The sequence below is a fragment of the Cupressus sempervirens genome, chromosome 4 (assembly GCF_028749045.1).
Source record: "Cupressus sempervirens isolate cs-2001-9-10 chromosome 4, ASM2874904v1, whole genome shotgun sequence".
NCBI classification, from domain to species: Eukaryota; Viridiplantae; Streptophyta; class Pinopsida; order Cupressales; family Cupressaceae; genus Cupressus; species Cupressus sempervirens.
Window position 1 is genome coordinate 758,526,257 of NC_143121.1, and position 288,358 is coordinate 758,814,614.

Here is a 288,358-nt window from a genome sequence, read left to right on the forward strand (position 1 = left end):
ACACACTAAACATCCACACAATTTAACACAAGTATTTAATGTGGAAACCTTGTAAATGGAAAAGCTACCTAGGAACTAACAACTTAAAAAATTAACTCTTCTAAAGTGAGCTTTGTTAGTAGCCTACCAAGTTAAAGGTTACATACACATCATTGCATGTGACCTTGTTAGAGAATTCTCACCAAAGATTATCTAGACTTTATCACTCCTTGATATTTCTATAGAATCTCCTACTCTAAAAGACTGTAAAATGTTTCTATTGAACGTTACCATATAGAATTTCACAAGACTTTTAGGTCTGCTAGGTTAAGATATTTTTCTTCTATAAAGGTTAAAATGTAATAGTGAAATGATCAGCTAGGTTTAACAATACCTTTCTTGTAGAAATTTTTGTTCTTCTCTATATCTTCCTTCTTTCAATCCTTCTTAACCTTTCTCTAGCTGGTCCACTCAACTATTCATCCCCTTAGCACTTTTGTTTCTTGATCTTCATAATGCAGCTCGCTCAGTTATCCTTTGGCTATCAAGTTCTTCCCCTTCTTCAACTTGATTAGCAATAATGAACCTCACATTCATCCCTTAAATAGTATTCTTCTAGCTTCATCTCTTCATCTAATACATCTTTTTTTCTACTTAAACACATCAGTTAGATCTTCATTTAATTTAGGTTCATTGAATCTAGTCACTCTATTAATATGCTTCCACCTTAAAGTTTCTGCTCACTCCAAAAATATTAAATATCTTTCATTGAATCTCTCTTGAACTTTTCTAGTCATTGATCTCATCAATAAAATTTTCCTTATCCTTTAGACTTCTCGAGCATTCATAATTGTGATCTAATATTGGGCTTAGATTACAATTTTTCTTTTATGTTCTTTCTTTCCATTCTTAGTTAATATTATGTCTTGCTCAGTCAATACTAAGCTTGGTTAATTTACTAACTTTTCTTAGTTAAAACTACACTTCCTTCTCATTTTATCAAGTGCTTAGTAACCATTGTAGTAGCTCAGTTAACATTGAGAATCTTTTCATCTAATAAATTGGCGTAACATGGTTGCTTGATGAAACTTGTTTACATTGATTCTAACCTAACCAAATCAACATTATACTATCACAGTCCAATTCATTCAAGTTCCCATTGAATACCATACATTTATCATCACTTACATTCTTCTACTTTCTTCAAATAATCTTCATCAATAAAATTGTCCTCGTCAATCAAATGATATGGTAATCTACTGAATTAGTGTTAGCATGAATGCTTATGATAATACATTGGCGGAGTATCCTAAGAATTGGAGAGTATTGACATGTTGCATTCATGATTATGTTTGACATTAATGTCAACTTATCATGGTTTCTATTAAGACTGGCTGAGTAGTAGACATAGATCTTAATGGTATGGATAATGGTTTGATTGTCTAGTAATGCACACTTATAGACATGTTCAACATAGTGTCCTGATGACATGGTTAAGTACACAGAGTTTGATTTGAATATATATAGAAGTTGTACCTAATTTATAGAGAGTAGTTTAGAGATAGATTATAGAAAAAAGAAGTTCTTGATGGTTTTTTGCTAGCTTACATCTAAGATGCAATGAGAAGATGAACAATCAATTAGTGACATAGGATAGTTACTAGTGATATCAAAAAGTGCACAAGTCCTAGCATCACATGTGTGAAGTTTTGTATAGACTATGAGATGACAATTCTATTGTAATTCTAATTATTTAATTATCTTATTATAATTAATTGAGAAATACTAAAGGCCAACTTAAGGAATTATTATCAAGATATGGTATAAAGGAAAGATATTTTCCTTGTTTTTAAAAGGGTGCGAAGTGTGAAGTGCAAAAAGGATCAGAGGGCTTACTGAATGTGTGTTAGCAATCCAAGGGATTATTGGATGTGAGATTTATGATCTAGTTACAAGAACAGAAGGAGCATAAGTCTGGTTGATAGGAGAGATAAAGAGGAAGGAACAATATAGTAAAAATCTATTATTCTACAAGGAATAATACAAAGACCATTTGGATAGTGGGTTCATTGGTCTTTCCCTTGAAGTTGTTGGGTAGTGGGTCTAGGTGTCTTCCACAACTCCTAACAGAGTTGGAATTTCCTAACAAAGATTTAAAGTCTCCTAACATGGGCTCATATGTACTAAATGTATTCATATACTCCTAATAGGGTCCATCCTCTTACAAGGAAAATTTATATTAGTACATCATCTTATGGGTACCATCCCCATCGAGGTTTTCCCTCTTATCAAGGGTTTCCCTAGTTAACATATCTAGTGTTATTATGTATGAGTACCCTGTTGTGGTTTCAATTTATATTTCTCATATGGTTATGTTTTTTTAAGGTTTATAATTGTGATAATAATTGGACAAATAACTCACCCACTCCCCTCCACTCTTAGTTATATCAATGGAATATATATTCTAACAATTAGTATAATGTCTCACTAATTAAGGTTTGACATCAATGACAACATAAAAAATGATATAACTCTTTCACATACATTTTGCAATATTATCAATTGGGACTAATGGTACCATCTTAAGAAGAAGAAGCTCAACATGAAGAATAAAGGGTAGAAGCACCTAAGGAACCAATGCTAGAAGAATATGTAAGGGGGCACCACTTAACAAACTAGATCATTGGAGACAAGGATTGTAGAGTGATAAATAGGAAAAAGATGAGAGAGAAAGTATGTCTATTCCCACACATGGATCCCAAAGTAGTAAGGGAATATCTAAAACACAAAGACTGGAGAAAGGCCATGGAGGAGGAAATTGATAAAATAGTGAAGAATGATGCATGGAGCTTGGTTTCCTGATGAGATGACAAGAACATTACTGGTAGAAAATGGGAGATCTAAAACAAGATGAATGAAGATGGAGAGGTAGTCAGAAATGAAACTAAACTTGTCTAAAAAGGATATATGCAAGAAGAAGACATAGACTACAAAAAATTCCTTTGCACTAGTGGCCAAGTTGGAAGGAGTTAGAATACTCCTAGCATTTGTAGCCTATAGGACTTCAAGTTTTATCATATGGACATGATGGTTGCATTCCTGAATAGAGTTCTAGAAGAAGTGTATATCAAGAAACCCAAGGGGTTTGAGGATGAACAAGGTAAAAAAGAAAGTATGTAGACTAAGGAAATATCTCCATCAATTGAAATAGGCATCAAGATCATAGTATGAGAAGCTATATTAATACTTGATTAAAAATAGGTTCATAAGAACTAGTGACAACTACAATCTATAAATGAAGCAAGAAAAAAAAATAAGTTTGTTGATTGTAGAAATATTTTTGAATGATATAATCATTGGAGGAGATGATAAGCTAAGTGTTGAGTTGTCTAAAGCTATGAAGAGATAGTTTAAAATGTTCATGATTAGAGAAATCAAGTTCTTCATCGGACTTCAAATGTCAAAGTTAAAGGGAGGGATATCCATAGGTTAGATAAAATATGTGAAGGAAATACTAAAGACATTCGATATAGAGAAATAAAATCTGGTAGACACTCTAATGGTGACCGATTGCAAGTTATCAAGGGAAGATGAAAGCCTTGAACTGAATGAGACACTTTACCCATCCACAATTGGTAAAATCCAATATGTTGTGCACAATAGACCGATTATAGCACAAGTAGTTAGAATAGTAGCTAGATTTTCTACCAACCAAAAAGAATAATACTCTAGCTATGAAGAGGATCTTCATGTACTAAAGGGTACTAAAGAATATGGCCCATGGTATCTAGAAAAATTTAACTCTAACCTTAGTGTCTCTATTGTTTATGATTGGGTGATGAATATATATGGCATAAAGAGCACATCTAGTGGTGCATTCTTTCTTGAAGGAAGGTTGGCTACATGGACCAGTAAAAAGAAAAATTTCATATTGCATTCAACAAATGAAGTAGAGTATGTTTCTACAATAGTCCTAATTAGGTTTCCACATTAAAAGTCTTGGTGTTCATATGTGTATGGATATTTTACATGGTATTTTATTTTACCTACTAAAATTGTTATTATTATTTTAATTCAATTAATAAATTTGATATTTGGTAAAGGAAGTAAAGTTTGTTTGATTCATTAGGTTGAATAAGTTTATTGTGATTATCAATTTTTGAATTAACAATAAGTTGAAGTTGTTATAATTGTGGTGAAATATTTAAAAGGGCCTAAGAATAATTGATTCACCTCCTCCCAGCTATCTAACAAAAGTCTCTCTCATCCCAAACATACTTTCTAGGTTCAACCAACTCACCAACTTCTAGTCTAACTTCATCCTACATAGACATGTCAAGGTTGGCTCTATTAGCTTAGCAATTCAAACTGTAGTGAAAATTTTCCAAGCTTGCTATAGGATCATTTATATCAAGCTTAGAGATCATCAAACATCTCATAGATCCACAAGACATATGATCTAGAACTTGGCACACAGGCATAGATAATGGCCTTCTAAGATCTCGCTCAACATTAATATACACATAAGCCCTAAAGATTACTATGCACCCTTACAATCGCACAATAGCTTAGAAAGTGAATCTTTTTGTGACTATGCCAATCCTTAATTTTGCAACTTCAAATGCTTTATTTGGGCTTATACAGACACAATTTTAGGTACAATTTCTTTGAAATAATTTAAATTTTTGAGAAAAATCCAATTTTTAATATCAAATTATAGAGTTATTTGGATGAATATTTTATTTTAAGCATTTGGTCTCATTTCGCCAATTTTAGTACTTGCAATTAACTATATCTATTAATTATCTTGTGTCCTAATTGTTTGAGGTTATTATTGCTTCATATTTACTATTGTACAAGGTTGTAATTCCACTTTGGTCAACTCTAGCAAGTGGAAATTGTACATACACTACATATAAAATGCCAAAATCATCTATGTTGGGAGGTTCTTTAATTGCTTGCATATTAAGGGTTGCAATGATTTATTAATCTCATTTTATTTCATGAGAGAATTGCATCATGGCCAAAATCAAGGAATACAAATACATCTTGTAATTCTCCATTTAATTATGGATAATTATGAGTTGTGGACAAAAGGTACCATCATATTATATAGATGATTGAATATTTTGGGTCATCTTTTTGGAATCATTCCTATGACCAATTCTCAATGCAAAAAATCTATTGTAATGAAAAGAATAGAGATGTCATGGGATTGATATACTACATAATCACTTCCTTTTATGTAGTAAAATCTAAGCTTGGGGATATTAAGTGCCCACAAACAGTTTTACCATTGTTTAGAACCATTTTGGATATCCTCATTTTCCTCCATTCACAAAAGATCTATTTATAAATTCCCTCATTCAACTTGATGATACATATAATATTGTTTATGATAAGAATACCTTATGGTTACTTAAATATATTTCAATGCTTGAATTTTGTGAAGAGGAAGGCTCAATAAATTGATGCTAGGGTTTCCAAAAATATTTCTCATTCTACTATTGAGATCACTCACATTGTTTCTCCTAGTTTTTTGTTATCCCCAACTGATAATGTAACTGAGAATGCTATTATTTTATGAAAAAGAGTCATATAAGTTATTATGTTGTCATTGATGTCAAACCTTAGTTGGCTAGACATTATGATATTTCAATAAAGTGTCATATCATTTTATTGACAAAGAGGATTTGAAGAAAGTATGATGATGACAAAGTTGATAAGTGTTGGTATTCAATGTGCACTTGAATGAATTGGACCCTGATACTATATTGTTGGTTTGATTTTTTGCAATCATGTAAATTTTTAATGAAGTTCATCTATTCACTGAGCTACACCAATCACACCAAGTGAAAGAAGGAGCCCAATATCACCCGAGCTACTAAAGTATTAATTGAGCACATGTCAAAGTAAAGATGAAGTTTAGTGTTAATCAAGTGACTCTAGTGTTAATTGAGCACAATGTTACTCGATTGAAGTTGTAATATTCAACAAGTATGAGCTAGAAGAATAGTTTAGGAAAGATGAGATCTAATGCAAACTTATGAAGAGAATAAAGAATTCTCAGGAAGTTTAAATGCTAAAGTTAATGTTTGTTAAAAGATCTAGGGATGGGAAAATGTAATGAAGATCTGATGAAGGAGATTTAAGAAAGATGAAGATTAGCACAAAGTTCAAGGAAGTTCAATTTTATGACTATCTAAATACATTGAATTTGAGATCTATGGAAGTGTTTAAGATGAAAAGTCAAGAAGGAGTTGGAAGGATGAAGTTAACTATTTAAGGAGATGATAGAGACCATTTTTGGTTAATGGTTGAATATTGATTAAGTGTGAATTTTAGTTGAAGCTAAAGAAGGAAGGAGAACAAGGTGAATCGAGAAGAATAATAGATGAAAAATCAAGTAGAAAAAGTGAAAGGTGAAAGAAAAAGAGCATGAATCATCCAGACATAGATTAGAAGAAAGAAGACAAAGAGAAGAAGAGATTTGATAAAGGAATGTAGTGTTAAAATTAAATAGATTATTTTATTATTACTATTTTAACATTGTACCAATCCTTGATTAGTCACCACAAACTAACATTTATAATCATAGATAAAGAGTTAATAATTTGAAGTAAAAATTATTATTAATGAAAGATGAGATGTTGAATGTGGTTATCAACTTAATGTTGTGATAGTTTATGAAGTTTATTTTGGCATTAAATTATTTCTAAGGCCTGTAGGATAATTGGATAAAACTGATTCACTCCCCTCTCACTTATCTAAAAATTGGTATCAAAGTTGAGTACTTAAAGATAATAATTTAAAAGGGACTTGAGCTAAAGATCTAAAAAATTTCATAAAAGAGAGAGGCACCTAATATGAACAAGGAGAAATTATCATCATGGAAAAATAGAATGAGGCTGCAATTATCTAGAGCTAGAGATCATGCTTTAAATTGGCTAGACAATGCATGTGTTTCTTCTGATGGTCCTATTACTATAGATGAAAGGAATCAAAAAAGAGAACACAACGTCATGATGATTGTAATTTCATGTGCCTAAATAATCTAGAATTTGATGATATCAAGAACTACAGTAATCCTAAAGAGATGTGGGACAAATTGGTACTTGTACATGGTGGAGATGAAAATGTATTGAGAGCTAAGTCAAGAATTTTAAGAGGAAAATATGATGGCATGAGAATAAAGGAATGTGAGAATATTGCACAATATGTGTATCAAATCAAGGAAGATGCAAGTGTAGTCAGAGCTTCTAGAGGTATTATTAGTGGCTGTGAAATTTTAAGTAAATTTCTTTGAACACTCTTACCTATTTATGTTATAAAACAGTCTACATATCAAGAAGTTAGAGTTATGTCTAGTAAGGCTCTTACACTTGATGGTTTAGTTGGTTGATTAAAAACATTTGAATTGAGAAATTATGATAATAGTATGCCTACACTTGTGATTTTTTTCAATTCTTCACTACCCATAGGTAGCTCAAAGAAAGACAATAAAAGTAAAGATGGAAGTGAGTCAAAATCAGATGATGATATAGCTAAGATTCAAGCAAATTTGCAAGGAGATTACCTAGAGGTAAAGGTAAATTAACTCTAATATGTTTCAAATGTAATGAAGTAGGATATTTTTTTCTAGATGCCCTAACAAGTACATGAATGATAGGAAAGACTAAAAAGATAGGAAAGATCACAAGTATGGGAAGAAAAAATACTACAAAGACAAAGGGAAGAAATCTTGTTGCATTGTTGAGAAATAGTATTCTGAGTCAGATATTGAAGATGAGAAAAGATGGAACAAAAGTTGTGTATGTTTTTGTTAAATAAGACCCTAATGAGGGAAGGTATGAAGGAGATAAAGAACTTATTTCACATGTTAGCAATAATTATGCTTGGATCATTGATAGTGGTTTCTCACATGATATGATAGGTGATCTTAGTAAATTTAACAAATTTGAAGAATGTGAAGGTGGAGCTACTAAGCTAGGGAATGATATTCCATGTCTAGTGAAAGGTAGAAGATCATTGATTCTTAATGATAAAATAAAATGTTATGGTGTATATTGCGTGAAAGAGCTAAGATATAATTTTTTGAGTGTTGTAGAGTTGAATAATACATGTCATAACCTTCAATTTTAGAACAAGAAAGTGAAAAAAATTGATAATGATGGAAATCTTGTCAATACTAGTGAACAAAATAAAGGTAATTTTTCAACCTTGATCCTTTAGTTGATGCTTACTCATTTGAAAAAGTTGAAGATGTATGGTTATAGCAAAAAAAATTATGTCATATTAACTTTGAGAACATAGTTAAGGTCAGTAGAAACAAAAGAGTTAGAGGCTTATCAAATGTGCAAAACCCTAAATCTACTATGTACAATGAATGTCAACTTGATAAGATGAAAAAGTCAAATTTTGCAAGTAAAATACATACTCATAAGGTAATCTTGGGACTTGTGCATACTAATCCATGTGAACCAATGAGAGTGGGAAGTTATTATGGTGATAGATATTTCATACTATTTTTTTATGACTATGCTAGGATGATGACTATCCTGTTCATGAAAGTCAAATCACATACTTTTAATATATTCAAATGGTAAAAAGCTAGAGTTGAGAAGGATACTTTTAAATAACTGAAATGTTTGAGATTTGTTATAGGTGGTGTGTTTATGCTTGTTAGTTTTACTAACTTCTTCATTGAGAGTGCAATTAAGAGACAATTGTCTACACTGAGGAAACCACAATAGAATGGAGTTTTTGAAAGAAGAAATAGGTCTATTATTAATTGTGCAAGGATGCTAATAATTAAAAAAGAGATTTCTAAATTATTTTGGAGAGAATTTGTTAGTATTGCAGTCTATACTCTCAACCAAGTTCAACTAAAGAAAGGAACAAACAGGACACCTTGTGAACTTTTCTATGGTCATTCACCTAATGTAAGATATTTTAAATTATTTTAAAGTAGATTCTACATTCACAAAGATGAAAGAAATGGTAAATTTCATTCTAAAGGTAATGAAGGTATTTTCCTTGTTTATTCCTCTAAGAGAAAAGCTTATAAATGTTGAAAAACTACTAAAAAATTTATTGAAAGTGTGAATGTGAGAATTGACAAGTTTGCAGAAAATAATGATGAGGATAAAAAAAAGGAACCTAATAATTACATTATGTTTATCTATGTCTATGATAATACACCTGATGTAGTATCTAAGTGACAATATGTAATACCTAGACAATAGTATAGTGCTACCAAGCATCAACAAAATACTACCAAGTATCAATCTATTCTACCCAAGCTATAGATGAAACAATCATAGAAAAATAAAGAGCCCCAAAGAAATGAACCTATCCTAACCAAGTATGTGAGAAAGAACCATTCGCGTAAAAAAATCATTGGAGATAAAAGTGTTGGAGTCATGATAAGAAGTAAGTTGGAGAACCCTACATGTTTAAGTGTTAAATTTGAACCAAGGACTGTGAACACTACACTTGACAATGATAAATGCTATCAATGAAGAGATTGATCAAATTGAGAAAAATAACACATGGACACTTGTACCGATATCTACTAATAAGAATATGATTGGAACAAAATGGATTTTCAAAAACAAGTTGAATGAAAATGGTGAAGTTGTGAAGAACAAGGAAAGACTAGTTTGCAAAGGATATGCTCAAGAAGAGGGAATTGATCATGGTGATACTTTTTCTACTTACAAGACATTCTAAGTGTATTAAATGAATGTTAAATCTGCATTCTTGAATGGAATACTTGAAGGTGAAATCTACATTGAACAACCAAAAGGATTTGTTGAACATGTTCAAAAGCACATGGTTTGCAAATTGAGAAAAGTATTATGTGGACTGAAGCAAGCAATGAGAGCCTGGTATGAAAGATTACATTCATACTTGATTAAAATTGGATTTCCTAGAACTAATGAAAATAGTAATTTGTACTTGAAGAGTGAAGCTGAAAATATGGTTTTTATTGCTAAAAATTTTGTGGATGATATTATATTTGGTGGTAATGATTTTCTAAGTAAATAATTTGTTAATCAAATGAGAAAAGTGTTTAAGATTTCGATGTTTGGTGAGATTAAATTTTTCATTGGCTTACAAATTCATCAAATAAAGAATGGTATATTTGTGATTCAATCTAAGTACATAAAAGATATCTTGAATTTTTTTGTCATGGCTGACTCAAGGCCGGTCATTACACCTATGCTGACTAGATGGAAATTATCAAAGGAGGATATTTTAGTTGAGGTAAATGAGACATAACATAGATCAATGATTGGAAAGCTACAGTATGTTGTGCATAGTAGACCTAATAAAACCCATGTAGTTGGAATTGTTGCAAGGTTTTCCTCTAATCCTAAGGAAACATAAATGGTTGTTGTTAAGAGGATATTAAGATATCTTAAGGGGACTAAAGATTTTGGACTATGGTACAAATAAGATGGTGCTTTTGAACTAAAGGTGTATACTGATGTTGATTGCCTTGGTAATGTGGATGATAGAAAGAGTACAACTAGTGAAGCTTTTTTCTTAGGAGAAATATCAATAATAAGGTTGAGCAAGAAACATAGCTACATTTCAAAATCTACTATTGACGCTGAGTATTTTTCTACTACAATTAATTCTAGTATTGTGTAAGTTAAGAAATTCTTCGAAGGAATGCAACAAGAAGTTATCTATCCTAGTACTATTGATTGTGACAATACCAGTGCAATAAATATACAAAAAGGAATCTAGTGCTATACGCAATAGCTAACCATATATCTATTAAGTATCATTACTTGAGAAAGAAAGTAAAAGAGAAGCAAGTAAGACTTGAATATGTGAAATCTAAAGAATAAATTGCATATATATTTACCAAGTCATTACCTAAGAATTCTTTTGATTATCTAAGAGGTAATTTAGGGGTGCTTCCCCTATGTAAGAATCACTAAGAAAATATGCATGTTGCAATAATTCATGGATAACTAGATATATCTTTTTGGAGTTCATGCAAGAGTTCACACTATAGGAGCAATTATGAAGTTATGAAAATGTTTGTAATGAAACTAATGTAAACAATACATGTAAGGTACAAGTTTTTTATATGTTTCACAATGGAACTCATAGATACCTTTCACATTGTTGTCAAAGAGGCAAAAAATGATTGAAGGGGCAAACAATGAGAGAATCTGCAAGAAAGGAAGTATGCAAAGAGAGAAGATGAATTAAAGGAGGAGAGAATCTAAGTAAGAAAAGGGAGTGAATTAAAAAAGTAAAGTATAGAAAAAGGGGGATAAATTTTGAAGATGAAGTTGTAAAGATACACATCGAGTGATTCTAATACTGAATTTGTTGTAGAAAACCTGAATAATGTCAAAGAGCTAAAAAGTTGTACTATTGTAAATGCATACATTTGGTTATCTTATGTGTAATGTTTTGCAATGTAAAATCTTCTATGATGTGTTTCCATCAATGCCAATGGTGGATATTGTTAACCCCAGCTAATAATGTAATTAAGAATGCTATTTTTCTATGTAAAAGAGACATATTAGTTATTATGTTGTCATTGATTTCAAGCCTTAGTTGGTTAGACATTATGATAATTCAATAGAGTGTCATATCATTTGATTGATAAAGAGGATATGAAGAAAGTATGATGATGCCATAGTTGATAAGTATTGGTATTTAATGGGTACCTGAATGAATTTGACCCTAACATTGTAATTTTGGTTGGATTATTTTGTAATCAAGTAAGGTTGTAATGAAGTTTATGTATTCAATAAGCTACACTAGTTACACCAAGTGAAAGAAGGAACACATTGTTTCCCAAGCTACTAAAGTATTAACTGAGCACCTGGTATAGTAAGATAAATTTTAGTTTTAACTAAGTGATTCTAGTGTTAACCTAGTGTAGTGTTACCCAAGTAAAGTTGTAATATTCACTAAGTGTAAGCTAGGAGAACAAGTTAAGAAAGGTGATACCTGAGATCAACTTATGATAAAAATAAAGAATTTTCAAGAAGTTCAAAGGCTAAAGTCAAAAAAAATTACAAGATCTACGGCTAGAAAAATGTAATGTAGATCTAATGAAGGATATTCAAGCAAGATGAATAATAGCACAAAATTCAAGGAAGTTCTATTTTATTAGTGCGTAAATACAATGAATTTGAGATCTATAGATGTGTTTAATCAACCAAATCTAGAAGGATCTAGAAGGCCAAAGTTAACTATTTAAGGAAATGATTGAGATCATTTTTTGTTTCTAAGTGAATGTTGATTAAGTGTGAATTATAGTTTAAGTTGAATAAGGAAGGAGAACAAGGTGAACTGAGTAGAATAGTGGAAGAAAGGTCAAGTAGAGAAAGTGCAAGGTGAAAGAGAAAGAGTGTGAATTGGTCAAATAGAGATCAAAAGAAAGAAGACCAAGAGAAGTAGAAATATAATAAAGAAAGGTAGAGCTAAACCTAAATAGGTCATTTAACTATTACTTTGTTGCCATTGTAGGAGACAAATATCTTATCTGAGTGGACCTAACAAGTCTATGAAATCCTATAAGTTAACATTGATTAGTAATATTTGTAAGCCTTTTAGAGTAGGCCACTACTTAGAAATGTCAAGGAGCAATAAGATATACATGATCTTTGCTTAAAATCCTCTAAACATATTGTACTAAAAATGTGTGTGTAAAATTTTTACAAGGATGGCTCCTAGAAGAGCTCAGTTTCAAAGAGTGAATTATTTAGGTTGTTGGTCCTAGGTGGTTTTTACTGTTGCAGGGTTTCCATGTTAAAATTATGTGTTCAATGGTGTGATTTATTATGTGTTGCACAATTTATTTCATGTTTTATGTTTTATACTACAACTTTTTATAAGCTAAACTATTATTTTGATACTTGGTATAGTCATAAGCAGTGAGTTAATAGTTTGAAGTAAAATGATTATAAGTGAAAGATGATATGTTGAATGTGGTTACCAAGTTAGTGTTGTGATAGTTTATGAAGTTTATTTTCGTGTTGAATTTTTTTAAGGCCTGTGGGATAGATGGATATAACTAATTCACCACCCCACCCCACTCCTAGTTATCTAATAGTTCTATGGACCTTTTCAAGTAGAGTTTCTTAAGATTTAATGTAGTAGATATTCCTTTTAGGATTCAATATAATAGGATACTCCTTATGATTCAATGGAACATGATATTTATTTTCTTCTAGTTGTATTTCCTTATGATGACTTATTGATATAAATTTTAGCCTTTTTTTTGGAGTCTTAAATTAAGGTTTTGGATGTCTTCACTGATGACATGCATATTCTATTTTTCTAAGGATGATCATTCTTTAATTTTTGTGAGGGAACACTCTAACCACCATGATTCTTCACTCGAACATTCTTTGAAGTTTGAAATGATTATAGATTTTGATACATCAATTCAAGATCATCTCTTTATCTTTAGAGAATAAATTTGATTCCTTGGAGATTAGCATTCATGAGTCTCAATCTTAACTTGAGATGTCATATTGCATGGTTGTTCATACTTATATGTTGAATATTTAATTCAATGTACTAAGACATTATAGATCTTGAGGATTATTCCTAGGATTGCAAATGATTCATTAATATACACATGGAACCATTTCTTCCTAAAGGAAAGAACATTATTCAGTTTTATTGGTAAAAATTCTACATTAATAGAGCATTTACAATTGGTGTACATCTGCATTGATGGCAGACTATTTTTCCTCTCTTCATACTTCATCTTTTGTGTAGACTTGTTTTTCTTTCAATTTTGATCCAAGTTAATACATGGATTAGTTACCATTGGTTCCTTCCTTTACACCTTTTAGATTGGGTATGATCCTGATTATGTAGTGACATCTTCATCAACCAAGGACATGGAGACGCGTGAGAAGACTTTAATAACATCATACTTCTTTTGGATTCTCCTTTCTTCTTCCTTTCTACAATGGGAAGAATTCTTGCATCTATTCTTGGATATTTTCTTATGCTCCTCCTATCAAGGATACTTGATTGTATATACATTATGAATGTAATAATGTGGGGTAATTGATTGCTCCATCCATCTATATGCATCTTTATTTTCACCTATATTTTGTGGGGAAGGTTTTCCCCATTAGGTTTTCCCACTTTCTTCACTTTATACAAGATTGCATTGCATAGTTTTTTATTTTGCATATTATACATGTGTACTTAATATAACCTAGTAACCAAGATCCATCATGTGTTCTCATAAATCCTTGTGAGCTTAATTGTATTCCTCTAAGTTGTACTTATTAAGGGTGTTGGTGTAACTAAATATTCTCTAATTATAATTTACTTAAGTTTAATTAGGATGAATTATTTTCATATTAGTTTTCATGTAGACACATAGGAGTTTACATTTTATTTTAGTACATGGTGTTGGAGAAATCTGCTTTAGGTGGATTTACTTGTCACCTCATACGTCTTTGTGTGTGAAATCCACCTTTGGTACTCCATCACATTATCATCATCTCATTCTTGCACATACTTTATAGTATAAGGGATGATGATCCACCTTTGGTGGAGATGTGATGTCACCTTATCTAGTTTTTAGGACATCTCTTACATCACTAATAGTTATCATACCTTGCCTATATATTCAAGCATATCTATATTTCACATATATGAATATTTAATGGGAATTCTATCATGTATTATTGATCACTATTGAATCAATTAATTGATCGTCATTTTTTCTATCTCTCTTGTGTTATCACTTGAGCTTCTATATATCAACATTTTATTTTTCTACCTTGGACAAATTATTACAATTAGTTATGGTATGATTATCAATTATTTATGTTGATTAAATTAATTACATATCAATTATGGTATTTTTCATTTGAGGAAACAAAAGAGTGTTTAGTTTAAGTAACTTTGTCTCTTCTAGTTCCATTCCAACATTAATTATAGTCATGTGTTGGTTCTCTTTGTATAAATCTTTATTTTTTAATTATAAATTTTTTATTTTCTTTATTATTTTATCTACAAGTTTTTTCTCTTTTCTAGCAATATCTGCACTCTACTTTATAGGATCAACTAGAATTTTTACAATAGGGAACATGTTATCCTAGGTTAATCCCTTATTAGAGTGAGTAAATAATGAGGATATATATCAAAGGAGAACATACAAAAAATATGTGTGCATGTAATTTGCATTAAGATAAGACATGTTGGAAATAGCAATCAGAAAGGAAGTTCTAGGGGGGAGGCAGGGGGGAGGTGAATAAGCACTTAAAAATTTTGGCTCGAATATGTCACCAACATCCATCTCATAACTTAATGTGTAAAAAAAATAACGTAACATTAATCACGTTCATAGCATAAAGTAAATAACACAATAACTCAATAATATTTTTTACCTCGAAAGCCTCCAATGAGAAGGTAAAACTAGGGTGAGGATGACATCCACAAATATTCACTATTGTAGTTGTAAAGTGTGGACTATTATGGCTACAAAGTGTTTGATCATAATCTATGATCTACCCTACGAAAGATCTACCCTGTTAAAGGATTACAAAGATTGTTAGGTCTCACCTTGCAAGAGGATTTAAACTTACAATAAAGAAAGAACTTGGCTAAGAGATTTACAATAGCCTATAAGGACTACTTAATTAAGACATTTTCTCCATATCACATGTTAGAATGATTCAGTACCGTGATTCTTTAGTCAGCACCTTTCTACTTGATGTTAGATCTCCTCCTTACTATTTAACCCTTGATCCTATTGATCATATATGTCTCCTCTACCCTTTCACTTCTTTACCTTGTTCTTCTCAAACTAATTTTGCAATTCTTAGCTCTATTAAAGCCATCTTAGCCACCATGAATTCCCTTTGAACTCTTAGCATTCATCTCCTTGCAAACACATTTAAAACTTCTTAGGGTTTAGCCTTCTACTATTAACATTAGTTTTGATGGATGAGGTAAGAATCAATGGATATGATTGATCCTTATTGCCACCTAATGCTTCCCTCAATTTGATTGTTTGCATGAAATGCATAGGAATTCATAATATAACTCCATACTTATCTCTCATAATAATAAAATATGATTATGCCAGCCCAAAAATGGTTTACATAGAAGTTTGTGCCAATACAAACATCTATGTCATAAACTATTCACTCAATATCCAAAGACTCTGATACTTGACCTTCACTATGCTCTTAATGTTGTAACTCATCTTTTGAATAGCTTGGCACACTCTATTTTCTCAGCACCAAAATTAGTCAGCACACACTATTTTCTTGGCTTCTTCTATTGACTCAACACCTGAATGACTTGACATGCACTAACTACTCAGTATCTACTAGTGCTTGACACTAACTATCATATTACTTGGCATGTACTATCTAAACAATTATGCTCGACAATCTTTGATCTTTGTTGAATATTGATTAAGTGTTTTGTTACTACCCTGTCAAAACCAATCTGAGATTAACAATCTCCCCCTTTGACATGAGAGGCAAAAACACTTTGTAATGGAATATACAATCTTATCTAATTCAGAAGTTAGATAATGTTTCTTCATTACTTGACTTCAATACATCACTTCAAAATTTCAAAATTTCCAAAATTCTTGTATATCTTTTATACCTTATTGCTCCATTACTCTCCTTGACCAAATGCTTCATTTTTGTTTCTATATTCATTATTCTTACTAATTAGATATCCAAAACTTCTTCATATCCAAAAAACTTCATAATCCCCCTTTCTTGACACTTATGTTATTTGGGTTGTACATTGATAGTGTGTTTATCCAGGAATGGTTTGTGGAGTTGCATGACAATCTTCAACATTGCATCCCAGTTATCACATGTTGCATCTAATGAATGAATTTTTATTTCAAGATTAGCAGTTAGTCAACTAGGCCTTCATGAGTAGAAATTTGTATATTTATTACAGTAGGTCTTATATTAGCATATGTTGCTTGCAACTTGCCAAGCCTAATCTAACTCATCACTAACCTCTAAAAGTGTATCTCATATTACTAGGAGATAGTTTTAAAGTATTACCTATGAGTTACAGATCTCCTTGCAGTTGGTCAATAGCTTGTTCATTTACCTTATTAAATAGATCAATTTTTCATAGCTTTGTGTAGAGAGTGAAAATATTCTCTAACATCTTAATTATACTTTCCATTTTGGTTGATAAATCAACCTATTTTAGTGCAATAGCACTAGATATCTTTTCTAAAACCTTTTTCTGAAACTTTATTTCTAACCATTCTAATATTTTGACATTAGAATCCAAGTCTTCATCCTTTATCTTGTCTACAATAGTGCCAAGTTACTATTGTGGTCCCACAACACATGCCTCATTTTAGTCAGAAATAGTGGCCCCCTACTTTTTTGGCTTTCTTTGAGGCCCTAATCCAGGGTCTTAGTCATTTTGAGGTCTTACCTAATCCCCTAGTTCGCATCCCAAGTCCTAACTGGGTAAATCCAATTATCAAAGGAGATGGTTTTAGAAATAGTGCAAAATTTAAAAAGGTGCACTAGCACACCTAATCTGGTGTGCTAGTGTGCCATATTAAAAGGAGAGCTCATACCTTTGGTGATGTGTCCCTGTGTAGCTATGCATTTGCATAGCACCAAAGGTGGGTGAGGCTATATAAGCCCCCACCCTCTCCTCCTTTCTCACTTTATTTTCTTTTCTCCTCTACATTTCCAAACTCTTGTGTAGTAACTACTACAAATACGAGCTCTGCTTTTAGATTCCAATTGCACCTATGCACCTGTCTAGGTGTGATTCTATTTGCTTAGACCTACACTAATAAGAACACAAACCCCAAGGAGGGGTGCGTAGTAGCACACCCAATTAAGTACGCTACTCCACACCCCCAAGAATGTAAAATATCAGACTTAAAATGTGAAGACCCCCAAGAATGTAAAACAAGGCATGGGTGCACATTGGTGCACCTACCTTGGTGCGCTAGTGCACACTCATATTTCAAAAAAATTGAAAATTGAAAAAGAGAAAATGCCCAAAAATTTTGTGCGCATTTGTGCACCTAACATGGTGCATAGGTGTGCACCAATACATTTAAATAAAACAATTAAACTCTAAAAGAGAGTTTTGCACCAGTGTACCCCATAAGGTGCATAGTTGTGCACCATATTTTAAAGAATTTAATTCAAAATAGGCACTTTTAGGGTATTTTCAGAGAGTCAAAATTTTCTAGATTTTCTACATATTACTTTCATGTGTTAACAAGTTCATTTTTTTCAATTCTAAACTAATGGGTGTCCTTTGTGTGTAGATATAATGGCATCTTCATCAGGCAAGAAAATGGCACCAAAACTTATTGTGTTCAAATTCCAAGGTGTTCCATCAAAATAAAGGTTCCAAGATGATTAGACAGAGATTAATGACACTGATTTGGGGGACTCCCTAAGGATGTGGAGCAAACCCACTAAGAGGTTGGCTATAGTTTTTGCATTAATTCAATTAGGGCTAGTAAGCTCAACTTCACACCCAATGTTAGTAAAATCCTCAGAGCTCATAGTGGCACTTGCACAACACTTTGTTTTCGAGGAAAGGGTGGTTAAGAGTGTGACTAGAGAGATCATTCTTGATCTATGACCCAACAACATTGAGAGGGTATTCCATCTCTTGAGGGCTGATTAATTCATCAAGCTAACCTATGAGGCAATAGAGAGATGGTATAGAGAACACCTAAAAGAGGCTATTGAGATCATCTAATCTTCTTACCTTGTGAAGAGGACTCCTCTAGGAAAGATAACCAACAAAGTAGACATGATAAGAGGATATAAGAAGGGAGATATTGGGTACTCAATCATACTTTTGAGTAGGGCGATGGATCTTCCTGTAGCCAAACACCTTAATGTCTTCATGATACATTTCATCGAGGCTATTAAGATGGTGAAGCTACCACTAGATTGGGCCACGACTTTGAGTGAAAATCTATGTGAGCAATTGGGAGCAGTAAAGGATAAAAGGATGTCCTATATGACTTCATATTTGGTGTATCTGTTAGCTGTAAGGGCAAAAAACTATCCTAGATTTTACAAGAGAGGTAGCATGCAAGTACCTAATGCTTCTCCATATATCATCTACCCTCAATTGGTAAGGAAGAAATTCTTAGAGTAGAGTAAAGAATATAGAATCATGAATGATTTATTCATATTTTCTATCATCTAATTCATAGAGGGAGATAATGAAAAAAGACTATCTGATGATGCAGTGGCATAGATAATAGCACTTTGGGCTTATTACATTTAGTTTAAAACATGTACATATCTAAGGGTAGCTAGTACCACTGTCAACCCAAAGAAGCTCCCAAGATATCCTAGTGACAGACTTGTTCTTTTGGAAATTGCTCAACAAGTTGAGTTTGCATATAAAAAAGTTAGGAAATAGTATAGACCATATTGGACATGGCCCCTGGTCATAGGACCATTTCAAGTAAAGTTAAAGTAGGATATTCCCTCTTTTGAGTGTGAATGGGTTCAATATCCCCTAGAAGAGTACAATTCCCCAAGGTCGTGCTTTGATAATATTTGGAGAATCCAATGTCTAGTAGGCAAGGAATTCTAGCATGAAGAAGCCATCAAAGACCATTGGATGAATGTGAAAAATGACTATGATGTCCATATTAGGGATTATTGTAGGATGACTTTGTATTTTGCACAAAAGGTTCTAGAGGTAAAGATTCCATTGCAAATACTACAACAAGACTTAGGGGATCTACTCAACCTTCTGTTCAGCATAGATAAAATTGGAGAAAGGCCCATAATGAACATTGAGGTTGACAGGGAGGAGAATGATGATATTAATCATTAGGTGAGGTATGTTATCAATATTATGTATCATTGGATCAAGAAACCATTTAAACTTGATCCAATAACTAAGATAGTGGTTTTCATGCACAAGCCTGCCTATCCAAAGGTAGAGCGAAGAAGGTCACCATCCCTACCTTTGTAACTCAGTCACCCATTAGGCCTAAAATGGTATACCAACTAGACAAACCAATTGGATATTATCACCCTCTAAAGAAAAAAATAAAGGGCAAAAGAAAGAGGAGTTCTCAAAGAGCTGAACTAGAGGAGGTTGAAATTCTAGCACCTCCCTAACGACAAGGAGAAAATATACAAGGGGCCAAGGATACTAGGGCACCATAGGATCAAGATGACCCACTATTGACACTAGCCTTTACATCCAGACAAAAAAAGATACAAGTTTAAGCACAAGAGGTCTCTCCTCCTTTGCAGGTGGAACAAGCATCCCCTTTTGCCCCTAAAAAATAAAGAAAGATTAAGACTCCTGTCAAGAAAAGGAAAAGGCTAATTAGAAGGATGGTTCCTTTTCCATATGTCCCAAACCCTATTCTTGAAGAGGAAGATGAGGGGGAAGATGTTCCTTTTCATAAAGAAGGAACTGCCTAGCTAGGGCCAGAGAGCAAGAAAGGAGGAGAAGTTGCATTGTGACAATGCCATTAGTCCTAGAAGAACCTCTAGAAATAACTACTTTAGAGGATGAAGTACAACAATGGGTTGATGAGTAGGATGTAGAGAGTGATGACATATTCAAGATGTCAAATTTTGACTTCATGCCTGTAGGAATAGAGTTGATTGGGGATAAGATCTAGGATACCTCGATGAATGAGCCTCAACAAGAGGACTGGACATAAATGTCACTAGAATCATAGGGTCCTAATCTTACTCCTCCATCCCCATTACAAGTCACAGTGTTGGAAAAAGGATTGGTTACTCCTTTACCTCCAAATACCAAAGAAGAATAGATTCAAAAGGAGTAGGAGGAAGGGCAATAACAAAGAGCAACCAATGAAGTGTCTAAAGAGAGATGTATGGTTGAATATCCTCAGCAAACCTCCCAAGACACTAAGGTACAAATTGTGGGCTCCATTGAGATGGAAACCACAAAGGGAGAGCCTTCACAGAGGGAAAGAACCCCAAAGAGGAGTGACAAGGAGAAAGTAGTGGCATAAAAAACTCCTTCATCCTCAAGAGGTAGGCCCTCGGTGGAACAAGTCCCGAGGTGTTTATGAAAGGAATTGATAAGAAGTAAGAAGCCATAGCTCACCATCAATAAAGAGGACATGTTTGACCTGGTGAGTTCTAACCAAACCCCAAGTCCCTTCAAGAGAAGCAAGAGCATTGGCATTTATCAAAAGTGAGTGGGATCAAGATTTATTTGTGTTGTTTAGTGTGGAGCCTAATCAGTCCCCAAGTGGGAGATTGTTAGATTGTGGTGACTGATCAGAAAAGTACTATACATACTTCAAAAAAAAATTTGGGTCGTGGCTGACATGGTAGCCAACATATTATGGCCGACATATGTATAACCCTAAAGCTATTTAATACTTGTATAAAAAGAGCTTAGGGTTGGGTATTTTTTATTATGTTGTGATGCGAAATTGGTTCTTGCGGCACTATTGAGTTGTAAGGGATTACAGATTGTAATCAGGTTGTAATCACTGGATTGTAATAAGATCAGACTTGCTGTTTGGTGGACGTAGCCCAGGGATTGGGTGAACCATGTTAAATCTTGGTGCCTTGTGTTCATTTCTGTGTGATCTATTATTTTTTGTTATTGGTTATATTTGCATGTAGTTTTTTTTAATTTTTGTCTGTGGTTTATCCTAACAAGTGGTATCAAAGCGAGGTTGTTTTTCAGTTATCCTCTGCGGGAAAGTCTCATGATTAAGTGGGAGTCTCATAGTTGAGTGGGAGCGATGGCAGATGAGGGTAAGCTGAGGGTTGATAGGTTTAATGGGCAAAACTTCCAGTTATGGAAGATGCAAATGGAAGACTATCTATATTAGAAGGATTTATGGAAGCCGTTGGAAGGCAAAGCCAAGAATCGGGGAACTATGTCAGAGGCTGAATGGGATCTTTTGGACAGAAAGGCACTTGGAAGCATTCGGTTATGCTTGGCACCATCGGTGGCATTTAATATTACAAAAGAAAAGATGATAGAAGATTTGATGAAAACCCTAGCGACACTGTATGAAAAGCCCTCTGCTTCAAACAAGATATTTCTCATGAAGCGTTTATTTAATATGAAAATGGCAAAAGGTGGATCTATTGTAGATCATTTAAATGAGTCTAATACTATTACTAGTCAGTTATCTTCTGTGGGTATCAATTTTGATGAAGAAATTAGGGCTCTCTTGATTTTGTGTTCTTTGCCTGAAAGCTGGAATGGCTTGATAATGGCGGTGAGTAATTTTGTTCCTGGATCTAGTACCCTAAAATATCATGATGTGATCGGTGTTGTTTTGAGTGAGGAACCTCGTAGAAAATCGTTAGGTGGATCTACATCAGGAAGTGCTTTGAATGCACAAAGCAGGGGCAGAATGACTGAAAGAGGAAGTAACTTTGGAAATCGTGGGAAATCAAGAGGAAAGTCAAAGGGGAGGAGGTCTCAATTGAGAGGACCAAATGATTGTTGGTACTGTGGGAAACCAGGGCACAAAAAGAAAGATTGCTGGAATCGAAAAAAAAATGAAGGAGATAAATCAGATGGAGACAAGGAGGAAAATGTGGTAAGTAACAAATCCGAAGAGGATGCTTTGCTTCTGTCTCTAGAGAGTGTTGATGATTCATGGGTTTTAGATTCTGGCACTTCATTTCATGCTACACCTCATAGAGGTTATTTCATTGATTATGTCCAAGGGGATTTTGGGCTTGTTTATTTGGGGGATAATGAACCCTGTCAAATTGTTGGAAAGGGAAAAATTAATATTAAGTTGCAGAATGGGAATCATTGGCTACTACATGAGGTAAGACATGTTCCAAAGCTGAGTAGGAATTTAATTTTAGTAGGGCAACTCGGTGATGAGGGTTGTGTAGTTACTTTTAATGATAAAAATTGGAAGGTTTCAAAAGGTTCCCTTGTAGTAGCAAAAGGTGTGAAAGTAGGCACCTTATATCTTTGTACAAGTCATATTGTTCCTTCTACTTTGATTTTTTCAGAGAAAAATGAATGTTCAGGAACAATTGCTACAGTTGAGCAAGGAGAAAAAATAGCTGCTATAGATTCTGATACAGCGCTCTGGCACAATAGACTAGGGCACATGAGTGAGAAAGGTATGAAAGTACTTCATTCAAGGAAAGTTTTAATAGGTCTGAAATGTGTGAATATGGATTTCTGTGAAAGTTGTGTGTATGGAAAACAAAAGAGAGTGAGTTTTGTAAAGACTAGGAAGGAAAACAAAAAGGAGAAATTAGAGCTTGTGCATATAGATGTATGGGGACCAGCTCAAGTATCTTCCCTTGGTGGCTCTCATTATTATGTTACATTTATTGATGACACAACTAGAAAAGTATGGGTTTATTTCCTTAGATAGAAATCTGATGTATTTCAAACTTTTAAGAAATGAAAATGCTTGGTTGAAAATGAGACTGGTAAGAAATTAAAATGTCTCAGATTTGATAATGGTGGTGAGTATTGCAGTCATGAATTTGAAGATTATTGCTCCACTAATGGTATTCATAGACAGAAAACTATTTCAAGGACTCCACAAGAAAATGGAGTGGCTGAATGCATGAACATGACTATAATGGAGCATGCAAGGAGCATGAGGTTGCATGTTGGGTTGCCCTTACACATGTGGGCAGAGGCTGTCAATACTGTAGTATATTTGATTAATAGAGGTCCCTCTACTCCTTTGGGCTGTGGTATTCTAGAGGAAGCATGGACTGGTAAGAAGGCGAGTTATTCTTTTCTCAAGACCTTCGGTTGTGAAGCTTTTGCTCATATGACTCTGAAAATAGAACCAAGCTAGAAGCTAAATCAAAGAAATGTGTCTTTGTTGGATATGGCGTTAATGAATTTGGTTATAGGCTTTGGGATTTTGAAAATCTTAAAATTTTTAGAAGTCAGGATGTCATATTCAATGAGAAAGTGTTGTACAAACATCTGTTGCAGCAACATGAGAAGAAAGAAGATGATTATGTAGTGCTAGATGATACTCCAAAAGCTGATGTTCCAGCCATTCCTCATGATGTGCAACAACTACAACAACAAATACCACACACCAATAAATGTTAGATGGTCGACAAGGAAAATTAGACCTCCACGAAGGTTTTCTCCCTCTTTGTATTCTATTTTACTTACTGATGCTAGTGAACCTGAAAGTTATGATGAAGCTATATAGGTGGATACTAAGATTCGGTGGGAGTCTGCAATGAACGATGAAATGGACTCTTTGTTGGAAAATAAGACATGAGATTTGTGCAAGTTGCCTGCAGGTAAAAAGGATTTACAAAATAAGTGGGTTTACAGGTTGAAAGAAGAGGAAGGAGGTAAGAAAAGATTTAAGGTCAGGTTGGTTGTAAAAGGATTTGCACAAAAAAAGGGAATTAATTTTGATGAGATATTTTCCCCTGTTATTAAAATGACTTCTATTCGTACTATTTTAAGTCTTGTGGCTACTGAAGATTTGCATTTAGAGCATATGGATGTTAAAATAGCCTTTCTTCATGGTGATTTGGATGAAGAAATATATATGGCTCAGCCACAAGGTTTTAAGGTCAAAGGTAAGGAGAACTTAGTGTGCAAATTGAAGAAAAGTTTATATGGCTTGAAGCAAGCACCTCGGCAATGGTATCTAAAATTTGATAGTTTTATGCATGAACATGGATATAATAGGTGTCATTCAGATTATTGTGTTTATTTTAAGAGGTTGGATGATGATAGCTACATTATTTTATGTTTATATGTTGATGATATGCTTGTAGCTGGGTCTAACATGGATCATATTAAGGGGCTAAAATGCCAGTTAGCACATGCATTTGCTATGAAGGATTTGTGGGCAGCAAAAAAAATCCTTGGTATGAAGATTTGCAGAGATAGGAAGAACAGAACATTGATGCTATCTCAAGCTGATTATGTTGAGAAGGTGTTGCAACGTTTCTCTATGGAGAATGCTAAAGTTGTCAGCACACCTTTACCCAATCATTTTAAATTGACTAAGGAAATGTGTCCCAAGACACAGGAAGAGGAGGATAAGATGTCCAAGGTACCCTATGCTTTAGCTGTAGGAAGCTTGATGTATGCTATGGTATGCACTAGACTAGATATTGCACATGCAGTGGGAGTCGTGAGCAGGTATATGAGTCATCCAGGATTTGAGCATTGGAATGTTATCAAGTGGATTCTCAGATATTTGAGAGGAACATCCAATAATTTTTTACACTTTGGGGGCTCTACTACTAATTTACAAGGCTATGTTGACTCAGATTTGGTTGGGGATATTGATACCAGGCGGAGTACTACAGGTTATGTCTTTACTGTTGGTGGGGCAGCCGTGAGCTAGGTTTCTAGGTTACAAAAGATTAATGCTCTATCCACCATAGAGGCAGAGTATGTTTCTGCAATAGAGGCAGCCAAGGAGATGATATGGCTTCAGTTCTTCTTGGAAGAATTGGGACATCCTCAGAAGGATAATTATTTGTTCACAGATAGTCAGAGTGCCATTCATCTTGCTAAGAATTCAGCTCTACATTCTAAGACCAAACACATACAGTTGCAGTACCATTTCATTCAGTCAGTTTTGGAGGATGGACAGTTAAAGCTGGAGAAGATACATACCAATGACAATCTAGCAGATATGTTGACAAAGGTTGTAATAAGGGAGAAGCTGAACTCCTCTTCAGCTTCGGTTGGTCTTTTAGACTGAACATGAATAAAAGAACAGTAGAGTCCAGGGTGGTTTGATCCAGTGGTAGCCCCATGAGGTAGTGGTATTGCTATAGGATCAGTCTCCAAGTGGGAGATTGTTGTTTAGTGTGGAGCCTGATCAGTCTCCAAGTAGGAGATTGTTAGATTGTGGTGATTGATCAAAAAAGTACTGTACATACTTCAAAAAAAAATTTGGGCCATGGCCGACATGGTAGCCGACATATTATGGCTAACATATGTATAACCCTAAAGCGGTTTAATAATTTTATAAAAAGAGCTTAGGGTTGGGTATTTTTCATTATGTTGTGATGCAAAATTGGTTCTTGCGGCGGTATTGAGCTGTAAGGGATTACGGATTGTAATCAGGTTGTAATCACTGGATTGTAATAAGATCAGACTTGCATTTGGTGGACGTAGCCCAGGGATTGGGTGAACCACGTTAAATCTTGGTGTCTTGTGTTCATTTTTGTGTGATCTATTATTTTATGTTATTGGTTATATTTGCATGTAGTTTTTTTTTTTTTTTGTCTGTGGTTTATCCTAACAATTTGCACAAGTGGCTATTCCACCACCTGATGATGATGTAGAATATCTTGGCCCACAAAACTATAAGATTAGAGAGGTTATGCTCAGGAAGCCCACATTGGATACCACTAGGTTGATGGTCATGATGGGGATAAAAGAGGTGTTTAGGAGTCTAGAACAAGAAGGGACAGAAATGATGATGCTTCACAGGAAAAATTAAATCCTAAAAGGATATTTAGTCAAAGTTGTTGGTCCCTTGAATCCAAAACACCCTGAGGAGACTCTAAATGTTTCACTCAACACAAGAGATGGGGGAAGATTACAATTGGATCCATTTTTGAAAGTATGTCAATAGTAGTGGGAAAGTTTTGAGGAAAAGGGTGTCCTAATCATCTAAGGAAATCTTAAGGTACTACATGCTACATAGGAAAATGTAGACAAGATGGTAGCAATTTTGAAGCAAGATTTCAATATTATGGATGAAATATGTGCATGGAGTAAAGATTTATAGGTATTATAGGCTATAAATGGGTAGAGGTATAGGATTTTGGTAGATGTATATATAGTGGAGGAGTTAGATTTAATTGATGATTGGATTGAGAAAATAATAAATAGTAATAAAGTAATGGAAACATTACATGCAGAGATGCATCAGCTCAAGGACCAAGCCCAAGAGTAAATTTTGAAGGAAAAGAAACATTATAGTGATGTGTTTTTGGATATTTTTGAGGATGAAAAGTGGGAGATATTAATGCCCATAGAGGTAGTAGTAGAAAAGTGTCAAAAGATTTTTGAAGAAGCTTCTAGTGATGATGACATTTGAAAGGCCTTCAGAAGAGAAGAAGCCTTGCTAGAGTTGGATACAAAACTTAAGGATTGTGTTGATACCTGTATTGAAGTAGACAATTGTAGAATAAAGGTCAAAGATAGGTATGATTATTTAGATCTATTGGATATGGCTAAGATTACTAAGATTATTGAGAAATTCAAGGGCAAACATCCAGACATAGCTCTGGTATGAAGGGCCATAAAACATACAAGTCAAAATTTTAGTTTTGACACTCAATAAAATTTTGTGATTTTGAACATTTTGAGGTGAGTAGTTGCACTAATGTGCAGGTGCACAAGTGAGCTAGTGTGCTTTTTAGGAGATGCACCAACAGTTAACTCCTAGTTTCAAAAATAGAGTTTTGCATACTTAAAAAACACATTCTGACAACAATTTAACTTCAACAAACACCTTGTGAAGGATCAACTTCTATTTTTTACACTTTTAGACACTTCTACTTTGACTGAAAGCTCTCTTCTTCTTATCTTCTCTCAATTTCTTTGTTTTATGACATATAAATGTTCATGCATCTAATTAATGAATATAAAAATGGATGGAGTCCTACTAAGCACTAGTTAGATTGTTAGTTTGTACATAATTAATTTGTTTTATTAATTTAAAAGCATATTATTGCATAAAAATATCTCTCACTCTCAACACAAATTGAGGAGATGATTTCTTATAAATACTCCATTGTAATATGTAATTGGGGCCACAATTATTTTGCAATAGTGTTATGTTTTTGGTACTTGCATTTGGAGTGTAGTAATTCTTTCCTAAATGTGTCATATTTTTTGTGAATTTATGGTCATGGAATTGTAATTGAGCCGAAATTGTATTGCTTTATTTCTAGTTGTGTGATCTTTTAATTCTAGTGTTTGCTATGGTTTTATGAATTTTACTAACGTATCTAGTTTTAGAAGAATCACCAAATTGTACCTACATAACTCTTTATCTCACATGAGTGCACTTTATGTGGCCTTGCAATTTGATTGAGAGTGAAACATCATATGGTTATTAAGTTTCCCATCGACGATTGCATCAGTGGAATCTAGAAAGTGTTGCTCCTATTTTTATTGGTTACCTACCAATTTCTTTGAAAGCTTAACTTGTAGACACGTTCTTTTCTATAGTTTATGTCCATTAGGATTTTACTTTCATGTTATTTTCTTTAAAAGTTCTTGTTATTTTCTTTACTAACCCCTTGTTAAATTAGGAATTCATATTAGTTGCATCATTAGATTGCATTCATTGGAAAACATAAAAGATACAAAAACATAGTTCTTTTTTGCATGTTTTATTTTGAAGTAGTGAACAGATTCTACATCTCATCTGAAATCATTCAAACTAGCAAAGGCCTCCTTGTGAACAAAATAATTTATCTTCAATTGAGTAGATTCTAGAAGGCCGCAAGATCACCTAGAACCTTGGAGTCGATTCACAAGATTGACTTTTCAAGAGAGGAGTTCGAAAGAATTCCTACTATTTAGCATCATGCATAATGATAGCTCAAAAGAAGTGGTGCTATAAGGAGGGCTATATTTTGATTTTTAGAATAGAAGAAAAATCTACCAAAGTTTCAAAATTCTATGATTTTTGCAAGTTTAGAAAAAAAAATTGAGTTTTTTAGAAATTCAGGTGCACTGTTGAGCTGGCGCACTGGTGAGCTGGTGTGCAACTGCACTGCTATGATATATTCTTTGGTGCACCTCATTTTGTAAGAAAGTGTACTTTTTCAAAGGTTCTCTTTTTCTAGAGTTGATGCAAACTAGGGGGTTTTGATCAAAAATCCCCATTTTAGCAAGCATTAAGATCTTCACCAAGTGCACACGAGTTTCTTGAGCTTACCCACTTTCGCAAAACATGTAGTAACAAAGGAACATCTCAAATTCAACCACTTCCATTCAACATTGTGTCATCTTCTTCAACTTTGCCTCCACTCCAACCACCTAGTGGACCATCACATATTCCAACAGTTCCACCTCCACAACCACCAAGCTTAGGTCTATCGAACCCTCTAATGGCCTTTTTTGCAAACATTGTAGACTCACCAATCAATTTGAAAGGTGCACTCCATGACCTCCCTAAAAATATCAAGAATTTCTGCCCAAGGTTTATTTATAAAGAAACATGAACTACCAAAGACCACATTGAAGTATTCAAAGAAATTTTCAATCAAAAATAGATTGCCAATGAGGATGTGATCCTTTGTTTATTCCCCTACTCTTTGGGGGAAGTTTCCTACAATTAGTACATCAATTTTCCACCTTGATGTATTGGAGATTGGAATACCTTCAAAAAAATATTCTTATAAAAATTTAAAACTTTTATCAACCCAGTGATGATACATCAACAATTCATATTGATCAAAAGGGATCCAGCTGAGACAATTTCACGCTCCAATCATCACTTTCATATAGTGTATCACAAATTGGAAACACCATATACTATACCAGTTGAAGTAGCTATTCAGATTTACCTAAATTCTATGGACCCTCTTACTACTATCTTTCTAAGGAGGCTTCCTACAACAAATATTAATACATTGGAAAAGGTCTTCACAGAAGCAATAAATTTTACTAAGCAAGCCAATCCTAACAAAGGAGGATTGATTCTTCGAGCCCAAGCCATCACAACAATACCAAAATACCCTATCAAAGTACCTATGATGCCATATCAATTCATACTATGAATCTAGTTCCATTACAATAGGCACCTTCTCTACAAAACCCTGCTCTAACGTATCTAGGGTATGAACCTCCAAAAGTTGCCTTCTTTGAGAAAAAGGTAGTAGTACCCACTGAAGCAGACAATAGTTTTATTTCCAAATTTGGTCAGATGAAAAAGACTATGTCACATATGAATAATGAGTTGACTTGTCTAAGGTTGTCATAGGAATAGAATAATAGTTTTCAAAGGAATAACACTAGCTCCTACAATAATAATTATGGTCAAAATTATAATAGGAACTTTAGTGGGAGCAATAATAGTGGGAACAACAATACAACAAACAATAATGGAGGGAACAACTTCAATCCTTCTAATTGCAATAATGGCTTCCAGAGGTAGAACTAACAATGGAATACCCATCTAAAAATAATGGAAGCATTCCTGCAAACAATAACAATAGTAATGTTTAGTACATAGATATCAATCAATATGAAAATGGTCAAAATGCATGTAAAAACAATAGTTCATACTAAGATGAAAATTAGGAAATGACTCAAAATTTGTAGGTAAACAAAAATATTCCTCTTGTGTAGTTTAATGCTATGTTATTAGAATCCTATGATTCTGCACAAAGTACATAGGTAGAGTGACCAGTCAATGAAGAATTTCCATTTCCATTTAGCTAGGAACCTAACCTTCAGCATCAAGAGATGTTTTCTTTTTGAAATGACAATCAAAATATGTATAACTTGAGAAGTAGGAAGGAAGCTCTGACAAATGTAATCCCCCTAGCACTACAATGAACTCCTCTCGATCCAAAAGCAAGTAACAATCCAACACCAATTAAACCACCATTTGGAGGACAACAAAATTAGAACCAAGGAAGTGTACCAACAATATTGAAAAACCCTGCCTGGTCTACTGAATAGTATAGTGTCATAGAAGACCTAAAATGAACAAAGGCCAACATGTCCATGTTTGACATATTACAAACTTATCCACAACAATGAGAAGCACTCATGAAGACTCTGGACCATACAAAGACCTCCTGCAATGTGAATACTAGCCCTCAAAAGATGGTATCGCAACAAGTTAATGTTGCGAAGGCATTGCCTACTATGTTTAAAGACAAGGTAGAGGTGCCCCTATTTTTGTTCAACATCAGAATGTATGGGAAGAATCTTCATATTTACCTTACTGATTTAGGAGCTTCATGTAATGTCATGTCATTCTCCATAGTGCAAAAGTTAGGAATCAGCCCTCAACCTACTAACTGAATAGTGATACATTTGGACAAAATAGAGGTGAAAGTCATAGGCATACTAAAGGATGTATGGATACAATTAATTGTTGACCCACAAATTCAAGATGTCATTGATATACATGTGGTTGATATCCCAGAGACATATGGATTACTCCTCTATAGAGAATGGACAATGTGCCTAAGTTTATGGTTTTCCATGGATTTCACCCAACTTTGATTATCGTGGAAAGGTTTGAACAATCAAATCAAAATAGATGCAGAGCCAAAGTTTAAAAAGATTATCATAGAATAGAATGCTCCTAATAAGGTAGCCTTCTTGGAAATGGATTTAGGCTCCTACAAGGTAATAGTTTTTGATAAAACTTTGGCGAAAATATCAGATGATCAAGATATGGATTCCATAATTTCAACCCCAAAATATGAGGTTGTAATGCAATTCATAGACCATATGATGGCTAATTTATGATGTTTAGGAGAAAAATTTGACCCTAATATCCTCCTCCTTCCAGGATTTTCTTGATTACATAAAGTTAGCCATTCAAAGTTCAAATGCTCATCATGTCAAGAAGTAGTTGCTAAGGTGTTAACACAAATGGTGGAAGTAAAGAAATTCAATGATCCACAAAATGAACCTACAGAAAACCAAAGTCTTACAAACATGTCTGATGCTATTGAAGAGATTGACGATGGAAAATTAGTAAGCCCACCCCACAAAAGATTACAATGGATACCCAAGAGACAATCCTTCCAACCTTAGGTAAAAGAAAAATTGAGGAAAAATAAGAATAAGGTTAGAAAACCCAAGGAAAGCCTAATTTGTCCAATTCACTTTGATGGTTCCAAATGAAAATTAGGAGCCAATGTAGGTATTGAGTTGATTAGTCCAAAAAGAAAGTCTTTCTATGTAGTATATCAATTGCAATTTAGATGTACTAACAATGTCACAGAATATAAAGCATTGATTTGAGGACTTCTTTTTGCACTCAATAAAGTAGTTACAACTCTCATAGTCGAAGGAGATTCTAAGTTGGTTATTCAACAAGTAAAATCACTATATTCCTGTAATGATAAGAGGTTTCTCATTAATAGGAAAAGGGTATGGGTTCTACTAGATGATTTTGAAGCTTTGAACATAAAGTCTATTGCAAGAAGGAAAAACATGGTAGTAGATGCTCTAGTTATTTCAGCAAGTGCATTACAAGTAGTCAAAAGAAAAAAATTAAAATGATTCTGAGTTGAATTGGTTGTTGCTCCATCTATTCTCAACAATATCACAAGCTTCCAAGTTTTTTAGGATGATCAACATATTCTCGAATTTATTATGTACAGTGGCCACTTTAAGGGACAGGAAATAGATGGCATCTTGGATGACATACCTAAGGATAGTACAATTCAAGATGAAGATGAACTATTGAATTTGAAAACTAATACTATTCCCAAGGGGATGATCGAGTTGGAACACATTTTTGATCATGATGAATCAGTGTTTAATAAAAGGACCACTAAAGAGAAAGGAAAAAAGGAATGTGATTCATACAATTTAGGAATAGAAGATGATCCCAAGATGGTAAGGATTGGGAAAGCATGCAGTTTACAAGAAAGGGAAGACATGCTCAAATTGCTTACAGAATAGAAGGATGTTATCACCTAGAGTTATGAAGAGCTGAAGATATATGATCCTCAAATTATTACACATGATATCCCACTCAAACTTGATGCCAAACCCTTTCAACAAAGGAAAAGACCCATCAATCCCATCCTTGACCCTCTAATAATGAAGGAAGTCAAGAAGTTACTAGATGCAAAGATTATTTTCCCTATTTGTCACTCTACATGGGTGGCTAATTTAGTTCCTATATGAAAGAAGACCAGAGAAATCTAACTTTATGTAGATTTTTTTAATTTGAACCTAGCATATCAAAAGGAAAATTACCCATTTCCCTCATTGGATGAGGTCTTAGAAATTGTGAATGGTTCAAAAATGATGTCTTTTTTGGATGGATATTTAGGCTATAATCAGATGATGGTAGAAGAAGAAGATAGACTAAAGACTACCTTTATGACCAAATGGGGAACCTTTCCCTATAGTAGAATTCTGTTTGGATTGATTAATGCAGTGGCTACATTTCAGTGAGCTATGGATGAAACTTTTAAGGGATTGATTAATAAATGTATAGTTATCTATATGGATGACTTAACTATCTTTTCAAAGGATCAAACTACTCACGTTTCTGATCTAAGATAGGTTTTCAATAGGTTTCATAAATATGTCATATCTATCAATCCCAACAAATGTTCATTTGGGGTCACTAAGGGAAAACTCCTAGGTCATATCATTTCCAAAGCTGGCATCTTCATTGATCCTAATAGAGTTGAAGCCATTTTGAAGTTATTGTCCCCCAATAGTTAGAAGGAACTCAAGTCTTTCTTTGGGAAGATAAATTTTGTGTGAAAATTCATAAGTAGATTTGAAGAGATAGTGAGTCCCCTTAATGATTTACTCAAAAAGAGGGCTAAAATGGAATGGGTTCCTGAGGTCAAGAAATCATTTGAGGATATCAAGGTAGCCATTTCCATTGATCTAGTACTAGTAATTCTTGATTACAACCTTCCCTTTAAGATATATTCCTTCACCTCGAAACATTTGTGTGTTGGAATCCTAACCCAAAAAACGGAGAAGGAAGATGAAAGACCTATTGCTTTTATGAGCTGCCCTCTAAGAAAATGTTGAGTTGAACTATTCCAACCTTGATAAACAATCTTTTTCCTTGATTAAAGTACTAAAGAATTTTTTTCCATTACATACTAAGGAGCAAAGTGTATGCTATTGTACTGGATCCAGTAGTAAAGACATTATTGATGCAAAATGAACTTGGAGAAAGATGAGGTAAGTGGATGGTGATATTGCAAGAATTTGATTTAGAGATCCAACCCATGAGATTCTTCAAGGGTCAAGGATTATCAAAAATGATAGCTGATAACCAAATTGACAATGAAAAGAAATTTAAGTTTAAAAATGAGATAGATATAGAAGATTAAAAGAAAATGATATTATTTCAAGTTGACATTGGTCAAGGTGTAGTAATGGATGTCTGGTACCAGGATATTGTTTACTATCTTCTATAGGACCAGTGCCCTAGTTGGTTGAATAGTTCATAGTAGAGGGGACTTAAAATGAAGTGTGAGTCCTATACATTGCATGATAACAACTTATACAAAAGGAACTATGAAGGGATCTACCTGAAATGCTTGGGATGTGAGGAAGCAAAGGAAGTCCTAGAACAATTGAATGATAAGTATGGTATAGGGCATGGTTCAGCAGAAGTGACTGCTCATATAAATTTAAGATTGGGTTATTTTTGGTACACAATATTTAAGGACACTTTTGAGGTCATGTGTTCTTGTCACATTTTCCAAACTAGTGTTAATAGAGAAATACACATGGCAATGTTGTTACAACTAGTGTACGAATTTTTCTCCTTCACAAAGTGGGCGCTAGATTTCATTGGTCCAGTTAATCCACCATCATCTACTAGACACACCTATATTCTCATAGCCATAGATTATTGTATGAGATGGATAAAAGAAAAAACTTTCAGAAATTGCACTGCTAAGGTGATGATGGACTTCTTGGAGGAACACATTGTTACTAGATTTGGGATGCCATTCACTTTAGTGTGCGATAATGGATCATCTTTTGCATCAATATTCTTGACACAATGGGCATTTTAAAATTAGCTTATTATCAAGTTCTCTTCAAATTATTACCTACAAGGGAATGGTGTGGTGGAATCTAAAAACAAGAACTTGATTTTTGTAATAAGGCAGTCATTAAAGGAGAATCCTAAATATTGGCATACGCAACTCAAATATGCTTTATGGATAGACTGAGTTAGGTTCAAGAACACACTAGGGACTTCTCCATATTTTCTTGTGTGTAGACAAGAACTAGTATTCCCACTCAAACTCAAGATCCCTATTTTGAAATTCATGAGTGGATATGCTAAAGATGCTGACAAAGTACAAATCAGATTGATGAATTTTTTAGAGATAGATGAGAAACAGATAGCTACATTGGAGCACATGGCTAAACATCAAGTTTTCATGAAGAGATGGTTCAACAAGAGGGCCACAACAAAGTCATTCAGGATTTCTCATCTTGTTCTACTTTGGGATAAGGCAAAAGAAAAGCTAGGTAGCCACACCAAGTTTCAATGCTTGTGGATTGGTCCTTACCAAATAGCAAAAATTCTCAGAGAAAATACTTTTAGGTTCAGTTCCTTACAAGGGGAATTAGTTCCATATCTTATTAATGGAAAATTTCTAAAATATTATTTTGAAGCCTAGAAGACACAAAAAAAAAACCAAACAAAAGAAACAAATATTTAGATTTCATTTTTGTAAGTGTGTTTATTTTCTGCAAGTGTGTTTTCTTTCCAGTTATATGTCTTCTTTCAAAGTTGTATCAACCCTAGGGGGTAAGGTGCACTTGAGATTTTATCTTGAAATATCTTACTAACCACTCTTTTGGTTCCAATTTCAAGAAGAGGTATTTCTTTATCAAAACATTTGGATGATGGTATGTCTTATACCAACAGAGGAGCAGATGTTACTTATAGTAATTAGAGGACTCTCAGTCTTGAATTTAGGATTCTAGACAAACAAGTTCTCAAAACTTTGCGAACTTAAAAATTGATTGTCTTAGGTAGCATAGCCAGGATATAGAAGAAAATAAAAAAGAAAAAAGAAAAGAAAAGAAAATATAAAGAAAAATGGTGTTAAGACTAAAGGATTCTAAAAGATCTGAAATGGAAAAAAGATACACTTTCAAAATGAAGTATTTGGTACCAAAATATTGCTTCATCAAATCATGACATTATGAACTACATGGAGCGATTATTCAAAATTTTCAAAAAAATTAAAAGGAAAAGTGACAGCCTACTAAGAGCCCTCAAATTGATTCTCTCATCTGGTCAAGCAAATGATCGATAAATAACCTTCATGGAGATTCCTAATGAATGAGCTAGGGGGGGTGGAAGATTGTTTCCAAGTTGTCAAAAAACATTGATGGACTGTGTCCCAAGATGCTGAAGGAAATGAATACAATAAACACACACTAAGCTTGAAGGTTTTAGATCTTGAAGTTTTGACAGTGAAGTCATTCATAATTTTCTTGGAATGTTTGGGATTTGGTTGGTGTTTGACCCAAGTTGAAAGAAAGTTTGTTGATGAAGAAATGCCTTTGTCATTTCTTCCTTTTGTTAGGGCTATTTGTTGTGGTCCCACAATGCACACCCTATTTTAGTCAGAAATGGGGACCTCCTACTTTTTTGGCTTTCTTTGAGGCCGTAGTCTAGGGTCTTAGTCATTTTGAGGTCTTACCTAGTCCCCTAGTTTTCATCTTAGGTTCTAACTAGGGAAAATCTAATTATCAAAGGAGATGGTTTTATAAATAGAGAAAAATTTAAATGGTGCACCAATACACCTAATCTAGTATGCGAGTGCACAATATTAAAAGGAGAGCACATCACCCTTTGGTGATGCACTAATGTGTAGCTATGCATCTTCACAACTGTGCACCTACATAGCACTTAAGATGGGTGAGGCTATATAAACAAAAACCATCTCCTCCTTTCTCACTTTATTTTCTTTTCTCCTCCACATTTCCCAACTCCCAAACCCTAGCTACTATGAATATGAGCTCTACTTTAAGATTTTGAATGCACCTATGCACCTGTCTAGGTGCAACTCCATTTGCTTAGCCCTGCGCTAATAAAAATATAAACCCCAAAATGGGGTGCACAGTAGCGCACCTAATTAGATGCACTACTCTACACCCCAAAGAATGTAAAATATCAATCCTAAAACTTGAAGACCCTTAAGAATTTAAAACAGGGCATGGGTGTGCACTAGTGCACCTACCTTGGTGCACTAGTGTGCCCCCATATTTCAAAAAACTAAAAACTAAAAAAGAGAAAATGCCCAATATTTTGGTGTGCATTTGTGCACCTAACATGGTGCACAGGTGCACACCAATACATTTAAATAAAATAATTAAACTCTAAAAGAAAGGTGCATACCAGTGCACCCCATGAGGTGCGTAGGTGTGCACCATATTTTAAAGAATTTAATTCAAAATAGGGGCTTTTAAGGTATTTTTATAGCATCTTTGTTTTTTGGATTTTCTCTGTATTAGTTTTAGGAGTTAACTAATTCTTTTTTCTTTAATTCCAAAATAATGGGTGTCCTTCATGTGTAGATATAATGGCATCTTCATCAGGTGAGAAAATGGTACCAAAACCTATTGTGTTCAAATTCCAAGGTGTTCCATCAAAATCAAGGTTCCAAGATGATTACATAGAGATTAAGGACAAAGATTTGAGATACACTAATTTAGGGGAGTTCCTAATGATGTGCATCAAACCCACTGAGAGGTCGGCTATAGTTTGTACATTAATTTGATCAAGGCTAGTAAGTGCAGCTTCAAACTTGATGTTAGTGTAATCCTTGGAGCTCATAATGACACTTGCACAACACTTATTCTAGAGGAAAGGGTGGTTAAGAGTGTGACTAGAGAGATCATTCTCGATGTATGACCCAACAACATTAAGAAGGTATTCCATCACCTAAGGGATGATCAGTTCATCAGGCTAACCTATGAGGTAGCAAAGAGATGGTATAGAGAATACCTAAAAGAGGCTACTAAGGTCATCCAATATTCTTACCTCATAGAGAGGAATCCTTTGGGAAAGATAGCCAGCAAAGTGGACATGACAAGAGGATATATGAAGGAAGATATCATGTACTCAATCATACTTTTGAGTAGGGTGATGGGTTTTCCTATATCCAAACACCTAAATGTCTTCATGATACATTTCATTAAGACTATTAAGATGGTGAAGCTTCCAGTGGATTGGGCCACTACTTTAAGTGAAAATCTATGTGAGAAATTGGGAGCAGTAAAGGATAAAAAATAGTTCTATATGACTTCATATTTGGTGTATCTATTAGCTGCAATGGTGATGAACTATCCTAGGTTGTACAAGAGAGGTTACATGCAAGAACCTAATGCTTGGCCATATATCATCTACCCTTAGCTAGTAAGGAAGAAACTCTCAAAGTAGAGTAAAGAACATAGAATTGTGAATGATGCATTCATATTTGCTATCATCTTATTCATAGAGGGAGATTATGCAAAAAGACTATCTAATGATGTAGTGACACAAATAAAAACACTTGGGGCTTATTACAGTCAGTTTAAAACATTTACATATCTAAGGGTAGCTAGTGCCACTGTCAACCCAAAGAAGCTCCCAAGATATCCTAGTGATAGACTTGTTCTTTTAGAGATTGTTTGACAAGTTGAGTTTGCATATGGAAAAGTTAGGAAATAGTGTAGACCATGTTGGACATGGCCCCTAGTCATAGGACCATTTCAAGTAAAGTGAAAGTAGGAAATTCCCTCTTTTGAGTGTGAATGAGATCAATATCTTCTAGAAGAGTACAATTCCCTGAGGCCATGCTTTGATAATATCGAGAGATTCCAATGTCTGGAAGGCAAGGAATTCTAGCATGAAGAAGCCATCAAAGACCATTGGATGAATGTGAAAAATGACTACAATGTTTGTATCAGGGATTATTGTAGGATGACTTTATATTTGGTAGAAAAGGCTCTAAAGGTCCAGATTCCATTGTAGATAATGCAACAAGACTTAGGGGAGTTTCTCAACCCTCTATTCAGCATAGATAAAATTAGAGAAAGGCCCATAATGAACACTAAGGTTAAAAGGGAGAAGAATGATGTTATTAATCAGCAAGCAAGGTATGTTATCAAGATGATGTAGGATTGGATCAGGAAACCATTTAAACTCGATCTAATACTTAAGACAATGGATTTTCATGCACAAGCCCACCCAGCCAAAGGTAGAGGGAAGAAGGTCACCATTCCTACCTTTGTAGCTTAGTCGCCCATTACGCCTGAAATGGTATACCAACTAGATAGACTAGTTGGATACTATCACCCTTTGGAGAAAAAAGGGAAGGGCAAAAGTAAGAGGAGTTCTCCTCATAGAGCTGAACTAGAGGAGGGTGAAATTCTAGCACCTCCCCAGCAACAAGAAGAAAATATACAAGGGGCTAAGGATAGTGGGGCACCATAGTTTCAGGATGACCCACTATTATCACTAGCCACTACATCTAGCCAAATGGAGATAGAAGTTGAAGCACAAGAGATCTCTCCCTCTTTGTAGGCAAAACAAGCATCTCCTTCTACCCCTAAAAAAATGAAAAAAGATTTAGGCTCCTGTCAAGAAAAGGCAAAGGGTGATCAGAAAGATGGTTCCTTTTCCATCTATCTTAGACCCCATTCTTGAAGAGGAAGAAGAAGAAGAGGAAGATGAGGAGGAAGATGTGCCATTACAAAGAAGGACCTAGCTAGCTAGGGCCACAGAGTAGGAAAGGAGGAGAAGATCCACTATGACACCACCATTAGTCCCAAAAGAACCTCTAAAAATAATTACTTTAGAGGATCAAGTACATCAATGGGTTGTTGAGCAGGATGTAGAGGGAAATGACATTTTCAAGATGTCAGATTTTGACTTCATGCCTATAGGAACTAAATTGATTAGGGATAAGATCTGGAATACAGTGATGAATGAGCCTCAATAAGAGGATTGGACATAAATCTCACTAGAATCACATGGTCCTAATCTTACTCCTCCATCCCCATTACAAGTCACAGTGATCAACAAAGTCTCGTCTACTCCTTTACCTCCAATTACTGAAGAAGAAAAAATTTAAAAGGAGCAAGAGGAAGGGCCACAACAAATAGCAACTGATGAAGTGTTTGAAGAGAGACATATGGTTGAATATCCTCAACAAACCTCCCAAGACACTAAGGTACAAGTTGTGGGCTCCACTGAGACAAAAACCATAAAAAGAGAGCCTTTACAAAGGGAAAGAACCCTAGAGAGGTGATAAGGGGAAAGAAGTGGTAGAATAAACTCCTTCATCCTCAAGAGTCAAGCTCTTGCTAGAACAAGTCCTGAGGTGGTTGTGAAAGGAAATGATAAGAAGTAAAAAGCCACAGTTCACCACCAATGAAGAGGACATGTTTGAGTTGGTAGAAGTTCTTACCAAACCCAATTCCCCTTCAAGAGAAGCAAGAGCATTGGATTTTATCAACAATGACTAGAAACAATATTTATTTGCACAAATGGCTATTCCACCTCCTGATGCAGATGTAGAAGATCTTGGCCCACAAGACTATCAGATTAGAGAGGTTATGCTCGAGAACTCGACATTGGATACTACTAGGTTTATGGTCACAATGGGGATAAAAGAGGTGTTTAAGAGTCTAGAACAAGAAGAGATAGAACTGATAAGGCTTCATAGGAAAAATGAAATCCTAAAAGGATATTTAGCCAAAGTTGTTTATCCCTTGGATCCAAAAGAAGTTGAGGAGACTCTAAATGTTGCACTCAACAAAAGAGATGGGGGAAGAGTACAGTTGGATCCATTTTTGAATTCTTGTCAGTAGTGGCAGGAAAGTTTTGAGGAAAAGGGCATCCTAATCATCTAACGAAATCTTAAGCTACCACATGCTATGCAAGAAAATGTAGACAAGATGGTAGCAATTTGGAAGCAAGATTTCAGTATTATGGATGAAGTATGTGCTTGGAGTAAAGATTTATAGGTATTACAGGCTATAAAAGGGTAGAGGTACAAGATTTTGGTAGATGTATATACAGTGGAGGAGTTATATTTAATTTATGATTGGATTGAGAAAATAGTAGATAGTAATAAAGTAATGGAAATATTACACGTGGAGATCCATCGGCTCAAGGACCAAGCCCGAGAGCAAATTTTGGAGGCGGAGAAACATTATAGTGATGCATGTCTGGATATTTTTGACAATGATGAGTGGGAGAAATGAATGCCCATAGAGGTAGTGGTAGAGAAGTTCCAAAATATTTTGAAGAAGCTTCTAGTGATGATGACATTGGGCAGGCCTTCAGAATAGAACAAGCCTTGCTAGAGTTGGATACAAAACTCGAGGATTTTGTTGATACCCATATTAAAGTAGACAAATACAAAAAAAAGGTCAAAGATAAGTATGATGCTTTATATCTACTAGATGTGGCTAAGATTACTAAAATTATTGAGAAATTCAAGGGCAAACATCTAGACATAGCTCTAGTATGGAGGGTGATAAAACCCATAAGCCAAAATTTTAGTTTTGAAACTTAGTAAAATTTTGTGATTTTAGACCTTTTGAGGTGAGTAGCTATGCTGGTGCATAGGTGAATAGGTGCACAATTGTGCTAGTGCGCAAGTGAGCTAGTGTGCTTTTTCAAAGGTGCACTGATAGTTAACTGCTAGCTCTAAAAATAGAGCTTTCCATGCATTGAAAATGCATTGTGACAATAGTTTAACTCTAATAGACACCCAGTGAAGGGTTAGCTTCTATTTTTGACACTTCCAGACACTTCTACTTTGACTGAAAGCTCTCTTCTTCTTATCTTCTCTCAATTTCTTTGTTTTATGACATGTAAAGTTTCATGCATCCAATTAATGAATATAAAAATGGATGGAGTCCTACTAAGGACAAGTTAGATTGTTAGTTTGTACATAATTAATTTGTTTTATTAATTTGAAAGCATATTATTGCATAAAGATATCTCTCACTCTCAACACAAATTCAGTAGATGATTTCTTATAAATACTCCATTGTAATATGTAATTGGGGTCACTATAATTCTACAATAATATTATGCTTTTTGTGCTCGCATTTGGATTGTAGTGATTCTTGCCTAAATGTGTCATATTTTTGTGAATTTATGTTCATAGAATTGTAATTGAGCTAAAAGTTTATTTCTTTGTTTTTGGTTGTTCGATGTTTTAATTTTGGTGTTTTCTATGATTTTATGAATTTTGTTGATGTATCTAGCTCAAGAAGAAATCACCAAATTGTACCTGCATAACTCTTTGTCTCACATAAGCACACTTTTTGTGGCCTTGTGATTTGATGGAGAGAAAAACATCATATGGTTATTAAGTTTCTCATCGAAAATTGGATGAATGGAATCTTAACTCGCAAATGCATTCTTTTCTATAGCTTATGTCCATTAGAATTTTACTTTCACATTATTTTCTTTAAAAGTTCTTGTTATTTTCTTTACTAACCCCTTGTTCAATTAGGAATTCACATTAGCTGCATCAAATTCAACAGGTGCGACACTTGAAAAATTTACATTGGTTTTAATATTTTCAAACAAGTTGTCAATATCAGAACAAGGATTGTGTCTCACCACTTTTTATTGAATCAAGTCATCAGACTCATTCCTCTCCACATCTAATTCCTTCTTTGGCATGTACTTATTTCTTAATCTCTTAAATGTCTTTAGAGTAGGTTAGCTTAGCTCTGTTATAGTGTTGGTTCTCTTTCCTTTAGCCTTAGTCACTTAGCATGTATAGTTTTTTCCCTTATGCTTGACCTAGTTACAGGTATAGCTATCTTTTTCTATGACTTCTTCATAGACTACTTAGGTTTCTCCACTAATTGAGTCTCTACTTTTCTTTTCTTCTCCTTTTCCTTAGGTACTTCCTTAGCTTCTTCTTCCTTGGCACCTTAAACATCTTCACCTAGGCCTTGTGTTAGTTTCAATGGTGCTTGGCCATGTTCCTCTTCATCATCTTGTTCTTCCTCACCTTCACCTTCACCAAATCTCTCATTCAACTTTTTGACAAGTTTGTTCTTCTTTCTCAAAATAGATAGTTATTTTCAAATCAATAGTTATTATGGATTTGGCTTCATCATAATTACCAAATGATGTAACATCTTTACCAATTTCTTCTGCTAGTAATGTTGTGGTTGTTGCAAAGGATTCATCTACATTGATCTTATATGGAAAGAGTTTTAACCATCTAACCTTGGGTATTTTTGCTTACACATATGTATTATTTGCATCAACTAGGAAACACAAATCATTGTAATGTTGTTTCATTAATGGTACAGGAATCCTCAATCTTTGTTTCATGGATTGCCTAAAATCCTCAAAATAACTAGTCATCATTGACTCAAAATTATCTCTAAGTTGCTCAATGAATTCTGAAATCTATTGTGTAATTAACCTATTGGTCTTCCAAGCAACTTTTCCAAAGGTGGGGAATGATTTTTGCACATAGAAAAATATGCAAACAATCAAAGCACCAAACTTTCAAGATGCTCTTTTGGCTTTCCTAATAGCTTCCAAGTTTTCAAATAACTATTCTAGTTATAACTTAGAAAGGGCATAGGAATTATCTCTCTTTACAATTTTTTAACCTAAGTCCACTACCATACATGAAACATTGTTCAATAAGCTTAACTGAAAGAACTTATGGGCAATAACTATGACTACAAAGGCAATAATGGGTTATGAAATAGTATCTATTGACATCCCTCTCTTATTTCACATGACACTTATATTATTTTCTATAACCTCCTTTACATCACTTTGCATGCTCTTAGGTCAATCAAGGGTAGGATACCTTGTTACCCTCAGCACAATCCTTTTAGAAATCTTGAAACAATGTAACTTGACACAAGTTGAATACCTCTTGAATTCTTAGAATGGTGTTGAGTAGCAGTCAGATCTAGTTATCAAACACTAGAATGTCCTTTTGTAATTCACCTTTGTGCTCTTCATGTGCTTCAAACTTTGGTAAGTGTGAATGAATAAAAAATTGACTATACAACCCTTCAAATTTGGTAATAAATGCTCAGTTATTATACAGTTGTAAGCTTGACAAATATAGGATAAATAATATCATATTTCCACAATCCATTGCTAATGATGATGTTGCTTTTGGATTTGAATGTGTAAGTTTTTTTATCATCAACATTTCGGATCACACTCTATGATCCATCATCAGGATGAGAGAAGGATGTAATAAGTATCAAATGAAACTTTTTAGATTATCAATGTTTTTTATCATCAACATTTTGGATCACACTCTGTGATACATCCTTCTCTCATCTTGATGATGGATCATAGAGTGTGATTTGAAATGTTGATGATTAAAAAACTTACACAATCAAATCTAGAAGCAACATCATCGATATAGGATTTTAAACACACTTGATTAACATAGAATTCCTAGTATGCTTGACATACATAGAGAACTTGACTCATATTAGCCTTTAATCCATCACTTAGCAATAACTACAATTTCTTCCATGTTCAACAACAACATAGAAAATAATATATCTACAAAATGCCTCTTACTCTTAACCTCTTCATTGCATCTTAATTCATGCTTAGATCATAGATATTTGGAATTGATTCATAATATAACTTTTCAAATGTCAGTTCCACACATACTTTTTATTCCCTAGTTGGGGGTGATGTTGTCGAAAACATATTGATACAAGTATGAGAATGTGTTTCAATCATTGTTTTGTCATTATTGTGAAACCTACTACTTGCTAGTAAGAGAACTACTTAGATGATTTGAGTACTATCATATGTTTCATTCATGAGGAGGATTTGATCAAATAAGATAACAAAAGAACCTAGAGAAAAGGTTGAGTTATGGTATGGAAAAGGAGTACAAAGATTTGTTAAGACGGTGATGATATAGTGCACTGATTATCTACTTAAGGTTGCAAAGGTTGGGTACACTAACAAAGTTTAGAACAACAAGTAAGAAGAACTGAGTCTATCAAGCTTAATTGAGTGGATAGTAGGTGCCAATAAAAGTTAGTGCAAGTCAAGAAGAAAATCATTTGGAGCTGAGAAAAGTCAAAGTTTAGTATATGCTGAGTGATACAGTGTAAGCCGAGTAAAGTTTAGTTGATGCCAAGCACTAGTAAACTTTAGTGTTTGCTAAGTGATCTAGTTGAAGATGAGTGGAAGAATAGTATGGAAGTTAAGTGACAACATATTGATGTCGAGTCCTAGTATTCAAGTTAAATTATAGATTTGACGAAACTGAGCCGACAATTTTGTTTTCTTGAATTTTTTGAAGCATGTGGAAGATAACTATGATGAGTTGGTGGCACAAAATTCATGATAAACCATTTTGAGGAGAATTTTAAAAGGATTGAAGAAGAAGTCCCTAGAAGGGACTAAAATGAAAATATGGGTAGATTCATTGAATCCTACCTAACCCTAAAATGGATGATAGAGGATGAAAGAAAAATAATCTTAGTTTTCTATATATAGAGATGGCTAGTTAGAAGCAAGGTTGGTCAATATTTGAGATAAGAGGTCTAAAGTATTACTTTAATTAGAGACCAAACAAAAGAGACTACTATTGGAAAGCAAAGAAAGAAGGCTTAAGAGTATGAGTGCTTAAAGGGTAAACAAGATATCTGAGCTAAAGTATGTGAAAGCCACCAAAATGGAGGACTAAATTAGAGATCTGCAATGTGCAAGTGTTTTTTAAGTTGTTTTTAGATCAATCTTTACTCTTACTATATAATCATTATACCAGCCTAGGGTAAACCCTTTGGATTAAGGTTGACCTAACAGTCATTTGTAAATCCTTTATCTAGGTGACATTCCAAGTGAATGATCTAAAGTCCTCTAACAAGACTCACTCCTTATAGGATAATTGAAATTGTTTAACCATGCCACATTTAACAGTGTACATTATAACCTTTAACAAGGTTGGCCTTTCATAGGAAATCACTTTAGAAGAGTGAGAATGAAAGGCATGCTACTAGTGGTTTTTCCCAAATTGGGTTTCCACATAAAATCATTGTATCAAATGTGTTATTGAGTCTATTATGTTTCATGCTTACATTTCTACAAAGTTGATTTAATAGTAACCTACAAAGCTTAAGTGATTGTATGATCTAAAGGATGCATGCATGAATATGTTTTATGGATATGGGTTCACTAAGCTATGAAAATTTTTATTTGTACATATCGACCTTGGATAGCTAATTCACCCTCCCCCCCCCCTCCTCAGTTATTCTAAAGAATTCCAACAATTGGTATCAGAGCCATCTACTTAAGAGGACTAGTTTGTCAAAAAGAGAGGTACCCAAGCTTAATAGGGACAACTTTCCTACATGGAAAAGTATGATGAAGCTGCACCTAAGAGGTCTTTAAGACCATGCACAATCTACCATTGCCACTGAGCATGTTAATCTTGTTAGAGCCCTAACTACTAAAGATATTTAAAAAAAGAAAAAACACAACTAAACAATGTTGAAATTGCCTTTTCCCTTTTTTTATGTTGAGTTCGATGACATTAAGGGTTGTGATAGTGCAAAGAAGATGTGGAATGCTCTTCACACCATCTATGGAGGTGATGCAAATGTTTTGAGAGATAAATCTAAAATTCATAGAAGTAAGTTTGATCATATGAGAATGCAAGAAGGTAAGAATGTTGCTCAATATTGCTCTAGGATAAAAGATATAAGTCATTCTATAAGAGGGTCTACTAGTAAGATAGGTGATGAGATTGTATTAAGAAAATTTTTGAGAACACTATTTCCCATGTATGCCATTAGAATTTGTGCAATACAAGAACTAAGATGTATACCAGGTTCTAATCTAACTCATGAAGGTCTAGTAGGTAGCCTCACTACTTTTGAGCTATTAGATTTTGATAACTTCAAATCTAATAATGTTGAATCTACTTTCAAAGCTAAGTTGTCTTTGAAGGAACCTAATGAGAAGAAGAAGAAAAAGGTAAAATATGTTTCCAGTGACAGTGACACATATGAGGAGGATGTAGAACAAATTGAAGCACTACTAGCAAGGAGATTTCATAGAGGCAAAGGAAAATTCAAAGGTAAGTTACCTATCATTTGTTTCAATTGCAATGAAGTTGGTCATATTGTTACTAGATGTCCAAATAAGAAGAACTATAGAGGTGGAGACAAGTACAAAAGTAGATGAGATAAGGATAGCAAAGAATACAAAGACAAAGGCAAGAAGTCTTGCTACATTATAGAAGAGGAAACTAGAGATGGCTCTGATGATCATGATGATGAAGTGGTGTCTGTTGCAATAAAGGATGATTTTGATGAGGATGAGGGAACTACATTAATATCTTGTGTAAACAAGAATGATAGATGGATCATTGATAGTGGTTTTTCACATCACATGACTGGAGATAAAAGTAAGTTCATTACCTTGAATTATTATGATGGAAATAGTGTAAGATTTGGTAATGATGCACCCTGTCTAATAAAAGGAAAAGGTTCTATCAAACTCATAGAAAATATTTTATGTGACAATGCTTCTTATGTTGAAAGACTTAACTATAATTTGTTCAGTGTATCACAATTGAATAGTTTAGGTTTCAAGGTTGAGCTTGACAACAAGATTACTAAGATATATGGTACTAATAGAAAACTAATGGGAAAAGGTGATCAAACTAGAGGTAATCTATTCTACCTTGATATGGATGATGCTACTTGTCTATTTGTAAAATTTGATGATGTGTGGCTATGGCACAAGAGGTTATGTCATGTTAAATTTGATAACTTGGTTAGTATCAATAACATGAGAAGAGTCAGAGGATTTCCTAAGTTGAAGAAACATGAGAATATAATTTGCAAACAATGTCAGTTAGGAAAAATGACAATGTCTAGTTTTAAGAGTAAAACTCACACCTCTAAAAGAATTTTGGAGATTTTTCATACTAACTTGTATAGACCAATTGATGTGTGAAGCTACAAAGGTGATACATGCATTATGCTATTTGTTGATGATTATTTTAGGATGATGGTAGTTATGTTTCTAAAATAGAAATATGATGCTTTCCAAATGTTTAAGTGGTACTTAGCAAGAGTTGAGAAGGAAAGAAGTAAAAGTCTAAAATGTTTGAGATCTAACAAAGAAGGAGAATTTATATTAAATGAGTTTGAGATGTCTAGTAATAATAGGGGAATCAAAAGACATACATCTTCCCCTAGAAACCCTCCACAAAATGGAATTGTCAAAAGGAGGAATAGATCTATAATGGACTCTGCTGGGACACTTATTATGGAGAAAAATGTTTCTTTGAAATAGTAGAGAGAGGTTGTAAGTATAACTATATATACCTTAAACTATGTGAAAATCAAGAAAGGTACTCATTCAACACCTTTTGAACTATGGTATTATATTCACCCAATGTAAAATATTTAAAGGTATTTGGAAGAAAGAGTTATATTCTCGAAGATTTTAGGAATGGTAAACTTGATGCAAAAAGTGAGGAAGGTATATTCCTTGGCTATTACATAAGAAGCAAAGCTTATAAGTGTTTAAGTACTAACACTAACAAAGTTGTGAAAAGTGAAAATGTGAAATTTGATGAATATACAAAAGTACATGAGGCTGAAACTATGAAGGAACTAGAGGAATACAAATAATTTGGATACTTTTATGAAGCTATGTCTGCTGATGAAGATGTTGCAAATCAAGTTGCAAATCATTAGAAAGTTTCAATGACTATTGAGTTACATTCAGGAACTAAATTGCAATTAGTTGTTGAGTTGTAGAATGAAGGTGAGGCACGTTCTAATTTTGAGATTAGTGTACATAAAATAGATTTTGAATTAACTGATAGAGAAGTACATAGTGATTTAAAATTTGATAGACCAAATGAGGAAAATAGAGTAGAAGCAAGATTTTCAAAGTATGTCAAAAGACATCACCCTATTGCACAAATTATTGAAGATAAAGATGAAAGACCAATGACAAGAAATAAGTTGAGAAATGATACATGTTTTCTCAGTATGCATGAAACTAAAATAGTGATAGATACCTTAGATGATGTGGACTGGAGTAAAGCCATGAAGAAAGAGATTGAACAAATTAAAAAGAACAACACATGAACTCAATTTTCTAGACCAGAAGATAAAAATGTGATTGGTGCCTAGTGGGTGTACAAAAGTAAGTTACATGAAAATGGTGAAGTCATAAGGAATAAGGAAAGATTAGTTTGCAAGGGGTATGCACAAGAAGAAGGGATAGACTATGCAAAAATATTCACTCCTATTGCAAGACTAGAAGGAGTGGTAACTTTTCTTGTTTACTCTACATACAAAGGTTTCAAGGTTTATCAAATGGATGTTAAATTTGCATTTCTGAATAGCATATTGGAAGAAGAGGTCTATATAGAATATCCAAAAGGATTTGTTGATGCTAACAACAAAAACGTGGTATGTAGACTACACAAAGCTTTATATGGTTTGAAGCAAGCACCAAGAGCATGGTATGAAATACTTCACAATTATCTTGTGAAGATTGGATTTGAGAGGATTGGTAATAATAGCAATCTATACTTGAAGAGAAAAAAGCAAAAGGCATTTTACTATCTAAAATTTTTGTTGATGATATCATATTTGGAGGTCATGATACTTTATGTAAAGCTTTTACCAATGAAATGAAGAAAGAATTTGAGATGTCTATGTTTCGAGAGATCAAGTTCTTTGTGGGTGTGCAAGTACATCAGATGAAATATAGTATATACATCACTTAGTCAAGATATGTAAAAGAAATATTGAAAACTTTGGATTGGAAGATTCCAAGCTAGTAAGGACACCTATGGTGATAGGACATAAATTTTCAAAGAATGATGATTCAGCTAAGCTCAATCAAACACTATATAAGTCTCTGATTACAAAAATGCAATATGTAGTACATAGCAGACCTAAAATTGTATTATCTATTGGGATAGTTGCAATATTCTCTACTAATCTTAGGGAGAATCATTTGATGGTAGTTAAGAGAATAATGAGATATCTAAAAGATACATGAGAATATAGTCTATAAATGAGAAATTTGAGATGAGAGCCTACACTGATGCTAATTGGGTTGGAAATATTGGTGACAAAAAGAGCACTAGTGGAGGATCATTTTTCTTAGCAAGAAGGTTGGTTACATGGACTAGCAAGAAATAAAACTACATATCTCAATCTACTGCTAAAGCTGAATATGTTGTTGTTGTAGTAAATTGTACAAACATTATATGGATCAAATAGCTACTCAAAGGTATGAAGGAGGAAATCACTAAACCTATGATACTTTATTGTGATAATATAAGTGCTATAAATATATCAAATAATCCTATGATGCATACAAAGACTAAGCATATTGCAATCAAGTATCATTACTTGAGAGAGTTAGTTTAAGACAAAGAGGTGAAGATGGAATATGTGAATACAAATGAGCAGATAGTTGATATCTTCAAAAAAGCATTACCTAAGGATGCTCATGAGTATCTAAGAGGTAAACTAGGGGTGATACCCCTATCCAAGGCTATTTAAGAAGCATGAGTACTACCCTACATCAACTGAGATGAGTAAGATATATTACACATTAATGTGGTGGATCTTACTTTAAGAGCTACCTAAAGTAATCAAAGAGATAGAGCTACAGCTCAATCACAAGCTACGTGATAGATGAAGAAACTAAAAATAGTCATATCTCCATATTAAGATGACAAGTCTTTAGCATTTCTATCAAAAAGGGAGATAGTACTAAAGCAAAGGGAGAAAGAGAAAGAAAAGAAGAAATACAAAAAGAAATATCTACTTAGAGGGAGATAGTGTACCTGATGATTACTACAGAGAGAGAAATGATTACATCTACTTAGTAAGAGGGATTAGTACTGAGGGAGATATAAGAACTGAATAGATAGAGATAAATACTTGAATAAAGAGGAAGTGGTCAAGAGGGAGTCATAAGGATGAGTTAATTGTCTATTGATCAAAATAGAGTTTTGGAACCTATATAGAAGATGAAAGATGATAGAAGGAGAAATTAAATACAAGGAATTATTATATTTTTGGTATTATTGTTGGTACTAGTTTTCTATCAATGCCGAAGAGGGAGATTGTTGAAAATAGATCGATACAGGTATGAGGATATGTTTCACTCATTGTTTTGTCACTGTTGTCAAACCTTCTACTTGTTGGTAACACAAATTCTCAGATGATTTTAGTATTATCATATGTTTGATTGATGAGAGGGATTTGATCAAATGAGATAACAAAAGCACCTAGAGAAAAGGTTGAGTTATGGTATGAAAAAGGAGTACAAAGATTAGCTAAGATAGTGATGATATATTACATTGATTATCTACTTAAGGTTGTAAAGTTTGGATACGCTGACAAATTCTAGAAGAATAAGTAAGAAGAATTGAGTATGCTAAGCTTGATCGAGTGGATGGTAGGTGCCAAGAAAAGTTAGTGCAAGCTGAGCAGAAAATTAGTTGGAGCCTAGAAAAGTCAAATTTCAGTGTGTACCGAGTGATATAGTGTAAGTTGAGCAAAGTTTAATTGATGTCAAGAACCAATAAACTTTAGTGTTTTCTGAGTGATCTAGTTGAAGATGAGTGGAAGAATAGTGTGGAAGTCAATTGACAACATATTGATATCGAGTCCCAATATTCATGTTAAATCACGGATTTAACAAATCTAAGTTGACTATTTTGTTTTCTTGAATTTTTTGAAGCATGTGGAAGACAACTATGATGATTTGGTGGTAGATAATTTGTGATAAACCATTAGGAGGAAAATTCAAAAAGGATTCAAGAAGAAGTTTCTAGAAGGGAATAAAATGAAAAGATGGGTAGATTCATTGAATTCTATCCAACCCTAAAATGGATGATAGAGGATTAATAGCCAAAGATCTTAATTTTCTATATATAGAGATGGTTGGTTAGAAGAAAGGTTGGTTAATATTTGAGAACCTAAGTTAGACAAGAGGTCTAAGGTATTGCTTCATTTAGAGATCAAATAGAAGAGACTACTATTGGCAAGCAAAGAAAGAAGGTTTAAGAGTATGAATGCTTGAAGGGTGAATAAGCTATCAGAGCTGACATGTGTGAAAGTCGAGTAGAATGGAGGACTAAAATAAAGATCTGTAATGTGCAAGTGTCTTGTAAGTTATTATCAGATCAAGCCTTTCTCTTACTTTCTAATCATTGTACCAGTGTAAGGTAAATCCTTTAACTAGGTGATATTCCAAGGGAATGATCTAAAGTCCTCTAACAAGGCTCACTCCTAACAAGGTGATTGAAATCCCTTAACCATGTCACATTTAACAATGTGCATTGTAACCTTTAACAAGGAATCACTTCAGAAGAGTGAGAATGAGTAGCATGTTACTAGTGGTTTTTCCCAAATTGGGTTTCCATGTAAAATCATTGTGTCAAATATGTTATTGAATCTATTATGTTTCATGCTTGCATTTTTGTAAAGTTGATTTGATAGTAACCTACAAAGTTTAAGTGATTATATGATCTAATGGATGCATGCATGAATATATTTTATGGATATGGCTTCACTAAGCTATGAAAAGTTTTATTTATACATTTGGACCTTGGATAATTGATTCACTCCCCCCCCCCTAGTTATTCTAAATAATTCCAATAGATTTGATCACCTAATCCATTAGATGAAGTGACCTCATCTATACTTGATGTATTGCAATATTGCTTCTTTTTCCATGTCTTGCTCATCTACTCCTTCACTTTCTCAACATTGACCTTTTCTTTACCTTTATTGGTTTCATTGCTTGGCACAAGTGACCCAGTGGGACTGTTTCTATTGACATGACCAGTCTTGAGACAACTAAAGAATGTAATCTCACTCAACCATCTATTGTAGTTGCCTCTAAAATGTGTTCTTGTGCAATTATCATGAACATGTCCATTCTTGATAATAGTGAACATGTCCATATTCTTGATAATAGTGACAATTGTACCTTGTGTTGTAGTCCTAACCATAGGACTTTCCATTTTGGTGTACCTTTATCTTTTGTTTGACGTCCACATGGTCTTAGATCTGCATTCATATGCTTTGTATCCATACTCTTAACAATTGTCATAGTATCCTTCAAATCTCTAAGTGCTCATTGTCTTGGTCCTACATTCATTTGCCTAAATCCCTTGTTTGTTGCAATTGTAGCAATATCCTCTATATTTCTTCTTAGGGTTCTGATTAATAGTTTTTCCTCCTGCAAACATTTGTTTTATGACCCAATTTTCCACTATCATGACAAGTATTTTTGTAGTTCTTACCTTTTTTATTCCTTTTCTCACCACATTTAGATTATTCTCCTTCTTTAGTATTAGTGTATCCTAATCCAACAATATCATTTTTAGGTCTTGGTGATTTAATTAATTTCTCAAAGTGTTTTATGGCTTCACTTGGTTTGTTGAATCATTCAATGAATTCCTTTTCTTCTCTTAATTCATTTTGCAGTAGATCATTGTTTGACTTTAGTGTTGTAATCTCAATATCCTTTCCATTCAATTCATGATTTGCAAGCACCACTTGATTCATTGTATCCAATTGCATGTTTACAATACTTTTCACATTTGATGTTTTCTCTCTAAGTCTATTAGCCAATATTATTTTGCCTTATTCAATCATGACTTTGTCTTCCTCATTTTTTTTTCTTTTTATTTACCTCACATAGAAATACTAATTGCACTTCTTGTTCTCTTTTGAGATTTCAAACTTCTTCAATTAGAGCATTCTTCTTTTCCATCAGATCTATAACTATTACATCAAATTCATTTGAGTTTCCATCCTCAAACAATCTAGTAGTGTCTTCTTCTTGATATTGAGTATAATTTTATTGAATAGCCAGTTCCTTTCTTCTCTTCAATGAATGTTGCAATTCATTTGTTACCTCCTTGAGTTGATGTAGGGAAAGTTGCATTATAATCTTTTGGTTCTCAATACTAGTCTTTCCCAACATGTAGACTTCCATCTTCAAGATCTTACTCTAAAGTTATAAAACTTTTCTTTCCTGAGAAAAAAACTTTGAATACCAATATCCATCTTATAGCTTAACATGTAAACTGAAATTATAATCTAACATGCATCACATCCATAACATAAATTATATAACACATAAAACAATAAATTTTGTTATCTAGAAACCCTCCAATGAGAAGGTAAAATTGAGGTGAGGATGACACCAAAAAATCTTCACTACTGTAGTTGTAAAGTATGGCCTATTATGGCTACAAATTTTTTTATCAAAATCTATGATCTACCATATGAGAGGTCTACCATGATAAAGGCTTACAAATATTGTTAGGTCTCACCTTGTTAGAGGATTGAAACTTACAATAAAGCAAACACTCAGTTAAAAGATTCACAAAAGTCTATTAGGACTACTTTGTTAAGAGATTTTTTTTGTATCACCTATTAGAATGATTCAGTACCATGATCCTTAGGTTAGCACATTTCTACTTGATGTTTGATCTCCTCCCTACTATTTAAACCTTGATCCTCATGATCAAATATGTCTCCTCTATTCTTTCACTTCTTTACTTTCTTCTTCTCAAATTGATTCTATGATGCATAGCTCTATCATAGTCATCTCAGCCACCATGAATTCCCTATAAACTCTTAGTATTTATCTCCTTGCACACATATTTTAAACTTCTTAGGTTTTAGCCTTCTATTATAAACATTGGTAATGATGGATTAGGTAAGAATCAATGGTTGTGGTTGATCCTTATTTCTTCCTAATGCTTTCCTCAATTTTATTGGTTTCATTTAATGCATAGGGATTCATAATATGACTCCATACTTATCTCTCATAATCGTAAAATATGATTATGTCAGCCCAAAAATGGTTTACATAAAAGTTTGTGCCAATTCAAACATCGATGTCATAAAATATTCACTTGACATCCAAAGGCTCTAATGTTTGGCCTTCTAATGTTGTAACTTAGCTTATGAATAGCTTGACACACTTTATTTTCTTGGCACAAAAATCACTTAGCACACACTTTTTACTCAAATCCTTCAATTGGCTTGGCACCTAAATGACTTAGCAAACATTGAATCCTCAACACCTACTAATCCTCAATACTAATTGTCATATTACTTGGATGCTTGGCAATCTTTGATCTATGTTGAATATTGACTAAGTGTTTTGTCAAACTTGCCTTGTCAAAACCAATATGAGATTAACAAACAAGACTTGATTATTCACCGTTTTCAAAATTGCAACATGTTCTAATTAATTAAGGTTACTCATTCTACATTTAGATTAATGAAACTTTGAATGTCCTTAAATACCATGAAAAAGTTGCATATTATATAAATATGTGTTAAGTTAGCTCAAAATAATTATTTGAAAGGGAAAAGATATCAAAAATTTTGATTTCGAAGTTAGAGATTACTATGGCTTAGTTTCACATGTCTTAGAACAAAAAAAATCACTAGATTGAGGTGAGAGGACACTATTAGAATTAGTATTCAGAAACTACATATTGTGGGTGATACCCATGTGTCTTAATTGGGAAGAATTATGTAACAATCCTACCATAGATATGGGAAATGATTCTATTTCTCAATTTGAATAATTCTACTTTTAAATGGGATACATTCATACAATAGAAATATTAGTGAAACAAGATCTTTAAAAAAGAAGAAAATTGAATGTAATGAATTGCACATTAAATATAATCTAGGTTACCATATATTTCTTTTCTTTTAAGAATCAATGGATTAAAAAATAGTTTTAAATACAAGAATTACATCATCAAATAGGTGCTTGTAGCATGAACTTTACATTCATGTTCTATCATTTTCATCTTAAAGAGAACTACCATTTTGTTCTTTTTAAGGAGAAAAAATTAAATCCAAGTATACAAATGAAAGAATTTAGGAAGAAAAGGTTAATAGGTAGCCTCTTATTATTGAAGAGGAGTTGGTGAAGCCCAAATAATATGAAAGTTCATCAAAATATATATAGTTAGAAGATGGGGAAAATTGCAAGTTAAATTATTGGGTCTAAGGGTTACTTTAAAATGTTAATTTGATAATTATTAAAAATATTCTATTCTATTAATATGATTTATTAAAAAAATGATGATTATAGAACTATGGTCAAGCTCTCTAGATGGGTAAACAAATAATTATATACTTTATTAAATAATAATAATAAATTAATTTTCTTATAAACAAGATTTCTTATTCAATATTTTTTATATTTTTAATAATACTAATGATAAAATTGTTAAGGATCTTAATGCCCCTAACAGTGGCACCTTCTTAAAAGAGATGCATCTCTTCAACTAGAGAATATATAATTCTTCTCTAAGAAACCAAATTAGCTAAGGAGGAGATGAACAAATTTAGAAGATCCCTTGGTAAGAGGGAAATCAAGGACTCTCCAACAGAAGGTGCCTCAAGCAGCCTTGCTATTTTATGGGACCCAAGGAATTGGATGTATGGGTTAGTAAAGTGTATTCAATCTCATGTCTACTACAAAATATTTAACATGTATGGCCCAGTAAGCAACTAGGATAAGGTGAGAGTATGGAAAGAAATAGAAAATAGGATCTATCTAGGAGGGTCAAAGATTTCTATTTTCAGGAGAATATTTCAATGTAATCCTTAGACCTTTGGAGAAATGAGGAGGCATCATATATCTCTCCTCAATAACTAGAGATTTTTTTGATTGGGTCCAAAGGTTTGGTCTTCTTAAAATTAAATGCTCCTCAAAATCATTTACCTAGAATAATAGGAGGAAGAGTTGTAGTAATATTGTTGAATATCTAGATACATTCTTCATGTAATGCCCCACTTGGAGATCCTTGGAAACAAGGATGAAATACAAGCCAAGAATTTTTATTTTTTTTACAAGTATGAATGCACATGACAACATCATACAGGGATCACAAAGATCGCAATGGAAGACCTCAACACAATCCCAACAACCAATGAATCTCCAAATGCCACTACCAAATTGACACACACAAACAAAGCCAACAACGACAACGCACATGATGAGGGCTCAAGAAATGACCACCCATCAAAAAAACACCAAGTTGGGGTAAATGCAGAATCCTGAAATTCGACTAAGCTTGAAATCCTGAAGCCTTGAAAAATTGGCTAAGTTTGGATTTTTGAAGCCCTAGAATTTCCTAGAATCCATAACTTATCTCCGAGAGGTCTAAAACCTATCTCAAAAGATTCATCGCATATATTAAAATATATCTTAAGTATATACGTCAACTTATACTTAAACGATATATTTTAAACCCCAAGAGACAACAACAGAACATGAAAAACTGCATTGAATGAAAACCACCAGAATACAAAATGCAACAACATAGGGTCAAAGAATGCCCAAAAGGGTATCTAAAACAACTCTCAAAAAGAATGGATCATGAAGAAAAGTGCCTACTGATAGCATGCGTAGGTTTTTCACAAAAATCATGCGACACTTTTTACTAAGGGAGGGCGACACTTCTCCTTAAGGTGTGTGACACTCTTCTAGTGTCATACAACATATCTCAAGAAGGCATGCAACACTTTTCAGCATCGTACGACATATCTCAAGAAGGCGTGCGATACTTTACAGTGTCGTACAACATAGTTTGCATGGGCGTGTGATACTTTTTAAAGTGTCGCACCATGTTGAAAAAATGTCGCCCATAGAAAACAAAGACATTTCTAGAACTTAGAAAGGCAAAGAATAGACCAAAGAACCTCCACACCAGGGAGTAATGGATCCACAAAGGCTCGAGAAATGAACACTCGAGTGCAAGAACAACACAGAATGAAGAACATCTATCCATCTAAACTATAGCAGCAAAGAGCATACTGAAATTAACATCGAAGAGAACAAAAGCAACATCGCAATGAACTGAACAACCAAACTAAGTATGTGGTTCCTCCCAACCGTCAATAGCATCATAAGACCATCGTGGGTCCTAACCATCCCCCGCGCGTAACATCCTAAGCCATCGACCAAATCGTCAGTATTGTTGTAATAGGGATGTGACTAATAAAATATGCAACAATATAAGCATAAGGAAATCTAACATGCTAGTGATAATGCATAAGATAATCCTACAATAGGTAACATCACCTATCACATGCTACACAGCAGTAAGCAATAGATATACTACTAAATCAATTAACATCATCTAATCATATGCTAAACATCATAATATGGGAATGCATCAAATAAACTAACATCATCTAAACATGATATACAAGCATCCCAATGAAAGTGTAAATCACAAGAAAGCCTACTTTGGAACCCGAAGTACCAAGTGAAAACATCCAGCAATGGTCACACTAGGACAAGATCATCTCTGTACACTAGTCCCTAGCAGTGGTGAAGGTAGCTACACCTCCCATCCATGTGAAACCCGTAGGTCCACACCCGTCATACTGATGGAGATAAAGATCCAACCAAAAATACACAAAAACAACATCCATGGCTAACACTCACGCCAGACAATATGATGGCTGAACCAAGAACCTAAGACAATGCAAGGAGTACAGGTCCTGGTTAGACACTCAAAAGGCTACTAAGTAGGGGTTGACATCATGGAGAGTCACTTGGCATCAAAAAGCCCAAGCTCGGATCTATGTAGCTCAACTCCCTCAACGGAAGGCCAATACACAAAAGTACCATTTTATTATCTTAAGTTTATTACCAATCACACATTTTATTTAGTTATCACTTATTTAAAACTTCTTGTCCTCTGCCAACCCTATGGGACTAAGGTCACTAGGTTGTGAGATAGAAGCCCCCTCCATATGCTACCCTACCCTACCCATGCTCATCCTACGACAAGTGCCCGTGGGCATGCATACTCCCATCCCAACCCCAATGATCATAACTTCCAAAAATACCACAGAAGATCAGGCCTCACAAATCACCCATTAAATGTACGCACACGTACTCGTGTGTGGCGCACCACCATCACAAAGATCACAACACAAGGACAGGATAAGAACACAATGCAAAGAAAACACCCAACTAAAAGCAACACAAGAAGGATGGATTCTACACGAATCCCAAAGCCAATACAATCATACATCATGAAATCACTTAACTGGCCTCAATCTAAGAGTATGGATTCTACACGAATCCCAATGATGTAACGAGACCAAAAGTCATGAACTTACTCAATCGGCCTCAATCTGAGAGTATGGATTCTACACGAATCCTAGCATCCATGAAACAAGGCAAAGGTCTAAAAGAAATAATAACAATAGGTATAAAATCACTCAACGGAACACAACGTCGGGAGTACAAATGCAACATGCATCCCAATGCAACATAAAAGTGCAATAGTGGTCTAATTGATATCCAAATGGATCATCAAGGTCCATGAGCCACATTGTGACAAGAAAACTTGAGAAAATAGGGTGGCATGCAAAACGAGGTAAAAACCCCAAATTTTGGAAAACTTCAAAATTAAAACCCATTTGGCCTTTGGGTTCAAAAACCCCAAAAATCTAAAAATAAATAGAATCGAACATTGTATGCAAAAATGGCCATCATAACGATGCAAAATCCCAAACCCTCATTACAAAAAATAAGGAAATGTTCATACCTGCCCAACCGGGTAGAACTAACATACAAAAATGGAGGGGAACACTAGTTCTCAGCCTCCAACCAAATGGCTACCAAAAAAAAAAGCAGAAACGAAGCTGAAACAATAAAACAGGAAAGCCCTACCTCACAACCAAAAGGGCAAAATGGAAAACTGAACTAGAAAATAAAACGCTCGCAGAAGTGGCTAAAAATTGTGACAATCCAAGGTTTCCTCAAGCTGGATCCAACGAGCCCAACCTCGCAATGATCCCACGCTCGTAGCTCCCACAATGAATAAAATAGTAAATCCTCATGAAGAGGATTTTGGGTTTTACTCTCCAACTTTCCAATTTGAAAGTGAGAAGTGAGGAATTAAATTCCTCTTTGGATACTTATTCACTTTTCGAGTGAATAATCAATTAGGGCAAATAACCAACCAACTTAGTTAAACCTTGAATCGACCCAAACGAAAATAGGCTATTCCTATAAATAGGAATTCATCTATGGCAAAACTGCTAGAAATTAAAATAAATCAATTAAAAGCCTGAAAACCCAAAAACACATAAATCTCCTTAATAACTTTCACAACAATGTGAACCTCTAAATGTACAGACACACTTACTGGTCTAATCACATAATGCAAATGAGTTTGGATTTAATAATCACCGAAAGGTTTAATTTAAACACTTTAATTAAAGATACGTCGACCATACTAGGACGACATTGGTAAAATATGAAAGGTTGAATCACTAACTCCATGTGCCACTGCCAAGGATATAAATCATGCACACTAAACAACATGATCAAGTGCAATTGCATATAATAACATAGCCGAAGCAATAAATGCATTAAATAACCTAATTTAACCATTTATTTAATTATATTAAAATAATCTATTTACATCACTCATGTTCGCATAGAGCATAACAACGCAGGAATGAAGTAAATAACCATAGAATTAAATCCATCATATAACAAAATTAGAGGTATGTCCAAATACCAGATAACCAGATATCATCATAAAAGTACACTGTCATCTCAAAATGGCATCATCACGCAATATGATTAACTGAATAGCATAGTAGTCTAAAATCTATGATACTAACATCAAGGTGTAACATCTGACCTTCAGGTCCTCTCAAATGTAAACATAACATGAGTAACAATTATCTCTCTAACCAGAAATATAACAAGGTAAATGTCCGCAATACCTAACCAAAGAATCCAACATGAACAATCCATTTAATTACTTATACATTTAATAATGATTGATTACTTTGCATTAAAAAGACACTTAAAACACATAAGCAAACACGGTCATAACTATGACTAACCACTGCTACAGGAACCTAGTCCAGTGTAGCATGGTAAAAAGTACACAGTGCAATATTTGCACACATCTCAAGGTAATCATGGAACAACCTCATGATACCACATCGATCTTGGTAACCATTGGCACAAACCTCAGTGAACCAAGAATCACATCATAATCTCATAGATTAGTCAAAAGCATAAACAAAGCAACTAATACAACAACATAAATCCAAACACCTCGACGGTGTAGACCACTCAAGGTCACAATCATGATCCCATCTCAACAAAAGATCATCAAGGTTGCATCCATCAAGATGACTTATAGAAGTCAAATGGGAGAGGCACTACACTTCATTCATGGAGATTTATCTTCCTACTCTATCTCTTTCACATCATAAGTGAGACCAGTTTTAGGATCATATCACTTCCCTATAAAGCTTCAAATTATTGAGTACAAAAGACCAAGCAACTACCCTTTTAAGTTTGAATTGTCTTGATTTGATTAAGCAACAATGGAATGAGACCAAGGTTTCAAACTCCAAAATTTATTGCATGGTTAGTAAGTTGAATATTATTAGGAGAAAACTGAATGAATGGAACTCATATCTATTTCTAGCAATATCTTTGAGGATAAACTCACCTTGGAGGAAAAAATTAAATCACTAACCAAGGAGGTTTTGGAATATGGGATGGGTGACCCATTGTTCCTAGAAGAAAAGAAGCTTATGCAACAATATGAAGATGTCCTAGCTAAGGAGGAACTCTTCTAGAGGCAAAAGTCTAGGGAAACTTGGTTGGAGGTAGGCAGCAACAACACACAGTTCTTTCATAATAGTGCCAAACTAAGGAGAATGATTAACTGTATAACATCCATTAGAGATGTTGTAGGACTAACTAGGGATTCTCTAGAAGGTATTAGCTCTCAACAACTATCTCATATTTTAAAAATATTTATAATAATTTAAAATGCTCCAACCTTAGGGTTGAGAAGGATATTTTAGTCTTTATTCCCAAACTTATTCCCAAGGAACAAAATAAAAAGATAATGAGAAAAATCACTAAGAAAGAAATTAAAACAACTTTAAATATTATGAACCCATACAAATGGTTTGGGCTTGATGGTCTTCGAGTAGTCTTCTTTTAGAAGTGTTGGAGTTTTTTCAAGTGATGACATAATTGATTCTCTAGAAGGAGTTAGGAACTCTAGTAAACTTTTGAGAGAAGTAAATATCACCTTTATAGGTCTCATCTCTAATAAAGAGAAACCAGAGTCTTTTGATGACTTTCAACCTTTAGCACTATGTAATGCTCTCTCCAAATGTCTCACCATGACTTTGGAAAATTGACCTCAATTTCTCTTACCTAACTTTGTTAGTAAGGACTAGATTGGTTTTGTCTTTGGCTGATTGATTTATGATAGAATCATTATAGCACAAGAGGCTATAAACTTTGTTCAAATTAACAAAGATCCAAGTATGCTAATAATATTAGATATTAAAAAGGCATATGGAAAAGTATACAAGAGATTCCTATGTAAATATTTGGAATCTTTTTTTTTTCCAATAAATCAATAAACTTGATCTTTGAATGCATCTCAACATCAAAATTATCTATCATGATTAATATATCTCTAGAGGAATTTTTTAGTATCTTAAGAGGTTTAAGACAAGGGGTCCAATTTCCACCTTTTTGTTTATCCTTATGGAACATGCTTTAAGAAAATCTTTGTCTAATTCTAGATCTTTGGGTCAAATTAAAGGCATCTCGATTACTAGTGATTTAGAACTGACTATGAATCAATATTTTTCTGATGATACCATACTTTATGGTTAGAATACAATTGAGGAAAATACAACTCTAAATGGTATCTTAAAGAAATAATCTTTGGCCTCTGGCCAAAAGATCAACAAAGTGAAATCAAGCATCTTTTCTTTAACATTCATCCAAGTATGGAAGATCATATTTGTGATATTTTCAACTTCAACAAAGGATCTCTCCTCTATAAGTACTTAGGGTTACCTTTAAATTTTGGCACCTGATCAACTAATTTGCAGGGTCCTTTTTTAGATAAGCTTCAAAAAAGCATGGTAGGATGGAAGGGAAAATGGCTCTCATCAGCAGGTAGGGTTACTTGAGTACAATCAATTTTATCAGTCGAACCTATCTATCAACTTTCTTGTCTAGACCTGCTAGGTAGTAAACTAGATATTAATAGACTTCTTAGAACTTTCTTCTTGTAGGGTTAAGATGATAAAGAAAAATTTCTCTCTTTTATGTTGGTACAAGTTTGAAAATCAAAAGAGCATGGAGGGATTGGTATCAAGAATATTAAATTACAAGGGAAGGCTTTGGGAGCTAAGCTAACATGGAGAATATTAAAGTTCGCAAACCTTAAATGGGTAAGGAATCTTTGCTACAAATACCTTGCCTCCTTAGTTCCCTCTAATCTATTTAGAAAAACTAATTCCCCTAAGGGCTAAAAAAATTAGAATTTCCTTCTCAAATGTATATCTATCATTCAAAATAAGCTAAATTGGGACTTAGGGGATGGAGATGATGCACCTTTTTTGCATCAAACTTGGGGTGGTTGCAAAGCCTTACAAAAATTTCCATCTCTTCTCCATACAATGGATTATTTAGAATCTAAGGAGGGTTCTAGAGTATACAATAATGTGGTTTTTGAATACAGAGTTCTCAAATGGCACTGGAGTAGCATGGATGGGGAGGAGATTCCTTCAAGTGAGGAGTTCTTGAAGAGTTTTTAATCTTCTATGAAAATTTCATTTCAAGGAGGTAAATATTCCCTAATTTGGGATGGATGTAAGAGTGGTTTTTATAGTTCTAGGATGGCTTATAAGCTTATAGAATCTTCTTTAGGGTTATCTAAGAGCCCTCTTCCTACTAATCTTCATTGGTATAAATTCAACCTTCCCAAGAAAAATGTGTTCACCTAGATTGTCCTTCACAATAGAGCCCTTACAACAAATAGTTTCATGAGAATAGCCTAAAAAGGTCCTATTTGATGTCTCCTTTATGAATCAGAAGAAGAATTGACAAATCACCTTTTTTTTAAGTATCCTTTCTCGAACTGCTATTGGCACTGGTTGTATTCTAAGTTAGGATGGATTTCACCTTCCCTAACTCCATCATTAGTTTTCTTTTAGGTTGGCCCTTGTTGAAATCAAATAGTATTTAAAAAAACCTTTGGATCTCTTCACCTTCCATAGTTCTTTGTGAAGTATGGAAGGAGAGAAACAAAAGTTTTTTTTAGGACAAGAAGATGGAGGTTGATCATCTTGCTGATAAATTGAAGTCTCAATCTTAAAATTAATAAATAATTAATTGATGTCTTTGAATCCAAAAGGAGAAAACTTGTCTTATTAGGATGAGAAGACATGTGGTCATTGGATAGGTATGAAAATCTCTCCCTTCCTTTGGAAGGGAGATCTTCAAAGTAACAAAAGTAGGCAAAAATTTGTTTAGAAGGCTCTTATGAGAGGATGGTACAAGCTCAATTTTGATAGGGTCTCTAGGGGGAATCCTTGTAAGATCCCTAGTATAGGTTGTAGCATTCATAATGATGAAGGGATAGAGATTGAAGGTATAGCTATAGCTATAGGGGAAGCTACCACTAAGTGAGAAAAAAATTCCTCTTGAATAGAAGGCTAGGATCGATGTAAGGAATTAGGTCTTACGAAACTAAAAATAGAATGTGATTCATCCATAATTATCAATGCCCTTAGGAAAGGCTCCCTCACTAATTGGAGATTAGATACCCAACTCTCCAAATAATATTTTGATAAACTTTTAATAAATCACATATATTGTGAAGGGAACAAAAAGGTGGATGAGCTAGAAAATTAGGGAATTGATTTTTCAATAATCTTAGGAATATAATCTTTATATAATTAAAAAAAATATAGGACATCATCAGAAGGGTGAATATGATGATGTGTATCGAGTTTATGCAAGAGAGATCTTGCTATAAGGAAATTTATTTTGGTATGATGATTTTGTCCTATTTCCTAGGAGCAAAGGACAACATTCCTTTTAAATATACATTTACCTTTTCCAGACTTTAATATCTAATTATGTATAACGATTACCAAGCTTATAAATCTATGAGATATGGTAATAAATTTACTATGCATGAATTTTCCTTGGGTGTCTTAATTGCAGATTTATCACCACACATGCCAACTTTTAGGAGGTTATCATTTTTGTGTCAAGCTACCTAGTTATTTATTTGAAGGAAGTACCAAAAATAGAGTACAAATAAGTCCAAATTTGGGTACCACTCTATATTTGAAAGGTGTTAAGTGGCATATGGAAGTGACAAAGTTTGTCTCCAAGGAATGACTTAGAGGCATTTTTTTCTTTCCTCACTCTCTAGTGTTGGATGCGGTGAGGAAATTCCTTGGCAAGGAATACCTAGAGAATGTGGACAAAAAAATGGTAGACTCAGATATCACTTCCATGTTCCTTTCCCTTACCATATTTATTGAATGTGACAAGGACTAAGAATCTATGCAAAAGTGTGTTCTACAAGTACCTGGTTAATATGGATGTGATTTTGCATAACATAGACAACAATCTCACTACACCAAGAGATAGGAACTATGAAAAACTAGACTTGGATGGAAAACCAATACAAAAAATTTCCATTCTATGGGTTGAGGATTGAGACTACTTCAAGGACAAGGTAAATGTAAGGATGCAAAACCTGAATTTTCTTTTGGGTTTATTTCATGTTAAGAGGTCAAATGAACTGAGCTAGTTTGTGAAGTACTTGAAATAGGAGGGTGTAAGAATTTACCATGGACAGAAATAAAAATTACATGCAAATCTAACCAATATCAAAAAATAATAAATCGCATAGAAGACAACACAAGACACCAAGCTTTAACATGGTTCACTAAATCCCTAGGCTATGTCCATAAATCACATAGAAGACAACACAAGACACCAAGCTTTAACATGGTTCACTAAATCCCTAGGCTATGTCCATCAAACAACAAGTCCAATATTATTACTATCTAGTGATTACAACCTGATTATAACCTAAAATTCCTTATAGCTCAATACTACCACAAGAAGAAATTATTGCATCACACCTTATGAAATCTCTAATCCTAAGCATTTTTTATTCAAGTATTTTTGTTTCTTTAGGGTTAAAATTATTTACAACATGTCAGCCCAAAATTACTGATAAAATAGGCCTGAACCTCAAAGAATTATGAAAGGTGTATACTACATTCTTGATCAATCACTACATATCAACAATCTCTCACTTGGGGACTAATCAGACTCCACACCAAACAACAACATCCCACTTGGAGATTGATCCTGTAGCAATACTGCTACCATATTGGGCTCCCACTAGATTGAACCATGCTAGACTTAGTTGTTCTTTTATCTTTTTCAGTCGAGAAGACCAACCAAAGTTGAGGAGGATTTCAACTTCTCCCTTGTCACTACCTTTGTAAACATATCTACTAGATTGTCATCTATATGTATCTTATCTAGCTTTAGTTGTCCATCATCCAAAATTGATCAAATGAAATGGTATCACAATTGTATGTGTTTTGTCTTTGAATGCAGAGCATAATTCTTTGCAAGATGAATAACACTCTAGCTATCTCTAAACAAATTACTATCCCTCTGTGGGTGTCCCAAATCTTCATAGAAGAACTGAAGCCATATCATCTCCTTGGCTACCTATGTAACAACAACATACTTTTCCTTTGTAGTGGATAAGGCATTAACCTTCTATAATCAAGAAACCCATCTCACTACTACCCCACCAATAGTTCATACATAGCCTATGGTACTCTTCTTAGTATCAATATCCCCTACCAAATCTAAGTCAACATAGCTCTGTAAATCAGTAGTAGAGACCTCAAAGAGTAAACAGTTATTGTATGTTCCTCTCAAATATCTAAGAATCTATCTGACTGCATTCCAATGTTCAATTTAGGGATGACTCATATACCTGCTAATGACTCAAATTGCATGTGCAATATCTGACCTTGTACATATGATAGCATACATCAAGCTTCCTATAGTTGAAGCATAAGGTACCTTGGATATCTTACCCTCCTCTTCTTGTGTCTTTGGACACATCTCCTTAGTCAACTTTAGATGACTAGGTAAAGATGTGTTGATAGCTTTAGCGTTCTCCATAAAGAAACATTGTAAAACCTTCTCAATATAATCATCTTGAGATAATGTCAATTTTATGTTCTTCCTATCTTTGCAAATTTTCATATCAAGGATTTTTTTTTGTATGCCCAAATCCTTCATAGCAAATGAATGTGCTAGTTGTTCTTTTAATCCCTTAATATGATCCATGTTAGGAATATCATCAACATATAAATATAAAATAATTTAGTTTTCATCATCCAACCTCTTGAAATAAGCACAATGATTAGAATGACACCTACTATATCCATGCTCATGCAGAAAACTATCAAATTTAAGATATCATTTCTGAGGTGCTTGCTTCAAGCCATATAAATTTTTCTACATATGTAAACTAAATTCTCCTTACCTTTGAACTCAAATCCATGTGGCTATGCTATATATATCTCTTCAGCTAAATCACCATGAAGAAAAGTTGTTTTAACATCAAGTTGCTCCAAATGAAAATCTTTAGTAGCCACAATACTTAAAACAATGCAAATAGAAGTTATTTTAACAACATGAGAAAATATCTCATCAAAATTAATGCCCTTTTTCTATGCAAAACCTTTTGCAACTAACCTGACTTTAAATCTTTTCTTATATCCATCCTCTTCTTTCAACCTATAAATCCATTTATTCTGTAAAGCCCCTTTACCTATAGGAAACTTGCATAAATCCCAAGTCCTATTTTTTAGCAAAGAGTCCATCTCTTCTTTCATTGCAATTTCCCATTGAATCTTTGTATCCACCTACATAACTTCATCATAACATTTAGGTTCACCAAAATTGGTTAATGAAACAGAGTACAAAAAGGGATAAAATTTTTGGAGGTCTACTTAGCCTTGTCAACCATCTAACATGCATTGGGTTGCGTGATATTTTTTGTTGCAGTTATTGTAGATCATGAGGAACTGTTGGAACATCATCTTTTGGAGTATCATCTAGCACTACATAACCATTTTCTTTCTTCTCATGTTGTTGCAATAGATCTTTGTACAACACTTTCTCATTGAATATGACATCCCTACTTCTTAAAATTTTATGATTTTCAAAATCCAAAAGCCTATAACCAAATTCATCAACCCCATATCCAATGAATATACATCTTTTTTACTTAGCTTTCAAATTGGTTCTATTTTCAAAATCCATATGTGAAAATGCTTCACAACCAAAGATTTTGAGAAAAGAATAACTCACCTTCTTACCAGTTCATGCTTCCTTTGAAATACCATAGCCCAAAGGAGTAGAGAGACCTCTCTTAATCAAATATAAAATAGTATTGATATCATTTGCCCACATTTTTAAGGGCAACCCACATGCAACCTCATGCTCATTGCACGCTCTATTATTGTCTTGTTCATGTATTCATCCATTCCATTTTTCTATGGAGTCATTGGACAATTTTCTATCTAGGAATACCATTAGTGGAGCAATAGTCTTCAAATTCATGACTGGAATACTCACCACCATTATCAAATCAAAGACATTTTACTCTCTAACTAGTCTCATTTTCAACCAAACATTTCCATTTCTTAAAAGTTTGAAATGCACCAGATTTTTGTCTAAAGAAATAAATCCATACTTTTCTAGTTGCATCATCAATAAATGTAACTTAATAATGAGAGCCACCAAGGGAAGATACCTAAGTTGGTCCCCATACATCTGTATGCATAAGCTCTAATTTTTCATTTTTCTTTTCCTTCCCACTCTTAACAAAACTCACTCTCTTTTATTTTCCATACACACAAATTTCATAGAAATAAATATTGACACATTTTAGACCTAGTAAAACTTTCTTTGAATGAAGTAAGTTAATAAATTTCTCACTCATGTGCCTAAGTCTATTGTGCCATAGCATTGTAACTAAATCTACAGTAATTATCTGTTCTCCCTATTAAATTGTAGCAATTATTCCTGAACATTCATTTTTCTCTAAAACTATTAAAGTAGAAGGAACAATATGACCTATACAAAGATATAAGGTGACTACTTTCATAGATTTTGCTAATACAATGGAGCCTTTTGAAAACTTCTAATTTTTATTATTAAAAGTAACTGTGCAACACTCCTCACCAAGTTGCCCTATTGAAATTAAATTTTTACGTAGCCTTGGAACATGTCTTACCTCATGTAGTAGCCAATGATTCCCATTATGCAACTTAATCTTAACTTTTCCCTTTCAAACAATTTGACAAGGTTCCTTATCCCCAAAATAAACAAGCCCAAAATCCCCTTGGACATAATCAATATAATAACCTCTATGGGGTATAGCATGAAATGAAGCCCCAGAATCTAAAACTCAAGAATCATCAACACTTTCTAAAGAAAGAAGCAAAACATACTCTTCAAATTTGTTACTTACCACATTTTCCATTGTGTTCCCTTCTAGTTGATCTCCTTCATTACTCTTTCAAGTCCAACAATCTTTTTTCTTATGCCTCGATTTCCTATAGTACCAACAAACTCTTAGTCCTATGGATTGAGATCTCTTCGCCTTTGATTTTCCTCTTGATTTCCCATGATTTTTAGAATTAATTCATCTTTCAGCCATTCTGCCTCTGCTTTGTGTCTTCAAAGAACTTCCTAATGTAGATCCACTTGAGGTTTTCCTATGAGATTCATCACTTAGAATGAAACCAATCACATCATCAAATTTTAGGGTATTAGATCCAAAAATAAAATTACTCACAGCCATTACCAATCCATTCCATCTTTTTGACAAAGAACACAAAATCAAGAGAGCTCTAATTTCTTCATCAAAATTGACATTCAGAGAAGATAACTAAGTAGTAACTATATTAAACTCATTTAAATGATCTGCAATAGATCCACCTTTTGCCATATTCATATTAAATAAACACTTTATGAGAAATACCTTATTTGAAGTAAAGTGCTTTTCATACAATTTCGCTAGGGTTTGCATCAACTCTTCCATCGTCTTTTCTTTAGTAATTTTAAATGTCACTAATGGTGCTACACATAATCAAACGCTTCCAAGTGCCTTTTTGTCTAAAATCTCCCAGTCCTCTTCTATCATAGTTTCATGTTTATTAGTTTTTCCTTCCAATAGCTTCCATAAATCCTTTTAATAAACATAGTCCTCCAACTGCATCTTCCATAACTGAAAGTTCTACCCATTAAACTTCTCAACCTTCAACTTACCCTCATCTACCATCACTCCCACTCACCTGTGAGACTCCTACTCAACTGTGAGACTTTTCTACTTGGAGGATAACTAAAAAACAACTAGGCTCTAGTACCACTTGTTAGAATTAACCACAGACATAAACAAAAATTACATGCAAATGTAACCAATATCAAAAAATAATAAATCACACAGAAGAGAACACAAGACACCAAGATTTAACATGGTTCACCCAATCCCTTGGCTATGTTCACCGAACAACGAGTCCAATATTATCACTATCTAGTGATTACAACTTGATTACAATTTGTAATTCCTTATACCTCAATACCACCACAAGAAGAGATTATCACATTACACCTTATGAAATCCCTAACCCTAAAACTCTTTTATACAAGTATTTTTGTTGCTTTAGGGTTAAAATTAATTACAACATGTCAACCCAAAATTATTGATAAAATAGGCTTGAACCCCAAGGAATTATGAAAAGTGTACAATACATTCCTCATCTGTCACCACATATCAATAGAGGGAATTGAGGGTTATGAGTAGATCACATAATGCACAAATGTCACCCTTTTGAACTTAGAGGATGAGGTGGAAGAAATGGAAATACATGGTGTTCCTAACAAGTTGAAGGTTAAAAAGAAGAATAAGGATGATGATGCATGCCTGAGCTCAAGGAAGAAGGACTGAAAAGGAAAAAGATAAGTGGTTGCTTGAGGACTAGTATTAAGGTGTTTGTAGTATTAGATATTAGTTAGTTAGGGCTAATATAGGATAGTACAAGGAGTAATCCCTAATTTTAGTAATTGTATAATTTTACCATTATGTAATAAAATAGAAAAGGTTGTAATGTCAAATATCTATAGATGGACAGTATCGAGTTTATTGTGACAAAAAAGGTTCTTAGAATACTTTTGGGTTTGGTAAAATGAGCTATGGAAAGTATTAAAGGAAGCTTATGAAACTAATTATAAATTTATATTTTAGAAAATCCTATGTGTGATCTCTATTTGTTACTCAACACTCTTGGAATACCAGTCTCTTGGGAATTTCTTCTTTGTCATCTTCTTTCTTAATTTTAAGCAATGAATTGATATCTGAGCAGATATGGCTTTTCGATTGCCATTTTCTTTTGTCTCATTTTTGCAGTATTATTATGCCAGTGTGGATTTTGAGATTTAGTTTGAATTAAAAATTGAAGATACGATAGGAAGATCTCTTTATATGTTATAGATTTGGCTATCCTTAATATAAAATTTTCGTTAATTAGATAATGAGGTTGTGAATTTTTCGTGAAGATGAGTGGTTGTTAATATTATTGAAGATAAAGAGTTAGGTGTTGGTTTTTAGGAATATGGATCATTGGGAGTGTAGAAGTTGGTGTACAAAATAGATGCAAAACTCAACTTCACATAAGCCACAATGATCACCTGCAAGAAAATAACATGTTACATGGAAGAATGAAGCAAAGAAGAGAAGAGTGACTCTCAAGATGAAAATTGTATTCAATAGAGGAACAAAATGAAAAAGAAGTGTTACAAAATACAAGGGGATCAATCCTTATAAAAGGAGATCAACCATTCACGAAAGGAAACCCTAAAGAAACTCTAAAGAGATAGTGTGACTTTTAATAAAAGGAAACAAATATTAAATGTCACATTCATGAAGAGACAAAAATCAAAACTCCAATAGTAAAATCTTAAAAGTAAAAGATAATAAACCTTTTACTCTAATGGGGAGAGCTGTACAAACTCATATTTTTCTATGGATTTCAATAGGCATCATTATTGTAATACTAGCAAGGCTGGCAACATGACGACAATCATTAAGCTCAAAGGTACACCTTCCCAAGTTGCCTTTGATGAGCCCATTTCAAGTAGACATATCATAGAAGTCATTCTAAATACTCACTTCTTAGTGGTACATTTTGTGTTCAAAATTCTGGGCAAAGAGTTCATTACAAATATTGACTGGTATTGGGTAAGTAGTGATATCTCTTCAATGTTTGTGGCTATGGCCTATATGGTAGAGGTAGATAAAGACAACATTAATACATTATGCAAGCGATTGTTGAAGCCAACATTCTTTGGTAATTTGGGGAAGGTGTTGGTGAATATTAGATATAATTTTTTATTTGTAGGTCCTATCATTATGATCTTCCACAACATAGTAGGCAACTGGTCAGGTATTATATTCTATTATCTCCTCCTTTGATATGGCATGCATAACAGAATGGCTCCCGATGATTCAAAGAAACATCAATTTTCTTATGCTTTATGCACATTCACAGGCCTCATTTTAGTGAATAGATTGATAGATGTGTAACAAAAGATAGAAAAGAAGCACAAGAAAATGAAATTGAACTAAGCATGGAATGTTTGGATACCTCAACAGCTAAGGATGAAGGGATTTCAGAGGAGGAAGAACCTCCATTTCCTTCTCTTTTATACCTATCGATTGACTTTTTACCTGGGCTATGTACCTTGGATTCAGTGTTTGTGGCTATGGCCTATATGGTAGAGGTAGATAAAGACAACATTAATACGTTATGCAAGCGATTGTTGAAGCCAAAATTCTTTGGTAATTTGGGGAAGGTGTTAGCGAATATTAGATATGATTTTTTATTTGTAGGTCCTATCATTATGATTATCTCCTCCTTTGATATGGCATGCATAACAGAATGGCTCCCGATGATTCAAAGAAACATCAATTTTCTTATGCTTTATGCACATTTGCAGGCCTCATTTAGTGATTGGATTGATAGATGTGTAACAAAAGATATAAAAGGAGCACAAGAAAATGAAATTGAACTAAGCATGGAATGTTTGGATACCTCGACAGCTAAGGATGAAGGGATTTCAAAGGAGGAAGAACCTCCATTTCCTCCTCTTTTATACCTATCGATTGACTTTTCACTTGGGCTATGTACCTTGGATTCAGTTTGTAATATTTACATATGCCTCTTGTGTCTTTCTTTATTCGCATTACATCTTATGTGATTGGTTTATGATAGTTTATAACTTATTATCTCCTTATAAGCTGCTTGGATTAGTATAAATGACAATATCCAAGCTCGTGGTTTTATTATATTATGTACTAACAGCCTAACAAGTAGATTAGGAATTTTTTGGTCGATTAGTTGTGATATTTAAGGACATAACTAGATTAGGGGTAATTGAATGGGCAACATAATACTATAGGAAAATTACAAGTTGCATATTGTATCTCTATATTGTAGTTCTACAATGTTAGGGAACACTGAAAAACTTCTACCCAACTTCGTCCTTTCAGTGCCTCTTGAGTTAGATTGTACATTTTTTTGTTTTAATCAATGACTTCCACCTTTTGCTTATCAAAAAAAATATTAATAATATAATATTTTAAAAATAACAATAAAAACTAAATTGATAAAAATAACTAATAAAACATACAAATCTCAAAACAAATATATTATATGTCACCATTTTTTTAAAAATATTAATCAAAAGTATTAATCTTTTAAATTTATTATTAATGCCGATATTCCAAACTAATCGAAGACTGAATAGCTCGTTGGGAGAGTTTTCAAAAAAATCTAAAACTAAAATGCAACGGCAAAAAGAATTTAAAAATCGAACATTTTGAAACCAAAATAGCCGTTGACAATGTGAAACTATAAAATGCAACGGCAAAGAGAATTTAAAAATCTAACATTTTGAAACCAAAATAGCCGTTGCGGGGAGCGAGGTAAAGCATATCAGGTAAAGATATAACTAAAGATAGTTTAATGTCTTTGGCAGCGAGATTAACCCACAACTGCAAACCATGTTGTACTCCTGCTCCAGCTGGCATTTCAGAGTGGAGAATGCCCCTGCCTGCGGTCATCCACTACACAGTACATTGCAATAAAAGAGCCATGATCAGTAAATGATAATCACAGAAAAAATAGAAGTACTACAACTATTAAAAGTAAGAGAGATTCAAAACCTGGAGATCACCGGCCTTGATGGTGCCCTTGTGTCCTACAGAGTCCTCAGGTGTGAAGGCTCCCTGTGTTTCAAAAGAAAAACAACATATTCTCTTACAAAAGTTCTACACCTCTACAGCAGATCTGGATTCTTGAAAACATAATTTCAACAATCTATAATGTTGATTGCAATTTGATTTTTGAAATATTTAATCATATAAAATTTACTTAACATCAGTGCTTTGAATCAAATGTATGATCTATCATCGAAACAAGAGAAAATAAATCATCAATTAATCTTCTATGATCTACCATCGAAACAAGAGAAAATAAATCATCAATTGATCTATCATCTATTTCCTCTTAAAAGGGGAAAAGAAAGGGGAAGAAATGATGGTACCTCGAGCATGTATGTGACTGTCTCCCAGAACGTATTATCGAATCATAAATTATGATGAACAGAACAAAGAAAATAGAACTGAAAGATGAAAAGATCCAAACATACAAATATAAAAATAGCTTTTTCTGTTTTTTAATAAAAAGATATGTGGTGGCAGAAGATGAAGTGGGGTGGACGCAGGGCAGTGAAAGAAGCAGAGACGCGAGGTAGAAAAAAAGGCAGAGCAAGATGAAGAGACAGAGGAAGAGGAAGAAAGAGGGCTCAAAAGAAATTATCAGGCTGTGATACGCTTGACTGACAATTAAAAGCATTTGGTAAGTTTTTTAAAATTTTGTGAGTGATAATTAAAAGAATTTGGTCAAGTTTTAAAATACTGACTGATAATTGAATCAATTAGTTATCAGGATTGTCCATAGCCTATAAAATCGTTGAAGTGGGTGTGCTTGATGGACATGCATTTGATGTTTTAGATTGCTCTGGTTTACTTTTTTTTTTTTGGTTGCTATAAATGAATTAAACTAAATATAAGCTCCATGCCAACTGTAAGTTACAACCTTATTTAAAACCGAGAGAATGGGTTTATGTAGGAAAGCATGAAGAGTGATTGTCCTTTAATTGCCATTGTCTTTTCCCTGTGCAGAGAAAGTGGAGAAGGATGGAGGAGTTGTATTTCTTCCTCCTCAGTAATCAACACCACTTTGGATTGAATGGCAAAACCACCGGGGAGGAAATGAGAGAAACACGAGTTTAAATATTTCAAATATGCTGAGATGGATCGCACCCAAGGAACCAAAATTCCATATCAGTTTTTCTTCCCCATTTCTTCTATTTCCGATTTTTCCCATTTTTACAGAAAAATTAGATTTCTGCTAATTTGTTTAAGCAAAACATAATTACCATTCTAAATATTACGTAGCCTCTTTAATCAATTCCAAATAATATGCAATTAGCTGACTTGTTTTAGATGGGGTTTCACTATTTATCCCCTTGTTAGCATCTCGCCTCCTCTAAGGGAATTGTGAACGCATGTTTTGAGATGCCCACTTCATGAATGATAAAGGACATAAATAGAACCAAATACTTCAGTATTACTAATTAACCAAACTGTCTCTGCTCTCTCTGATCAGTATTACTAATTAACCAAATACTATCATCTGCTGGCTGCTATTGCTAATTAACTGTTCCTACTGGCAGTGCCCTGCTTACACCCTTGCAGTGCAAACTTTCTTTAATTGATTAATACAGGAAACATGATAGGTGTCTCAACTGGCCTGCAGATAGACTATAAAGAATACTATTAAACAGTAACTGTCATAGTATAAACAATAGGAAGAGAAATAGACATTAACAGAGCAGCAGATGTATTTTAGAAGTGCTATATGAACAAAATCTACTATGGCATGTTTGGAATAGGTTCCTTAGGTCCTTCTGATACCCTTGAACACATATCTTTCATTGAGTTATTTCTTTCTAGAGCATGAAGATTATGGGCCTTGGATTTTTCACTATACCTGGCTAGGACTTGTGAAAATTGACAATAGGGACATATAGCCCAAGCCTTAGACTCAAGATGGGTAAGTTTGCAGGGAAATTTCTGACTAGACACTTGTTGCCACTTGGCACGATGCTCCAGATCTAGGCCTTTCTTTTTCTTATAACTGTATCAATGATGGCGGCGAAATTTGGGTGGCATTTACAAACTTTGGAGGATTACTATCCAGAGCAGCTGCTTCTTCCTCAAGCTGAATCATGTGGGAAGAATTTTGCGGGCTATTAGAAAACTGTTTGACTTTCTCAAACTCTTGATAAATGTTTCCATATTTTATTGCATTAATTCCATCAGGAAGCTCCCCTGAAATAGTCATGTTTCTATTGTTGCTCTCCCCTGTTATTCAACAAAATAGTGTCTTCTTTTAAATGAGTTTTGGTGGACATTACTACATTTCATTGTGAAGCTCCCTTGAAATAGTTCTCTTCCTTGTACTTCTTTCCCCTGTTATTTTAGTGCAATTAGGAGTCAATTTATAATGGTGGACAGGCAACCTCAAACCAAAATTGACTCTGGAATTATGTACATAATCACCATGGAATTATGTACATAATGATGACAGACAACAGAATTTTTCTCAAACTAAAATCTTTCTCTTTTCTATAAAATGTGAGAGAATTTTTCAGTATACCTGTCTAGAATGCACTTGTGACATTTTTGTTGTTTGTGACGATGCACAAGCCTTTGACTCCTTCGACTCAGAGATGGATAAGTTACAGGGTTGGTGTTAAGAGTAAAAACATGGACTGCAAGGAACCGTATTGTCATAATGATAAAATAAACCAATTCTAGCAGATCCTTTGGTTCCAGTTCAGGGATTCAAGTTTTATATCAAGACCATTCAACCCTGCAAAATACTTCACTAATTTTTTGTGACAGGAAAAATTTAGAAAGCTGAAATAGCCATAGAACTTGCCTAATACAAATAAGATGTTAGAGAAAGCGCCAATGAAGTGTTACACCTTATATAACAATAGTACAAGTTGTATAACTACTAAAATAAAACAATTTCTTGATCTGGAGTTTAACCTTGTAAGTTTGCAGTGTCATCTGGACCACTTGTCATATGCATTTATGGAGCACCAATATAATCAACAAATATCAATATTATTCTTCAACAAAAATTTTAAATGTTTGAAGGAAATTTTTCTTTCTCAAATGGTAATAGTACTTCATGAATAATAAAAGGACAATATTGGAGATATAGAAATTCGAAAAAGGGGAGGACATATGTCCATTTAATCAATTTTAATGCTGCTGCCTCTATGTCCTATTCAAGAGACACAAACATAAGCTGTTTGAAAATATTTACCTTCATTTAATACCTTATAAAACCCTGTCAAAAAAGAGATGAATAATTTTGCAATCTAATAATACCAAGCTAGATTTAAGGTATGCGGCATGGCCCATCCTGGCTAGAACTCATTAAAATTGTGTTAGAAAAGAATGATTATGACCTCAATGATAAAGATGTTTTCATTTATCAATCTATAAAACCCATTTGTGCCTGAAATGCCTATTTTTAATAGGATGTCTACTTTGTGATGATGACTTTTTTAAAGAATTTAAGAAAATATATTACATTAAAACCCCATGGCACAGTACAAAGACATTGAAGTAGTAATTTGGGGCATTGGAAGGAGAAACTTTCCATGGTCTTCAGGATTGATCTGAACAAGTACTGTATCAAAGCATTTAATTCACAGTGTCAAATTGTTAAGGAACAAAATTCTGTGTAAATTTTCAGTTTCAAACTTTCAAATCAGTGAATCAAAAAGCTTTTGATAAATTTTTATATCTTTATTGGATGAGTGTGTTTTCCATTTTGAAATGTGTTGATATTTGATAAGAGGATAATAACTTACTCTATTTTGTGCTGAAGGCTTTAGAAGTACAGTACTAAGACTTTGAAGTAGTAATTTGGGGCATTGGAAGGAGAAATTTTCCATGGTCTTTGAGATTGATCTGAACAAGTACAGTATCAAAGCATTCTACTCACTGTGTCAAATTGTTAAGGAACAAAATTCTATTGTTGATTTTGTTTTCCAGAATTCTGTTTAAACTTTCAGTTTCAAATCAGTGAATCAAAAAGCTTTTGATAATTTTTAATATCTATATTGGATAAGATGAGTATGTTTTCTATTTTGACATGTGTTGACATTTGATAAGAGGATAATAACTTACTCTGTTTTGTTGCCGAAGGCTTTAGAAGTGCAGTACTAAGGCATTCCAAGGAGAAATTTTCCATGGTCTTTGGAATTGATCTCAACATGTACTGTATCAAAGCATTCTACTCTCTGTGTCAAATTGTTAAGGAACAAAATTCTATTGTTGATTTTGTTTTACAGAATTCGGTGTAAATTTTCAGTTTCAAACCAGTGAATCAAAAAGCTTTTGATAATTTTTTATATCTATATTGGATAAGATGAGTATGTTTTCTATTTTGACATGTGTTGACATTTGATAAGAGGATAATAACTTACTCCATTTTGTTGCTGAAGGCTTTAGAAGTACAGTACTAAGGATCACCATTTATCTGTATGATGGGTACGTTTGAGTCTTCTCTAATGTGTTATGTAATGATTTCTATGACTTCAGGTCTTCCTCCTGCACTCTCTTGGGGAAAATATGGGCATTATATCATATGCAAAATTTCTCAGGTGAGGATTCTTTTCTTAAAACCAGGTAAAGTAAGACTTCAGTCTATATTCTTAGGATTTGATCCACAGGGTCATGCTCGAATGTATTCCATATTTGTCAGAAACTTGTCTGTTTCTATTTCTTGTTTTTGTAATCTGAAAAATTGTCCTGCTGGTCATCGTATGTAAGTTCAAGCATTTATGTTCGCTATATATTGAACTTTTTTCTATGAAATTTTATTATTTTAGTTAAAGTGTTTTATTCTATTAGTCGAATAAGATGGTGCGGATAATAATATATATTAATAAAAAGTTTTCCACCAAGATTGGACACCTAAATGATTATGATAGATTGGATCCCCCTTTACCTGACTATATATGCTTGAAGTCGCCATATACTCTTAAGTTGTCTCTTTCATGCATTTAGATTGTAAAAATGAATGGTAGAAGGCAAGTAATTTTTTTTATTTAGATATGTTTTTTCATATTATTGTAATTTATTATCTTAAGATTCACGTCTATGCAATATAGTTTTTTTTCATAGACAAGGCAAAATACGAAGATTGTTTTTAAAATCAATTCTATATGTTTGAGACCATCACTATCCTTTTGTTGGTGATAGATCATTAAATTGTGATCTAATATATCAATTCAAAAACATTTGTAATTAATTCAAGAAGCAATCTTATTCTAGTAGTAGATTACTGAATTATAATTCAAAACATTGATTCAAGAAAATACACAATTAATTCAAGAAAAAATATTATTTTTGATGAATAGTCCCTTCCTTATATTAAAAAAAATACAATAAAGTTAACATATTCACAAAAAAAGGGGCCAGGGGAGACAGGATCATCCTGTGAGTTCATACAGCCACAGGCCGAAAATCAACTATTCATCAAAAAACTTTTAGAGACAAAAAAAAAATTCTCATGCTGCTAGCGCAGTGCCAGCCGAGGAAGGAGGATCCTTATCATCAGAGCCCTACCTGAGGGTGGGGTGAGTAGATGGCTTAGGGGGGGCCCATCCATCATCAGCAGCAACAACATTATCTTCATCTTTCTCTCCCTCAGGCCTGGTAGGAGAAATGGCTTAAGTCCAGCAAGGGAAACACCCTCTTGGGGTTTGAGTGAGCAGAGGGCCAACCGATAGCAAGAGCAATAGGAGGAGCTAGTGGGGACCACTCCGAACCAAGCCTTCGAGGAGGTGAGGCAGAATGGAGCCGACCACTAGAAGCTCTAGAAGAGCAGTGCTGACCAAAAGCACCACCATTGGGAGAGTGGTGCAGCTAAGAGTGAGGCTTATGCAGCTAAGAGCGAGGCATGTGCAAGTGACGAGCAAAACTGCTACAATTGTCAAAGGCCAAATCCGGCAAAACACTAGCAACCATACAGAGGGCATTTCCCCAACGAGCCAAAAGCTCTTGTAAGTGAGCCACTTGCAAAGGCACTTTATCCACTTGTACTTGAATCTGCAACATGACATTGTTATAAATACACGCTTTAGCGTACATAGCCACATTAATGTCAAGTGTGTTGTGAGCATGAATGACTGCATTGTGATCTTTCCAGATGGTAAATAAGATCTCCAATCTGAAAGCATGCCATATCTAGGCTTATTTGAAGGGTATCAAAGTATTATCACCCAGAAGAACCATATGCCAAGAAAAAGGTTCTGGGCAGAAGGGGCGAAAGAGATCATGGATCCATCGCCAGTAACATTGAGCCCATTTATAGAACCAAAAAATGTGCAAAAAGGACTCTGGTTGACCACAAAAAAGGGCAATGAGGGTCAGGAACTCCCAGGTGCTGCAACCGAGGGCTCAAAGGCAAGCCCTAGAAAATAATACACTAGGCGAAATGCACAATTTTGGGTTTAGTTTTGGCATGCCACACAGTGGAGAACCTATGACTCCAAGTGTGATGCAAGGATTGCAAATGCCAATGTTGGTTGAGCACATCAACCATGGGCAGGTGAGGAACCAACCATCAGTAGCCCAGCCTAGGTTTATAGCTGGTTACCGGAGTGTCTGGATACCACTTCCAATCCTTCCACCAAGGGTGAGAAGACTGAATGCCCACTTTACGTAACAAATGTGAAGGCACCGCAGAAACTAGAAGATCAAAAGTATGCCGATCTGGACGAGTGATCCGAAATTGCACTCTCACGTCTTCCCATGATTGCAAGCTCATATTAACTCTGGAGAAAAGATTTGTATGGGTCCTTATGCCACGTTTAAAAAAACACAGAGCACTAGCCCCATGCACCTTAGCCAACGGAACACCTTGGATAGAAAATAAAGGTGACCACCAGAGATTATGCTAGTTCACGGAGAGCCCATCTCTGAACCCATTGCCAACCCAGCGAAGCCAGGGCTTAACTACTTCCTAGGCTTTCCAAATACTCTTGGCAACAAAAGCACCTTGAATTTGGATAGGTTCAGGGGTAATCAAAAGGGTTTGAAACCCAATCCCCTTCTAGGTTGGCCAGTGAACTGGAAAGCCTGAGAAAATGCAATGTCTTAACAAAATCTTCTAGGATTCATTGCCAGAAAGGGCTCGAATCACCCATTTGGCACATAAAGTAGTACCTTGCTTCTGGGTGGATAGCAAGCCTAGGCCACCAGACTCCTTGGGAAGACAACATAAATCCTAGGCAACTCTATCAAAGCCCTAGTGAGAAGCGTCTAATGCCCAAAGGAAGTCATGTAAAAGGCACTCAAGTTTGAGGTATGAGGCCTTTGAAGGAGCCCGACAAGAAGAATAGTAAACATGGGTGGCGGCCAACACTTTGGAGCAAATTTGGAATTTTTCTGCCAGGGAAAGAGGTTTGGTGATCCACTAGGGAAAGAGGTTTAGTGATCCGATACTCTAGCTTCTTCTCTATTCTGGCAAGAACCACATTCCAAAGCTCAATAGCTGAGGCTTGGAAGGCAAAGGGGATACTCAGAAAACAAAAGACTTCCCCATGTTGAACCCATTTCCATTGATATTGCTCAAGACAAGTAGGATGAGGAAGCTAAGACAACATGTAACAAAGGGTTTTGTGCCACTGAATGGTAGACCCTGAAGCAAGACAGAATGTGTCAAGACATTGCAAAGCGGAGGCAATATTCTCCTCATCCTCAATGAGAGTGAGGAAAGAGTCATCTGCAAAATGACCATTCACAAGCTCAGGAGGGAAATACCTTGGACCCTTCTTTGGGAGATGGCATTTGCAAGCAAATACCCAAAACCTTTTGCTACTAATACATATGAAGAGGGCACCAACGGGCATCCTTGCAAATTGATCGATAAAGCCCAAATGCTTGAGATTGACGGCCATTAATGGAGATGCAAGCAAAGGCATCTCCAAAAAGCATTTGGACTGTCTGTAAAAGGTAGGGCCAAACCCAAGAGCACAAAGCATTGCAAGAATGAAAGGCCACTCAATCCTATCATAGGCTTTGGCAAAATCAATTTTGAGAAAGATGACTTGTTGCTTAGAATGACGATCCCATTCCATCCCTTCTAAAACAACAATTATATTGTCCAAGATATAACGAGACTTGATAAAACCCAAACACTTGAGACCAACGACCATTAATGGAGATGCAAGCAGAGGCATCTCCAAAAAGCATTTGGACTAACTGTAAAAAAGTAGGGCCAAACCCAAGAGCATGAAGCATTGCAAGAATGAAAGGCCACTCAATCCTATCATAGGCTTTGCCAAAATCAATTTTGAGAAAGATGGCCTATTGCTTGGAATGACGAGCCCATTCTGTCCCTTCCCACACAGCAATTATATTGTCTAAGATGATCTGAGGAAGAAGATGATGGATTTTAAGGGTGATAGCCTTGGCAATGATCTTATAGGAGATGTTCAACAATGTGATAGGCCTCTAATTGCAAATGTCTTCAAGGTCGCCTGCCTTAGGTATGAACTTGATATTCCCTTTGTTAATAAGATTTCCTAGAGAACGGGAATTGTATGCCTCAATATAAACCTTATGTAGGTCTGGACCAATCTCATCCCAAAATGCTTTGTAAAATTCATAAGGGAAGCCGTCACAACCAGGGGCCTTATCATCCGCCATGGAAAATACAACTTCCTTGAGGTCCTCTAGAGTGAGCTTTTGCTCACAAAATGCATATTGTTCTGAAGCGAGTCTTTTAAGCATGACAGCCAAACAAGCCTGCAAGGCTTGGTCCTGGGCCACTGAGGGACCCTGCACTGTAAAAACTTTTTCATAGTGGCAAATGAAAGTTTGAAGAATGTTTGGAAGCTCATAGAGGGTATGGTGACCCTCCCGAATGTGTTTGATCCCCACCACAGAGTGGCATGCCCACAATGCATTGAAGAATTCCTTCGAAGCTTGATCACCAACTTCCAGCCAATGAAGGAGAGCTTTGAGTTGAGCCCCTCGGGCAGTATAATTGTCTGCAACTTGTTTCTAATGACGAAGGTTGGTAAGCCGAACTTGGAGATCTGTATTAGATAGATTCATGACAAGAGATTCAGTGGTTGTATGGAGATCTTTGATAGTGGCCTCATAGGATCTCTTGCTGTACATGGCCAATTGCCTCCCATAAATGTGAAGAAACCTTGTAGTACAGGTGATGGCATCATTCCACCACTAAATCCACCCAGAGGAAGAGTGGGGCCTAGGCTCAAGGTTCCAAGTTTGTAAAATATGAGTGGCGGTGGGCATATGGGACAACATGAAAGTATTCAGGTAAAACTGAGTTTTACAATTACGAGGAGGGGCAAAATGCCAGGTAATGGAGAAGTGGATGGGAAAATGATCCGAAAGAGTCACGTCAAGGAGCGAAGTGATAGGTAGCAAACTCGTATGAGAAAAAGAAAAAAGGACTGAGCAGAAAAGATAGCACGGTCCAACCTTTTAAGGAACCTATCAGCTCCCTCTCAAAAGTTGGACCATGTATACCAGATGCCATCAGTCTAGCGGCAATAAACATTGGGATCAAAAAGACCCAACTTGTTCTGCATGTAGAACTAGGCTTCTCACTCACCAACTGACCATCAGAAAGGCAGAAGACCGACTTTATCAACAGCCAGCTCAACCATATTAAAATCCCCATAGAATAACTAGGTGGTAGGTGGCAAAGAATTAGCTAGTCACCTCCACAAGTGTAAAAAGCTAGGGGCATAGATATTGACAATGCCAAAAGAATGATTTTGAAAAGACAACAAAATCCAAACTACTCTCTATGTCGGGTCAGAACCATGGGAAATAACAAAAGGGAAAAGCTTCATGCAGAGAAGCAAAACTAACACCATCCAACCATATCACATGGCAAACTGAGTTGAGAAGAAACCTAGAGACTTTGACTTCTTGCAAACACATAACATCAATATTACCAAGCCTATGCTTGGTATCACGAACATAATACTTTCTTGGGAGGTTTGTTAGCCCTCAAACATTCCATGAGAGAAAATTCATCATAAACCAGCTTTCATATTCTCCTCGCCCTCAAGCGATGAAAAATTGTTAAGCAAGAAAGTGGAGGATTCAAACGAAGAGTCACCCAAAGTGATGGTTCTTCGCTTATCTCCAGTAATAGTGACTACATTCCGGCCTTTAGGGCTGCAAGAGCAACAGAGAGACGGAGAGGAAATCATAGAGGCTGCTTGAGGCGCACGAACCTAGGCCGCTTGTACCTTCGGCTTAGCTATCCCCCACGATGCAGGATTTGAAATGGGCGGCGACACAACCATAGGAGCCTCTGGTGCTGAGGGCACAAGAGGAGCCACACTGGAGTTGGGATGGCTAGCGACACAACCATAGGAGCCTCTGGTGCCGAGGGCACAAGAGGAGCCGCACTGGAGTTGGATGGCTAGGTTCTTGAGAAACAGGGTTTGGCTTAGCAGTGCCCTTGCCTTTCTTGGCAACCGTTGTCCACTCATCTTTTTTAACTATTGGAACCAGCTTGGGTTCCTACACCGAAGAGCGATTGTGGTCAAAAAGAGGACACTCCTTTATCTTGTGACTAGCAGATTGACAGTGAAAACAAGTATTCAAGAGATTCAAGTAAAGCAACTTTTGAGAAAAGGTGGTAGCACCAATCTCAATTCTATATGTTTGAGACCATCAGTATCCTTTTGTTGGTGATAGATCATTAAATTGTGATCTAATATATCAATTCAAAAACATTTGTAATTAATTCAAGAAGCAATCTTATTCTAGTAGTAGACTACTGAATTATAATTCAGAACATTGATTCAAGAAAATACACAATTAATTCAAGAAAATATATTATTTTTGATGAATAGTCCCTTTCTTATATTAAAAAAAATACAATAAAGTTAACATATTCACAAAAAAGGGGGCCGGAGGAGATAGGATCACCCCATGAGTTCATACGGCCACAGGCTGAAAATCAACTATTCATCAAAAAACTTTTAGAGAAAAAATAAAACCCTCATGCTGCCAGCGTAGCGCCAGCTGAGGAAGGAGGATCCTTATCATCAGAGCCCCACCTGAGGGTGGGGCGAGTAGATTCAAGTAAAGCACCTTTTGAGAAAAGGTGGTAGCACCAATCTCAATTTCCATGGTCTCTTTAAGGTCCCTAGAAAGGTCGACCTCAACACAGACCCTCCACTGAGGATGGGCTTTAAAAAATTTGCCCGGTTCCACACAAATGACTTTGCCCACAGTTTGGAAAAATCCAGTGAGAAAAGACCAACAAGAGATGGACAAGCCAGGGAACTCTACCCAAATTGGAACCCTAAGTTTGTGGCCATCTAAGACGCAAAAGTCTCGAGACCATCTTTGGAAAACAAGCAGAGACGAGCGAACTATCCACAGCCCATGGCTGAAAATAATCTCAGCCTAGGAGGGGTTACCAAAACAAAACAAGAGAAAACCCTTGGTGAGGTTTTGAATCCCTTCAAGGCAAAGCCCCTGGGGGGACTAGGCCTTGGATACCCATTCACGCAGCGTGCTTTACAATGGAGTGCAACCCACAAAATACCCAATAAGGGTTTGGGTTTGTACCCATTGGCAAGTAGATTCAAAAGCAGAAATATTCAGAACCAAGTCAGGAGAGGAATTACCTCGTGAAATACCTCGGGCACAAATTTGCGCGGGCGTTTGCTCAATAGGGCCATTTTCACATGCAGCAACAACTCCAGCACCAACAATAACTATTGGGCTAGAGAGGGCCGAGGCCATTATATTCTAAAATAAATTCCTGCACTAAATGCGAAATGATAGACAGTAATGCAAAAAAGGCTTAGATGCAAACCATACAAACCCTAGCAGAGCTCAAAAAAATTTGTTTTTGAAAACACACAAATTAATTGAAAAACAATCCATCGAATGTTATGGGAATTTTGGATTGTTCTAGTTGATTGAACATGTTATGGAAATTTAGGATTGTTCTACTTAATTGAAAATGTTATGGGAATTCAAGATATTGCACATTACAATTATTGCAATCCTATACCCCAAGTCTGCCATAATTTTGCATACCAAGATGAATGTTCAAGTTGCTATTCTACTATTTTGAATCCCCAATTCGACTAAATTATCTTATGTGGCTAACATAGTATGCTCTTGTAGCCTTCTTAGTCTCTTCATTGAAGGGTGAATAGATGACAGTTTGAATTCCTATAGTTCTGCTGCTGTAGATAAGGATCGCCACTTATCATTATAGAAATCAGACATAATCCCTGTGTTCTAGTGTCCATTAAGCTCAATTCAATTAATTTTTTCGGTTGAATACAGTGGTATCACAAGGAGGAAAGTAAACCTTTATTGCCATCCCAATTTTCCCATTAAATTCTGCCAATATAGTTGTTATGCTCTTCATCATAGGCTTAAGAGGGGAACCAACTAGAAGAGCAATATACATAAGTGGCTATGAAGATAGTGTTGTCCCTCTGTGCTCTTCCACTAAGACAGAGTAAGTCATTCCTCCATAATGGAGTTCTAAGTATTGAACTACAGCATGACCGAATTTCACATTTTTGAAACTAAAATAGCAAATGAGACAGTGGGGAAATTGCTTCCATGCTATGCAAATGGTGATCTTTGCTACATATGGGCATCAAGTATAAATAGATAAAATCATCGATCGAATCTGAATTTAAGCTGAAAAGGTAATTTGTTTTTGTCATCAAAACTAAAAGTAGAGTTTGTTTCTGCACTGGGGATTACTAATCTCATGGTTTCCTGCCTTTTTGGACACTCAAATAAAATTAATATTTTTTTGATCCATCTATTGGTTGATTTATGCACATAAAAGTGCATGAAATTGCCGTACTATAGCATATGCATTATTACCATTATTATATCAAATGCACTGTCATTCGTTATTATTTGATTGTAGATTAGTATCATGTTAAAAAAAATAGAATTTGAATCTTAATTTAAACATTTTATTTGAAATAAAGAGAATTATAGTTCTGACTTGTTTAGTCTAACTTGTTTAGAATTTTTAGTTTAACTCGTTCATTTTTCTGTCAGTGGAAGGAGCTTTTGTAAGATTGTAAGATGAATTGCAATTAGTTTTTAAAAGTATCTTTTAGATAAAATTAATGCTTTTTGCTAGTAGCATCTGAATCATTACTGTTAGACTGGTTCATCGAGACATTGAGAAACAGAGATAATGATAGCAAGGTTGGACCACAAATTCAAATGTGTTGTTAATTTTTTATATTGAATTGAATGTGTTAAATTAGAGAGCTTTATTTTATTTGAAATTATGTGGTGGTAGAAGAAGAAGCAGGCAGTGCAAGAGGCAGAGCAAGAGGAAGAGACAGAGAAGAGGAAGAAAGAGAGCCAAAAAATTCAGGTAATTTTTCTTACATGTTAGTCTTATGGTAAGAAATAATGTCAAGCAACATCATGTTCAGATTATCATGTTGTGATATGTTTGACTGATAATTACACAATTTTGGTCAATTTTAAAAAAATGTTTGGCTGATAATTACAAGATTTTGATCAAGTTTAAAAAAATGTTGTGACTAATAATTGAAGGAATTTGTAGTTATTAGGATTTTATGTTGCCTAAGATCATTAAAGTGGCTATGCTTGATGGGTTTGGCAAGAACTTTAAAAAATACTATTAAACAGTAACAGTCATGGTATAAAGTACAAACATGAACCTAGCAGCAAATACTTACCCGCAATTATGGAGTGTAAAAGATATGTTTTAAAGGGGCTTTCAACCTTAGTTGCCAAAGGTTTAGAACCTATATGTACAAAATGTTCTATAAAATCTTCCAACATGTTCAGAATAGGTCCCAAGGATCCTGATTTCTTTGAACATTTTTCTTTCAATGAGATTTATTTTGACAAGAGTATGAAGATGAGATAGGCCTTGGCTTTCTCACTATACCTAGCTAGAACTTGTGACATTTATTACTATTTGTGACAATTCAAATTCATAACAGGGGCTTGTGACATTTATTACTAGTTGTGACAATTCAAATTTATATTAGAGGAATATCGCCCAAACCTTTGACTAGAAACTTGTTGCCATTGGCCTACTTGGCTCTATGTCCTAGATCTGTTCGTTGCTTTGCCTTTTTCTTGTTCTTGTATCAATGATGGGGGTGAATTTTGGGAGGCATTTGCAAACTTTGAAAGCTTACTTTCCAGCTCACCTTCTTCTTTCATTTTGTGGGTATTAAATAACTCTGTCATTTGCTCAAACCCTTGGTAATTGCTTCCATTGTTTAATCTATCAAATGATCAGGAAACCCCCCTGAAATAGACCTGAAACTATTGTTGCTCTCCCCTATTTTTTCCAGAGCAGTTTCTTCTTATCACCAATGCAGATGAATCTTGGTGGGCATCACCAAACTCTGCCACTTCTCAAACTCTTGGGAACTGCTCCCATTTTTTAATCCCTCAATTGTATCGTGAAGCTCCCTCGAAATAGTCATGTTACTATTACTACTTTCCCCTGTTATTTTAGAGCAATTTGGAGTCACTCAGCCACTCAGCCAAAATTTCATAGTAGACTGAGGAGTGGTCGACAAATGAGTTCAAAAGGAAATTTCATAGTAGACTGAGGAGTGTTCGACAAATGAGTTCAAAAGGATGTCTCCTTTGTTGAATTGATGAAGAGATACTATTGTTAGGAATACTGATGTATTCAGGTTCCATCTGTTCCTCTTTGAACAGAGCAATTTATAGTCAGGGACAATGATTTGTACTCTTCCTGGAGATTTTAATATTTCACGGTGCTTAACTAGGAGTCAATTATTCAAATCTTATTTTAGCATCCGCTTGACCAAATCTTGCACTAGCAGCATACTTCCAGCTCGTGCTGAACTTGGTGTTTTTGAAAATGATATGGAATTCCACAAATCAAACAATTCACAAAAAATGGTAAAAGGGCATTCCATCTGTTTGACAAAATGGCTCACCGAAATAAGGTCTCATGCAATTTTGGAGCTCATATTGTATTCCAAGAGTTGCCTCACCGCAGAACCATTCGCTACCCTCGTTCATTTGGATCATGTGGCTAATTTTAGGAAAAGTAAATGATTGAGAAATTCTTTGCAAATAACAAGTGGACCAGCTGGAGGAGTTGCTCAAAAGAGGTATTTGGGCATAGACGCAAGAGATTTGGACCCGTATTGCTTTTATTGCTACGACCAAAAAGGATTTAGAAGAAAAATGTAAAGTACATGAATATGCACTTAATTGATTGGTGGAGTTATAGTTTGCCAGTATTTTCCCTCTTTGCTGGTAAAAAGGATGAATGTATATACAAGGCTGCTACAAAGTGTTCATAAAACTGTGGTTTCAAGGAACACCACAGCTGGAGATGCACCCAAAACATATTTTGTTGAAACGGATTTCAAAGCCTTTTAAAAAATGCAAATTATCAAACCTATGAAAACTAGATGCATCTTCTATTCAGGAGTAAAACAAACATCAAAAGCTATGCCTGAATGGTGTCCGGCAGTGACCGAAGGTTTCAAAGACATTTCTCACAGATCTTGGAGAGAGCGGTTTTAGATATCCCTTGTTTCCTAGAAGCCCCGATGCAAGGGAATGACATTAAACTATCTATTTCAGATTTAATTTTATTACCAATTCTACGCAATATGCATCGACGAACATGCAACTACTCACCCAAATGAAAAAGAGAGAAAGGAATGCATTAAATCGATTAAATCTTAAGCTGGTGATATGCAAGGATCAAAATGTATTTTTATTAATTAATTTAAAATTTACATATAACAGTTTTATGAATTATAATTTATTAAAAAATACAAATAAGTTAGTTATGCATGTGCATTTTGACTCCTCCATAGTCAAACAGTAATAAAATTCATTTTAGACTAAAATTTATGATCCTAATGTTTTCACTATATTTTTTCTTGTTTTTAAACTCAATTATGTCTTCTAAGGCACACCATCCTTTTTATATATGATTATAACCCTTGAGACAAGTGTCTTGTTTATCCAATCCAAAATTAGAGTAGATTTTCGTGGTGTTAAAATTATGATACTATACAATCATGAATCCCATAATGAATTCGCATGGGATTTTGAAGCTTATCAAGCATAGGACTGTAAAACTTTTTTGCTCATTGTTGAAAGACTCAGGGTCAATTGTAGGTGTAGTGCTTTCGTAGACAAGGAGGTTTTGATGCGCATCACTGAAGTGAGGGAACAGAAAATTGGCGAGATAGATATGGGTGGGGACTTGAATAGGCTAGAGCCCAGGAAAATGGAGAACTTCAAAGATACGGTGGCCACCTAGTTTTTGTTGAAGGAGGGGCACTTTCTGCCTTACATGCAGTTGTGGCAGGGTATGACGAGAATTATGCCCTTCAGTTTGTCAATGGGTGGAACGACTACAAGGTCACCATTAATGGAATCACTTTTCAAGTGAATGAGAAGGTGATAGCCATGGCTACTGGTCTTTCAATGAGAGGAAAGAAATAGAAGAAGGTCACTAAAACTATGGACGAGGCCAGTATGAACAGTTTTTTTGTAGACAGTGAGGAACTGGTGCGCTATAAAGGAGGATTTAAGAGGGACAAACTACCAACTCCCTGGGACAATGTGTGCTCGATTCTTATGAAATATCTAACATTGGAGGGTAGGTTAGGTGTTTGCTACTACTATCATTTCCCTTTGTTGAATCATTTTAGGATTAGGAGAACTTCAAAGATAGATGGTACCTGGTTTTTGTTGGAGGAGGGGGGGCTTTTTGCCCTACATGTAGTCGATGGTAGGGTATGATGAGAATTGTGCCCTTCAATTTGTCAATGGGTGGAACGACCACAAGGTCACCATTAATGGAATCACTTTTCAAGTGAATGAGGAGGTGATAGCCATGGCTACTGGTCTTTCAATGAGAGGAAATAAATAGAAGAAGGTCACTAAAGCTGTAGACGAGGCCAGTATGAACAGTTTTTTTGCAAACGGCGAGGAACCGGTGCGCTATAAAGGAGGATTTAAGAGGGACAAACTACCAGCTCCCTGGGACGATGTGTGCCTGGTTCTTATGAAATATCTAACACTGGAGGGCAGGCTAGGTGTTTTCTACTACTATCATTTCCTTTTGTTGAATCATTTTAGGATTAGGGATTTTAGTTCTATCCCATTTTTTTCTACTGCATTCTCTTGAAGATATGGTCAGTGATGTTAGGGAGAAGAGAAATAAAGGGAAAAACTTTATCATTATCCACCAAGGCCTTATCTTTCACCTGTACCAATTCCACCTTGCCCTTTGCCCCCCTAGGGTGGTGGTGGTTGACAAAAATTTCACCACCATCAGAATCCATCTTCGACCACCAATACTAGAAAAAAATTTCATACCTCGTGACCCTCCGCTAGCCATGCAAATAAGAAAAAGAAAAAACCTGATACAGTTGGGGAACAAAATAGTAGTAAAAAAATTAAAATGGAAAAACTATTGGTGCTGGAAGAGGAGGACTCGAAGGAGGAGGCTGAGGGAAAGGCTAGGAGAAGGTCTGGGAGAATTGCCCAATCCCAGGCAAGGCACAAACAAAAATTCAATAGGTTCAGGGTTGAGGAGGTTGAAGAAGAGAGTGTAGAAAATAATGAAGAAGAAGGGGAGGAGGAGGATTCCAAAGGAGAAGAAGGAAAGGAGGTAGAAAAAAGTGTTAACTCAGCGAACAATTATGTTGACAATGCACAGTTGTATGCAGATAATACTCAAGTGTCAGCTGGCAATGCTGCAACCATGGACACTACCCATGTTTCTGCTAGCTTTACCTTTCAGCCCATTACTTTTTGTGAGGATAGCAACAAAGTGGACACTTCCCCCATCACTATCTCCTCCCTGGCCAAAGAAAAACTTAAGGTTTTCACTAACCCAAGGGTTTTGCAAGATGATAACCAGGTGCAGATTGCTAAAGAGGAAGCTAAAAAGGTGGGAGCAGATAATAAGGAAGAGACCAAGGAGCAATTGGAGGCATATGCCAAATTGGAAAAGAGGGTTAGAACCTTAGAAGAAGGCTTCTTCCCCTTCTCTAAATTTTCCCTTAAGGTCACCCACGTTGTTGCCACTACCCTCTAGCTGCTGGCTTAGGAGGAGAATGACACTATAATGGATATGGAGGATCATAAGCTCCTCTTTAAATTCCTAGCTAATGACTGGGCTCATATTCTATTGGCTGCGAAGGGAAAGGAGAAAACTATGAATTAAGTTTTTTAGTTTTTGGGGATCCTTGGATCCAAGTTTTTATGTTCATATGTTGTTTCTGGTTTTGATGGTTTCCAAATGTTGCTATGACTTGGGTTGGCATGGTTATGTCAACAGTTTCTATGATGAACTCTCGTAGGTTGATAGATTTATTAGACTACTACTATAGTTTTGATGATTTTGTTCATAGTATTATGCTAGTTGGTAACATACATAAGTTTTACTATGGTTATGTGAAACTTTAGTTTAATTTGTTAAGGTCCTCTATTGGTCTTTATTGGTAATGTGCTGGTATTGGTAATGTGCTGGTTACCAGCTTTTTGGTTGTAAGGGCTGACCCCCTTGTTTTTGGTCACTTTTTATTTCAAAAACAATTTCACTTACTCCAGACTTTTTCCATTTGGGGAAACTACACAGGCTAATTTTTTCAAAGAAATCAAGAATGATGTAATAAAAAATATATAAAGTTGTGGGAGAAGACATTTAGATTTGAGAAAATTTTGCATCACAACAAAAGTGGAGAAAATATGATGAAGATCTAGTCTTTATGGTAGCACATGTAAATCATATAAAATACATATCTTTGCCAAAGGGCATGTAAACAACCTTATCTTTTTTATACATGGGATTAGGTATGATTAGGCTGATTAAATGAATATCTCTTTTAATCTAAAATTTTAGATATGAAAATGTCCAAAATTATCTTCAAATTTGCCAAATATCATTCTTGACAAAAACTCTATCCTTGCTTACCATGTCAAGAATCATACCTTGCCTATAAGGAAAATCAAGCAATTTTTTTTTATAAAATGAAAATAAAAACATACCAACTAATTCAAATTAACTAAATAGTCTACGCATATATGTGTTTTGTTGAAACTAGAGCTCAGAAAACTATGAAATAACCAGCAATAAGAAAGAGATAAAACTAAAACAAAGAACACTAGAAATATCTTGGGAAAACCCTTTGAGAATTAAGGGAAAAATATAGCCACACAACACAAAATATCTTTATTGATAATGAAATGTTCAAGTGTACAATGCTTATCGCATGATGCAAATATATAACAATAGAAGAGACTCTTCATATTCTAACCGAAGGTCTCTCGAGTTTCTCATAACTCCTATAATTAAATATGACTCTTCGAATATTCATGCCTCAATGCATGTGAATGACACATGTCATTTACATTTATAATATTACAAATTAAACTTTAAGTGTCCTTTTCAACTGAAGATGACAATAATGGTAATAACATTCATATTTCCAAAGATAAAGATCTTTATCGTAGCTACTATCTTCAACATGTTTGATAATAATCTTCATTTTCTAATAAATATGATATGAAATATTAATAAGTTTTTGTATCTATATTCGTATATGGTATACTACATTTCCATGCAACACATATTGACATATTAAACTAAGGAGATTTGTGAAGAAACCCTCATACTTTTATTGCAGTTATGTTTGATTTCAAGTGCATGTCGTAGACCAACATATATGCTAGATGAATTCCCCAATCACAAGTTTGAATCAACCATGTCTTATGCATAATTACGGGAAATGAAGTTTTTGTGCTCCAAACCTAAAAAGGTCATGAACCTATACTTGAGAAAATTAGCTTAGGATGTAATTATAATTAATTTGATTGAGGAAGGAAAATGTATGAGAAATTATGTTACTTCATTAGATTGAATGGGTGTGAGCTAGCTCTAGGGTAGAAGAAAAGCTTCTAGGCCAACAATATGTAGTTACAACTAGGTCAATATTTACTTTAAAACTTGTGAGTAATCATGCACCCTAACTTATGACCTCTCAAAGTCCATCATAATGATGATAAGAATGGCTAAGTTTGTGGTAGCGTCGTCATGGACAAGTTAAGTTCTTATAACTAAGGTGTTGGCTTGTCACCACCAAATTTGATATGGGTTTAAATATGTCATTGTAAAAAGTTTTGAAATTGTCATTCTTCTAATCCCCTTACAACATCGTAGTTAATTACTATAATTTCACTCAAAATTGGTCAGAATCCTAAATGCAAATTTTTTCATCATGATGAGAATTAAAATGAATAAAATCAATTAATTCAAATCAACTATTACAATCCATTTGACAAAGACGCATGAATATTAATTTCAAATAAATTGAAATTTGATATTTATCTCCAAAAATGAATTTTATATTTCAAAATGCGACCTTCATTCCATTATGAATATTTTATTCATAGTGAGTTTATGGAAATTAATATTTTATTCATAATGGGTTCAAGGAAATTAATGTTTTATTCATGATGGATGGAAATTAATATTTTATTCATAATGGATGGAAATTAATATTTTATTCATAATGGATGGAAATTAATATTTCATTCATAATGGATGGAAATTAATATTTTATTCATAATGGGTGGAAATTAATACTTTATTCAAAATGCATCCATAATCTATTTTTTTAATCAAAATGCTCATTTTAATATTCAAAATGCTCACTTTAATACTTTAATATTCAAAGTGCTCATTTTAATATTCAAAGTTCTCATTTTAAAATTCAAAAATGCTCCTCCATTTTGAATTAAATAATAAAAAATGGACCCATCCACTCATCTTTGAATGAATCTCCACCCTTGATCTCAACTGTCCATTTTTTAAAAAAGGAGGCACTTCCTCTCTTAAGGACATCTAATTTTGGCTAATATTATGTTGCAAGATTTGAAGACTTTTTTGCTTGTGGATAACTTCTATCTTCTTATCTCATTCTTACATCCACTCTTTTGCTACCATTATGCTGTAGGATTGAAAACCTCATTGCTTGTGAAGAACTTCTATCTTCTTGTCTCATTCTTTTAGCTTAGATTCACTTAGTTTTATTTCATTGCATATAGCTTAACAAACCTAGTCTAAATAGGGGTTTTTGTAATCTATCATTCTTGTTTATATCTTTCATATTATTTATAGTTTACTTGCATTTCATTTTTGAATCTTTCATTTCATGGTGTACCTTGTGATGCATTTGCATGTTTGGTTCATTTGAGAGCCATATTTGCATAACCCACACGTCATGGATAGGAAGCTATAGGCTATCATCTAAGTTCTCTAATTCATATAGTACCTTAGATATAAGGGTCTATAGAAGTGTGACCCACTTTTATGCACACATTTTTGGCACCCACTGTGGGGCTTGAAAAAGCTTCCTTGAATATTTGGATTTATTTTATTTTATTCTGACATTTTTATTCCAGAATTGGACTGAATTTTTTATTACAAGTTTTAGATAACATCTCGGCCTTACCAAAAAAAATTCAATTTTTTTGGAGTAGCGATTTTTTAAAATAATGTTTTTAATGATTTTCATTAGAAAAATTAATTTCGGCCATAATTGCTGAATTTTAATTTGAATTTTTTTTATCATGTTGTGGATGTTGAATTCAACTCACAATAAAAATTTCAGATTTGTATGATCATAAATTAATTTTTAATAACTTTTTTATGATTTTTCATAAAATAAAGCTTACAACTTAAATCATGGAAGTCTAATTTGAATATTTTATTGTAAGTTTGGGATGTTGCCAAGAGGATTTTATACAAAATTTGAATTTCTACATGTGGTCTACAAAATGCATGTCAAAGACAAAAGCATAAACAAATTGTCTAACCCTTTTCTGTAGGATGAGTAGTCAAAGACAAAAAAAAAATGTCAAAGACCCTTAAAAATGTCCCTAGCCTTTGCTAGCTTTAAACAAGGTAAGCATAAACTCTTTTTTTTTGCTTAAATTGTGGCATTTATTTTCAAAATCTAGCCTAAGTTAAGAGGGTTAATTCACTTTCCTGTGCAACACTCTACTAGTTGTTTTCATTTCCTAGGCACATTAAACTTGTGATTAAGGTTCTTTGGTGATAGGAGAGTATGCTCTTCACCCTTGTGGTGAATTATAAATCTTGACCCACCTTTGGATTTTTAAAAGCAAGGGGATAATTGAATCTTCTTGGTGTGTTGGGGGAAGCAATCAAGATAGGATAGTATGCTTTTCACCCTTGAGATGAATCAGAAATCTCGACCCTTGAGAGTGGATCCAATTTGTGGTAGTTAAAATCTTTTAGAAGGCCTACTCTCGGACAACCTAAGAGGAATGACTCAAGTGGAGACAAGAAAATTACTTGGCTCTTCCAACCCACTATAAACTCAAGGCTATCAAGGACACAAAATTTTGGTAGACGTAGTGTTTATCTCACTTAGTGTGATCGCTTATAGAATTTTGACCATAAGGAGATCACTAGACAAGAACGCTTAAGGTGCTCTTGTGATCACGAGGTCTGTTACCCACTAGAAGGTGGGGTGTCCCTTAATTGGGTGCAAGAGGAACATTACAAATAGAAGTCCTTTCTAAACACCCTAAGTTAGTATCTACCCTATTTCGTCGCTCAATTGCTTGGTGCAAGGATTGATCCAAGTGGATTACCTAGATCAGCCCAAGACTTCTACACTCATCATTTATGTCTCTTGAGGGCACTTAGTGTGGCCCAAGTTGTTGAGTAATGAACCATGACATTTAAGTAGATATGTTCAGCAAGTGTTTTTGAACCCGTGTAAACATTCTTTCACATCAAACATCTCAGTAGCATGGCAGAAAGTTGTTTGAATATCACAAATGTGTGTTGGCAAGGTTGTTTTTGTCTCTTGTTCAACTGATTAAGACATGTAATTACCCCTACTATTTTCAAACCAAATGCTTGTTGATTATTGTTTGATGTTACTTTGTGTTTAGATATAAAAAAAAGATAACCTGTTGGAAAAGTATCATTCACAATTGTTTTGTAATACCTAAAACTATCCCTTGGCTACTAAGTGTAGCCCTTCCATTGAGAAAAGTGTCATATGCAACATTTTGTTGATAAACTGTCATCTTGATTCCTCACTATACTTGGTCTTGATTTCGTGAGAGGCTATCTTAGGGCATTTCCTATCCCTCTGGTTCATAATCAGTGTGTTTTAAGCCAATCTAAGTTGAAAATACTCCCTTGATGCATAGATTACACACTTAAATTGAAAAATTGTTCACTTGTTATTCCACTTGCCTTCTTGGCTATGTAGCTATCTTGTTGCTTCTTTGGCTCGAGTCCTTGGTGTCATAACTTGTTTGGATGCCATTCTCACTGCTATACTTAATTCTCATATTAAACGAACATTTTTCTCTCCATGGTGTGGACTTCTAGTGATCTTGTGTTGTCCTATTAGTTGAGCATTGTGCTTTTTACATGCTGGTTACAACTAGGTTATAGATTAACCAAGGAAATTACCCTTCCTTTAGCTTTATAGAGTTACCCTTTCCTACTAGACGCTTGTGCAAACAAAACTTAAAACTCTAATTCTTAACCTATTTTTGACGTAGAAGAGGATAACCACTCTTTGAACCAGTTTGACCCCCTTCATCACTTTGGTAGTACTCTAGACACTCCTCTCACTACTATTAGGTCAAAAAATAATGTGTCTCTCATAATGAGTAGGGAGGAAAGGAATCGACGACTCAAAGAATTTTTTTGTAAACAATGATGAAAGAGAGAAAAAGGCTTATATAGATGAACAAATTTTTCTCTTTGCCACAAGATTTAATGCCAACATTTTTAGAAGGTCAAGTACTAGTGAGCCTCAAAATAATGACAACATAAATCTTTTTGTTAATCATGGGGGTGATGGAGGTAATTCTGCCCCTATAACTCCATGGTCACATCATGGTGATTTTGTATCACCTCACAAATCGTCTCAACACTAGCATGGATCCCATAAATCCCACTATGAGAGTGATGTAGATATGGAGATAACTGATAAAGATCTCATAAAGTTTCAACAAAATGATTTCTTTCAAAAGTTGATGCTTAAGTCACTTGAACAAATTGGTGATCAATACTTCATGCATCTTGCTTCCAAAGGGGTCAAGCTACTGCCTAATTTCGATGTGAAAAATCTAGTTCAAAAGAGGGAGCCCACTCCCCTTGAAATGGCTATGCAAAGAATATAAGACTTGGAAACACAAATGTCCAAATTAAAAAAAGAACAAGAGAAACCAAAAACCTTTATAACTATAGAGTCTATATGTGCATTGTCATTTGATAAGACTCTATACATGATACCATTCCCAAGAGATGTTGACATCCCTAAGTATGATAAGTATGAAGGTAATATAGATCCTCATGACTATATAAGACAATTATATACACTTAGTATTAACTTTATGCATGATGATACACATCTCATGCGATTATTTCTAAAAAGCTTAAATGGTCAAACCATAGAGTGGTTCACCAAGATCACCCCTACTCTTAAATCTTTGATAAGCTAGTGAAATGATTTATCAAATATTATTCCTATAACATCTCCCATCCTATTACTACGCTAGACTTATGTAACATGAAACAAAAGGTGGGAGAACCCTTTGCTACTTATTTACAAAGGTGGAAACAACTATATTCAAGTTACCTATGACAACTGCTTAAAAATGGAAAGATTGATATCTTTGTGTCTAGTCTCATTCTAGAATTGTATTATGACTTGAGAAAATAAATCTATCTCACTTTTAATGATATGGGTGAAAGCACTTTTCGTGTAGAAGATATTGCCATTAAGAAGGGTGAGATTACTATTAACAAGGATAAATCTAATGGTAATTGAAAATATAAGAATAAACCTTAGAATAAGAACAAATATGTGGTAAATGATGGTGTTGTGGACATTCTATAGACTAAAGAACCCATTTTTAACTTGGCTAGCACTCTAATCACAACAAAGAAATAAGGGGTATCTACAAAAAATGATTATAAAAAGATCAAATTTATAAAAAAATTCAAGCGTGTCTTGACTCCTCTCGAAAATTCATATGAGGTCCTCCTCAAAACTCTACTTGCACATGGGATCATCACATTACCTGACAACTCTAGACCATATGATCCCGCTGTCAAACCTCTTTGGTGGAGAGATGACCATTATTGCAATTATCATATAAACAAAGGCCATACAACTGATAATTGTTTTAAACTAAAAGATATTATTCAAAATCTCATTGAGGATGAGAAGGTTGGTGTGGATGGGTTCATAAAAAACTCAGATCATAAGACTTTCAAGGAAGCTTTACCTAAGTATACTCAGGGAGAAAGTTCAAACACCAACATGAATGCAAGGAAGAAGAATCATGATGCTAAAATTAACTATACATGTACTAATGCCGACAATTTCATTGCTATGCTTGAACTTGTTTATAAAAGTGTTAATATGATGAGGCCTATATATGATGACTCTGATACTAGTGATAAAAGATCAAAACTTATCTTAAAAGGTGTTGATTCTATTGAAACATAAGATTCTACTAGACATGAACCCTTGATCATGCTTAGAGGGGCTACTCCTTCATCTCATGGTGATAAACTAAATATTGTTACTAGGATTCATCCAAAAATTATTCTTAGAGGAGCTAATATTTCTAAGCAATGAAGTGCTAAGTCAAGTAGCTCATCAACTACCTCTACGTTGAATTATGACCTTGTCAATCAACTACAGAAGATCCCTGCACAAATTTTTTATTTTGAGTTGTTAGGGCTATCACCTCTCCATAAGGAGATTCTAGAAAAAGCTTTACATACCACTAGTATCCCCAACAACATTGGTGCAGATAAGTTTCAAAACATGGTCAATTATATCTTCACTCTACACTACCTTTCATTTTTAGAAGAAGATGATAAGACTTTAAGCCACCCACATAACCTAGCATTGCATAATGAAGTTCAAATCTACCATAGTTGAATTAGGTGTGTACTAATTGATAATGGTGTAGGGTTAAACATATGCTCTTTCAACATTGTTAAACAACTTGGCATGCTTGAATTTTCTATAGACCCAAGGAGAAAGATTACAATCGAAGTTTATGATGAGGAAGAACGATCTTCGAAAGGTCTCATTGTAATTCCTATTCAAGTAGGTCTAGTGGTAAATGATGTTGTCTTTCAAATGCTTCACATACTGATGGCTTATAAAATCCTTCTTGGGAGACCCTAGATACATGATACGCAAGTTGTGTCATCAACATATCATCAATGTATAAAGTCTCTTTTTAATGACACTGAAGTCTCCATTCTTGGAGATAGCTCCATTTCCATAAAGACTCTCACATCTATAAAATCTCTAGTGCCAAACAACATAGTTGCTAATCAAGCTAAAACTACACTTGATAAATGTGAGCAACATATGAGATTAATGAATATAGGAATGAGGGAGTATACCTTAGATTTTATTGTTGCTCTACCTATTTCCCTTTGTTTTTATGGGAAACTATCACAAGAAATGAGACCCTCATCTTCTTCTATGACTATCTTTGACACATTTGCATAGTCCTATGTGCCTTTAGAAGATGAAAAAGAAGACCAAGCTATTCAAGACTAGATTTATAGAGAAGGTGAACCCAATGCCATCATCATTACTACTCCAGTCTCTCCAAACTACTATGAAAAAGGTTATAGACTCTTCAAAAATATGGGCTATACTGGTCATCGTCATTTAATTGATAGTCCTGGTGCTCTTATTGAGCCACTAAGTCACACAAATGGGTGCAAAAATAGAGATACCATAGGTCTAGGCTACAATATTGATGATAGCTTGCCCATCTATGATTTAGAAAGTACTGCTTTAGGTGATTTAGATGAAGAAAATCAACTAGTTACCATTGTTACTAAAGAGTTTGAAAACTTTTTTCCATCTATCTCTATTCTTTGGAAAATAGATGAAGTATTCTATGAACACAATGCTAAAGCCTTCTCTTCTCAATAGTATGATAACTCTGATGTAGAGGATTCTAATAGAGATAGAATAAGAAGGAATATATCTTAGCTTATAGAACATGACTTTGCATCAGATTTTGCTGATTATTAATGAGACTCTCCTTCTGTAGAATCTATTGAAGTTGGAGTGGACACAATACACTCCTATGCTAACCATACTGACATAGTTAATGGGTCATCCACAGGGCTTGATGAGTTTAACTTTCTATTTTCTTTTGTTAATAATGCTAGTTCTTCTAGGGCTCAACTAAATTTGGGCACATTTGACAATGACTTTATAGGCTTTGACTTTCTAATCATTGGAGATGACTCTTTCCACATTAATGTGATAGAAACTCCCACCTCCTTGCCACTCATCCATTAGGACCTCATTGATTAATTTTTGCAATATCAACCACCTGAACTCCCAACCTTTCAAAATAACTATGAGATATCTTACTATTTAAATGCTATCAGACTTGTATGCTCTTCCATTAGTGAGCCCATGACTAATATGATAGAATTTGATATCAAGTACTTAAGTCAAAAAATAAAATAAAAGAGAAAAAATAATAAATGCTCTGATGGTGAAAACCACTTTGTGGCAGTGTTAGAGCCAAAAAAGTGAAAAATAAAGATATATCCAAAGGTGAAAATCTCTTTAAGGCACCTAAAGATGGGGTACTTAGTAGTCTTCCGAGCTACTTCCAAGAGAGATCATTAGTGCTTATTGAACCAATGTAACCTATCAACCTTGGTACTAAAGAAGCTCCTAAAATCATATATTTAGCTCAATCTTTGTCACAAGAGAAAAATGAATAATTTACTAAATTCTTTAAAGAGAAAAGTGTCACTTTTTCTTGGACATATGTTGATGTGACTAGACACTAATCTTATTATGCACCATCTCTCCATAGCTCTTGATGTCAAGCCTGTCAAACAAAAGTTGAGGAAGATGCATCCTCGTATTGCACTATTGGTCAAGGCTGAGTTAGAAAAACTTTTGAGTGTAGGATTTATTAGAGCAATAGATGTAGGAAATCAAAAGTTTTTTTAAATTAGCCTTAACCAATAGTGCAATATGATGATGCATCTTTCTCAACTTTTTTTTGACAGGTTTGACATCATGAGCTATGGAGAGATGGTGCATAATAAAATTAGTGTCTAGCCCAGGCCTGTTAGTATATGTCTAGGTAAAAATGACTTTTTTCTCTTTAAAGAATTTAGTAAATTATTCATTTTCTTCTTATGACAAAGACTGAGCTAGATATATGATTTTAGGAGTTTCTTCAATACCAAGGTTGATAGATAGTGTTGGTTCAATAAGCACTGATGATCTCTTTTAGAATTTTCTAGGAACACTACTAAGTACCCCATCCTTAGGTTCCTTAGAGAGGTTTTAACCTATGGATACATCTTTATTTTTCACTTTTTAAGCTCTGACACTGCCAAAAGTGGTTTTCACCATCAGAGCATTTATTATTATTTTTCTTTTGTTTTATTTTTTGACTGAGGTACTTGATATAAGATTCTATCATATTAGTTGCAGGCTTACTAGTGGAAGAGCATACAAGTTCAGGCTTACTAGTGGAAGAGCATACAAGTTCAATAACATTTAAATAACAAAATATCTCAGTCATTTTGAAAGGTTGAGAGTTTAGGTGGTTAATGTTGCAAAGACCAATCAATGAGATCCCAATGGATGAGTGGCAAGGAGATGGGAGTGTCTAGAGCATTGATGTGTAAAGAGACATGTCCAATGATTAAAAAGTCAAAGCCTATAAGGTTATTATCAAATGTGCCCAAATTTGGTTAAGCCCTAAAAGAACTAGCATTGTTAACAAAAGAAAATGGAAAGTTTAACTCATCAAGCCCTATAGATGACTCATTAACTACATCAGTATGGTTAGTATAGGAGTGTATTATATCCATTCCTACTTCAATAGATTCTACAGAAGGAGAGTCTCATTCATAATCAGAAGAATCTGATGCAAAGTCACATTCTATAAGCCAAGATATGCTCTTTATGATTCAATCCCTAGTATGATACTCTACATTAGAGTTATCATACTATTTAGAAGAGGAGGCTTCATCATTGTGTTCATAGAATACTTCATCTATTTCCCAAAGAATGAAGGTAGATGGCAACAAGTCTTCAAGCTCTTTAGTAATAGTAGTTGCTAGTTGATTTTCTTTCTCTAAATCACCTAAAGTGTTATATTCTAAATCATAGATGGGCAAGCCCTTTAGTAATAATAGTTGCTAGTTGATTTTCTTCCTCTAAATCACCTAAAGTGTTACATTCTAAATCATAGATGGGCAAACTATCATCAACATTGTAGCCTAGACTTGTGGTATATATATTTTTGTGCCCATTTGTGTGACTTAGTGGCTCAATTAGAACATCAAGACTAAATTAAAGGACCATGACCAGTACAATCTATATTTTTGAGGAGTCAATAACCTTTTCCATAATAGTTTGGAGAGACTAGAGTAGTGATGGTAATGTCACTAGGTTCATCTTCTCTATAAATCTAGTCTTAAATAGCTTGGTTGATGGGGACACAACCCAAGCACGGAATGGACACAATAGGAAAGGAAATTTTTTATTAACTTTGTAAATAAGCTAATACATTCATTACAGAGAAAATAGACTTCAAAACGTGCCCTATGGGCTTACAATAGTATAATTCTGGAGATAATTTCTCCTTTCAGTACCTCCTCTCAAACTCCACTTCGAACTGCCTTTTACAATGCTAGAATTATTCTTAAATATACCTAAGAGGGTTAAGGATTAGGAGTACATTCTAGAAAGTGTTAGTTGGCATCCATCGACCAAATAGAAGGCTCCAGAAGCTATGTTAGAAGTCGATGCAAATCTAGAAGAATCCATAAACAATAATCGAACTTTCGGGAGGCATAACTTTTGAACTGTAGCTTCGATTGACGAACCGTTTACATTTTCGAAAAGCTCTCGAAGTGCTCTATAGCCTTATGGACCAAATTTTCTCATCCCCCATTTTTTGGCCTTTTTAAAGGTCATTTAATGCCCCTAACCTAACTTTGAAGCATTCTTAAGAGGTCTCCAAAAATTGAAAAACTGCAATAACTTTCAAACCGTGGGGCCTTTTGACCTGATTCTTTTTCTGGAATACTCTAAATTACAATTACATTCATCTAGCCATTTTATACCTTCTAGTTCACCAAAATGATGGCTCAATTACATACTCTTATTTTTTTGGCATTTACACATATCCCAAGATTTTCAAATACTCTATCCTAGAACACTGATAGTGGAACTGTGAGAGTTGGAACCTTTATTTGACCCAAATGGGTATCCAAAAATGAAAACACATATAATAGAAATTGAGTCTAAGTACATTTTTTTGGTTGACACAGGATTGCCCTTATACCTCTGGATGCTCCTGCATCATTGGTCTTCTTTTTCATCTTCTAAGGGCACAGAGGACTATACAAATGTGTCAAAGATTTTCATAGAAGAAGATAAGGGCCTCATTTCTTGTGATGGTTTTCCATAAGACCAAGGGGAAATAAGTAGAGAAACAATAGAATCTAGGGTATACCCGTCCATTCCTATATTCATCAATTTCATATGTTGCCTACATTTATCAAGTGTAATTTTAGCCTGATCAACAACTTTGTTGTTTGACACTAGAGATTCTATAGATGTAAGAGTATTTATGGAAATAGAGCTATCTATAGGAATGAAAACTTTAGTGACGTTAAAATAAAATTTTATACATTGATGATATATTGATGGCATAGCTTGCATATCATGTATCTAGGGTCTCCCAAGAAGGATGTTATAAGTAATTAGTATGTTGAGCACTTGGAAGACAACACCATTTATCACTAGACCTACTTGAATAGGAAGTACAATGAGGCCTTTAGAGGATTTTTCTTCCTCATCATGAGACTAAGTGGAAATAGGTAGAGCAACAATAGAATCTAGGGTATACTCTCCCATTCTTATATTCATCAATTTCATATGTTGCTCACATTTATTAAGTGTAGTTTTAGCCTGTTCAACAACTCTGTTGTTTGGCACTAGAGATTCTACATATATGAGAGTATTTATGAAAATAGAGTTATCTCTAGGAATGGACACTTCAGTGCTATTAAAAGAAAACTTTATACATTGATGATATGTTGATGGCACAACTTGCATATCATGTATCCAGGGTCTCCCAAGAAAAATGTTATAAGCCATCAATATATTGAGCACTTGGAAGACAACATCCTTTACCACTAGATCTACTTGAATGAGGATTACAATGAGACCTTTGGAGGATCTTTCTTTCTCATCATAAGTTTTGATTGTAATCTTTCTCCTTGGGTCTATAGAAAATTTAGGCATGCCAAGTTGTTTAACAATATTGAAAGAGCATATGTTTAACCCTGCACCATTATCAATCAATATACATCTGACTCAAGTATGATAAATTTGAACTTCAATGTGCAATACTAGGTTATGTGGGTGGCTTAGAGTCTTATCATCTTCCTCTAAGAAGGGAAGGTAGTGCAGAGTGGAGATATGGTTGACCGTGGTGTGGAACTTAGCTGCATCAATGTTGTTGGGGACACTAGTGGTACGTAATTTTTTTTCTAAAATTTTCTTATGAAGGGGTGATAGCTCTAACAACTCAAAATGAAAAATTTGTGTAGGGGTCTTTTGCAGTTGATTGATAAGGTCATAAGTCAATGTAAAGGTAGTTGATGAATTGGTTGGCTTAAGACTTTGTTGTTTAAAAATATGGGCTCCTCTAAGAACAACTTTTGAATGACTCTTAGTAACAACATTTAGTTTATCACCATGAGATGAAGGAGTAGCCCCTTTAAGTATGATCAAGAGTTCACATCTAGTAGAATCTTGTGTTTCATTAGAATGAATAGCTCTTAAGATAAGTTTTGGTCTTTCATCACTAATATCATAGTCATCATATCTAGGCCTTATTATATTAACACTTTCATAAACATGTTCAAGTATAGTAAGAGATTGTCAGCATTAGTATACTTATAGTTAATTTTAGCATCATGATTCTTCTTTCTTGCATTCATGTTGGTTTTTGAACTCTCTCCTTGAGTATATTAAGGTAAAGGTTCCTTGAAAGCCTTATGATCTGAATTTTTAATGATCCCATCCACACCAACCTTCTCATCTTCAATGAAATCGTGAATAATATCTTTTAGTTTCAAAAAATTATCAGTTGCATATCTTTTGTTTCTATGATAGTTGCAATAATGGTCATCTCTCTACCAAGGAGGTTTGATAGCAGGATCATATGGTCTAGAGTTGTTAGGTAATGTGATGATCCCATGTGCAAGTAAGTTTTTGAGGATGATCTTATATAATTTTTTGAGAGGAGTCAAGACATACTTGGGTTTTTCTATAAACTTGACCTTGTTAGAATCATTTTTTGTAGATACCCCTTGTTCTTTTATTGTGAATAGAGCACTAACTAAATTGAAAATGGGTTCTTTAGTCTATGGAACATCCACAACACCATCATCTACCATATATCTATTTTTATTCCAAGATTTATTCTTATCTTTCTAATTACTATTAAATTTATCCTTGTTAATAGTAATCTCACCCTTCTTAATGACAACATCTTCTAAATAAAAAGTGCTTTCAACCATATCATTAAAAGTGAGGTAGTTTTGTTTTCTCAATTCATAATGCAATTCTAGAATGAGAGTATACATAAAGATATCAATCTTCTTATTCTCAAGTAGTTGTCGTGGGTAACTTGAATATAGCTATCTCCACCTTTGTAAATAAGTAACAAAGGGATATCCCATCTTTTGTTTCATGTTACACAAGTCTAGCATAATAATAGGATATGAGATGTTATAGGAATAATGTTGGATAAATTGTTTCACTAGCACATCAAAAGATTTAAGAGGAGGGGTGATCTTGGTGAGCCACTCTGTGGCTTGACCATTTAAGCTTCTTAGAAATAATTGCATGAGATATGTATCATCATGCATAAAGTCCATACTAAGTGAATAGAATTGTCTTATATGGTCGTGAGGATCTCTGTTACTATCATAGTTATCATACTTAGGGATGTCAACATCTCTTGGGAATGGTATCATGTATAGTGTCTTATCAAATGGCAATGCACATATAGACTCTATAGTTAAAAAGGTCTTTAGTTTCTCCTATTCTTTTTTTAAGTTGGACATTTTTATTTGCATGTCTTGTATTATTTGCATAGCCATTTTGAAGGGAGTGGGCTCCCTCTTTTGAACTAGATTTTTCACATTGAAGTTAGGCAGTAACTTGAACCTTTGGAAGCAAGATGCATGAAGCATTGATCACCATTTTGTTCAAGCGACTTAAGCATCAACTTTTAAAAAAAATCATCATGTTAAATTTTCATCAATTATCTCTATATCTATATCACTCTCATGGTGCGACTTATAAGATCCATGCCCATGTTGAGATGATTTAGGACATGATATGAAACAACCATGATGTGACCATGGAGTTATAGGTGGAGAATTGCCTCCATCACCTCCATGATAACCAAAATAATTTATGTTGTCATTATTTCAAGGCTCACTAGTACTTGGCCCTCCAAAAATGTTGACATTAAATCTTGTGGCAAAGAGAGAAGCTTATTCATCCATATATAAGTCTCTCTCTCGTCATTATAACCTTTCATTGTTTGAATTTTTTTTTTTGAGTTACCGATTCTTTTCCTCTCTACTCATTGTGAGAGGCACACTATTTTTTGACCTAATAGTAGTGAGAGGAGTGCCTAGAGTACTGCCAAAGTGACCAAGGGGGTCAAACTAGTTCAAAGAGTGGTTATCCTCTTCTACATCAAAAATAGGTTAAAAATTAGAGTTTTGTTTACATGAGCATCTAGTAGGAAAGGGTAACTCTATAAATCTAAAGGAAGGGTTGTTTCCTTGGTTAATCTACAACCTAGTTGTAGTTGGCATGTAAAAAGTATAATACTCAACTAATAAGATAACACAAGATCACTAGAATTTCACACCAAGAAGAGAAAAATATTCATTTAATATGAGAATTAAGTATAGCAGTGAGAATGACATCCAAGCAAGTTATGACACCAAGGACTAGAGCTAAAGGAGTAGCAAGATAGACACGTAGCCAAGAAAGCAAGTGGAATAAGTAAACAATTTCTCAATTTAAGTATGTAATTAATGTGTCAAGGGAGTATTTTCAGCTTAGATTGACTTAAAACACACTAATTATGAACCAGAGGGATAAGAAATGCCCTAAGATAACCTCTCACAGTATCAAGATCAAGTATAGTGAGGAATTAGGATGATGTTTATTAGAAAAATGTTGCGTATGACACTTTTCTCAATGGAAGGGCTACACTTACTAGCTAAGGGATAGTAATAGATATTGCAAAATGATATTGTGAGCAATACTTTTCTAGCAGGTTGTTTTATTTTTATATGTAGACACAAAGTAACACCAAGCAGTAATCAACAAACATTTGGTTTGAAAACAATAGGGGTAATTACATGTCTCAATCAATTGAACAAGGGATAAAGCAACCTTGGCAACACACATTTGTGATATTTGGACAACTTCCTACCATGCTACTGAGATGTTTAATGTGAAAGAACGTTTACATAGGTCAACACATTAGAAAACACTTGCCAATCATATCTATCTAAATGTCACAATTCATTACTGAACAACTTGGCCCATGCTAAGTGCCCTCAAAGGATACAAATGACGAGTATAGAAGTCTTGGGTTGATCTAGGTAATCCACTTGGATTAATCTTCGCACCAAGAAATTAAGTGGCAAAGAGGATAGATACTAACTTAGGGTGTTTAGAAAGGGCTTTCATTCATAATGTTCCTCTTGCACCTAATTAAGAGACACCCCACCTTGCGGTGGGTAATGGACCTTGTAGTCACAAAAAAACCTTAAGCATTTTTACCTAGTGATCTCCTTATAAGTGATCACATTAAGCGAAGATAAACACTATGTCTACCAAGATTTTGTGTCCTTGATAGTCTTAAATTTATAGTGGATTAGAAGAGCCAGGTAATTTTCTTGTCCCCACTTGGGTCATTCCTCTTAGGTTGTCCAAGATTAAGCCCTCTAAAAGATTCTACCACAAATTGGATCCACTCTCAATGGTCAAGATTTCTGATTCACCTCAAGGGTGAAGAGCATACTCTCCTATCTTGATAGCTTTCCCCAAATACACCAAGAAGATTCAATTATCCCCTTCTTTTCAAAAATTCAAAGGTGGTTCAAGATTTCTGATTCACCACAAGGGTGAAGAGCATACTCTCCTATTACCAAAGAACCTCAATCACAAGTTTAACGTGCCTAGGAAATGAAAATGACTAGAAGAGTGTCACACATAGAAGTGAATTAGCCCTCTTAACTTAGGCTAGATTTTGAAAATAAATGCCACAATTTAAATTAACCCTCTTAACTTAGGCTAGATTTTGAAAATAAATGCCACAATTTAAGTGAAAACAAAAGTTTAGGCTTACCTTGTTCAAAGTTAGCAAAGGCTAAGCACATTTTTAAGGGTCTTCGATTTTTTTTTTGTCTTTGACTACACGTCCTGCAAACAAGGGTTAGAAAATTTGTTTATGTTTTTGTCTTTGACATTCATTTTGTAGACCATGTGTATAAATCCAAATTTTGTATGAAATCTTCTTGGTAGCATTCCAAACCTGCAATAAAATATTCAAATTAGACTTCCATGATTTGGGTTGTAAGTTTTATTTTATAAAAAATTATAAAGAAAATTATTAAAAATTAATCTATGATCATACAAATCTAAATTTTTTTTTGTGAGTTGAATTCAGAATCCACAACATGCTAAAAAAAATTGAGATTGAAATTCGACAATTTATGGCCAAAATCAAATTTTTAATGAAAATCATTAAAAAACTTATTAAAAAAATCTCTACTCTAAAAAATCTAAATTTTTTTTGGTGAGGTCGAGATGTTATTTAAAATTTACAATAAAAAATTCAACCCAAGTCTTCAATAAAAATGTCAAAATAAAATAAAATAAATCCAAATATTCAAGGAGGCTTTTTCTAGCCCCATAGTGTGTGCCAAAAATAAATCCTACACTCAAAAGTTTTTCTAACTTAGCCTTGAACAATATTGCAATATTAGGATGCATCTTCTTCAACTTTTGTTTGACAGGCTTAACATTAGGAGCTATGGAGAGATGGTGCACAATAGGATCAGTGTTTAACCTAGGTGTGTCAGCATACATCCAGACAAAATTGACCTTTTTCTGCATTTAGGATTCTAACCAATTTTGAGTGATTACATTTTCTCCTCTTTAACTAATGTGTGATCAATACAAGAACACATGTGTAGTCAAAGAATAGAAAAAGATAAGAATTAATGTGTGGTTTACCCTAGTTCTTCTAGTGGTCATAAATTCATCATTACTGCCATCAATAATTTTACTAAATGGCTTGGAGTTGTCCCACTCTATGTTGCTACTAGGAAAAAAGTTTTTCTATTCATCTTGAACCATATTATTTGTTGCTATGGTATTCCCTCTTCTATACTTACTGATAATGGAGGATAGTTTAAGAATAAGGACCTCAAACAACACTCTGTACAAGGTTTCAAATCAAACAACAATGGTCTTCTATCTACTATCCTCAAGGGAATGGTCAAGCTAAAGCTTCCAGTAGGACTCTACTAAAAATATTGCATAGGACTATACATGTGTCTAGAAGGGATTGGCATTTGTAGATTAATCCTGCACTTTGGGCATATAGGACAAGTATCTATACACCTACTGGAGCTACACCATTTTCTCTTGTTTATGGTTTTGAGGCTGTCTTACCATTAGAAGTTAAGATTTCTTTCTCTACGAGTCTCCCTAAAGGGCTTAATCACTGATGAAGATTATAGGGGTACATGCATACAAGAACTTGAACTCCTAAATGAACATCACAAAGCCGCTTTTGATCATATGAGAACCTACCAAAAAAGGATGTCTACTGCTTACATAAAGAAGGCCCATCCTAGAGTTTTTTTGTTGGAGACTTGGTTCTATGAGATAATCCTAAGAATCAACAAAATAGAGCAAAAGGAAAAGTTTGAACCAAATTGGCTAGGTCCCTACATTGTCACTACAACTTTTGGATTTGGTGCTTATCAACTATCTACACCTAAAGGAGAACAACTCTCTGAACATATCAACGTGCTACACTTGAAGAAGTTCTATGCTTGACACTTTCCTACTTGGAAATTTTGTATATATCTTATGATGCTGAAAATAGTCCTAAAAAGAACAAAATGTCCTTAAAAAAAAGTCTTTCCAATAAAAATCCTTTGGGATACTCTAGCAAGTTTCACCTTTTGTAGGATACCCATCACTTCATTTTGTCATTCCAACAAATCTCATAGTTTTGCCCTACCACTTTGTTCCTAATTTGACCATGGAAATTTTGTGCAAGGGATTTATGCCCTACAAAGAGGTTACTTCAAAATATTAAAAAAAAAAATCATAAACTCAACAAAATCAAAAAATAAATAAAAACACCAAAAAAATAGAAATTCATGGTTTTTGTATAGTTTCTTGCTTTTTGCATTTTTTTGCTTTTGTTTGCTACTTCCACTTATGCATACGTTCTCACACTATTCAAAAGACAACCTACCAAGTCTAAAGGGTCATATCTTGATGCTTTTTAGGAGTGTCTTATGCATCAATTACTAGTTGTTCTAACTATGTCTATCTACTGTCGCCATCTTAATAAAGAGATGCTCTTACTCAAGAATCTCTTGTGCATCAGTCACTAGTTGTTCTAACTATGTTTTTCTGCTGTCGCACTACTACTGATGAAATTTCTACTACTTTAAGTGTTGTAAAATTTTGAACACTTTTCATCAATCCAATCAATGTTATTTGAGCTATCCTAAGCTTTAAATTCAAAAAATCTAAAAGATATTTAAAAATGCCTCATAAATATTAAAACAAAAATCATAATAGTTTCAAAAATACTCAAAAGACATTCATAAAACTCATAAAACTTCAAAAACATCCATATATTCTAGAAAAATCAAAACATTGTTTCATTTTCTACCAAGTTAAGTATTCACTGGTATTTTCTTTTTAATGATCCAATATTTTCATATTTGATTGGTGTCCATTAATAAGTGCCTCCTCTAGATTGGAAGGCCATGTCTACCTCGACTAGGTTCATATGAAAATATTGGTGAGGTCTGAAGTTAATATTCTCGAAATACTTCACTACAATAAACCTATATTTTCAACACATCATACACCATACAGCAAATATTTTGAGAACAAAACAAATTGTTAATTTTATTTATTTAATAAATGAGCATTGCTTACATACCATCCAAATGACAACACAAGAACATTTTTTTCCAAAACTCCACACAATGAAGAAAAAAATAGTGAATGCGCTCCTCCTCGTAGAGGTTGGACATTCAAATTTCTAGTTGGGGGCACACTTGTTTCTGCAGTTCTAGATGATGAAGCTCCTAGTATTAGTCTTACACCTTCCCATATTGTATTCATAGGGATTAGGATATGTCTGCATCTCAATAGAGTATTCATCTGTGTCATAAACATCCTATCTAAGAAGGATATTCCTCTCCCATTCTCTGGGGAGACTGCTTGATGATATAGTCCCATGTAGTATGCTGCCTCTTGCACTAGCTTCTCAAACTTCTCCATGACTTCATTCATATTTGCTCATAGCTTTGCTAACCCAAGTAGCATTGTCACCTATTGAGAAATGTCCTACTCTGCCTTATAAGTGTTTGCAGTAATTTTCTAAGACTCCCTCTCATGCTTCACCTCATGCATTTGATTCATGAAGTGCATAATCCTTGCATTCACAACATTTAGTTGCTCTTGCAATCAATATGTTATGGCATTCATCTTTGCCATCATTTCTCTAAAAGCTTCCACTTGCACTCACAACAAGACTAGTTCATTTTGGATTTACTCCTCTAATGCTTGTTTTACAACTAGAGATGCCTCTATGGTCTCTACTCACACTCGTTCTGCTAAAAGTACTACTTCTAAATGCTTGGCCTCCTTGTATGCCCTATCTTCTCAAGCTCTCTCAATCAAACCTTGAAAGAACTCAACATCTTTTATTACATTATTGGCCTGCTCTGTCTCTGCCACTAATGCTTTCTTTAGCTTTGCTTCCATTGCCACAACTACATCATGAACTGGTTGCAAAACAACACTAGGTTGCACTTCTTTAAATGAACAAAATGAAGACCTGACAACACCACTTATGTTCTCCTTGGTTATGTTGACCATACCTCCTAAGATGTCTTGTCCTTTCCTCTATGGTGATGCAACTGGCTTTATCACCAGCCCTTGCTCCACATCTTGAGAAGGCTCCTCTATTGGCATTTTCTCCTCTACTTGGCTATCTGTGAAACTGATATGAACATCTATAGTCTTACTAAGCCTTTCCATGCTTGGTGATCTTGTTTCCTCTACCAATTTCTCTTACTCTACGATCCATGTTGCACTCTTCACTAACAATTGAAGCAAGGTAGGGTCCTCTGCATTGTCCTTAATTGAACCCTAGACTGGTAGCTCCACTTGACTTGCTCTAGCCACTTCTAGATTGAACCTACAAACACTTTAATGAGAAGATGCTCCTTCACCACATTCTGTCCACCAAGCTAACACTTTCCTCATCCATCCATCCTCCCTTTCTAGTGTCTACCATCTCTGGTTCCTAATTGTGCTTTATTTTGAACACTAGGCATGACTGTAACAATTCAAAAGCTCTATTTGCTTGACACAAATTTATCAAGACTACCAATAAATTTGAAGAGTTGTGAATTGTTTCGAACAATATAATTGCTTATTTATAACAAAACTCCAATGTACATTATTATCTCTATGCATCATTTTATTCATCCAATAATTGTAATACACCAAAGAAATATTGGGAGTAGGTAAAGTTGTCCATTGAATTGTCAATATTAAATTGGATAGTGGTAGACAGGTGTCTCACACATCCTTTGTTACTAAAATTTTCACTTATTTCATTCATTAGATGCTACACTTCTCATGATATGACATGATGCTTGGATTTCCACTATCCTTCAATGGTCTGAACTAACTCCCACTTTCACTTTATTCAACAAGATAAAATAAACTGCACATTGTTCAACACTATCACACACTATTGTGTAATAAACAAAGACTATGTGATATTTTCTTTTCTTTAGTCACATGTCTCTTGAAACTTAATAATGTTCAAAACTAGACGAGCAAGGATTATGGGGCATGGTCTTTTCTTTGTTTTCTTCTTGATGGTTTAGTTCCAATGATATGAAGAATTCATATAAAAGGGGTGTCTACTATAAGAGCCTCTACCTCATGTTGGATGGCCATGTGTATGTTGACTCCTTTTATATGGATGCTTTAGTGAGTTTGGTCCTTCTCCTTGTCTATTTGAGTGAGTTCTCTATGTTATAGTACATATTGATACTTTTCCTCTAAGTGAATGTACGGGTCACTACGAGTATACTTAGCAAACTTCTATCTCAGGTTACAAACACAAGGGTCGTTGTGGACATAATACTTCCTGAGTACATAACATGATAAAGATCTCTTGTGTGTCTAGTTTGCTTGTATGCAAGAAACATTCTAGTCATCCTAGCATTTATGCTTTGGTTTTTATGTTCACTTGTTAAATCAAATGGAATAGGTGTTTTGGTCATTTTGGCTTCTTGTGCCTTGAAGCTTACATCTCATTCTGATAAAACTCTAATTAATATCGTATTCATATTCTTGTGATAGAAGTATTACTAAGGGTTGTCTGATATCTTATGGCCTTAATGCAAATTCTCAATGATAAAAACTAATATGAAGGACCAACATGTATGCATCTCACGGGTACACCTTGAATTTTCATATTAGCTTGCATGTCAGGTTCATTTTTAGCTTTTGCATCTTTGAGTGTTGGAAGAGTCTCCTTTTATCTATCTGGGATGTATCAGTCAACTACATTCACTTTTCCTCCTTGTTCTCAATCATGTCTCCATATCCTTCTCCATATTTTGACCTACTTGTCCCTTTACTTAATTTTGACATCCTAGATTCACTTTCAAGATTGAAATCTAAATTCATGGGTCAAAAGATCATTTTCTTTTCTTTTCTTCTGTGTAGTTGATTGACTATTGAGGTCTATTCTTCATCCTAGGGCAATCACCCTTTCTTCTTCTTCTTCATTTTCCATCTCTCTTCATCTCTCTCTTTCTTTCATTTCACTTCATTTCCACTTTCTTCTTGATTTGACCTATTTCTCATGCTTCATCCTTCTTGGTCAAATTGGGGCATCTCATCTTTTAATTCTCATCATGAAATTTTGTTTAATTAGATTTGATCAAATTTTTCCCCTTTCTGCATCTCCTCTATCTCATTTTGATTTCAATCCTAAGGGGGTAGTAACATTCAAAATGTGTTGCTTTCAACTGTTTGCAACTTTCTATTTGCCCTCAGTTGTTTGCTACTAGCTATTGGCTATCTGCTATCTGCTTGGACTTGTTAGTACTTGTCTTGAGTTATGATTTGTCCCATCTACATTTTCTTGACCATTATATTTGGAGCATATGCTTGACCATTTCTATTTTTTCTTAATCTATTTTTCTAGTGTTCAGAACTATCGCTATCAGTCTAATCACTCAATGCTTGCTACATCTATTGTTATTATAGTCTCTTTATTCTTTGACTGCATGTGTTCCTATATCGATCACACATTAGTTATATAATGGCTTCATTCTTTGAAGTTAGAGCTATCTATCTATTTGCTATCATAGCTTCTTCATTTGATGTGTTCCCATATTGATCACATATTAGATGAAAAATTCTTATCTTTTTCTATTCTTTGATTGCATGTGTTCTCATATCGATCACACATTGGTCAAAGAGGGGAAAATATAATCAGTCAAAATTGTTCAAAATCTTAAATGCATAATTTTTCATCACGATGAGAATTAAAATGAATAAAATCAATTAATTCAAATAAACTATTACAACCCATTTGACAAATACACATGAATATTAATTTCAGATAAATTGAAATTTGGCATTTATCTCCAAAACTAAATTTTATATTCAAAATGGGACCTTAGTTCTATAATGAATATTTTATTCATAGTGGGTTTATGGAAATTAATATTTTATTCATAATGGGTTCAAGGAAATTAATATTTTATTCATGATGGATGGAAATTAGATCGTAGCCTATAGCTTCCTATCCATGATGTGCGGGTTATTCATAATGGAATTAAGGTCCCATTTTGAATATAAAATTCATTTTTGGAGATAAATGTCAAATTTCAATTTATTTGAAATTAATATTCATGTGTATTTGTCAAATGTGTTGTAATAGTTAATTTGAATTAATTGATTTTATTCATTTTAATTCTCATCATGATGAAAAATTATGCATTTAGGATTCTGACCAATTTTGAGTGATTACATTTGCCCCTCTTTGATTAATGTGTGATCAATATGAGAACACATGCTGTCAAAGAATAGAAAAAGATAAAAGTTCCTCATCTAATATGTGATCGATATGGGAACACATCAAATGAAGAAGTTATGATAGCAAATAGATAGATAGCTCTAACTTCAAAGAATGAAGCCTTTCTATAACTAATGTGTGATCAATATGGGAACACATGCAATCAAAGAATAAAGAGACTATAATAGAAATCAATGTAGCAATCATTAAGTGTTTAGATTGATATCGATAGTTCTGAACACTAGAAAAATAGATTAAGAGAAAATGGAAATGATAAAGAAAATGCTCCAAATAAAATGGTCAAGAAAATGGAGAAGGGACAAATCATAACTCAAGATGAGTACTGACAAGTCCAAGCAGATAGTAGATAACCAACAAGTGGTAGCAAACAACTAGGGGAAAATAGAAAATAACAAACAACTACTAGAAAATAGTTGAAAGAAAATCATTTAGAATGTTCCTACCCCATCAGGATCGAAATCAAAATGAGATAGAGGAGATGCAGAAAGGAGCAAAAATTGATCAAATCCAGTTAAACAAAATTTCATTATGAGAATTAAAAGATGAGATGCCCCAATTTGACCAAGAATGATGAAGCATGAGAAATAGGTCAAATCAAGAAGAAAGTGAAAATGAAAGAAAGAGAGAGATAGAGAGAGATGGAAAATGAAGAAGAAGAAGAAAGGGTGATTGCCCGAAAATGACCTCAAATAGTCAGTCAATTACATAGAAGAAAAGAAAGGAAAATGAGCTTTTGACCCATGAATTTGGATTTTGACCATGAAAATGAATCCAAGATGTCAAAATTAAGTAAAGGGGTAAGTAGGTCAAAATAAGTATATTGAAGTGACATAATGAAATGAAAAGATTGAGAAAGATATGGAGACATGATCGAGAAGAAGGAAGAAAAGTAAATGCAGTTGACTGATTATTTGAGGTCTATTCTTCATCCTAGGGCAATCACCCTTTCTTCTTCTTCTTCATTTTCCATATCTCTTCATCTCTCTTTTGCTTTCATTTCACTTCATTTCCACTTTCTTCTTGATTTGACCTATTTCTCATGCTTCATCCTTCTTTGTCAAATTGGGGCATCTCATCTTTTAATTCTCATCATGGAATTTTGTTTCACTAGATTTGATCAACTTTTGATCCTTTCTGTATCTCCTCTATCTCATTTTGAATTTGATCCCAAGGGGGCATGGACATTCTAAATGCTTTGCTTTCAGCGTATTGCTACCAGTTGTTTACTATTTTCCATTTCCCCTAAGTTGTTTGCTACCAGCTGTTGGCTATACGCTATCTGCTTGGACTTGTTAGTACTCATCTCAAGTTATTATTTGTTCCATCTCTATTTGCTTGACCATTTTATTTGGAGCATATACTTGACCATTTCCATTTTCTCTTAATCTATTTTTCTAGTGTCCAAAACTATCACTATCAGTTTGATCACTCAATACTTGCTACATCTATTGCTATTATAGTCTCTTTATTCTTTGACTATATGTGTTCTCATATCGATCACACATTAGTTATAGAATGGCTTCATTCTTTGAAGTTAGAGCTATCTATCTATTTACTATCATAACTTCTTCATTTGATGTGTTCCCATATCGATCACATATTAGATGAGGAATTCTTATCTTTTTCTATTTTATGACTACATGTGTTGTCATATCGATCACACATTAGTCAAAGAGAGGCAAATGTAATTAGTCAAAATTGGTCAGAATCCTAAATGTAGAATTTTTCATCATGATGAGAATTAAAATGAATAAAATCAATTAATTCAAATAAACTATTACAACCCATTTGACAAATACACATGAATATTAGTTTCAAGTAAATTGAAATTTGACATTTATCTCCAAAAATGTTAATAATAAAATGGTACCTTAATTCCATTATGCATATTTTATTCATAGTGGGTTTATGGAAATTAATATTTTATTCATAATGGATAGAAATTAATATTTTATTTATAATAGGTGGAAATTAATATTTTATTCTAAATGGATCCATAATCTATTTTTTAATCAAAATGATCATTTTAATATTCAAAATGCTCACTTTTATATTTTAATATTCAAAGTGCTCATTTTAAAATTCAAAAATGCTCCTCCATTTTGAATTAAATAATAAAAAATGGACCCATCCACTCATCTTTGAATGAATCACCACCCTTGATCATGAGTCCCCTTAATTTGATCTCAACTGTCCAATTTTCTTTAAAAAGCAAGCTCTTCCTCTCTTAAGGACATCTAATTTGGCTAATATTATGTTGTAGGATTTGAAGACTTCCTTTGTTGTGGAAAACTTCTATCTTCTTATCTCATTCTTACATTCACTCTTTTGTTACCGTTATGTTGTAGGATTGAAGACCTCATTGCTTGTGGAGAACTTCTATCTTCTTGTCTCATTGTTTTAGCTTAGATTCACTTAGTTTCATTTCATTGCATATAGCTTAACAAACCTAGTCTAAATAGGGGTTTTTGTAATCTATCATTCTTGTTTATATCTTGCATATCATTTATATTTTACTTGCATTGCATTTTTGAATCTTCCATTTCATGGTATACCTTGTGATGTATTTACATGTTTGGTTCATTTGAGAGCCATATTTGCATAACCCACACATCATGGATAGGAAGCTATAGGCCACCATCTAAGCTCTCTAATTCATAGAGTACCTTAGAGATAAGGGTCTATAGAAGTGTGACTCACTTTTATGCACACAATTACTACCCCAAATCATTAGCTAAATATGCCCCAATATTTGAACATTTTGTCATGTTAAATTTAAATATATAAGAAACATGAAAAAAAAGTATTTATCACTTATAAAAAAGTATATTTATATAGACAAATAAGTTATATATTTATTTATTAATTATGTAATTATTTGACAAACTTTACTCAATAATTAGTAATTAAATTCCAAACATTCAAAAACAAATAAGTAGTGAATTGTCTTGCTCACACACACACACACACACACACACACACACACACACAATAAATTCCCTTAGATGGTACTAGTTTTTTTCTTTTAAAAAAGTAAAATTTAAACATCAATCATCAACTTATCCAAACATCTTCCATTTAATTTAGAAGTGTTGAATTTTAATCTCCTTCATTTGCTATGGTGGTGTTAGAGCAGCTAGGTTTAAACACTAGTGACCTATGAAACCCACTTAAATTTAGATTATGAATGTAATCTCACACTATTGAAGAATTGTGACTAAGTTGGACTCTTGGAATGAATGCATTTTCTTAAATGAATTTTAAGCCTCTGAGTTTGCTAGTCCCTCAGACATCCTAAGGAGGGTGTAAATGAACATTTGATATATGAATCATAAATGAATATTGAACAACACAGTGGAAATTTGTGGAATTTAATTATTATTAGTTTGATATTAAAGTTTTTCATGTAATTTTAAACTTTTTTATGTGTGTTAGGTGTCATAGTTTATCCCAGGTTATGAAGAATTTTTTTAAGGTAATGAATATGAATTGACAAAGATAGGAGTTGTAGCACCTCATAGCATAGTTTGTAACTATCTTAATGGTTATTAATAGTGATAGTATCTCCACAAAGCATAAAAGTAGAGTGGATGATATTATGCATCTATTAGAGTCATTGCTCATGTAAATAACATTGCATTGTACTTAAAACATGAATAATATGCTAAAAATAGTGCATGTACCTTAATTATATCCTTTAATAATTTCTTAATGCCACTTCAATTATATCTAAGGTAATGTCACGACATTGATAAGTGATTCCTATTATATAATACTTTAATCTCTTAAAAAAATCAACCCATAACTTGAGTTGAATTTTTGAAATGATTTCTCTTGAATCTGGCAAAATTGAAGAGAATTAAGTGAGTAAAACATGATGAATAGCCCAAACCTTACAAAATTTGGTAAAAGAGACATTCTCAATAGTTGAGGATGACTTATTTTTAAAGTGGGGAGGATGTCACATCCTTTTTAATGCAACCACAATGGATGTTGCAAAAAAATTAAAACCATAAATAAAGAAAGTACTCAATATTATCAACATTAGATTAATAATACATAAAAAATTAGTGTACCATTAGTATTCAATCTAGTTTAGGCCCTTGGCTAGCCATAAAATCCAAATCCTTTAGAAAGATGCAACATTTTTAAAGATCATATAAATGCCCCTATAAAAGAATTAATTTGAGAGGGAGTTGAGGGATTGTTGGCACTATGTGATGAACATAAAACCCACCTCCACAAAAGAATAGTGACATAGCTAACTATTGGAAAGATAAGATGGATGAAAATTTACATGGTAAGACTTTATGCATTGGGTCTCCCCTCCTATATAAAAAACTCACATGTCTTTGAAATCAACTACTTGATGCAAGTTATTTCTAGATGGGTGTCTTACCCCATAATTTATCATGTGAAGCATGTGATACACATTGCTTGAAGGGAGAATGGATAGGAGAAAAATATATTTCAATCATCAAATCGCATAATTCTTTGTTCACTATTTTTTACTCACTTATTAATAAAAAAGTTGTAGAAATGAATATTTATTTTAAATGTTCTACACAAGCATTGAATTATAATTTTAATAGACGGTCTATGTTTTCATTTTAAATATTATTGTTATTGAATTTGACTAGTGGAAAAATTTAATTTATTAATTTTTTTTTTAATGTCACTCAAGTTTAGAATTTTATCTATTTTAAGAGATTAAAATTTCATACTATTGATATGTTTTCTTAATATTCTATAAGATAGAAATGACATTTATTAAAAATAAAATAAAATAAATAGTTAAAGATCATTTTCATAGATTTAGTTTTCTTACCTTTTTTAATTTAAATTTGTGTAAGGCAAATAATTAATTGTTAATTTTGATTAATAAATTACAAAAGTGCATATTAAATAATATGCACTATTCTATAATGATATTACAATACATGACTTTTATGAAATCTTTATGTAATATTTGTTTATTAATAGATGTAAGAATTTTCCTTAGGGCAAAATTCATCCAAGATCAAGGAACTCAAGTACAAGCACAATAGTAGACCAAAAAGTATGATCATAATATCAATATGTATTCAATTCAATGTGAAAGTACACTAGGAGTGCTTGTATATAAAGGCCTCTAGAATACTTGTAGAATGTGTAGAAATCAACAACATGATAAGCCATACAACCAAGCACATGTCCACCATAAGTGGATTATCCTCCATTAAGCACATAAGTGCGATGATGAGAGGATAAGCCTACAAAGGTGTAGCATGCAAAATTATGTTGTAGACACCATGTGCAAAAATAGGAGTGCAAATAACTATGTTTTCTACATGATAACTCAGTTAATTATGCAAACTTCAGTGTTGTAGACACCATGTGCTGAATTAGAGTTTCTTACTCCAGTGTTGTCAACATGACAACTCATAAGAGTACGCAAACTCCTAAGTGTCTCACTTAAGAAATAATAAAATAATGCATTGACCTAAGTAAACTTAAGTAAAATGTAAATAGTGAATACTTATTTACACCAACACCCCCCTTAAGTGCAACTCAGGGGAATACACTTAAGCTTATGAAAGCTAAAACAAAAAAGCAGGATGAATCCCAACTACTAGGCCATGTTAGGTACCCATGTACATAATAAAATGTAATCTCTCATAAAGTGGAGAAAGATGGAAAACCTCATGGGAAAAACCCTCCCCCAAAAAGAGAGATGAAAAGACAATATGCATGGATGGATGGAGTAATCAAGACCCCCCCCCATTATGACATACATCAAGTATATACAAAAGAGAAATATGAGAAGGAAAAAACCCCATAAGAGGAAAAACTCTCCCCATAAAAGAGAAGAAAGAGAGACAAGATAGTCCCCTCCCCTAAATGTAAATTTTTGATCAGTGATAGCATCTCCAAGGTAGAACCTAGTCCATGAGTGCTGAATAATGTTCCTCCCCTTTGGAAGAAACAATGGAAAAGGTACAAGTGAGATGCTTCCCCAGTGTGTAGAAAGAATCTTGATGATGAATGGTGTCTCTAAAACCTACTCAACTATTCCTGTGTTGATGCTGATGGTCACCCCTTCCAAGACTGCTTAAAAGAATAAGTGCAGATCTGACAAGGATGGATGTAGAACCTATCCCAAAGAACCAACTATCTCCTCAAATGATAAAAAGACCTCCTCCAACTGATATACATAAGGATCCACAATCATATCAACTTGTGAAGACTGATCATGTAGAGAATGGACAAGAGGGTTAGAGTGAACCCTTGCAACGAATGAAGAAGGATCATCTTCATCAAAGAGAAGATGCATATCATCGATGATGTTTCCCAAATTTTCTATATATGACTATACAAACAAACCTGAAATATCTGTTATATAGTCATCCCCTATTGCTAGAGCTGGAAGACAAGGTTTACCCTACTATGCTAGACCTATCACTATGGAAATGTATGCATGTGGAATGTACTGATGATGTAACCTCTCTCTACATATGTTAATATGATCCCATATATCTGAATCTGTTGAATCACTATCACTGGTGTCACTATCAGTTTCTACAATGTATGAAGTGTAGAGAGGATTAGAGGATAAGCTGGGTGAACTTTCCTCAAAGTGTACATCCCTCTCTACAAAAATATCATGAGTCTTAGGATCCATAAGTCTATATGCCTTAACACCATCTTCATAACTGATGAAAGTACAAGGACTAGGTGGTGGTGCCTTGCATCCCCTAGAAGATATGTTTGCCCATGTTGGACAACTGAAGACTCTAAAGTGTTTTGCAACTAGTTTTCCACCACACCATGCCTTAGAAGGAGTCTTTCCATCTAAGGAATTATGAGGAGACCTATTAGGTATGTGATTGGCACTACTGATAGCTTCAACTTTAATTGTTGGATCAAGAGACTTAGATTGTATCATGTAACTTGCCATGGACTTCAGAGTTTGTATCCTCAGCTTGGTGCAACATTTGTCTTGTGCAGACTGAATGTTGGTGGATTCTAAAGATTAATATCCTCAAGTTTGCAAAAGTCTTTAAGTCTTTTGTTCACTTATCTACTTTCATTATCCATCCAAAGAACCTTGATGGCTTTCCTTGATTGCTGTTCAACATGACTCTTGAAGGTTTGATGCTTATCAACTACTTAATTCTTGTGATGAATAATGTAGACCCGTGTGTAGCATGAAAAGTTATCAATGAAAGTAAGGATGTAGTGACCCTAGCTGACTGATGTCACTGCAAAAGGACTTGCTAGTACCATGTGAACCAACTGAAGAACAATTGGTACTCTTGAAGACTTTCCTTTATCAAACTTCTCCTCTAGATGCATATCCACTAAACATGTTGAACATTCACACTTAGAAAAGTTGATTATAGGTAGACCTTTGACCATGTCTTTTGAGAAAAGTTTCTAAAGATAGTGGAAGGGAAGATGACCTTACCGCTCATGCCATAATTTGGTTTGTGAATGAGATTGAGATAACAAGGCATGTGAAGGAGACTTAAGTAGAAAGTGGGAAAAAGAATAAAGCCTTTTGTGATGATTGAATTTTTCCACTACAACCAATGAATTATCTTTTAGATTGTGCACCATTACTAAATCTGGAAGGAACTCAACTTTTTTTCCATCTCCAAGGTGAGTGACTTGGTCAATTAAGAGGAGATTAGAGCTAAGGTTTGGAACATAGAGAACATCTTTGAATTCCCCATTTTCCATCTCCACATGTCCTTTCCCTTCAACTTTCATTTTTGTATCATCTCCTACAAAGATGTGTGGTACCTTAGATTGCTTCAATGAAGAAAAGTTTCCTTTTGAAGAACTCATATGATATGAGGCACCTGAGTCAAGAATCCATTCTATTAAGAAAATTGAACCAACCATAAGTGCTTTTCCTTTTCCCTTTGAAGTGGTGGGAGTTGAATCCTTGGAAGCATTTGGCACATTGATTTTGTTCTTCTTGAGTAAGTTTTCCAACTCATCAATTCTCTTAGTTTTGTAATGATGCTCATTATGATTTAGTTTCTTACAATATGCACAAAAATGTTTGTCCTTCTTTTCATTGTTTCCCTTCTTGTTGGGAGAACTACCTTGTTGTGAGGAGGATTATTATGTCTTAAATTATGATTTTTGCTTCCATTTCTTTTTCTTGCTATTGTTAGAATGTTTTTTAAATTGATTTGATTGGTTCTTATCACTAGACACCAATGCTTTAGTCTTTGATGATGTGAGAAGTCCCATATCTATCAACTGGGTTTATTCAAAAATGAACATTTCTACAAATGCATTAAATGTAGGCTTTTGAAAAGCACTTCCAATGGTCAACCTATGAGTGTTATAACTCAAAACAAAGGAAGCATACTCTGAAAGTAGCCTCTTTAGGATGTGATGAATTAAGCTATCATCCTTCATGGGATTATCACAATCTTTAAGTAGTACCCTAAACTCATTGGCTTTGTTGATATAATCTTGAATTGTGTCAAAATTCTTTGGATCCAATAGAAGTAGATCATCCTCAATCTAGAATCCTTTTTCCTCATCCACCTTACCATAGAATGCTTCAAGTTTGTCCCAAGCAGGTTTGGCTTCCTTGAAATTGGAAATGTCGAAGAAGAGATATCTATGTACACAAATCCTGATAATTCCTAAAACTTGTTGGTCTTTAATTTGCCAATCAAAGAGTGTTGTAGCATCAGTGGGCTTGGGGATTGTACCATCAACATAAATATTTAGACCTTTTTCCATTAATCTACTCCATACAATATCTTTCCATGTAGAATAATTGTGTTAAGTTAGAAGTGGACCTTTAGGTGAACCCATGATGTTGAAAATGGAAAGAGTACACAAAAGAGACACAAAAACATGATACACAGCCCCCCTATTCACTTAATCAAAGAACCCCCCCTCCCCACCCCCTGCCCCCCAAAAAAAAAAGATACTTTTGGCACTTTATATGTAGTGCCTATACAATAGGCCACTTGTCAAAATGTACAAAGTGGACTTCTAATTTTGCTATTTACAACTACCTTTTGAGGCTCAAATCTGTCACTAAGCACTGTAGCTTAGATGTAAAATAATTTTGAAAAATAATCAAACCAATACAATGTAGAAAAGGCCCTAAGTTTGAAAGTGGTACTTTTGTCCACAAAACCTTATAATCTGATTATAGATCTAGAAGGTAGATGAAACATTAAGCACTTAAAAAAAAAAAAAAAACCTATTTTTGAGTCCAAATGAGCCTGTACGGAGTGTTTGAAGTTGCAAAATGCAGGATTGGATAGATACTATCACCAAAAAAAGAAATTTCTAACAAATCTATACACCAAACTACAAAAGAACAACACCACTAAAAAGTTCAGGAAATTCTACACAAAATCAAAAAAATCACACTTGATTTGTAGTTCGAATGACTGAGTTTTGGCCTCCCAAAGTTAGACTATCAAATCAAAACTACATCTGAAGAGGGGTTTGGGAAGAAAATTACTAGGTTAAATTTGACAGTCAACCGAACATTGCAGCAATTCAAAATTGGCTGGGAATGATAGTCATAAGGTCGTCAATTTTAATGTTGTGTCTAGCTGATGTCGGTAAAAAAAAGCCACTTGGGTGACATGATAGGGCTATATTGTATGGAATGTATGATATGGATGACATTAGTGTGATATGTTGCTAATGTGTCAAGGTGAACTATTAGATAGGGTCTTCTTGCTGACTGGTATAGCTTCTTAGGTGGTAGAGTGCTACGTAGCAAGTGATCAATGGTCCACAAGGAGGTCTGACATGGACCCTAACTATCTTTGAGGTGATGCTACATGTATGCTTGGTGAACTCAGGGTAGTCCATGTGGATGGTTAGAGGTTTTATGCATGGAGTGATCTCCATTGGTCACATGGAGGATTCTGTGCTTGTCGCATGGTGAGTATGCAAGTTGAGCACAGACACTAGAAGCTATCGCTTGGGTTTAATAAGCTACCAATGATGTGGTTTTTATATTTGGAAATGGTTATTTATGATGATAGGTTTTAAAATAGAAGTGGGCAATTATCCCACATGCATTGTGGGGGAGTCTCTATAGGTAAATAAAAGCCAATTCTCACGATATGGTAATAACATAACACATAATTGTTGGCCGGGTAGTGCTATAGTGTGTGTCAAGAATTTGATAAGTTTTGGCTATGGAAAATGAATGGTCATTGGAATAATAGTAATAGTCATACTTTGACTAAATTTTTCCACTAGTTGAAATCAAGATGCTGATGGAATATTTGACTTGCAGGGGCTGGGGTGTCACTACCTAGTTCCTGCACAAATATTTTCTTTGTAGGCCCTACTGGACAAAAAAATTCCAAAAATGGAAATTCAAAAATAATAATAGAGAAATATAAAATTCAGATGTAAAAATGAAATTAATTGTAGATCTAATTGATCATATCCAAAATTGGAAACCGGGCCTTTGAGTGCTGGTTTGCAAAAAAAATTTGCCTCAAAATTGACTTTGGCCCAACATAAGAAAATTTATAGTTGATTTTCACCAAATCAATGTTTTAGACATAATGACAAGGTCTGTTCTAGCTCTAGATGCTAACAATGACAATGATGCTCTGAATCTGGATCAAGGTGCTAAAGCAACAAGATAGTCTCGAATGGCTATGTGAAGAGAAATTCTCCAAGCTCTGATACTATGTAAAAATTTACCTTAGGGAAAAATTAACCCAAGATCATGGAACTCAAGCACAAGCACAACAGTAGACCAAAAGGAGTATGATCAGAATATCGATATGTATTCAATTCAATGTGAAAGTAGACTAGGAGCGCTTGTATATAAAGGCCTTTGGAATGCTTCTGGAATGCCAAGAAATTGGTAACATGATAAGTCATACAACCAAGCACATGTCGACCAGAAGTGGATTATCCTCCATTAAGCACATGAGTAAGTGTGATGATGAGAGGATAAGCCTACAAAGGTGTAGCATGCAAAATTATGTTGTAGGCACCATGTGCTAAAATAGGAGTGTGAATAACTGTGTTGTCTACATGAAAACTCAGTAATTTTACAAACTCCAGTGTTGTAGACACCATGTGCTGAATTAGAGTTGTTTACTCTAGTGTTGTCAACATGACAACTCATAAGAGTACACAAACTCCTAAGTGTCTCACTTAAGAAATAAAAAAATAATGCATTGACCTAAGTAAACTTAAGTAAAGTTTAAATAGTGAATACTTATTTACACTGACAATAGAATTGATAGCAAAATAACTAATTGTGTTAAAAAATAAGTGATTGTTGAATGTTATTCTATTTTTGCTATTAAATAAAGTCACATAAATATAATCATTTTTGTTAAAAAGTATACAAAAAGTAACTTTTCCTTTCTTTTCTAAAATAGAGAAAAACTAAAAGAGAATTTTTTCCTTTTGCATACTTACTTTCATATTTACTTTTTACTTAACTTTTGACATATAACTCCTTCCAAAAAATAAGTTAGATAGTTCCATATTGTTTTAGTGTGAGACCTCACCCTAACCCATCATAGCATAGATACTGTATTTCTATTTTGTTACTTAGGACTGAATATCTCAACATATATTTTGATATTTGATTGATAGTAAATTTTGCTACTTATCCGATGATATTTACCTTGTGATTTTCCATTATGATCTGTATTAGGACTTACTTTGGCATAATTGATGAATTAATGGATATTTATTTAGTACTTCACTACTATGATAGAAAACGGAATTATATTGTGATTCAAAATGCTTAGATCGATCTTTTTAGGAAAGTTAGTAATATTCAAATTTTTGAGGTTTAATGATTAAATGTATGTAAGAAAATGATAGAGAATAGGAAGTTAATTATGAAATGTGTTATATGTGAATTGTAGAATAACAAAATTATCATGTATCTTTTTTTTTCATATGTATTTTATATGTGACTTTTCATTGGATTATTGATGCTCGAGTTTAGTGTGTAGGAAAGGAACCATTGAAACATAACGGGGAAACAAGGTATAAACACATGTTAAGATGACACTACCAAGGTGAATTTAGAAGATTCATAAACCTCATTGTGATGTGTTTATTTTGTAAGCGTGAGATGTATGTGTGTAGTATGTATTTCATGAGTAGATTTAGAACATGTCATGTGTGATGTATAGTGAATTTTGTGTGTGCACTTGACACTTGTACTCATTATGTGAAAATGACATGTTCTCTGAAGATGGATCATGTAGCCACCTTATCTAAAGTTAAATTCCTTAATCAAGAATTAGACTTAATTGCCTTGATTTAGTAAGGGAAACAAAGGTTACCCCGATAAGAAATTTTAAATTTGACTTTACCTAACATTGTGAGGGCCAAAAAGTAGCTCGAAGCTGAATTTGTGATGAAAATAAACCCTACCCATGATAATACTTTAAGTTAGGGGGCTAATAGTGATCACTAGGGTGCCTAGAAGACCTAGGAGACCCCAAAAAGAATGCATTTTATATTGAATCTAAAAATGGGAGTCATATATAGAGGCATGGCCAAATTAGAAACCCACTTACCCACTCTCTAACTTTAGAGACATTTAGGGTTTGGAGGAAGAGGATAAGGAGCTCTACAACAACTTTCATTTGCCATTGCTTGGAGTGAGGTTGATATCCATGATCCATGGTGTTTCTTCATTGCTTTGTAGATTTGATATGGTGTTTCTTCATTGCTTTGTAGATTTAATATGGTGTTTCTTCATTTCATTCTAGCTTTGATATGGTGTAGATGTAGTTTTGTGAAAAATCTTGTTGTATGTGTGTTGAATGTGAGAAGTTTTTATGCAATTTCTTCCTTGAATCTTGTTTTGTACATGGTATTTGTTTGTGCAAATGGGTGTGAAGCGTCACTCACCCTTGGGAGGGAACAGATGCTTGGGTGAAGGGATTAGTTGGGCTTACCCATGTAGTTGAGAAACTCTCCCATGTGTGGAGATGATTTTGATGTGTTTCAATGGAGTATGGACTTCATGACTACTTGCATTCTTGGGAGGTATAAGGAGGTGTATGAAGATGGAAGATATTGTTAAGCCTTGAAAGGCTTGTTACTTATGGGATTATGTGAATAAATGAGATTCTTGGGTTTGAAATTCTCCTCATGGAAAGAGCCCACCTTCACCCTATATCTTGATTCTATTGTTGAATCTATGTGCATGTTGTGTTGAGTTGTGTTGTTATGGTTATGCATGATAGGTGAATGTGAAGGTGTGCGACCATTTGTGCCTTGTTTCCCCAAGCTTAGTGGGTGGCCTACTTGAGGCCTAGGTTGGGAGGTGAGCCTCCATAGTTCCCCAATTTTGTCTCTATTTTGTAGGTTTGACTTGATGACCTTGGAGAAGAAGACTCTAATGCGTTTTGTTCAAAATGGAGAAACAACTCCATTTTGTTATGTGAGTTAGTTGTATTGTAAAAGTTTTGTTATTATTCTCATTCATTTGTCATTAGAGAGATTGTGAATCATCTATGTATTGTAAAAAGATCCCTCTATTTGTATATCTTGATATGGTGATTTACCACTTTATGTGCATGTTTGATAAATATTGGATGTAAGCTTGAGGGGATCATGAAAGAAATATTTCTTGTGTTGATGTTGTTGGCTCATAATCTTGGAGATGAATGTATTGAAGAGAAGAGTTAAGCATCAATGTAGGCATTAGTATGATGTAAATAAGACTATCCATTATTGTTCTATTATTCTCCATGCTCATAGAAATAATTAGATGCTTTATGTGATCAATCTTGATTCATACATAGTTTTAGAATATGTATTCGATAGGTAATGGATTCATATTTAGTTTAAATTATGAAATGAAAAATCATTATGAAATTTGAATACTTGATGTTCATGGATTTACCAGCAAAAAAAGATTTCATTTATGTTCATATTAGAGTATCTTACAATTAGATTTTGTTAGTATTATGTTAGTTTCTTTGTGTAATACATTAGATTACTAGATTTAATAGGTATTATGATGCAGGAGCATCCAGAGGTATAAGGGCAATCCTGTGTCACCCAAAAAATGTACTTAGACTTAGTTTCTGTTTTATGTCTTTACATTTTTGGATACCCATTTGGCTCAAATAAAGGTTCCAACTCTCATAGTCCAACTATCAGTGCATTTGAAAATCCCCAAAAAATAGGATCATGCAATTTGGCCATCATTTCAGTAAACTAGAAGGTGTGAATTGGCCAGATGAATGTAATCATGATTTAGAGCATTCCAAAAAAAGAATCAAGTCAATAGGCCCCACAGTTTGAAAGTTATTGCAATTTTTCGGGTTTTGGAGACCTCCTAAGAATGCTTCAAAGTTAGGTTTGGGGCATTAAATGACCTTGAAAAGGGTCAAAAAATGGGGGACGAGCAAATCTTGTCCATAGGGCTATAGAGCGCTTCGAGAACTTTCCAAAAATGTAAACAGTTCGTCAATCGGAGCTACGGTTCAAAAGTTATGCCTCCCAGAAGTTCGGCTACCATTTTTGGAATCTTCTAGATTTGCACCGACTTCTAACGCAGCTTCTGGAACCTTCTATTTTGTCGGTGGATGCCTACTAGCACTTTCTAGAATGTACTCATAGTCCTTAACCCTCCGGGGTCTATTTAAGGAGATTTATGGCATTGTAAAAGGCAGTTCGGAGTGAAGTTTGTGAGGAGGTGCAAAAAGGAGAAATATTCTCCAGATTTATGCTATTGTAAGCCCTTAGGGCATGTTTTGAAGTTCATTTTCTCTGCACTGTTTGTACTAGCTTATTTTCTCAATTAATATAATTTCCCCCTTTCTATTGTGTCTATTCTGTTGTTGGGTTGTGTCCCCATCAAGTGGTATCAGAGCAGGTTTTCCTGAGTGTGTAGACAGAGCGCCGACTGTGAGGCAGTTTGCACCAGGACTGTGTGGTTGTGGGTTCGAGTTAGAAGATGCCTCCACGAAGAGAGCATGGCGGAAGGGCCAGAGCTATTGATCCTGAGGAGGTTAGAGCCCTCCAGAGACAGGTACAAGCATTGCAAGAGGAGCTTCGTAGAGGAGCAAATATTGCCGCAGATGACAATAGTGAGGATGACAATGAAGAGGAAGTAATGGAAGTTGACAGGGAAGTTCTGAATCCTGTAGAGGAAAGGCTTTTTAGGGCCATTACTAGGTTTGGGAAAAGACCTACAATTGAAGTGGGTATATTTTCGAGAAATGACCAGATGAGTTGATCGATTGGATCAATGAACAAGAATACTTTGAGTATGAGGATATAAGGGACCCAGATAGGGTTAAGTTTGCAAAGGCCAAACTGAAAGGCCATGCCAAAATCTGGTGGCAAGAGGTTCAACTAGAAAGACTTAGAAGAGGAAAGGAGAAGATCACAAGATGGGATCGCATGGTGGACAAATTGAAGAAGCAGTTCATTCCTGTGGACTACGAGCTTGATCTGTTTAAGAAGATGCATGGGTTAAAGCAAGCAGGAAGATCAGTCCAAGAATATACAGAGGAGTTTTACCGACTCCTGATTAGAGCGGGGCATGCAGAAGAAAATAAGGAGAAGGTTGCTCATTATATTAGTGGGTTACGACCTAGCATCCAAGAGGAATTATGTCTGGTAAGAATGACCAGCGTTGAAGAAGCATACCAGTTTGCCCTACGAGTTGAAGAGAAGCCGAGTAAAAGGTTTGAAGGAAGACAAAGAGGGCACGATCAAGGAGGAAGGGGAAGTGGTAGATCATCTGGAGGCCGCAATGAAACTCAAAAGAAAAATGAAGATGAGGGTACTAGCAGGAACCAGAGGAATGAGGGTTTCAACTGCTCCCGTGATCAAGACTTTGGAAATCAAAGAGGAAGAGGTAGAGGACATGGACAAGGAAGAGGAGGCTTCCGTGGTACCTGTTTCCATTGCAATGAAGAAGGTCATCGTGCCTTTGAATGCCCTCAATGACAAGGAAGGACAGATAGGAGAGCTGAGGGCCAAGCTAGGGTTGCTCATGTGGATGAGGATGCACAATCATCACATTCAGAGATTGCAGAAAGAGGAGAGGCCTTGGTAAATGAAAGAGTCCTCTTAAGTGGTGAGAATGAACCAGGACAACAGAGGAGTTTGTTTCGTACCAGATGCAAGTGTGAGGATAAATGTTGTGATGTGATCATTGATGGTGGTAGCACTGATAACCTGGTATCAGAAGAGATGGTCTCTAAGCTGAAGCTCAAGAGGGAGAAACATCCCCAACCCTATCAGATTTCTTGGGTAAAAGATGATCATAAGGTCCTGGTAAGTGAACAATGTTTAGTAAAATTCAAAATTGGGAGTTACCATGATGAAGTTCTCTGTGATGTTATTTCGATGGATGTTTGCCATCTATTGTTGGGTAGACCATGGCAGTTTGATAGACATGCAATACATGATGGACATGCAAACACATACTCTCTGACAAAGGATGGAGTTCGCCACAAATTGAAGCCCATGAAAAAGGAAGGTGAAAAGGTATGTAGCAGTGCTAGGATTTGTCTTGTTGAAGGAAGGAAGTTTTTAGATGGCATGAAACATCAGCGTATGTGCTATGCTTTGATTCCTAGGAAAGATAAAGAAGGTAGTAGTGAAATACCATTTGAAGTTTCAGATTTACTAGGAGAATTTGGAGATATTATCTCTGATAATGTTCCAGATGGATTGCCACCAGTAAGGCAAATCAGTCATCAAATAGATTTGATTCCAGGAGCTAGTTTGCCTAACAAGGCTGCGCATAGGATGACTCCTATTGAAACAGAGGAGCTAAATAGACAGGTTCAGGAGCTGTTGAGGAAGGGCTTGATTCGAGAGAGCCTAAGTCCATGTGCAGTACCTGCAGTACTTGCACCAAAGAAGGATGGAGAGTGGAGGATGTGTACAGATTCTCGAGCTATAAATAGGATAACCATCAAGTACCGATTTCCTTTACCAAGGATGGGTGATCTTATGGACTGCTTGAGTGGAGCTCAGTACTTCACAAAGATAGATCTGAAGAGTGGCTATCATCAGATACGGATTCGAGAAGGAGATGAGTGGAAAACAGCCTTCAAGACCAAGGAGGGTCTTTATGAGTGGTTAGTCATGCCCTTTGGATTGACGAACGCCCCAAGCACCTTCATGCAGCTCATGAATGAGGTACTTAAGAAGTTCTTGGGAAAATTTGTTATTGTCTATTTGGATGATATTTTAATTTTCAGCAAGACTTTGGAAGAACATTTACTGCATATTCGTAGTGTCCTTGAAAGGCTAAGGGAGGAGAAACTGTTAATTAATCTAAAGAAGTGTGTCTTTGCAAAAAGGGAGTTAGTCTATTTGGGATTTGTTATATCACCTGAAGGTCTCAAAATGGATCCAAAGAAGGTAAAAGCCATCTTGGAATGGCCTACTCCAAGGTCTGCTACTGAGGTAAGATCATTTCATGGTCTGGTTAGTTTTTACAGGAAGTTTATTAAGAATTTCAGTGGCATATGTGCACCTCTAACTGATACAATAAGAGGGGATAGAAAAGAGTTCAAATGGACTGCAGCAGCTGCGAGAAGTTTTGAATTGTTGAAGAAGAAGGTGACTGAACAGCCTGTATTGGCACTTCCAGATTTTACAAAAGTATTCCAGGTGGATTGTGATGCTAGTGGTAGCACTATTGGGGCTGTATTAAGCCAAGAAGGTAAGCCTATTGCATATTTTAGTGAAAAATTGAATGATGTAAAGAAGAAGTATTCTGTTTATGATCGAGAGTTCTATGCAATAGTTCAGGCCTTAAAGAAATGGAGGCATTATTTATTGCCAAAGGAATTTGTTGTGTATACTGATCATCAGGCATTACAGTACCTAAATAGCCAAGGTAAATTGAATTAGAGGCATATGAAGTGGGTAGAATTCTTGCAAAGTTATACATTTGTGTTAAAGCATAGAAGTGGAAAATCTAACAGGGTTGCAGATGCATTGAGTAGGAGACAGTTGTTGCTTACAATAATGTAGGTTGAAGTAGTTGGGTTTGATGAACTCAAGAATTTGTACCCCGAGGATCCTGATTTTGTTGAAGCATGGAAAGCTTGTAAAGAACCTGTTGCTGTAGATAGAACCAAGTCGTTAGACTATTTGATTCAGGATGGCATGTTGTTCAAAGGTAGTCAATTGTGCATTCCAAGGAGTTCCATGAGGGAAAATCTGATTAAGGAGAAACACAGTGGAGGGATGGCAGGACATTTTGGTTGGGATAAGACCATTTCCATTCTTAGAGAACATTATTTTTGGCCTCAAATTACACAGGACGTGAAGAAGTTTGTACAGAGTTGCTAGGTTTGTCAAGTTGCCAAGGGGTTTAGTCACAATACTAGCCTATATCAGCCATTGCCTGTTCCATCAAGGCCATGGGAGGACATAAGTATGGATTTTGTTCTTGGATTGCCAAGGACACAAAGGGGTAATGACTCAATATTCGTGGTGGTTGATAGGTTCTCCAAAATGGCACATTTCATTCCATGCCACAAAACTCATGATGCTGTCCATATTGCAGACTTGTTTTTCAAAGAGGTGGTAAGACTACATGGTCTTCCAAGGAGTATAGTTTCTGATCGAGATACTAAATTTGTGGGGTATTTCTGGAGGACATTGTGGAAGAAGTTGAGAATAGACTTGAAATTCAGTTCCACGCATCACCCACAGACTGATGGCCAAACAAAAGTGGTAAATAGAAGTCTGGGCAATTTGCTGAGATGTTTAGTTGGAGATAAGCCCAAGGGATGGGATTTGATTCTACCACAGGCAGAGTTTTCTTATAATAACTCTGTAAATAGGAGTACTGGAAAATCACCATTTCAAATTGTATATGGAAATAGCCCAAGGACTGCACCAGAATTAAGGAAGATAGAACAAGGGGAGAGAACAAGTGCTGAAGCTGAGGAATTTGCTGAACACATCAAGCATCTACATGAGGAGGTTCAAGCACACATTATCAAGATGAATCAAGAGTATAAAGCTAGGGCTGATGCAAGGAGAAGACATAAGGAATTCCAAGTAGGGGATCTAGTCATGGTGCACTTACGAAAAGAAAGATTTCCAGTTGGTACTTACAACAAGCTAAAAATGAAGAAATTTGGCCCCTACAAAATTTTGAAGAAACATAACTCAGGAAATGCATATGAGGTGGAGCTGCCAGATGGTATTCACATTTCTCCCATTTTCAACATTGCAGATTTAACAGAGTATCATGATGACGGTGCGAATGAAGAGTTGGTTTTAGATTCATGTCCAATTCCTGCTTCTAAGAGGGAGGAGATAGAAGACATTCTAGATCATCGTGTGGGTAAGAGTACCAGAAACAGGCAGTATGAAGAATATTTGGTCAAATGGAAAGGATGACCGATCGAGGACTCAACTTGGATTTCAGCAGCTGAGGTTTCCCATTTGGGATTCCGTCTACCATCCGTAAAGTGACAGGGTCACTTTTCAATCTACCCTGGGTGTCTGATGCAGGAGCATCCAGAGGTATAAGGGCAATCCTGTGTCACCCAAAAAATGTACTTAGACTTAGTTTCTGTTTTATGTCTTTACATTTTTGGATACCCATTTGGCTCAAATAAAGGTTCCAACTCTCATAGTTCAACTATCAGTGCATTTGAAAATCCTGAAAAAATAGGAGCATGCAATTTGGCCATCATTTCGGTAAACTAGAAGGTGTGAATTGGCCAGATGAATGTAATCATGATTTAGAGCATTCCAAAAAAAGAATCAGGTCAATAGGCCCGACGGTTTGAAAGTTATTGCAATTTTTCGGGTTTTGGAGACCTCCTAAGAATGCTTCAAAGTCAGGTTTGGGGCATTAAATGACCTCAAAAAGGGTCAAAAAATGGGGGACGAGCAAAGCTGGTCCATAGGGCTATAGAGCGCTTCGAGAGCTTTCCGAAAATGTAAACGGTTCGTCAATCGAAGCTACGGTTCAAAAGTTATGCCTCCCGGAAGTTCGGCTACCGTTTCTGGAATCTTCTAGATTTGCACCGACTTCTAATGCAGCTTCTGGAACCTTCTATTTTGTCGATGGATGCCTACTAGCACTTTCTAGAATGTACTCATAGTCCTTAACCCTCCGGGGTCTATTTAAGGAGATTTCTGGCATTGTAAAAGGCAGTTCGGAGTGGAGTTTGAGAGGAGGTGCAAAAAGGAGAAATATTCTCCAGATTTATGCTATTGTAAGCCCTTAGGGCATGTTTTGAAGTTCATTTTCTCTGCACTATTTGTACTAGCTTATTTTCTCAGTTAATATAATTTCCCCCTTTCTATTGTGTCTATTCTGTTGTTGGGTTGTGTCCCCATCATATTATAATGCATTATACAATGTTCAATTTTATCAACCCAAGTATAAACAATTATAGAGAATGCATGAAGAAACTAGGCAATAGTTTAACTTCAAAGGAGCCTGTAGGTGCACATTTACTTGCTAGAAAATGTATGGCAACTCAAACTAAATATATTCCCAAAAAATTATAGTCAATAGAATAATAATATCATAATAAAATAAACATATATTACCTCTAGTAATATAAAATTATAAATGTCAACTATCATAATAATGAAGGGTACCCAAGTAGTAAGCACAAAAAAGAATAAAAAATATTGACATATGGTTGCATGAAGTACTATGTCAGCCAAGAATAATAAAATATCCAATGAGTAATAAAAAAAAAGGTAATTATAACCCCCTCATCCTAGGAGGTGACTGACATCAATCATGTCATGGGGTATTGAAAGGAAAAGAAAAATTAAAGGAAACAAATGCAAGTTAAGGTGGATAAGGTCAATCACTTTCTACCTTTTATACTTGGTAGTCTTACCTCATAAAGATAGGGGTGGATTTAATAAAAGGGGAGCCTTTTTAGGCACATCTCCCTTCCCTCCTCCTTCCCACGTGGGAAGAGAGAGGGAAAGGGGGGACATTGGGAGAAGGGTAAGGGAGTAAGTTTTAGTGGGTAGGGGTAGGGTAGGTTAGATTAGTTTAAAAAGTTTTGATATTTATTTTATTTTATTTCATTTTTGGAGTAAGGGAAATTATGTTAGGTAGAGACTTAGGAAAATGGGAAAAGGGGTTGTGTTAGAATGTAGAAAAAGGTAGTTGCATTGTGATAAGATATTTATAGGATTAGTTTAATGGACGTGTTTTAGTGAGATGGAATACTTAGTTTAGGTTAAAGGGGATAGAAGCCAATAAAGTAAGTAATTTTATTTTATGTATTTTGTCATTTTATGTTATGAATTGGTCAAGTTAAAAGAAAAGAAAACATAGGGATGGTTAGTTAATGAATTTAAGAATACCAAGGTTGCATTAATGTATGACAATTTTATTTTTATTTTTATTGGTATGATATTTAGAGAAAAATCGTTATAAAAATAAGAGAGTTAGTGAAATTGGTTGGGAATATTCAAGTTGGTATGGGGAAATATCAAAGCTAATTTAGGTTAATGGGGTTGTAATGGGTAGATATGGTGTGGTTTAATTTAGTAAATTGAAAGGAATAAATAAATAATTAAACTTAAATCATAACCAAATAAATAATTAAAATATCATTTTAACTTAGTCTTGCAAACATTGATAGTCACCCCAACAACCTACCATAGAAAACTTGAATCCAAATTTTGAATGGTACAATCTTCGTCCCATCAGCTAACTTTAACATCTCCAATTAAAGTATAGTATCTAATAAAAAATTCAAATAGTTGGGCAATGTTTGAATCTTGGTCGTAACCCGTAACCTTAGAATGCAACTTATACACATTCAATTATAATAGTGTACCATTCAAGAATAACCACAACCTAACATGAGTGTAAACTCTTTTGAAATTAAACATCAAGTCATTCAACTAAATCTTAAACATGAACATATCTTTCAAAAAAAAATTTGTTGTGTTTTTGCCTTGTTGAATTATGGGCATGACATTTAGTGATGACAAACATAACTTCATTTTATAGTGATGACAATATTGTAAGTTTATTTTATAATGATGACAATACTAAGGTTTATTATTTCGTGATGACAAAATCACAACTTTATTTTCTAGTAATATTGTAGTTTTTTTAATGCCAATATCGCAAATCCATTTTTAATGATAATATAAACAAGTTTTTTTATTTTAGAAATGATAATATCACAACATTTTTTTTAGTGATTATAATATGACAAGTTTATTTTTAGTGATGATAATAATATTGTAATTTATTTTTTATGATAATATCACAAGTTTATTTTTTAGTGATGACAATATCTCAAGTTTATTTTTTAATGATAATGTATTGTTTAGTGATGACTATATTGCAAGTTTATTTTTTAATGATAATATTGTAAATTAATTTTTTTGTGATGACAATATTGCAATTTTTTTATGATAATATTGCAAATTTATTTTTTAGTGATGATAATATCATAAGTTTGTTATTTTTATTTATTTTTGATCAGTAAATGGCCAAAGCATTGTGTTATATTGAATAAATTAAATTGAAATATAGAATTCTCCATTCAAATAGACATTGGTAGGAAAGAACAGAGCAAGAAAGCCTCTAGTCTTGTCTAGGACTGAAGTCCTATATTAAACAATTTAAAAGGAGCATATCCCAGTTTTTAAATGAATAAAAAATATGATGAGACATGAAAATTAATACAAATTCTACCATAAAGAATTAATCTCCTTTTAGTATTTGGTTTGTCTACTTGCAACTTCTTATATCTTTTGCAATAATCCTTCTTTTAGCCTGCAATCACATATATCTTCCTTTACAAAAATATTAGTAGTGCTAGACCAACCTGATAACATGAAGTCTTTCTACTATATTTGTAATTACCTTTTCTGATACATATTTATCACATTTCTCTCTTTATCTATATATAATTTTATCATGCCCAAAATACAGAGGGCAAAAACACACTTAACTTTTTTTTAAAACAATAATAATTAAATTCACTAAGTTTGATAAGATTGTTTTTCATAAATTAAAGTGTAGGTACATTGTAGATAGAAATAGGTTCTTAAATCAATACCTTGACATTCCATTTAGTTTAAAAATCAATGTGTAGGACTAGATCGTTAAATCAAAATTTCGTTATCAAATTGATTTCGACATTTGTTTCATTTCATTTTAAAATATTAATGAACAATATATTTAAATTATTAGAATAACAATTTAAATGAATATAGATCTAATTATTTTGAAATATTAAAATCGTAGAACTACTAAAAAAAATGTCACATCTAACATACAAATAAATATACTTTATTTAAATTTTATTCTAATAACAATTTTGTTTAACAATAAAACTAATACCAACTTTCAATTTAAAAACAATATGATCACTAACATTAAAATAACTAATTAACTAAACTCTACTACTAACTTTAATTAATACTAACATTCAAATTAACAATTACTAATTTAAAATCTAACATATGCTATACAACTAATTTTATTATAACTAAACCCTTACCATTTAAATACTATAAATTAAATTAAATGACTTAAACATAAAACTAACTAAATTTAAAACTTTAATCTAAAACTTCAAATAAACTTTAACTAGCCTAACTCAAACTAGCATCTAACTTAAAAGCAAATCCGAAACTAATACTAAACTAAATAGTATTTAATAATTTAACTAACATAATAACACAATCTAAAAATACTAACATTAATTAAAATCTAAATTTATTACACTAATTTAAAAAACTTTATTTAAAAACATACTAAGTTGACTGACCTACACTAACTACCCCCTAACCCTACCCCACTAACTCCCCACCCCTCCTCACCATCCCACATCACCCTTCCCCATGTGAGCACACTGTCCCACACTACCCCCATCAACCTAGGGAGGCGGGTGAGTGGATGATACCTTACTCCCCCCTTCCTCAACCAAAGTGCTTTAATGTGCGACCAAATAAACTGCTGCCCCCTTCCAAAATTAAAGACTTCCTCCACCAATAAAAAGGCATCAGTCAACTTGGAGAAAGTGCATGGGATTACAATAGTGAAATTTAATGTGCCAGAGGTTAAGGGCATTGCACCTAGGTTTTAAACAAGGCAGGAGGATTTATGAGTAAAAGTAAAGTAGATAGGATTTTAGAGTATTTATGATATTTAGAAGTTTTTTTTTTTTTTTTTTTAAATTTAATTTTTATGATTTAATAGATTTAAACAAATGGTTTTCAAAGAGAATCTTAAAAATAATATTCTCTGTTACCTCAAGGGATTAAACTTTTTTCCTCATACAAAATCTAGAGAGTTTTTACTCTTAGGATGCAATTTTTGTTTCTACGTGTTAGAATTTTAAGACAAGGAAGTATATATATATATATATTTATATATATAAAGTCCTTTTATTTTTTTCTAACTATTGAATTATCTAATGTACTTAATTAGCCAAGGGGGATATATTAGTTTTCTTCCTAACGTTGATTATAACCATCAAGTTTAATATATTGTTTAAGAAATAATGTAGGATTACTTTCCATTTAGCCAAATATGAAAATGCGAGATGCGATTTTCACTCATGTAACTCCAAATTTACTTGACATAATTTTGAATTTAAATTGCTTAATTATATGCCATCATCTTATCCAATTAACATTTAATCAAGTGAATGCAATTTTGAAGTATATAATGCCACAATAAGATAAAACATCATCACATCTAATTTCAAGTAAACATATGCAAAACTAAAATATGAAAATCTCATATGCAAGAATATTACTCAATCTTTTTTTTTTTCTATTGAACCACCTGATTCAAAGGCTCTACTAGGAAAGAACCAGGAAGAAAATATGACATCATTGCCATTTCAACAATAAGTTTAAATATAACATTTTTACATAGGAATATTTTCCCAAGGAGAAATCTCCCAACATAACTAAATTTCAAACATAATTTTGAATTTCCTTCTTGGCTCCACAACAGGGAAACCTTTACGAAGCTTGCAACACATCATGGTGATCATGGAGAGAACGAAAACTAACTAGGAGACAACCAAACTTACACATGAAGATAATTTTAACATTCACTCCCATCTAGGTTTACACAATAGGTTCGACATTAAACTAGACTAGGGAGAAGGTGGATTTTTCCAATAGGAGATGTCCAACACAACACCATAAAAGGTGCACTTTCAGGGCTACAAACTCAAGAACTTCCATTCTTCCATTCTTACATTCCAAAACTCAAAATATCATTTGTGCTGATTAGTAGGGGCCCATAACACCCTACTCTCTCTCTCTCTCTCTCTCTCTCTCTCTCTCTCTCTCTCTCTCTCTCTCTCTCTCTCTTCTCATCCTAAGAAGAGACTCTACACTACCAAAGTCCAACTAAAGACCTCTCGTACATGGCCACTTCAACCCTATCCGAGCATGAGTAATGCCAATAGATCTCATATAATCCCTTCAAAATTCAAAGCAAAAAAAAAAGGAAAAACATTTAAGAAATTGTATTTTAATCCCTCCCGAACATTTTCAACACACACATGAACATACATATGTAAACAAAATAACTTAAGCATGAATAGAACATGAACAACATGAGCTGAGGGATGCCTACCTTCACAATAAGGTTATGACAATTGAACAAATTTGAGATGAGCTTCCTTTCCTCTCCTTCTCCTTCAATCTTGAATTGCACTCTAAAACTAGAGGTTGGGTGAACACTCAAATCCTCTAAAATTTGCCTCTAGATAAGATCCTAAACTCAACCACTTTCAAAATGTAATAACTCCCCCACTTGTCTAAAGTTCTAGAGACTTCTAACTCAACTTGACATTAGGAAAACCTCAAGGTGGAGTTAAAGTTATCCAACTAATGATGCAAACATTGAATTTTTGCAATAAAGTAAAAATAGGATATTTTGGTGACCATAAAAGCCAACAAAAGGGGCTAAGGGGGTGGAAAATGCCCCCAACCCATACCCATACCCCTTAGGCATTTATTTTTGATGATTTTAGGCCTCCAAGACTAATTATGGATCTAACAAAATGCTATAAAATTTTGGACTTCCTAACAACCTTCAAAAAAATGCAGATTAAATCACTAATCTTGATTAGGGTAATTGATCTTGATTACTAGCTGATTAGAAAAGGTCACTAATGTAGTCCAACTTAGATCTTTAGGTTACTCGGTTAATCCTAACTATCATGCTAGAATGCATATACAATTCATGAGTGTCAAGTGACACTGAAAAATTATTGTTACAAAACATTAACACTAAAAGATTACAAAATGATACATTCATTCAACTCACAATACAAATAAAATACAAACAACGAGGTTTGCATCTTTTGTTAGACTCAACCCTAGTTTCCACAAATGGTACACAGGGTTTAATTTCATTTCTCCATTAGATTTTTCGGCTAAAATATCTTTCACTCTCATTGCACACATCAATAGCTCAATAAAATCACATGCATATATTTATATAACTCATCAGGATAATCACATAACTCAGAACATAATCTTTCAAATAACTAGTTGTTTATCTCGTTTCTACTCATATTCTTAACCATTAAAATTGCTTAATCAAAGTGTTAATTCTGTATTCACTTTCTACACTACTTCATTAATATACATGTTCATAAAATATTAGATAACATAATTAAACATTTGAAAGTAAAACATCACACAACATAAGATAACATAATAATGTTCAATGTGTTCGATAGTGTCTCGACATATCGAGTCATAAGTATCAAAATAATAATGTATCAACTATGCTAGGATCAGTCAGGACAAGGCCTCATAAATTTATTATGCATTGGTATACTTAGTTTTTGACTTATCAATTTTTACTATTCTATTACCTTAAATGATTATACATGTTTGTAATTTCTATCATAATGATGTCAATTTATCCATTCAAGTTTAGCTGTATTTGAAGTGGAATATCATTATCGATAGATTCTTATTTTCTTTTTCTATTTCAAACTATAATTGATAGATTTGATCCTTAATTTGTTTCTTTCACATTTTGGTCTTAATGCATTGTCATGCATGCATTTATAGCTTGTAGCATAGTTACTGAGATTAATATCATGATTATGTTATAATTGCTACATAACTTGTAATCAGAGCTTCACTCATCTTACATGTTTTGCAAAAACTCACTAACATAGATCAAAAATAGTTATGATTTGATTTCAAAATTATATAAACTTGGAATAGACTGATAATAATAGCCTAGTGCTAAAAAATTAATAGACTAAGATATTGCTAGAGATGTAGATAAAGAGGAACCCATCACAAAATCAAAACCTCCAAGGGTAGATGGAGGATACAATGAACCCTAAATTGAAACTATCCAAACTACATATATGTTGAATACAGGAAAGGAAAAACAAGAAAATCTCCATCTGACATCCAATATTAACATAATTTGACATAAAAACAAAAACCAAAATGCAGGGGGCACCAATAAGCAACAGACCTTATTTCCAATAAACCATGATGATTTCAGCAATGTCCTTCAGGTTCTCAGATTGATAGTTTGGTGGGAATCCAAAAGCACTTTTCTTCCTACTGAATTTTTCCATATTTGCAATACAAAAATCCATATCTTCTAGATTCTTGAACACCACTCCCAGATGGATATAGGAGTTGAAGATGCAGAGATATTTCCTGAGCCAGATCATGTTATGGTCTTCTAAGATCTCTCTCCACCTAAGAATAAAATGAATACTAGCTTCTAATTTCAACCAAGTTTGAGAAAACCAAGCATTCTCTTGAATAACTAGACAGGGGTGCCTAGGAACAATGGCCAACTTAATGCTACTAGGGGGATGTGCCATGTACATTTTTGGGAGAGGGACCCTACATTTCCCATCAATACTCATAATTGCTTCTTTAAGACTTGCATACCAAATAGGGTTGAAAACATTGTAACAAAGCCTAATCATATCCCACTTCTCTATGTTTTCTCTGGCAAGAGAACCTATTAAAGAGCCTATAATGTCACTATTGGTTCTCCACAAAAAATCCTAATTGAACATTCCTTCCCTTAAGACACAACTCACAACAATCCACGTCATGTCATCCATAGGGTTTAAAAGTTGATTCCATCATCCAAGGAATGAAATATACTGATATTGGTATCCATCCTAAGCTAATAACTAAACCAAGCTAAAACAAAGTGGGGAATAAAAAGTGACTAGTACCAATTGCATTATAAATAGAGAACTAATGATCGCCAATGAAGGCTCTAGAAGCACCTTGATATCTATATGTCATTTGTTGATACCACCTACATGCAATCAAATCATATTGGAATATGATGATGCCTAGTGTCAAGAAATGATTGTAAAATTAATGCAATTATAGGGTTTTAAAATTGATTTATAGAAATTTGCCTTGAGAGCTATTAGATATAGGGATAAAGAATTAAAAAGTGTCCAAATTACATTCCCATATATACTGACTAACTACCTTTCACATTTGAAAGTATAATTATCTTAATTTTTATCAATTTAATTCAACTTTATTCTTTTAATTTATATTTTTAAATATATCAGCATTTTGAAGACATCTTTTCCAATTTTCCATCCTCCCATTTGATTACTACATGACTTTATACAAATATATCTATAGTTTTTTTAATGTCTTGATATGCTTAGATATGTATGCATTTATATTAATCGTTGGTTTGATATACTATATTATCTTATACAACTAAAGTTTACATTGCCCTGCCTTTTAATACTATTGTTAACTTTCCAGTCAGTTTACTTACAATTTATTATTAAGAAATTTTCCCCATTAGCTCCCTTATTTGTTAACTGATCTACTACTTTATTACCTTCCCAAAAAAATGCATAATCTGAATATGTTCGATACGGTCCAAGATATTTAGAACTTATTCCAATCTAGAATTTATAACCCAATTAGGTGTCTACCTTTTTCTAATAGCATTTAATATAATCTATAAATCTCCTTCAATAATAAGTCTTGAAATGCTGAGCTCTAGGTAGATTTGGAGACCTTATTGAAGGGCTTCTAATTCATCAAGGCTGGTAGTGGTTGATCCTATAAATTTATCCCTTATAGTGATCTACTTGCCAGATTCATCGTTAATGATGCATCCTATCCCAGCAGTGCTAGAATTGTCTCTTGAAACTCCATCAAAATTTAATTTAGTCCAGCCTATCGGGGTTGGATTCTAGCAACATTTTCTTCTAGCCTCTTTGTTCTTTTTTTGATACATCATTGGGGGATTGACTAGATTTTTCTAAATTTTTCTCATAAGACCATCCCATTCTATAAATGATCCTTCCTCTATTGGAATCTTTCTAAGATGAGAGTTTAATATTTGAACTATACATGCTTTAATTTTATTAGTTATCTCACATGCCATTATCTCTTGATTGTGAAATATTCTTCTATTCCTTTCTTTCCATATTTCCCAAACAAGGATTGAAGGGCACATATTCTAGATGTTTCCATAGATACCTCTACTATTGATAGTGGGCCAACTCTTAAGTATCTCATTCAGAGTTTCAGACAATGGCACATTCCATCTCAACATATGTTGAAGCCATTCCCAACATTTTTTTTGTATATGAACATCTATATAAAAGATGGTTAGTGTCTTCATTATCATTCTTACATAACACACATCTAGATGACCCCTCAATGCCCAACTTTCTAAGTTTGTCAGTAGTTATAACCCTATCCTAGGAGGAGGTCCACAAAAAGAAACCTGCCTTTGGAAGACAAGAAGAATCCCAATTTTTTTAAAGGGGAGTGTACCCTTCTTCCCATATTTGAGACTGGACAATTACTTTATAGCCATTTTCCATGCTATACCTTCCATCTTTTGATGCTACCTATACGAGTTTATCATTTCTCATTAATTGTTTTATTTTCCTCTTATTAATGATTTCTTCATACACCTTTTTTTACTGCTAGTTCTAAGTTAATATTATCTAAATTTTTTCATTCCTAACTTATGCTGCCATTAATATCTTTTTTATTTTATAATTACATACTTTACACCCCCAGACTTTGACTAATTATTCTTTAAGATCAGTTGAGATATTCATATTGTCTAATGGGGGATTCCCATCCCAAGAATCCTCCCTGAAGAGAGCTTCCTCCCCATTACGAACATCCCATGTGAGATATTTACTAATCAAATCTTTGCTTGTAACTATGAAATTCCAACTTTCAGATCCAATAGGAAGGTTCTTCATTTTGAACAGAGAGTATGGGTCAGATGCATTTAAGTATTTACTATACATAGTTTTTTCCCATTTATGATTTCTTTCTATGAATAATCTCCAAGTTAGTTTGGCCCCTAATGCTTCATTTTTCCAACTTAAATTTTTGATACCAAGACCTCCTAATCCCTTTGTTTACATAATTTTTCCTATTTAATATGTGCCAGTTTTTTGTGATCTTCATTGTCATTCCAAAAGAAGTCTCTGAGTTTTGCTTCCATTTTTTGATTTAGATTTTTAAAAAGTGATAAGCAAGAAATTAGGTATGTTGGGAGGGTCGATAAGACTACTTTGATCTTTATAACTTTACCCATTTTTGTTAGCCATTTATCTTTCCAACCTCCTATCTTCTTATCCATTCTATCAAGTATATTATGCCATCCCTTATTAGTTTTACTACCTTTTTCTAGCTCTATTCCCAAGTATTTACATGGAAATGTTCCTCTTTTATACCCTAACATATTACAAATCTAGATTTCTCTTTCAGGCTTAGTATTAATGAATTTTTTTTCTTCTAATTTTTTAGCATTTACTCTTTGTCCTGATGGTTCCATATACTATTGAATGATTAATTTAAGGTTTCATGCCTCTAATATTGTACTTTCTCCTAGTAGAATGGCATCATTAGCATATTGTTGATGAGTTATATTAGAAACATTATCAATAACTGAAATACCATTAATTTTACCATCCGAGTGGGCTTTGGAAATTGCTCTACCAAATGCTTTAGCCATGATGATGTATAGGAATGGAGATAAGGGATCTCCCTATCTAATACCTCTTGATGTCTCAAAGAAACCTTCAGGCATTCTATTGATAAGAACTAAAAATTTACTTATTGAGATGCATTAGTATGTAATATTAATAAATTGGTGAGAGAATCTAAAGGCTTCAAGTGTTTTGTATAAAAACCTCCAATCAACTATGTCATATGCTTTCTGAATATCCAATTTCATGAACATTCTTTCCATTTTATCCTTATTGGCTATGTGTAGTGTTTCTTAAATGATGAGTATCCCATCTAGAATTGACCTTCTTGAAACATTTTTTTTTTATTCTTCTAAAATTATCTTATGTAATATTGACATCATTCTATTTGCTAGAATCTTGGATAAGATTTTATAAATGGTTTTACAGAGGCTATAGGTCTGAAGTCTCCTAGGTTTTTAGGATCATCTTTTTTGTGTATTAATGTGAGAAAGGTATTATTAATTTCTAAAAGTAAAGATCCATCATTTCTCAAAGCTTCAATGGATTTTTGAAGATCATTTCTAATAATGTCCCAATATTTTTGATAAAATAAGGCCTAGAGTTTATCTGGACCTAGTGAACTATTTGGTTTCATGCTAAATAACATAGATCTGACTTCTTCCAAGGATATGGCTATATTTAATGCTTTGTTTTCTTCTACAGAGATAATTTTTGGTATGCTTCCAAACATTTTTTTTTGGGCTATCATGGTTGAACTATCAAAATTATTTAATAACTTGTTGAAATGATCTACAAATATCTTTGCTATATTATCTAGATTTTTAGTGATAGAACTTGACATGTTTTGATTTTTATAATTTTACTTTTAGCTGTATTATAAATCATGTTGTTATTGAAATATTTTGTATTATAGCCCTCTTCTTCTAACCATCTTTCTCTAGATTATTTCCTCCAGAAGACTTCTTCTTTTGCATGAATGTCTTCCTACCTTGCTAACAATTCTTTTTCTAAGAGAAAGGTCTCATTATTCATACCTTTTTAAATTACTTCCATGTTTAATTTTTTTATACTTTCTTCGATGTCTATTTTTTCTTTAAATATATTATTGATATGTTCTTTGTTTCATTTGAATATATTTTCATTAATTATTTTCATTTTTGAGACAAATATATACATTTTGGAGCCTTTCAAATTGCCTTGATTCCACCATTTTCTTATGAGTTCCATGAAATTTTTATCTAAAAACCACATTTTTGCATTTAAAAGGATTTCTAGCAGGTTTAATAGGTTCATGAAATTCAATTCTAACAAGAAAGTGATTAGAACCCACTGTTGGAAGTATTGCCACTTGTAAATCCAAATCTAATCCACTTAATTCACCTTTGAACAAGAATCTATCTAGTTTCTCAGTTATAAATGCAAAGTCTTTCCTTCTATTATTCCATGTGTATTTACTATTGTTAATAGGAATATCAATAATGTTATTAATGTCTATCCATTTTTAAAATTCTATTGATGCTTGGGAACTTTTTTGGATGCCTCCAAAATTTTCATTTAAATTTATAATAGTGTTAAAGTCTCCACCTATAAGAATGCTTTCATTCCTATGGTTTTTAATAAACATCCTAATTTCTTCCCATATAATTTTTTATCTATGTTATGGATCAGTCCATATATGTTAATTAAAATTAATTGAAAGTTCTTTTTAATGTTTTTGATTCTACTACTCATCCAAGAGTTATTAGATTGAATTAAATTTAAGATTTACTTTCCTGGGATTCTAAATCATTCTTAATCCCCCTAATGCTCCTTTCAATTCGTGCAAGATGGTGTTCCAATTACCTAATATCTTTTCTAGCTTAATTCCTACTTCCTTATTTAGTTTTATTTCTTATATCATTATAATTTTGGATTCAAATTGTTTTAAATTATGTTTTAGTTATCTTTTCTTGCTAGGCGCATTTAAGCCCTTAGCATTCTAGGTAGTGATCTTCATGCTATCTTGGGAAGGATCTTCCCCTTGCCTATGTTAAGTAATTGATTAATCTTTTGCTATTCTTTTGCCTGCCCATCTTCTTCTTTAAGTTCTTTAAGTGACTTCCTTCCTCTTTTAGCTTTCACTCTATCATATTTAGTGGAATTTAATCATTCTTGATTCATCAAAATACCTAGTTTCTCTATATTCCATACCATTTGCTTTTCTTGTTGTTCTTTCAATTTTGATTGTTTATAAATCTATATTTATTTTATCTTCCTCCTTAATGAGTAGCACATCCCTTCTCAAGTCTTCAAATGTTTAATTATCTTTGCCTATTTTTATACTTGTATTAAATGTTGGAAATACAAATGGGAAATATATACTTCTAAGGGTGGGTGGTGTGGAGGGGGGTGGTTGAATCAGATGTTCAAACTTTAATACTTAAACCAATTGTTTACCATTCATTAGATGCATGCAAATACTGAAATGAAATGTAAAGAAAATGCATCAAGCATATAATCATACACACACTTGACACCTAATATGATTACCCAAAAGCCTTCCAATGAGAAGGTAAAACTTGGATCAGGATGACACACACAATTCTTCACTACTGCATCAATAAAGTGTCACCTATTAAGGTTACATAGTTTGACCATTTTAATGATTTGCCCTGTGAAAAGCCTGCCCTATTAAAGGCTTACAAAGGATTGTTTGATCCTACCCTATTAAAGGATTTTAACACCCTATTAGAAGTGTGATTGATTAATGGACTTTAAAACACTCACTTGGAATGTCACCCTATCAAAGGATTTTACAATGACTATTAAAAAAAGCTTAGTCCAAAGGATTTTACTTAGCTGATATAGTTGTTAGAAAGTAATAGTACAAAATGTTTGATATGATAACATACAACTTTTCCTTGCTAATTTTAGATCACAGTTCTATCCATCTTGATCCTCTTGATCTATTATAACAATGTTGTATAGCCTCTCCTCTATTCTACAAATTGATTATGCAATTCTTTCACACTTCTAAGTCACCTTGAATGCTTTCTGATCAATTCACCCCTTCCACTTGCTTCAATTATTCACTTACATCACTTCCTTGTGTACACACATATACTCTAAAATATGGGGTTTTATCTCCTTAAAAAGACTTTGGTGGCTTAGGATTAGGTATGAAGCTATGTCTGAGATTCATTCATTTTCCCACTTAATCCTTTCCAATTTTTTGATTGGTTGCATGTTGATTGCATACAAAAACAAAACAGATTTGATATTATCTTCAAGCTTCAAGATCTATCCATAAGTCAGCATAAAAATGGTTTACATAGTTGTTTGTGCCATAAAAAACAACTAGGTCCATTATGTGTTACTCAACACTTGATAATACTGATGCTCAACACTTACTGTAATTCTATCTTGCTTGACATTAATTGTTCACTTGGCACATGAGTGACTTGACACTCATTGCAACTCAACATCTATACATATTATACTCAACATGTGTTACTAGCTTGAAATGAACTTAGTAACTATATTAAGTGTGCTGACACTCAATTGTCAAAACTAAACTAAGATCAACAATCTTCCCCTTTTGACATAAGTGTCAAAAACACTTAATTGTACATAAAAAATATAATTTGCTTGAGTATAATATATACATAGTTCAGTGTATATAAAAAAATTCAAAATTTTCAAAACTCTATAATAGACTCATATACCTCAAAATTTTTCTTTTCTTAGTAGATTTGCTTCATGCTGATACTCTTGCTGATACTCTCTATCCTGAAAAGTGCTAACACTCTATTTCTATCTAATATAATCTTTTTATGCTCTTTTGCTATTTTCTCCCCCTTTGTTTTCTCTCCCCCTTTCAGGCTATCTTCCTTTGTATACTGATACTTTTTATCTCTCCCTTTCATATTTTTCTCCCCCTTTATTTGTTATTATCTCCCCCTTTTTTGACACTTATGTCAAAGGGTCTATACATTAATTGTGTATTTGTCCAAAAAGTTCTCATGGACTTCCATTATAATCTTCAAAGTAGTGTCCCAATTTTCTAATGCAAAATCTAAGGATTTTATCTAGATGGTTGTCTCTACTGCAATGTGAACTAGTCCATCCAATATTGAAAGATAGGGATCTTTCTTTAATACTATTTCTACATAAGCTAGTTCCTTTTGGAGTATTCCCATATGAGGGGTAAGGGAAGCTTGTATATTAATCAACTTGGCTCTTATGATAGCCTCTACTACTATTAACACAACTAGTTAATTTTGTGTATGAATTATTGAATGAAAATGCTTCTCACTTTGAGTTAGATTTTGGGGCAGTTGCATACCTAATATCTTCAAATTTTTTTATAGGTTTAGAATTCTATGACTCATTTCTTGTGTGAAGAGTGTGGGATCACATAATTTTATGTACAATGAGAATATGGTCTCAAGTACTTTCTTTACTTTCTCAATTTTGTTAGCCAATTCAACTTGTGATAGTGCTATTTCACCAGATATTTTCTCATTGAATTTCCCTTGAAATTTCTTTTTAGACCATTCCATAAGTTTAACATTAGTATCCTAGTTTTCATTAGTCACCTGTTCAACAATTTCTAATAGTTATTCTAATATAAGTTTAGATTCATCAAGTGTTTGCAAGCTAAAATCATTTGAAAAGATGTCTTTGATCTCCTAAAGTGCTTGCCTCTGTTTGTACTCTTTCTTGAGCATTTGTTGATTCTTCTTTCTCGCCAATGCTTCTTGCATTATATTGATTTGTTCTAATGTCATGGTTGCATAGTCATATTTGGGTATCACTATTTCTTCATCTAAAAGTGCATCACTATAGTAAAATACCTTAGCAACCTTTGTTGAGCTAGAGCCTAGTGCTGAAATTTGCAATGGTATTGCATCAGTGCTTAGCCTTTGAAGGACTTTTGTAGGAGTGCCAGATGTTGGTAAGTTTACCAATGTCTATATGGCTTCTTGCTTCTTCTCCTTGAGTGTGTCCTTTTCTTCATCAGATCTATTTTGATCAATTGTAATTAATTATGGTGCACCTTATGTTTGTGTATTAGGTACAAAAACATCTGTCTATCCTGCTTGTTCTTTTGTAGGCTCCTTTACTTCTGTAGTCTAAGTTGTATCAACTACATCAAATTTTGCAGTAGTGTCAACCTTTGTAGATTTATCCTCTAGTTGTATTATTGGTTGAGCATTGGTAGCTATAGGGATGGAAGAAGGTGGTTCTTGCATGTTCACCTTTTCCCTTGTTATATCAGCTACTACTTTTTGAAGTTCATCCACACTGAACAATACAAGATTTTCACATAATCTTGCTTGTAATGTGGATTGGTCAAGTATCTTTTTCAAATCCTCTGTAGTTAATGGATTAATGTTTTGAGGTGAGCTATCAAAAACATCTTTCATTGTTATGGTCTCTAGAGGTGTTTTTGTGTCATGTGGAGGGTCATTTCTGGCAATTGTGGGTCTTCCACACTCTATTCTCTTTGCTACTCATCAGTTGTTTCCATCTCATCTTTCTTCTATTGTGTCTCCTCCATAGTGGTGTCTTCTTTTTCTTTTTCTATTTCTTCTTCCTTGTCCTCACCTTCTTCCTCATTGTTTCTTCCCTCAAAGGGATCTTATTATCCTTTTTGGCAATTGTCAATCCATATATTAACTTCCACACTTGGGTGGATTTCTTGACAACATCCTCAATATTGTTCTGGAAAATGCTAAAAGCTCTATATTTGGGTTCAAATTGATTTCCATACTTTTTGTTTGCTTTAGTAATTTTCCCCTTATTAACTCTGGCATCACTTGTGCTAATGTTGATTCTCTTATTTCTTTTTCCATGTTCAGGCAATAATGCCACTTATTCTCAATAATGTTATACAATTCCTTAGGCATTGTATTGTCCAATTCAAGAGGAGTGTTCTTGAATTTTTCCATCATGGCATATATTGACTCTTCTATCATGTTCTGGTCTTCTCTACCAAGTTTTCCAAATTCAATGTTTTTCAATCCTATCATATCTACATTATCCCTAACATTATCACAAATTTTTTTAGGATCAGATTTGGGAGCATGACTTACCATTCTAAACTAACATGTGTCCTTAGACTCCATCTTCTCATCATCTATCTCTAGTTGTGCTACATATTTTCTTCTTGGTTTCTTCTACATAGGACCAGTCTATTCAGTAGCCTTAGTTTTCTCTTTTGCTTGCTCCTTGGCTTTTTGAGTAGTTGCCTTTGTAGTGGCTCTTGTTGCTAGAGTTCTTGGCTTTTTTGCATTAGGTTTAGCATCCCTTTTTGGCTTTTGTTTAGCTACAGTAGGCCGTGTCCTAGCTTTTCTTTTCTTTGGTTGTGGATTTTTTGGTGCTTCCTTAGCTTCTTCTTCCTTGACATCTTCTTCTTCCTAATCTTCACCAATGCCTTGGGGTCAAAGCAAGAGTTTCTTGACCTTGCACCTCTTTTTCCTCTTCATCTTCTTCATCATTATCTCCTGCACCTTCCCCAAACTTAGCTTTTAGTTTTCTCACCATTTTATCTTTCTTTTTCAAAGTTGAGGCTGTCTTCAATTCCATCTCCACCTTTGACTTTACAACATCATAATTACTAAATTTTTTTGTAGTCTTATCAATTTCTTCAGCAAGTAGTGTAGTGATAGCAGTTGAGGCTTCATCAATATTAATTTCATATCCTAGAGGCCTTAACCATCTGACTCTAGGTACAATAGCCTGGATGAAAGTGTAGTCAATTTCTACAAAGAAACAAATATCATTGTAATGTTGCTCCACTAGGGAAACAAGAATTCTTCACCTTTGTTTCATGGACTTCTTGAAGTCTTCAAAATAGCTAGTCATTACTAACTCAAAATTCTCTCAATATACTCATTGATTTGCATAGCAACTAACCTAGTGGTCTTCCATCCTAATTTGCCAAAAGATGGTAACACATTTTGCACATAGAAAAATATATGTACCAATACTGATCCAAACTTACATTGAGCACTCTTTGACTTTCTTATTGCTCCTAGGTTCTCCATTATCTGCTGCAATTGAAGTTCTGTGAGATCATAGGTATGATCTTTCTTAACGATCTTATATCCTACATCAACTGCTATATAGGGAACACTATTTAGTTTGCTTGACTAATAGAATTTATGTAATATGAATCTAATGGAAAATTCAAGAAGTGGATCTATAATAGTGTTAATAGTTATTCCATGCTTGTTCCACTTAGCCCCTATGTTTCAATTACCTCTTTAGAATCACTTCTCAATGTCTTGGGCCAATCTAGGATTGGGTATCTAGTAACCCTATGTATAATTCTCTTTGAAATTTTGATGGGTCCACCTTCTAACCATAGAAATCCATCATGTATTATGCTCAGAACTATTTTGAGCTATTCAATTTTGAAAACTATTGGGAAATCTAGGGCATAGGTTAACCCCTTTCTCTCTATAATTTTAAATTCCTCCTTCAATACCCAATTTTCACATAATTTGTTGCATGATTATTTGATTTCCATGTCTCCAATGCCTCCTACCTTGCAATTATAACACTTCCTCACATCTTGGAGCATTATAACCTTAGGCAAAATGATAGATAATGTGCCTGCTGGGTCATTTTTATAAGCATCTTCTGTTATAGTCTTGAAATCTGGTTGTTTGACCTCATTGTTGACTAATTAAATGTGGGATATTTCTTTCTCCTTTACATTCTTTGAACTTGAGGCCATTATGCAAGCTAGGGTTTTAACAAATATGGAACTAGGTAGATTGGCAGATGAAGAATACCTATGAAATCAATGAATTGCTACTTGTTCTTCATTATGATTTGTGCAAATGCTTTGATCTCACTTATGAATTGCTTCTTCACTCTACTCGCTCTTGCTCTAAATTCGTAATAATGAAGAGATATGTAAAATTTGACCTTATACCTTTTCAAAATAGCATTTATTGCATGGTACAAGTATAGCTGTAAACTGGACTTTAATACAATTTTTGTTTTATTCGGCATCCATTTATTTTACCAGACTAACAGCTTTTAACACCCACATTCTAAACTCCCAAGCTAACTCTACAAAGTCAATTTTGATTGGTTTTTTAATTGTTGATGATGGTTTATGAACTATGATCTATGAAGAAAATAGTATCTTAAAGAGATGTTGAAGTTGAATCATCAAATTCAGACCAAAGTTCAGCTTCAGATTTAGAGTTAAGTTCAGAGAAATAATTATAGGTGCAACATACTTGTATTGAGTTGAACTCGAACTTGAAGCAAAGGTTGCAACTTCAACTTCAAGTTTGAATCTAGCTTTGAGATCAAGTGTCAATTTTTAGAAGTTTGCAGAATCAAGCCTAAAGCTCAACAATCTACTTTGCCATGTTTCAAAATGAAGATTTAGAAGCCTAATTACTCAAAGTTCATCACTATATCCAGATCTAGATTTCAAGTTGAACATGTAAAGTTCATGGTTCCATGTTTAGGTTTTGAAAGTTTTGAATTCAAAGTGAAAAGAATTTGATAATTGCTCCAAATTTAGGATTAATTTCCACAGGACCTGATATGCTTCAATCCAAAGGGCATTATCGGATACAAGCCAGTGAAGGACTCATGGTCCTAATGAAATATTATTCAATTCAAATTGGAAATAATATACCAATGTTTGAATTGAACATTCATAACATTAATATGGGCAGCTCATGCATACTGTTTGACAGAATATTCAAACATAAACTCCAGTGGTGCCACAGAACTTGATTAAAGAACATTGGGACTTCGGGCTCAAGTAATAAGTATAAGACATTTGTTTAAGGCATTGCTAAAGGTGAACATGCTCGAGCTTGGGATCACATCAATTGGATATTCGTGTATGGTCCAGGCGGCTTCCTTCATAATTTCCCATTACAAGCTATGGAATAATTCAAGCTACAGATAATGGCAACCGAGGGCAATGAGAAGCTGTCAGAGGTCAATCCAAACAATGTTATTCTGCCTTTTGAGGTAGCAAAAGAGCTCCTGCTAAGTGCCCTTGCGAGGACCTCTCTACATGGCTCTGTGGCTGGGGACGGGTCTGTAATTTGATAACCTTATTCAATGAACTCATGGATATGGCATATGACACTGAAGGTCAAAGTGCAAAACAAATATATGCGGGTGCTTATCTATGGATGAATTTTTGAGTACTATATGTGACATATCGATTAATATGGACAGCAACAATGTTATACATTTTGCATATGTAGTGTTTGACAACATTAATAAAGCCACGGATTACCTGCAATAAAGGATAATAAAACCACATTTCTAGTTCATGAATGGCACTACAAAGTTTCAAATTTTTAATGTCATGGCCTAGGACTATCATGAAGAAAACCCGATGACAAGGCATTAGAAATCGGGACCTTTAGATTGGACTGTTGGATAATAGGCGATGGGAAAGACTCATTCTTCGAGTCTGTGATAAATTTTTCTATTACGAGTAGGAAGGCTATATTTAGAGGATTGTTTGCAAACACGGGGCATTTCTATACAGGTGGTTGTTCATGTTGAAAGCAGTAAAGGCTTGCATATATCTAGAGGCTAGAATTTCTACCCATGTTCATGGGTGTATCCATGATCAAGATGATCAAATTGATTGGCAAGGAGAGCATATGCTAGGTCACCTAGCATATGACCGTTATGGTCATCTTCAGCTTGGAAGAGGTACACCGGATGTGGTTGAATGCAATATTAGGTGCCCATGTGGAACAAAGTGTTTGAACCGAAAGCTTCAATATGGACTCAGGATTTGCTTAGAAGTTTTTTAGAACTCAAAATCAGAAATGGGGTGTAAGAGTTCTTGAGCAGATCCCAAGGGGACAGGTCGTTGTTGAATACGTGGGTGAGGTATTATCTCTTGAAGAAGCCCAAGCATGATACCTGTACTTACACATACCCCAATGCATGAAAAATGCCAAACCAATAATGATAGAAATACATTCTAGTCAGTGAATATGCAAAGGTTAAAAGTTGGCATAGAATGTGCTAATCAAAGACACCTGTAGATAAGATATAGAAAAGATTGTTTGTTAGCAAGCCCCGGGCCACTATCCCATGCCAGTTAAGCAAAAATTGACTTAGCAAGGTGTCATTCAATGATGTTCCAATTGAATACATGCTGGAGCCTATTTGTAGTAATGAGATGTGGTCCTTTGTCCAGTAGACACTTGTCAAATTAATCATATTTCCTATCCAAAAGATGTCATCCCATAATTAGAAAAGGTCCTTATGTTTATAAACCATGGGTTCCAATAAAATGATAAAAAAGATATTTTATGGAAACAAAAGGATCATTACTAAAACCGTCAAAAGGTTATTTCAAGAAATAGTTATTAAAACTGAAACAAAATCGACAGGAAGAAAAGATAAAGTGCCACTAAATGATGGGCAAGGGGTTCTTCTTTTCTGGGCTAGAAGTTCTATAGCTGCTATAATAGGGGAGAAGACAACTCTGGTTTGAGGAAAGGGAGGGTTGTTCTTTTTCTATTTTGGAGCAAGTTCTACAGCTGCTTCAGGGGAAGAGAGATTAGTTTTGCAGTCTATTTGTAATGGAAGGATGTGATAATACTATTGTTATTCCATTATGTTTCTGAAATAAAGAGGATATGCATGTGTTTGATTCTATAGTCTATACACTCATATTTCTGGTTTAAAGGATCTTATGGTCTTTTATTTCCCTATTTTAGACACAGTGATATCCATTACATCAGATTTGTGATGTATGTAATCTTATGATTGATGCATTCACATTTTTGCCATGCTAATACCTGCAACCCCTCTTAACTCTTCTGTAATGCAATGTGGGAAGTTGAATAAGCAATCATAGGTTTATTTATTTGTCTTCCTTTCTTTATTCATAAATTTGATAATCACATTCACCTAATGTTGATAGGTAGATGTTAGAAACCCTTTTGTGTCTTCAAGTTAAAGGCACGACCAAGTATCATATTCATTGAATATCATTTGTGAGGGAGCTGTACCTCTCAATTCAGAGGAGGATTATCAATAAAATGATAATCTATCCATCTGTTAGTATATTTTGTCTTTCTTTTCAGGTGTATTGAGTCATGTTCTGTAATTCTTGTTGAAAGGCCAAAACTGTTTACTAACAGGGTTAGAGTTAGGATTTGAATTAGGGTTAGGGTTTGGGTTAGAGTTAGAGATAGAGTTAGACATAGACATAGACTTAGACTTAGAGATAGAGTTAGGGTTAGAATTAGGGTAAGGGTTAGAGTTAGGGTTAGAGTTAGAATTAGGCTTAGAGTTAGGGTTAGAATTAGTGTTAGGGTTAGGGTTAGAATTTGAGATAGAGTTAGATTTAGGGTTTGAGTTCAAGTTAGAGTTAGAGTTAGACTTGAAGTTAGGATTAGAGTTAGAGTTAGGGTTAGAATTAGGGTTATATAGGGTTAGGATTAGAATTAGGATTAGAGTTAGGGTTATATATAGGGTTAGAGGTAGAATTGGAGTAAGAGTTAGGGTTAGAGTTAAAGTTAGAGTTAGAGTTAGGGTTAGGGTTACAATTAGAGTTAGAGATAGAGTTAGGATTAGAGTAAGAGTTGGGTTTTGTGTTATTATTGTGGTTAAGGTTATTTTTGGGGTTACTACTATCACAACTGGCATTGGTGCTATTATTACACTTTAAATTAGCATCAGGGTAACTGTTAGGTTCATTTTTTATGTGGATTAGCCCTATTAAAATGCTCATGATTAGTCCTATAGTGACACATTATTATCTTTTTTTTGTAATGTAATTGTTTCCTCTCCCATCCCTTCCCACTATCTATATAGATTATCTTTAATCACTATTCTCTCTCTATATATATACATATATCTACATGTACATATATGTATATGTAAATATATACATATACATATACATATATAATACACATATATACATATATACATACATATATGTATGTATACACACATATATACATGCATACATGTATATATATACATGCATATATATATACATATACATATAAGATAAATATAAATCAAAACTATTTTGAATGAAACATTTAGATTGTAATCTTTGAAATATGGTGGCATTGCCTTCCACAACATTACACACATTATATATACATGAAAAATACTTTAAACATACATTTATGTAATTTAATTAAATAATGACAAAATATAAACTAAATATACAATTTGTCTATTTTAAATAAATGATTAACTTTAATAAAGTATGAATTTCATTGATATGATGACATTGTCATCCATAGTAATGATACCATTTAATTATGAAAAATGAAAATATAAATATTTTGAAACATGAAAATGTAAAACTATTATGCAACATACAAATCTAAAACATGCTTGAACTAAAACCATCTTGAAATATGCAAATCTAAAACTAATATCGAACATGCGAATCTAAAACTAATTTGAAATATGTATATTAAAAACATGCAAATGAAAAGTATTTTCTCTGAACACATTTAGTGTCACTATTTCTTGAATATATTTGATTTCAAGATCCTTTAATTTTTTTATTCTTTTCTTTCTTAGAGTTTTCATTCGCTTTGTAATGCAACATCCAGGCAAACGAACTTTGTGTCATTTTGTTCTTTTCTTTTCAGTTACTTAGTTTTTGCATCTATTTTGTGTTTACGAGTAGATATTTGTAAACCTTTATTGCTTTTAGGTTAAAAGCATTATTAGTTGTAGTGTAGTTGATTCATTTTATATCTTACACGGGGAGCTATACCTGATAAAATTTAGAGGAAGGTTATCAATCCACTGATAACCTATCCAACTGTTAGTGCTAATTTAGTCTTCTTATCTGGGCATTTAGAGTTAATTTGTACATATTTTCTTGGAAGATAATCTATTCACTAACATATCAATATATTTATATAAGTGTTTTTTATTCTTGTTCAAAGTGCACGTGTCGAGGGAAAAAGATTGGGAAAGAAAACCACTAGTTTTTCTTATGATACCTTTGTCCTATCTACTTGAAAATACAATTTCTCTATATGAAGAAAGGGAACTTTGGGAAGAGAAAAATCATTGTGTAATACATTTTCCTAGAGTTTGGGATTTTTACATAGATTATGCACTTTTTTTGGATGGATAATTGACTAAGGCCTGGATTTATTATTATTATTTGTTGAAATTAATAATTATTATGTGTTGAGTTTGAGTAGACTTGAACCCGAGACCTCCCACATGAGAGTCTCATAAGTTATCATTGTATTGTAGGTTCTTGCCTAAGATTACACACTTTGCTAATGATCATATTGTTGATTCTTGGTCTTTGCAATACTTCCTTTAAAGTTGATGACAATCTTGCCATTGTATATACCATTCTGACTAAGATCTCATGTTAGAGTATAAATTGACATTTAGACAATTTGATAAAACAATATTTATCAAGATTGAAATATCTATGATTATGAGGAAGGCATACCTCTTTTTACTTTGACTATCTCCTAATACATGTGAAATATTTTAGTAGGGGGTGAAGCTTGAAAAGGGCGAATATAAGTTATTTTTAGATATTTGAGGTGGTGGAGGATGAATCAGTTATCTTAGAGCCCTTTTAAATAATTCACCACACTTATAACAACTTAAACTTATCAACAATTCCACTTAGTAAACACAATAAACATAATCAACCTTATGAAAGTAAATACATTTTCACTTCCTACTAAATTACAGTAATAATAACAATTTTGACATGTAAACATAAATTAACATGTAAAACATTCACACACATGTTAGCAACAATATTTTTAACATGGAAACCCAGATAATCTAAAAATCACTTTGGAATTATCACTCAAAAATAATTAACTCTTCTGAAGTGAGCTTGGTTAAGAGCCAACCTTGTTAATGGTTATTAGTACACTTGCTAGGTGTGACCCTATTAGGGGATTTTCACCAAAGATCATGTAGACCTTGTCACCCTTCAAAGAGTGGCTTATTTACAAACATTCAATGGAATTTCACCTTACAAAAGGATTTACATATATAAAGATTATTAAGTCCACTTGATTAAGAGATTTTATGGTACAATGGTTAGAGACTAACAATCAAATGATCTGATAAATATACAACTCACTTTCCTTGTTTAGATCACAATTCTCCTCATATCATTCCTTACTGACTAGCCATCATGCTAACACATTCACTTCTCTTCACTTAGCTCTCCATATCTGCTGGGTATTAACTCCTTCAACTTCTTTTCCACCAGCTTGACTAGAAAATAGAAAAACAACATTTCCCTTCATGTCTCTTCCTTATATAGATATTTTTTTGCTTCATCTCATTCATTAGGGTTTTCATGAATTCCTCTCATTCACATGATCAGTAAACAACTTAGATACAATAAATCTAGCAATTGGTAAATTATCTTTCAAATCTTGCCAATTTTATTTCCACCTCGAAACTTAAAATTTTCTTGGATCTCAAAACACATTTCAAATTTTCACCATCAGATCTTTCCTTATTAATTCTATTCATTGATCTTGTTTATTGTCTTTTGCCTTATCTCAGAATCTTCTAGAATAGTCTAGATCTTTGCTTGATGTCATCATTTACATAGTCTATAATAAACTATTCTCTTTTACCAAAATGTGTTCTTCCTTTGCCAAACATCTCCATCACTTAGTTTATACTGTGCTTAGCTATCACTGTTCTTGCTCGATAACCATCCTTGATTCGTTAACTCTCTGGCTTAGTTAATATTGTTTTTACTCTAACCTTCCCTTGTCTTTATTTATTGACCATCATTTCTAACTTGGTGTAACTTATTGATTCCTTCTCTTTTCACTTTCTAACTTCACTCTTTTCTTTACTGACCAAAAGAATCTACTTGTACATCATTTGACACTTTATCAAATCATGTTTAATAAGCAAACCAACATTATCTTACCATAAACTAATTCATTAGTTACCCAAATAAGTTCACATACTTAACATCACTTTTACATCTCAACTTCTATCTTTACTCTCACTTCTTTATTCACCATCACATCGTTCAAATAATTTTCAACTTACATGAATTAGCATTGTCAATCATCTTGTCATCAATGACAACATAACAAGTGATCTAACTCTTCTATATATACTTTATAGCTCAATTCTGACCATGTTTCTCATCAACCTCACTTTCATTCATCAACATTACTTTTGTCTAACAGTCTCACCCTTTGACATTGATGAAAATACACCATTGAATACCAAAATTTATCAATTTCTTATCTATATATGTTAATACATTTTATTTGTGAAGTCTCCCCCTTTGATTATGCTTCCCTCTTCTTTCTTGCTTCCTTATTTGCACAATCATTACTAAATCTCTTCGTAGTCATACTTCTCCTCTTTTTTCTTTTCATTCTCTCCCCTTTCATCATATTCTCTCCACCTTTTCTCATCAACATAACCTCTACAATACAATACTCTCCCCAAGTGAATCCAATATCTCCTATCCATTCCCCACCTTTGAAAACAATGCTAAAGGTATCATTAGACCTCTTCTTAAACCTTATTTTTCATGTAGTTATACCTTTCACCTTGCATGCACTAATAGCTATTTCTTTATTACATCATTTTCACAACTTTAGACAACTCCTAAAGAATGAGCTCCTACACCAACTTGCAAATAGATAATTTAATAAATCATAAATTGATGCAATCATGTATCTTCCTTTAGTAAAAATTATATAAGGGAATGATCCCTAGTTTACCTCTTAGATATTAAAAGTAATCAATAGGTAATGGATTTATAAATATATCTATAATTTGTTCTTTTGACTTCACATACTCCAGCCTTACTTGTTTCTCTTGAACTTGTTCTCTCAAATAGTGATACGTAATATATGCTCTATTTTTGCATGCATCACATTAGTGTTGAATCTCAGCATTAGTGCAAACTCTCAGCTCAAAATCTCTATCTTTATTATACCATTAACCATAGTCCTTTGTCCCTTTTAGGTATCTAAAGATTCTCTTCACTACAATTATATGTGTTTCCTAAGGATTAGAAGAAAATATTTCCATAATTCCTATAGCATCAGAAATATTTGGTTTGCTATGAATAATATATTGTAGCTTAACATTTATAGATCTATAAAGTGTTTCATTTTCCTTGGTAGCATCATCTTCCCTTTTATAATTCACATCTTGTGATCATTAGTGTTCCAGCTAGTCTTGACTCTTCAATGCCAAATGTTTTTAGAATCTCCTTGGTATACTTGGATTGAGTAATGTATAGACCATCTTAACGTGTTGAACTTGTAATCCAATAAAGAATTTGATCTCACCAAACATAGGTAGTTGAAAATCTTCTCTTATTTTAGCAACAAATGTTCAACACATAAGTTCATGTTCTCTAAATATAATATCATTAACAAATATTTTAGTAATCAAGACTTCAAATTTACTTTTCAGGCATAGATCACTATTCTTATTGGTTCTAAAAAGGGGTAAGTGCACCAAGATGGTGTACAAAAAGGGGTTGGGGGGGGTGGGAGGGTGTTATAAGTGGACACCTTTTTCCAAATGAGGTAGCCCTGAACTTGGACAAGATGTTTGAGGGTCATCCACTCAAAATGACAAGTGTGTAAAAAATATAAATTGCAGCTATCTGAATCTACTTTTTAAACTACTAGATTTTTACAAAATGGATAAGATTAGGTAGCTCAAACTCTATGCACATGAAATATAAGTCCTGAAATTTTTAGAAAAGATATCATAGTTATTTTCCTGTGCAATGTAAAATGCCTATTTATATTCAATATTTTGTAAATCCGTTTGGTAGAATGATAGTTAAGAGTGATATCTAGAAGTTGTGTATTTTTGTGTAATTTTATGATTAGTATTATTTTTTTTTAATGAATTATTGAAGTGATTACATACTGAAATTTTGGTACTTTTTCATGTGCAAAGCATAGCTTGCATCAAAATAATCAAAAATGAGTTTTTTTTGAAGTGTATAGAATAGAGTGTAGAATAATAATATACAATTTATTTTTCATTTGCTTAAGTATATTAAATTTTTTTAAAAAGAAAATAAAAAAAATCTAGACATATGTTTGTCAGGATTGTGAAGATAGTGGTAAAACTATTTAATGTTTACAATGTTAATTTTAGTGAAAAAAGAAAAAAATTACATATTTCGAAAGGTAAGAAGACAAGTTAGATTATAGTGGTGATTTCAGAGATACCCACTTTATCATTTGGAAACCTGAAGAAGGAAAATACAAGAATTCATCTTAGAGTTTAAAAAGAAAAGGTCCAAAGGATTGAAATTGGAGGGAAAATGAGCTCCCAAGCCTTTGGGTCAACTCGCAAGGCTAATTACAAGCCATAACTAGAAGTTTTATGTTTTCAAATAACTTGATTAAGTTATTGGAGATACAATACACTACAATTAATAAGAACCTGATCGAGTTTGTTTGATAAATAACATGATTGAGCTTTTATGACACAAAACCCAATTACATTATTAATGAACCTTGAATTCAAAATATATTAAATTCACATAACCCTTTTGAGTTACTATGATAGCAATAATGTGATTGGGTTATGTCTATCATAAATATAAACTAAATATGAAATAATTTGTTATTTATAAATATTTAAATGTAAATTATCTTTACAATTAAATATTATATATTTATAATTGTATAATTAAATAATAAGATGTATAATTAACTATATATTTATAAGTATACAACTAAATTCATATATAATAAAATATTTCTAATCTATTATTGTATATATACAATCACATATATTCATAACCTCTACCTCTCTCTCTCTCTCTCTCTCTCTCTCTCTCTCTCTCTCTCTCTCTCTCTCTTAATAACCCCTAACACCCACTCCCTCTAATATGTAACCCTTCATTGTCCAGGCTAATCACTAACCCTCTCTCTCCTCAAACCCCCAACCTACCTCTCTCACTCCCTCTCAAACCCCTAACCTACATCACTTTCTATCTAACTCCTATCACAACCTCTCTAACTTTAAACTTCTCTCTCTCTCTCTCTCTCTCTCTCTCTCTCACACACACACACACACACACACACACACAAACCCTTAACCCTAATATCTATCTCCTTCTAACTCCTCATCCCCCCTCTCTTTCCCCTAAACCTTCCTCTTTCTCAATGACCCCTAATCCTTGGTCCCTAGCCCCTAAGATATATATATATATCTCCCCTCAAAGCCCTAACCTCTCTTTGTATCTCTATCTAACTCCTAACCCCCCTTTCTCTCACTAACCCCTAATCCCTAATCCCTAACACCTAACCCCCCCTCTATCTCTCTCTTTCTCTCTCCTCCCCCTGCTCTCTCTCTCTCTCTCTCTCTCCCCCCCCCCTCCCTCTCTCTCTCCCCTAACCCCTATAGATAAAGATATATCTTATTCCTCATACCTCTCCCTCTCTCTATATCTCTATCTAACTTCTTAGAATTTTTTGGAATAGCTAAGATTTGGGGGGGGGGGGGGGGGTGGTTGTGATGAATTAGATATCCTCAGGTATTGGTATAAATCAAAAAGCTAAAATATTAATAAACTTAACCCAATAAATCACTGATCAAAACTATTCACTATAATACAACTTATTCATTCCACTTAGCTCTTTGTTCTATATGTGCTGAATTGCAAAAACTTATCATAGTCAACAAAAAAGTTATAATTAAAAAGTAAGTACCATAAACACACAACAAATATCCACATAATTTATGACACTAGGATTTAATGTGGATACCCAATTTGGGAAAAACCACCAGTAACATGCTAACACTTTTTTATTCTTTTGAAGTGAGCTTTATTAGGAGCCAACCTTGTTAAAACTTACAAAATACAATATTAGGTGTGACCCTATAAAATGATTTAATCACCTTATTCAGAGTGGCCTTGCTAGAGGACATAAGAACATTCCATTAGAATGCCACTTTGATTAAAGGATTTACAAATAACTATTAGGTTAACCTTATAAAAAGGATTTCACAACTAGCACAATGGTTAGAGAGTTATAATGAAACTTTGAACAAATAATATATGTAACGCCCCGCCAAGGGATCCAAAAGAATTAACCTAAAGTTTCACTAAGTTTGCTAAACATTTTTTTTTTTTTTTTTTTTATAGTAAGAAAGTATAACATACACATCAAACACATAGTAGCGGAAGCAATAAGATGTAATCATCGACAAACATACATTGCAAGTTACATTTCTTAAAGATCCCAAGATGTTGAGTCATGTTTAAATTTAATTAAATCTAAGTCTAACAACTATCACATACATATGAAAGAATAATCAGAAAGTCCCATGTCCATAATATACATTTGTTCCGAATGCCTCTCGACAAATCAATTCAGAATGCTCAATCATCCACTGTACAATTCACAGGGTATGAAAGGCTTAAAAGAATATACATATGTAAAAATCAAGATACAACATCCTCAAATCCATGATACAAAGTACAGTAAAAATATATGAAACTATTCACCATACATGATACATCCATACATCCATAATGATAAAACATCTATCATAAAATCTAACCATCCATCATAATAATCCAAGAGCATAGTGAAGGTAAATGCCAATCACGAAAACTCCATCCACGGTGACCACGGAACGGATCTCAATGGTAAGAGTAAAAGCACTACCACCCGACCGCGTGTAACCTAAATGGTCCACTCCCATCGCGCTGAGGAGATAGTCTCAAGTCCCAAATAGGATAACAAAACCTATAATCATAAATACTCTCTAAGTCCAGGAAATCCTATAAGTATGCTAACTCAAGGGTTCCTAAAAAGATCGACATCTAAATCCTAGAGGTACCACAAGACACGTAGGAAACCTAATATGCAAGCGAGAAAGTGTCATCGCAAAAGTCATGTAGAAGTTACCCGAGCAATCCCTTAGGAATCCTGGGTCCCTACTGATGCCTGCGGCCACTAGTATCCTCTCATACTGACGAGGCATACTATGGAGTGCAAGGTCGTAACCAAGCGTTCTCTCTACCCCATCCTAGTCTGTACTAGCACTCAAGGCATGGGAGAGAACATACAATTATCTTATTAGGTTCATTTTCCCTTATTTAGTGTAAATGTTTTCACTTATTAAAACAACTTACAATGGGTTACTCCAGGCAGCCTCTTAGGGCCCCGATCCCCATTGCAAGCCACTTCCCGACTCTACACATAGATAACCTACCCTAGGCTCATGAAATCATAAATCAAAGAATCATAATAAAACCACCTCAGTCCTATACAAGCAACTGAAAAGACATCATAAAAGATAAGCTACAAAAATTACATCAGTTCTTCATGAGCAACAGATAATATCAAATAATAATCATATGATCACGACAGTTCTCTATCAGCAACTGAAGGCATCAATGATAAATCACAAAGTCCAATGGTTCTCCAATGAGCAACTAGAAAGTATCCCAATAGTAAATTACAATACTGATCGAAGACTCCAAAATGGTCAAGTCAAAACATGACATCATCAAAAACATAACAAACACTTCAGTCCTCTCAAGCGACTGAAAAGCAATCCAAGTATAATTGATTGAGACTCAAAAATGGTTATCAAATATAACTGATCGAGACTCGAAAATGGTTAAGTCAGGTATCTTAAATACATACATCTTAGCTTCACACAAGGAAACTGGAAAGCAAAACAAACAGTAATAACAAACATGTCATGGAGCATATCAACACATCAACAGGGTTGGGTTTAAAAGATCGAGATCAAAACAACATAACATCACATTCACATAATCCCCGAGCCTCTGGTAACAATTTAGGACTGGTCAATGCTAGGACAAAACCTAAACACCCCATAATACAGATAACACATAGAAATATAGAATAGTCTCACAATTTGATTTAATCTTAATAATATAATGATAATTCAAATGTACGGGTTTCTATTCTCGTTTCCAGTGTATAATTTAGGTACTTATGAATTACAATATATCCCTTAACCTATCCTTATATTACCAACTTCTAGAATTATCAATTATTAATAATTAATATAATTACTAATAATTTTAATAATTAAAATAATCTTATTTTAAATAAATTATTATTTCAATAAACAATAATAAAACTTTTTTAATACTTCCATTTAAATAATAATTAAGAATTATTAATAATCTTATTAATAATTTTATTTAATAATAATTAATAATATCATTAAAACATTTTTTTTATAAATATTATTAATTAAAATAATAACTAATTACAATTAATATTATTAAAAATACTAATAATAATCAAAAAACATAATTAAAACTTTATTTAATTAACATAGGCCATCGGCCTTTTAATATGGCCGGCGCGGCAGGCCTGCTGACGCAGTACTTGCGCCAGCAGACTGCCGACGGCAGTCTTTAAAACAGGTACGGGGGGGGGTGTGGTTATTCCTGCCCCCTCCCTTATTCATAAATATATATATATATATATATATATATATATATATATATATATATATATATATATTTAAATTGTTTTAAAATTTTATATTATTACTTTTCAAATATATTTAATTTTATGAACATTGTTTTAGACTTTTTTTTTTTTTTTTGAAATTTAATTTTGTTTGAATATAAATATATATATATAAATTTATAACTATATATATATTAAAATAATTTCTTTTAATATATATATAAATATATATATTGAAAAATTATTTCCTTCTCTATATTGATATATAGAAAATAGTCAATCATCCAAACGTTTAATTTAAAATTTCAGTCTAAGATTCAACCCTTCCCATTTAAATTTTGTATACAGAAGTTTATAGACAAGTATCTGATAAATTCTAATATTGTAATGTTTAAACATTCATCACAGAGAATTCAGATTTACAAACCCCAGACACGAAGAAGACAGGAAAGGATAATTGCGTAATAAATCGATAATCAATAACACAAGACCCTACCTGATCCTGATGCTATTATGCAATCTCCAGGAACTGTAAAAGAATTCGCTCCTCTCAATAACCTTCCTCTGAAAAACTTTCTTGGTATCAACCTTCTGAAATTCGCTTCCAAAAGTAGTCTCCCAAAAATTCCCGTCCAAAAACGTGTCCCAATTTGTGTCCCCCAAGAATGAACCCCCAGCGTTTGTGATAAGAAAATTTTCTCCTCAAACCGGGGCACTTAATTGTGCGTTCACCCGAGAAGACTCTTTGCACAACTAAGTTAACTCCAATTAACCTTTCTTATCTTTTCTTTTATTTTGCATTCATCTTTCATGCACATTAAGTTGATTTATTAAGTAACTTTATTTAATATTCTACTTGACTTCTATTTTAGATTAATTTATTACTTTAATCTCATGTGCACTTCATGAAATTAAAATAACATTATTAATTTCTATAATTTAATCTTTTAATTTAATTCTCATATTTAAACTCATGCTTAGATGATGCGATCTAGAATTCTTAATAATTTAATATCTTTCAACTTTTAATTTATTTTAGAACTTAATTGATAACATAATTAATTAATTTAAATAACAATAATATTTAGCATTTATTTAAAAATGAACTCCAATTATATTGTTATTAAATTAAATAAATATTATCTTGTTATAAATTTATCTTTGAACTTTAATCTCCAAATTTAATTCTTTTATTTAATTAATTTCTCAATTAATTAAATATTAAAGATATCATAATAATTCTCTATTAAATTAAATCATTAATTAATCTTTTTAATTAGACTTAATTAATAGAAAACACATCAAGGACTCATATAACAACATACGAAAACCCTACATAGAAAAATACATACTAAATCAAACAAAAAGGGTTATAATCACGAAATTACATCCTTTGATGCATTCAGAGGGTACTTAACTTAGATACTTGTCCTAATTATCAATTAGAACAATTGGCTAAAGGGTTTAGGAATTGGACTTAAGAGTTTATCTCCCCTCTCTTACCATTGAGACAATGCGATAGGGTACGCTCATCCTGGCAATTCAGGGAAGTCGATACCCGGTACCTGCAACCTGCATAAAATCCATGCATGTACAAACACAATATTCTAAGCTAAAAAGAAAATGGTAGGAAGTGGTGCATCGTGTAGATCCTGACTAGCAGGTGACTACGACTCCCTTCCTTAACCACATCAGAAACACCATACATAAATAAAAACAAACACGCACACCATACACATGCAGTATGGGGTAAGTATCCATAAGAAAGCATGTGTGATAATAAACCATCTAACTAATCATCATCGATAACTGAAAACATTGAATAATCATCATACATGCATGAAATATAGAGTACCAAGTAATCTCATCATATAATAAACTGAGTGTAAAGCAACATCTGATAATCTCTAAAATAATAATACTAATCATCAAACATAAATTGGCCTAAAAGAGTTTGGCAAGGATGAAAAAAATGCTACTTAGGGGCAGGCACTACAATATACAACTAATTTTGCAAATTTAGACCTCTGTTTGCCTCAACTATGGTTCATTGACTAGACTTCATCAGTCTCATCATCTTAGATGTGCTTGGAAATTCTTCAAGAAATCCTCCACCTCACAAACTTTTCACAACTCCTTGCAAGTCTATCACCACTTGTCTTTACAAGGATTTTAGTCCAACATGCCTAAAAGCATACCAGATACCTCCTTAAATAGGTAGCTTTGATCTTTTGCCAGTTGATCACAATCATAGGTCTTAGGGTTTATGATCATATCCAAAATATTCAACAAATATATCCACCTTCTTGTTCTTCTTCTCTTCTCAAAACTTCTAGAAATATGTTCTCAAATATTAGCCTTTGATCTCTCAACTAATCCTTTCCTTGCATGAAAATTTAATAGAGCTCATTAACCCTTATCATCAACACATTTTTATTATTCCAAGATTTTAACTATGTCGACTACAAATATTGATTCATTCACAATTTGTTCTTTTGCTGTCACTTGTTTAAAAATATGTCTTTATGCTCAATCTTCCATGGATCACTTGGTCATCATCACATTCTTCTACTCAGTCTTCACTAGATCACTTGGTCAATACTATCACTCAACAATTACTATCACTAGGAAAACATAGATATACTTGACAATGCTTAAATTCCTTAGTCTTCTGCTTCAACTCCTTTATTGACTGTGCAACACTAAAACTTTTTTTTTTTATAAAGGGGTAAACGCTTTGACCTAGAGCTATGAACCAGTGAGGCCACAAACAGGGGACCTCATCCCCATGAGATTTGAACCTTGACGGCAAGGATAACAACATAACAACTTAACCATCACAACATGCCACTATTGGCGCAACACTGAAACTTAGTCAAGCATATCATTATGAATTTTTTCAACTCTATACATTATCCACCTATCACCTTCAATTCATAAATTTATTAAACAATTAATTATCTTGTTAAGTACTAACTTATCAAGTACCCATTATAATTCCATCTGACTTATACATGTCAACTCAACTTTTCACTAGCTCATCTCATGATCTCTTCTTTTCAAATCCTCTTCATCAATCAAATGATATGGCACTCTATAGTGTTAGCGAATGTCTCTCCAGTAGGTTTGACATAAATGACAATATAAAATTGTTCCAATAAAGCTCTCAAAAATTGTATCTCCAACAATCTCACTCTTTGGCATTGATGGCCACACCCTCAAGTTACCACACAATCCAAAAATAATACAATACCTTAAGTATTCAACTCCCTCTATGTGTAATAGGTAGATATTTAATAACATCCTTAGTTTCATTCTAATTCTCATCTAGTCAACTTCAATGATAACAACAGTCTTCAATTGTCTTCACTCTCTCCCTCTTTATGGCAACTACCTACAATATTCATTATCTCCCTCTTTGATACCAAAGTAAAAGACATTTCAATCACCATAACAACATCAGGTACACTATCATACATCTTCTTCTTGTAGATATCATTAGTCTTTCTTGTAGATTTTCTTCCTCTATCATTAGGTTCATCTTCAAAATCATATCTTTACATTATTTCACAGCTTTAGATATATCCAAAAGTGTGATCTTTTGTATGCATATGTATGATATTTTGATAATAACATCTGATGCAATGCCATATTTCACCTTATTTAGCTATAGAGAGAGTAATGACCCCGAACCTATTTGTCAAGTACTCATGTTCTTCCTTAGGTAATACCTTGGTAAATATACTAGCTATTTGTTCCTTTGTATTAACATATTCAAGCCTCACTTCTTTGTCTTTAACCAATTCTCTCAAGTAGTGATACTTGATCTCAATATGGTTTTTCTAATTATGCATCACAAGATTCTTTGAAATATTAATAGCACTTTTATTGTCACAATAGAATACTACAAGATCAGTAATCACTTCTTTCATATCTTTCAATAATTTCTTGATCCAAACAATGTTTGAATAATTTATTGCTGCAACAACATATTCAACTTCTACTATAATTGAGAGATGCAAATATGCTTCTTTCTTGTCTAGGAAATTAGTCTCTTTCCAAGAATGAAAGTGCCTCCACTGGTGCTTTTTCTATCATCAACATTTCTAGCCCAATCTACATCAGTATAGACCTTTAGCTCAAATTTGTCATTCTTCCTACACCATAGGCCATAATCCATTGTTTCTTTTAGATATCTCAATATCATTTTCACATCCATCATGTGCTTCTCTTTGGGATTAACAAAAACTCTTGTAACTATTCCAACTACTAATGCAATGTCAGGTCTACTATGAACTACATACTATAGTTTTCCAGTTATTGACCTTTACAAAGTCTAGTTCACCTCTTCAGAATCATCATTCTTTGAAAGTTTATCTCTAATAGCCATACGTGTTCCAACTGGTCTTGAGTCTTCCATACCAAAATTTTTTAGTATCTCTTTAATATATTTTGATTGTGTAATATATACACCTTTCATTATATAATATACTTATAGGCCAAAAAAGAATTTGATCTCTCCAAGAATAGAAATTTCAAGCTTTCTCTCAATGTCACCAAAAAATGATTTACACAATTCATGTTTTCCTCCAAATACAATATCATCTACACAAATTTTAGCTAACAATATCTTTCTCTCAGATTCATTTTTCAAATACTGATTGCTACTGCCATTTGTTTTTCCAAAACAAAATTTCACCATGTATGCATGCAATCTCTCATACCATGCTCTAGGAGCTTATTTCAAACCATATAGAGCTTTATACGATTTATATACTATGTTTTTCTTGCTATGTTCAATAAAATCATCAAGTTGCTCAATATAGAATTCCTCTTCAATGTAGGGCCTTTCTGCTATGACCCAACATTTTTCACATTTTGTATTTCTTTAGCTGGTTTCTCAGGTTCAAGAATGGTTTTAGGTTCTCCTTCATAGACATATACAAAGTTTTTGTAATTTTAGAGCTCTTTCTTTCTTTCCACCTCTTTCTTCTCTACAAATTCATCAACTCTAACATTTTCACTTTTCACAACCTTGTTAGTGTTAGCATTCAAACATTTGTATGCTATTCTGTTTGTGAAATAACCTAGGAATATGCCTTCATCACTTTTAACATCAATGTTTCTATTCCTTGAGTCTTTTGGAACATAACATTTACTTCCAAAAAATTTGAAATAATTTACATTAGGTGCATTTCCATACCACAAGTCAAAAGGTATTTTTTTTGTACCTTTCTTGACTCATACTTGGTTTAATGTGTATAATATAGTGCTAACAACTTCTCTCCAATACTTTGATGAAACATTCTTCTCCATCATCAATTTCCTTGCATAATCCATAATAGATCTATTCCTTCTTTCAACTATACCATTCTATGGTGATTTTCTAGGTGCATATATCTGCCATTTTATTCCTCTTAAATAGAAAGAAAATGGTCACCTCTTTACAACCCTAATTTCCAAAAGGAATGATCCAAATTGATTAAACACAAGAGAGTGTTCAATGGAGAAATGGATCAAGTGATGGAAAATAGGGAGAAAAGGGGGTTATATGATCTTCCTATTGTGGGGGAGTATATGCCTAAATCCTGCAATAGATAAAAGATGAATACAAAACTTGAATCTAGAAAATGTTGTTTTTTGATGTCTATATGTAGTTTCTGGAAAATGTACAATGCGTTCCGGATTGAAAATGTCGAGATAGAGAAAACCCAAAAATATTTTGTCTTTTTCAAGGGAAATCAACCTTGACCCTATCAGTGGCACTCAATATTATCCTAGGGCACAATTGTACCCTGAAAAGTTGACATTAACCTATATTGGTCCAAAAAATTTTATACTCATAAATCTCACAAGTTTGATAAAAAGCATATCCAAATATGCTCTCCAATTTGTTGTTCCACATCTATATCTGCAAGAAAAATGGTTTGTTTGTTGGATGGGGGATTTTCCTTGGGAAAACTCTAGTTTGGAATTAATATTGAAATATAATTGAAATTGTAATATGCATAAATAAAGTAAATGGAACTATTCACCTTTCTTATGTGGAAATTCTTGTGGAGGATTCAAATCCTTGAATCCACAAGTACAAATGCTCCGAATGAATGTAAAAATGTATGCAGGATGTATAAAATCAATATCTTTAGATCTTCAACATTAATTTTGAATGTATCTTTGCATAGAAGAAGTCTTGGATGAATATGGATGAAATTTTCAACAAGAGGGCTCCATAGAGATTGAATCCTTCAATGTTTAACAATGAATCTTCTTAATGAATTGGATGCTTGAATGCTTGATAGAACTTCACTTCATAGAATACTTGTAGAAAGCTAATAGTTCATTTGATTTCCTCATGCCTCTTAGAGAAAATCAGAGGAGAAGGCTTCCTTATATAATGATCTAGGGCACTAACTCCTAGAGAAGGCCAACATAAGTGCATTAAATCCCATTTAACTGAACCCCTAGGAATAGACCTAGATTAAATTTAATTTAAGATTCTACCATTCTGAAACCTAAAATAGTTGACCCAAAAGCGAGAAAAGAAACTTTTTGAAGCTTAAGATCCTAAAACTCCAAGTAATTAAAAATGGGACATGGAGCCAGGGATGAGGTTGACCCTACCTTAGGTTAGGATTGAGGTCATCCTTGACCCGGAGGCCAGATTCCTCAGTTTCAAAGAGAAGTTTATCAGAAATAGCTGAAAGTTGTTAGAGTAAATAATTATTTATTCTTTCACTTAAGTTTACTTAGGCTAATGCATTTATTTAATAATTGTAGTTGATGAGTTGTTGACAACATGGGAGTTTGTTCCTATCTAAGTCATACTTATCTCCTCACCTTGATCGAGGATATTCCACCTTTTGTGGATGTATGCTTAGTTATCAATGTTATCTTCTAACACTTTCTAGCTTGTTCTACAAGCTTCCTTGAGGCCTTTATATTCTGTCTCACTCATTGTAAATTCACATCATTGACATAGCAATTTCATTTTCTTATTGTGAAATATCTTTTCTCGCTTTGTTGAATTTCTCCAAGCTCTTGTTCCTTCTTCTTCAATTTCTCTTTAGCAAGCTATTTGCATGCAAGTGATCTTGGTGCATTGTGAAGTTGGCTTTCATCAACTTCTACATGGTATCAGAGCCTCCCTATTGCTTCTTGGCTGAAGGATTTTTGAAGCCACGATTCAGACACACAAATCTTAGTTTGTTTGTGATTTTTTCTTCAATTGGGAGGAAGAGCATTTTTTCAATATTTGGAGAAAAAGGATAAAGAGGGTTTAATATAACCAATAGGAAATTTTTTGGGCTTTTTTCTTTATCTTTTGGAGGTGTGACGGTGACAATTTAGATAAAATAACTACAGAGGTGATTTTCAAATAGCGATATCTCCCTCATACGAACTCATTTTTTTGAGTAATTTTTTTTGTTTTGGGGTAGAATTTCATGATCTACACATTGGTGTAGGAAGTTTGACATCTCTATTCCTAAATTTTTCTACAACTCAAAAATCCCATTTCTTGCACCTTCAAAGGCTTCATTTGGGCTCATATGGACACATATTTCAATGTTATTTTTTAAAAAAGTGCATGATTTATCGTCTACTTTCCAGATCTAGAATCAATTTGGAGTAATATTGAGCTCCTATTTTTGGTGTTGAAGTAGAGGCTTCAGTTTCCTCCCTCTCTACGTCTAGAATCTAGGTTCTTATCTCAATTTTTATGTTTCTATAGTTGTTTTCTTTGGTATTTGAGGGATATATTTATCAGTTATGGGGGAGGGGGGGTTATTTTCTTTTTGATAATCTACTTCAGAATAAGACACTTCTGCTTCCATCTTCTTCTCTCAATGTCAGATCCATCTGTGACTTGGCTCACACCGCACAACTATCACACTTGGAAGGCACAAGTGATTAGACTTCTCATGTCAAGAGGCTTATGGTCATGTTTGGATGAGAACCAACCTACTTTAATGCACCCTTTTGAGGTTCTTCAACATAGGAATAAAATGGATGAAGCGATGGGATTGATTGCATTGAACATCTTAGATAGTCTTCTATTTCACTTAGATGGTTTGACCAATCCATGAGCTATTTGGATGAAATTCTAGTCTTCATTTGGTGCAATGAATGAATTTTGGGCATTGCAACTTGATGCAGAGTTGACTTCTTTGACACCTGATAGCTTTCCCACCATTGAGGACTTCTTGATGAAGTTCAAATCTTTGCATACACTTTTGCAGGGATGTGGGAAAACCAAGACAGATAATGAGTGTATCTTTTTGATACTCTCAAAGTTGATGGGAGAGTATCAGATCTTCTCTTCCACTCTCTACTCCACTATGGATGCCTTGGGTAATAAACATCAGATGCCATCTTTTGAGACATTTTGTGATTGTTTAACTCGTGAATAGTCCAAGATCAATTAGATAGATTCACTTGTAGCTTCACTGTCACAAGCATTGCTTACCAAGGATACATAGGAGCAAAAGCTAAAGTAGATATTAGATTCTCCTTCTACTAGTTGATCATCTTCTTCTAAGAAGAAGGATAAAAAGAAGACTAAAACTCCTACTTGTTCCATCTCATGATGAAGCACATTGTTTTTAGAAGAGATTTGATGGCTATGAGAAATAGATTGCATATTTGCAAGCTCTTCTTTAGAAGAGCACTATTTCTTCTCCATCCTCTTCTACGTCATAGGGGTCTTCCTTTCAATCTTCTTCCATATCTTCATCCTCTAAATTAGATTTTGGATAGGGTCATGCATTATGGGCATCCATTGCATCCCCTTCACAGGTCCCTTGGATACTAGATTCAGGTGCTTCTCACCATATGACATCTTCTCAAGGTGTCTTCTCTACTCTTGAGGCTTCTCCTATTACTCATATTCTCATGGAGAATAAAAATGCCCTACCAATTTGTAGCAAAGGTTTAGTTCACATCTAGGATGGTATATTCAATGATGTATTGTATGTTCCATCTTTGTCTACCAACCTTCCCTCAATTTCTCAGATTACACATAGTGGATCAAGATAGATAGTTGAGTTCACTACCGCTTCAGTCTTCATTTGGGATAATGCCATAGGAGACCTTATTTCTATAGGGATAGTTGATTCTTCCACCCATCTCTACACCTTCTAACACTTTTTCCCACCATCTCCATTTTTTGGAGCATGACTCTTCTCTTTCGCAGGAGCATTATGTGGTGCAATTAGGATACTTGTACCTTTGTATTATTCTTGAGATCCCTATTTTGACTACCACACCACATCTAGTTTAGGGATTTTATCCTCCATAGGATTCTACTTCCATTCTACCTGATCCTCTAGCTTCATTCATTGAGCCTTCAGGTGCACCTATTGCAGATTCCACAGTGGACATTCATGACAGTATCATCACACCTGCCTTGGGGATTCCCTTTCAAGATCCTCATATTTTCTCCTTTGATAATCAGCTAGGCCTTCCACTTTTCCCTCTCATTTAAGGGTTCCCTTGTTTTGTTCCCTAGTTTACTCTGCATTGGAGTTTCATTGGTTCAATTATTTCTCTAGGGGCTCCATTATTCTAGGGGGGCTTTGGCGTCTTTTCTATCCCTCATGGGGGGCTAGTTGTACTTATGGTTTTGAGAGAGTATCTTGAAGAATTTCTATGAAAGTTGTCTTTTGTTGAGGCCTTCCTTCCTTCCATCCTTCATTTTTTCAACATGTTTATTCTTACCTCTTTTCGGGGGAGGGTTTTCCCTCTTTCCCCATTTTTAAAGATTGCATTTCTTTGCATTGTACATGGGTACCTAACATGGCCTTGTTTTCGGGACCCATTCTACATTTCATCTTAGTTTGTGAGCTTAAGGCATTCCCCTAAGTTGGACTTAAGGGGGGGGGGGGGGGGGTGGGGTGTTAGAGTAAATAATTATTTATTAATTATTTATTCTTTTACTTAATTTTACTTAGGCTAATGCATTTATTTAATAGTTATAGTTGATGAGTTGTTGAAAACATGGGAGTTTGTTCCTATCTAAGTCATACTTATCTCCTCACCTTGATGGAGGATATTCCACCTTTTGTGGACATATGCATAGTTGTCAACCTTATCTTCTAGCACTTTCCAGCTTGTTCTACAAGCTTCCTTGAGGCCTTTAGATTTGGTCTCTCTCATTATAAATTCACATCATTCACATGGTAATTTCATTTTCTTATTGTGAAATATCTTTTCTCACTTTGTTGAATTGCTCCAAGCTCTTGTTCCTTCTTCTTCTGTTTCTCTTCAACAAGCTATTTGCATGCAGGTGATCTTGGTGCACTGTAAAGTTGGCTTTCATCAACTTCTACAGAAATAATTAGAGAGAGAAGCTGAACAAGAGGAAAATAGCTAGATCCATGCAAAGACCCATTCAAGGTACTTGACATGACCTTAGACCACTTACTCAAAGGGATTATTGCTCTTAACATTTAATTTCTTCCATTTTAAGATGATATCTTAAGCCCCCACTTTAGCAAGAGTATGGACTAAATGAAAACCCTTGGTAAAGTAGATCATAACAAGAAAAATAATCTTATTAAAATCAAAGTGACAAAGAAATCCTCAAGCCTCTAGAGACTCAAGTCTTTGTTAACTCTAAGATCACAAAAGAGAGACATCTCTAGAAAAAAAGGAAAAGAGAAAAGAAATAAAGAGTGTGATTATCTTTCCCAATGATAACTTATGTCCCATTATGAACCACACAAGGAAATTGCACAATTGGAAAGATGGAATTGAATCACCTAGTGAATGTGGCTACTCACTAGTCAAACCATCAAGGATTCACTCTTAAGAATATTATATTCTATAAGAGTAAAACCAAAAGAGATCCAATATTAAGGACACCTTAAGCCTTAAGGGATCAACAATATTTGAAACTAGAGGGTTAAAGAAATCGTAAAATATAAATCCATGCTTTAAGGATTAGTCATTAATCCAAAAAGGGAGAAAAGTTATCTTGAAAAATAATATATATGTATTGAAAAGTGCATCTGTGCAACAAGTGAGCAGAGCATATGCCCCCATGTTAAACTCATTGCTAAAACTTTAATAGGACCAATGGCTTTGATAGAAACATAAACAACTCCACTAATTATGTTTCCACTACAAGATGCCCCCAAACGAAGACAAGTCAAGGGAAATACCACATAAACATACAAAGAACACATAAGGTATCTACCTACTTTGGGGTTAGTATGATCATTAGATAATATGTACATGATATTATTACAAATGAATTAACATCATTTTCAAAAGAAAGTAGAACTACGATCCCAAAGAAGGAAAGATCACATAAGAAATACAAAGAAGAATATTTTCAAACCATGACCTAGAGAGCAAAAATAATCAGTTCTACCAATTCATGAATCCAAGAAGATTACACAAGGAAACATGTATGAACAATAGCACAAGCAAAACATAACATGAAAACAACATATGGAGAACAAAGATACATATAAAGGAAAAATACAATAGGTTTGATTCTTTTATCACCTTGTACCAACAAAGAAAAAAAGATCATATAAAATAATCTAACAACATTTAACAAATATATTATGCGAGAAGAATAATACAATAGACAAACACATAGTAAAATGAATAGAAAGAAAATAAGGTTTACTTTCTTAACCCTAATTTCCAAAGGAATGATCCAAATTGATTAAGCACAAGAAAGTTTTCAATGTAGAAATGGATTAAGTGATGGAAAATAAGGAGAAAGGAAGTTATATAATCTTTCTATTATGGTGTAGTATGTCCCTAAATCCCAAAATAGATAAAAGACAAATACTAACCTTGAATCTAGAAAATACCATTTTTTGATGTCTATATGTAGTTTCTAGAAAATCTACAACCCATTCTAGACTAGAAATGTTGGGAAGGAGAAAACTTTGAAATATTTTGTATTTTTAAAGGGAGGTCGACCTTGAACCTATTGATGAGGCACAATCTTACCTGCACAATTGTACCCCAAAAAGTCAACCTTGACCTACATTGCTCTAACGAAATTTATGTTTGCAGATCTCAAAAGTTTGATGAAAAGGGTATTTGAATCTTCTCTCCAATTTTATGTTCCACACCTGTATCTACAAGGAGAATGGTTTTTTTTTTTGGATGAGGGGTTTTCCTTAGTCAAACCCTAGTTTGGAATCAACCTTAATAATGGAATTGAAATAAAGAATGCTAGAAAGTAGTATAAGTAAATCTAACAATGAACCTATGATATTAATAGATATGCATTTGTATTTGAAATGTAAACAAGTATATTGATATGAAAGCTTGAACACAATATTAATAAATGTAAATCAAAGCCTCGATGATTATAAGCTTATAATTCACCTTGAAAGAAGTATAAATAGATCTTGAAGATGAACAAAGGATCTTGAAAGAAGATCACACCACCATGATGGCTAGATCTATGGTTTTGAATAATGAATTTTGAATGCTTGAACCAAATCCCTTCAAAGGTTTGAATGCTTTAATCCTTGATCTTCAATGGAGAACTTGAATGCTTGAATGATAGAATGCTTGCTTGATCTTGAAAAGTAGATAGTCACTCATAAATTTGCTCATAGTTCATAGATGGTTCATAGAAAGTGAATAGGTTATAGATGTAAAGTAGATGTCAAAATGAGGGAAGAAGGCTTCCTTATATAGAGATCTAGGGCACAAATTCCTAGAGAATGCTGACATAGGAGCATTAAATCCCATTTAACCTTAACCCTTAGGAATAGACCTAGATTAAATGTAATTTAAGAATCTACCATTCTGAAACCCAAAATAGCCAACCCAAAAGTAGGGAAAGAAAACTTTTTGAAGCCTGAGATCCTAAAAATACCTAAAATTGAAAATGGGACCTTGGGTTAGGGATGAGGTCAACCCTGCCCTAGGTCAGGGTTGAGGTTGACCTTGACCCAAAGGCCAAAGTTCTCAATTTCATAGAGTAGTTTGTCAAAAATAGGTGAGAGAGAGAGAGAGAGAGAGAGAGAGAGAGAGAGAGAGAGAGAGAGAGAGAGAGAGAGAGAGAGAGAGAAGAAAAATAGGGGGAAATCTACCATATCCATGAAAAGACCCATTCAAGGTGCTTGACATGACCCCAAATGACTTATTCAGAGGTATAAACACTCTTAACATGGAAATGCTTCCATTTTAAGATGATACACCTATATCATTATAGAATATGTTAAAATTTCCTGATATGAACTCTCCACCTCTATCTGATCTCAAGAACTTTAGAATCTTACCTATTTACTTCTCCACTCTAGCCAAAACCACTTAATTATTTGGAAAACATCATCTTTTTCTTTAAGAAACATTATAGTCATCAACAAATAAGATAAAGTACATATCTCCATAGTAACTTTGCACTCCAATAGGACCACCTATATCATTATGAACTAATTCCAAAATATCATTAGAAGAATTTTTTTCTCTCTTGAAACAAGACTTAGTCATTTTTTCCCATTGACATTGTTTGTGCATTACCTTATCTTCTTTACTCAATCTTGGAAATCCTGTTAATCTTCTTTTCTTTATAATCTCAACTAAATTGTCAAAATTCACATGACACAACCTTTTATGCCATATCCAAACATCTTCATATTGTGCAAATAAGCATGTATCTCTAGAAAGGTCTAGATAGAATAAATTACCTCTTATTTTCTCTACACTTCCAATTAGTTCACTAATAGCATCATACATTTTTTCTTTCTTTTTTAGAAATCCAACCTTGTAGTAAGAATTGATCAACTATGCTACACTCAGTAAGTTATATTTTAGACCATCAATAGAATATCCAATATAATATCTAATCTTATCATTCAAAATAGTTGATCCTTTAAATTTCACACAACATGGTGTATCATTTCCAAATTTATCACTATTACGATTGTATTGAATAAATCTTTCAAACTTACTTATATCAATAGTCATATGATGTCGACATCCATTATCAACTATCCATTGATGATTTTTTCTTATATGTGAAATTAGGAAAGTATTTTCACATCTCTCATCTTCATCAAAATCATCTTTCATAGAAACATACACAAATTCTTCACCATTTTCATTAGTACCACTACCAGAACTATCTTCAACATTGTAACAATATTTCTTACCTTTTCCTTTATAGTCTCTATTACCTCTTCCATCTATGTTATCTCTCTTGTCTCGATACTTGTTGTCCCTCCTCTAATCCTTGTCATCTCTATCAAGATACCTTACATTAATATAACCAACTTGATTGCATGTGAAATAGATAATAAGAAGTTTACCTTTGTATTTACCTTTTCCTCTAGGTAGCCTCATAGCCAGTAATGCCTCAAGTTCATCAAGTTCTTCATCTTAGTCACTATCAATATTCAATTTCTTATTTTCCTCTCCTTTCTAGAACCATCAAGAGTTGGTTTTTATTTGAAAGAACTTTCAACATTAGTAAGGGAGTAATTATCAAAATTAGCCAACCCAAAATTTGCAAGTCTACCAACTAGACTATCCAGTGTGAGATCATTACTAGGTGTACATCTCAACTCTTGTATTATAGACACTTTAATAGAATAAATATGAAGTAAAGTTCTCAATACCTTGCTAATCATTATCTCCTTAGATATTTCACCTCCAAAACTCCTAATAGTGTTTCACAACTTCTTTAATTCTTGCAACATATTGTGCTATATTCTCACCATCATTTACTCTCATGTCATCAAACTTTCCTCTTATACTACCTTTTCTCTCATCACATTTGAGTCTCGTTCATGAATTAGTGCTCACTTTTTGCATACTTTCTTTGCATTTGTACGTCCTTTTACCTCACCAAATTCATAATATCTTAGAGAAGATGCAAGTTCAATCATCATTTGGTTATGCTCCTGCATCTATTTCATCTATTCAATAGGCATAGGTCTGGGAAATTTAATGTACTCTTTTTCAAGATAGTAGAGTGCATAATACCCAATACTTGATAGGTGAAATTTAATACCACACACAAGCACCAAGAGCTCTGATACCTGTATATGCTACTTTAGTATGTTAGAAACACTAAATTAAAACAATCAAAAAGCATTTGCATACTAATTTAACATAACTTTATGAGAGACAAAGTGAAGTCCTCAAATGAGAATATGAGCCATGGATAGGCTCTCTCAATGAGGATGATCACTTGATGTAGAGGTGTGTCTAATAGCTAAGATGGCTTGATTATGCATGTATGCTCAAATGCTCAAATGGGCTTCAATGGAGGATTTTTGATAGATTTTGGTGAATGGATTTGATGTAAAAATGGCTTCTCAAAATGGCATTATGGCTTTACTTTCTAGATTGTGTTAAAATGGCTTGGGAGAGGATTCCTTAAATAGGCAAAGGGCTTGAGGGATCAAGGGCTAGGATGCAAGGATGGGAGAAAGCTTATGGAAGGTTTAGATTGAATGAGAGGAGAGCACATGGATTGTGCTTCCTTACAACCAATTAGGGAGTGACACATTTCACAGGATCATTGGTTAGAGAAAGAGGGGTTGAGGGGTCAACAAAGAAGGCTCAAAGCTCATAAAGACCTTCATAATGGCTTGTAAGAGTAATGAATGGTCTTGTAAGAGTCATTTATGGATTTGTGGGCTTCATAAAGTTTTATGTTTGGGATATTTGTGAGAGAGTTGAGATATTTTGACTTGGGTTGGATTAAGAAAGTCTTAAGATTGACTTAGGAATGTGCAAATGATTAAGGTTTGGATTAGGCTTGGGTTAAGATTATATTAGGCTTGTTAGAGATGGGCAAGTGGATGGCATTTAATAAGGGTGGGTGAAGGGGAAGATATTTTTTGGCTTTGGCTTGGGTTAGCAAGTCTTAACCCATGTTTAGAGAATGTGACAAGGTTGGAGGGGGATTAGGATTAGGGTCAAAGATAAGGATTGACATCTTCTAGAAGAGTCTAGGCTTTGGATGAGGATGAAGACTTTCTAGAAGAGTCTAGAACTTCCTAGGGTGAGGATAAATAAGATTTTTAGGAAATAAATAAAGTTTTATTTATTTCAAGGGTTTGGGTTGAGGAGATATTTATTAAAATATTTTTAATAAACATGAGGATTTATATTTAATCTTAATTAAATATTTTGAGTTGGGATTAGGGGTAGGAAATGATGGGATTAACCTTTAATCGAAACTAAAGAAGGATTAGAAGATTTTGGAAGAGGTTAGTGGTCTTAAGAAAATTGGCCAAGTTTTGGGAAAAAAATAAATTATTTACTTATTTAGGGATTTTTGGTCAATTTATTAATTAAATAATTAATAAATAAGGAAATAATGTTTAAATAAGATTTAAACATTTTTGGGAGGGATTCCTTAATTAAATATTTTTAATTAAGATGAAGAGATTTAGTGGCATAAAAATAAATAAATAAAATAATTAATTAATTAATTAATAAATGATGATATCATCAAGGACTTTTTTTAGAAAATAAAAATATTTTATTTTCTAAAGGATTTTTAGGTGTCTACAATACCAACTATTAGAATATTTGGAATAACTAAGGGGGGTTGTGAATCAGTTATCCCAAGGTCTTGATGTATAAAACAAATAGTTAAAACTTCAAAATACTTAACCCAATAAATCACTAATTAAAACTATTCGCTATAATCCATCTTATTCATTCCATTTATCTCTCTATTCTATATATGTCAAATTGCATAAAATTATCATAGTCAACAATAAACTTAAACTTAAAACATTAAGTAGCATAAACACACAATAAACATCCACACAATGTTTAAAACTAAGATTTAACATGGAAACCTATTTTGGGAAAAGCTACCATTTAAATGCTACCACTTTTTCACTCTTCTAAAGTGAGCTCTATTAGGAGCCAACTCTTTTAAGGTTACAAAACACACGATTAGGTGTGACCTTGTTAAAGGATTCAATCACCCTATTAGAAGTATCCTTCTTAGGGGACTTAAGAACACTCCATTAGAATGTCACCTTGATTAAAGGATTTACAAATGACTATTAGGTCAACCTTATCAAAAAGATCTTACAATTTCTATAATGGTTAGAAAGTAACAATGAAACTTTGTTTTGATAACATAAAACTCACTTTGCAAATTAAGACCACTATTTGGCTTAATTTTGGTTTATTGATTGCACTCCATCATTCTCATCATCTCAGATATGCTTGGAAACTCTTTGAAAAAACCTTCACCTCAAAAACTTCAAGCAACTCCTTGTAAGTTAGTCACCACTTGTCTTCACAAGTTTTTTAGTCCAACAACCCCAAAAATATATCTGATACCTTCTTAAGTAGGTAGCTTTGATCTTTTTCTACTTGATCACAATTGTAGATCTTAGGGTTTATAATGACATCCAAAACATTTATTGAATGTTTCCACCTTCTTGTTCTTCTTCTCTTCTCAACACTTCTAGAAAAATCTTCTCAAGTGTTAGCCTTTGATCACTCAATTAATCCTTTCCTTGCATTAATTAATACAACTCATCAATCCTTATCATCAACATATTTTTCTTATTCCAAGATTTCAACTATGTCGACTACAAATCTTGATTCATTCACAAGCTATTCTTTTGTTGTCACTCTATCATCAATATGCCTTTATGCTTAGTCCTCTTTAGATCACTTGGTCGATGCTGTCACTTGAAAATCACTATTACTTGACCAACATAGATATGCTCGACAATGCTAAAGTTCCTTAGTATTCTTCTTCAACTCCTTCATTAACCATGCAATATTGATACTTAGTCAAACTTATCATTATGACTTGTTTCAGCCTTGAACATCATCCAACTATCACCTTCACTTCATATATTGATTAAACAATAAATTATCTTTTCAAGTACCAACTTATCAAGTTCCCATTGTAATTCCATATCACTTTCACATCTCAACTCAACCTTTCACGAAGTCATCTTATGATCTCTTCTTTTCAAATCCTCTTCATCAATCAAATGATATGTCACTCTACACTATTAGTGAATGTCTCTCTAGTAGGTTTGACACTTATCTTACCAATAGGTTTGGCATCAATGACAATATAAAAAGTTTTCCAGTTTGGATATCAAGAATTATAGCTCCAACACTCCTAAACCCCCACTCTATAACCCCTAAACATCTCTCTCTCTCTCTCTCTCTCTCTCTCTCTCTCTCTCTCTCTCTCTCTCTCTCTCTCTCTCTCTCTATTTGTATCTCTATCTAACTCTTAACCCTCCTCTCTATAATACCTAAACCATCCTCTCTCTCATTAACCACTAATCCCCCCTCTCTCTATATCCCCCTATCTCAAAATCCTAATGTTTCTTTGTATCTCTATCTAACTCCTAACCCCCCCTCTCTCTCTCTCCTCCTCCCTCCCTCCCTCCCTCTCAAACTCCTAAACTCTATTTGTATTTATATCTAACTCCTAACCCCCCTCTCTCTATCTTCTCAAAACCCTAACCGTTATCCCTCTCTCACTAACTCCTAATCCCTAATCTCCCCTCTCTCTCTCTCTCCCACTAACCCTCATATCTCTTTGTCTAATAGTTCTACATAACCTGATCAGTTTATTAGATCCTAAGGACAATGTAGTCAGGAATTAATAACCCAATTGGGTTAAAGTGTAAATAGTTTTTATAATGGTTATTATGTTCTTTCCTTGTGGCCCATAAGATTCTACTTCTGTTTCACATGTATTTCTACACCAAGTATGCAAGTTTTTAGTTTTTTTGGCTTGGGAATGCTGAATTTGATCTATTTTCTTGTGCCAACATCTTATTTTATGTTTCTATCTTATGATTGAGCATAAAATAATGATGCAATTTTTTTTAATTTTGTATTTTATCATTTATTCTTTTCTTGCTATTGTTTAAAGGGAAATTTTCTTGGAAATGATGAATTTGTACTATTTTCTTCTGTGCATATGTTATTTTATATTTGTATCTTGTGATTGAGCATAAAATAATGATGCAATTTTTTAAAAAAAAATCATCTTATTGTTTCTAGGGAAATTTGCATCTACAATCATGGGAAAGAACAAGAGAGGAATGATTAAAAAATGAGAGACAAAAAAGGAACAAAAAAGGGAGTGTATGAGGTGATTACATGAAGGTACATCATCAAATGCCATCAATGTAAGTGATGAAAATATACCTATTGATATTGATGTTATAAATGCACCTAATTTAACAAACAAAAATCATCAACATACCCAAAATGAAATGATTATGACAAATACACCTACATCACCCAATGCCCCTAATGCGACATCTCAAGTTGAAATGATGAATGCACATAATGCAAGTAATGCAAATATAGAGCATGCACCTACATAAACATCTCCTAGAATAATTCATAGATAATCAAAATTTCTAATTGACACTAATGAAAATATTTTCAATCCAATGCATGATAAAATACCAACAAGAAATTATTAGAAAGATTTGGAATAACAATTTTGAAAAACTAAATCAAAGTGCAGTATTCCAACTAGTTTTTGAAATGCTTAAAAATCTAAAATTTAGAGAGATAATGAGAATTTTGGGGGGATGCAATAGTTCAACATTAATGACAAAAAAAATGGTATTTGTGTTTAAAATTTGAAGATGATGTAAATTGATGAAATGTGTAGAATTGAATGAATTTTATACCTATAATTTTAATAATTTTTTGAGTAATAATTTATTCATTTTCTTTTATTTTGAAGTTCCTTTTTTAATTGTAATAATATAGGGTGTAGTTCCCATCAAAAAAGTATATGAAAATCATCTTTTTTTGTTTTGATTTGAAAATATCTTGTAGATGACATGTATAGCTAGGGAACATAAAAAGAAATAATTATTTTTTATGTATATTTTCTTTGTTATAAATACTCAAGCTTGATCTTATCAAAATCCAATGATTTTTTCCTCCAGTCAAAACCTCCCTATCAAATCTACACATTCTTGAAAAAAAATTACATACTCGTGAAGAGGACTTTCACCTCGAGAAATAAATATAATTTTTTTATTTTTTTGATATGATTTACTATTTTTTTTCCTTTTTTGAGGGAGAATATTTTGAAATGCAAAAATATTGAATTATAATATTTTAAAATTATAACATATTATAACTCATCAAAATAGTCAAAAAATTATATAATGATGATATTGAATCTGAGTTCTATTAAAGGGTATTTTTAGTTTTTGAAAAAAAAAAGATTTTTGATAGAGAAATGAGATTTGACCAAAATAGGTTTTGGTATCCTAAATGGTGAAATAGATTTGTGCTTTTACCCTGGAGTTAAGAACATTTGAAAATAGTATTGAAAGAAGCATTGGTAGAAATATCTTTGATGCATACCAATCTATTGGTTCAAACATATGTAGTAAAGGTGCTAATACAAGTTGACATGTGCTCACGTCATCCATAATGGAAAATGAAATGAAAAAATTTTGTATGGTAAAAAAAACAATTAAATCATTAAGAATAAGTAGAACAATGTTAGTTAAAGCCTTAGTGAGGTGAGAAAAAATTAAGAATTCTAATGATACTTCTTTTTGGTCATTCCAAGGTAGATTCCCACATAAGGATAATGATATTGTTGATGCACTAAGAATATTAATTGAAATTTTTTGGCATGACAACATAGGGGCTTCAACAAAGAAAACTTATGTTGACAAAAGATGAATTGGAAAAACAAACCATGAGCCAAATACAATTTTTTTTTTTGGATATGATTGAAGCACAATTTTATGAAATGTTAGTTCAAACATTTCCTCAAATTAAAATCAGCCAATTGTCTTTTGAGATGAGCAAACCATTATATGTTAAGATAGATCATACACACACTACATATTATAGGGTTAATGTTGAGTTTTCTAAGCATTATGATGTTTATCATTATATATTTTTTACTTAGCATACTAATAATATATTGTAGGAATGTGGTCTAAAAGAACTTCCTAAGTCACTAAGTGTACTATGTAAATAAGATGATGGGTGTATTGAATATAAGAACAAGTGTTTGAAAGGTTTTTTCCCTTAATTTGGTAGTTTGAAAAAGTTGCATAGATTCCCATATCTAGATAGAACACATGAAATTGGTAAGACAATAGTTTCTCTTGGAAAGTAAAAGTCACTTACATATGGTGTTAATGATGGAAAAGAACTAAAGATGTGTGAATTAGTAAAAAATGATGTATTTGTAGCTGATTTTATGAAATTGTTTCAAGAGAAAATATTTTATGAGTACATGCAAAATACACATAGAGCTAGATGGTTAGATGAGAAATTCAAGTTTCATAAGGACACTTTTCCTTTGGGTAAGATTGTGTCATTTGTTGAATTTATTGAAAACTATACATTAAAACCTAAAAATGAAGTGCAATAAATGTATTACAACTCTATACAAGTGTAAATTTTTACAGACATAGCATTTATCCATGCACATGATAGCACAAAGGAGGACATAAAGCTTTTAAGGAAGCATCACTTCTATATTAGCAATGATCAAACTGATTAATCAAAGTTTGTGCAAGAATATTTTAGATTTTAGTATAAAATTTGAGGGGAAAAGATGTAATGAACTATCAACACATTATATAGTTAGACAATTGCACCATACAATTCAAGAATGAAACGATTTTCTATTAGTTGAGTAGGATGCATGTGACAAGTGGAGTGCAACATTTTTGGAATTTCACTAAGGTGGGACATGGAAAGAGAGAGCATGATGGTGTTGTAGCATGTGTGAAAAGATCCCTTAGAAGAGAGGAATTAAAGTACGAGCATGGCACAATATTAGAAAGTGTCAAAAATAATTGTGCAATGGTGTAATTCTACAATGGGACTAGGTAAAATAGGTGAGTTTATGGTTTCTAGATATTTTTGGTTGATATGTGAACCTAACATTGAAAATTTGCAAGATTGTTGTACACTTGTAGGATAAAATGAGATGTATTCATTTCAAAGTTTAAATGCAGCTTCACTAGCTATTCATACTAGAAAGCTTGCATTATTTTTCTCTTCTTGTATGCACCATTTATGGGATGAATGTGAACCAAAAGAGTGGGTTGACCAATGGTCTCTTAGACCTTTGCATCCAATTGATTCATATCAACTACCTATAACACTACATCTCAACTAGGTTGAAGCATCAATAGATTTTGAGAAAGTATCTGACCTAGTTGAACTAGGTACTAAGTTATCCATTCAATACTTGGTTTAACTATATTACTTTCAGTTTTGGCATTTACTTATCATTCCATTTAATGTAGGTCATGTATATGTAGTTATTGCATATGAGAATAATGATAAAGGAACCAATTACTATCTATGCTAGTGTATTGAGGCAAAAAAGAAAGTGATAGCTATAGTCATTGATAGTGAGGGTATTAAGTACCCAATAGGATCCATCATTGTGATAGACACATGGCTTTGAAGGTAGTACATTTCTATCTAGTGGCATGACAATCTATTTAAGTAATTTTGTCATGTATAATGCATCAATTTTGACTTTAGCTTATCTTTACAATTAAATGAGGGTACCCTATCAAGAATTTTAACACTTGGTTGTTTGAGGATTTTGAGACACATAGACACATCTATCATTACTCTAACCTTTTTATTGCAATAAATATATTCAATTGATACAGTGTCATAGTAAGCCTATAACAAGAATTTGTGGAAAGTACATGAATCTGATCATGAGGAAATACTTGATATAATAAGGGTTAGAGCTGATCCAAAAGGTTCCCTTGATTGATTGTGTGCTATATAGCTGATTTATTTTACATATGGGAGAATAATTTTGAAATTTATATATATATATGTTGTGTGAAATATTGCAAATTTGTAGTGATGTGCATATGTCGATGCAAAAAATTTTATATTAAAAAAGAGAAGACATGTAACATGTGCATATTTATATGCCATATTTTGTATTAAAATCCAATAAGAGATATAACATGTGCATATTTGGATGTAAAATTTGTATATAAAACTGATAAGAGATATAAATTGTGTATATTGTTTTATATTGTTATGATTATAAATTTTGTTATAGAATATTTTGTTATGCTTATAATTTTAGTTCTTGAAATCTATTTCATGGGTTTTATGATAAAATCTCCTTCAAAGAATATTCAATTATCTTCAGCTTATATGGATTTAGAAGGGAAATACAAAGTTCACCTAATAGGCCTAATGACACCTAGATGGTTGTCTTCTTGCATTTTTCTCTAAAATTTTCCAAAACATTAGGAAAATAAATTATATATTTGGATAGCCATTTGGCTTTTCTAAAACATTTGAAAATCTTGAATAGGGTTGTTTATGAACATTTCCTTTCTGTCACACTATGGAACCCCATTTTAGGCTTAAAATAAGACACTTTTACATAGCAACTACTCTTAATCTTTAACACATAATTCCCTAACTTTTTATAGTACCTATAGATTCAGTAGGTTTAAAGTCCCCTTGGCCTTGTTTACATTCCCAACCATCAAATCCTCACCACTTGCTTCTAAAAACTAGGGCCTTCTAGAAATCCACTTGTTAATCATTTTCAAAATTGATTCTTTCAATGTACATCTTGAATTCAATATATATAATAAACATCAACTCAAAAGTGTATCCCTTGTTAAGGCAGATCACATGCTAGTATACCCTTCCATCGACTTTATACACTCTAGTAATGCTTCCTCATGGTGTACACTCCTTAATCCTTCTTTTGTGCACCTCATTTTATTAGTTCTATATAATAAATATTATACTAGACCTTCACTCATCCATACTTCAGCTCTCGTACGTCCCTCAAACACTATTGACTACATTGAATAGAAGTGTTCCTAAGGGTCTATAAGCACTATTGGGAAATGATCTTTGGGCATGCATATCTTTGATCTCATGTGAAGTATTTACTTACTATTAGGTGGTACATGATCATGTTTTTGAGGCCTACAATAACCTATCTTTATTTTAACAGATTTAACTTTGTTTGGATTTGGCATCCCTTTCTTTCCTAATGCCAAAAGTTTTGGTGTTGCCCAGTTCAAATGATAAAGGTTGTGTATATTTCAAACCAATTTTCTTTGGATTAAATAATCTAATCTATTAGCTCTAGTTGGTTGGGTTAGGATAGGGCCAACCTCCTTTCAGCCATAGAGTCCCTCAGACACTATCAACCACATTGAATGGAAGCATCCCTAAGGGTCTCTAAGCATTATTGGGAAGTGATCTTTGAATGATATTATCTCTAAGTTCATGCAAGGTATTAACATAGTATTAGGTTATATATGATAATTTTATTGAGGCCTATAATAACTTATCTTAGTTTTAGGAGCTTTGACTTTGTTTGGATTTGACATCCCTTTCTTGCCTAATGCCAAAAGATGAAGTGGTGCTCAATTTAAATGAGAAAGATTATGTATATTTCAAACTGTTCATCCTGGGATTGAATTGTCTACTTTATTAGCTCTAGTTGGATGATTTTATGCTAGGGCCAACCATGTTTCAACCATAAAGTCTCTCAGATGCTATTGACCATACTAAATAGAAGTGCTCCTAAGGGTCTCTAAGAGCTATTAGACATCGATCTTTGATCGACCATATCTATGAGCTTGTGCAAGGTATTGATAAACAATTAGGTGATGCAAGATTACATTTTTGAGGCCTAGAATAACCTATCTTGGTTTTAGGAGATCCAACTTTGTTGTATTTGGCATCCCTTTCTTGCCAAATGCCAAAAGTTGTAGTGTTACTCAATTCAAATGAGCAAGGTTGTGTTAATTTTAAACTATTTGTCATGGGATCAAATCACCTATTATGTTATCTTTGGTTAGACAATTTTTTTCTAGGGACAACCTCATTTCAGCTATAGAGTCCCTTAGAAAATATTGACCATACTAAATATAAGAATCCTTAAGGGTCTTTAAGCACTATTGGGCATTGATATTTGAGCGGCCATATCTCTGATCTTGTAGAAGGTATTGACAAAGTATCTGGTGCTACAAGTTGCATTATTGCGGCCTATAAGAACCTATCTCAGTTTTAAGAGATTCAACTTTGTTTGGATTTGAAATCCATTTCTTTCCTAACTGCAAAAGTTGTAGTATTGCTCAATTCAAATGAACAAGGTTGTGTATATTTCAAACCATTCATATTGGGATCAAACTATCTACTGCATTAGCTTTAGTTGGTTGGGTTTAGGCTAGAGAAAAACTCTATTTATTAATAAAGTCCTTCTAACATTATCGACCACATTGAATGGAAGAATCCTTAAGGGTCTCTAAGCACTATTGGGAAATAATATTTGATTGGCCATATCTTCGAGCGTGTGTGAGCTATTGAAAAACTATTAGATGCTACAAGATTAAATTGTTGAGGCCTAAAATAACCTATCTTAGTTTTAGGAGATCCAACATTGTTTGGATTTGGAATCCCTTTCTTGCCTAATGCCTAAAGTTGCAATGTTGCTTAGTTCAAATGAGAAAGGTTGTGTATATTTCAAACCATTCATCTTGGGATCAAACTATCTACTCCATTAACTTTAGTTGGCCTAGTTTAGGCTAAGAAAACCTCTTTTTGGTGATAGAGTCCCTCTGACATTATTGGTCACTCTAAATGGAAGAATCCCTAAGGATCTCTAAACACTATTGGCCAATGATATTTGAGCAGCCACATCTCTAAGCTCATGCAAGGTATTGAAAAGTTGCTAGATGCTACATGATTTCATTGTTGATGCCTACAATAACCTATCTCAATTTTAGGAGATCCAACTTTATTTGGATTTGATATCCTTTTCTTGCCTAATACAAGAAGTTTTAGTGTTGCTCAATTTAAATGAGTAAGGTTGTGTATATTTCAAACCATTTATCTTGGATCAAACCATTTTCTCTATTAGCTCCAGTTGGTCACATTTAGGCTAGGGCTAATTTTTTTTTAATGATAGAGTCCCTCACACATTATCAACCACACTTAGTAGAAGCATACCTAAGGGTCTCTAAGAACTACTAGGAAACAATCTTTAGATAGCCATATCTCTAAGCTTGTGTGAGGTATTGAATTTTTTTTAGGTGGTACAAGTTCCCATTGTTGAGGCCTACAAGAACCTATCTTAGTTTTAGGAGATCCATCTTTGTTTGGATTTGGTATATATTTTCTCACCTAATGTGTAGAGTTGTAGTGATTCTTAGTTCAAATAGAAAGGTTGTGTATCTTTAAAACTATTCATCTTGGGATCAAATTATTTTCTCCATTAGCTCTAGTTGACTAGGTTTAGGCTAGGGCCAACCTCATTTTGGTTATAGAGTCTATCAAACATTATTGACCAGACCGAATGGAAGCGTCCCAAAGGGTCTCTAAGAAACATTGGGCAACAATATTTGAGTGACCATATCTATGAAATCCTATTAGGTATTCACAAATAGATCTAATTGTGTGCTATAGGATCAAGGTTTTGAGGCCTATAATAACCATTCTTGCATAATTCCAAAAGTTATAATGTTGCTTAGTTCAAATGAGAAAGGTTCCATATATTTGAAACTAATCATCCTAGGATTAAACCATTTGATCTGTTATCTCTAGTTGGATTTGTTTAGGCTAGGGCCAACCTCATTTTTGTGACAAGGTCCCTCGAACATTATCAACCACATTGAATAGAAGCATCCATAAGAGTCTCTAAGAACTATTGGACAATGATCTTTGAGAAACCATATCTCTAAGATCATTCAAGGTATTAAAAAACTATGGGGTGCTACAAAATCACATTCTTGAGGCATACAATAACCTATCTTAGTTTTAGGAGACCCATTTTAAAAAAGATTTCACATCCCTTTCTTGCCTAATGCCAAAAGTTGCACACAATATTTCTCAATTCAAATGAGCAAGGTTGTGTATATTTTAAGTTGTTCATCTTGGTATAAAACTATCTACTCTATTAACTCTAGTTGGCCAGGTTTAGGCTAGGGTTAATCTCATTTCATCCATAGGTTTCCTTAGATGTTATCAATTTCACTAAATGGAAGTGTCCCTAAGGGTCTCTAAGCAACACTGGTGACATTGTAAGGCTAATTGCTTCAGTGACTCAATCTAGTAAAAAAAAAATTGATTTTATTTGACCATATCATGGTGGAAGTGTTAGTTAGAAGCTTTTCACATCCTAAATTAACCAAAAAACCTTTGGCCTTCCACTCTTTAAGAAAAAAATGTGAAGTTTCCATATTGCAACTAATTTTGATGCAAAGATGACAAACATTAGAAGATTTGGAAAATGCTTACAAATTTTTTTGGAACTAACGTCTACACATATTAAGATATAAAAAGCTATAAACAAGATTATAAGAGCATCTATTTCCCTTTTTTATCCTTCTCATGTTGTCTTAAGTATGCATGCCAAATGGGGGTCAAACTACAAGATAAGGGATTCCAAAAAGACATAAAAATAAGTGCACAATTTTAATAATTTGACACAAATACAAAAAACATGACATATTTTTACTATTCATGTCTTATTATATCAAATTAATTCATAGCTGAGTTTGATTACATGTTACATTTTTTGTATAAAACAATGAACATTTTTGTGTTTGATTTATTGCAAGAAAGTAAGATGAAATACAAATTTGTATGCACACACTAAACAAGTTGGATATAAATTCAAGTTAAATGTCTATCAAAATAACCAATATTGTGCCACACCAATCATATAGTTACAAAAATATGTCATGTCTCATAGGTACAATACAAAATTTGAATGCATACAAATGTCAAATGTGTACATTACAAATCTCGAATATATACCATATAAAAGTTGAATATATGTCAATGTCATCTAATGGCCACAACTACATAAGATATCTCTATCAATATCTATAACTATGCTAGATCATCAAAATTGATCCAGGTGTTTGCACAAGAAAAGTTAAAATGCTATATATCAAATATCTTATCTATAAATATTACTAAAATAACTAAAAAATGGGTTCTAAATTATTGATAGCTAAGTTTTTTATTATCTCATGACTTTTTTCCACACTTGGATTTAATGATAATGATTATGGGCTCATCTATAGGTAGGAAGGACTCCTAACAAAATGATGAGGTAGACTGACAATACGAGACACAACTATCAATGAATTAGTGCTCATGGGAGGCACAAATAATGATGAAATAACTATAGTATGGGGTACAACCTATATGGTGACTGATAAAATGTTAAAATTTTAGACATAAGTGTTAGGGATTTCTAAATAGAGTAAAAAATATATGTAGTGAAATCTGACTTGGATCTCTCATGCTATTGGGAGACACATCCACTGATGAAACAATGATGGTATGAGGCACAACCTCTATCGTAAGCGATAAAATGTTAGAATTATAGAGTGGTGTTAGGGATTGAAAATAGAGTAAAAAAACAAATATATACTATAGCTTATGTTAGATCTCTTGTGCTAGTAGGAGGCACAACCATTGATGAATTAGTGTTGGTATAAGGCACATCCTGTATAGCAAAGGATGAAATGTTAGAATTTTGGATTATGCATTATAGATTCTAAATAGAGTAAAAAAAAAATACATACTACACCCTAAGCTGGATCTCATGTGCTAGCAAGAGGCACAATCACTAATGAATTAGTACTAGTATGAGGCATGACCTATATGGTAAGCAATAAAATGTTAGAATTGTAGAGGAGGCATTAGGGATTTCTATCATATAGATAAGAAATCCAAATTGAGATCAAAAGAGGGCTTCAACTAAAAATCTACATGCATACCTTTGGCCTTTATCATGTTTGACCCCATCTTTGATGCTTGAGACTCCTAACAAAATGAAATGAGAAAAGATTTGTACAAAGTCTCAAAGGGCATTAGAATAGATAAAAGATAAATAACACATGTTAGTAACCCAAAATTGTTGATAATTACTATAAAACTAAAAAGAAACATGTAGTCATTTGTAAATGCAATTGTTTAATAAGTATATAGGAAAAATACATACCATAACCTCAAATGTCTATCTTGTACTCATAGAAGGAAACCAATGATTTTCTTAGTGGCAAATCTTTGCTAATTGGTGATTTCATCTCTTAGGAAATCAAAATTTGGTGAATAAAACCTACATATGGGGTCAACCACGTCGCTAAGATATTAAATAATTTGGGTCCAAATATGAGGCTAGTCACTTATTAGTTTACACATAATTGGTCCTAGATACTGGTTCAATTGCCAATGTAATCTACATTTAGAACAAATTTGAAAAAATTAGCTAGCATTTCCCTAATGTTTTCTTATTGGATAATGTTCTTTTTCCCTTAGAATAAAATAATATTTTCCTTAGGGTTGAGTGTTACTTACCATTTTATCGATGTGTATCTCAAACTACACTTGTTTAGCCAACTATTTTATATTTTGGGCTTTGGAAACGTGTCTTAATTTTAGGAAGAATTAGAATTTATATTATAAAAGTTAAAATTAAGCCTGACATAGAGCTGAGGCCATTGATCTATCTTACATTGACAGTCTAAATCAATTCCTTTCACCATAAAAATGATAACATACAAAGTGATGATGACTAAGTTGGCAATTAAAAAGGACACATTATTAATTGAATCTTAATGGATTGGCAAACTACAAGTACATTATATAGTGTAGACTTGGCATGTGGGTCATGGACCACTTGTAACTCTGAAAATTCATCAAAAATCTAAATAACCTCTCTATAGAATCTAATAGATTATCCAACTATATTAATATTTTGCAATATATATGAAACAATTAATTCGCCTCTTACATTAAAAAAATGTTTATGACCAATAAAATAAATTTCCTACATTTATTTTCATACCAATTTTTATTTTTTTTGGTAATTCACCACAATTATTATTAAATTTTGATATGGAAAGGAAAAACTTTCCAATAGAAAATAATTTTCTCCCTTGTCTTGAAAAAAAATTGCCCTCGATTAGAATTTTTTCCTACACATTTAATGTCGATTTCATAAGCATTTTACATATTTTCCTTGGGAGAGATTTCTTAAAGTTATCCTTGAAGAAAACACCATTGATGAGGAAACTTTGACAATTTCCTGGATGAAAAACATAACATGTTATGACATAGTGATAAATTTAATAGAAGGAAAATATGAAATTTTAGTGCTTCCCTTTCTGAAACATTAGTAGTGTCAGGGGAATTCATCAACTCTACAAAACTTATTTTTTTCTAGATATATTCAACAAATAAGTCAACATTTGTTCATCAATATTGGGTACATGTATATACATTCATTCATAATAAATCTCAAAATATGAACTTGACTTGTATTTAATACCCTTTTAGAATTGGGTGTTCTTGTTGTTTTCTTTCCCTTTTCTCCTAACCTTGAGCTATGTGGAGTACCCTAACACATAAACAAATATAAAATAAGAGGAATCAATCAGATATATCATGAGGTCAGGTCAAATTATAAACATGATAGGTGTGCAAACTATGATACCACATAGGTGTCAAGGTAAAACTTAATGATAAAAAGCATGGCATCATCAACTTGAGAAATTTCATCCCTTGACAAGCCCTATAAAATAGTAATAAGTATTGTTATAAATATGAGATAATGTTGTAACCAAAAAAAAGGCACAATAAAAAAAATAAGATCATAGGAGGTAAAGAAAACAAAAGAAGGACATGAAGGATCAGATTGGAAAGATAGTTGAAAGATAGGAAAAATTGGGGCTAAAAAATGCTACATGGCCTAAATTGGAAAAAAGAGATCAAGAAGGAAAAGCGAGATCAGAATGAACTTTCAATACCTTGTCAAGAAATACAAGTGTAGATTCATGAACTCCACACTTCTGCAAGACACCCTAGGTGATATGGAGGTTGATAGGTTCTTTGGTGGGGATGGGTATATGGAGGATGGACTAATGAGTTTCATTAGATGGGCTTTGGGTTATGTTAGGAGCATGAGATGTGGATGGGAATTGGATGGATTTGATAAATGAGAGGGTTTCAATGATGGTAGGAGATGGAAGGGGACTTATAAGCGGGGTTTCAATAATGGTAGGAAATGGATGAGGATCTATAAGTGGGGTGGATGCAAGGGGGATGATAGTTATGGGAGATGGAAGAGGAATAATTGGTGTGAGAGATGGAAAGGTTTCAGAACTAGCAACTTCACATGATGTAATTAGATGACATAAATCATCAACTTAACTTGGATATAGATATTATATTGGCTTTTTTGTATAACTTCTTAGAGGCTAGGTGTTTCTTCTAAAACAAGTAAGAAAAAATATTTAGAGTACTTTGTATTATTAGTGTCATAGAAATTAAGAAAAAAATATTTTGAAGCCAATGTATTATTTTACTTTTCAAAATATTTGAATTTTTTTTTATCTTAGATGTTCTTGCTCCTAGCCTCACACCTCTAGTAGAACAAGTACTATGTGGTTTTCTCGTACTACTTGTTGCACCCTACATTGCATATTGTTCACATATTAATCTAGAGTTTTCTATAAAATAAAATAAATTACTTTTATGATATTAAGGTGATTAAATAATATCATGTCAAAACTCAAACAAACAAACCATCATCATTAAATTATCTATTAGTGTGACATCCCCACCTCCATATGCATAGTATGACTTCCCATAATGTACACATGGATGAGATGACACTCCATCCTGAGTTGCCTCACTATCCACCCCATCACATATATGCTAAAAAATTTTAAAAATGTTGATCAGGCCCCAAACACTATAATGGTGCATGTGATGATAATACAAGTGGAACAATAGAAGATGACACTGGGGGTGCAGGTGATGATGATGGAGTTTCTACATGCTATGATGACCCTAAATGTGCATATGATGATGGTCAAGATGTTGGAAATATAAGAGAAGTAATTGAGAGGGATGGTTGAATTATTTACCAATAAAACAATTCCAAATCCCTTAGATGTCAAAACAAACTTATTAACTCAAATCCTTGCATAGCTTGATTAGAACTAGATATTCCATGCAACTCAATTACCAAAGAAATCTTTAGATATTAATGGGTATTAATCTTTAGTAACTTAGTTATAGAAATATAAAGTGGTAAGAAAATAACATGAACACATGAGACACCTAGATTTAATGTGGAAACCCAATTTGGGAAAACTAGCAGTGCAGCTAGTTACAACTTTTCACTCTTCTAAAGTAAGCCCTGTTAGGAGCCAACCCTATTAAAAGTTACAAAACACACAATTAGGTGTGACCCTATTAAAGGATTTGAATCACTCTATTAGGAGTGTCTTCGTTAGAGGTCTTAAGACACTTCAATCTAGAAATGCCATCTTGCTAGAGGATTTACAAAATAATTGTTAATTCAACCTTGTTAAGAGATTTCTTCACTGCTATAATTGTTAGAGAGTAACAATGATTGATCTAATTAATGAAACAAATAGTTTGTAGATTTAGATCATTGGTATGGTTTATCCTCAGGATCCTCCTTGATTAGAATATAATATTCAACTCTTTAGATGTTCTTCTCTTATTTAGATATCCTTCTTTATTCACATCTTATCTTCTTCCAAAACTTCTATTTCTTCCATGTTTCAATCCACAACTTGACCTTTCATATATATGAAACCCAATGTCAAGTTGGATTGAATACCTTTACAAATAAGAAATTAACATCCACTAATTTAGCTTTCATAATTAAAAAAAAAAAAAAAAAAACTATTATGTTTTAGGTCAACTAAAAATGAAACTGGGTCACCTCAGTTACAACTAAGTTCCTTGGTAACTAACCTAACTCAAGTTACACTGAACCCCTTTGAAATCTTTAATGATCAACCTATCTTAGTTTTCACTTGATCACTAAACTTGGCTTCTTTTGAACTTATGCTCAACTAATATTGGAGTCTTCTGAGCTTGGTTACCACTATTAGTGCAAGATTAGAGTATAACATTTATGTCACATCAATGACAATATACAATTGAATAATAGTTTTCAACAATCTTTCTCTTTAGCATTGATGGCAACATACCATGTAATAAGAAAATGAAACTTAGAGAAATCAAAATGATTCATAAAATTTTATAATACCCTTAGTTTCATCCTAATTCTCTATCATTCGATGAGAACCTCCTCTAAGATTCTTCCTTTGAAATCTTAACTTTAGACTCCATCTAATTAAGTTATCCCTCAATTCTTTTGATATGAACATCACATATTCAATCTCTCCCTCTTTTTGACATCAAATTCCAAAGACTTGACAAAATGAGTTTATCATGTATCTTATGTACTAATTCATATGCAATGGGCTTTGACTTCTTTGCATGAACTTGATAGATCTTCAACGCAATTTGGTTGATGCATCACTAATCTATAGTTTAGTGGGCATCAAATAGGGGAATGACCCCTAGCTTTCCTCTGAGATAAAAAAATGCATCCTTAGGTAATAGTTTGGTAAATATGTTAGCAACATGCTCCTTTTTGAACTCACATATTCCAATATAACCTCTTTATCTTGAACTAACTCTCTCAGAAAATGTTACCTAATTGCAATGTGTTTTTTAAAAGTGTATTAATATATTTTTGGATATGTTGATTACATGTGTTATTACAATAGATAACCATTGGGTACTCGATTTCTTCCTTTATTCTCGACAAAAGTTGCTTGATCCAGACTATGTTGGAATTATTAAGTTCTGCAACAACATATTCTTCCTCTTCTATAGACCGAGAGATGCAATTATGCTTCTTACTAGTCCATGACACTAGCCTCTTTCCAAGAAAGAGTTCTCCTCCAATGGTAGTTTTTCTATCGTCAATGCTTCTAGCCCAATCTACACTAGTAAAGACATTTAACTAAAGGTTTCCTCCTTTCTTGTACCATAGACCATAGTCTTTAGTACCTTTTAGATATCTCATAATTCTTTTGACTCCCATCATATGATTTTCTCTAGAATTTGTAGAAAACCTTGCAACTATACCATCTAATAATGCAATATCAGGTCTTGTGTGAGCAACATACTAAAGTTTCCCAATCATATATATGTAGGAAGTCTGATTTACCTCTTTTGAATCATCATTCTTTGATAGTTTGTGTCCAATAGACATAGGTGTTCGAACTCATTTGGAATCTTCCATTCCAAAGGTCTTCAATATCTCCTTGATATATTTTAACTATGTAAGGTAAATGATACCCTTCATTTGATAAAATTGTAAACCAACAAAGAATTTTATCTCTCCAAACATTGAATTTCAAATTCTTTCCTCAATTCTTTAGAGAATGATTTACATGTCATCATGACCTGTATTTATAGTATATCATCCACAAATATTTCTACTAACAATATCTTATTTTTGATCCTTCTCTAATATACATACTATTGTTATCATTGGTTCTCTAAAAACTAATCTTTACCAACATGTAGCCTCTCATACAATGCTCTAGGAGCTTGTTTAAGACCATTCACCAATTTGTGTAACCTAAAGACTATGTCTCTTTTATTTAGATCAATGAAACCTTCCAAATGATCAGTGTAAACTTCTACCTCTAGAATTCCACTAAGAAAGCTGATTTTACATCCATTTGATACACTTTGAATCCTTTTAATGCAACATATGCAAGTAGTGTTATGACCCCTTCAAGTCTAGAAAAAAGAGAAAATATTTCTCCATAGTCTATACCTTCTTATTGAGCATATCCTTTACACACTAGCCTTGCCTTATTCCTTGATACTTCACCATTTTCATTCAATTTAATTCTAAATATGTACTTTGTTCCAATTACATTTTTTTCCTTGGGTCTAGGAACAAGAGTCTAGGTATTGTTCTTCTCAATTTTATCAATCTCTTCATTCATTGCCTTTATCCAACTTCCATTATTCATTGCCTTTATCCAACTATCTCCAAGTTGGGTTGCACTATAGATTTAGGTGACTTGGGTCATATTGAATACTGGAGTAATGCTATCTATTTTTTCCCAATCACATTTGTTTTTACCTTTGGTAAAATATTAGGCTCAAAGTACACAAAATTTCTATAGTCTTCAAGTTCCTTGCTATTTTTTTCTTCACTATTTTTTGTAAAATCATCAATTTTTACATGTACACTTTCTATAACTTTGTGAGTAGCAAGATTAAAATATTTATATGCTTTTCTCTTGGTGGAATAACCTAGAAATATGCCTTCATCACTTTTTGCATCAAGTTTTCTTTTCCTGCTCTCTTTCAAGATATAATAGTTACTTCCAAATACTTTGAAATTGTTGGAAGCATGAATGTTGATAATACTTTTATGGGTCAGTATTGTAGAAATATGATTAGATCATTATCATGATGATATGTTAAATTCATTATTGTGTTTGTCATTGATGTCAATATAGCACTTTTCTATGGTATCTAATAGGAGTACAACGGTAAAGCTCAAGTTGGTATGGACATATAATTGAGTATTTTCACTAAAGAGGTTAAAGGGAGATACTACTAAGTGTCTAGTATATCTAGCTAACCTTGGAAGCAAAAGATATTAAGTCTTGAAGAAGTTATTGAAGTTTTGGTGAAGAATGTTCTGAGATAGAGTTTATAGAAGCATGTTTTGGTAAACTTGTTGTATCTCTTAATAGAGTTTTTGTTTTGTGAAGCAAGATTAACAGTGAGTAGAAGACATGTTGGAGATAATGTGGCTAATCTTTCTCATCATAATATTACATGTATAGAAATTTATTCAAGTTACAAGGTGACAAATTTATTTTATCACTAAGTAAACTATGTTCTTAATGAAGTCCTATAATAATTAATGGAGAAGGTGTAATGGCTGACTCAAGGGAATTGTTTTATGGATTCAATATAAAGAAAGGAAATTTTATATTTTTATGCATGAATGATTGCATGAAGTACAAAGAGAGGAAAAAAAGGAGGAAAGAGATGAATGTTGAGTAATTGTGAAGATAAGCAAAGCAAAGAAAAGTTTAATAAAAATTCATTGCTAAGGTTTTGTTTTAAGATCCCATGTTTGATATTTGGATATGAGGTTTGTGACCTAGTCTACAAGGTCTAAAAGTGATTGGTCTAGTTGATAGTATAGAGAAAAGAGGAGAAATCACAATACAAATAATTATTCTACAAGGAGTAGTTGAGAGATCAGTTGGACAGTGAAGTTTAGTGGTCTTTTCTTAGAAGCTATTTGGATAGTGGGACCTTCTACCTTCTACAAATCCTAACAGGATTGACACAACTTGTAATAAGGTTGGAACTTTTAGTAAGGATTCAAAGTCTCCTACCAAGGACTCTTATGTACTAAATGTGTTTATAGACTCCTAATAGGGTCCATCCTCTAACAAGGAATATATATATATATATATATATATATATATATATATATATATAGTGTTGCATTAAAATGTAATAAGGGAATAAACACTAAGCAACTAATGCCTATTCCTACATGTTCATGCAAACTTCAAATATGAAAGACAACATGTAAAAAATGAAGACATGACATCAAAATAGCTTAATCTACTCAAAATAGCACTAATGCAAACCTCACAAAATCACCAAGTGGTTGATGATTTTATGTTGTGGGATGTGGTTGCTCACAAATCTTGCAGCATAACAATGGGCTAGATAGTATATAGGGAAATGAGGAGAGAGCTCTCCTTTTATAGGAAATGAGATGAAACAGATGGCTAAGATTTAATGCAAGATGAAGGGCTAGGATCTCTCAGGATCAATGAGGTGTCAATGAGGTGGAGGCCAGGTAGACTCTATGTGGATTAGGGTTTTTGACCATTCAAAGGGGAGAAGATGCTCACACATGTGTGGGAAACCTTTGATGGTGACATGTCCATGAAAAGTGTAAGAGGTGTGAGAAGCATGGTCTCTCACACATGTGTGAGACACCTTGACTCTCATGCAAGAGGACAAGTGTGCAAGAGGTCTGAAAATCATGAGGGTTGTGGGAAGTGTGAGTGTTCCTCACACATGTGTGAGCACACACGTAGGATTAAAAGTGGATTAGCAAGGTGATTATTAAAATTAAGTGGGATTAGGGAAGTGGGTAGTTTTAGAATGATGGTTTAGGTTAGGAAAGTGAGGTTGGGTAAGGGTTAAAGTTAGGAGCCATGTGCTCAGGTATGATTAAATTTAATATTTAACTCCAAGTGGGATTAGAAGGGGACTAATTAAGTAAACAAAGTACTTTACTTAATTAAAGGGAATGGGTTAGGATGAGGGGAAAGGCTAGGATTTAAATAAACCTAAGTTTATTTAAATCAAGGAAAGGCGAATATAATTAAACAAACAAAAATTTATTCAATTAAAGGTAAGGTAATTAAATAAATAATAAATATTTATTTAATTGGTCATGAAATGGATATTTGGATAAATTTAGGTGTATATATATATATATATATATATATATATATATATATATATATATATCTTTGTGGGCATCATTCCCACTAGATTAATTAAGGTTTTCCCTCTAATCAAGGGTTTTCCTACTTAACAAATTTGGTGTAATTGTGTATGTGCATCTTGTTATGGTTTTTTTTTACTTTCATTAAATGGTTAAGATTAATTAAGGTTGATAAAAATTTTAATTGGAAAGTTGAGTCACCCCCTCCCCCCAACCCCAAAGTTATCTTGGTGGACTAATATTTCTAACAATTGGTATCAAAGCAGTAGGTCCTTGAAGATAAAGTTTAACAACTGTGGGAGATCCATGGCTAGCATATTCAGAAAGGATAGTCTAAAGTTTGATGGAACAAAATTATGATAGCTAGAAAGAATTTAGATGAAGACACATCTTCTATGTATAGGTCTAGGATATTGGATCTTGACAAAATTAGAAAAAAAAAAAAATTGTTGAAAGTGCACGAGAAACTTGTACTAAAGATGAGAGAGAACTTTTTATGTGCAACATGTGAGCTAGAGAAGCACTATTGTCTAAACTTCCTGAAAAAGAATACAATTAAGTAAAAACACTTGATACTTCTCATGAGATTTGGAAAGCTTTGGAAAATTGTTTTGAAGGAGATGTACATTCTAAGAAAATGAGGCTACAAAGCTAGATTTATGCATTTCAAGATGCTAAAATGTTGGAAGATGAATCTATAAGAATATATGTAGGCAAAATATCAGAAATTACTATAGGTATCAAATCTCAAGGAGGAACCAAAGAAAATGATGAGGTGATCTAGAAGATATTGAAGAGCTTAATGCCACCATTTAAGTAGATAGTTCAAATGATACAGTTGTTGATCACTTGTACCAAAGATGTCACCAAGAATAATTACTTGGGAGACTTGAAGCAATTGAGAATGATCTTAGACAATCTAGAGAATTGTCTAGAACAGAGACAACCTTTAGTTCCCTAAACATTCGACCTAATCTATCAAGGAGCACAAGTGCTAGTGGAGATTTTTCTAGTAGTAGCAAATCAAATGAGGATAGAAAGATAGAAGGAGTAGCCCTTCTTGTAAGTAGAGAAAAAGATGGTAAGAAAACATTTAAATGTTGGACTTGTAATGAGTTTGATCATAATGCATCTAAGTGTCTTAAAAGAGGGAAAAAGTATAAAGGAAAGTTCAAACCTAGAAGAGATAGAGATTGTTTGTATGTCAATGAAGAAGATGAATCTAACAAACAAGAAGTAAGTGCTAGTGATAATGAAATAGGATTTGTGGCTATTAAAGAAGAAAGTTCAGAGAAAATGGCTTTGATATCACAAGTTGAAAAGAAATCTTATTGGATAATTGGCAATGGTTGTTCACATCATATGACTATTCATATGAACAAGTTTTCTAATTTCAAAAGTTATGATGGAGGCATTGTCAGAGTTGGAAACAATGTACCTTACGATGTTAAAGGTATTGGATCTATAAATCTTAATGGTAAGACTAATATTGAGGATGTATATTTTTTCGATGGTTTGAAACACAATATTTTGAGTGTTGGACAACTAGTGGATAAAAGTTATCAGTTGTCATTTAGAAAGAAGACATGCATGATCAGAGACAAAGACAGAAAGGTAATTAGAATAGGAACTAGATCTAGAGGTCTAACACTGAGCATGCATATTTTGTTGATGGTTTGAAACACAATCTTTTGAGTGTTGGACAACTATTCGATAGAAGTTATCAATCACAATTCCTAGAGAAGACATGCATGATCAGAGACAAAAACAGAAAGGTAATTAGTACAGGAACCAGATCTAGAGATAATGCATTTCAACTAAATCCCACTGAAATGACATGTTTGGTTGAAAAGATAGATGATAGTTGGTTATGGAAAAAGAGATTTTGTCATATCAACTTTGAAAAAATTGTGAAAATTAGTAATATGTTTGCAATCAAATATTTTCCTAAGTTTGTAAAGCTTACTAACACAATTTGCAAAGAGCGTGTATTAGCAAAACATAATAGAGCTTCTTTTTCCAGCAAGAGGTTTACTACTATAGAAAAGTTGGAGATTGTACACATAGAGCTTAGTGGTCCTCTAAAGACTAAAGGATTCTATGGTGAAAGGTACTTCATGATTATTTTTGATGACTTTTCTAGAATGATGTGGGTTGCATTTCTTAAAGAGAAATTTGAGGCATTTGACAAGTTCAAGATATTCAAGAATAGAGTTGAGAATGAATAAGGTATGAAGATTAAATGTTTAAGATTAGATAGAGGAGGAGATTTTATTTCAAATGATTTTAAATTCTTTTATGAAGCTAATGGAATCAAAAGATAACTTTCAGCTCCTAGATTCCCTAAATAAAATGGCATTGCAGAAAGAAGAAATGGGCCAAGAATAGAAGAAGCAAAAGCTATGTTAGCTAAGAATGATTTATCCAAGACATTTTGGAGAGAAGATGCAAATACAATAGTTTACACTATGAATAGAGTGTGGGTTAGAAAAGACGCAAAGACGACCCCTTATGAGCTATTGTTTGGTCACTCACCTACAGTTAAGTATTTCAGAATTTTTGGCAACAAATGTTATATCAAAAAGAGATGATGATGTTGGTAAATTTGATGCTAGAAGTGATAATGGTATGTTTATTTTTTATTCATTGAAAAGAAAATATTATAGATGTTATACTTTGAGAACTAAGAGTATTGTTGAAAATGCAAGTGTAAGAGTTGATGAGAAATTCAAAATACAAGAAAGAATAGTTGACTACAATTCTAATGATGAGAATGTTGTTGTTACTAAATCAAGGAATGATGAAGTATTCTTTGAGACTAACAATTATTTGTAGAATAAAAGTGAGCTAAGGAAAGAACAAAGTTTAGAACCTAGAATAGAACCAAGAGTTGAGATAACAACTCCTACTTCTGGTAAGAATATGACAAATAATCATCCACCAGAGAAGATCGTTGGTAGCAAAGATAAAGGTGTGATGACAAGAAGTAGAATCAATGAAGAACTATGTTTGATATCTCAAGTAGAACCAAAGAATGCAAATGATACATGAAAAGATGACAATTAGAAGCAAGCTATGAAAGAAGAATTGGATCATATATTGAAGAATGAGACATGGGAATTGGTCCCTAGACCAGCAAACAAGAATGCAATAGGAACAAAATGGGTATTTAGGAACAAGATGAATGAACAAGGTGAAGTTGTAAGGAACAAACCAAGATTGTTATGTAAAGGTTACTCACAACAAGAAGGAATAGATTATGAAGAAACCTATGCTCCATGGAAAGAATTGAAGTCGTAAGATTATTCTTAGCCTATGCAACACATAAGAAATTCAAAGTGTATCAAATGGTTGTCAAGTCAACATTTCTAAGTGGAGAACTTGAAGAAGAAGTATACATAGAAAAACCTAAAGGTTTTCCTTTAATAGATGACAAGGATATGTTATGCAGATTAAAAAAAGCATTGCATGGCTTAAAACAAGCACCTAGAACCTAGTATGCAAGGTTGGACAAGCATTTGACAAAACTTGGATTTAACAAAGGTATGACAGACAATAATCTCTATGGGAAAGAAATAGATGATGGATTGATGATTTTGGTAACATTTGTTGATGACATTATATTTGGAGGAGATGATAATGAAAGTGATAAATTTGTAGAGGAAATGAAGAAGGAATTTGAAATGAGCATGATAGTGAAAATGAAATACTTTCTAGGATTACAAATTGTGTCTAGGATAAAGAATGAATCTTTATTTATTAGACTAAGTGTTTGAAAGATTTAATGAAAAGGTTTGGTTTAGAAACATGTAAACCAATTAGAACACCTATGACAATTGGACACAAATTATCTACAAAGGATGAGACACCTACTGTTGAGCAGAAGAAGTCTAGATCTATGATTGGAGGATTGCAATAATTGGCTCACATAAGGCTAGATATAGAGAATGCATTTGGAATTGTTGCAAGATTTCAAAATCATCCTAGAGAAGCACATTATGCAACAATTAAAATGATATTTAGATATCTGAAGGAAACACCAAAGTTCAAACTGTGGTATGACAGCTCTAATGATTTCACTTTATATTCTTATATTAATGTTAATTGGGCAGATAGTATGGATGATAGAAAGAGCACTAATGGTGGAGCATTTTTTCTTCGAGAAAGATTGGTCTCTTGGTTAAGAAAGTAGAAAGATTATATCTCACAGAGTACAATAGAGGAAAAATATGTTGCAGCAACAAATAATTTTAATCAAGTTGTTTGGATAAAGAAGATACTGAAGGATATAAGGATAAAATTCAATGAACATGTTGTCATACATTGTGATAACACAAGCATAGTGAATATTTATAAGAATCCAATGTTGCATTCTAAGACTATGCACATTTCTATCAAATATCACATGTTGAGAGAGAAAGTAGCAGAAAGAAGAATAGACTGGAGTATGTAAGCACCAAATAACAAATTGCAAATATTTTCACCAAGCCTCTTCCCAAAGAGGATTTTAATTATTTGCAAGGTATGCTAGGGGTTATGCCCCTACCTACATCAGTGTAGATGATGCAAGAGTGCATTAGTCCAGTGATATAGAGCAATATTATTTTTCTAGATTGAATGTTGATGCTTCCTATATGGGAGAGTATCTATGATGGACAGAGTCATTTAGGACTCTTGAAAGAAGTTGTTTTGAATAGTCTCTTTGGACACTTGAGTAGGTCAGAGACAATTGTTGCAGAGATTGACATGATGCAATTATAGATGGTTGTTGAAACCTTTGACATTGATATCACCTAGGGGAGAGACTACAACATAAAAAACATTTTGATACATGGAGAAGTTGCATCAATGGGGGAGAATGATTGATGAAGAGGATTTGAAAAGAAAGGATAAAAATCTTTAATAGTTGGCATGCTTGGAACTAGATTTTTTTAATTTATGTTGTCATCAATTCCAAAGTGGGAGATTTTTTGAAGCATGACTAGTGATGATACTACTATTGGGGAGTATTCAAGAAACATGATTAGATCATTATCATGATGATATGTTACATTCATCACTATGTTTGTCATTGATGTCAACATAGTAGTTTTCTATGGTATTTGACAAAAGAACAATGGTAAAGATCAAGTTATTATGGAAAAATCATTGAGTATTTTCACTAGAGAGGTTAAAGAGAGATACTACTAAGTGTCTAGTATATGTAGCTAACCTTAGGATAAAAATATATTAAGTTTGGAAGAAGTTATGCAAGTTTTGGTGAAGATTGTGCTGAGATAGAGTTTATAGAAGCATGTTCTGGTAAACTTTTTATATCTCTTAGTAGGTTTTTTTATTCTAAGAAGCAAGATTAAAGGCATGTAGAAGACATGTTGTAGATGAATTGGCTAAGATCACTCATCATAATATTACACGTACAAAAAATTATTCATGTTACAAGGTGACAAATTGATGTTATCACTAAGTAAAATGTGTTCTTAATGAGGTCCTATAATAATTAATTGAGGTGGTGTAATAGCCGACTCAAGGAAATTCTTTTATGGTATAAAGAAAGGAAATTTTCCATTATTATGCATGAATGATTGTATGGAGTATGAATAGCGAAAAAGAAGGAGAAAAGAGATGAACACTGGGTAATTGGGAAGATATGAAGAGTAAAAAAAAGTTGAAGAAAACTTTGTTGCTAAGGTTTTATTTTAAGATTCAAGGTTTGATATTTGGATTTGAGGTTTGTGACCTAGTCTCCAAGGTCTGATAGTGATTAGTTTAGTTGAAAGGATAGAGGAAAGAGGATAAAGCACAATAGGAATAATTATTCTACAAGGAATAGTTGAGAGATCAGTTAGATAGTGAAGTTCAGTGGTCTTTCCCTAGAAGTTGTTTGGACAACGGGTCCTTCTACCTTCTGTAACTCCTAATAGGATTGACACAACTCCTAATAGGATTGGAATCTTCTAACAAAGATTCAAAGTATCCTAACATGGACTCTTATGTAATGAATATTTTTATAGACTCCTAATAGGGTCCATCCTCTAATAAGGAATATATATATATTAGTATATCTTTGTGGGCATCATTCCCACCAAGGTTTTCCCTCTGATCAAGGGTTTCCCTAGTTAATAAATCTAGTATAATTGTGTATGTGTATCTTGTTATGGTTGCTATTTACTTTGATTGAATGGTTAAGATTAATTAAGGTTAATAAATATTTTAATTAGATAACTAATTCACCCCAACTCTTAGTTATTTTGGTTGACTATTATTTCTAATAGAAATAAAAAAACATTAGGTTTATAGCCATGTCATAATTCATAACATGTATGCTCTATACCTTTTTGCAATTTAACTTGGTTCAAGTTATGAACAGTTGTGTTGATTGCTTCTTTCTAGTATTTGGATTCAACATTTTTTCTCTATCATCAGTGTTCTTGCAAAATCCATGATGGATCTATTCCTTCTTTGTACTATACCATCTTGCTAAGGTGTACTAGGTGCAGATACTTGTCTTTTGATTCCTCTTTCATTGAAGAATCTAATTAATTAATTAGAGATGAATTATCCTCCTCCATTTGACGTTAGATATTTTAAATTCTTCCTTGTTTCTTTTTCAACTCAAGCTAGATACTACTTGAACTTTTGAAAAGCTTTAGATTTGTCCTTCAAGTACATTACTGTCATCATCCTAGAATAATCATCAACAAAAAAATGAAATACTTATCTCCATTATAGATTTCTATGCCTACTGGTCCACAAAGATTTGTATGAACTAGTTCCAAGACTTCTTCAATATTGTAATTCTTACTTTTGAAACTAGTTTTACCCATCTTTTCAATATAACATTATTTGCGTTTGGCCATTTTAGGTTTCTTTAGATTTGGAATAGATCTTACTCCTATGTTCTTACTTATAGTAACTAGATTGCCAAAGTTTACATGACACATTATTTTATGCCATAGTCAACTTTCCTCTACTTATGCCAAATGGCATGAACTTTCAGTGAGATCTGGATAGAATAGATTATCTTTTATCTAATTACTAATTCAAACTAGGTTTCCTTTACCATCCAGAAGCCTAGCCTTCTCATTCATGAGTTCTACCTTGTATCCAATCTCTTTTAGCTATGCCACAATTAGAAGATTGTGTCTCAATCCTTCAACCCAATAAGAATTATCACATTTAAGATCATTAGTCAATGAAATGCATCCTTTTCCCTTCACATAACATGGTTCATTGTTTCCAAATTTAACACTTACACCATCATAGTGCTCCAAGTGTTCAAAATTAGTTTTATCACCAATCATGTGATGATAAAAGCCACTATCTATTATACATTTGTGATTCTCTCTAACATGAGAAATAAGTGTCATCTTTTCATTTATCCTCATCATTTGACTCAACTTTAATAGAAATATATACCATTTCATCTTCATCATCACTGTTAGAATGGTTAGTAATATAACAAGATTTCTTGCCTTTGTCTTTGTAGTCTTTGAAGCTTTTGAAATCTTTCTTTCCTTTGAAATTGTTGAATTACTTGCCATCTTTTCTTTCCTTATTTGTGTTGACATATTAGTCAAGTTTATTATTAGTGAAACACAATTATTCAGATTGTGTATAGCTACTAAGCTTGTTGAAAAATTTATAGTGTTTGCCATGTAATTCAATAGCCACCGAGTTCTATAGTTTCTACCAATTCCTTTGGACTAATTCTAGTAGTTACTGAGTAGATTCAGTCAATGTGAAGTCTAGCAACTCAAACTATGCATTTCAGTATATACAGAGTTTATTAGTGGTTATCGAGCATTGTAGTATCTACCAAGTTTGTAGTTCATGTGATGCAAAGCTAGTGTTAATCGAGCTACTTTATGCTAAACAAGTGATTTAGTGTTTGTCGAGTTGCAAAATATCTACCAAGTCACCAGTGTAAACTGAGTTGAAGACTACTTGAAAGTGATTAGTATGGATTGAGCTTCTACTTCTACCAAGTGCATGATGATGCCAAGCATTGACGGTGGATGCCAAGTATCAAAAACTCACCAAGTCAGTCTTCAGAACATGAGTATCTTCATGTGGGCTGACTTTTTAATATTGGTGTTAACTTGTATCTTGGTCGATGCTGTAATTTTGTAATTTGGATTGGTATATATATGTAATGTATTGTATCATATCCAATGTAAGTATGCGAGTGAATATATGGATGTAATGTAATTGTGAATGCGAAAGTTCAAGTTATGAATGCAATAGATAAAGAGCGAATTGTAAAGGCCATAATAGTATAAGGAGTAATAGAGACATATTGATCACAAAAAGGTGATCAATACACTAAGGAATCTCTATCAACAAACTCAATTGCATATCAAAGATCTACTACTGCTTCATCCTAACAGGTGAACTAGTAAAAATCCTTTAACAAGGTAGACTTAATAGTCTCTCATAAATCTCTTTACCGAGTGCATACTTCATTGTGTGTTTGTAAATTCTCTCAGAAGGTGGACCTAGAAGTCCTAATTGCTCCTAATAGTGTAGATCATCAAAGTGATCAATGTAAGCCTTAATAGGCCAACTTTATGCTACAATACTAAAGTTTGTGGGTATCATCCCCACCCTAGTTTTAGCTTCTATTTGGAAGGTTTCTGTGTCACCAAATCTTTGTGTCAATGTGTTATGAATGCTTTCATGTTCTCAATTTCTCATGCATGCAATTAGATCAAATGTGAAAAATTAAGTGCTAATTGAAGTATTGGATTAAGAATTGAAATTTTTAAAGTTTTAGAAGTTACTGATTCACCCCTCCCCTCTCACTAACTTAGCATAGTCTTGAATATTTCCAACTATTAGTATTAGATCTCTTGAGGTTCTCAAGAAAAAGTTTAACACCTTCAGCAAAGATCAAGGATATGGAGATATTCAAACTTTACAAAGCTATTGACAATAAAAAGTTGGATCTGGAAATAGCTATTGTCCAACTCAAGAAAGCTAAGGACAAACTTTCCTAATCTCTGAAAAGAAGAAAGGAACTTGCAAATCAAATGAATGATCATCTCTACATTGAAGAAAGAATTGAAGACTTTCACCCTTCAAGCAACTTAGATGAAGTAAATGATGTAATCAAGGAACTACTAGAGAAGAATGGTTCCTTACAAGAAGAAGTAAGAAAGCTAAAAAGAGAGCAAGAAATTTAGTTAGTGAGGTTATGTGAAGTCTTGGAATAGAGAAACACGATAAAAGAAGAGATGGATGGAAGGAACAATGAAATCCATAACCAATCCCTTCAGCAATAAGACCTTATTGATTAGCTCTCGAATACAAATGAGGAAATCATAAGCCTAAGATTTGAAAATGAAAGAATGAGGAATGATCTAAATTTTGAAAGGCAAATCAATGAAAGAATAAAAAATGATCTAAAATGTAAAAGAAAAATCAATGAAAGATTGAGGAATGATCTAAACTCTGAGAAGCAAATCAATGAGAGAATGATGAAATCTCAAGTAGACATGAATCAATTGAATGAACAAAACCTCTATAGGGAAAATGGTTAAGCAAGAATTGGATACAAAGAAGAAGATGAGTCCTCCAAACATGGTGCTCAAAAGAATCAAAGACCTACTTACAACCACTATGGTAAGATAGGTCATACATAAAACAAATGTTGGAGCAATGGAAAAGCAAAATTCAATGAAAAATGCTACAATTGTAATCAACATGGTCATATGACTGATGAATTCAAAGGGAAACCAAGATTTGATGGCAACTCTCATAAATGTAAGAAACATGGACACAAGGCATCAGAATGCAAATCAAAGAAATTAAATCCTACAGAGAAAATTGTGAAAGCAATATTTGATTGGGACTACAATACCTAATGTAGATGTCATTACTATGGAGAATTTGGACAAATTGGTATGAATTGTGTTAAAAATCATATGAGGAAAAGAGATACCACTAAAAGGTGTTTCATTTGTATAGAACTTGGTTATCTTGCCAAGAATTGTATGAATATTGGTAGAATTGAAGATGAGAAGAAGGAATAAGTTGATAGCATTTGAAAGCAAATGAGATAGTAATGGATTCCTAAGTCTACCAAGGATACTGGTCTGAGCAATGATTGTCAAGTCACTCAATAATTGGGTGACTCTACCATTTCTAATTAAGTTGTCAAGTAAGAACTAGAACTGGGCTATCAAAGAAAACATCCAAATCAGTTTCAGTTGAAAGGTGACAAAGATTCAAATTTGTATACAAGATATAAAGGGATCACTAAGAAAGATCTGTATCAGTTATTACCAAGTTACCTTCTCTACCAAGTAAGGTCAGGTCATAGACTCTACCGAGCAAGGTCAGGAGTAAAAAAGGTACCTATGGTTAACAAATCATAGAGATTTCACTAAGTAATAAATGCCATGTAGTGGATGACAATCTATCAACACATCTACTTGTGTATCGAGCATTAATGGTGAAGTTTTAACAAAAGGCATGCAATCGAATTCATTTCTTACCATAAATTTTCAACTACTATTGTGAAGAGCTATTTTTAGTGTGATCAAAGTGACTTGAGAAAATTTCTTGCAATTTTTTTTCAAAGTTCTTTCAAGCTACCAAGTGAAAATGGTATCTAGCAACATCAAGGTCAAATGTGGATCTAACATGTTAGTTCGAGTTGAATAGAAAGCACCAGATTTCAAGCTCACTCTTGCAATTAATGAAACCCTAGACCCAAGTGGAACTCAATCCCAAATCCCTCCCAAGGTACTTCTTATTAATGACATTCATACTCATTTGAAATGTGCTTTTCAAGAAATTGGTACTCTAGAGATGGATGATGCCCTAGGTTAGTTATCTATAAATGGAGCCCTAAAACTTGAGCATCAAAATCTAGAAGCTAAAGGGTTGACACATATCCCTCATATACCCCAAGAATTTTAAATTAAATGGATTAGGTTTATCCTTAGCTAGGTGCATAATAGATAGCTATGGTTAGAACAACCAATTCTAATAACAAAAAAGATGATTCATCAAATCACTGGCCTCCCCATGCTAGCCAAAGCCAGAAAAATGAAAACCCTAGGTCAGGTAGAGTTGGAGAAGAAAACCCTAGCTAAATGGGATGACAAAGGTATGAAAATTAGCAGTGTCATAGATGCAAATTTGAAATTTGGAATTCATGTTATTGCACATAAGATATACAGTTCAAGCTGACTTAACAGTGTGTCATGTGAAGCCATGGATTTGGCGTATAAAGTAGTTAAGAACAACTTATCGTAGGACCTTTTCGGCCAATTATTGAGGTAGTTCAATAAAAACATGGAAAGTATTAGAACATCAAAGAACAACTCTTGCAATTTGGTTCATTGTTGGCCTACTTATTCTTTTATGTATAGAAGTTCTTCCCTTCTAAAGGCAGTGCAGTCTAGAGAAAAGATGTGCCAATGCTTTACCAAATAAATGAATATATTGCAAAAATGGTTGAGAACTATACCAACATCATGTATAACTACTTCAATTTATTCAAGGAGAAAATGAATAATAGGTTTAGGATTTTGAAGAAGTTAGTTGTAGATTATAAGGATGATGTATGCTTCATGGTGGATAGTAACAAGGTGTATATAAAAGAATTTAACCCTAGAGTTGCGTGGGTCAAACCTCTTGGCTATAAGGTAAACATTGATGAGACAAAGGACATCATTGAAGCCCTTTTCAATGAACCTATTGATGCCAAGGCCCCTTTTTTTGGAACTTATGATGAAGCTAAGGCCATAATTGACATAGAAATAAAACTCCCACAGGCTATTAACAAAGGGAAGAGAAGGATAGCAAAGCTGAAAATAAGTGCACCTCTCTTGTTAACTAAGGGAAAAGGTGAGGATGTGGAAGAAGAAGAGGATGAGGAAGAATTTGAGAAAGAAGAAGAACCTTTGAAGAAAAAGGGCAAGATGATCATCACCAAGCTTGCAAAGTCATCCACTATAGTCTTTACAAGGAGGTTATGAAAGAAAGGAGGTGACATTGTATTCAATAGATCTCCACCCACCTTTGAGGATAGGCTAAAGAAATTGGAAGAAGGAGCAGGAACAACAAACTTTAAATCATTGAAATATGAGATTAGGACTGATGCTCAACATACACAAGTTGAAGACCTAGTGTTGAATAAAATGGGTAAGTGGAAGTACTCACTAGACCATATTGCTTCTCAAGTCCCCAGTGAATTACTAGAGAAGATAAAGCCAAGATGGAATTTTACCATGCAAACAGTCAAAGACATATATGCACAAACCATGATGCAATTATTACTAAGCATATTAGATGGTAAGGTGAAATAGTCATTAAAGAAAAATGAAGAAACACTGACTCTAATGTTTAATAGTTGTTTGATTTTGATCAAAGACATAGAGCATGTTGTTAGGAATGCTACAAACACTTGAATTTTTTTTTATTATCTTCATAAACCAAGTGAATTTTTTGTTGAAGTAAAGGATGATGATGAAGAAGAAGATAAGGAGAAAGATGAGGAAGAAAATGTTGAAGAAGTGACTCACTTTGATAATGAAGAAGATGAAGAGGGTCAAGGTCTAGAAGCTACCATGGAAGAAAAGAAAGATGATGAGGAGACTGACCCAGTCAAGATAGCTACAACAATCATTGCCTCACTTCCTCACTCCTCGAGAAAACCATTGACTACATCAAGTATGGAGATAGCTTCAGCAAGTTTGGTTGTGAAAACTAGCGATACATCAAATGTGCAATCACTCTTTGCCCCAACTTAGCTCAGCATATCACTAATAGAAGTGACTTACACTTTATCCACTGAGTTGCAGACTCCTTCATCTACTAAGTTGAGTTCTTCATTTTTCACTTCTCCAATTTTTACTTCTTTAGTTTTGAGTACATCTATGGCAAGCTCTCTAGTTTTGACTACTTCAATTTTGGCTACTTCAATTTTGGATTCTTCAAGTGTTTCTATAAGTATTTCATCAGTCAGTACAGTATCATTTTTACTATAAGTCCAAGTATGTCTACTATTGTTTCCATTCTAGGTACAAAAGCAATAAGTGCAAGGACAGTTAAACCTAAGGTTCAACTGAGTACAAATTTTTTGGGAAAAGGAAAGGAGATAGAGGAAGACATAGATTTAGATGAAGAAATAGTAATTCCCAAATGGGATGTTTACTATCTTTGTACTGATCAAATGCACACATTTGGTGAACTCCTCCAGAAAAAGGCTAAATAGTAAAGATTAAGAGAGGAGACAGATAAAGAATTTAAGATAGTTTAAGATGCCAAGAACATTTTGACCAAGGCAATAGGAATTGAGGTTGATTCTTCTCAACCCATTTTGTATCAACTAGAAGAAGTAGTTCAAAAATTCAATGAGGACACCAATGGTCAAGATAAGCTAGTTGAAAAGGATGAAAACAAATTTAACAATAAAGTGATGGAGCACATTGCATAACAAATAGCCATTTATCAAGTTGAGATTTCTACAATATTGGTCAATCTTGAGGCATCCTATTCAAATGTGTCATCACTTTTTGGGAAACTATGTGATGTCACTGAGTATGCAAAGGAAATAAAGGACAAATTGTCCAAAATTGATATAAATCTAAAGGCAAGTGCTCAATAGCTACAACTTAACCCTAGTTCAAGCTCTACACATTTCAAGAAAATTAGATTTTTGTCAGACATGCAAGCCAAATTGCTAAGAGAAGAAGCAAGGATCCAATCAACATTGATTGACATACAAAATATGATCCTTCTAATCATGGATGCTATGTAGAAACTTATTGCATATTCAAAAAATCTGATCCATGATAATAACTTCTCTATTGTAGACCACATGATTGAACTATTAGCAGAGGTACAAATTGTAATTCATACATGAAAGATCTTGCAAGAAAATTGGGATAAAACATTGGCAATCATTCTTAAGGTACATTCTAAATTCTTATCACATTTTGGTGTTTCTATGTAAATAAGTTAGAATAAATCTTTGGCATTACTATAAAAAGGGGGGAGAAATGTTATATGTATATGGGAGATATGGGAGAAAATTTATATTGGAGAAAGCCATATAGCCATGTATATAGAGAGACACATATTATGGGGGAGAAATATGCTATGGTGGATAACTTGTATTAGTAAGACATGTTGTACATAGAAAAAGATGTATAGTGTACTGTATATACTTACAAAGATCAATTTTGGAAAAATCTAAAAAATATAGTGAGCTAAGATCACATGGTGATGAATACAAGGTATTCAGTTTTGGCTAATAAGTGTTTTTTCACTAATGCCAAAGGGGGAGATTGTTGATATATCAATCAAGTTTGTTATTAGTGACACACACTTAGATTGTGTATAGCTACTGAGCTTGTTGAATAGTTTACAATTTTTTCCATGTAATTTAGTAGCTGCCAAGTTATACATTTGCTACTAAGTCCTTTGGATTAATTCTAGTAGTTATTGAGTAGATTCAGTTAGTATGAATTCTAGTAGTTTAACCATGCATTTTAGTATATGCCAAGTTTATTAGTGGTTACCAAGAATTTTAGTATACACCAAGTTCATAGTTCATGTGATGCAAAGCTAGTGCTAACCGAGCTACTTTATGCTAACCAAATAATTTAGTGTTTGCTGAGTTGCAAAATATCTACCAAGTCACCAATGTAGACCAAGTTCAAGACTACTTGAAAGTGATCAGTGTGGACTAAGCTTCTATGTCTATTGAGTGCATGTTGATTCTGAGTATTGACTATGGATTTCGAGAATCAGAACCTCATCGAGTTAGTCTTTAGAACCTAAGTATCTTTATGTGGGCTGACTTTTTAATATTGGTGTTAACTTGTATCATGGCCAACTTTGTAATTTTGTAATTTGGATTGGTATATATATGTAATGTATTGTATCATATCCAATTTAAGTATGTGAGTGAATGTATGGATGTAATGTAATTGTGAATACAATAGTTCAAGTTATGAATGCAATAGATAAAGAGCGAATTGTAAAGGCCATAATAGTATAAGGATCAGCAGAGACATATCTATCACAAAAAGGTGATCAGTACACTAAGGAATCTCTATCCACAAACTCAATTGCATATAAGAGATCTACTACTACTTCATCCTAACAGGTGAACTAGTCAAAATCCTTTAACAAGGTAGAGCTAATGATCTTTCATAGATCTCTTTACCAAGTGCATACTTTATTGTGTGTTTGTAAATCCTCTCACAAGGTGAACCTAGTAGTCCTAATTGCTCCTAATAGGACAAATCATCAGAAGTGATCATTGTAAGCCTTAATAGGCCAACTTTATGCTATAGTACTAAAGTTTGTGGGTATCATCCCCACCCCAATTTTACTTCTATTTGGAAGGTTCCTGGGTCACCAAATCTTTGTGTCAATGTGTTATGAATGCTTTCATGTTTTCAATTTCTCATGCATGCAATTAGATCAAATGTGATGAATTAAGTGTTAATTGAATTATTGGATTAAGAATATTTCCCTCTCAATAACTTAGCCTAGTCTTGAATATTTCCAAAAATTTTGACACCTTGAATCAATGTGACCAAATTATTCACAAGAGAAAGAAATTAGTGGAATTTTTCTTTTTTATTTACCTTTTCCTTTTGCTAACCTTCATGCAAGTAGGGCTTCAATAACATCAAAGTCATCATCTAATTCTTCTTCTTCTTTACTATCAAATTGTTTAGCTTTTGAGTTTCCTCCCTTTCTATTAAGAGTTAGTTTGGATTTGAATACTAATTCTATATTTTGAGATCCAAGAGGATAGTTAACAAAGTTATCCAACTCAAAAGTTGTTAACTATCCCACTAGTGCATCCAGAGTTATATCATTTTTGGGATCACATCTCATCTCTTGAATAGCTGAAACTCTAATTACATAAATAGGAATAAGATTTCTTAATACCTTATTGAATGCTATCAAATCATCTATTTTTCCTCCTAGAGCTCTGATTGCACTCACACTTGTTTTGATTCTTTCATTGTATTTGGAAGTGTTTTCATCTTCTTTCATTTTTATCTAGTAAAACTGGCATCATAAATTTTCTTCTTTGGATCTCCTCACATTGTCATCTCCTCCATATATCTTTTACAACTTGTTCCACATTTTGTGAGCAGTAGGACAATCTTTGATTTCATCAAATTCAACATAATTGAGAGTAGAAACAATTTCAATAATCATTGTGTTGTGATTCTTTTTATCTACCATCTACTCCATAGTCAAAGGATAACGAGGTGATACATACTAGTTCTCTAAGAATCTTAGACATGTATCTCCAATAGTTCCCAAATCCATCTTCATGAGTTATTTCCATACTTTGAAGTTGTCTCTATTCGATTTAGGAATCTCTCTTTTGTAGGACATCTTGATCTTTAGCTTAGGTCCTTGAAACCTTTTTATAAGCACCACCATCTATGATACCAATTATTGGAGATATAAGAGGATTAATTGAGAGGGGAGGGGTGAATTAGTTACCACTGAAACAATTCCAAATCTCCTAGATGTCAAAACAAACTTATTAACTCAAATCCTTTCATAATTGGGTTAGAACTAGATGTTCATTGTAACTTAGTTAACAAAGAAATCTTGAGATATTAATGTGTATTAAACTTTGGTAACTTAGTTGTAGAAAGAGAATGTAGTACAAGAAAATAACATGAACACATGAGACACCAAGATTTAACATGGAAAACTAATTTGGGAAAACTAGCAATACAACTAGTTACAACCTTTTACTCATTTGAAGTGAGCCCTATTAAGAGTCAATCCTATTAAAGGTTACATAAAACTCTATTAGGTGTGACCTTGTTAAAGGATTTGAATCACCCGATTAGGAGTGGCCTAGTTATAGGTCTTAAGACACTTCAATCTAGAAATGTCACCTTGATAGAGGATTTAAAAAATGATTGTTAAGAGATTTCTTCACTACTACAATTGTTAGAGAGTAACAATGATTGACCTAATTAATGAAGCAACTAATTTGCTGATTTAGATCGTTGTTATGGCTTATCCTTTGGATTTTCCCTAATCAAAATATTCTTTGCAACTCTTTGGATGTTCTTCTATTAATTAGATATCCTTCTTTACTCACATATTATCTTCTTCCACAATTTCCATTCCTTTCATGTTTCAATCCACAACTTGACCTTTCATATATATGAAACCCAATGTTAAGTCAACTTGCATACCTTCAGAAATAAGCAATTAACATCCACTAAGTTGGCTTACATAAAAATAATAATAAATGAAACTATTTTGTTGTAGGTTAGCTAAAACTTAATTTGGATCACTTAGTTACCACTAAGTTCCTTGGTAATTGACCTGACTCACCTTACACTAAAATCCTTTGAATCCTTCAATGGCTGACCTAGCTCAGTTTGTACTTGATCACTTGGCTTCTTTTAAACTTCTACTCAACTGATACTAGAGTCTTCTGAGCTCAGTTACTACTTGTAATGTTCGGTTAGAGTGTAACATTTATGTAACATCAATGACAATATATAATTGAATAATTATTTTCAACATGAGGTGCTGAAGGTGAAGTAATAACACCTAATTGTGAGCCATGCTCAATCATGACATCTATCAATGATGATATTGCATGAAGAATCTACAAATCAATAGATTCCTTTATGATTATTTGGATTACAACATGAGGCATGGTTTTTTGTGTTGTATGTCTCCTCTCATGTTGTGGTACCACCCTATGAGCCCAATGTCTATCCTACATAGAGCCTCTCCCTCTACCCTAGAACTCATAGATGTCAATGTAATTTTCCTTCTCACTAAGGATGAACTCATAGTATAGTTTTCTCAAAAAATATAGAGGCACCTCATAATTATTACATGGTGGTAGGCCAAATATCATATACCTATTAGAAATATAAAAGGAGTAACTGAGAGGGGAGGGGTGAATCAGTTACTCCTAAAATAAATCCTAGATCCCTTAGATGTTAGTACAAAATGAAAATAGATAACTGAATACTTCTGAAGCTCAGTAAACACATAGAATGTTGTAACTCAGTAATAACTAGATTAGCTTAGTAAATGATTAACATATAAATCTTTAGTTGTTATCTATGATTACCATTACTCTTACTTAGTTGTAAACATATAAAGAAAATAGCATGAACACATTTGACACTAAGATTCAATGTGGAAACCCAATTTGGAAAAAATCACCAATAGCAACTAGTTACTCATTTTCACTCTTCTAAAGTGAGCCCTATTAGGAGCCAACCCTGTTAAAGGTTACAAAACATGTTGTTAGGTGTGACCATGTTAAAGGATTTAATCACCCTATTAGGAGGGGTCCGGTTAGAGGTCTTAAGAACAATTCAATGGAATTGCCACCTTGCTAGAAGATTTACAAATAGCTATTAAACCAACTCTGTTAAGAGATTCAGATCACTACTCCAATGGTTAGAGAGTAACAATGAGGTGATCTGATTTGATTGCAACCAATTTTTTAATTTTAGATCTCTATTCTGGCTTGTACTTGATCCTTTCTGATTGAATATGATTTTTTGCACCACAAGGATATTATGCTTATCTTTCAAATTTGCTTCCTCTACACATCAATAGATTTTCAATCTTATCACCATAATTCACACATTCTCTTGTACTCTTTTTACTTGCACACTTTGAAATCACAACTTGAGTTTATACTTATACCTTCCACTTTGTCAAGTCAACTGAAATACAACTTACAATAATCAATATTCATCACCTTAGTTGACTAGAATCAATAGATAAATCAATTAAGATTAATACAACAAAAAATAAGAAAATTCTTCGTTAGCCGACTCTTCTCAGTAGAAACTAACTCTAAAATGATTTCCTTCATTAACTACTAGAATTTCGATTAACATTGTAAACTTGAAAAAATCGTTTGGGAACCAAGTGAGCTTGGTTAGCATTGGTTCCATCCAACTTTCCTTCATTAGTTGAGTGAGCTTGGTTAACACTCGCTTTTTGCAACTTTTCCTTTGACACCCAAGTGAACTTGGTAGACACTACCTTTTGAACTAGGAAACCACAAGAATACTTAGTAGACACTGAGAACTATCTTCAATTCGCAAGTGAGCTTGACATATACTGACTAATAAAGATTATGAAATTTGAGTAACATCAAAAAAAAATACACAAAAAATCAATTGTATCCAACAATCTCACTCTTTGGCATTGATGGCAACAGAACATGTCATAGCACAATGAAATTTTGGATTTGAAAACTTCCTCTATCAATATGAGCTCTTCCTTTCACTAAATTGTATCTATAATAGCTGATACCAAGTTCATTCAGAACATCCTCTCTCTTGCAACATACTTCATCTTAGAAGACTTCTCCCTCTCTGATTTCTGACTTTTATTTTGGTTCCAAAAATTTCTTAGAGATATGACAATAAACTTCTCCCTCTTTGAAAAAGGATGCCAAAGAAAATAACTCTATAAATACCAATGTACTTTAAGTACTGATTCATTTGCAATATACCCTTGCCAATTCTACATCAACTGGTTGATCTTCAATAGGTTCTAGTTGATGCATTCACTAAACTTCATTTAGTGAATTTCAGATAGGTGAATGACCCCTAGCTTACTTCTTAGATACAAAAACACATCCTTAGGTAATGGCTTGGTGAATATGTCTACATTATGTTCCTTTGTATTCACATATTCCAATCTAACTTCTTTATCTTGCACCAACTCTCTTAAGAAGTGATATTTTATAGCAATGTGCTTTGTTTTGGAATTGATTACTGGGTTCTTTGATATGTTGATTGTACTAGTGTTATCATAGTATATGACAACTGGATCTTTGATTTCTACCTTCATTCCTTCCAATATTTGTTTGAACCAAACACTGTTAGAACAATTGATTGTTACTACTACATATTATGCCTCTGTTGTGGATTGAGAATTACAATTTTGCTTCTTGCTTGTCCAAGATACTAGTCTTTTACCAAGAAAGAATGCTTTACTGCTAGTGCTTTTTCTATCATCAAGACTTCCTACCCAACCAGCATTAGTAAATACTTTCCACTATATATTGCCTCCAAGTTTGTACCATAAACCATATTCTTCAGTACCTTTTAGATACCTCATGATTGCCATCATGTGATTTTCTTTGGGATTTTTTGAGAATCTTACCACTATTCCAACTACTAGAGCAATGTTAGACCTTGTGTGTACTTCATACTAAAATTTTCCAATCATTGATCTGTAAGTGGTCATATCTACTTCTTTGGAATCATCATTTTTGGAAAGCTTATGTCTAGTAGACATAGGTGTTCCAATTTGTCTTGAGTCTTCCATTCAAAATTTCTATAGTATCTCCTTGATATACTTAGATTAAGTGATGTAGATACCATTCTTGTTCTGTTGTATTTGTAATCCAACAAAGAATTTTATTTCACCAAACATGGACATCTCAAATTATTTACTCATTTCTTCTAAGAATGCTTTGCATAAATCATCATTTCTTGTAATTAGAGTGCCATCAACTACTAACACAATCTTCTTATCTAGTCCTTCCTTGATATACATACTACTATTATCATGAGTCCTTTGAAATCCAATTTGTACCAAGTAATTGTGGAGTATTTCATACCAAGCTCTGCGAGCTTATTTGAGACCATATAAAGCTTTCTATAGTTTGCAAACCATGTCTCCTTTGCTAGGATCTACAAAACCTTTTGGTTGTTCAATGTAGACTTTTTCATCAAGAATTACATTCAAGAATGAAAATTTAACATCCATTTGATATATTTTAAATTATTTATGTGCTACATATGCTAGTAAATTTCTAACACCTTCAAGTCTTGCTATAGGAGAAAAAGTCTCACCATAGTCAATACTTTCTTCTTGAGAGTAACCTTTGCATACTAGTCTTGCTTTGTTTCTTGATACCTTTCCATCTTCATTAAGCTTATGTCTAAATATCCATTTTGTACCAATTACATTTTTATCCTTGGGTCTAGGAACAAGAGTCCAAGTTTTTTTCTTTTCCATTTGTTCTATCTCTTCATTCATTGCCTCAATCCAACTTTCATTTTCTAGAGCATCTTTAACACTTTTAGGTTCAAACTCAACAAGTAAACATGTACCTTTTAATTTTCTTCTTTTCATTATTCTATCTAATTTGTCTCCAATGATCTAATTAGGTGCATGATATCTTTTGACATATCTTGCTAACACAGACTTCTTGGTCATTGAATGAGCTCTACCATCTTCTTCTTGAATTTTAGTTTCAAGCTTAGTTCCTTCTATCTATGACTTAGGTCCATCAGGCTTGGTTTGAACTAGCTTGGTAGCCTCTGATTGTGACTCAGGTCCTTGCATATCAAGTTGCACTATCTACAACTTGATAGCTATTGGAGTTTTTGGGAACTTGGGAGTCGAAGCTTCTTTTCTTTTAGATAGATTAGGAAGGATATCAAGTTCATAGTAAACAAATCTTCTATAGTCTTTAGGTTCCTTGCTACTTTCTTCTTTACCCTTTTTTACATATTCATTAATTCTAACATGTGTACTTTCTATAATTTTATGAGTAGATAAATTCAAACATTTGTATGCTTTACTTCTGTAGGAGTATCCTAGAAATATGCCTTTATCACCTTTTACATCAAATTTTCCTTTTCTATATTCTTTCAATATGTAACATTTGCTACCAAATACTTTCAAGCAACTTACATTAGGTTTTTAGCTATACCATAGCTGATAAGGTGTCTTGTTTGAATCTTTCTTCAACTAAACTCTATTCAAGGTATGAACTACAGTGCTAATAGCTTCCTTCTAGTATTTGAGATCAATGTTCTTTTCAATCATTAGGGTTCTTGCACAATCCATGATAGATCTATTTCTTCTTTCTGTTATACCATTCTGTTGTAGTGTACCAGGTGTTGATACTTATCTTTTGATTCCTCTTTCAATGCAAAAATTATTGAATTCATGGGAGATGAATTCACCACCTCTATCTAATCTTAAGCATTTCAACTTCTTTCTAGTTTCTTTTTCTACTCTTGCCAAATACCACTTGAATTTTTGAAAGGCTTCTGATTTTTCTTTTAGGTACATTACTATCATTATTCTAGAGTAGTCATCAACAAAGAGAATGAAAAAATTTTCTCCACTATAACTTTCTATTCCAATAGGTCCACATAAGTCTGTATGAACAATTTTTGAGACTTCTTCTGACTAATAGTCTTTGTTCTTGAAGCTTGTCTTTCCCATTTTACCAATTTGGCAATTCTTGCATAGGCCCATGTCAGGCTTCTTCAAACTAGGAATACTTCTTACTCTTTTATGTTTGTTTATCTTAACTAGATTATCAAAGTTCAAATGACACATCCTTTTGTGCCATAACCAACTTTCCTCTACTTGAGCAATAAAACATGAACAATCACTGAGATCAAGAAAAAATAGATTAGCTTTCGTTTGCTTGCTAGAATCAACCAGATTTCCTTTCGCATCCAATAGCTTGGCCTGTCCATTCATGAATTCTACCTTGAATCTAATGTTATTCAGTTGTGCCACACTCAGTAGATTATGCTTTAATCCTTTGACCCAATAGGCATTGTCACATACAATTTTTTTAGTTAACAAGATACATCCTTTTCCTTTTATGTTACAAGGTTCATTGTTCCTAAATCTTACACTACCTCCACCATAATATTCCATATGCTCAAATTTTATTTTGTCACTAGTCATATAATGTGAGTAGTCACTATCAAAAATCCATATATCATTTTTCCTAACATGAGAGATAAGTGCCATCTTATCTCCTTCATCATCTGATTCATCTTTCACAACAATATACACCATTTCATCTTCATTTTTATCAAAATATTTACCCATAAAATAAGATTTCTTACCTTTTTCCTTGAAACTTTTGTACTTCTTAGAGTCCTTCTTGAATTTATGCTTATTGCCTTTCTTCTCATCCTTGCTTTCTTTGTTTGGATACCTAGTAGCGATGTGACCAATTTCTTCACAAGAAAAATAGATCAGAGGAAGTTTACCCTTGTACTTTCCTGTTCCTTTGAAATACTTCCTTGCAAGTAAGGCTTCAACAACTTCAAGATCACTATCTAAAATTTCTTCTGATGACCCATCTTCTTCACTTCCTAATTGACTAGATTTTGACTTTTTACCCTTTTGTTTGAGTGAAAGCTTAGCTTTAAATGTAGATTCAATATTCTTTGAATTAGGAACATAGTTATCATAATTGTCTAACTCAAAAGTTGTTCATCTTCCAACTAGTGCATCAGACCCTATCTTATTAGTTGGATCACATCTCATTTCTTGAATAATAGACACTCTAATTGCATAGATGGGAAGAAGAGTTTTGAGTACTTTTCTTACAACAGTTTCCTCCTTGATGTCTCCTCCAGATGCTTTGATTGTACTTACACTAGCCTTGATTCTTTCCACATATTTTTTAATGTTTTCATCTTCTCTCATTCTCATTTGATCAAATTGTCCTCTAAGGCCTTCTACTTTGGATCTTCTTACATTTTCATCTCCTCCATAGATATCTCTAAGTTTACATTCCATATTTCAAAAGCATTTTTGCAATATTTTACCTCATCAAATTTAGCATAACTAAGAGTAGATGCAATATCAATCATCATGATATTATGATTCTTCCTTTCAACAATATCTTCAACTGATAATATTATAGTGGGAGTCTTATATTCAACATCAAGATACTTGCAGCTTGAATCACTAATGGTAGCTAGATGTAATCTCATAAGTCCTTGATATGCTATGAAATTGTTTCTATTTAGCTTGGGAATCTCTCATTTGTAAGACATCCTGATCTTTAGCTTAGGTCCTTGAAACCTTCTCTGCAAGAACCAAAAGCTTTGATAACAATTTTTGGAAATATAAGAGGAGTAATTGAGAGGGGACGGGTGAATCTGTTGCTACTAAAATAAATCTCAGATCCTTTAGATGTTAGTGCAAAATGCAAATAGATAACTGAATACTACTAAAGCTTAGTAAACACATAGAATGTTGTAACTTGGTAATAATTGGATTAGCTTAGTAAATGATTAACATATAAACCTTTAGATGTTATTTGTGATTTAACATGAAGTTGCAAACACATAAAGAAAATAATATGAACATATTTGACACCAATATTTAATGTGGAAACCCCATTTGGGAAAAACCACCAATAGCAACAAATTACTCATTTTCACTCTTATGAAGTGAGCCCTATTAGGAGCCAACTCTATTAAAGGTTACAAAACAAACTATTAGGTATGACACTATTAAAGGATTTAATCACCCAGTTAGGAGTGGCTTGGTTAGAGGTCTTAAGAAAAATTCAATGGAATTGCCACCTTGTTAGAGGATTTGCAAATAGGTGTTAAGACAACTTTGTTAAGAGATTTAGATCACTGCTACAATGGTTAGAGAGGAACAATGAGATAACCTGATTTGACTGCAACCAATTTTCTAATTTTAGATCTTTGTTTTGGCTTGTACTTGATCCTTTCTGATCGAATCTAACTTTGCTACACCATATGGATATTATGCTTATCCTTCAAATTTGCTTCCTCTGCACATCAATAGATTTTCAATCACATGACCATAATTCACAGATTCTCTTGCACTCTTTTTTTATGGCACTTTTTTTCACACACTTGAACACATTGAAATCACAACTTGACCTTATAATTATACCTTCCACTTTGTCAAGTCAGCTCAAATACAACTTACAATAATTCATATTCATCACCTTAGTCAATTGGAATCAATAGATAAATCAATTAAGCTTAATATAACAAAATAAAAAAATCCTTTATTAGCCAACACTCTAAAACAATTTCCTTTGTTAACTAGTAGAAGTTCAGTTAACACTGCAAACTAGTGAAAATCCCTTAGAAACCAAGTGAGCTCGGTTAGCATTGGTTCCGTCTAGCTTTCCTTTATTACCCGAGTGAGCTCGATCAACACTTGCTTTCTATAACTTTTCCTTCGATACCCAAGTGAACTTGGTAGCCACTACCTTCTAAACTAGGCAAACACAAAACCCTTGGTAGACACTGAGAACTATCTTCAGTACTCGTGTGAGCTCAACATATACTGACTAATAAAGATTATGACATTTGTGTAACATTGAAGACAACACAAAAGTAATCAATTATATCCAACAATACCACCTATCCAAAAGTATGCATTAGAGATCATCATGGATAAATGTTAGCTATTAAATCTTATCCCCTTCCTTAAGGTACAAACAACATGGAAGAAGTTCATGCTCTATTTGATGGATTAGTCTTACCAAAACATGGTGGTTTTCAGAATATTTCGGTGGAAGGTGATTCTATGGTTATTATCAATGCCTATATCAAAAGAGAATCACAAAATTGGCGATTAGCATATATTTTAGAAAAAAATTGGAAGCTCTTAGATTCTTTTGAGGAGGTTTTCATTTCATACACTCTTCATGAAGGTAATGCCTTAGAAGATTATTTAGAAAATCTAGGATGTGATGGATTGAATATCATATCTTTAAATCTAGTTGATATTATTACTAAGGAAAATGAGATGCATAGATAGATTTTAATTGATAAAAATATATGTAAGGGGTAAGATTGAAGTCATTCAAGTGCATGCATACATATTTTCTATGATATTATCTATGTGTATCAGACAAGGATGTTGGGTTCTTTACTAATTCTTTCTTGGTTGAGTCATCAAATCAGTTTACACACACACACACACACACACACACACACACACACACACACACACACACACACACACACACACAATGGTTAATTCACATTTGCCTAAAAAAGGTTTAAAAAGTATGATCTCATCCTAGCATGAGTGCACTAATGAATATGAATTTTTTTGATTGTCTAATAGCGAGTTGTCAGATATAGGATTAGTGAAAAGAGCACATATGATACCTTTATTTATGTTCTTATATTTCACTTAATGATATGATAATCCATGCAAATAAAATGCACTAAGCCTATCCCTCCATGAATCCCATTTTGTAACCTCCCTAGATAACTCATTCACATTTTGGATCATTTTTTCATGTGTATTCACTAGGGTTGAGCAACGAGAAAGAGTAAATGACCAATACCTATTGACTAGTTGGGTAATGTAAGTGTTATTTTACGTAAGGTGGTTTATGAGGTCCTCTTGTGTAGTATTTAAATGATGTAATGGTATATGTAAAGGGTTTATAGGTGGTAGTGGTTGTTGAATGAGAACAATGAGTGGAGCATTTTGTGCTCATGTTGTAGCAAGTGGAGGGTTATGTGTTTGTGTCAGAATGGGTGGAGTGTTTTTTTGTTGTGTCACTATGGGTGGAGGTTTTGATTGCATTGTTTGTGTTGGATTCATTGAGGCATATGATATTAGTTTAAAAAAAAAAAAATTCAAATCTTACATATTATGAAAAATTACAAAGCTTACAAATCATAAATTTTTTTATAAACTATCATAAAAATAATACATAAACGACAAAGAAAATGAATACATATCTTATTTTCAGAGTGCCATGGAGGAAAAGAAAAAATAATAATTCTTTTAAAACTTGATCAGGTTTCTGGCTTCCACTGTCACCTAAATGTCTACTACTATCATTTGAGGATATAAAAATGCCTTCAAACATGGGTATCAACAAATTTTTATATTTCTTAAGAACTCAATCAGGTTAATTTTTTAATTAATATGGCTGGGCTTGGATACCAAGCTTGGCTAACATTTGAATTTTTGAATAACCCGATCAAGTTATTAAGAGGTTTTTTTTTATGAATGGGTGTCCATTTATTTGTATACAAACTTGGTGCACACACATAGTGATCAACCAATATCTTGGTCCCGTGCATAGAATACATTTCTTCATCCTCTCTTTCCAACTATCTTAGTTGGTTCCATCAAACTTCAAACTTTCATTTCTGAAATGACTTTACATATCTCCTTAAATTGTTATACTTTTCCTTCAACAACCTTATGCCCTGATACTAATTTTTAGAAAGTAAAGTCCACGAAGACAACTAAGAGGGGGGGTTGTGATTCATTTATCCAATTAAATTTTTTTATCAACCTTTTTAATTTTGAAAAATGTAATCAATAAGTGCAACAACCATATCAAGATCACCATACACAATAACACCATATTTGTTGACTAGGGAAACCCTTGATAAGAGGGAAAACCCTAGTGGGGATGGTACCCAAAAATTGATGTACTAATATATAAGTTCCTTGTAATAGGAAGGACCCTATTAGGAGTTATTGAAATACATTCAATACATATCAATCTATTTTAGATGACTTTGAATCCCTATAATGAGATTTGAACCCTATTAGGAGTTGTTGAAGGTAGAAGGACCTCGTGTCCAAATAGCTTCAGGGGAAAGACCACCAAACTCAATTTCTAACTAGCTTTTGTATTATCCTTTGCAAAATAACACCAATAAAAAATTGTCCACTTCTATCTCATTTCCAAATGCAATCTCTCTATCAGCTCATTGTGTCTTATTTGCACCAAACACTTCTTCCATATCAAGATACTTAATATCAAATTTGCTAGATCTTACATCCAAGTTCACTTACTCTCATTACATATACTTTACTCAAAACCATAATCGACATTTCTTTTCATAATTATAAACTTAACCACATGGAAAAAAACTTTCCTTTATACCAAGTCCTCAAACCAATTATTCAGTCAGTCTTGAGACTTTCTCAATCTACAATTAATATAGGACCACATTAAGATAATGCAATACATGTTTCATTACATCTTTTCATAATTACATAACATTGTTGACTCTTAGTCTTCACAATGCAACCTTTGACTTAGCGTGATCAACCACACCATCTTTGTCATGTCTTCTTTCTCTATATGACTATGCTTAACTAGATTCTATCTCTATTAGAAGATATAATCCAATTACCAAAAATTGAGGTGCTTCTCAAGAACCCTGTCAAAACTATGTCTTCAATAAATCTCAAATAACTATTGAAATTGTCTTCATATTTCTTCACACACTATTAGCCATGCCATCATGACACTCTATTGAACATTTCTTTAACTGAACTTTTCCTCATCTTCAATCCTTAGACCTCACAATCTCAATCTTTGTCTACTGCTATGTCAATCTTCAAAAAATCATTAGTATGTTGACATCAATGACAAACACATTCATGAATGCAACACACAATAATGCTAACAATCTCTCAAATGCTTCATCAATGCTAGGATACTCTCCCATAGTCCTTGAATATCATTGGGTAAAAGTATGAAGTTGTGTCACCTTTTAAGCTAACATATCAGAATGTCTGAATTTGAGTATTTCTATCTAAAAACCATTTTTTCTCAAACACATGATCTTGATAAATTTATTCTAGCTAAGTTATATATGGTCTCACACTTTTCCAATTGAAAATGTCTATTAAATGCATGTTTTATACTAGTTAGTATCTAGTTACTAAAAAAATAAAAATATTTTAGAAAATTCACATTTCAATAACTCTTACTATTTATTATTATATTTTTTTAATAACATATAAACACCATTTTATAGATCTCAAAGTTATGAATATTCTCGTATAGAGTTAATAGTGTTTTAATTAGATATAGTATATTGTAATTAAAAAATTCTATAAGTACATATTTTAACACTTGAGAAGATGTAGATTTTGAGAAAGAAAAAATTATTAAATCATATAAAAAAAAAATTAAATTTTATGACGTTCTAGAGGAGAGAGACCTCTTCTAGAATCTATAACTTTTCTTTTTTTTGGAATACATTTATTTTGAAAAATGTGGTGGGAGATGAAAACTATCGATTTAAATAAGTTAAAATTTGAATCATTATAAAAGAGAAAATGTAGGTTTAAACCCAATTTTTATTTTTGATTGTTCTAACTACATATGTTATCTATAACATAATCTAAGATCAAAGGGAAATAAGTTTATTTCTATGTCAATTTGTGATGGGAACTAGACCCCTAATTTTAAGCATTTCTCAGCAACTAAAAAGTTATCTTTGAAAATAGGAAAATATATCATTTCTTATTCCAAATAATTAATAAAAATTATAATCCTAAACTTCATCCATTTCTACACATTTCATTAGTTTGCTTCATTTTCAAATTCTAAATAATAATACCAGTTTTATGTCATTGAAGGTGAACACTTATAATTTTGTTAGCCTTTTCCTTTGTAAAAGGGTGACATACGTTTGTGCTTTTACCCTATCAACATTCATGCTAACAAAAACATAGCTTCAAGTCATGTGCACAAGAAGAGGTGTTCAAAGATGATTTTATTGAGTGATACTTAGAAGCTTTAATGTACAATATAAAATTGGGAGGTATAACCTTTGTAGTGTTCTTCTGCCTCTACATCAAAATGAATCACTAGAAGAGGGTATGGATACAACAATTTCAAATTACATTTAAGATGATGTTGTGAATATTTTATGATAACCATGAACTAGTTAGGAGTGCTTGAGGTACTATGAACCTTTTTCTACTTTGACATTTCACTCACTTCACCATTTGAGAATGTAATTTACAACTTATAATAATATAACTAATAAATATACATATAATAATAAACATACAATGCACATATCAGACAAACTATTACTCCTTTACAATTTACAATTTATTTTCTAAATATTTTTATTACCAAAATTAGAGATTAGCCTTTGTTAACATTTGAAAATTCAAATCAATAATATTTTATTTTAGATTACAAAATTATATGAGATTAATAATATTTTTATTTTTGACTATAATATAATTTAGAATAACGGCAATAGATTTCTCCAATTTATAATAAGATTGAATAAACATTTCTAAATAGAATTGTGTAAGTATTTTTTTACCATTAATATTTTATTTCATATTCTATGATTGTTGAATTCTTAAAGAGAAATTCTAAAATAAGATTCAAAATATTATAATAAAATATTTTTACACAATTTCACTTGAAATATTCACACAATTATTATATTAATGATAAATGATAAACAATTCTTATACAATTTACCTAGGACTATTAATTAGCTGATAGGATATTATAGGTGGGAATTTCACTAAAAGCCAATGTCATATTCAGATGTTATCCTCACAATTGCTTGACATTCTATAGAATAATAGTCAGAGGGAACTCCTAGCCCATGACAAAAATCATGTTCTCCTCTTCTTTCTGTACCGTTCTTCATTTTGCCAATTTTCCTTGCGAATATATGTACTGGGAGTTTTCCTGCTACTATTTAATCTTGCATGATGTTTATTATTTATGATATCAAGTCAATCAATGTTATAGATTAGAGACATGGATCAATGTAGTATGTCCTATAGATGGCTACCCAATTTCTATAGTTTAAAAAGAATGTGAAGCTTTATTGCCCTCATCTTGCTCTATAAAATTTTAATCACATCTAACACATTTTATTTTCTTCTAATTCTAGGTAATGATCTTTGTACAAGCCTAGGTTTGCAATTGTAAAAACAAAATTGTTCATTTATTTCCCCATGAAAAAAAAGATATCAGAACACATGCAATCCTTGGCATGAAGCCTTGCAACCTTCTCCAAACAACTGCAATGGTATGCAATCATCTAAGTATTTAGCAGGAAATTAGAGTATCAAACACTCTTAGGAGAAGAGTTTATAATGGGCACTTATACCAGTTAGTAGAATAACTATTCAAACCTCCATATTCAACATATAGTAATTCATTTGTTTTTAACAGCCAAGTATATATTGAATTATATGTAAGAAAAAATTAACAACACTCAATTCTTAAATGATATGAGTAATGGAGACATTCCAATGATAGTAAATTGTAAGGAAATAAATGGTAATGAATGGCTACCTCGACAATAATTATTTCCATAGTTAGCAAGCTTTTTAATGGTTGTGAGATAGACTTTCTTACTTTGTTATCTATTTGTAGAAATTCAAATAATAGAGTTTCAAGTGAGATCTACTAAAAAATGGAATTTAAAGTGAGATCCTTGTTGATATAGTAGTAATTTTGATGCAATAATTTTAATATTTTGATATATTAGTATTGAAAACTAAATTAGTTTTGAAATTTTAAAAAAATAGAAAATTGCTATGAAACTATTACAAGTTACTAATTTATATTTATGTATATACTTCATCAGTATTTTTATTTATCAAATTATATAATGTATTTTTATTATAATATTAGAATAAAATAGATAAACAAATACTTATTTTGCATAGATTCTTAAAATAAGTATAATATTTAATAAAATTATAAAATGTAATAGAAAAACATAATATATAATAGATAAAAATGACTCCAAAGTAAGTAATCAAAAATTAATTTCTCATTCCTAAATCTCATATTTTTATATTGAATTATTTATGTATAATATTTTTAAAATTTTATTTTCTAATGTATTGATATATATATTGATATATCTATATAAAATACATGAATTATTTTCATAATCTCTCTTTTAAATATACACAACATTTAATTTCACCCACAATAAATGAGGACAATAAAAGTAAGTGATATAATATTTTATATTCAAATCATTGAATTGAAATGACTCTTTTTGTATTCCTTTCTTTTGAAATGATCTTACATTTGTTAATTTGATATATTTCAACTCAATTTTGTTAATGGGTTGTATGTTTACATTTAAGGTGTTAGGTTTGTTATTTCACTTAATTAAACTAGTTTGAAAATAGATTTATTTATATATTTTATATTAATGAGATATGTATGTAGAGTTTGGAAATAGAGAAAGAGATAAAAGAAGAGGAACATCAAGAAAGAAAGAGAGATAAAGATATAAATGGGGGGAGATGTAAGAAATAGAAAAAATGAGTGAGTGAGTGAGTGAGAGAAAGATGGATATATAAAGAGAGATAAATAGAAAAATATAGAGGATATGGAGGGGGGGAGGGGGGATTGGGGTTGGGTGGCTAGGTGGTATTGGAAGATAGAGATATTATTCTTCTCAATACAAAGATTTACATTCTAGATAAATAGCTTATAAGGGTCTTTCTTCCTTTACATAAATGTTTTTTGTAGAAAATAGAAGACACGACCATCATCTACAAAAAAAAAAAAAAAAAAATTAATTTAAAATTACAATAATTTACAAAAACAATTTAGTGTAGTACATATATTACACCATTTCCTTTTAAGAAATCCCTTTAACTCAACATCTACTGTAAATAAATAAATATAATAATTGAATTATTACTTTTAATAAGTTTAAATAATAGTTTGGAAAATTTGAGATTCAACACACAATATATTCATGACACAAAATTAATACATTAATTAAGAAAAATATTTATATAAAACTAATTAGAGACAAAAATAAATAATGCAATTAGTATACAAAATCCTTTTCAAAATTAATAATCCAACAAAATTGGCTAATACCCATTACACATAACTATGACATACCACACCAAGGTGCAATTGCTAGAATCATCTCTATATTTAAATGTGTATAGTATAAAACCGCTAAAAGTATAAGTTAGAATTATCAGTGATGGGGAGAATAATCAAAATGTTACTTTTCACATTAGACATTAATCTTCTTAGCATTGAAATGATCGATGTGAGAAAATGCATTGGCTTTCCCTAGGGCACATGTTTGGTCACTTGTTGAGGTCCCTATTCTCTATCTAGACAATCGATAGTGGTGCACGCACAAAATGATTTATTCTCTCATGGATTTACCACCCATCTTTCCCATTGGAAAGTATAATTAATTTTACCATTCCCTCACAGTGCACTCTGCATGCAGATTGCTACCTCAATTCCAGCCTTCCACACTTTGTATTAGTCTAAATGAACCCATGATATCTATCTTCATATTTTTCTTCTAGTTTTCTATGCCCTTGGGAAAATTTTCAATTTCCTAGTAGGAATATCATTTTAGACTCTTTACAATGCTCATGCTTTTTCTCCTCTAAGACTAGAAACTCCTTTAACACTTTAAGATTGTCTAGTCTTAGCTCCTCTAGAGTTGGAAATGCTCCTTCCTTTCCAAACTCATCCGAAAACTCCATCAATTCTGTGTAACTTTTTATGTTCAAAAGGAGTAGTAGAGGCAAGATCTTGAATATTTTAGGTGGAAGGACCTTCACATTCAAGTACTCAAGCATTACCCTTCTTAGAGCATAAATATTGAACAACCACATCAGAAACTAGACTAAACAAGTCAATCTTCTAAGCCAAATTTCTTTTAGGGTTTTGATTTCTTTTATGTCCTTTGGAAGATTCACCGATAAGCCTTTGTAGATCTCCAAACTCTCTATTTTTTTATACTTTTTCATGAATTAATTGGGTGTTTCTATCTTCATATATCTAAGTGGAAGCTACCTTGGATTCTTGAGTGAATGAACATCCTCTATCTAGGAACACTGTAGAGTACTTTTTTAGTTGGGAAGTTTGAAGCTTCCATTGTAAATTGTCACAACCATCAATAATCAAGTACTAGAGTGAAATGTCTTTTTCTACTTGGAATGGAAGGAATCTTAGCTTAATGCAATGCCTCAAGTTCTTGTAGCACATATCTTTCAACTTTTTCGTCTGAAGGGGAAGGGTTTTCCAACTCTTTGCATTCAAAGATGTTGAAAGATATTAGTCTATATAGTTGAGTTACCACTACAGGTTGATTTTTCAACTTACTTTGCAAGACATTTGGATACTCTAACCTTTTAGGCTTATTAGAGTGATGGGCAAGGATATGATCACAAACATCTCGAATTGAGCATTCTCAACCATGTCAAATCCTTGAGAAAACTGGATAGAATGACAAATATGCATTCACAATGGTGATAGATTAGAGAGAGTAGTTTGCAGCATTTTAAAATCTTTAGGGAGACAAGTTATGCAATTGTACATGAGAGAGATCCATTGGTGTTTGTTTTGGTTATTTTCCTTGGAAGGGAACTCAACCAAATTATCTCTAACTCTGAATAAACTCCTTTCCTCATCCTCATCCTCCTTTTCAAGAATGTGTTTAGCTAAATTGAAGAATGTGGGATGCATCTTGTAAGTTCTTACTCTACACAGAGACCTGAATTCAGCTTCCTCCACTACACAATAGTCAATCATTATATTCAATAACCATCAACCATGAGCATCTAACTTGGAATGAACTTTTTACGATGAAGAACCTCTCTACAATCTAGAGATGAATTAAGTTGTTCATCTATTGTGGTTATTCATGACGAAGAGCCTCTCTATAGTCTAGAGATGAATTAAGTCTATCATCTACTATGGTTTTCAAGAAAGGTAGTAAAGTAGAGGAAATCTATGCTCAGAATCAAAGATAGAGATTCATAATTGGAGCTAAGACACTCAAAAATACACTTTACAAAATCAATGTGATTGCCAAAGAAACTGTAATTAGCTTGGGCCCATCTCAATGCCAACCACCATTATTGAGGACCTATCTTTCCAATCACGGTGATAGGAAAATCTACACACATCACATCAATAGGAATTTACCTACACCCCCATGTTGTGGATGGCCAACATATCATATTCCTCATCTTCTAGTAGTAGCCTCTAGATCTCACTGGCCTCTACTTTTGGACAAACAGTATTTTCTAGTGTTTGTGCATAAATGTTTTATTAAAGTGTACACATTGGTCAATTAGAAAGAAAAAAAGATAAAAAATCATGAATTTGCACTTCTTTTCATCCATAAAACTCTTTTAAATTAGTAATTGGGAATAAGTCCATATAGAGTGTGTAAGAATTACTTATGCTCTTCCCTAGAACTAATTGGTAGTGTGTGACATTAATATGATTGGTATTTCACTTGATAAATAGATAATAATGAAAGTAAGTTATAACAAAAAAATATGGATTGAAAGATGTTGCATTTCAGTTATAATTCAATATTATTTGATGTTTTTCTAAGGTTAATGTAAAAATGTATATTTTCTATTTTTAATCATTGTCCTAGACTTATTTTGTTCATTTAATTTCTTTCTAATGCATTAATTAGTGTGGTGCATGGTGCAGGAGCACCCACATAAAGTATTTAGGTCAAAGTTTTATATAAAATATTTAGGTCAAGTTTTATGTATTTAGGTCAAGATTTATACATGAGCCGACTTGAGAAATTTATCTTGATTTATTAATTAGGATAAGATAATTTTCTTGGGATTTGTACAGATCATTGTGGGGTCATTCTTCCCTATTCTATATTGATCTAGAGTATTCTATAAGCTATTTTTCCTATTTTGTAATAATCTAGAATTTTCTATAGACCCTTTTAGCAAGTATAAATAGAGTTTTAGGTTTAGGTGTAGGTCAAGTTGGAGAGAAAAGTTTCTAGATACAAAGTTATGAAGAGAAGAAAACTGCAGGAAGAGCTAATGTATGTACTGTTCATTTGATAAATTAAATAGAAGAATTTAATAATCTATCTCTTGCTAGTGCTGGTTCTTATTTCTATTGTGTTTGCTTCTGTTGTGTTTTACGTCTACATCATTTTTGGTATCAGAGCTTGGGGAAAGCTCCTAAGGCACTTGGGAAAAGCTTGGGGAAAGCTTTCAGCTTCTAAGGTGAATTAGATTTTGTGACAAGTTGAGGAAAGAACCTGTAAGTGTGACCAAAAGACTAGGTTGAGTGGAGAGAACCTAGATAAGAGACAATGGTCACAAGAGGAGATTTATCTTGTGATTAGAAGGTACTATTTGATGCATGGGTTTCATATTGGGATTTTCAAAATAAGAAGAAGGAAGAAGTAAGGAAAAGAGTAGAAGAGAAAAGGAAGAAAAGAGAACAGGAAGCCAGAATAGATCAAGAGATTAAAAAAATGAATGGATTTTCTAATGCAGGAATTGAGAAAGCATGAAGAAAATTTAGTGCAACTAAAAAAGGAATTGTAGAAAAATATGGAAAAAGAAAATAAAGATGTAGAGCATCAACCAATTCAGATTATAGAAGCCTGTACTGATATATTGGAAGAGAAGAGCTGTTCATTGAAAGAACAACCTGATCACACTGACACTGATATACCAAATGGATAGATCAATGCTGACATACCAAATGAACATAGAGAAGCAGATATACAAGGTGAGCAACAACATGTTTTTGATGAAATTTATGATATAGAATTTCTTGAAGATAGAAAAGAGGTTGAAATGCTCAATGAGCATTGTGTTGAAATGGTTCATAAAGAGTTGGATGTGATGGTCCTTAATGCATCAAAAAAATGGCATTTGAACTTAAGAAAGCAGGTGGTCTGGCCTATCAAAATGATATTAGTAGCAAGGAAGAAGACTTGTGATGAAGCTAAGAGGATAGAGGAGTCTCCAATAGTGATGAATTTGTCTCCAAGCATGAAGATATTGCAACATAAAGACATCACATCAAAGGACACAACAATTTCTACAGTAACCCAAATTGGTGAAGTCATATTCAATGAGGTTCCAGCTAATCCATTCATGGTAGGTTTATAGGAGTTCCATCTGAATATGGAAAAGATTTATGCACATATGGTAGTTGATTTGGATATTGGTCAAGAGTAGAAACCACAAATACCAAAGAATTGTAAGGCACGAAAGAGCAAGGCCAATCCAAGGGACTTGGATTCTATTGTCCCCAGGAGTATGGTGCATGTTGCAGGAGCACCCACATAAAGTATTTAGGTCAAAGTTTTATATAAAGTATTTAGGTCAACTTTTATGTATTTAAGTCAAGATTTATGTATGAGCCGACTTGAGAAATTTATCTTGATTTCGTAATTAGGATAAGATAATTTTCTTGGCATTTGTACAGATCATTATGGGGTCATTCTTCCCTATTCTATATTGATCTAGAGTATTCTATAAGTTGTTTTTCCTAGTTTGTAATAATCTAGAATTTTTCGCAGACCCTTTTAGCAAGTATAAATAGATTTTTAGGTTTAGGTGTAGGGTAAAAGCATAAACCTGTGTCACCTTTTATAAAGGAGAAGTGATATCAGAATTTAAAGTCTTCAACTTTAACGAAATAAAAGTGGCATTTGTGCTTAGAATTTGAAGATGATGTAAACTAATGAAATGTGTAAAATTGGATGAAGTTTATGTCTATAATTTTTTTTTTAAAAATTGAGTGAAAATTTTATTTATTTTTGAATTTTTAAAGTGTATTTTTAAATTTTTAAAAAATACTAAAAATATAGAATTTTTTTCCCGTCAAACAAATATATGCAAATGTTCATATTTTGGTTTGATTTTGGAATATGTTAGAGTTAACATGTATACTTGGTGCACCGAAAAAGAAAAATTGAAATTCGGCTAATATTTTTGAAGTTATAACTGGTCAAAGTCAAAGTTATCAGAAATAGACAATTTTTTTCTCCCGTCAAACTTTTTCCATCAAATCTACATATTTAAAAAATAAAATTACATATTCTTGAAGAAGACTCTCTCCTCTAGTGCACCATAAAAAAATAAAAAAAAACAAAATTAACATGATTTACTATTTTTTTCTTATTTTTGAATAGACATCTTCTTAAATCTTAAGATACCTACTTGTAATTTTTTAAATTATAACATATTATTCATAATCAAAACCAAAAAAAAATTTATACAATCATAATCGTGACTCCGAGAACTACAAAAGTATATTTTTAATTTTAAAAAATACTTCAATTTAGTAGGTCAAATTGGCCTTCAAAGTGAGATGTTTACAGAAGTTCTTATTTTTGCTTGTTTGGCTGCCACATAGGCTGCCACATAGACAGTTACGGCCAAAACTATTTCGGCCGTAATTGTTTCAGCTGAAACTGTTCCGACCGAAACCCCTAGTCGGCTTGAGAAACAGCTAGCGGTTAGTGTGACTTTTTGATATAAAAAAATATTTTTTTATCTTTTTTAAATAATTAAATATACAGGGACAACGAAAATTGGAAGAAGATTTGCAAAAAACAATTAATTTTGAAGCAATTTTCAACAACTATTTTGCGGATTTAATCAATATTGCAAAGGATCGAATATTTTGAAGGTGCTTTTTTTCTCTTCTAATTATTTTTATTTTTATGTATTATATATTGAACTATTAGCTGATATTTAGTGAAATCTAATTTTTTTTTTCTTTCTATAGGTTGAATTATTCAATGGGTAGTAAAAGGAAAAGATCAAGGAAATATGATAGTAAAAGAGATGACAAAATGAAAGGCCATACAAAACATGCTCAAAACCAACCTACTAAAATTCCTGAACATGATGAGATTCATAAAGAAAATGAAAGTAATGAAGAGGAAGAAATTGGCAGTTCTATTGATAGAGACAAATTAGAAAGCATAAAAAATTTGATGGATTTGGATGAAGAACTACTTTTTGACCAAATTCCATCTAAAGATATGATAAATGATAACACTATCAAAAAGCATTGTCTGAACATGTGGGATGAATATTTCAAGGATAAAAGTATATTTGGACAGGCACAATTATTTGTCAAGTTATTTAGGAGAAGAGATATGAGACCTGTCTTAGAGTTGTTGGGTGTTGATAACAGGAAAAGCCATGCTCATAATATTAATAAAACAATAGTTGAAAATTTGCAAAATGCTTATAACAAAATTGACAACACAACTCGAGGAGGTGATTTGAGTAATGCACATAGAGCATTGATGACTACTATATCTAGTAGAAAATTGACACATAGAAAATAGGTACGTGCAATTTCTGATGTACTACATATATCTAGAAGAGCTGTCTAGAGATACATCAAGAGGAGAAATATGCTAGATGATAACATTGAGAATAACTGGGTGAATATTTGTAGAGTTCCTCAAAAAGATAGGATTTTTGAAGAAGTAAAAAGACAAGTTATTGAATTTTGGACCACACATTCTCGTGTTTCTTCCAACACGCATGATACTATACAAATTAAAGACCAAGAAACAGGGGCCAAAATTGAACATCCAAAACATTTCATAGATATAACTCAAAGTTAACTTTTTGAAGCATTCAAACAAGAATTTTCAAATGTCAAAATATGTCAGAGAATGTTTGAGAGTTTACGTCCTTCCTTTGTACGCATAAATAAGATGCGAGAAACTTGTTGTAGAAATCATGTTGAATTTGGTCTACACTTGCAATCATTTAAAAAAGTTATGGCAATACTTGATCCTAATTTGGTCATCCCTAGCAGTACAACACAATTTGTGAGGTCCATATTATGTGATAAATTAGAAGATTCAGATGAATTCAAAGTGCAATGCATAAAAAATCAATGTGAAGTTTGTGCAGATTTACACAAATTTTCTCAAATTATGCAAGTTGAGAATATTAATGAATCCACACCAGTTTCATGGATGAGATATGAATATGAGACATACCAAAATAATAGAGGGGATGAATCTAGAAAAATTGTATTGAAGGAGAGTGAATTGCATTATGATGAGTTCATGGCCAAGTTCCGTCCATTGATATATCCACATATCCAACATTGTCATGGTGTACGATGGCAAGCTAAACAGTTTTGTGATTCCAAAAATTGTTTTCCACCTGGTTGTATACTTTCAATTGTAGATTTTTCTGAGAATTATACATTTGCACCTCATACAGAGCTCCAAAGCCAATATTATCATTCTGAACAAGTTGCAATATTTGTGCAAGTGACCTATAGACATGCACAATTTGAGGTGGATCAGATAGAAAGTTTGGATGAAAATGAACGCATCATCATCAAAGAGGTTCATTTCTATATTAGTGATGATAAAGTTCATGATAGGAGTTATGTGGCTCATTGTTTTGCAATGTTCTCTGAAGATCTTAGAAATCATGGAATAAATGTTTCAGAGCACTTGATTTGATCTAATGGATGTGCAGGTTAGTATACACGAAATAGTTATACATTTATTTAACTTTATTTTAACTTGTATTTATTTGGACATGTCTATTTCTATTTAACATATGTACTTGGATAATTGTAGATACTTATCATGTTTCACGTTCACAGGACAATTCAAATCTACAAAAGTATTTAATTGGTTAGCAATGCAACATGCTAGAACCAATGTTAAGTTTTTATGGAATTTCTTTGAAAGTGGACACGAAAAAGGGGAGAGCATTATGGAGCAGGAGCATGTATAAAACGTGCGCTTCGACAACATGAACTTGCAGGTAAATATATGCATTTTTTAAATGTACATGTTTAATACACTAATAGCATATATTTTAAATTTTATATACATGCATATTTTATGTACATACAGGGAATAGGATAGAGAGCGCAAATCAAATTGTTGAATGGTGCAAAGTTCATTTTGCTACTCAAGATACTGAATACAATAAGCATTACTTTTGGGAGGTGAAAGGTGAACTAAGTTATAAATTTATTTTTAATGTCTTTTTCAAATCAAGTTGAGTTTTTAATTAAATATTTATTTTGAAATATGACAATTAGTTTTTGTATTTGTAATAGATATAGATCGATCTAATCCTTTCAATTGTCAAACAATTCCTGGAATTAGAAGTTTACATCAAGTGATGACTACAGGAAACCATAAACCTCCAGTACTTAAAGTAAGAGAGAAAACATGTTTTTGTGATGACTGCATTAAGGACAATGTAGTGAGTGCATGTGAAAATATTGAGAATGGATATGTTTCACATTGGGATTTGAAGGAGATAGTTAGAAAGCCTCCTTTTGAAGATGTTGACATTGACATTGACATTCATGATCCTGTATATTCAGCTGATTATGAGCGCATTTCTGATTTAGTTGTGGCAGGTTTGTGTGCATATATACATATGTATAAATTAATATACATGTATATTTTTTTTAAAATTAATTTATATTTCTCTTTTTATATACATGCAGGAGATATTTTTGCAGTTCAAGCCTTACCAGATAATGCAGAAAATGTGGACTATTATCTTTTAAGATGCACAAAAGAAAAACACAAGTTGCTAGAAGGAACTATAGATGCTGATGAACAGTCATATCCAATTGGATCAGTTGTTATTGAAGGAACATATTATCAACAAACAAGGGTAATTGGTAGTGATATTGAATTTATTGAATACAAGCCTAGAGAAAAGGTTTTACACTATGGTAACCATGTTATAGCAACCAAATTACAATTTGAAGCAGTACAAAGAAAAGGACGTCGTGAAAATCAAAAGTGGAAATTGCCTATTGAAGAACATGAAAAACTTCTAGAGATAATAAAAAGTAGAGAGGATCCTAACAATACATTGTTTGTGGAGCTCTAGTTTACCTATGTACTTATTGTGGAGCTCTAGTTGAGTTATGCCTATATAGCTCTTATACTTTCATATTTAATATTGATAGGATATTTGTTTTATATAAATTTTTGTACATTGGATCATTTATCTTGCATATGCAAAATTAGACATGTATTGTTATTTTTATTTAAATTCGACATGGATATCTCATTTAAGACCAGGTCTCTTAGGACCTCCCCTTAAGACAACCTTTTTAGTATTTGTATGTATATATAATCTTTATATGTTCTTATATGATACATTCTTTATGTTTGTATATAATCATTATGTTAAGATTACATGTATATGTTATATGAACTATGTTACATATAATTACATATACATTATATTTTATTAATTAAATGCTGTTAATTATAGTTAATTAAGAATGTATGTCATTAAATACAGTTAATTAAGTCATTAAATAGAGTTAATTATTAAGACATTAAATATAATTAGATTAAATATAATTAATTTAAAGGTTAAATATAGTTAATTAAGGCATGTCATTAAATACAATTAATTAAGTCATTAAATAGAGTTAATTATTAAGACATTAAATATAATTAGATTTAATATAGTTAATTATAGTTAATTAAGGCATGTCATTAAATATAGTTAATACATGATCTACATTAAATATAATTAGACTAAATATAGTTAATTATGCAGTTAATTAAGACATGTCATTAAATATATGTTATATTGTTATGTACATCGACCATTAAAATTATATAGTTAATTACACTTAGATTAAGGCATTAAGATGAATAACTATACATATACATGTAAACTTGAATATTGAAAATATGAATAACATATAGAAACATGTGCATAACACATACATAAGTTACATAAAAGATGAAGACATCAAAAGATCAATAAAATAGACGTCTACATTAAAAGATCAATAACATACATGTGCATATATCTGGAGAATATAATGTACCCATATTAAATCTAGGTGTTGTAGGGTCCTGAGTAGCTGGGGCTGGTGCTATAGCCTGGGCCTATGTAGCAGTAGGAGTAGTAGAAGGTGCAGGAATGTCCTCCTGCCTCTGTGAATCCTCTGGGACTATTGTACATGAAAAAATATGTCTAATCTGAGAGCTCATGTCATAAAGTGGAATCCCTGAGAGTGTAGATAATGCTCGATATGCATCTAAAAGATCAGATGCTAAATATGATGCCAAACGATGCAATGCATCCACCTCTAAGACTGTAGAAATGTCTACAGGAGAAGGTATGTCTGCAACTCCATAATCATCATCAACAAGTGTGCTAGATGATGTAGCTATGGGAGCGGTACCTCGAGACCGTAGCATATATCGACTACGTCGATCAGAAGAAATCTCGTGTAACTGTGTGGTGATGGTGGCGATGCTCGAAAAAATTTGTGTCCTAATTGTGTCATCAGGAACACTCTCACCTGCAGTAGCCATCTGTGGACCTCTCGGCATAACCAAAAGGTTTGGACCCACCATTGCCCATTTGTTAACGGGCGCAGGAGTGTCCGCAGGTCTAAATCTATCAGAGAGTCTCCCCTAACCCTGCCCAACATGCCCTGGATAATCTATATAGTCAATATCATAGTGTAAATGAAATTCTGCAAACAATTGTTTGCAGAAATATAGGGGGAACTCATCCTTCTGTGGCCATCTATGATGAGTAGCCAACCAATGAGGATACATCAATGGTGCGATGAGTGGATCAATACACTTCGTCACAAAGTAGCCTCTGACTCTGTGACGATCTGCATAAGATGGAAACATGGTTTTCACCATGCCGGTGGAAACCTCGGTTTCAATCTGTGTGTACTTCACAGTGCCAGTGACACTGTGAGATAAAGAAGAATAAAATGTCTCAATGCTCATATCATCAAAAGGGTTGTATGATTCAATTGTCCGAATCATACGCAATAACTCCTCTCGCATCACTATGACCTTCTCCCTATTAGGGAGGGTGGTAGAAGAGGAAAGTGAGCTATCCAAAACCTACATAACATGAGATAATCTAGCCACTATATCTCTAAATAACTACTGTCTATCATGGGTGGAGGTCGATCTACGTGCTATACTAGACTCAGCACTCTGACCCCCACCACGAACACTGGCATCCCCTGAGGATGCAGGAGCACGATCACCAAAACCAGATGCCATAATGTATATATGAAAATAAATATGAGAATATGAATGTGAAGCTACAATCTGAGTGATAAATATCTAGAGATCTGCACATGCATATATATACATATACAAACATACAAGTCTATTTAAATTAAAATAATTAAAAGTTAAATTTAATTTGAAACACATGTACATATTAATACACAACATTAAATGTATGGTGCTAAATGAACAATCATGTAACATACATATGTACATTTTTAAAAAAATTATCTTAGAGACCATATCTAATGTACATTGTAACGTGCTCATGCAAATGTAAAAAATAAATATACGTACATGTACATGTATATGCAATAAAAATAAAATAAAATTTCTTGATTAAATGATAACTAAGTGCACACATGTACATACATGCAATAAAAATATAATTCTTGACTAAAATCTAAATTTTGATGTAAATGCTTTGATGATTATGGGGAGTGTAGATGAGAGTTAGGACATAGGGATAGAAAAATTTGTTACTAGATAAGTAAATGAGTTTAGTTAGCAAATGTTAATTTACAATTTAGAACTCATGACTTAATTTACTAGTTTGAATTAGAGTTAAGAATGTTATTAAAGTAAATGGGATATAGTTTTATTAAGGTTGATAGTAAGGTCAGTCTATTATGTGCTAGTTTAAACATATGAATACCTATTACAACCTATAACAGACGTAATGACCTAGTAGGAGTCCCTAGGTCCCCTTAACATATATATGGATAAAAATACCTAGAAATGTATCATGAGGTCGTTATGTGTCATTTGATAATGTAAGAATCATCATTACCTAATAAGACCTATTATATCCTAATAATACATATTAAGAGTTATTAGAACCTAAAAAAAATAGTATGACCTATTACGACTCCTATGTCCCCTTAAGACACACATGTACAGATAACGTATTGAAAAACGCAATTGACATAAGTGATCTTAATGTGTTGTTTGGTAATGTAAGACTCATTATTACCTGAAAATACCTATTATGTGCTAGTAAACATATGAATACCTATTACAACCTATAACAGACGTAATGACCTAGTAGGAGTCCCTAGGTCCCCTTAACATATATATGAATAAAAATACCTAAAAATGTATCATGAGGTTGTTATGTGTCATTTGGTAATGTAAGAATCATCATTACCTAATAAGACCTATTATATCCTAATAATACATATTAAGATTTATTAGAACCTATAAAAAATAGTATGACCTATTACGACTCCTATGTCCCCTTAAGACACATGTGTATGGATAACCTATTGAAAAATGCAATTGACATTATAAGTGATCAAGTAATGTGTTGTTTGGTAATGTAAGGCTCATTATTACCTGACAATACCTATTATGTGCTAGTAAACATATGAATACCTATTACAACCTATAACAGACGTAATGACCTAGTAGGAGTCCCTAGGTCCCCTTAACATATATATGGATAAAAATACCTAAAAATGTATCATGAGGTCATTATGTGTCATTTGGTAATGTAAGAATCATCATTACCTAATAAGACCTATTATATCCTAATAATACATATTAAGAGTTATTAGAACCTAAAAAAAATAATATGACCTATTACGACTCCTATGTCCCCTTAAGAAACACATGTATGGATAACGTATTGAAAAACGTAGTTGACATAAGTGATCTTAATGTGTTGTTTGGTAATGTAAGACTCATTATTACCTGAAAATACCTATTATGTGCTAATAAACATATGAATACCTATTACAACCTATAACAGACGTAATGACCTAGTAGGAGTCCCTAGGTCCCCTTAACATATATATGGATAAAAATACCTAAAAATGTATCATGAGGTCGTTATGTGTCATTTGGTAATGTAAGAATCATCATTACCTAATAAGACCTATTATATCCTAATAATACATATTAAGATTTATTAGAACCTATAAAAAATAGTATGACCTATTACGACTCCTATGTCCCCTTAAGACACACATGTATGGATAACGTATTGAAAAACGCAGTTGACATAAGTGATCAAGTAATGTGTTTTTTGGTAATGTAAGACTCATTATTACCTGAAAATACCTATTATGTGCTAGTAAACATATGAATACCTATTACAACCTATAACAGACGTAATGACCTAGTAGGAGTCCCTAGGTCCCCTTAACATATATATTGATAAAATTACCTAAAAATGTATCATGAGGTTGTTATGTGTCATATGGTAATGTAAGAATCATCATTACCTAATAAGACCTACTATATCCTAATAATACATATTAAGATTTATTAGAACCTATAAAAAATAGTATAACCTATTACGACTCCTATGTCCCCTTAAGACACACATGTATGGATAACGTATTGAAAAATGCAGTTGACATAAGTGATCAAGTAATGTGTTGTTTGGTAATGTAAGACTCATTATTACTTAACAATACCTATTATGTGCTAGTAAACATATGAATACCTATTACAACCTATAACAGACGTAATGACCTAGTAGGAGTCCCTATGTCCCCTTAACATATATATGGATAAAAATACCTAGAAATGTATCATGAGGTCGTTATGTGTCATTTGGTAATGTAAGAATCATTATTACATAACAATAACTAGTTGTTAAAATGAACATCATCAATATCTAAGTGTGGTTCATTCGGTTAGTAGAGGGCCTATGTTATGGTTAGAATGTGGTATGGGTTATGATTGTAGTTAATATAAGGTTATGTTAGAAGTTGTATTTAATGTCAAAATTAATTTCACCATAAGATATTATTGTTTCACCTCTAGATCCATCAGGTTATGTTAGAAACTGAATAATGTTCCCTAAAAGTTTGGTACATTTTTTACTAATTTTTTTTACATGTTTACCTCATAACCTAATATTTTTCTATATTTTAACCTAATGTTTTTCTAAATTTTAACCTAATGTTTTTCTATATTTCAACCTAATGTTTTTCCTAATGTTTTTCTATATTTTAACCTAATGTTTTTCTATATTTTAACCTAATGCTTTTCTATATTTTAACCTAATGTTTTTCTACACTTTTAACTAATATTTTTCTATATTTTACCCTAATGTTTTTCCTAATATTTTTCTACATTTTTATCTCATGTTTAACTACATTTTTGCTAACAAATTAATTTAAATACCATTCTAAAATAATTAAAATAATTTAAACATATTAAAAAATAAACAATTTAAAGCATTTCACTCACAAAATACGTAAAAAAAAACTATTTTAAGTACGATTAACATCTATTAATCAAAAAATATGTTTAAAAACTATTAAAAAATAGGGAGGAAAAAACCACCAACCAGTTACGGCCGAAACCCTTAACCCACTCTCCAAACATTCAGGAACCGCAACAGTAACAATGATAGCCACTAGAAGTTTGTGGTGGGTTTTATCCCGGCTTGGGGTTTCAGCTGAATGTGTTTCAGCCAAAACGGTACGCACCATGTAGGCACGCGAAACCACCACGTGTGTATGACTGGATCAATTACGGTCGAAACCGTTACAACCGAAAGTGTTCCGGCTGAAACGATACAAGATATCACAAAAGGTGACACAAGTTTTTGCTTTTACCCTGTAGGTCAAGTTGGAGAGCAAAGTTTCTGGATACAAAGTTAGGAAGAGAAGAAAACTGCAGGAAGAGCTAATGTATGTACTGTTCATTTGATAAATTAAATAGAAGAATTTTATAATCTATCTATTGCTGGTGCTGGTTCCTATTTCTATTGTGTTTGTTTCCATCATGTTTTACCTCTGCATCATAGTGCCAAGCTTAACTATCAAGCGAAGAAAGTAAAGTATTGAGTTTTTTTTTTTCTCTTCTGATAATGTTCTCTATGATAGTTATTTAGGTTATGAAGTCTATGGGAATATTTTTTCCTATTAAAGATAGTTAAAAAAATGCATCACAAAAAGAAAATGTATACCCATCCATAGTAGTTATTAAAAAACTAATGTAATGGGCACCCTGGAATGCCCAAAATCTAAACCAACTGCCGAAATAGATTTTTTATGCAAACTAAAGATGGAACCAATGCTGAAATTATATTAATTCTCAAAATGATGAAATCAAGTACAAAGCAATGTATTCCAAAGGCGAAACCCCAAGGGAATGACATCTAGAATGTTACAAGAGAGGATGAATGTCCTCTATTGCCAAGAAAGATATGTGATTCACACATCCAAGCTCTTATCAAGTGTCATTCACAAAAATTCCATGCTCAACAATGAGACTCTCACCCCTATTTATCCTTTTCCTTCACCCTTCTAGAAGGAACTAAAACATTAATTAATTGCAAGTGCTAGAAGCTTCCCCCTTCCAATAATTAATGCACTCTCTAGAAACTCCTCTCTTGCAATATAATTAATTAATTGTGCTTCTAGAAAATTAAATTATTAGAAGCTTCCACCTTTCTAATAATTAATACACACTCTAGAAGCTTCTCCCTTGTAATTAATTAAATTAATTAAAAAAGATGATTGAAAAAGATGTAGCTATAGGCAAACCACATGCACTCATGCTAACTATATCAAGAATAGGTGTAGCCACATCAAAATATATGGACATAGGAACAACACGAACTGCTATAAAAAAAAAAAATTGAACCAAGTCTATGGTTGATGAAAACTCATAATCAACATGTGCACCATCATTAGAATATACATCAACCACTGCATGCATGCTGCTAAACTCCTCATTGGATTGTTCAACTAACACAGAAGTGGCTACTGATATGGCAACATCCTCACATTCTCCTAATCCCACTATTGTTGCATTGCCATTCCCTAACAAAGCTTCATATGTGGACTCGTGACTCTGCACACATGACTCAACACCAGATTGTGAATCAATAATACTAGAGCATAAACCCACATCTATTGAATTTGTTGAAACACACACATTACCAACATCATAGTTGGGTGGCTCTATACATGTCTTGATCCCACCTAAGGAATCAACTACCTCCTACACTGGAGCAACATATAAATTTTCAATATTGATGCCAATTTGTCTAGCCATAAGCTACAACATCATATCCATTCACCTATTCTACTCATGTTGCATTATATCCATTCACCTATTATGCTCCTGTTGCATACGATGCCCCTCCTATAATGTACCTAGTAATTGTTTGAACATCACATTCTAGTATGGACCGATATACATTTTGTCAAACACTTTTTCCTCTATTCAGCTATCCCAAATTCCCTATAAGACCTCCATAGGATGGTAGGACTTATAGCTCTGATACCATTATATTGGGCCCAACAAGTTATAACTTCTTGTCAAACACTTTGCAAGTAAGCTCTGATACCACTGTAATGGGCACCCACTAGTTATAACTTCATGAAATAGTTTGCAAGCAAGCTGTGATACCACTATAATGGATACCCTAGAAACAACTCTGATACCACTATAATGGGCACCCTGAAAATGCCCATTAATTGAACCAACTACTGAAATAGATTTTTATTCAAACTGAAGATTGAACCAATGCTGAAATTATATTAGTTCTCAAAATGATAAAGTCAAGTACATAGCAATTTATTCCAAAGGTCAAACCCCAAGGGAATGACATCTAGAATGTTACAAGAGAGGATGAACATCCACTATTGCCAAGAAAAGATATGTGAGTCACACATCCAAGTTCTTATTAAATGTCATTCACAATAATCCAATGCTTAACAATGAGACTCTCACCCCTATTTATCCTTTTCCTTCACCCTTCTAGAAGGAACTAAAACAATAATTAATTGCAAGTGCTAAAAGCTCCCCCCTTCCAATAATTAATGCACTCTTTAGAAACTTCTCCCTTGCAATACAATAATTAATTGTGCTTCTAGAAAATTAAATTATTAGAGGCTTCCACCTTTCCAATAATTAATACACACTCTAGAAGCTTCTCCCTTGTAATTATTTAAATTAATTAAATATAAAGTCACCTTTTAATTTTTAATTTATTTAATGACTTTATAAGAAATTAATTTAATTTCCTCTTATGCTCCACTTAGACTTTGAAGAACATGAAGACTAAAAGATGGGGTCATTACAACTAAAGTACAAGAAGTTCCATTAGAATTTAGTTATCTATAGTAAACTTATACATGTATTACATTACATCAAAACTTTTTAATTAACAATTCTGATCCTAGTAAGATTAAAATAGAGCTCTAGTCATTAGTAATCCCACAACCCTATGATGTTATTACTTCCTTTAACTTGATCTATTTCATATGTACCCACTAGTGGTTCAATATTTGAAGCAACTTGGCTTTCCTAATTAGGAGCATATTTTTGTTTAGGTACTCTATTATTTGCACCTATATCAACTTTATAATGTTTCCATCCTTTACCATCTATTCCAAGCTCAGAGTACATCTTTATCTAACATATCCTTATATGCATTAAAGAAATGGGTCACCCCTCTTGATGAAATTATGCATGTGGCCAATGATTCCATTGTTGTTGGTTTTTGAGGACTTGTGCACCACAATAAGGAGGTTTGATGAGATAGAAGTTCCTAGAAGGAGTGTCCAATTTATTGAAATATTATGACCCAAATATTGATAACATGTTAAAATATTTGTAAATGGATCACTTAAGGAGGTGGTAGATATTGTGTATACACTAGGTTGTAAACCCCTAGAACTACCTCTATATGTGCTTGTTCAATTTGATAATTACAATAGCCCACCTTGGGACCAAGGCGACCCAAAAAATTTACCTATAACACCTATAACCTTAGGTAATTATACACAAATACTACTATCCATGTCATCAGTAGTCACCATACATAAATCCCAAGGATTGACACTTTAGAAAACAATAATTGATATTGGTATACCAGAATGACAAGATTTGACCTTTAAAGCTATATCAAGAGTTAAATCACTAGACAACCTTCATATAGAGCCACCATCTTCCTTTGATCGATATTCAAGAATGAAAAACAATCCATATACCATTATCAGAAAAAGGGAAGAGTCTCGATTGTAATAACTCTCACTATAGAGTAGTTAGGCACAAAATATTGTACTTTCCCTTAATATATATGACTGTTTGTGTTTACTTCATTAATTTTTAAATTGGCTAAATTTATGCATTTCAATACCATCTTTGCCTAAAGTATAAAGTTGTTTTGTTATAGTTATGGTGAAAAGATACCCATTGTGATGATCTGATGCAATTTACTGATTTATGAATATTTGCATATATCTAATATCAGTTATTATTATTACATTGTTTACCATATTTCCATTGTATCTAATGTGTATTGAACTTTGGGAATCTATTATGTTTATGTAGGATGAAATTGATTATTAAATATGTGTTTTGTGGAAAAATTGTTGGTAGCATGCTTTGTCTACACAACTGAATCAAGTTTATTGTTTACAATAAACATTGCATTGTTTAGCTCAAATAAAAGAGGAGAATTTGATGCTCTTAAAATGCAAATTGTTCAATATTGGACGTTGCACTGAATTGGTAATGTAATCTGACGAACCTAGTTGATGAAACTAAAAGAAATTTACCATATTGAAAGGTGTGAACTTTAGGGGATGTTTATACAGGGACCACCATTCATCATTATTTTTAATTAATAAAAACAGAAGAAAATAATTGTATTTTAATTTTTATAATATTAAATAAATATGATAAACATGCAAAGTTTGAATAAGGAATAAATTTTTTTTTTTATGATAACAATGTTAATTGTTTCTCGTTGTTGTTTATATTCAGATTGTATCATATTACATGTTTGGCAAAAAAAAAATGTGGACATATATCTTGTGTAGACTTCCAGGTATCCCTTGCTCCTTCGGGTGCAATTGCTAATCTAGTAGAATTAGAGATTTTGGTAGGCGTATACCACCTATAAAAAGTGTATCTTAAATACATAAAGGTAAGTGATAAAGGCGAGTCAACGGAAGGCAAAAGTCGCAGCTTCCATTAATGTGGGATAAATCTCCAGAAAGCCATCTCGAAGATCAAGATAAGACTTTTAGTTTCGAAATGTTTCATTTGTCAAATAAAAGACGCTGCGTCACAAGTCGCACATCAAAGTCAACAGAGATTTGGTAGTTTGAATGTGAATAGAGGGTCCCAATGGCAGGTATTGGAAGAAATGAGTGAGGATTCTTCTATGTGGCCCAAAATTAGTCAAATGGAAACACCGAATGCGATCTCGTCAAAACTCCGGGGAGATTGCGCGTAAACGCGTTATCTTTTCCATGGACAAGAATTTGCCAATCTATATAAATATGGGCCAGAGGACGAAGGAGGTCCACATATACAAATACAACCAAAGTATAATTCTTTTAGAGAAAGAGACGGAGAGTGAAAGAAAACCAATGATGATGTTTCTCATAGCAGAGGGGATTTCTCTGCTTTTTGGGATTGTTTCTGCGCAGACTGTCCCCTCCGTCATAAGCAAAGATTTCTTTGATGCCATTCTCAACGTTGCAGACAGTTCCTGTGCAGGAAAGAACTTCTATATTACGATGGTTTCATCCAGGCTGCCGATGTCTACTCTGGCTTTGGCACCACCGGAACTTCTGACGACGCCAAGAGAGAACTCGCTGCCTTCTTCGCTCATGTTACCCACGAGACTGGATGTAAGTAAAACAATTGATGTCCTCTAGCTTGAAGAGAAGAAAGGAAATAAAGATCTTAGATTCTTAAAATTCAAATAGCTTCCAACACTTTGTCTTGAATATTTGTGCAATGGAATGTGAGTTTTATTTACTATTGGAACATGTTCAAGTAATGGGTATTTTCTCTTAGTTGTTTATTTTTTGTTTTGTTTCTTATAAAATATAAGCCAATGAGTTTGAGGTAAAACCTATACAATTAATTTGTAATTGTAATATCACAATTGCACTTTTGTTTATAAGTATATATTTGTAATCAATGCAATATTTTATTAAGAGGAAATGGTTTCAAGTTAATTTTGTATAGTGGATAAATTTGTATGGCTTTCATTTTAAAAATTTGATAAATAGTCTATATGTTTAAATATGGGGTCACATGATGTCTAAAATGACTATAAAAAATAGAGGACTAATGGTTGTACATTAAGTTATGTTTATTAGCGCACTAATACAACATCACATAATTGATTATTTTTCTACATTTATTGAAAAATTAATATTCACATGACATATTTTATACTCTAAATGTATAATTAATTTTGGCCAACTATCTTCTCCATTGTTTTTTATTAAAAAATGTAGGAAAAGGGTCCTCAACCTAAATAACGACAAAGGAAACATCAATCAACTCTGCCCTAGTTTATTATAGCCAAACAATAGAGAAGAACAACATCAACACAAAATAGCTAGATGCCCTACTAATCTACAAAATTAATCAAAAACCACCATAGACCTAGAGTATTATCATCTATAATATCCCAAAAAACTAAACTAATACTACTCAAAAATGTTGTTAAAGCTTCCTAGCTAAATCAAAGCTTGGCATCCAATTTTAGATATAAGCTACCATAGTTGTTTCTCTTCAAACACATGGAAGAGAAAACAACATCAAACCAAAACCTGATAAGATTAAATTAAAAGTTTTAAACATAGTTTCAAGAACTAAAACAAAAACTTAACGAATAGAGCCAAAATATTTAGGCTTTCTTAACATTGTCTCACTCATTAAGCAAGGTTATAGATCCTCTAGCTAGTTCATAACATCCTCTGAGCCATGTGCAACTTCATGCTTGTCCTTTGTGAGCAAACCAACTTTTTTTAGAACTTGCTTCTCCATTGTTTAGCCCCTCTTTCACAATGGTATCAATTCCCTTATATAATTTTGTTTACTAGATCAATATTTTTTTAGTAAGTTATTTCTATCATATTTTAAATATATTATTACATTGGTAAAGAAAAAATTTTACATTTCAATTTTTAATACATTAGTTATGCCATAATTTAGATAGACAATAATTGATAAAATATTCTAATAATAGATTGTTTTAAAAATATATGTTTTCAAAAAACAATTTTGTCTATTTTAATTAATTTTAGAACTTTTGAAATGTACATTATATTATTTCAAATGAGATATTGATTAATAAAATAATATTAAAACAAGAGTTGTGTTACAACATGGGTCCCTCCTAATGCTATAAATTTTTAACAATACCTATGTTTTCTATTCTGTGGAGATGGTAGAGGTTAGGCCAAGGGGATTTCCTTGGGCTTTAAAACTCGTGAATTGCCCCAGTAAACAAAATCCCCAAATGTAAAATGAATCAAAGAGTAGTAAAATTCAGATATCATTCAATTGAATTAATGATTAATTTTATATCTTAGTTAAAAATTGTAGTCATAAATTTCAAGAGAGATTTGTTCCTTAAGAATGATTAAAAAAAGAATTATTTTTATTTTTTAATATGGAACTTGTAAATATAAGATCCAGTGTTAAGTCATAGAATATAAGTTACATAATTGATTAGACATAATTGATTAGAAATGTCTTAATATGATATGAGACACACAAATTGGTGGAAACCTTAAAAAAGAAATAATTAGGCATGGAAGGAAAAGACTTTAAAGATTGTGATATTACACTCAGGATTTAACTATGTGATTTTGAGTCAAACTCATTGACCCATGTTTCATGACTAGTGATTCAACATGAATCCATCTCTCATGAGAATAAATGGAACACTTAGCACTCATTGGATCTAGGTGATGCTCACAAGGGTGAAGCACTGAGACTTCCCAGGAGGTCACCCATCCTAGTGCTTCACCCCTATGAACATCACCTAGATCCAATGAGTGCTAAGTGTTCCATTTATTTTCATGAGAGATGGATTCATGTTGAATCACTACTCATGAAACATGGGTCAATGAGTTTTGCTCAAAATCGCACAGTTAAATCCTGATAGCAATATCATAATTTGACTTGCTATGGAAATTATCTCCTACTTATCAACTTTAAAGATTCTAGAAGAATTAGTTTTTAAAAATATTAGAAACTCAATCAACAAATATAATTTGTCTGCATGTTTTTCAATAGTCAACTTAAATTTTATTGAATTTATGAATTAAAAAAAGAAATATTTTAAAATAAATTCAATATAAAAATAAAGAAATTGTCAAACAACATAAATGATATTTAATTTTTTTGAATGAACACATTTTAAAGCTAAATATAAAATGGAAGTGCAAGCGAAAACATAAGTCTGCACCTCGGGACTAATAATTTTAAAATAATGTGATACAAGAAGAATGAGATAAGAAGTTGTTAAAGAAAAAATATATTATTAATCTGGTAAATATTTAGGCTTTATAATTATGGATATATGTTGAATTATATTTATTATTTGGAATGTATTGACATTAAAATTTTAAAGGGAATTATTTTTCCTCTTTCAAAGTTAAAGGTTTTAGATTATAAGTAGAAGAATATGATTATGGATGATTTGTGATGTGACTCATGATAAAAATGGAGAGGACATTTGTTTTTCTATTATACCATTCTAGTAAGGATATGGCCATTTCATCTTGATTGCATTCAATTTTTTTGGAAATTATATTATTCTAGCATCTAGGGTAAAGGGTTTAGATGGTAGAAAGATATGATTACTAGTAGTTTTTTACATTAAAAAGTAGTTAAAAGAGTGACTGGACCAAGAGGAATAAAAGAGAAGTGACAAATTTACTATCAGTTGATTGACAAAGCACATTCCACAACCACAATCAACACACTAGCAATCCATATTCAATATAAAAGAAAAAGTTACTACAAGAGTTCAAAATCCTACCATCAAACCACCTATATATGATAGAAATATATAGAAATCTAAAATATCAACATAATTATTCTTAGCTAAACTAGAAGCAACCTTTTCTTAGTTTAAATAGTTTACGTAAAAATAGTCACACTAACCATCATAAAAAACAACACAGAATGAGGTTAAGCTCTCATTCTTTCTTCTCTTCCATGGGTTTTTTGTCACCATCAAAAATCCAACCAATCATCTGCAAGGAACCTATAAAGCCTCTAGAAACAATTAGCCTCCCCCTTGGCTTTCCCCTCCACCTTCTCTTATTGTAAGAGTTAGAGTGTGGTAGCCACCATATGCATAACTTTAACAATATAATTCACTAGCATCTTGAACCTAAGGTTCAACTCTATCATTAGTTTCTTTAGGTTCTCAAATTCCACCTAGAGATTCTTTAATTTAGCTTCAAAATGCACAAAAGCAGTTTTATCAAGGTTAGGAGTGGGGAGGGGGGTCTAGATCAGGGGGTGAAAAGTGAGGGCATATTAGGAGAGGGAGGAGAATAGTGAGTAGGCTTGAAGAGGGTGGGTGGGTGCAAGGGGAGGTCCTCCTTTAAATTCTTAAGAGAGGAAGTGACATTAATGGGGGAAATGTCATTAATGCCTATGACATTCTTGTTTGTTGAAAGATCCACCATGCCTAGACTAAAACTAGCCAACACATGAGAGATATCTTTCTCCTAGGAGGATTCCTCCATTTCATAGAGGGTCTTAGAAATTTCTTTCTCCTAATCTTCAATGTAGAGGTACTACCTAGATTTCTATTTTTGTTTTGTATTTTTCATTTTCTCTTTGCTTCCTTTAGACTTAGAGTTTGAATCAACATCTTCCAAGATATCTTATTTATCTACCCCATTTTTTTCTTATTGGGGTTATCCATAATTCTGTGAGAGCATCTCCTCCCTGCTTGAATCCATAGCCACCTCACCCAACTCCACAACCAACTCGAGCTTGGGGTTTATTTGAGAAAATGACACTATGGGGGGTCCTTAATTTTTAGTCCATTAGAGGAAGGGGAATCCTAAGGAATGACCAAGGAATTTAGAATGTAGGTTGACACAACCTCGGGGGAGACATTTGGTATTGGGGGTTGTAATAGCACAATATTGTAGGGGGACACATGATGCTATGAAAATCATACAAATGAAAGATAAGGTCTTGGTGAAGGATGGTGTAATTTTTACCTACCTCTCTACTCTTTATAATATCTATGATAAACTCTTCAATATCATGTAGTAAAAGGAAAGGAAAGGAAATTTCATCATGATATTAGAAATGGTTTAATAGAGGAAAGATGGTAATAAAAATCACTTTGTAATGACCCTCCTGGGTGAGGTACTTCATGACCAAGTACTAAAAATTGTTCCATGGTTTAAACAACTTTTCTTAGTTAAACTCGCCTCTCAAGAAGAGAAGCTCCTTATCAGCCTTGAAGAACTAGTTCATGCTAGTTTCATCAATCACTTTGTTCACCCTCTTTCATATTCTTCCTTCTAAGGATATACTAGTTGTGTGAGCAAAAACCTCTTCATTTATTTCAAAATTGATACCTTTGATGTTAACATTATGGTTCTTCTAGGAATTAACCTACTACATTGCCACCAACTCATCATACCCTTCCATGGATTTCATGAAAGGAAGAAGCTCTCCCTTAGTAATTTACATCCAATCACACTCATTATTGCACTATTTGTCTTCAATTTTCTAGGGCTCAATCCTATCTCCTTCTCACCCATGTCAATGATGTAGGAGCATCTTGGGTGTAAGAGAAATCTTGCTTCACCCAAAAATATTTTCATTTCACTCTTTTCTATTTTAATAAGGACTAGTAGACAGGGTGGTTATGATTTATGGAAACTTGCTATTTTTAGTAAGTATGTCATATGAGCTTAGAATGTTCTCATTTTCTACATGAGGGTTTAGTTTAGAGTTGTAATCCTACCATAAAAATCTCATTCCTCCAACTTAAGTATCAAAGAAGTTATTGTAGATTTTTGGTGGAAAAATTTGTAGAAAAATCTTCACGCTCACTATTGGAGGCCTTAGAGTGCCTTGGGATGAGGTCTAAAAAATTGACAAAAGGGTTCTTGCACAACTTTGAGCCTGTAGATCAGACGTTGACATTTTCAAAAAGTGGTTATAATAGCCAATCAGAGCAATAGTTTGAGAGTTATGGCCTTCTAAAGTTGGGTTGCCTGAAATATGTAAAATAATTATCAAAGATGGATTTGGCTAACTCTACATGTATTTTTAGGGTTTGTTGGCCCTAGGTATTAAGTTTCATTGTCTAGAAACTTCCTGGGTGGCATAAAATTGCCTATATTAGAGAGGCCCAAACATTGTCTAGCATAGCTCTAGGTGATAGTTTGTAGCTTGTCTTGCAAATTATTATAATGAAGGCACACATGTGGGTTAGCATATTGTATTTCTCAATTCTATAATTCTACATTTGTAGCACAAATAAGAAGTCCATATTTTGTTATAGTTTATGGTATTAAGGGAAGCACCTTTCATTACTTGACTAATAAGATGGGCTCCTTGATTTATTCCAACATTAAAACCCTAGGAAAATTATAGAGAGAGCTTATTTTGACTTGCAAAGATGATATGTTTAAAAATAAATAAATAGCATAGAAGGCAAAAATGTAATCCTTCTTGAAAGGTCTCTCACTAGAATCAATATTCTGACATCCTTGATCAAAAATCACACAGGACCGATACACTAGCACATGAGGAGGGTTAATTAAAAAATCCCCTTTATTAATGAAGAAATACTTAGAATCACATAAATAATGATAAATAGGGATTTTGGAGTCATCATTAATTCCCCATCTCCAATTGTACTTGATGGAATAGCCACAAATCTTGCCAATATCCACTTGGGAATTATTTTGTCTAACACTTGGCCCTCCTTGAAAAAATGGAGGAAACCAAAGCCCAACACATGTATCATGAAGGAAATAGGGTGATTGATAAATTAGAAGGTTTCAGATTGGAGATGACTTGACTGTCGTGTTGGAGATAGTTGGCAACCCTTCAAAAGAAAATATGAATTATCTTTGAGAGTGAAGTTACACATAGCCACATTCATGTTGATGAAGTTGAAAATGATTCCCTACTATCCTAAAGGTTCCTTTTTCATTTGGACAATGGATGATGACATCAATTGGAGTGTTATCATGCTTAAAAATTATGACATCCATTGTCCATAATGAAATTCCCCAACTCTAACAATGCTACCTCTAGTAGTAGTTCCCCCTTTTTTCGCCCAATAAAATTTTAGGTTGAGCCAACCACTTGGGAGGATGAAAAAATGTGTTGTCATGGGCTATTTGTTTCAAGTTATCAAAGTCATTGGAAACCACAAAGAGTTACCATTTAGTCACAACTTGTTAATCCCAAGGGCGATGCGGTCTATTTGAAATCTTTCATTTAACAATCATGAAGTTTTTGTGCACATGCTTAATGGTCACCATCACAACAACGTCCACAATCATCTCCACCTCCCTAAATATCTTGTTACTTCTTTCAAATATTCTAACCAACATGTAGGGGTAACAAATTTTAGAAATGCTCAATGGGAGGGTGAGTAGAAGGGATCACCCAATCAACCAAAAAATTGTAAATTCTATTCCCAAATACCTAAGAGAGAGGGAAAATGTTCAATAGGGATGCCCAAATTTGTGACACAAATAGGCAGGAGACAAAGAGATTATATATGGCTTCCTCCTCATTTTGTAAGGGATACATTTATTAGGGAAATAAAAATAATTATTTCTTACATTATACATAGTTAGGATTCTCTCATGAATAGTGGCCCACCAGAAGTAGTTGATTTTGGGAGTTAGTTGTTGAATCCAAGACATATTCCAACAAAGCTTGGGGATGTCTAAGTCAATCACCTAAAGATAAAAAGATTGGACTGTGAAGTCTCTCTATTGGTTTTTATCCCATATGATTCTATTATGAGAAGGCATGACAGAGATTCTAAAGAGCCTAACAAGATTATGTAAGTCCTTAATTTACATTAAGTCCTGAGGAGGTCCCTTCCAATTGAGGTTAAGGAGTTCTCATTTATGGGTGGGGATGATAGAGTCATTGACTAAATTAAAAATATATATTAAATCACTCTTGAGTTGGAATTTTTTTGTTAAGATGAAAGGCTTACCATACATGAGATCTATGTCAAATAGATGGGAGGTGAAGGGGGGTTCACTAAAGTATTTCAATTTCATAATTTTTTGCACTCTCCTAGGTCCTTGGCCATTTGACAACCAATTTTAGTTAGAAGTTCTCTATTGAGGCCTCCCACTTTTATAAGTCCCGAGTTTACCAGGGGTTTAGGTTTATGAATAGTATCTTAGTTGACTAGGTTTATCCTTCCTTTCTATTTCAAAATATTCTAAAGGAAATTTCTCTAAATCCTCTCAAGAATGAGGGCTAGAGGTAAAGCTATTTTATATATGGAGAGTCCTAAAGAAAAAAGGGACACCCTACAAAGAAGTACAAAGGATTTTCGGTTTACCCATACTATTAAAGAAATTCCCCTTTCATCCTTCCAATTTCCTCTAAAGGGCCTTTCTAGAATTTAATTTCAAAATTTTTGGCTGACCTATTGAATCATGAGGGGGAGCACCAAGTAAATATCTAGTAGGAAAGCTTCCTGGCAACCTAGAATGTGAGTGACCCTATGACTCATGAAAAAATTGAAGAAGGTTATTTTAAAAATAATGCACTATAACATCAAGGGTATGCCCAATTCATGATAATGTCCTTAAGTATTTGCAGTAAAAATTTGGCATATCTAAGGATTTTTAAAAATAGTTCACTACCTTGTTCAAAACCTTAGCAATATGTAAAAATTGAATGAATACAGATATTGTGGAATGAGGATGAAAATGTGATATGATTGATTGGTTAACAATTATGAAAGTTAGATTAAGTGACTTATAATTGTTGAGATTCTAGATAATTAGGTTTAAAATTAAAAATTTAAGATTTCTAGAATTTGGGATATACATAAATTTTTAGATTTGTACTATTTAAACATCTTGGGTTTATGTATTTTATGTCTTACATAGGTTCATTTTCATACATGGATTGTAAGAAATGTTCCAATTAAAAGACATAGAGGAAAGACCCAAGGAGTGTTTTGTAAAGATCAACACAAAGAGACAAGAGGTTATTGAAGGAGAAAAACAAGAAAATACCCTATGTGAATTATATGAATGAGGTAAATATATAAAGAACATGTGTGTGTGTGTGTGTGTGTGTGTGTGTAGAGAATGAGAGATGAGCATATATTATATAGAGATAAGGAGATGATTTATTTAGTGACTCCACAACAACTAAACACCATGTTCATAAGTATGTATACCAAGTGTCATAATCCTCTTAAGGAGGAATACACTATTTTTCTTAATAAAAAAATTATAAATGACATGTCCTCACACATGGACAAGATGACAAGAAAATAACATATCCTCAAACTTGTACTAGAGGAAAAAAATAACATAAGGGATACCTTAGTTTATCCAAATTAATAAATAAATACAACCAAAGAAAGATTTCTTATTTTAACATCAATGCATCCAATTATATTTCTGTCATAGCTTACAATTCATTATGAAAATGTTTTTCTTTCAACTTCTAATAAAGGTAGTTGACTTACTAGAGTATAGGCTAATAAACAACCTTGTAACTTACAAAACGTGCATGTAATGTATATATACTAAAATATAAATAAGTCAAATCATAAATTTTAAAAAAATGTTTATCTTCATATTAAGATAATTGATAAGATATTATTAAATGACATGAACTATCAGAAACATAGAATGGACTAGATCCCTTATAGTAGGTAATATGTGTCATAATCAACTTAATGTATTAGCCTCAAAATTTTTTATGAAAGTATAATTCATTACAAATTATCTAAAAAATTAAATTTTATAGATCGTCTAACCATATTGTCATCGAAAGTATGAATTTGAATTTGTGAAAATAATTTAAAATACTTGCATTCTTACTCCATATCTATTTCCTCACTTGATTTTATTTTAATTTTTTTGACATATTTGAAAGAAATTATTTATTTACACATTTATCTCTTTGATTACTTTATTGGTGACTGAAAATGATTGTAAGGATTTGGATATCTTATTCTCTAAACTAAGCATAATCTAATATTGTAAGAGTGTGCATATGTTTTGCATTAATGATATTTACATGTGTTGCATAGATTATTCATGCCGAGATCAAGAATACTTTCATTTATATTCTTATGTGTAATTGAGCACATATTTTCACATGCATGCCTAGAGTAAGTTGAATCAATTGAACCAAATTTAATTTAGTTCAATCTAGTTTGGCTCTAGTTTTATTTTTCATCTCTATTTTGTATATCACACGCTCCTTTCATATCTCATCCTTTTTAGTTTTCATCTCTATTTTAAAATCTATCATTTTCTATTAAAAAAAAAAAGTCATGTTCCTAAGGCTGTCTATTCCTTTGAAGGAGATAAATCCCATGGTTGGAATGGCTTTCCCATGTTTTTCTTCTAGAAACTTTTGGAAGTTGATGGTAAAGATGTCTCTGATGCAGTGAAAGAATTCTTTGGGGCTAAAAGAATGAGAAAGGAAATCAACTCTTCTTTTCTCTATCTAATTACAAAGAACTTGGTTGCTAAATCTCGAGAAAATTTTAGGCCTATAAGCCTATGTAATTTGATCTATAAAATTATTTGAAAAGTTCTTACTCAACTTATACTAACTATTCTTCCAAACTTGATCTCTGATCAACAGAATGACTTCATTCTTAGAAGGTAGATACTGAGTTCTATTATTACTTTTCATGAAAACATACATTCTATACCTCTTTCTAACTCTCAAGGTTTTGTGATGAAGGTGGATATAGTGAATGATTATGATAGAATTGATTGGAATTTCCTTCAAAAGTAAAATGTAGACCTTTGGTTTTATTGAGAAATTCCTAAAGATTATTATGCAACTTGTTACTACTTCCTCTTTGGCTATCTTGGTCAGTGATTGTTCGTCAAGATTTTTTAAACCATCCAAGGGGCTGAGGCAAGGTGATCTTATCTCTCCTATTCTCTTCACAATTATGGTTGATTGTCTTGGTAGGTATATTGGCAAGTTTATCTTGAAAGGGGAAATTCAAGGTGTAAGAACTACTCCCTAACCTCTCTTATGTTCTCACGAACAATTTGTGGATGATACTACTTTTATGGGAAATATTGATGTAAGGGAGGTGAGGAGTCTTAAAAAGGCTCTTAACTTACATTTTGCAGTCACAGGGCAACTGGTCAACTGGGATAAGAGTTCTTTATTCTTTATTAATACCCCTATTCTTAGGCAAATTAAAATTGCTAATATCTTGGGATGTTCCATATGTACCTTTCCAAGTACTTACCTTGTTCTCCCTTTGGGATATAATTCTTTAGACTCCTTTTGGGAAGATCTTATAGAGAAATTCAATAAGAAATTAGCTGAATTCAAAGGAAACATGATAAGTCAAGTTGGTAAAGTAACTCTTCTGAAGGCCCATCTTCAAAGTCTCCAAAAATATGCTCATAGTCTCTTCAAAATTTCATCAAAATTTGTAGATTCTATTGAAAAAATACAAAGGGAATTTTTATGTTTTGGCAGTGAAGAAAGAAAGAAGATTGCTATGCTTGCTTGGATAAAGGTATGTAAACCTAGGATTGAAGATGATCTGGGTATTAGATAAATAAGAAGTATTAACAAAGCCCTCATGGCCAAACAAGGATGAAGAGTGTACTAAGATGATAAGGAATGGAGTTCTATTTGGAAGCATAAGTATCTTTATAATGCTCCATCTTTGTCAGAGTTTCTATCTTATCTAAATATTTCCAATTCCTCTTCTATTTTGGGTGTGGTGCAAAGTACTAAAGACATTTTGAATAAAGGGTGTATGTGGAAAGTTGGGGATGGAAGGAAGACTAGGTTTTGGGAAGATGTGTCACTAATACAATTGAACTCCAATTGCGACGATGGCCATCACAATTGCAATGGTCACCCATCAAGTGAGTGATGGTAACATGAATTGGGCTCTATCAGATGGGTGTCAAACTTTTGTTGTCACAAATTGTGACAGTGTCGGCTTCTATCGCAGTTGTAACACACAAAGAAGGCATAATTTTGAAAAGAGAAAGGTGAAGAGTTCCTCTCAACATTGTCAAAGGTTTGATGATATACCATCGCAACTATGCCAACCTATAATTTTAGTCAGTCATTGTAGGTCCAACAACATTGTTGCATACCCAACATGCATCAGACCAGAGTGAGGTTGGAATGATGATGAGTTTACAATGACAATATTGTTTGAGTGATGCCCAACCATTAGTGGTGCCTCTCATAGTGGCTATGGTAATTCTATTAGGGTGATGTCTGGCCATCAGACAAGCTATCACAATTGTGATAGATTACTACATATTAAATAAATATATAATTATTTTCAAAGTTCTACATGAATTAGTTGTCATGCAATCATAGGTTAATATTGAGCTTCACTTAGTTTTGAGAATAATTTAATATTCTTCTCTACTAATCAGAGCAAACCACGTGAAGGTGGAAGCTCATTTGACACCCTCCCCTCCCCCCCCCCCCCACGCCAACATCTAAATTCTCCATTAACATCTAAAATCTTTAAGAAATGATCAATCTTTAAAGGACAAAAAAAGGTTCTAGACCTACAAAAGTGACATCATTTTCCCACCTTCTAGTGCATGTTATTTTCCTGTTGCATCCAAAATAAGACTCTACCACTCTGAATTGAGAATGTACATGTACAGTTGCATTCTATACATGCATGGACAACAAGTGTAACTAAAAAAATACATCATGGTTATATTTATTTAATAGGTCTATTAAGTTTTCAAAATTATAAACCATCATGAACATTAGAACTCTAGTTGCTATGTCCAAGAGAATGTTCATGATGGTCTATAAATTAAAATACCTAATTAAAGACCTGTAAGAAAAAATGCATATGATTTGAGATTGCATATTGAACTATGGCCTCGTTCTACATTGTCTAAAACCAAAAGATTCACACAATTAGTTTTCATGCAATCATATAGGGTTAATGTTGAGCTTCACTTGGTTTTGAAAATAGTTTAATATTCTCTACTACGAAAGGCCAACCACATGAAGGTGGAAGCTCATTTGGCCCCACCCCCCCTCCACCCTAAAATCTAAATTCTACATTAACATCTAGAATCTTTAAAAATGATCAATCTTTAAAGTACCTAGAATGTCCTCATCACGTCCTGCTACTCTCAAGGGAAGTCCATCTTCATTGCTCACAAGCAATTCATCACAATTCTTCATTGATTCTTGTACATCTAACATAGGTACATCTAGGAGTGTAATCATCTTCTCCTACATAAAATGAATCTAATATACAAAATTCCCCCCAAGAAATAATAGTTCAAGAGAAATAAACACATAAAAAATGAGGGAGAAAAAGAGGAATATACTTACTAATAGGCATTTCCATTGCATCTATGGTCATGCTACATATTGAGTGAGTTTTATTGTTTTTCTATTGTGCCAAAATCTCTTTGCTTACACACACACACACACACACACACACACACACACACATACACGTGTCTGTGTGTGTATATATAGATATACAGAGATCACAAGGGCACAACAATGAAACATAGTAATCACAAGGGTAGATAAATAAATAAATACATACATACATACTATTAATATATATATATACATACATACATACATACATACACATGTATACATGTATGTATGTATGTATGTATGTATATAGAGAGATCTTTTTAAAGGTTCTAAGCAACTCACCTCAAGATCCTCCACAAAAATAATGTAGACCATAAAAAATGGGCAAAGTTTGCAAGAAATTTTACAAAAACATATTATAACATATCTTTTTAGAAAGAAACAAGTCATAACCTAGTTAAATGGGTCTAGTTGTTGATTAGTTGGGTTGATATATATATATATATATATATATATATATATATAAGGGAATGAGCCTCATGATTATGGCATTTACATAGAAGCATAACTTGCTTCTTACATACATACATATGCCTCATGATTTTATATATATATATATATATAAGGGAATGAGCCTCATGATTATGGCATTTACATAGAAGCATAACTTGCTTCTTACATACATACATATGCAAAGATCACATGGGCACAACAACGAGATGCCGAGATCACAAGGGCACAATAATGAAATGCAATGATCACAAGGGCACATACACACACACACACACACACACACATATATGAATAATTACATACATACATACATATATATACATATATACACACACACAAAGAGATCTTTTTTAAGGTTCTAAGTGACTTACCTCAAGATCCTCCACGAAAATAATGGAGATCAAGAAAAATGGGCAAAGTTCACAAGAAATTTTACAAAAACATATTATAGCAGAAATTTTTAGAAAGAAACAAGTCATAACCTAGTTAAATGGGTCTAGTTACTGATTACATGAGTTGATATATATGTATATTTAACTAGGTTATGGCTTTTGAAAGGGAATGAGCCTCATGATTATGGCATTTACATAGAAGAAAAACTTTCTTCTTCAACTCCTTACACTCAACTCTTCACTGAAGTTATTCTTCCAACTATGAGAATAGCTGCTACAAATTCTTGGGAGCCAAGGGACATTGAACCTATGCTGCATTTTCTAGGGACATGGGATAAGTTACTACTATTTTTTGTACTTAATAACATTCTAGATCATATAGTGATGCTCAAATTAACAACAATAGTAGATTCTTGGGATCATCCTAGGGAGAGTGTGCCAATACATGCATGGTTACATGATTGGCTTCTATTGTTAGGCTAGCATATGGAGCCTTTATATATGGAGATTCATTATAAGTTGGGGAATGTACTTCATGCATGGCATTTAAGTGATGCATCTGCATATGCAATTTTATCACCTTGGAAAATTGTATTTGATCCTATGAGCTAGGAGGAGCTAATTGTTCATTTTATTGTACCTAATCTAATGATAGTTCTTTAAGAGTTTGTAATCAACCCAGCTAATCAGCAAGTAAACCAATTTAACTAGGTTATGCCTTGGCCATATGTTATTCCCATTTATCATATGGTTTCAATGTTGGAGGTAGAATTTTTTCCAAAGTGGTAACTAATTCTGTAAAACAACAAGTGCTTGCACAATCTAGAGATAGATGGATGATTGCATCATTGGAGCAACTAGTTGAGATGAATAATAATCAATCTAGAGGAAATCAATGATAAAAAAAATGTATAATGAAGAGAAAACTTGAAAATTGATGTAGGAAAAAGGGTGAATAACTAGAGCCAAAGGCTCACCCAACTATCCAAACCACCTTCCAAGAGTTAACACAATGGAAGCAAACACAAGGAACAACAACCAAAGGAGGAAGAGAGAAATACTTTTATTGATTCATCAAAAACATCTTCATACATCCTGAGTTGTAAGGCCTTCTAGGTTACGACCAATTACAAATACATTTGCATTCAAAGATCCAACTACAAATTCACACTTTTAGTTCTGCTCTCTAATCATCTTCTCCAAAATCTTTTTCCTCCCCAAACTTGCCTAACTCTAAGCCTAAACACTCTATATATACTTTCCAAAATGGTTCAAAGATTATTCTAGAACATTACATAAGAGGGAGGCCGACCCAACAATGGTCTAGACACATCCCAAGAAAAGATCTTAACTTAAATTTCTCGATTGAAATAAATCCAGCAAGTCAACTCATAGAAATCACATCCAAATGCTGACACTCAGCATTGACTAGATAACTCGGCACATACTAGAGAACTGGCACTTGACATCAACTGGAAACTAGCACTTGGGATCAACTGGAAATTGGCAACTCGACATCAACTAGAAACGGGTAACTCAGCATCAACTAAAAATTGGCACTCAGCATCAACTAGAAACTGGCAACTTGACATCAAATGGAACCTGGTAACTCGATATCAACTGGAAACTGGCAACTCGACATCAACTAGAAATTGGAAACTCAACATCAACTAGAAACTGGTAACTCGGCATCAACTGGAAACTTGCAACTTGACATCAACTGTAAATTGGCACTTGGCATCAACTAAAAATTGACAAGTCAGAATCAACTAGAAACTAGTAACTCAGCATCAATTGGAAACTGGCAACTCAACATCGACTGAAAACTAGTAACTCAACATCATCTAGAAACTAGCAACTCAACATCAACTGGTAGAATGAACAAAAGTGTAGGATTACAAGGAAACCCAGGATGCTCCTACATTAGACAACTAGGGTTGGAGAAATTATTCTCCTACATCATGCAAGTGTTACAACTTGAGCTAAATCCAACTCAAATTGAGAAATCCAGGTAGCATCTTCAACTGGTCTATTCTACCACTTTACCAAATATCAAAGTAGTCTTTTCCTCTTGTACTTTTACCAACTCTTTAGTCCAATATCTATTCAACCTCTTTAATTTGCTTCTTCAGATAATCTTCTAATACAACAACTTCATCATCTAACTTTGATACTTATACAAATCAAAAATATTGAATATAGAAGATATATCCATGTCATTAGGTAACTGTTGTCACTTAGGTTTGCACCCTTGTCCAAGGCCTATGTGCGAGGAAAACCTAGTGAAACATGGAAACAACCTCCAAGTTGTGGGACTTGAACTACGAGGTTGAGTCTCCAGAGAAGGTCGGCTTCCTCTTACTATCAGGGCGCACCTAACTACTCTTGAAAGGAAAAGGGGAAGAAGGAGATGTAGAAAACAACTCTACCCTACCTAAACTACGGAGGTGATGCACCAAAATAGAGTGTTTAGACCCATTTTTGCCAATATATGCACTATTGAACCAAAATGAAACTAAGGATATATACATACAGACTTGTTTTGATCTAATAACCTCATGCAAATCAAGAAACCAAACTGAATAACACAAGGAAAGAGGAATCTCACTTATATATTATCCAGTAGGCAAAAAAAGATACAGTATGCAGGCTACAGATCTCGACAATACACCAATGAGAGGCAAAAGGGATGTACATACACATTAATGGCTGAGGGAGATAAAATAGAGAATCATTCAGTTCAAAGGCACAGGGAATGTTACACTGAGAGTTGCAGAGCAATATCAGAGAAATTAGAAAGAGTTGACCCTTGGAAAAGATTACAAAATTGCCTTTATAGTTCAGACATAACTGAGGGAAATGATTCTGCATTCACTGCTCAGCTACTGCCATTGAACCCCAAAATATCTGATCAAAGATCACACTTGAGCATGGTTTTGAAGTACAAAATTAGATATTTGACTGAAGGAATGCCTCAAGTAGATAGAAGCGGCGCCAATGAATGATCCTAACATAGTAGATGGATCGACTGAGACTGTGGAGTGTTTCCTTATGCCTTGCATTCATTTCTGGTAGGTCGGAATTGATCACGAAGATTAGATTGCAAGATAACCTTGATCATATTTGCTTCCTGGTTCATGAATCAATAGGGTTGAAGCAAGTCAAACAGGCTATATGAGCTAGCTGGGTTATGCGGGCCAATCACCTTTCTTCGTTCCGCCACTTGGGGAAGTCTTTCGTGGTTGACCTTCTATCATTGAACTAACCACGCCACCCTTACAGATATTAATATTAACTATGAAAATTACATTAACTGCCAGCCACCGATCGTCCTTTCTGACCGGGCCAGCGAGACACGTGCCAACAAGGCACTGTGTCACCAACATAAACCTTGAGCGACTTACTCGTAGCGAGGTGGTGACAACCATTGATCGGCCTAGATCTGATGATCGTGAAGACTCATCATACTCCATGCTATCCTTACCCCGGGCCCATCATATTTGGTGCCACCTCTGCAACTGGTGTCGTATCCAACCGACACCTGGCAACACCTCAACGACCGGACCTTGGCGAGACCTGGCCCCACTGACACATGGCAACTTGTCACTACGTCGCTATGGCAAAGATCGCACATCTTCACCATGGCAACATGGCGACAGTCGTTGATCTTCTCTAATCTAACGGTCATGAAGACCCATCTTCCTGTGATCTTCTCCCCTCGTAATTCGTTGGGCCCACGGTACATGTGGCATTTCCCTGTTGGTCCATCGATCATTTAATCCCTACTACGCTGGCAGCATGAAATACGATCCCACCAAGACATGTGGCACCCTGTTGCTACGTCACCCATATTATCTCCCAAGCAGTTTCTAATGGCGAGATAGTGCCAGCCATAGATCTCTATAGATCTGATAATCGTGAAGACTCATCTTTGTGCTAGTTGAACTGAAGATCTGGTGCACATGGTTCCCTCTGATTTGCCATCGTGACATCGAACTCTACCAACTGGGTAGATGAAGTACATAACCCAACTGCTTGCCTGAAACCTCACCATTTATCTTCTCCGGCCTGCCAAACCTTGCCACTGAACATGCTGACTCACCATCGTCAGCACACCTTTTTCGATGGGCACTATGTCGCCACAAAACATTTTCGACCCACGATGAAACTTTTTTGACACACGCCATCCTCTGCCCTACAAGCTGGACCCACTGGACACGTGTCGACCAGACGCTATGTCGCCATCGTAACCCTCGCACAACTTCATCATAATGAGATGGCGACAACCACTGATCAGCCTTGATCTGATAGCAGAGAACTTGCGAGGCATAAAAATATCATAAGGTTCGGAACTTAGGTAATTCTGATATCTTCATGGGTATTAAAATATTAGTAATCGGGGAGGTGACCGTTGGGCGGGGTAACATTCAAATTTTGAAATTTGGCAGGGCAAACAAAATGTGGTAACATTCTGGCGACTCACAGAGGGCATGAGCCTGCTCGATGCATAAGACCAGTGCCTGTAAACAATCCATTGGGCTATGGAGTCAAAAATGGGTCTGAAAGGTACAAGTCTGAGAACTGCAAAACCCTAACCCCTCTGCAAGGAATTAAAACATAAAAAACCCTAGATTTGCCTTTGTAACTGAAAGAAAACAAAACTTCCTCTGCAACCTGAGACTGTCAAAACTTCAGAAGCTGGCAACTCAAAAGGAGAACCCTGTGCACGCGCACTACTTGAAAGGCAAGAAATAATAGAAAAGGAACTAGACTAACTATGTACATGGATTCACAATCTTCATCAGAAGCAAGCTTTAAGATAAATCCCATTGACTGGGATGGGTAGAACTTCACCATTGGGTGTGCTCAGTTGGAATGCATTAGCCTGTTTGCAACTGGCAATTAGGTAAGGGCCACTCCACAATGCATCAAACTTAGAATGTCTTCCTGGTTTCGCCCTATCAGCATCCCATTTCAGAACTAGATCCCCCTCTTTGAAAGTCCTGTCCTTGGCCCTCCTGTCGAAATTCCTTTTCACCTGTTGCTAATGCAACTCCAGGGTCTTCATAGCTTTATCTCTTTTTTCTTCTAGCTCCATCAGCTCTACCATTCTTACTGACATGGCACTATCTTCAATCAATTCCAGCTGATGAGCCAACTCCAAGGAAGGGAATTCCAGTGAAATTGGGAGTCTAGCCTCCCTACCATATACCAGCACAAAAGGTGAATTCCCAATAGATCTCTTGGGTGTTATCCTATCAACCCACAGAGCAGTTCTTAATTTCTTATGCCAGACCCTCTAATTGTCTTCTATTGTCCTCTTCATGATTCTGATCAAATTCTTGTTGGAAGACTTAGCCAAACCATTGCCCTGGGGATAATAATTTGATGATGTGCTTAGGTAGATATTGTGATTCATTGCCCATGCACAAATTTGGATTCCAACAAAAGATTTAGCATTATCTGAGATGATAGTAGAAGGATCACCAAACCTAGACACAATCCCATCAAGGAACTCAATCATTGATGGTTCTACAACATCCTTCAAGGCAACTGCTTCTGTCCACCTAGTGAAATAATCAGTAGTAGCCAAAATCCATTTATGACCTGCACTAGATGGAGGATTAATAGGGCCTATAAAATCCAACCCCCACTGGGTAAAGGGTTGATCCACCTGAATAGGATGAAGGGGGAGAGCTGCAAGCCTTTTTTTACCTAAAAAGAAAGCACATTTCTCACATTTTCTCACATACCTATAACAATTATGGAACAAAGATGGCCAATAATAACTAGCCCTCATGATCTTCATGGCAGTTATTCTTGCAGAGAAATTGCCACCATCAGGGCCATCATGAAGTTCTTTAATCATCCTTTCAGCCTAGTCCTCTTCAATGCTTCTCAACAGGGTCCCATTAAAATCCCTCCTAAATAGGATATCATCAACTGCAACATAGGGAATGGACTACAATCTATATTGTCTTCTTTTAGCTTTTTCTAATCCCTGAGGGTATCCATCCCCTGATAAGAAGCTCTTCATATTATTTATCCAGCTCTTTGGCCCGTTAACATTTCCTTCTTCTTGCTGCTCTGTTAATACCATAGCAACCTCTTCATCAGAATCCTGACCCGATAACATTTCTTTGCACAATCCTCTCCCTCTTACCAGCTTGGTAATCTGAATATCAACATCATATTCCATTACCCTAGTGATCCATCCAACTCTCTTTTCACTGATATCCTTGCTTAACAAAAAATCTTTTACACTGGCATGGGGCACCAACAAATGGATCCTATTGTGGGATAAGAGGTGCTTGAATTTCTTCAAGGCTCTAATGACTGCAAGGGCTTTCTTCTCAACAAATCTATACTTATCTTCATATTCTTTGAGCCCTTCACTAAAGAAAGCTATGGGCTTCTCCTCATCCTTGCCATTTGTTTGAGTCAAGATAGTAGAGATACTCAACTCACCACCTAAAGTGTAGAGGATGGAATCTTTCTCAAATTTTGGGTTCATGAGAGTAGGGGTTGAGGCTATGGCTATCTTGATCTCTTCAAAACTCTCCTTCCCCTACTTGGTCCATGAGAAAACCATGTCTTTCTTAAGCATTGATGTAAGAGGTTTCACCATGGTAGCAAGATTAGGGATAAACCTTCTCAGAAATTTTATTCTACCAAGGAAACTTTGCAACCCCTTCTTGTGTTTAGGAAGAGGAAGGGCAAGTATTGCCTTTGTTCTTTCTGGATCAATGGTCAAACCATCCTCAGATACAATGTGTCCCAATAATTTTCCTTGGCTTGTAGCAAAGACACACTTGGCTAGGTTGAGGGAAACCCCAAACTCTCTACATCTTAGAAATACCTACCTTAGATGATCAAAATGATCTTCTACATCTTTTGAATATACAGTTATATCATCAAGGTATACTAAGACAAACTTATCAATTAATTTTTTGAAGGCCATCTCCATTGCCTTCTAAAATGTGGCACCTGCATTTGTTAGTCCAAATGGCATCTTGTAGTAAGCATAGGTGCCCCATTTAGTAGTAAATTTTGTTTTATGTCTATCAGATTCTTTAACCAACACTTGGTTGTAACCAGAGAATCCATCAAGAAAAGAAAATCTCCTTGACCCACTGACCTTGGATAGAATTTGCTCCATGGAAGGGAGAGGATGGTGATCTTTAAGAGAAGCCTGATTAAGATCCCTAAAGTCCACACACAACCTGATTTCCCCATTCTTCTTCCTTACAGGGACAAGGTTAGCTACCCATGATGAGTGTTTGACAGGAAATATTATATTGGCCTCTATTAACTTGAATAATTCTTTTCTCATTAGGGGCTCAATCTTAGGATTCACTGGTCTCTGTTTTTGCCTTACTAGTTTGGTCTTATCAACTAGATCTATGGTATGCTGAAAAAAACTAGAGTCAAACCCTTTTAAGTCATCATATGTCCAAGAAAATACATCATTAAATTCTTACCATAAATGAATGAAGTTTTCTTGCTCAGTGTCAGAACATACCTTCCCCATATTCAGAGATTTTCCATCAGCAATTGTAACTGGGGCATAATCATCCTTTTTAGCAGCTAGATTTATTCCTTTGCCTCTTTTTTGATCATTAGGATTGAAAACACTCTCCAAAGTAATGAGACCCTTGGGCAACTTGTTAGAACTAAGGTGAATGATCTAATCACCATACTGATCTTGCAGCCTTGACTGGTTTCTATCTGAGAATTCTGCCTCATTCTACAAGAAACTCACAATTTGCTCATCAGATTCAAACACTTACCAATGAGTGTTTTTGTCAGGGATGGCAGGCCTCACTACCACCCTAATTTGTTGCTTCTTCTCCTCCTCAAGATTCCCTGGTACATCATAAGCTGCACCCACTGCTGCAAGTCTATCAGCATGTTTATTTTCTTTCCTAGGAATGCTCTGAATATTAAATGCATTGAAACCCTCAAGCAAATCCCAGAATCTGTGTTTATAAGACTTGAGCAGGCCATTTTTGGTGATATTCTAGCCTCTCACCTGATTCACTACCAAGTCACTATCTCCGTATACTTTCAAGGCTTGGATTTCCCTCTTTTGGGCAAGTAAGAGACCTTGAATCAAGGATTCATACTCGGCCACATTATTGGTGCAGCTGAATTGGAGCCTGAAGGAGAAGTAGTATCTTATTTGTGTAGGAGAGACCAACATAACACCAGCCCCTAATCCATTTCTATTCCTTGAACCATCAAAGTACATACTCCATATTCCGTTTATATCATCATTAGTCCCAACAAGATCAGGAGCTTGAGCCTCTTTCTCTATTATGTAATATGTACTAAGGCCTGTCTCAAGAATTTCTGACATAGGCTCAAATTGATATGCATTTGCCCACTCATCCAAGAAGAAATCAGGAATCTCTGCTGTGGAAGTGACAGGCTCATTTACTATGTCATTTTCATCCATCTCTAGAATAGGGCAATTCATATTGATGAAGTTGGGGGTGTAAGATTCAGTGTGATGAAGGGCTTGAGGTTCTGCTCTAATTGAGGCATTGGCTCCATATTTGGTCTTAAATGACATATATGACCAATCAATAGATATGAATCCACCAATCTAAGCAGTGAAGTCTCTTAAAAGATAGATGGCAAAATAGGGCTTGACTTTAGCAACAAATATATCTTGAATCACAGTGCAACCCGGGCATGCATGTAGGGCCATCTCCACATTCCTAAGGATACCTATGGTTTTGACAGTAGTACCATCTAGTTGTAACACATCCCTAACAATGGGCTCATATTTCATCCCTAAAGCATCAGCAACACACCTAGGCATTACTGAGCTGCTAGCCCCTAAATCTATCATGCAATTGTGGACTAATTTGCCTCTTATAATCAGGGAAACATAGAATGGGGGAGGTCTAACCCTTTTATTTGTCTCCACATCCCCTGCTGGTTGTACTAGACTTGTGGCATTCTCCATGATAGATGGCTGATCCTTGAGTTCAATCTTCTCTAATTCTTTCTACAACATCGTCTTCTACATTGGTATGGTAGCAACAACATCCCACATAGAGATATTCACATTGGTTTTCTTCATTTGCTCTACCACACAGAAAGGTGCATTAGGAACTTTGGTAGAAACTTTGGGAGCTGCACTTATAAGAGGTTGAGGTGGGGCAACATAAGGATCACCTGCATCTTTCTTTCTTGGATCTTGCTTTTGCTGTTGTGAAGTACTTGCTTGTTCATTTGCTGCTTGTATATGAGGTGTAGCACTCAAAGTTGAGGCCTGCTTAGGAGAAAGGGGGGCAACATGTTCCATAGCTCTCTTCTTGCTTCTTGTGTTATGAGTAACAGAATCCTGGTTTACATTACAATGCTCCCCATCCTGATGATTCATGAAAGAGAAATCATCACGTCCTTGAATATATGATGCCTCCTTGGGATGATCCTCCTTGTATGATTGCTTTGCTACAGGTTCTTAGACAGTTAGGGCCATATAAGATTCTGCCTTCTGGCACATGCAATAGGTATAAGAATAGTTGCAAGAAGGATAGAAATCTTGATCTTGGGCCAAGTTATTTTGAGGGACTATAGCTCTATTCTGATTTGAGCTTGAAGAAGAAGCATGACTATTTTTCCTACCCTGATCAAAGGAGCTATTCCACTGATTAGGAAGCCTACCACCACTTGGAGCTTGATATTGCAGTTGGGGAGGCTTGCCACTTTGAGCTTTCTGCCTTTCTAAGGCCACCACCTTGTTACTCATCTTTTGTATCATAGAGAGACTATCCTCTAATCTCTTCCCCTGGTCCTTCAACTCCCTCCCCTGCTCTTGCAATTTTTTATCCAGGGTCTTCTCTCTTTTATCTGCATTCAGCACTAGACCTTGGAGCATTTCTTTGAGCTCATCTATCCCATTTGAGGATGTAGAAGCTCGAGGGATTGGAGTAAGGGTTTGTGATGTAGATGTTGTAGGAATAGGGGTCATTGCTAGTTGGTGATTAGGAAAATTAGGAAAGAAAGGCATAGGAGGCCTTGGAGCCAATTTTCCTCCTTGTATTAGGATGTTCTCAGCTTTTACGGCTATCTCATAAGCATTAGGCAAGGTATCTCCTCCCATAGTTTGGATTGTAGTGGCAATATCACTGTTAAAAGCTCTAAGGTAATGCAAGAAGGCATTACCAGGGGTAGGTTTCACTACAGTAGGTATTCTATCCCATGTCTTTTGAAATCTATAATTAAAGTCAGTCACACATTCATGGGGGGCTCTTTTTATTGTAGTCAGCTGCTCTAATAGTGACAAATGGTCACTCCTATCCTCAAAATGTTTGCATAATCCTGCTCCTAGTTCATCCCAATTAGTTATAGAACCATGAGCTAAGCCCCTATACCACTGTAATGCTTTTCCTTTTAAAGATGAGGCTAGAAGTCTGACAGCGACATCATCCTCTGTAATACCATGAATATTACAGACATTTGCTACTTCTTGGATATGCTCTAAAGGGGATATAGAAGTCTCACCAGTAAAATCAGGTATGCTTTTTAGTGCAAATATTGGTATATCATTTCTTTCGGCTAACAACAGAGGACTTCCACCATTAAAGGTGGCAAAAGCATGAACTCTTGGTTGTGCAATATAAACAAGTGTTCTATTGATGAGTGTTGATGGAAATCTAGGCTGAGTTCGGACAGTAGGAGGAGTAGAGATAGATCTTATAGGTATATTAACTATTTTTTCACCCCTAACTAGTGATAATGAAATTCTAGTCCTCCTTCTTCTAGGATTTGAAAGGGAAAGCTCTTGATATTGAAATTTACCTCTAGAAGATGCCCTTGTTTTAGCTCTAGGCATGAATCACTGCAACTTTGGCCTGGAACCAGGTTTGTTGATGTTCAGAGTCGCCAAGTACTTTGAAGGACCAGCCTCTTGAAGGCTTGAATACTGAAGGCAGTACTACCTCTTCAGCATTAATCTCTGAAATTCTTCCTTCTTTGACACCAGTAGACTTTAAATCTTCAATAGGATTGTCGCACCAGGCATGCCAAAAACTATTGTCACTTAGGTTTGCACCCTTGTCCAAGGCCTATGCGCGAGGACAACCTAGTGAAACATGGAAACAACCTCCAAGCTATGGGACTTGAACTGCGAGGTTGAGTCTCCGAAGAAGGCTGACTTCCTCTTACTATTAGGGCACACCTAACTACTCTCAGAAGGAAAAGGGGAAGAAGGAGATGCAGAAAACAACTCTACCCTACCTAAACTACGGAGGTGATGCACCAAAATAGAGTGTTCAGACCCATTTTTGCCCATATATGCACTATTGAACCAGAATGAAACTAAGGATATATACATACAAGCTTGTTTTGATCTAATAACCTCATGCAGATCAAGAAACCAAACTGAATAACATAAGGAAAGAGGAATCTCACTTATATATTGTCCAGTAGGCAAAAATAGATACAATATGTAGGCTACAGATCTCGACAATACACCAATGAGAGGCAAAAGGGATGCACATACACATTAATGGCTGAGGGAGATAAAATAGAGAATCATTCAGTTCAAAGGCACAGGGAATGTTACACTGAGAGTTGCAGAGCAATATCAGAGAAATTAGAAAGAGTCGACCCTTGGAAAAGATTACAAAATTGCCTTTATAGTTCAAGCATAACTGAGGGAAATGATTCTACATTAACTGCTCAACTACTGCCATTGAACCCGCAAAATATCTTATCAAAGATCACACTTGAGCATGGTTCTAAAGTACAAAATCAGATATTTGATTGAAGGAATGCCTCGAGTAGACAAAAGCGGCGCCAATGAATGATCCTGACACAGTAGATGGATCGACTGAGATGGTGGAGTGTTTCCTTATGCCTTGCATTCATTTTTGGTAGGTTAGAATTGATCGCGAAGATCAGATCACAAGATAACCTTGATCATCTTTGCTTCCTGGTTCATGAATCAACAGGGTTGAAGCAAGTCAAATAGGCTATACGAGCCAGCTCGATTATGTGGGCCAATCACCTTTCTTCGTTCTGCCACCTGGGGAAGTCTTTCGTGGTTGACCTTTTGTCATCGAACTAACCGCGCCACCCTTGCAGATATTAATATTAACTATAATGATTACATTAACCGCCAGCCACTGACCATCCTTTTTTACTGGGCCAGCGAGACACGTGCCAACAAGGCGCTGTGTCACCAACATAAACCTCGAGCGACTTACCTATAGCAAGGTGGCAACGACCATCGATCGGCCTAGATCCGATGATCGTGAAGACTCGTCATACTCCACGCTGTCCTTACCCTGAGCCCATTATATTTGGCGCTACCTCTGCAACTGCTGTCGTATCCAACCGACACCTGGCAACACCTCAGCGATCGCACCCTGGCGAGACCTAGCCCCACTGACACGTGGCAACCTGTCGCTACGTCGCTATGGTAAAGATTGCACATCTTCACCATGGTGACATGGTGACAGTCATTGATCTTCTCTAATCTAACGGTCACGAAGACCCATCTTCCTGCGATCTTCCCCCCTCATAATTCATTGGGCCCGCGATAAATGTGGCACTTCCCTGGTTGTCCGTCGGTCGTTTAATCCCTACTGTGTTGGTGGCATGAAATACGGTCCCACCAGGACATGTGGTGCCCTGTTGCTATGTCGTCGATATTATCTCTCGAGCAGTTTCTAATGGAGAGATAGTGCCAGCCGTAGATCTCTGTAGATTGGATGATCGTGAAGACTCATCTCTGTGCTGGTTAAACTGAAGATCCGGTGCACGTGGTTCCCTCTGATTTGCTACCGTGACACCAGACTCTACCAACTGGGTAGATGAAGTACGTAACCCAACCGCTTTCCTGAAACCTCACCGTTTATCTTCTTCGACCTGCCGAACCTTGCCGTCGAACATGCTAACTCACTGTTGTCGGTACACCTTTTCTGACGGGCGCTATGTCACCACAGAACATTTTTGACCTGCGATAAAACTTTTCTAACCCGTGCCATCCTCTGCCCTGCAAGTTGGACCCACCCAACACACGTCGACCAGATGCTATGTCACCATCGTAACCCTCGCACAACTTCATCATAGCGAGATGGCGACGACCATTAATCGGCCTTGATCTGACGGTGGAGAACTTGCGAGGCGTAAAAATATCATAATGTTCAGAACTTAGGTAATTTTGATATCTTCGTGGGTATTAAAATATTAGTAATCAGGGAGGTGACCGTTGGGTGGGGTAACATTCAAATTTTGAAATTTGGTGGGGAAAACAAAATGTGGTAACAGTAACTCAACTTCATAAGCATTACCATTTTCAAACTTCTTCAAGATCTTACAAGGTCCAAATTTCTTCATCTTCAACTTATTGTATGTTCCAACTAGGAATCTTCCTCTCTTCAGATGAACCATCACCTCATCACCAACTTGAAAATCTTGGTGTCTTCTAGACTGATTGTCATTCTTCTTATACTTCTTATTACTTTGTTCAAACCTCAACTTCACTTCCTTATGCAAAGACTCCATAAAATCAGCAAATTCTTCCCCTATAGTGCTTTTCTTTTCTTCACCTACAACATCTCTCAAGTCTAATATACCTCTAGGATACATTCTAGTAATGATCTCAAAAGGTGTCTTTCCTATACTCCTATTCAAAAAATTATTATATGCAAATTCAGCTTGTGCCAATATCATCTCCCAATTACTTGGCTTATTCCCAACTAAACATCTCAGCAAATTACCCAAGCTTCTATTTACAACCTCTATCTATCCATCTATTTGTGGATGGAATGTAGAGCTAAAGTTTAGCTCAGTACCCATCTTCTTCCACAAAGTTCAGCAACATGCTCAACATCTGATGTCTTCTTACATGGTATGAAATGAGCCATCCTAGAAAATCCTTCCACTACAACAAATATGGAATCATACCATTTCACTATCTTAGGCAATCTAACAACAAAATCCATACTGATGTCATTCCAAGGTTTCTTAAGAATAGTCATAGGTGTATACAAACCAGTATTTTGACTCACCCCTTTTGTAACTTGACAAGCTCTACTACTCTTTTCAAATTTTGGAACATCCTTATACATTTGTGGTCAATAATAATTTTTTTTGAGCAAACTCAATGTCTTATCAATTCCAAAATGTTCAACTAATCCACCACTATGTTTCTCCTTAATCAGATTCAACCTCGTAGAACTTCTAGGAATACACAACTGAATACCTTTGAACAATATACCTTCTTGAATGAAATATTCATCATACTTACTTATGTGATCTGTTAGAATTGGTGCTCTACACTCTCTCCAGGCCTCAAAAAAATCAAGATCAACATCATACAACTCTTTCATTTCATCAAAACCAAGAACTTCAACCCTTATTTCAGTCAACAAAGAATGTATTCTACTCAATGCATCATCAACTTTGTTAGTAACTCCACTCTTATGCTTGATCAAAAATGTAAAACTCTACACACTAGTACATTTGGACCCAATTTTCAACCAAGGTTCATTGCTATTTTTCTCATCAAATTGACCAAATTGTAGGTTTTTCAAAATTTTGATGAATACATTCCTCAAAATTTTGACCAACTTGCAATTTGTTCGTCAAAATTTTGACCAACCTACAATTTGGTCAAAATTTTGACAAGAAAAATAGTGACAAACCTTGGTCAAAATTTGGGTCCAAATTTACTAGTGGCAAGTACTCAACCCACTTCATATGTCTTTGATTCAATTTATGTTGACTTCCCAAGTATTGTAAAACTTTATGATCAGTATACAATACAAAATCTTTAGGAATCAAATAATGTCTCCACTTCTTCAATGCTTGGACAATAGCATAGAATTCTTGATCATACACAGAATACTTCTTTTTAGCATCATTCAACTTTTCACTAAAGAAAGCAATGGGTTTACCTTCTTGGCTTAATACAGCTCCTATTGCATTACCACTTGCATCACATTCAACTTGAAATACTTTGTTGAAATTAGGCAAAGCCAATACAGGTAATTTAGCAACCTTTTGTTTCAAAGTTTGAAAACTCTTATCAGCTCCATGTGTCCACTTGAAGTCCTTTTTATCTCCCCTCATTGTCTTAGTCATAGCATTACAAATAGAACTAAAATTCTTTATAAACTTTCTATAAAAACTAGCCAAACCATGAAATGATCTAACCTCACCCACATTCTTAGGTGTAGGCCATTCAAAATTTTCTTTAACCTTCTCAGGATCCATCTTCAAATCATCAGCTAAAATCACAAATCCTAAATACACAATTTCCTCTTGCATGAAATAACACTTTTTTAGATTAATCAACAACTTTTCCTCTTTCAACCTTTGCAATAATTGTCTAATATGCTCAAGATATTCTTCCTTAGTCTTACTGAATATCATAATATCATCTAAATAAACAATCACAAACTTACCCAAAAATCTTCTCATAACTTCACTCATTAACCTCATGAAAGTACTAGGTGCGTTATTCAATCCAAAAGGCATAACCAACAATTCATACAAACCATATTTTGTCTTGAAAGCAGTCTCCATTCATCACCTTCTCTAATTCTGTTCTAATGATAGCCACTCTTGAAATCAATCTTGGTAAAATACTTTGCTCCACTCAAACAATCCAATATGTCATCCATCCTTGGCATAGGAAACCTATATTACACAGTGATTTTGTTAATACCTTTGGAATCACTACACATTCTCCATTCTTTTTAGGTGCTAATATAGTAGGTACAACACATGGACTCAAACTTTCTCTGATCAAACCTTTCTGCAACAACTCATGCACTTGTTTGTTATTTTCTTCATTCTATGTAGGTGTCAGTCTACATGGTGCTTTGTTTGGCAAACTAACTCTAGGAATCAAATCCATACAATGACTTATACTTCTTACTAGAGGTAAACCATCAAGAACATCATCACCAACAATATCTTTGTACTCATTAATAAATTTTGCAATTTTTACTAGTACTTAGCTATCACTATCTATTGTCGAGTATGTGTAGGATCATGGTTAACAAAACTATGCTCTTAAATGGCAATAAAAAATTAGAAAATCAGGGTTATGTCAACTTGATGTGGAATTTTCTACTTGTTATTAACTTTATATCAAAAACTTGAGAGAAAATAATCTCTAGGAAATTGAATCTAGTTTCTAAATTACTAGGACTTATCTCAAAAAAATAAAAATTGATTGTTCAAAACTTTGGATTTTAATGCAATATTACAAAAAATTTCAGAACAAAAATAAGAAGTAGACATATGTCTGACCACCTTAATCAAAATCAAATGATAATATTTTTTAATAATATTCTAGATATAAGTAGTAAACTCATGTCTGAATGTGACACATATTTTTCAGTATTTTTATTGTAAATAATTAATTAATATTTAATTTTTCACTTTAGTATTTTTGGAATAAAAACAAT

The 288,358-nt window shown here is 33.6% G+C and overlaps 1 pseudogene; it reads right to left on the minus strand.

The window, feature by feature from the left end:
- Nucleotides 1-239,094: 239,094 nt before the first annotated feature.
- On the minus strand, nt 239,095-240,809 carry LOC149563583 (uncharacterized; annotated as a pseudogene).
- Nucleotides 240,810-288,358: the final 47,549 nt, after the last annotated feature.